The sequence below is a fragment of the Ahaetulla prasina genome, chromosome 3, assembly GCF_028640845.1.
Source record: "Ahaetulla prasina isolate Xishuangbanna chromosome 3, ASM2864084v1, whole genome shotgun sequence".
NCBI classification, from domain to species: Eukaryota; Metazoa; Chordata; class Lepidosauria; order Squamata; family Colubridae; genus Ahaetulla; species Ahaetulla prasina.
The window spans coordinates 87,519,637-87,807,994 of record NC_080541.1 but is presented as its reverse complement, the minus strand read 5'-3'; the positions used below and the strand labels follow the sequence as shown (position 1 = coordinate 87,807,994).

The 288,358-nt window shown below is 39.8% G+C and overlaps 3 protein-coding genes across 7 annotated transcripts in view; 2 read left to right on the top strand and 1 right to left on the bottom strand.

Moving 5' to 3' along the window:
• Positions 1–42,020, top strand: part of LOC131195346 (cadherin-6-like) — a 217,118-nt gene extending 175,098 nt beyond the window's left edge. For both annotated transcript variants that reach the window (XM_058177171.1, XM_058177170.1), the window contains 8 exons: positions 512–679; positions 3,152–3,339; positions 16,007–16,260; positions 26,663–26,799; positions 31,487–31,608; positions 33,334–33,451; positions 33,569–33,820; positions 38,121–42,020. In XM_058177171.1, the coding sequence (XP_058033154.1) occupies positions 512–679; positions 3,152–3,339; positions 16,007–16,260; positions 26,663–26,799; positions 31,487–31,608; positions 33,334–33,451; positions 33,569–33,820; positions 38,121–38,611 (1,730 nt within the window). In that variant the 3' untranslated portion in view covers positions 38,612–42,020. The remainder of the gene's footprint in view (positions 1–511; positions 680–3,151; positions 3,340–16,006; positions 16,261–26,662; positions 26,800–31,486; positions 31,609–33,333; positions 33,452–33,568; positions 33,821–38,120) is intronic.
• A 42,655-nt stretch (positions 42,021–84,675) lies between these two features.
• Positions 84,676–204,404, bottom strand: DROSHA (drosha ribonuclease III). 4 transcript variants are annotated; one of them, XM_058175250.1, is made up of 32 exons: positions 204,295–204,404; positions 201,698–202,564; positions 198,985–199,077; positions 196,171–196,396; positions 193,178–193,319; positions 189,720–189,871; positions 182,456–182,536; positions 180,208–180,294; positions 180,041–180,127; positions 175,986–176,057; positions 173,024–173,105; positions 171,193–171,267; positions 167,679–167,848; positions 163,296–163,420; positions 160,941–161,040; positions 155,413–155,520; positions 152,834–152,941; positions 150,151–150,289; positions 149,576–149,636; positions 146,011–146,070; positions 137,352–137,451; positions 124,516–124,618; positions 110,606–110,676; positions 108,849–108,893; positions 105,282–105,439; positions 102,981–103,086; positions 97,945–98,086; positions 95,601–95,683; positions 94,371–94,474; positions 92,063–92,155; positions 90,523–90,569; positions 84,676–85,071 (listed from the first exon to the last, which is right to left on the bottom strand). In XM_058175250.1, exons 2-32 carry the CDS (start codon positions 202,555–202,557, stop codon positions 84,941–84,943), a joined length of 4,011 nt encoding a protein of 1,336 aa, XP_058031233.1. In that variant the 5' UTR covers positions 202,558–202,564; positions 204,295–204,404; the 3' UTR covers positions 84,676–84,940. The 4 variants fall into 4 exon arrangements, with proteins under 4 accessions (XP_058031233.1, XP_058031234.1, XP_058031235.1 ...); XM_058175251.1 differs by having other exon boundaries at positions 201,704–202,564; XM_058175252.1 differs by lacking the exon at positions 108,849–108,893.
• Positions 204,405–204,531: 127 nt separating this feature from the next.
• Positions 204,532–225,539, top strand: C3H5orf22 (chromosome 3 C5orf22 homolog). The gene is made up of 9 exons (XM_058175254.1): positions 204,532–204,906; positions 205,849–205,994; positions 209,328–209,477; positions 213,416–213,872; positions 217,511–217,573; positions 218,240–218,361; positions 221,457–221,523; positions 222,986–223,125; positions 225,190–225,539. Exons 1-9 carry the CDS (start codon positions 204,802–204,804, stop codon positions 225,344–225,346), a joined length of 1,407 nt encoding a protein of 468 aa, XP_058031237.1. The 5' UTR covers positions 204,532–204,801; the 3' UTR covers positions 225,347–225,539.
• Positions 225,540–288,358: the final 62,819 nt, after the last annotated feature.

The window sequence follows — 288,358 nt, the reverse complement described above, 5'->3', positions numbered from 1 at the left end:
ATTCTGACTTCTGAAGTATTACATAGAACAGGGGTGTCAAACTCAAGGCCTGGGGCCCAGATCTGGCCTGCGGATTGCTTAATTCTGGCCCATGGGGCTACCCTAGAAACAGCAAAAGACTGGCCCATGGTGCCTCTGCCAGCAAAAATGGAGCTCAGGAGAACCGTGTGCGGCCCTCCCAGGCTCTATTTTCAGCTGCAATGGTTTCCTGCTGCCCTCTGCCAATGAAAACAGAGCTCGGGGGGCCCCTCGAGCTCCGTTTTCATTGGCAGAGGGTGGCAGGAAGCTGTTGCAGCTTAAAATGGAGCTCTGGAGACCATTTTTGCTGGCAGAGCTCTTGGGCCACCACAGACACGAGTGATGTCAAGCTGGCCATGCCTACTCTGGCCACGCCCACCACGGCCCCCGAGGTCAAACACAACCTTGATGCAGCCCTCAATGAAATCAAGTTTGACACCCCTGACTTAGAATAACATATTTTTAAAAAATCTTTTTTTTCTTTCATTCCTAGGTATCATCAAAACAGCTTTGCTGAACATGGATCGAGAAAACCGGGAGCAGTACCAAGTAGTCATCCAAGCCAAGGATATGGGAGGCCAGATGGGCGGATTATCAGGAACCACCACGGTGAACATCACATTGACTGATGTCAATGACAATCCACCCCGCTTCCCCCAGAGTATGGGAAAAATACTTTTTTTTCCTTATTTAGTTGCATCCATAGAACATTTTGGCAATCAAATGATAGGAACTTTATGTACAAGTAGATACATGGAAAAGTCAATGGAACTAGCTGAGCGGAAAGGAATGGCTTTGTACAATTTACTGTCAACATTAAGCTACAGATCTCTGCAAGCACCAAAAAAAAAAAAAGGAAATTTAGACCTTATGATTGGCAACATATCGTTAAAATGTTAAGTAACTAGCTACCCTAATGTAGAATTTTATTCCCTCTTTGCATTGTAGGAAAGCTGTTCCCTACTTTTTTCTTCTATTTTTCAGTTTATTTCTGTTTTCTTTTTTTAAAAAAATAATAACTTTCTATTTTTCTTGTAATTCAAGGCATAGATTAGTTCACATCTTAACTACTGGCAATTACTTATAAGAGTTTTCTTTTCAGCTATTCTGGTGTTGTAATGTACCATTTTAAAGGATCAAAAGAAATCACTTAGGAACCAATTCAGATATAACAGGGAAAATTAGTCCAATTGTTAATCTACGTCTACATCATTTATTTTTGTCTTCCTTTTTCACTAGTTAAATCACCTACATAAGATGCATTTTTGGGGCTCTTATTTTTGCCAAATGCTGTGAAAATCGCACACAGATCCATCAGTAATAGATCACTTACCCATTTGGGAGAAGGTTGGATTAGAATCCTTTGGCCTGACATATTTGCTTTCCAGAGGCAAGGAATTCTCCATGCATTGCAAAGCACTACTCCCCAAGTAGGCATTGTCAAGTTCTTTTTTCTACAAGAGAAAAAAAAAAATTCAGGAGAGAAAAGTATGAGAAATGAATTTATGTTTTCTTTCCCCCCCACCCCGCTGAAGAAATATTCATAATATAGGGCAAATATCAGCCTGTGGGTATGGGGAACAGGAAATTCCTGTTGACATGAGCTCTTTATAATGTGAGATGCTCTGATAATGCTCCAAGCTTTGCAGATACTGTAAAACAACAATACAGAGGCACAATAACAAAACCCCATCAAAGTATCTGTGAGTCATTCGCAGCGCAGCACATCAGAAGGTGGCCTTTGGTGGTGCTCAGTTTTGGATTACTGAAATGTATTGCATGTTTTTATTTGATATCATAAATATTTCTAGTTTCTTCTTGGGGTGAAAATGGCTTCTTATGTTGGGCTAAGAACAAAGCAAAGAAAAGAGAACAGTTTGGCACAGGATGAAATTGGCTTTAAAGAGAAGATAATAGCTATAGATAAAACACTCAGCCCTGTTGGACTGTGCACACTTCTCTATCCTGAAAGGTTTGGTCACCTAATGGTTTCTGAATATTTGGCTGTCTGGCAAGCTTGTGAAAAATAAATGAAGTTAAAACAGTTCCTTTAGGTATAAAGAACATAATATCCTCAGACTGAAAGAATAAATTGAGCCAGATTTGGATTTCTTCTTTGTGTCACTGATTCATGCTAAATTAGTAGATGTAGTACCACTTTCCTGCCAGAAGTAGTGCTGTCGAGTGGCAGGATTCAAAAGCAAGAGCTGTCTCTTTAATCTGTAGCTTCCTCTTTAATCTGTAGCTGCCACTAAATTGCTCAGAGTAAAGTACCATGTATCATATTCACCAGTTTGACAATCCTCATGCATCATACGACTGCAATTAAAGAATTCTTCAGCCAGTTTTATTTATAGAAACCCCACATTTTAATGCTTGTGCATTTTTTCGGTTTGCATAACCAATCATGGAGCTTGCTTGGCTGAGAGATAATGGTGAGAGGAAAGACCCTTTTGTCTTAGATCACATGACGTGCATGAGGATGATCCTAGATTTGATCCCCAACCCCCTTAAATAGATAGAGGAAAGATAGTTCAGTCTGAAGAGCCACCTGGAAGAGAGAAACAATTATGGTGAGTTATTTGTATGGTGAAGATTTATTTAGATGCAAACAAATCTGTAGCCATTTGAGGTTAAGACTAATAATGTCTAGTTAATTATATGGGTTAATGGCATACAATATTCATGTAATACTAAATCCCAGCCATGCCTAATTCTTTGAAGCCTGTGGTGTGAACCAGGCCACTGATTTGCAGGAAGAAAGTCTTCCCTATTTTTAAAGGAGCTGCAATCTAGTAGTAACTATAGATGTGTATACAGGCAGATAACAGGTATAACAAGAAAATGTGTTGAAAAATGCTGAAATAATGTAATTTTATCATATTTTATTTATCTATATATTACATTATTGTATTTTATTCCAATTTCACTTTAAACCGTATTTTATTCCAATTTCATTTTAAATTGCATTTTATCCAATTCCATTTTAAATTGTTTTTATCAGATTTTAGTAATAATGTGTGTCTGGAACGCTGCACTTTGATATGGCCCAAGGGCTAATCAATAAAGTAAAGTAAACTAAGCTGAAATAATGTTAACTGTGTCTGATGGAATTTTCCATCTCTACCTCTAGGTGCCTATCAATTCAAAATAGGAGAATCTGCACCCCTTAATTCACCAATTGGACGGATAAAGGCTAATGATGCAGATGTGGGTCCAAATGCTGAGATGGAATATAACATTCTTGAAGGGGATGGCTCGGAAATGTTTGGGATTACAACAGACAAGGAAACACAAGAAGGCATTGTAATTGTAAAAAAGGTGTGTATTCTAAGATGCTTCATTCCAGCTTTTATTGTGACCTGGAAAATGAAGTTTTTAAGATGTTCTTAAATAAAAGATCTATTAGATTAAGAAACCAAATAAATAATATAGATATTATTCCTACAGTTGTGTGGTCTCATGCAAGATGTGTAGCAGGGAAAATCCTTAAGTTTTATAGTGCAGTCCTTGTGCATGTTTTGAGTACTTTGGCATGGTCTCTGAAAATATTTTCAGCTAAACCTGATAGAATGATTGTGGATTGTTTCAAAATTCTGCACTTCAGAGGTATGCAAGGAATATCTTTACATTCAGTTATTATATTCATTCTCATCATTTCCGCCCTTTCGCATTTGTTTCGAACACAAAGTAATGTTTAAATAATTCCCAATACATCCTAACTTCATGGGAATGTTGTAGGAAAAAAACAGGTTCTCAGGGATAGATAGAAGTGGGAAAAATTTCAGACTTGATAAAACTAAACATGCATAGACCAAACATGCACACACTCACACACATAAACACACACGCAATCTGCACACAAACAAAATTAAAGAGGCAAAACAAAGTATATTAAAGATAAAAGGGATTTAGCGACTATAGCAGTAAGAGGACTGTACGTCTTATCCAGAAAGATATTTTTAATGTGTCTTCTGGGTAAAATCCCTAATATATAAAAGATCTTTGGTGACAGTTCTAATTCCACAAGGATAAAGTCATCCATTAAACAGAATCTTGTTGAATCAATCAATTAACAATTCAGAGTGCAGCACATTAAAAATAAGTGAACATAAAATACCCTTCTGTATTTAAACAGTTGATGTGTGCAAATACAGAGCTTTATCTGTTCCATAATTTAAAAGTTATTTAAGGGTAAAAAAGAACAAGGATTGCCAGCTGCAGCTCTTTTATTTTGTAAATTTAGCTCTATTAATCTCTACATAAAAGAGAGCAAAACCTTCTTTAGGCTGTAATTACTCAAAACCTCAGGAGAGAAATACAGTATTTTTTTTTCCATACCCCAGATTCACACACTGATTAAAAAAAAAAAGAGGGAAAAACTAAACCCTGAAAGCAATAAATAAATATAACAAGGAGCAGTAGTAGAAAAATGAAAAACCAACTATCATTTCAAGCATTTCATTTAACGGATCATTGATTCGCTTCTAGTCTTTTACTGGCATTTCTCATAAGGGTGGTATACCTTAAAATTTTCACTATAAACTAATTAGATCCCTTCCAGTTATGCACTGAATCTGGAAATCCATATGAGAATGCCAAAGGTAAATTAAAAGCTTGAGTTATAAAGCTGAAGAGCAGAATGCCACCAAGGAAAGAAGAAAAAAAAGAACCTTGAGATGGCTTGATGACAAAACCATAATTTGCATCTGAATACTCAAGTATTTTTTATGGGTGACTTGTTCTTATTTCATTATCATTTAAAACTAATTACACCTTTTATGTCCTTTTGAACAATCACCAAGCCCTTTGGCATTGTACAATATGATACAGAATAAAATTATATTATGGCCTTAAAGTTGACTAGAAAGACCACATTAGTATTATATTTATAATTTCAGCAAGCTTTCAATCCTAATTGAATATTACTGGCATCTGTCCTGGGCGACCTGGTCTATTCTAATTGATTTTAGCTTTTTATATATGTTTTACTCTGTTGTGACTTGTCTAAAGTCTTTTGACTGAGGTGAGTTATAAAAATTGTATCATAAATAAACAATGTTATAAGAAGGTTAATAGATAATAAGCCATGCCTTCCCTGCTAAAGGTATGGCCATGGAATTTCACTGACATATTTTTCAGAGTACCTCTATTGTGGCAGATAACTTCAAGGCCCAGGAGATGCAGCAAATTAATGTGCCCAATATATTTCCACACTGCCCTATCATTTGTTGAATGTCCATAGTGGAGACTCTTCAGAATCCATTCTAGCATTGAAGTCCTCAGCCCTGTGAATTTTTAAACCAATCATAAGACTTCCATTTGTGCTTCATCTGCAGTAACTATTCTTGTGAAAGCTAAATATGGAATATGGTTGCTTGTATGCCAGAGGCCCTGCGGGGCTGTGAATTAGAGTTATTTATTTATTTTATTTATTTTATTTATTTATTTTTCATATTTATATACAGCCCTATCTCCCTAAGGACTCAGGGCGGTTCACAGGCAATTAAAATACATATAAATACAGATTAAAATTGACGATTAAAAAACTTATTCTATTGCCAAATTATTAAAAACAATATAAATAGTAAAAAACCCTTAAAACCAATAACTTTAAAATCTAATCCAGTCCCGCGCAGATGAATAAGTGTGTTTTAAGCTCGCGACGAAAGGTTCGGAGGTCCGGAAGTTGACGAAGTCCTGGAGGGAGTTCGTTCCAGAGGGTGGAAGCCCCCACAGAGAAGGCCCTTCCCCTGGGTGTCGCCAGACGGCACTGCCTAGCTGACGGCACCCTGAGGAGTCCCTCTCTGTGAGAGCGCACGGGTCGGTGAGAGGTATTTGGTAGCAGTAGGCGGTCCCGTAAATAGCCCGGCCCTATGCCATGGAGCGCTTTAAAGATTGTCACCAACACCTTGAAGCGCACCCGGAAGGCCACAGGTAGCCAGTGCAGTCTGCGCAGGATAGGTGTCACACGGGAGCCACGAGGGGCTCCCTCTATCCAGCCGCATTCTGGACTAACTGGACTAACTCCCTCTATCCAGCCGCATTCTGGACTAACTGAAGCCTCCGGATGCCCCTCAAGGGGAGCCCCATGTAGAGAGCATTGCAGTAATCCAGGCGAGACATCACGAGGGCGTGAGTGACCGTGCATAAGGCATCCCGGTCTAGAAAGGGGCGCAATTGGCGCACTAAGCGAACCTGGTGGAAAGCTCTCCTGGAGACGGCCGTCAAATGATCTTCAAAAGACAGCCGTTCATCCAGGAGAACGCCCAGATTGCGCACCCTCTCCATCGGGGCCAGTGACTCGCCCCCAACAGTCAGCCGAGGACTCAGCTGACTGTACCAGGATGCCGGCATCCACAGCCACTCTGTCTTGGAAGGATTGAGCTTGAGCCTGTTTCTCCCCATCCAGACCCGTACGGCTTCCAAACACCGGGACAGCACTTCGATAGCTTCATTGGGGTGGCCCGGTGTGGAAAAGTACAGCTGGGTGTCATCAGCGTACAGCTGGTACCTCACACCGAAGCCACTGATGATCTCACCCAGCGGCTTCATATAGATGTTGAACAGAAGGGGCGAGAGAATCGACCCCTGTGGCACCCCACAAGTGAGGCGCCTCGGGGCCGACCTCTGCCCCCCTGTCAACACCGTCTGCGACCGGTCGGAGAGATAGGAGGAGAACCACCGATAAACGGTGCCTCCCACTCCCACTCCCTCCAACCGGCGCAGCAGGATACCATGGTCGATGGTATCGAAAGCCGCTGAGAGGTCTAATAGGACCAGGACAGAGGAACAACCCCTATCCCTGGCCCTCCAGAGATCATCCACCAACGCGACCAAAGCCGTCTCCGTGCTGTAGCCGGGCCGGAAACCGGACTGGAACGGGTCTAGATAGACAGTTTCATCCAGGTGCAGGGGAAACTGATATGCCACCATACTCTCTACAACCTTCGCCGCGAAGCGAAGGTTGGAGACCGGACGATAATTACCTAAAACAGCCGGGTCCAGGGAGGGCTTCTTGAGGAGGGGCCTCACCACCACCTCTTTCAAGGCGGCCGGAAAGACTCCCTCCAACAAGGAGGCACTCGTAATCGCCTGGAGCCAGCCTCGTGTCACCTCCTGAGTGGCCAGCACCAGCCAGGAGGGGCACGGGTCCAGTAAACACGTGGTGGCATTCAGCCTACCCAACAACCTGTCCATGTCCTCGGGAGCCACAGGGTCAAACTCATCCCAGAAAATGTCACCAAGACCACCCTCAGACGCCTCATCTGAATCACCGCAATTTTGGTCTAGACCGTCTCGAAGCTGAACGATTTTATCGTATAGATAACCGTTAAACTCCTCAGCACGTCCCTGCAACGGGTCATCCCGCTCCCCCTGGTGAAGGAGGGAACGGGTCACCCGAAACAGGGCGGCTGGGCGGTTATCTGCTGACGCAATGAGGGAGGAGGCGTAGCAACGCCTCGCTTCCCTCAGTGCCACTAGGTAGGTCCTAGTATAGGACCTAACTAGTGTCCGATCAGCCTCTAAACGGCTAGACCTCCAGGAGCTCTCTAGGCGTCTTCTCCGGCGTTTCATCCCCCTCAGCTCCTCGGAGAACCAAGGAGCCGGTTGGGATCTGCGCCGGGTCAGAGGCCGCAGAGGCACGACACGGTCTAAAGCCCCAGCCGCAGCCCGTTGCCAGGCTGCGGCTAGTTCCTCTGCCGTGCCGTGAGCCAGACCCTCAGGAAGTGGCCCAAGCTCCGTCCGGAACCTCTCCGGGTCCATCAGGCGCCTGGGACGGAACCAACGTTGTGGTTCCGTCTCCCTGCGGTGTTGAGTGGCGGTCAGAAAGTCCAGGCGAAGGAGAGAGTGATCTGACCATGACAAAGGTTCTATGACTACATCTCTCAAATCCAGATCCTTCAACCACTGACCAGAGATAAAAATAAGATCCAGAGTGCCACCCCCGATGTGAGTGGGGCCATCCACTACTTGAGTCAGGTCCAAGGCCGTCATGGAAGCCATGAACTCCCGAGCCACTGTCGATGACGAGCCGGCAGATGGCAAGTTAAAGTCCCCCATGACTAAAAGTCTGGGGGTCTCCACTGCCACCCCGGCAAGCACCTCCAGGAGCTCGGGCAGGGCAGCTGTCATGCAGCAAGGAGCCAGGTACGTGACCAGCAAGCCCATCTGACACCTATGACCCCATCTCACAAAGAGGGATTCACACCCGGCGATCTGAGGTACAGTGGTCTCCCTCGGCTCTAGACTCTCTTTAATAGCAACCGCCACCCCCCCCACCCCTACCCTGGGCCCTCGGCTGATGGAATGCACGGAAACCCGGTGGGCACATTTCGACCAGGGGCACGCCCCCTTCAGTGCCCAACCAGGTCTCCTTAATGTTAATGATTTGAATCATAGTTAATCAAGTTAATCAAGTTAATGATTTGAATCAAGTTAATCAAATCAAGTTAATGATTTGAATCATATGCATATACATTTATAAGGTTCATAAATGGGGAAAAAGAGGCATTTAATTACTCTGAAATGAAAGTAGAGCCAAATCCAAAAGTATATCCAATTTTTTTAGACGGTACAAAATGTTGCAGGATCCAGTCTGGGTCAGTTTTTTTGTTGTGATTGGATCCTGCAACATTATTCTTGGACATGTATATTTGTCTTCATTCGGTACAAAGGGTTGTTTACTTTAAAGTCCTTGCTGTCTAAGTTGATGCCCCTGGTATTCAAGATGTGCCAAGAAGACACATGTGCCACTTATTCATTAGATTTGCAAACCATTGAATGTAGGAGCTCACAGCAACTTACAATAATGAAACAAAATACAAAACCAAAACGCAGTACAAATGTTATTTTGATAAAACCAAATGATAAAGCCATGTAGTCACACATACACCCTCTCAAACTTGGATGTCATCCCTCAAATGCCCTGGGGAATAGTCTAGTCTTCACTGCTTTAAAACCAAAGTACAGAGGTCAATCTGACTTCTCCACCCAAACTGAATGTCCCCACCAAGGAACATTGTCTTGGACCCTCATCCATATACCAGAGATATCTCCAAATGGGATCATCATACTGAGATTTATACATACCAATTGGTGAAGTTATGTAGGGCTATAAAGAATTCCAACACTTTGAATAGAACCCAAAAACTGAGTGGAAATCAGTCAGTGGAAGTCAACCTAGCAGCTACTTAATTATATCTGTACTGTGGCTGACGATAGCGATGTTCTGTACCAATTTCAGTTTTCTAGTAAACTTCGGAGCTAGCACCAAGTAGAAGAGATATACTTATTATTTGTTTATTAAATGTGTTACTACAGTTGACTATCCTAATGGTGATGGCAACGGTGATAAGTGATTGGTGCCAGCGGCTTCTGCACACTGCACGAAGTAGGGCACCAAGGATGTATAATTCAGTACATTTGCTTGCCATGGAGATTGGTAGCCTTAATTAAATACCATGTTTTTCGGAGTATAAGATGCACCAGAGTATAAGTTGCAGCTTAGTTTTTGGGGAGGAAAATAAGAGAAAAATGTCTGCCTACCAGGTATTCTTCTGGCTAGCATCCTTAGTCTGGTCAGCTTCAGCACATTAGTTTGCTGGTTTTGACCGCGCGCATGTGGTTTTTATCCCCTACTTTGGGATAAAAACCAGCTTCTAAAGCACAGCTAATCTTTGGAGAGAGAAGCAATGAGAAGAAGCTCGGAAGATCACTTTATTCACTAGCGCCTTGTTAGGGCTGAAAAACAGCTTCTAAAGCACAGCTGAGAGGGAGCAGCAATAAGAAAAGCAGGCAAAGCACGGAGATCCTTCACTCACTCACTCTTGTTAGGACTGAAAAAAGCTGCTATAGCACAGCTGAGAGTTGGAGGGAGCAGGCAAAGTGTGGAAGATCGCTTCACTCGCTAGTGCCTCGTTAGGGCTGAAAAAAAAGCTTCAAAAAAGCTACATTCAGAGTATAAAACACACCCAAATTTTCAGCCTCTTTGGGAAGGGGTAACTATTTCATCAGCCTTATCTTTCTTTCTTAAGCTTAACTCTAACCCTAACAAAGATAAAAAATAGTTGGTTGCTGATGTTTACCTGAATGCATGAGGGTAAGAACTGAGCAATGGATACTTATGCGCATCCCATTCCATCTGCCAATCTTTTAATTCATATTCTTGTACTTTCATTGTTGATTTTTATTGTTTCATTGCTTTGCTTTTGTTATATATTATTGCTTTTGTTATTGTTTATATATATTTTTAATCATTTCTCTTTTCCACTTTAACTGTTGTAAGCTGTTCAGAGTAGCCCCATTGTGAGCTGGGAGGCCAATAAATTTAACAAATAAATAATAAATATTTCTAATGTCTCCACATGCCTGGGCACTTCGGAGATCTAAGGCTAAAGACTAAAAAAGGCTCACGAGTGTTTTTGGCTGATAGAAAAGGCTCCCAAGTGTTATTGTCTGATAAGGAGACATTCAGAGTCAGAGGATGACCTGTCAGCATGTATTTTTTACCAACCTTTTCCAAACCTTAGCACAAACACACAAACATATTTAAAAGTAGCCTTTCAGCCTTCAAATAAGCAAGTTGAACAGGATAACAAACTGAACAAGCAGTGTATAGGATTAATAACGATGTCCCCTCATGGTTACCATAAGAATTACTAAAATAGAATAAAATAGAATAGAATAGAATTTTTTATTGGCCAAGTGTGATTGGACACACAAGGAATTTGTCTTGGTGCATATGCTCTCAGTGTACATAAAAGAAAAAATACGTTCACCAAGAATCATAAGGTACAACACTTAATGATAATCATAGCGTACAAATAAGCAATCAGGAAACAATATCAATATAAATCGTAAGGATACAAGCAACAAAATTACAGTAATACAGTCATAAGTGGAAGGAGATGGGTGATGGGAATGATGAGAAGATTAATAGTAGTGCAGATTTAGTAAATCTGCACTACTATTAATCTTCTCATCATTAATTAATTATTAATTATTAATTAATTACGCATGCCCCTTAATAAATGATTAATTAATTAATTAATTAATTAATTCCAGTGAGGACCTGTATACTGCACGAATCAAAAAGAGGGCTGTGAAAATATTTACAGATCCCCATATCCTGGACATAAACTGTTTCAACTCCTACCCTCAAAACAACACTATAGAGTGTTAATTAATCATTTATTAAGGGGCGTGCATAAGAGCACAAAAGTGCCTACCGGTCCTGTCCTATTGTTCCCTTCATTATATCAAATTAATATAGTTGATGCATATTTTTTTACTTATATATATATATATTTTCTTCAAGATATGTTGTTTTATCTATGACAATTGTTTGTGTATACTATTGTGACAAACAGAAATAAAAATAAATAAATACTTTGACAGTGTTGAGGGAATTATTTGTTTAGCAGAGTGATGGCATTCGGGGAAAAACTATTCTTGTGTCTAGTTGTTCTGGTATGCAGTGCTCTATAGTGTCATTTTGAGGGTAGGAGTTGAAACAGTTTATGTCCAGGATATGAGGGGTCTGTAAATATTTTCACAGCCCTCTTTTTGATTCGTGCAGTATACAGGTCCTCACTGGAAGGCAAGTTGGTAGCAATTGTTTTTCTCCAATTCTAATTATCCTCTGATGTCTGTGTCTGTCTTGTTGGGTTGCAGAACCAAACCAGACAATTATAGAGGTGCAGATAATTCCTCTGTAGAACTGGATCAGTAGCTCCTTGGGTAGTTTGAGTTTTCTGAGTTGGCGCAGAAAAAACATTTTTTGATGACATTTTTGATGTTAGCTGTCCATCTTAGATCTCGCGATATGGTAGAACCTAGAAAGAGGTTTGTTTGTTTTTTAAAGGTTCTTATACATTATCTGAATGCTTAACATAATTAAAGAAGCTGGCAAAATACCTCTTCCTTGAGAAGACATAAGGTGTACATATTATTTTCTAAAAATAAGAGATAACAAATAAATTTGTTATCATATGCAGGAGGTTGTTGTCTAATTACACCTAGTCACACACATATTTCCATTTCCAAAAGCAGTAGGACATTGACATTGACATACTTTGTTCATTCAAAATCAAAATCAAAATCAAAATCAAATAAATAATAATTCAAACAACTTATGCATCTTTATTTACACACTCATTGAATACTCTGAAATGAGGGGTCCTTGGTGCTCTCTGAGCTTGGTTGTTTTCTCGCAGATGTTTCATTGCTTTGCTTTTGTTATATATTATTGCTTTTGTTATTGTTTATATATATTTTTAATCATTTCTCTTTTCCACTTTAACTGTTGTAAGCTGTTCAGAGTAGCCCCATTGTGAGCTGGGAGGCCAATAAATTTAACAAATAAATAATAAATATTTCTAATGTCTCCACATGCCTGGGCACTTCGGAGATCTAAGGCTAAAGACTAAAAAAGGCTCACGAGTGTTTTTGGCTGATAGAAAAGGCTCCCAAGTGTTATTGTCTGATAAGGAGACATTCAGAGTCAGAGGATGACCTGTCAGCATGTATTTTTTACCAACCTTTTCCAAACCTTAGCACAAACACACAAACATATTTAAAAGTAGCCTTTCAGCCTTCAAATAAGCAAGTTGAACAGGATAACAAACTGAACAAGCAGTGTATAGGATTAATAACGATGTCCCCTCATGGTTACCATAAGAATTACTAAAATAGAATAAAATAGAATAGAATAGAATTTTTTATTGGCCAAGTGTGATTGGACACACAAGGAATTTGTCTTGGTGCATATGCTCTCAGTGTACATAAAAGAAAAAATACGTTCACCAAGAATCATAAGGTACAACACTTAATGATAATCATAGCGTACAAATAAGCAATCAGGAAACAATATCAATATAAATCGTAAGGATACAAGCAACAAAATTACAGTAATACAGTCATAAGTGGAAGGAGATGGGTGATGGGAATGATGAGAAGATTAATAGTAGTGCAGATTTAGTAAATCTGCACTACTATTAATCTTCTCATCATTAATTAATTATTAATTATTAATTAATTACGCATGCCCCTTAATAAATGATTAATTAATTAATTAATTAATTAATTCCAGTGAGGACCTGTATACTGCACGAATCAAAAAGAGGGCTGTGAAAATATTTACAGATCCCCATATCCTGGACATAAACTGTTTCAACTCCTACCCTCAAAACAACACTATAGAGTGTTAATTAATCATTTATTAAGGGGCGTGCATAAGAGCACAAAAGTGCCTACCGTTCCTGTCCTATTGTTCCCTTCATTATATCAAATTAATATAGTTGATGCATATTTTTTTACTTATATATATATATATTTTCTTCAAGATATGTTGTTTTATCTATGACAATTGTTTGTGTATACTATTGTGACAAACAGAAATAAAAATAAATAAATACTTTGACAGTGTTGAGGGAATTATTTGTTTAGCAGAGTGATGGCATTCGGGGAAAAACTATTCTTGTGTCTAGTTGTTCTGGTATGCAGTGCTCTATAGTGTCATTTTGAGGGTAGGAGTTGAAACAGTTTATGTCCAGGATATGAGGGGTCTGTAAATATTTTCACAGCCCTCTTTTTGATTCGTGCAGTATACAGGTCCTCACTGGAAGGCAAGTTGGTAGCAATTGTTTTTCTCCAATTCTAATTATCCTCTGATGTCTATGTCTGTCTTGTTGGGTTGCAGAACCAAACCAGACAATTATAGAGGTGCAGATAATTCCTCTGTAGAACTGGATCAGTAGCTCCTTGGGTAGTTTGAGTTTTCTGAGTTGGCGCAGAAAAAACATTTTTTGATGACATTTTTGATGTTAGCTGTCCATCTTAGATCTTGCGATATGGTAGAACCTAGAAAGAGGTTTGTTTGTTTTTTAAAGGTTCTTGTACATTATCTGAATGCTTAACATAATTAAAGAAGCTGGCAAAATACCTCTTCCTTGAGAAGACATAAGGTGTACATATTATTTTCTAAAAATAAGAGATAACAAATAAATTTGTTATCATATGCAGGAGGTTGTTGTCTAATTACACCTAGTCACACACATATTTCCATTTCCAAAAGCAGTAGGACATTGACATTGACATACTTTGTTCATTCAAAATCAAAATCAAAATCAAAATCAAATAAATAATAATTCAAACAACTTATGCATCTTTATTTACACACTCATTGAATACTCTGAAATGAGGGGTCCTTGGTGCTCTCTGAGCTTGGTTGTTTTCTCGCAGATGTTTCATTACCAAAATTAGGTAACATCATTAGTGTACTGATGATGTTACCTAGTTTGGGTAATGAAATGTCTGCGAGAAAACAACCAAGCTCAGAGAGCACCAAGGACCCTTCATTTCAACCCTGAGCTACAATTATTCTCTTTTATCAGTATCACTGAACAGATAAAGTTCACTGATGAGAAACATAAAGACTTTTAGTCATTAAAAAGTTTGCCTGTAATACATCTGTTTACCAAAATCTGCTGAAACTTACCGTATATGGCAACCTCCTTGGTTCCTGGTTTTCTACTTTGATTCTCTCCTGCACTCTAAGTATAAAACTCAAAATAGTGCTTTTCACTGATAGTACTATAACGATTATCTACTACCAAGCAGACGGGTCATCCACAAACCTAGCTGATGCCATTAAGGCTGATGCACAATAATCTTTTGGACAGCAAAAGTCATTAAGGCAAATTCCTTCAGCTCCTTCTAGAAACATTAATTCACCATCAGCACTTGTTAGTAAGCAATCACATGATGGTTATCATTTTGCTTGCTGATAGCATTTCTGCTGCACCAATTTACTGACTATTACACTTGATTGCTTTTGACTGCACAGTGTACTATTTGGGGGCCTGTGCTTTTAAGGAAAAGAAAGGGCAATTCCAAACCAACGCTATGTTTTCTCATTTGTGAGGGGGATGTTCTGTTATGTCAAGGAAGCTGATAGACTTTTGCAAGCCTGTTTGGGAATGTTCCTTTCAGAAAAGATGGGAAAGTGTGAATTTGAACTCCTCCCAGTGTGTCCTCTTGACCTACTGTAAATTAAGTGCATCAACATCATTCTCTTGACTTAAACAAAGCTGATGCCATTAACACCTTGCTAAAAGTGAAACGGTGTTTGTGCTTCCGATAAGAAGCTGAACCTCTCACTATTTTGCATCATATCCCAGCAGATTCTGGATGCTGAAAATCTTTGCCACAGATAGGATTATAGTTGTCATGAGTAATGGACCATTTTTTTTTGTTTCAAAATCTTAATTCAATAAGGATAGTTTCTCTATTCCAAATGGAGATGTTTTAACAATTAAATATTTTTGCTTATCTAGAGAAGTCAGAGATGAGGAATACCTTTAGAATAGAATGAATAGAATAGAATAGAATAGAATAGAATAGAATAGAATAGAATAGAATAGAATAGAATAGAATAGAATAGTTGTATTGGCCAAGTGGGATTGGACACACAAGGAATTTGTCACCTTTATCTTAAACCAGTTTTCAGAGGGGGTGGGGAGGAATTACAAATGTATTGTAGATGTTTACATATACTTGCACAATTCATGAAATACTGAATAGAATGGAAATAATCAGCCGTGCAGCATGGCCCAGCAGGTCTTCAATTACACCTTTATACTGCTTGCTAGTGATTGCAAAAGCAAGATATTTAAGTCTTAGGCATCTCTTTATTTCCAAATTGAGCCTTTGGACTGCACATCCATCAATTTATAATGACAAAGAGATGGTTGTTAGGGAATGGTCATTAACGTCTTCTTTGACTATAGTCAAAACAAACATTTATGTTTTCCATTATATTCAAGGGATGTTCATTCCGAACTGGACTGTAAAGCTTGAGTTTATTATTATTTATTATTCAGCCTAAACTCATTCATTGCAACTCAATGTTTCTCTAATTGACAAGTCTTTCTGGGTGCTTTCTCAAAATTCTTCTTAACATATACATATATATTTCTCTTCTTAGGCTTTGGATTTTGAAAAGCGGAGACAGTTCACGCTGAAAGTGGAAGCCAGCAATCCTCATGTGGATCCCAGATTCCTCTATCTGGGACCCTTCAAGGACATTACTACTGTCAGAATTCAAGTAGAGGATGTAGATGAACCTCCAATCTTCAGCAGACCAGCTTATATATTAGAAGTAAAGGAAGATGTCCCAATAAATACCGTCATAGGAGCTGTAACAGCCCGGGATCCTGACAGTGCAAAGAACCCCATCAAGTAAGCATACAGACCAGAGGTATCCAATTGGCAAGGGTCAGCTGAGAAGACAGTGGTATGCAAACATGATGAGAACATTGTATTGTAGTAAAGGGGGACCAGAAAGCATATGCCAATGTACACAGATGCTCTGATAAAATGACTTAGTGGACATACAAAAAGTGAACTGGATTCCCCCTCCCCCTTTCAATATATGTGGGGACATAAAGTGAGACAAAACACTAAAGTTTGCAATCACTACGACCATGAGGGTGAACCTGTGGCATGCGTGCCACAGCTGGCACGTGGTGCCCTTTCTGCAGGCATGTGAGCCATCACCCAGCTCAGCTCAGCTCCACTGTGCATGTGCATGCGCCTCCTGCCAGCCAGCTGCTTTTTGGGATGCGCAGGGCAGGGGGAGCATGGGGGGTAGTCCCCCCTGCAGCCTGTTTTTGGGCCCAGGAGGCTGCAAGGAGGCCTACTAGGCCCAAAATGGGGGGTGGGGGTCACCTGCACATGCATGGAGGGGCATGGGAAGCGAGGGGTCATGCGTGCAGGTGCAGGGGGGCGCATTTGATTATTGGTGCTGGCACGCACAAGTGATGTCATGCACGCACACTTTCAGCACACAAAGAGAAAAAGATTAGCCATCACTGCTCTACAGTATTGTAAATGTGCTGTAAAAATGGAAGTTCTTTCCACCTTTCCCTCCCTCCCTCCCTCCCTTCCTTCCTTCCTTCCTTTCTGTGACTTGCCGTCTTGGGAAGCAAATAAGAAATTAAATTATAGGTAGTCCTCGACTTAGGACCACAATTGAGCCCCAAATTTTGGTTGCTAAGTGAGACATGTTAAGCCCCATTTTAGGACCTTTCTTGGCACAGATGTTAGGACAATCGCCGCAGTTGTTAAGTTAGTGAATCTGACTTCCCCATGGACTTTGTTGGTCAGAAGGTCGCAAAAGGGGATGATATGCGCCTGGGACACTCCAACCATCATAAATATGTGACAGTTGCCAAGCGCCTGAATTTTGATCACGTGACCATGAGGATGCTGCAACAGTGCTAAGACAGTCTGTTATTAACACAGCTGTTTGCAATTACTGCAAGTTCTAGTCCCACCAGGCCCAAGGTTGACTCAGCCTTCCTTCCTTTATAAGGTAGGTAAAATGAAGACCCAGATTGTTGGGGGCAATAAGTTGACTTTGTATATAAATATACAAATAGGATGAAGACTATTGCTTAACATAGTGTAAGCCACCCTGAGTCTTCGGAGAAGGGCGGGATATAAATGCAAATTTAAAAAAGTGTGAAAAATGGTCATAAGTCACTTTTTTTCAGTGCTGTTGTAACTTTGAACGATTAGCAAATGAACTGTTGTAAGTCGAGATCTACCTGTATAATTTCCCTTCAATATGCACATACAGAATCTTGTCCATGGTGGCTGAGAAAGATGGAAATTATAGTCCAACGTCTATGAGAGCTACTTAGTTGGAGATGGCTAGTGTAGTTAGTTATCCTTTTGTTTAAAAAACTGGAAAGAGGAATGATGGGTGGTGGGAAAGCATGGAAAAATCACGAAGAAATATGCTGTTTGGATTTCCCTCACCCCAATAAAAGTCTGTGAGTGACATTAAGACATTGCATAATGAAAGAAACTCTCGTTGCTGTGGGAAACAATTGGAATCTTTTAAAAAATGAAAAGAGAGATGCCCCAGAGGTCATTAAAAAGAGAAGGATGAAAATGGAGACAGGTGTATAGAGAGGTGTATAGAGAGAGGTGTATAGACTCGGACAAAATAAACGAAGTTAGGGACAGACAAAGAAACAAATATGCTAGAAGAGAGATGAAGGAAACGGGTTGTGTTTCTGTGCAAACTGCATGCCTGAAATAAAATGTGATCTGAAAGGACCTTTTTGTACAATGTTATTTTGTACCTTCCAAGATCTGTAATGGCTGCTCTGCGCTAACAATACTTCCATCTCCCCCCACCAGTGCATACCCTATTTCAAGTGTAAATGCTAGCTCTAACTTTTCCTCTCAGCTTGAGGGAGGATGCAATTAGACCATTATATGTAGTACTTGTCACTTATTTGTCAGTTTCCTTTGACAGTTAGGAATAAAACCTTCAGACGCAGGGTGTTACATTGAAAACCCTCAATTTTTCCCTTCTTAACTGTAGCTTTAAAAAGAAAAACCTAATCATGGAGCACTGTCAGTTTGAAAGTCCTTTGATCTCCCATTAAAGAATGTTTCATAATGGCATTATGAAAATGCTTAGTGAGAAGGGGGGGGAGGGGAAACGCCACTCACATACAAGTCTTGTCGACCCAGAAATCTATTCAACTTGCAAGTCGCATTAAACATGAGGGTGCTGTATTTAAGAAAGCAATTAAGAGAAGATCTCCAAGGAACCAGATTTGTAAAAATCTGCCTTTGGCAGGAACAGATTTGAGTGACATGTATATTTGTCAATAGAATGGCATTTTAGTTGCCATCTCCCCCATCTATTTGGTTGCTGAATATATTTATCAGGCATAAATAGCATGACAGTTTCTAGTCATAGCTGCCACGAGATCTTTGTCCTTTGGCTCAAGGAGCATTGCTATGAAGGAAAAACACTGAATGACAATATTTTACCTCATTTATCAAGGAGCTCATAGAATGCAGGCACGATGCAGCAATCTGAGGTTGAATAAACTGGCCAATACAACTATTACTGCCTTGCTTACTGACTGCCTCATTTAGTGACTGTTCAGAGTTACAACAGTGTTAGGAAAAAAATAGCTCTGGGGCCCAATTCTTGCATTTACAACTGTTGCGGCATTCCAGTCATAACCAGCTGGCAACAAGCAGAATTAAGAGAGATCATGGAACCACAGGAAATCCTTGACTTGCAGCAACAATGGATCCCAGAATTTAAGTTGCTAAATGAGGCAGTTAAGTGAGTTTTGCCCCATTTTATGACTTTTCATGCCACATGTGTTAAACGAATTGTGGCAGTTGTTAAATTAGTAACACAGTTGTGAAGTGAATCTGGCTTCCCCATTGATTCTGCTTGTCAGAAGGTCGCAAAAAGGGTTCACATGATCCCGGGGCACTGCAATGGTCATAAATATGAATCAGTTGTCAAGTGTCCGAAAGAGAGATGGGTTTCAGCAGGTTCTGACCAGTTCTAGAGAACCGGTAGCGGAAATTTTGAGTAGTTCGGAGAACCGGTAGTAAAAATTCTGACTGGCCCCACCCCCATCGATTCTCTGCCTCTCAAGGCCCAGCTGATTGGGAGGAAATGGGGATTTTGCAGTAACCTTCCCCTGGATTGGGGCGGGAATGGTGATTTTACAGTATCCTTCCCCTGGAGTGGAGTGGGAATGGAGATTTTGCAGTATCCATGCCCACAAAGCTGTGCCACGCCCACCAAACCACACCCACAGAACCAGTAGTAAAAAAAATTGAAACCCACCACTGGTCCAAAAGTAAATCATGTGACCATGGGGATGCTGTAACAGACATAAGTGTGAAAAATGGACATAAGGCTCTTTTTTCCATGCTGTTGTAACCTTGAACGGTCACTAAATGAACTATTGTACATCGAGGATTATCTGTAAAATTATATGTCACAATTTCCTGATGTTTCCTTAAGGACTGAATGAGGGATGATGATATAAGTCTATTATTGTGGTGTGATTTTCCATTTAGCGACCATAGTGCTTAGTGACACAGTTGCCGTTCTCATTTGTGGTTGCTAAGCATGGATTTAGTACAATACATGTAATACAATAAAGACTGATGGAACAAAAGTATGATTCAGGCTTCAATCCAGTTTGGTCTACTTTTTTTATCTGCTTGCTAGCTACAGCTGAGGTGCTGCTTGATTCAGTAAGACTCAAACTTACTTAAAAAGGAGGGAAAAACATTTTAAGAACATTTACATCATAAAGTATAAGTGAACCAAAACAATGACACTTTCATTACTAGTCTATTCACAATGACTCTGTTTTGCCCACCCACCCCCAAAAAGAAATGAATAGGGTGGCAGTCAATCTCATCACAGGAAAAGTGTTGCTCCACATATTTGTGGCCAAAATCAAAGCCAACATTTAAACCAGTTACAGCTCCGAATGAGATGTGAACTTTGTCATAGTCATTTACAATGGAATCTATGCCTGAAAGGAAATCTCAATCAGAATAAAAACATGAAGATAAGAACCAGCTCAAGTGAAATTTAGCCCTTCAGATGTGATAAAAAATGTCTCTCCAGCATCGTGGGGGGAAAAAGTGTAATTGAAACACTGAAACAAGGATAAGAAGATGATAATCAGCATATAAATTAATGGCTGTTCCTAAAATTTATTGACCAGATGCTGTCTCAACATTCCCCAATCATTTGTCTTGTCGGTGCACTCCAAGTACAGCAAAGCTTTGAGCCATTGCAAATTGTATCTTCCAATTTAACCATTTGCCAGGACTTAAAAAGCATAAAATTCTGCAGTCTGACAGACACACATAGTAATTTATTTAATATACAAACAAGTTTGATGTGAGCTTAATTCTTAATAAGCCCATGATGGCAAATCTATGGTATGCATGTGGAGCCATATTGGTGGGCACACGAGCTCAGCTCTGGTGCGCATGTGTGCGCCAGCCAGCTGATTTTCAGACCTTATGGGTCCACTAGAAGTCAGGAAACACGCTGTTTCCAGCCTCTGGAGGGCCTCCGGGGGGTGGGGAGCCTTTCTAGGAGCCTGGGGAGGGCAAAAACGGCCTTCCCCACACCCCCTGGAGGCCCTCCGGAAGCCAGAAATGGCCTGTTTCCCAACTGGGGAGAGCGAAAAATGGGCCTATCAGGCCCACCATGCCATCACGTGCCAAAAGCGGGGGTCGCATAGGGGGATCACGCACACATGAGCAGGGAGGGACACATAGAATTATGGGTGTGGGCAGATGCGCGTGTGACCCCTCCTGCACTCCCCCCGCTTTTGGCACACAATGTCAAAAAGGTTAGCCATCACTGTAATAGGCTATGATCTTTTCAGTTATAGACACCAGCAGCTCAACCAAATTAGCATTCTTTGACCAAAAGAGACCTAGGATTCTTTAAACAGGATGAAATTAGTGACAGGATAGCGGATCAAATGTATCCTCTAGATCAGGGATCCCCAACCTCCAGACTGTGAACCAGCACTCGTCCATGACCTGCCAGAAACCAGCAAAATCCCATCTGCAGGATGTAGGCAGCACACAAAACCACACACCTTCCAGTCCGTGGAAAAATCTCTCTCCATGGAACTGGTCCCTGGTGCCCAAAAGATTTGGGGCTGCTGCTCCAGATCAAGATCTACCATACAACTGGAATATAAATTTAATTATTGCAAATCTGCTTTTCTTCTTTTTCCATCACTTAATGTAAAAAAAAAAATCAATATTTTCTCAAACCTACAGTTTTTTTCTATAGTAATTCTAAATCTTTAAATTCTGTGCCTCATGGTGATTTATTTTAATCATCATCATTAATGTCAGTGATGGGTTTCAATTTTTTTTACTATCGGTTTTGTGGGCGGGGCTTGGTGGGCGGGGCATGGCTTAGTGGGCAGGGCTTGGTAGGCATGGCAGGGGAAGGATACTGTAAAATCTTCATTCCCTCCCGATCATCTGGGACTCGGGAGGCAGAGAATAGATGGGGGCAGGGCCAGTCAGAGGTGGTATTTACCGGTTTTCCGAACTACTCAAAATTTCTGCTAGAACTGGTCAGAACCTGCTGAAACCCACCTCTGATTAATGTAAAAGGAAGAGGAGCATAGGGAAAAAATAAGACAGCACCTTTCTTGTTATTGATTAGTTCCTAGGCAAGATGAAAGATAAGATTTCTGCTCAGTCTTTCACACATTAATAGAAAAATCCTCCATTGTCATGTAATCCTTAATGCCAGATAAAAAGACATCCTATGGTACTTATCAAACTTCCAAAAGACAAAGTTAATATATAGTTAACTCACGTTTGAATTGTGGCATCCTTGATACTCTCTGAGTTTGCTTGCAAAAGTGCGAGTAGAAGAGAACATAGAATAATAAAGTTGGAAGGGACCTTGGAGGTCTTCTAATCCAATTTCCTGCTCAACCATATACTATTTCAAACAAATGGTTGTCTGAAGTGTGGGGTGAGCTCCCTATTTATATACAGTAGCTTGTCCTACTAGCGGCATGAAGGCGTGGTTTTCCCATTGATAATTCCTTGATTAAGGTATTATTTTCTGCTTGATTGTTAATCGTTCAGTATCTAGATGTAGGTGCTGTAAAGGCTATGTTCTGGTGGTTTTTGTTCTTAATTTTTTTTCACAACTGAGCTTTTTTTTTTTTTTTTTTGCAACTGTTAGCAATTGTTTTGTACCTGTGATACACATGTGAGAAGCCTGGACCATGATAATTCCCAAATGCAAGGGAATTCCTGGAAGCTTGGCATTCAGACTAATCAGTTATCTCAACCCTACGAGCCACGGTGGCACAGTGGTTAGAACACAGTACTGCAGGCTACTTCTGATTATTGCCGGCTGCCTGCAATTTAGCAGTTCGAATCTCACCAGGCTGAAGGTTGACTCAGCCTTCCATCCTTTCGAGGTCGGTAAAATGAGGACCCAGATTGTTGGGGGCAATATGCTGGCTCTGTAAACAGCTTAGAGAGTAATGCACTGTGAAGCAGAATATAAATCTAAGTGCTATTGCTATTGCTAATGAAACATCTACAAGCAGACAAGCAAGTTCAGAGAGCACCAAGGACTACACACTATCAAGCTTTTTCTTCAATTAATTTTCATGCACCTACAACATGACTCTTAATAATTTGGTTAAAATTTTACATAACTAAGCTATTCCCACTCACTTCTCTTCTTTTAGAGCCGGTCTTGTCACAGCACTGATTATTAGACTCTCCGTTCAACAGAAACGGCTTTTTGATAAGGCTGCCATAGTATAAGATCAACTATGTGAAAGACAGTGAGGCTAGTAGTGACTCAGCTGCAGACTGCCTTATAAAGCCACCCACATCAATCTAGTGACCCCGAGCAGCTAGCAATGCATAAAATATTAAAAACAGGGAAAACGAAAGAAATACAATAGAAATACAATATACATACGCAGTTAGGGGCTGCAGGCAAAATTCTCCCTTAACAAATCATAAAAATATACATAATGGTTTCCGTGACCATCCTGACCCCAGAACTTGAGAGAAAAGGTAGGACTTCCTTCCAAAAAGCTAGCAGGGTAAAAGCTCAGGGGGAAGACTATTGCAGCTGAGAAGGCAAATGGAATAGAAGGGGCCAGAATAGCTCAGGCTGTTACGAAGCCTGTTATTAGAACACAGTAGCCTGCAATTACTGCAGGTTCAAGCCCGGCCCAAGGTTGACTCAGCCTTCCATCCTTTATAAGGTAGGTAAAATGAGGACCCAGATTGTTGGGGGGGCAATAAGTTGACTTTGTAAAAAATATACAAATAGAATGAGACTATTGCCTTATACACTGTAAGCCGCCCTGAGTCTTCGGAGAAGGGCGGGATATAAATGTAAACAAAAAAAAAAAAATGAAGCACAGCAAGCACTATGTGAAATAGTGAAATCCAGCAGGTTCCGGAGAACCAGTAGCGGAAATTTTGAGTAGTTTGGAGAACCGGCAAATATCACCTCTTGCTGGCCCCAGGAGTGGGGAGGGAATGGGGATTTTACAGTATCCTTCCCTTGGAGAGGGGTGAGAATGGAGATTTTGCAGTATCCTTCCCCTGCCATGCCCTCCAAGCCACGCCCACCAAACCATGCCATGCCCACCGAGCCACGCCCACAGAACCAGTAGTAAAAAAAAATAGAATTCCACCACTGCTATGTACACTGACAGTCATAAAATACAGGTAGCTCTCAACTTACAACCACAATTGAGCCCAACATTTGTGTTCTTAAGTGAGACATCTGCTAAGTGAGCTTTGCCCCCTTTCCTTGCCACAGCTGTTGAGTGAATCACTCCAGTTGTGAAGTTAGTAGCAAGATGGTTCAGTGAATCTGGTGCCCCCATTGACTTTGCTTGTCAGAATGTTGCAAAAGCTGATCCCGGAGACACTGCAACTGTCATAAATATGAGTTAGTTGCCAAGAATCTGAATTTTGATCGCAATGGAGAGGTGACAATGGTCGTAAGTGTAAAAAATGGTTGTAAGTCGTTTTTTTCAGTGCCATTATAACTTCAAACGGTCACTGAATGAACTGTTGTACGTCGAGGACTACCTGTACTGCTTTTAATTTGATGCAAGATGGATAAAAGTCTTCATGGTGAGTTTGAGGGCTGGTTAAGAATGGCATTGGCTATTTCTGCCCTTGACACCTAGTTAGTGCACCATGGCATGAATGAATGAATGAATGAATGAATGAATGAATGAATGAATGAATGAATGAATCATATTTATCACTTTAAGCTTTCTGAAAGCTTCACTGTTTCCCTTAAAGAATGGAAGCAGCCTCTGTTGTGATTGCCAGAAATACTTTAAAATTCTTATTTAAAAGGAGCTCTATTTAGCAGTATTACCTTTGAAAGTGTTTTGGTCTAATTCCTGGAGAGAGGAGTAGCTTTATTTTCCTTTTTATGGATTATTGTGAGCTGCCTAGAAGTCATATGAATGAATGAATGAATGAATGAATGAATGAATAAATAAATAAATAAATAAATAAATAAATAAATAAATAAATAAATAAATAAATAAATAAATAAATAAATATGAGTAAGCTCGGAAGCTCCTTTCCCTTGACCTTAAAAAAAATCATCTCATGATATTTATCACTTTAAGCTTTCTGAAAGCTTCACTATTTCCCTTAAAGAATGGAAGCAGCCTCTGTTGTGATTGCCAAAAATACTTTAAAATTCTTATTTAAAAGGAGCTCTATTTAGCAGTATTACCCTTGAAAGTGTTTTGGTCTAATTCCTGGAGAGAGGAATAGCTTTATTTTCCTTTTTATGGATTATTGTGAGCTGCCTAGAAGTCATATGAATGAATGAATGAATGAATGAATGAATGAATGAATGAATGAATGAATAAATAAATAAATAAATAAATAAATAAATAAATAAATAAATAAATAAATAAATATGAGTAAGCTCGGAAGCTCCTTTCCCTTGACCTTAAAAAAAATCATCTCATGATATTTATCACTTTAAGCTTTCTGAAAGCTTCACTATTTCCCTTAAAGAATGGAAGCAGCCTCTGTTGTGATTGCCAAAAATACTTTAAAATTCTTATTTAAAAGGAGCTCTATTTAGCAATATTACCTTTGAAAGTGTTTTGGTCTGATTCCTGGAGAGAGGAGTAGCTTTATTTTCCTCTTTTGCGTGCTGCCTAGAAGTTATATATATGAATGAATGAATGAATGAATGAATGAATGAATGAATGAATGAATGAATGGTGTCAGTAGGCTGAATGATAGCTTATAAATTTGTAGTGCCTGCAAGCTAGAAACTCCTTCCTGAATAGCCATCATCTGCCACATAATCACTATGAATTTCTGGAATAACGTATGGAATAAGGGCTCCTGAAACATGACACAGCCTCACATGTTACCATTACTGCAGTGTCTGGCACATTTGTATTACAGATTCACCACCTGTTATGCCCACACTCCTTCTGCAATTAGGTCCTAATGAAATTCAAAACAGTCGGATTGCTAACTGGTATTGCTGTAGATACATAATCACTGTACGATCTTGTAATTCCTATCAATTGGAGAGTTTTCAAAGCAACAACATTGTGACCTTTCCTTTCAAGTTATCTTGGACCTAGAAGCAGAGAAAATATTTTACAAGTCAGGAATTAGTGTTTATCCTTCATTTCTGCTTTTTTTCTTTTTTTGGTAACATGTCAGGCAACTAATTTTTGAGGGGAGAGGTTACATTTCAATCCAACCCAACCATAAATGTACAGGGAATCATATATATTTTTTATTTTATTTTTTTACAGAAAGGATCCTTCCCCATTTCTGAAGTTGTAGTGTCATGTATGTGCTTCAACCCTAAACACATTATGTATCTCTGTGTTATACTTGATCATGTGATAGGTAGGGGTAGCATGACTTTGTATTCAGTGACATAAACTGCAATTGTATGTGTTTAAAAAAAGTCTGTTACAATGGAATGCAGCTCTAGTAACATAAGTCTGCACTTTTTAGCTTATTGACCACCAGAGACACAACAGTGTATAAACAGACTAAATAGTTATGTTCCAATACATTTTCCAAAAGCCAACAGAACAGGAATTAGAATGAGATTTTGGATACAGGATTAAGCTGAAAAATAGATCAAGTTTATTGGTTTTTCCCTACCAAGGTTTAGAAAGCAATGGGAATTGAAAAGAACTGTGAAATGAAAATGGTTCTCATTTCTTATCTGTCTTTCTATTTGTAGATATTCTGTGGATCGGCATACTGATATGGACAGAATATTCAACATTGATTCTGGAAATGGATCAATATTTACTTCCAAACCTCTCGACCGAGAAATGTTATTGTGGCATAACATTACAGTAATAGCTGCTGAAATCAGTAAGTTGTCTGTAAACACACACATACACCCCATTGCTCTAACAAGTGCAGTGTTCTAGCCAAGCATGGCTGAAAGGAAGTCAGGTCTATATGCTTTGGTTGCTCACCGTTATTTAAAGACATAAACCTAAAAGAGTTTCTTTATTTTTTCTCATCTTTCCCTTGGCTGTAGTTTATGAAGAGGCAACCGAATGCCTGAACAGAAAGAAAATGGAGAGGCTCTTCATTTAATATCAGACAAGCCAGAAGAATTCTTCTGGTTATCGACTATCAGTCAGCAGTTGCTGATTTGCAAAGAAGTTATATAGATTAAAAAGATACAGATATATAACGTCAAGGAGGAGAATGAAAACCCTGTATGTTTTTTGTTCCTGGGAATTTCAGTCCTACAGCATTGACCAAAATGAAAGAATAAAATTTAAAAGCCACTTACTTCTGCCGAAAGCTTGTTAATTTAATTAGGATCAGAATTAATTAGGAGAAATAAAAACCAGCTCATCACTCTTAAATCCATTTATGCAAAAGTTGTTATTGATGGGACTAACTTTCAGGTAGATATGCTTCAAGAGCTAGCCTCAGGGCAATTTAGATTGCAGTGAAAGCAAAATGCATGTTTTGTCGTCTTTGAAAATGTCAGCCATGTGTATCATCCTTCACTATGTCCAGTTTTGTCCAAACAAAGGTAATGGAGGAAAGAGTAATATTTCACTCCTTCAATTGATAATGGCAATTTAATCAATCAATCAGAATAGAACTGGAAGGGACCTTGGAGGTGTTCTAGCTCAAGCAGGAAAGCCTATACCATTTCAGATAGGTGGCTATCCAGGCTTTTCTTTAAAACCTTCAGTGATGAAGCACCTACAACTTCTGAAGGCAAGCTGTTCCACTGGTGATGTTGTGCCCCACCCCCCAGGAGACACACGAGCCGACTGTATTTGCCAGCAATTTATTCTTGCTATAGAGATCAGCTCTGGCAATGAACCTGCGATGGCCTGCCAAGTCCATTGCCTTATACACTGTAAGCCGCCCTGAGTCTTCGGAGAAGGGCGGGGTATAAATGTAAACAAAAAAAAACAAAAAAAAGTCCTCTTTATCTCTTCAACACCACTGCGGTCTGTTGCTGGAGCAACCCAGAGCTCAGAAGTAAACAGAAGTCCGAAAAGCCAATTCCTGAATAAAGCAGCCGAAGTCTCCAAAAGTCAGTCTTTGTCTGTCATGGAGCCACAAAGGCAGCTCCACCCACTTTTATACCCTGTGAGGTGTGGCTCCGTGACTCAGCACTCCCTGGGCCGGCCCCTTTCTTTCTTTTGCTGCACTCTCTTCACTTGGCGTAGCTGCCTTGCATCTAGCCATGATTGGTCCTCCTCCTCAGCTGGCTCTTGGGGCGTTGCCAGGGGGAAGGAGGGGTCAGGGGAAATAGGCTGTGTCAGCTCTTCCTCCTCCATCTGGCCTGCTTCTGGAATCTGGAGCAGAGCCAGAGAGGAAGATTCTGCAGAGGGAAGCCTTGTTGGCTTTTCCCCCTCACTCTCCGAGTCACTTTCTGCCAGGAAGCCCGGCTCGGGCCCTGCAGACACAACAGGTTAATTTTCCTCACTGTTAGGAAATTTCTCCTTAATTCCAGACTGCTTGATTAGTTTCCATTCATTGTTTCTTGTCTTGCCTTCTGGTTTTTTGGAAAATAGGTTGACCCCCTCTTCTTTGTGGCAGCCCCTCAAATACTGGAATATTGCTATCATGTCACCCCCTAGTCCTTCTTTTTTCTAGACTGGCCATACTCAATTCCTGAAACCGTTCTTGATAGTTTTTGTCTCCAGGCTTTTAATTTTCTTATTTGCCTTCTTTGCACTTTTTCCAGAGTCTCAACATCTTTTTTGTAATGTGGTGACCAAACCTGGATGCAGTATTCCAGGTGTGGTCTTACTAAAGATTTATAAAGCCCTACTAATACTTCATGTGATTTTGATTCTATGCATCTGTTTACACAACCAGAAAGTGTATTAGCCTTTTTGGCGGCAGCTGCACACTGCTGGCTCATATTTAAGTGATCATTTACTAGGACTCCAAGTTTCCTCTCATAGTTACTGTTTTTGAGCCAGGTTTCACCTAATCTGTAGGTGTACTATTGGTTTTTTCCTGCCTAGATGTAAAACCTTCCTTTCTCAACATTAAATTTCATGCTATTGAATAGGGTCCATTGTTCAAGTCTGTCTTTTTGAATCCTGAGTTTGTCTTCTGGGACGATGCTATTCTTGCCAATTTAGTGTCATCTGAAAATTTGATGAGTTCACCTTCTATTCCCTCATCTAAGTTGTTTATGAACATATTGAAGAGTAAGTACATCTGATGAAAAGCAGAGCCTTGAGGTATATTAAAGAGTAACATATTCATTTCTGCATAATTATAAGTTTCCATGGTTCATAGGATCAGAACAACTGAAGATAAACGTGGCATTGAAGTAAATTAAACCATCTTCTTTTTCCTATAAAGCCATTATATCTGGGCTACAAAATTCTAGCGGATGATGAGATGACAGTAAACAGAGATGTCTTTATCTCTTTATTTGCTACTATTGCCCTTCCCCCCAGATTTTATAGCTCAGATACGATATGCCCATTAAAGATTACTACAAATAAAAGATAGTCATCACTTACAAATAATAACAATCATACATAGCAATAGTAATAAGACCCACTGTAATAATTAATATGGGTTGTAAGGAGTAAACTCCAATATATTCCTTTTCTCCACAAAATCCCTTTTGCTTTCCCAGCTGACTGTTCTTACTATGTGTTTCTCTGCGAGGAGCACTTCATGATAAAGTACTTAAATTAAGCCAGTATGATAGTTGAGTTCTATGCAATAAGTATTTCTACATTTTAGGTGAAATTACTAGGAATTGCAATAGAAAATGTCTACAGAATACCAGGATGTCGTATTCAAATTTATCTATTAAAAAGGTGAATTGGGGCAAGAGCTGTGGTGGCACAGTGGTTAGAATGAAGTTTTGCAGGCTAACTCTGCCCGCAGCCAAGAGTTTGAATCTGACCATTTCAAGGTTGATTCAGCCTTCCATCCTTCTGAGGTGGGTCAAATGAGGATCCAGATTGTTGGGGGGCAATATGCTGACTCTGTAAATTGCTTAGAGGGGGCTGTAAAGCACTATGAAGCGGTATATAAGTCTAACTGCTATTGCAATTGTGATTGCTATTGCTAAGGTGAATGAGAAAATGGAGCTAAAGCAGAGGTGGGTTTCAGCAGGTTCTGACAAGTTCTGGAGAACCGGTAGCAGAAATTTTGAGTAGTTCGGAGAAGTGGTAGTAAAAATTCTGACTGGCCCTGCCCCCATCTATTCTCTGCCTCCTGAGTCCCAGCTGATCAGGAGGAAATGGGGATTATATATTTTATTATATAATTATATAATTATAATTATATAATTATAATTATTGCATTATTATGCAATAACCTTCCCCTGGATTGGGGAGGGAATGGAGATTTTGCAGTATCCTTTCCCTGCCACGTCCACTAAGCCACACCCACCAAGCCATGCCATGCCCACCAAGCCACACCCACAGAGCCAGTATTAAAAAAATTTGAACCGCTACTGAGTTAAAGTTAGGAGATTTGCCTTTAAGAGGCACTGTGGCTGCCACGAAAACTTATTTCCAGCAAGATTTCTGTTAAGATACAGATAGGTTATAAGACTGAGACTAAAAATAAAGAAAACTGATATGGAAATGAAAAGCTAAAATTTCATTATGGTAAAGTGGACCAAAGCATTTTGGATTGCTTATGATGAAGAGAAAATATTAACCTGCCCACTATAAAGTGAATATTATATCAATGCTTCCTTTGAAGTTCATCCTTGCAAAAAGAGTTGCAAGCAACAGCATGTCAGATCTCTGTTAATGTTAGCACAGCTAGGAAGCATAAAAGCAGGTAAAGTTTGTCTTTCAATTTTACTCAACTCAAAATGAAAATTCTAATAGTAAATCCTCCCCCACTTGCCCCCTTTCCTTAAACCCTTGGTGATCACTGTCTCACATTCCCACTTTATCTGTTTATAATAATCAACCACATATGTGCAAATAGTAGCATCTCAAGAATTACAAGAAGGGCTCTTCTTTAATATTGCAGTTTTTTCTTTCTTTCATTTTTTTTTTCATTTGTAGTAGTAGCAATAGAAGTAATATAGATGAGGGGAAGATAGTGTGAAAAGGAATCCTATGGATTTGTGGCGATCTCTTTGGTGACATTATATCAGAGAATTATATAGATGGGAGGGAAAGGGAAATCATAAGATGGAATGTGAACCAGTCATATTATTATAAAGAATGAGGCCGCTATCTCAAGAGGCAGATGCCGGAAAGGAGAGGAGATAGGCCAAGCCTTAACCACTCTCATTCGTCGAAGGACAGGATTGTATGCCATCTCACACTTAGGTGCAGTAAATAACATGTTATCCATTCATCTGCTAGTCTATTCTGCTTCTGTTATTCCTCGGACAATAAATTGTCAGTCCTGAGTATTTTTGCTTCTCTCAGGAAAAGAATGTTATCACTCATTGCTTGAATTCACTTCACAAATGTCTTGCTCCCTGAAAAAGCAAAAAAACAAACAAAAGCAAAAAAACAAACAAGCAAACCTCTTTGTCCTCCTGTTAAAATACCTTCCCTTTGTGTTATTACAGACAACCCAAAAGAAAGCAGCCAAGTCCCAGTATTTATTAAAGTCCTGGATGTGAATGACAACGCCCCAGAGTTTGTCATGTTTTATGAGACTTTCGTCTGTGAAAATGCAAGAGCTGAGCAGGTTAGCAGTTTGTGTTTTGAAAGAAAGAAATATCTGGTGTTTTGTGCGTTTTGTGTTGCAAGGAACTGTCAGCAATGGTAAATGAAATCAATTCATCATTTATTGGCCCAAACTGTAACAGGCATTTTGCATGGTTTAGATGGCTCTTTCTGTACTTTGTTTCACTGTCTGCCATTCTGCCCTTCGTCTGTTCCTTTTGACAGAAAATTCTCTTTCTTTGGATAAACCAGTGGTGAGTATATATAGAGAATCTGCAGCCTTAATGGAGCAAATATAACCAGATCCAAACTCTGGTTATTCAGCAATCCAAACAACCTGTTAGTATTATTTTATGTGCAATCTATTTGATTCATAAAGAAACATAAATTATTATGTTTTATGGCAAAAACATAATAATTCAAGTCCTAACCAAGGATATACAGGTCGTCCTCGACTTACGACCACAATTGAGCCCAAAATTTCTGTTGTTAAGTGACTCATTTGTTAAGTAAGTTTTGCCCCATTTTATGACCTTTCTTGCCACAGTTGTTAAGTGAATCACTGCAGTTGACAAGTTAGGAACCTGGTTGTTAAGTGAATCTGGCTTTCCCATTGACTTTGCTTGTCAGAAGGTCACCAAAAGGTGAGCACATGACCTCGGGGCATAGCAACGGTCATAAGTATGAACCAGGTGCCAAGCATCTGAAATTTTTATCACGATTATGGGGATGCTGCAAAAGTCGTAAGTGTGAAAAACAGCCATAAGTCACTTTTTTCATTGCTGTTGTAACTTTGAACAGTCACTAAATGAACTGTTGTAAGTTGAGGACTACCTGTGGACAATTCTAAGCAGGGTATTTTTTTGTGTGTGTGTAATATAAGGATGTTCAGATATGGTCAATTCAATATTTACAAATATCAAGGGAATCCTTTAGGTATTGGTACCAGCTAGGCACCAATGTAACGATGGATTTTTTCTCCCCATAAGTGTTCAATTTATGGAAAATCTGCAAGTCATTTTATTTTGCAGTGGGGGAGGGATTGTTTTTCCTCAATCCTACTCTTATGATGTGGTGTTTGTGTGTGTGTATGCGTGCACACACATACGTGCGTGTGCATAATATTTTCAGAGAAATAAACATATAACAAGAGCCAGACTGGTGTAGTATTTAAGACATAAAGCTAGAAACTGGAAGCCATTCTATTCTGGCCTTAGGAACAAAGCCATCCAGGTGAGCCAGTCCCTTTCTCTCAGCCCTATGATGCAGGCAACGGCAAACCACTTCTGAAAAAAACCTTGCTAAGAAAATTAAGGAACTAGTCCAGGCAGTCTCTGAGCATCGGATATGATTGAATGGAAGAAAAAGAGACACAGCAGAGTAGGTAACAAAATCATCTGCCTGAGACAGATAAATTAATCTCTGACCTTCAGTGATGCCTGAAACATGCGAGCATGTTGGGGGATTAATAAATCCCTCTCTGATTACATTATCAATATAAAAGCAACAGTGAAAGTCTTTTTTCCCCCCAAGTTCCCAGTGTTCATGGGAAAAGTATTGTATTCAAAGGAAAGATTGGTATCAATAAAAAAAATCCTTATCAATCACTATTTGTTATCTCGTTTGTTATTATTAATTTATTGCTTTCAGCCTATTTATTATTTCTGAAGAATAAGAACAAGGTGTAGATATTGGTCTGTGTGCCATAAGTAAAGATAAAATAACAATATTTTTTTTACTTTTCTAGCTCATTCAGACTCTAAGTGCAGTTGACAAAGATGATGCTTTTGGTGGGCACAAATTCTCATTCACTTTGGCCCCAGAAGTAGCCAGTAGCTCCAATTTCACCCTTCATGACAACAAAGGTATCCTTGGGTTTGTTTGTTTTTTAATTGTGTATTTTCTCTCTTTCTTATTTGGCTTTTGACATTCAGAAAGAACTCACTCCTTACCACATTTTTACATTCTTTTTTCTCCCCCAGATAATACAGCTGGAATCTACACAAAGAAAATGAGATATAACCGTCATGAAATGAATATGTACCTCCTACCAGTGATAATCTCAGACAATGAGTATCCAGTTCAGAGTAGCACAGAGACGGTGACAATTCGAGTGTGTGCCTGTGACCAAAGAGGCAAAATGCTGTCCTGTAATGCTGAAGCACTGATCCACCCAACTGGCCTTAGCACAGGCGCATTGATCGCAATTCTCCTTTGTATAATTATATTGTTAGGTAAAGGACTTTGCATGAACTCAAGGGCTATGGGGAGTAGGATGGAGAACATAAATTGTGCTAAGGAACAAATGAAGCATATTACACATGAATATAACTATGAAATATTATTAGTAGAGTCATCTTTTAGTATAGATAGAATTAGCTCATGATACATTTTTTTACTTTCTCAGTATTCATCAATAGTGATACCCAATACGTTGATTGTGGTAAAGAGAAAACCACCATTTCAGTTTCAACTATCTCTAGTCATGCCATCTTTCCTATTTCTACACATCAATCAAATATCGCAAATTAATTTTGCTAACTTGTTAGTTACAATGGGCTTGCAATCTAATCAACAAACTCAAGTACGTATCCTGTATAAACAGTTCAGAATTATTAATCCTAATCATGTTCTGCAGTTATAATTATGGAGGAACTCACATAGATCAATTCAAATACATATAATTTAAAGTTCACCCGCTAAGAAGCTGTGGGCATACTAATTCCTTAAATGCAGCTGCCACAAAATTCCTTCGACTTCCAATCAGGACATTATTATTCCCATCATTCCCCATCTTGATAGAGGCATTGCAGGGTTGAAATGCTAACCCACATAACAAGGAAACTTTTTGCTGTATCTATTTCTGATCTTTCTTTACCTTTGCTTAAAGTCATAGCAGGTAATCATACAACAACAACAAAATGTTGCCAGGACATGTTTGGTAGATGCAGGTGGGAAAGTTTCATCAACTGGAATTCTAAAGTGCTTTAAAAAAATTCACCAATTCATGAGAATATCTGTAGCTCAGGGATTGAACTGTGGATGCCCTCTGAACTTAGTTGCCTGTTTGCAGATATTTCATTATCCAACTAGATAACTTCATTTGTGAGAATGAGTGTGGGGTTTTCTAGCTGTTTGGATATTTATTTATTATTTATTTATTATTCATATTTGTATACCGCCCTATCTCCCGAAGGACTCAGGGCGGTTCACAGGCATATAAAACATTTATATACAAATTAAAATAATCATTAAAAAACTTATTCTAATGCCCAATTATTAAAAATAGAAATATAAATATTAAAACCAATTTAAAACCCCTAAAATTTAAAATCTAAGCCAGTCCTGCACAGATGAATAAATGTGTCTTGAGCTCGCGACGGAAGGTTCGGAGGTCCGGAAGTTGACGGAGTCCTGGGGGGAGTTCGTTCCAGAGGGTGGGAGCCCCCACAGAGAAGGCCCTTCCCCTGGGCGTCGCCAGACGACACTGCCTAGCTGACGGCACCCTGAGGAGTCCCTCTCTGTGAGAGCGCACGGGTCGGTGAGAGGTATTCGGTAGCAGTAGGCGGTCCCGTAAATAACCCGGCCCTATGCCATGGAGCGCTTTGAAGGTGGTTACCAAAACCTTGAAGCGCACCCGGAAGGCCACAGGTAGCCAGTGCAGCCTGCGCAGGATTGGTGTCATACGGGAGCCACGAGGGGCTCCCTCTATAACCCGCGCAGCCGCATTCTGAACTAACTGCAGCCTCCGGATGCCCTTCAAGGGGAGCCCCATGTAGAGAGCATTGCAGTAATCCAGGCGAGACGTCACGAGGGCGTGAGTGACCGTGCATAGGGCATCCCGGTCTAGAAAGGATATAAAAGGATATAAAAGCTTGTCTTGCCAGTTTTGGGGAAAAGGGTGTCTCCTTGACAGTTTCTTGGTTTTCTCTCTATTAACTCTATAATCTAGGAATCAATAAATTATGCTGTCAGAATGGGGTTTAAAATAATAATTATTGGCATTGAGGTTCTATAGCCTGCAGTGGCATTCAATTAATAGCTGATATCATCTTTTTCTCCTCCTTTGACCTGCAATACAATATTAATGCCAGGTAGTTAACCAAAATCAGCAAAATAATTAAACTACAAATTCTGTTTTTAAGAGTAACAAAGCAGATGATTTGTTTATTCATTTGCTTTTGGTTATATGTTTTATTTCCAATCTTAGTAGACCTAGCTTTAATGCTAAGAATTGCTGAAGAGCCAGAAGAGAAGCAAACATCGCTGATTTGCTTTTAACATGTTTTTTTTTTAATATACCATTAAGAAGACCTATTCTACAAGTTCACATTAAAATGACAAAAAAAAAACACCAGCTTGAGCACTGAGAACACAATTATATTTTGAGCTGAATTACTTAGTACTTTGCACAAATTCAATTTGCATATTTATTTCTTTGAATGAAATCTCATTTCTGGTGATATTAGAGTACCAGACTAAAAATAAATTTAAAAATGCAAATTAGCTCTGTTTTTTCACACTGGTTGGTAAAGTATTAGACGATATATAGAGCACAAATGACTGTTTGGACTGAGACAGAATTTATATGGCACAGAAAGAAACATTTTGATCAAAGGACGTGATAAACTCCAGAGATAATTGTTAAGGCTATGCATCTTTTGCATGATCCTTTCCATATCTTCCCATTTCCAAACAGTTATTTTAGAGATAACTTATTTGTATATTAAACACCCTAGGGTTTCCCCATGTGATCTGCATTTAAGAGGAAAAAAAACTATTCCTGAGAAGTTCTGCTAGCCAAAAAAGACAATTCTAGGTTGAATGGATAAGCCGTCTATTTTTCTTCATTTATAAGTTCATTCATCTTCTAAGCGAAGGGACTCAGTAGAGTTGTTTTCCTTGAGGATCTCAGTAAAGTTGTTTTCCTTGAGGATCTCAGTAAAGTTGTTTTCCTTGAGGATAAAGAGCTGTGGTGGTGAAGAGGTTAGAGTGCAGTACTGCAGGCTACTTCTGCCGATCATCCGGCTGCCAGCAGTTTGGCAGATTGAATCTCACCAGGCTCAAGGCTGACTCAGCCTTCCATCCTTCCGAGGTAAAATGAGGACCCAGATTGTTGGGGGCAATATGCTGACTCTGTAAACCGCTTAGAGAGGGCTGTAAAGTCTAAGTGCTATTGCTATCTTCTGAAAATCATGGAGTATCTCCATTAACAACTTGAATATTTTTGTAAGAAGACTGCAAAAGCATGATAATTTCATGATGTCTGTCAATAAGAAAACCAGTATTTTTATTTCCACACTAAACTATTTTAGTGAAGTTGGGGAAAGAATGGGGCAGTCAGCTTGAGAATATAGCTAAGTGTCTATTTTTATTTTATGCCAATCATCTTTGAATTTGGAGAATAGTGAGAATTATCTAATAAATATTCCAAACTAAATTATTTGGATTAGTTATTCTTTAAATGAAAAGAAACTAAATTTAAACTAAGATAAGAAAGACCTTATTAAGAGTATCATTAATACTCTTTGGTAGTTGTGTGTTTGGTAGAACAGAATATTGGTAGTTGTGTGTTTGAAGCTTTATTTATGCCAGCACTCACATCCAAATATTGTAATTCCTGAAAGGGTTGGAGGTAAGTCTATATTTTAAACCAGGGGTTCCCAACCTCTGGTCCGTGGACCACCATTGGGCCACAGCATGCAAGAAACCAGGCTGTGCAAACAAGCCAAGCCCCATCCATTGGATGCAGGTAGTTGTGAAACCAAACCCACTCTGGTGCCTCTCTCCATTGAACTAATCCCTGGTGCCCAAAAGGTTGGGGGGGGGCCTACTGTTTTAAACCACCAGTTATAAATAATAGTTCCTAATTTTTCATACTTAGATTTTGGCAATTGGCCATTTGAGAGCCAAATCTGGGCTCCCAATTTTTTTTAAGTGTCAAAAAGCAAGTATAGCACCAGTCAACTGGAAAAATACTCAAATTGCCTATTTTTAAATAGCATAGATTAAAGAATTATAATATACCTTCAATAAATGTTTTAAATGAAGACATTTTTAAAGTGTTACTATCACTTTTTTTTTCTTGTATAATATTGATACTGTCTCACTTTAAAAAAATCCTTAGAGAACAAAATTCAAATAATTTCAGCAATTCATCATCAACATTTGAGGTAACTGAATTTTCTTCTTCTTTTGTCTCGCCTCAAAATAATGACTTCTGTGACTTCAAAAGGATTGCACTGTTGCAACATGAAAACAAACTGAAATTCATCTACATTTTAGCTTGAACCCTGCATTTCACCAAACCTTTCCTGTACTTAACAACTCTTAAACGGATGAGCTCCAAAGTGAGAATGAGGTTATGGATTGTACTGTTTTGCAGATCTTCTTGCAAAAGAAAACAAAGCAAGTTCCAAAGAATACAAATTTCATGGTAGCTTGCTTTTGTTTTAATTAGCTGGAGAATTAATGTCCCTCTCAAACTCAGCCGCCTTTGCTCAATTTATTTATTTATTTATTTCTTCTCACCAGTTACCGTGGTGCTGTTTGCAGCTCTGAGACGGCAAAGGAAGAAAGAGCCTTTGATCGTCTCTAAAGAGGACATCCGAGATAACATTGTCAGTTACAATGATGAAGGTGGCGGAGAGGAAGACACTCAAGCCTTTGATATTGGCACACTGCGGAATCCTGAAGCCATAGAGGACAATAAATTGCGCCGAGACATTGTGCCAGAAACGCTGTTCATGCCACGCCGGACTCCAGTGGTACGAGACAACACTGATGTCAGAGATTTTATTAGCCAAAGGTTAAAGGAGAATGATACAGATCCAACTGCACCCCCTTATGACTCATTAGCTACATATGCATATGAAGGCAGTGGCTCAGTGGCTGACTCTCTTAGCTCTTTAGAGTCGGTGACCACAGATGGAGACCAGGACTATGATTACCTCAGTGACTGGGGGCCTCGTTTTAGGAAGTTGGCCGATATGTATGGTGGCGAAGACAGTGATAAAGACTCCTAATAATGTTGCCTTTTCCTTTTTCAAGAAACAGCAGTGAAATGTGTGATGTCGCTACTTCTTTCTATATATCAACTATTCTCGGAAAGGGTTCTCTAAACCTATTGGTTTGAATTGTTTCTTGACTGCAGTCTTTGTGGATCTGGTGTCATTCCCACTGTAATTTCAGCTTCCAAGAGAGGAAGAAACCCCACCAAACCTTTGCTATTTTTTTCAGTCGCGTTTTTTTTTTAGGCAGTTCAACAGCCAAGCAATTGAGGGACAACTCCCCCCGCCAAACAGAAATGGAATACTAGTTTTAATATGTTTCTGCTAATTTTGTAAATGGGATTACCTTAATGTTATAGCTCACCAAAAAACCTATATTTTAATTATTCACCCAATACACATTTTTATGCAAATTATATATATTGAACACCCTATTTTAAGGAAATAATATGGCTTATATATTATAGGAAAAGAGTGTAGGTTTTTTTAAAAGCTACAAGGGAGCTATAAGTTGTTCTCACTTAACAACCACTTGTTCAGTGGCATTTGAAATTACGATGGCACCAAACAAGGGGCTTTATGGCCAGTCCATAAATTGAAATTGTGCCATCACAGAATTCCCACGATAACTTGATTGCAATTTGGGTGCTTGATTGCATTTAAAGTTATTGCAGCATCCCATAATCATGTGACCATCATTTGCAACCTTCACTGTGGCTTCCCAAAAGCAAAATCAATAGGGAAGCCAGCAGTAAATTGCAAGTCATGATCACTTAACATCTGGCTTAACGACTATGCGGGATTGATTTAACAACAGCAATTGGAAGTGTTGGAACTGCCACTGTTAAGTTAGCCTGGTCAATGTGGTGATTGGCTTTACAACTGCATCACTTAACAATGGGCTTGTTGGTTCCAGTTACCATCATTAAGTGACAACTACCTGTAAGATACTTTTTAAGTAATTCAATGGTTTTTTGAATGCGAGGGTTAATTTTGAATTGGGCACTTTCCTCAAAACATAATAATAATGGACAATCAGAAGTTAGAAGAAAGGAGAGATATGTTTGTGTATATATGCGCCTGGTAAGTGGTCCTAGCCAATTCAGTATGTGGGCTACAGTAATGTACTTCAAGAGATATTCTATTCCTGGAAAGTAATCTATTAGGTAAGGTAATGTATAGAGATTGTAACAATGTGTATCAAGAAAGCAGAGTATTGCTGAAAATACGTGTATGGATTTCAAGTAAACCAACTTAATAATAATAAGAGTAGAATAATTGAAATCAATGAATTTCAAATTAGAAATATCTAAATTAATTCCTACTGATTTAAGTCACTATTTTAAGCAGGACAGAGTCTGGATTCAATCTATAATCTATGAAGAGGGTTCCTACTTTGTATTTTGTGAGCTCAATTCATATTAATAATTTCTCAATACCAACTCATATCAGCAAAACAGAGGCTGTTGTGTTCTTTTTATCACTCCCCACTTGCTCAGCTGGTGGACTGCTGTCATTTCTACCTCCTCCTTCTTAACAAAATACTCTGGTACTAGTACCTAGGATTAAACCGACAGCAGGTACTATATTGTGCAGCAAAGAAAAGACATGGGAGAAATAAGGAACTAGTACTACAGTACAGCCAGCAGTCCCTGGCTAAGCAAGCAGCAGGAAATTGCATTTGATACGACCTCAGCTTGCAATAATAATTCAATTGAACACTGATTCATGCTGCTAAACCACTGCTGAGCAAAGGGTTTCAGACACACCAATTAACAAGAATTGGCCATGAGGTACATCAGAGATGGCTCTGTATAGGATTGAAATATGAAACATGGGCAGATGTTACAAAGAGTCAAAATTTAAAAGAAAAGAAAAAGCAATGAAATGCAAAACAAAAACAAGACATAAAGCAAGGCTGAAATGCTACCACAACTATCTGAAACTGAGTGGCGTGCTGAGCATGCTGAAAAGAGCAGGGAAAGCTTTGAGCTACATGACATGCTTGAACTCCCTTGGCTTTAATGTCTCCTTGATCCAGTCATCTGCCTCACAATCAGCACCAAAAAGAGGTCTAATAGGAGTTCCTTATGAGCACTCTGATTTATTTAATGGCCACATTTTAAAATGAATGTTTGTATTATTATTATTATTATTATTATTATTATTATTATTATTATTATTATTATTATTATTATTATTATTATTATTATTATTATTCATTTTTGCGTATCGTAGATCTAAGCTTATAAAAATGATTTAGTTTCATTTAACTGTAGGATTTCCTCTTCTGTAATTACTATTGCAATATTTATATTATTAGATTTGTGTGTGTGTACACGTGCACACGTACACAATTACATTTAGGTGTTCCCAATAGTGGGTTTCAATTTCATCTGCTACCGTGTGGGTGCGCACTCGTGGCACTTCTGTGCATGCACATCTGGGCGGGTGGGTGGAGCCTCCCACCGCCGCTGCTACCAGTTCACCTAATCTGGGGCAAATCGGTAGCAACCCACCACTGGGTGTTCCTGAATTCCTCTGTCTGATATAGTTATAAAACAGCTTTTCAGTATTACAGTTAACAGAAGTTCACTGAGACCCGGTGGGCTGGAAAAGTTGTCTTTAAAAAATTGCTAAGGGTTTACATAGAAAGTCAGAGGGACACTGAATCAGACCCACCTATTTTGCTGTGTTAAAAAATACTAAACGGCTATCAGAAAAACTCAATATTGGAATCTATTCATAACTGAGCCCCACTGATTCATTAGAGACTTCCAAATAGTACTGCTTTGTAGCCTAATTGTTGTTAAAACTTTAAGCCAGTGGTTCGCAACCATGGTCTGTGAACCCAGGGAGGGGGCGCAATGTCAGCCCAGGGGATCCACAAAAGCTTGAAGATACGATATGATTTAAGCCTTGAGTTGAGTCTTGGTGATCTGTGGCAGAGGTGGGTTTCAGCAGGTTCTGACCAGTTTTGGAGAACCGGTAGCGGAAATTTTGAATAGTTTGGAGAATCAGTTGTAAAAATTCTGACTGGCCCTGCCCCCATCTATTCTCTGCCTCCTGAGTCCCAACTGATTGGGAGGAAATGGGGATTTTGCAGTAACCTTCCCCTAGATTGGGGAGGGAATGGAGATTTTATGGTATCCTTCCCCTGCCATGCCCACCAAGCCATGCCACGCCCACTAAGCCACGCCCACAGAACCAGTAGTAAAAAAATTTGAAAGCCACCACTGGTTTGTGGCCGTGATTTAGAGGGTAGAGGTATTTAGAGGGTGTCCATGGTGGAGAAAAGGTTGAGAACTACTGCTTTAAGCCATGAACCCAATTATTTGTTATTCGAGTGCCAAAATCTCTCCTTTAAATCTGTCCAATTTTAAGTACATACTTAAGAAACTGAATTATTGGGGCTTTTTTTTTTTTTTTAAAAATTGTTTAAAAAATTAGTGAATTTGGTTTTTTTTTAATCCAGCAATTTTTGCTTTTCTTTAATAATATCTTACAAATTTGAATACAAAAATATGACTCAAAAAATAGAATTTGTAAGCATTTCCAGAGCAGATCTGCTGTATCTACATATAATAATAATAATAATAATAATAATAATAATAATAATAATAATAATAATAATAATAATAATAATAATAATAATAATAATAATAATAATAGCTGATTGTTCTATTTGGAAGTAGACTGGCATCTTTGGGACCCTCCATCACTTGCCTTTTGTGTATTCTCACCACTTAATCAAGTTTCTACAGCTGAGTCAATCATTTTCAGCTCTACTGAGACTCAGAAGAAGGCCCAGAGAACAGTCTTCAGAACTCCCACAAGAAATTTGAGATAAGAGGTTTCAAATTGATAGCTATCCGCCAGATCTTCCAGTCTGTCCTTTCCTGCCGAAACTAAGTTTGTATGGTACTGTGCCATTTCCCTCTTGAGAGTGCATTGAATTGAGAAACCAATTGGCCATTATACTAAACAGTGAGTAAGGTGTATTTTTGTTTTTGTTGTTGCAAAAAAAGAGGGGTGAAAAACCACCACAAACAGATTTGGGACACTAGCTATATACTTACCATTCTGTTGACTTATTAGTAAGCTACAGGGAACATGGGCAGCCGATAAACACAAAGCAGCATAGCAATGAGAATATAGTATTTGTAGGGCAGTATGGAAAAGATTAGGGACGCGGTGGCTCAGGGGCTAGGACATTGAGCTTGTCGATTGTAAGGTCGGAGCTCGGCGGTTCGAATCCCTAGTGCTGCCGTGCAACGGGGTGAGCTCCTGTTACTTGTCCCAGCTTCTGCCAACCTAGCAGTTTCAAAAGCACGTAAAAATGCAAATAGAAAAAATAGGGACCACCTTTGGTGGGAAGGTAACAGCGTTCCGTGCGCCTTTGGCTTTGAGTCATACCGGCTACATGACCACGGAGACGTCTTCAGACAGCACTGGCTCTTCGGCTTTGAAACAGAGATGAGCACCGCCCCCTAGAGTCGGCAACGACTAGCACGTATGTGCGAGGGGAACCTTTACCTTTATCTATGGAAAAGATTAATTAGTGGGTAAAAGTGGCTGTGTAGAAATTCCCTGTCTTTTTGGACATTATGGTTTACTATTTTTTAAAAAAAACTGCTAGGTCTGTTTTGGCCAAGAGATCAGTAGGACTGAGGCATGTATATGACCTATTATATTTCCCAACCTGATGTCTTCCAGATCTGTGGTGCTGTTACTGTTATCATTTTCCAATAAACTATGCTTACTGAGAAAGGATGGGAGTTGTAGATAACCCAATGAAGAGTTAAGCTGAGGGATGCTATCATATACTATAGGTCAGGGGTCTCCAACCTTGGCAACTTTAAGACTTGTGGACTTCAACTCCCAGCGTTCCTCAGCCAGCAAAGCTGAGGAACTCTGGAAATTGAAGTCCACAATTCTTAAAGTTGCCAAGGTTGGAGACCCCTGCTATAGGTAATGAAATTATTCATCATCTGTTTTCATTTTTAAAAAAGAAAAATAGAACAAAATAAGACTAGTGTGTTTCTGATCTTATGAGGCAAGTAAGAAAATCAAATCAAAGAGTGTATTAGATCCCAAAGTAATTAGTTAAATGTTTCAGGTTTTATACATCTCTTGACATAGGTTATTTTAAGGAGATCAGTTCTACAGAATACTGTGCTGCAAATAACCAAATAGCAACTTTAGTGACATTTTAACAAAAGAGTGAAATTTTAGGTACTGAGAGCGTGAAATTTAGGTACTGTCTCCTGACAGTAATTTTCAGATAATTTATTTTATGCTACAAATAAATTTATTTGTTTTGTGGAACTAGATTTTTAATATTAAGTATGTGTACACTGATCTGAAGTAAAAGATATAAATTTGGAATTGATCCAGATTACTCTGATGATGAAGGAGTAATAAGGAACAATCAGAGTGAAAATTAATTTATATATAAGACATTCTGAGGGATTTTTTTGAAAAAACCTAAGCCATAGTTATTTAGCTATATTATTTAGTTTTATTTAAAATGAGTCTGCATTGCATGGTAATGCAAAATGTGGTTTAATTTTGATTTAGTGTAATGAGTGAATCTAGACATGATGGTTTATAATCCATGATTTATAACCTGAGATTATTTGTGAATTAGACCACTATAGCTGATGCCACAAATCATAATTAAAAGCAATCACTTTATGGTGTTAATTCATGGTGATGAATGTGCTCAGTCTTCAAGAAGATTCATGACTCCCTCTTGGAGTCAAGATCGACAGTTCAATGAAAATGTCAGCTGCACAGGTGCGACAAAAAAAAGTGGTAAATTCTTTTGTACTTAGCATTATTAGGAAGAGAACTGAACATAGAACTACCAATATAATAATTCCCTTAAACAAATTTGTGGGAGAACAAATAAGGGTATTGACTATAGTCCTGGTCACAAAAGAGTAAGGAGGTAGGTGCCAAGCCAGTATGTGAGGAATTCTGCATTTTATAGTAGGTTATTGCAGACCTAGAAAAATTACAAAAAGGGCAACTAAATTTATGAGGAGGCTGAAGTAACTCCCTTGTAAGAAAAGGCTACACAAATTTCAAACTGTTTAGTTTGAAATTGAGGAGGGTAAGAAGACAGATGTTGTGGGTATATAAAATAATGCATGGCATACATTATGTATAGAGAGAATTTTTCCTTCTTGCCTATGGTTAAATCTCAAGATAATTGATTGAAATTACATGCAGCAGAACATTAGCCTATCTGTAATTGTCTGCTCTTAATCACATGCCATTAAAAGGGTCAGATACGTATAAAAATGACACAATGAAAACTCTACTCTTTAATACCAGCAATACAATATTATATTGCAAGAACATAAGGAATAGAGTTTGCTTTGTTATGTCATGTAATGTGTTATCTTCATGTCTCCTTTGCTCATTCATACAGAACAATGGAGCAAACATAGCGGGAGGTGGGGACAGACGGCATGACACACAGAGAGAGACAGAGATGGATGTCATAGCCTCTTGTTAAACTGAAAGTTGTTGCAAACTATTGAAGAGTTTTCAAAGGAGACTGAACAGGTTCATCAAAGAGCAGACTATCGATGCCTACTAATATTGAGGGTTCTTTACTGCTGACTCACAACGTTCTGCCTTAATACTGGTTGCTAAAAAGTAACAATGCAAGAGAATAATTGCTCACCAAACTTGCGTGCCCAAATGCATGTAGCTGATCAATTGTGACCCAAAAAAATGCTGGGTTTGATTAGGTTCATAATATAATGACAGTAATATATAATAATATAATGATAATAATTGCCTGTGTTTGATAAGGTTCTTTATATGATACGCCACTTCTGAAATGTAAAGCTTGAGATTAATCATTTGTCAGCCCATCTAAAAGCAGTCTTAAATTGGTTGAAATCAGAGGTATGCAGAAAGCAGTGCTCACTGTAACGCCTCATGTTGGCCATAGGAAAGGGTGTTCCTTAAACCCTCTTTTGCCAAATGAGTCAAAACAGTTTAGGATGCTGAGTGTATGCTATGAAGATGATGATTGCACATTTCTCCTGATACAGCAAATTTCCTTTGATGGCTCAGGTTAATTTAGCTAGGATTACTGACACTAATTCTGTGACATCTGATGGCTTAACTAGAGGGCTCTTTCGCCACCTCCCGGAATTACTGACACTAATACCAGTTATTTGAGCCAGAAGTTTGCATTTTATTGATGAAATGTTTCGCCTTGTCAATAAAATGACAGTAAGCCACCCACAGCTTGTGCATAAGTATTATATAAACTATTTAACATACTGGCATCAAAATTAAGATGCCAAACTGAATTTTAAAAAATGAATTATGGTCTTCTCTGGAGGCTGACACATTATGCATTAATCACCTGGAGTTTCTTATTCATGCAATTTACGACCATGGATTTTTCCAATAATAGGCTCCGTCTGGGCATTGGTTCATAGTTTTTTGATATATGACTAAGACCTTTATTTCTCCTCAGGCAACAGAAAGTGCAACTCAAAGCAAAATTCCATGAATTCTGAGTGCCAGAATGAAACAACAACAAAAGTAAAAAAGTAAAATAGTATACTGTATTATCTAATGTTGGAATAATAGAAATGTGACTAGATAATCCAGTATGAAAACATAACATTATTAAGGCTGGCTGAAATCCTATAAATGCTTCTGTAGGCAAAATTCCTAACGAATACAATAGGACTCAATTCTAAGTTAAAATAAGATACCAATAGGACAATCCTTTGCATGTCCTTTTATGCTCAATTGTTCCTTTTAACATCTTCTGACTATGGCGCCATTCCATACATTTCTGCCAATGTATCCCACTAAATAGCTTCCAAGAACCCATGAACAGGATCTGAAATGGTAGCGCTTATGAACAAATGAATTATAGTCCCATTAGCACTTTCAGAATCATCTATTTTTAATACCTGGGCTTCATCCTTCAACTCAAAATGAACTGGGCAAAATCTTATTTTTAGTAGGACAAAGATTTTGGACTAGGAGCCTGACATGTTATTATTATGTTCAATCAATGAATCTTTTTTCTAAATCAGCATACTCAGGAACGGACCGTTTGCTTTCTAGTGTAGTCTATTTGTCTACTCTTTCTAGTCTATTTGAGACTAGACATTGTCTATTGATTACAAATACACGTGTATCCAAAATCAATGGAACAATCGAAAAGGAATATAACATCTATATGTCTTGCATTTAATAGGATAAACATTAATCCTGATCCTATATATAAAATACTTTGGAGGTTCTGCATCATCATAGGAGATGGATAAAGGCAGAGTTTGTTTAAGTATTTCAATTTTTTTAAATATATCGATTACCACTTTTTGCTAATTGAAGAACTGGCCAAAATCTCAGAATGTCCTTATTTATAAGAGAATAGTCACATATCAATGTAATATAGCTAGTAACGATATGGAAATAGTAAAGTAGCTATTATGAGATTTGTGTGCAAATGAATAGAGGAGTGCTGACTGAAACCGTATTTGATGTCTTTAACAGCTTAAAGGCTTTCTAAAGAAAAAATGCTATGGTTGGCGTAATTATTAGAAGTGAATGAAGCAAGTTGTTATTTTTATGTCATTGATTTCTTACATTTCCTGTATTAGCAGTTTAAAGTAGGTACTGCTGAGACAATCTTCAATGCATCAACACTTTCCATCAACAAAAATCCACGATTTCTTGCATATAAGAAAGTCCCTTTAAAGCAAGCAAACTGAATTCAAGAAAGTTCCTCTGACATTCAGACAAACTCAGCAGATTCTTGATAGACCAGCAACTTTGAGGGAAATATACTATTGACCTGCTTTTTAATAACAGGTATACAGTATACATGATAGATAAAGCCGTCCATTTTTAAAACTGATTCAACCTTACAGCAATTCCACTGCAGATATTTAGAAAGTTACCCACATGGCAGTGAAGGTTTTCAACTTCCATTTTCTCCATATCAAGCTACCATAAAAGCCCAGAAGTAAGGCCATTTGTGAACTCTAAATTTAGGAAGCAAAGCAGAAAAGTGGCCTTGAGTTTTATTTGGAATAGGAGGAAGGAAAATGTGGGCCATTTATACCAGGTGCAAAGATGCACAATAAAACCTCAATTTTACAGACCTGTTCATTGCACAGACTTTGATATGACTGACAAAACTGGAATTCGCTTATTTGACATAAATTGTATATACATCACACGAAATTTTACATTTACTTTATATCAATCCTGCATTACCAACGCTCTTTCCTCCCAGTTTGTAAAATCAAGGTTTTACTTTCTTGTCTTCTAAATGTGGTAGTTTTGGTAAAGAAAGGCAAAGGGTGTTTTCCAAATGGGGAAAAAAAACACCCTATCCTAATACTGCCAATCAAACAATGTTATGCAGCCATGCCATCTTTCTCGCCCTAGGTTCCTTTTTGCATAGTGTGTGTCCATAATCAGAAAGAGAGGGGTGGGGGGTGGGAGAGAATTGTGGGGGGGACTCAGAATGATTCAAACGGGAAATGTGACCTGAACCCTTGTACAATTTCAGAAGAGAGACTAGGTGCCTGCAGAATGGCAGGTTTCATCCGAAAACATTTGTTTGCTTTTTTTTTTTTGGCCTTTCTCTACAAGACTGCACTGTTTATGTAAATACATCCAGATAACACTTTCGATAAGCTTTTAGTTTTCTAAAGTCTATTAATTTAGTGTTTATTAAAACTGTATAGTATTAGGCATTCAGGTAAAGACATTTTAAATAAAATAAAAATTTTAAAAATGACCATGTTGTTGCTACTTTCATTCTGACCAGACAACTGGTACAGAAGACAACTCTTCAGAAGTTATATTCCATGGTTCGTTGTTGTTGTTGTTGTTGTTGTTGGTCTCTAAGTTATGTCTGACTCTTCACAACCCCATGGACCATAGCACAGCCCTCCCCCTGTCCTCCACTGTCTCCCGGAATTTGCCCAAATTCTATTTATTTATTTATTTATTTATTTTATTTATTTTGTCGAGTACATATTAGATAATATATATAAGTATAAGCATGAATTGAATACATAAAGTGAATACAATTAAAGGGAACATTAGGACAGGGACGATTGGCACGCTGGTGCTCTTATGCATGCCCCTTACAGACCTCTTAGGAATGGGGTGAGGTCGACAGTAGGCAGTCTTAGGTTAAAGTTTTTGTTCATTGTGTCGATCACTGTCTAACCATCTCATCCTTTGCCTTCTCCTTTTGCCTTCGATCTTTCCCGACATCAGGGTCCTCTCTTCTCATTAGGTGGCTAAAGTATTTTGAGCTTCAACTTATTTGACTTTCCAAAGAACAGTCAGGGTTGATTCCTTTTAGGGTTGGACTGATTTGATCTTGCAGTCCAAGAAACTTCCAAGACTTTCCTTTAGCACCAGCAATTCGAAAGCATCAATCCTTCAGTGCTCAGTCTTCCTTATGATCAATTCTTATGGTCCAATTCCATTGTACTTATTCTTAAAAAAGACCTTTCTCTCTCTCCACACATATCACCTTAATTTTCATGCCTTACAGCGAATGTTGTATGTATTTTAACCATATAACATTTGGGGAGGGGGGAGTTACATTAATTTTGAAAGTGCTTTCTGTGATTAGTGTTTTGCAAATCCTTAAAATGCTCCCTTTTTATATCGATTTCTTTTAATTAAATGAATGGGCCCGAGTATATATTAAGGGGAGAAGGCACCGTTTGACAAGATTGAAAGGCTATTCTTCCAATGCAATCGCTTTAAATCACCTGAGGTAGAAGACAGGATGGGAACATACTTAACACAGAGAAATATTTTGCTGTAAGGCTGACGTAGCTCAGCTAGTAAAATCCACATGACTTTCACAGTGCACAAAATCCTCAGCAGTAGATGCAGGATTTAGTTTGTAGTTGAATTCACAATGACAACTTTTTTTTTCTCAACACTAGGTAGAGCTCAATTTTGAAACCTGTAAATTACAAAAATATCCTTACAATGCCCTTGCAATTTCTTTCCTGTCATTGCTACTAGGGATGAAGATTCCTTTTGGGAAGATGGTCTTTCATTTCAGAAGTAAATTTCATAGACAAAATGGAGTCCTGAAATCTCTCTTCCCCCAGAGTGATATACTAGTTAAGATGCTCAACCTGACATGATAATGAAAGACATGATATCACCACGGCTCTGAAATTGTATGTCCGAGATGATCCTCAGATATAGAAGTTCACTGGGTGATTCTGGCCTTAAAAAAAAAGATTTTAAAAAGATAGCTGGAAAAATATGAAGTTCATATAATACGATCCACAAATATAAAAATATGAAACATAATCTTACATGTGTTTATGTGTTTCTAAATACAGACCAGCTTGAAAGCCAAATAATATAATATGAATGACGTTACTCAACTCTTACACCTTGGTATTCTCCAGATAAATTGGATTGCCACTCCCGTTCTCTCAACTAATTTGGAAGTACTCATTTTCTTGAAATTTCAATTACAGCAAGGCAATGGGTCCCACATTTTGGAAATTATCCCATTTGATTTAAAATTTGCTGTCCAATGATGCACCGTTTCACCCAATGAAACTTTACAAACAGACAGGAGAGTTTTAGTAGTATATAGATTTTAAAAAAAAATAGATCAAAAATGAGTGATTATAGGACAACATACATCCCTCTCTATTAACTCAGATCCTCTCCAAGATAGCATTGCTGAAATTATATAGCAAATCATAGAAAATCATTGGTGCAATTTTCTACTTTAAACAGAAAACAAATACTCCATTAGGCTTATCTATTTTCTTCTTAAAAGTTCCTTTCAACTCCTTATATACAAAAAATAAGTGCAGAAAAAGTCCAGCCTCCCTAATATCACCTGAATGGTGTCATGTCTCCAATGCTCAGCGGCCAAGTGATGTTTCTAATGGTGTATCTTTCAGCTATTAAAAAAAAATAAAAATGCAGCACTCAACTTTGTCTAGAATGATGATGCTATCCAGACAGAGGAGCAGACCAAGCTTGAATCAGTGTCTCTATTGTAAAGTAAATATTATGTCAATAGTTTCATATTTCTAAAAAAGATACTTAGTGCATCTTGGGCAGGAAGATTTATCTCCATGTTCCAGCCTGGCCTTGGACTATACATATTTATTTATTTACTTAATATCTATGGCCATCCATCTCAACCAAGTAACTGGGCAGTTTACTGTTCTAAAACAATAAAACATTTAAAACCAATAGAACAATAAAACAATAAATATAGAGACAGCAGTCAAGTTAAATAAACCGTTAGCAATAAAGCCAAGAAACTACGCTCTTAAAATATTTGGAAGTCTATGTTTGAATACACAGTCAAATTTTTAAAATCTTTACAAAAGATCAACAGGGCCGTTCTAATCTTTGAAGACTGTACCTCTACTTCTTGTAACCTGCAGTCAAGGCAGGGGTTACAGCACAGAAGGCCTTCTTCTCTTCTTCTGGTCTCCTTTGTCTTCTGCTTCCCACTAGCTGACACTCTGGCTGATGGGATTTGCAGCATGCCCAGTCTGCTGGACCAAATTGGATAGATAGAGCTGGGCAAAGATAGTCAGTTCCTCAAGTCCCGAGCCATGTAGGGCTTTAAAAGTGACAACCAGCACCTTGAATTGCATCCAGAAATACACCAGTAGTCAAAGTAGCTCAAGTAACAGAGGTGTTACTTGTGCCATGTGTATGATACCATTTACTACTTTTGCCATTATAATCTGCACCAGTTGAAGTTTCTAAAAACTCTTCAAGGGCAGCCCATGTAGCACTCATTGCAGTAATCCAAATGAGAGAGCATGAGTGACAATGAGCAGACCTCCCAATCAGGAAGGGTGCAACTGGCACATGACCTGAAAGTACACATAGACTCTTCCTAGCCAAGACTGAAGCCATGAGTCAGATTATGCATGGGTTGTATGGAGCAGTGCTACCCCATCAGAGCCAAAGACGGAATAAACATGTCTCCAAATGATACAAATACTCAGAGCCACTCAGGTTTGCTAGGGTTGAGGCACAGCCCATTTCACCTCAATTCAAACCTCAACAGCTTCTAGACAAAGGGGCGAGACGTCCATTAAATAACTCAAGGGGCTTGGGGTAGAGATATAGAGTTGGGTATCATCTGCATATTGATGGGATGAAATCATCCCACCTCAACCAGCAGCCTCATGTAGATACTAAATAGGAGAGGAGAGAGTACTGAGCCCTGAGGCACCCCAATAAGGACTTTTCGGCTCCTACCCTTGGCCGCACCTGCTTCTCTGCCAAGGTCCTGCCTCTGTGCATTAACCTCTACCTTTTCTCCTTGCTGACCCACCCCAGCTGTTTGCCCTGGTCAATGGGCCATGGACCCTCCATCCCATGTGCTTCAGCATGACCCCTTCTCCGAAACAGCTTTTGTCTAAGGCTTTTGGCAGCCTGGGATAGTTAGCCACCAGCCAATCTGTACCTTGGCTGTACACCACCCTGAGTCCTTCAGGAGAAGGGCGGTATAAAAATCGAATTAATAATAATAATAATAATAATAATAATAATAATAATAATAATAATAATAATAATAATAATAATAATAATAATAATAATAATAATAATAATAATAATCAGCTAGTTGCCAATGCTGGTAGCCAGGAGCCATGGTGTGATCGATCACAGGATCTGGGGGACTTTGGGGGAGGTGCTGCAGGCAAACAGCATCAGGTGCTTGTTAGGAGAAAAGGTTGGGGTGGAAGCTCCCCAGTACCTGATCGTGCCTCCCTGACTCCAAAGCAGTGAGACCACCTGGGTTTGGTTGGAAGGGAAGAGTGGTTGTCAGGCCTTGGGTTGCCAGGGCTGACAGCCGGGCAGAGGGACCATGCCTGCCCGACACACTGGGAGCAGCCAGCTGGGCGGTGGGTCCACTCTCGCCCACCATGCCGGAAATAGCCAGCTGAGAGGTGGGTCCATGCCTGCATGCCATGTTGGGAACCACCTGCTGCGTGGCTTGGCCATGCCTACACACCGCACCACATCCCGCACCTGCCAGCATGTAGCTGTAATCCTGCATGCTACAAGCTGAGTGGTGCAATGCCTCCACAGGCTGCAAAGGACTCACTGACTGCAGGGCAGCCCTGGCGAATTCCCCTGTGGTGTCTAGGACCACACAACTCCTGGCGTGTTTGGATGAAGTGGGCATGGCCTGTGTGCTGGGCTGTATCATCATCACTGGGGGGTTATACGGACAGGCCCCAGGGGTGGATCTGTGGGGAAGGAGCTGTGGGGGAGGAGCTATCAGGGTAGGAGCTGATGTTATTTAAAGGGTGGAGGGATTAACCATGTTAGCATTGACTTTGCCTATTTCCTGTTTGTCACTCTGTGTCAGTTGTTGCAGCTTATTGGATAAAGTTTGTCAGTTATCCATCTTTGGCTCTGTCTGAATTCCTTGCTGATGGCCAGAACGTGACAAGGGGTGTGTGTGTGAGAGTAAGCAGGCTTCATCCAAAGGAGGTTTTTTTTTTTACTTGCTTAGAAGGAGAAAAACCAGCACAATACAGTGCCATCCACCCACTCCAAGAAGCAGCTCAGAAGAATACCATGATTGATGGTATCAAACACTGCTGAGAGGTCAGGAAGAGAATGGATGCACTACCTCCATTCTGTTTCCTCCTCATCCATGAATGCAATCAGTGTCACTGATCCCTAAATCATTGTCTGAATGCAGACTAAATCTGGTCTAGATAATTCACTTTATCCAGGGTTACTTGAAGTTGTCATGTGATCACTCTTTCTACAACCTTCTCTAAAAAGGGAAGATTGGAAATATCATTTATCATATGATTTATATCAAAACCTACTATTTTTAGGCCCTGTGAAAATTTAGTCAAAATATGTATGGAGATTCTTAGTCATCCTGATCATGGTTGTCCCAAAGGTGCTTTTTCAAGAGGCAATTGGACTCTCTTGTTTCCCTTTGAAGACGTTTTGCTTCTCATCCAAGAAGCTTATTCAAGTCTGACTGGATGGTGGGGAATGGAAGGATTTATACTCCATGAAAACAGCTGGTCATTTGCATTCTTTTAAAGAGTCATTGAGGCCACTTGGAGGTTTATCTGTGTCCTGAGAAATCACCTGAGTAGTGCAAATGTGTGTGGACCCTTCTTGGAACTACTGAAAAAAAAAAACTTGTGTTGTAGACTGTAGATAGATGATGTCATATCCCTCCCCTTCTGTTGAGAGAGGGCAGTTCCAATGCTGCCCTCTCTCAATCAGTTGACAGTGTTGGCCTCTTTCAAACCAGCAGTCTTCTCTGCCCAAAATGTGGACTTTGCTGTCTTCAAAAGAGTGGCCTTTCTCTTTCAAATGCAGATGGACCCCTGAATATTGTCCTGATGGGTTTGCTCTCCTACAGTATGTTGTGCCATGCATTTATGAAGTAGTTGTTTTGTTCCCAAATGGTTGGGAACTGGGCCGCGCAAGCAGCAGGCAAACATGCAAAGCTGCATTTGCACAAATGGTGCATGTGCATGTGAAACCATCCCCTCCCCTGCCATCCCTGCCAATAGTCCACAGAGCTAGAGGGGTTGGGAACCACTGCCTTAAAGGGTAATGTTGTGCCTCGCCCACTTTCCCCGCAGCCGGGGCCTTCTTATCTGCTTCCGAATGCTGAGGAATGTCCTAGCATGCCTCCCGGCCCCAGCCCTGGCTCCATGCCCAGACAGGCTGAGGAGGAAGAAGCGCCTCCAGCCCCCAGCCCTGGCTCCATGCCCAGGCAAACGGAGCAACTAGACCCCTCCCCCTCCCCCACAGCATGTGAGCCTGAGGAAGGTCAATTACCAACAGCTGCAGACTGGAGTGACCCTCGCTTCAGGAGAATTGATAAGCGGCATCAACAGAAGGAAGGGAGGGGCAGGCCAGGATAAGTGCTGAGTCATGGAGCCACACTCCATGGCCTATATAAAGGATCTGCTTTCTGGCATTCTCTGAGTCAGGCAAAGTCTACCTTATCTTGCTGAAATCACTTTCTGGTCTCCTGCCTGCCTTGAGAACTTTGCTGGGACTTTGGCAGAGCTGCAGGGGCACGCCTGATTCGGATTTCCCTGACCCGGCCGTCAGCGGAGGAGTGGGACATGACAGGTAAGATGTTTCAAAAGGAAGGCACTGCAGCAGAGAAAGCTCTTCTAGATCTGAAGAACTGAAGATGGAATTCTTTGACGGCACCCAAAGAAGCCCCACCCAGCCTGCGTGAGTAGAATGGGCTTGTTTTATTAAAACAAACAAACAAACCAATCCCTCCCATTGAAGAAAGAAGGAAGTATGGTTGCTGAAGTCACGTTTAAGTTGTCTCCCAAATTTTCTTTCCCGGATGATCAAGACACGATAAACAGTTTTTTCTCCTTCGTCAACAGTATCATCAAGAATCTTTATTATTCCCTCCATTCAAATAAATTTAAATTGCTCTTTGTATTATTACCAGTGTATAACAATATGGAGATAAACCAGTGCAATGATATCTGTTTGCCTGTATTTTTTCAACATTTTGCATATTAAAAAAACAAACAAACCCTGCACTTTCAGCTGATAAGAGGACCATTCCAGCTAAAATCCTACTTCTCTATGCTTTTTTTTATGAGAAAGAGAGACAGAAATAAAAGTAACCAAAACAATGGCCTTGTAGAGTTAGATCGTTAAAGATTTCTGATGAGATTTATATAGCCAAAAGAACTCTCAGAAGCAAATCAATATGACTGAGTACTGTACTCTTTTACAATCACAGACATCACTTCTGTAGTTTCATGGGTTTATCATTTTTTTTTTTACTGTTGCCAAAGTTTCAAAAGTGACTTTGCAAATGATACAAACTGAATGGTAGAAATTGAGGAGGAGGGAGGAGAAATGGACCTCTAACATGATGGAAAGCTTTCAGGTTGGAATGTCTTTGCAATCTCTGGGTATTCATTACGTTTATGGGAAAACTACTGGCCACATAATTCACTCTGACTCATTCCTGATTCTGGCATGTTAGTTGAGAGAACCAGAACTAGCAGGGGTGAATCATCCATGCCTCTCAAACTCCCTATACAATAGTTGTTTTCATTAGAGGAGAGCAAAGATTTCAGAAAAGATGGAGCATTATGAGGGCACAAAGGCCCCACATTTCTTTGCAACTTATATGTGTATTTCCGGTCTGGGATATTAAAGTGCTTGTAATGATTTTACTCTTCTCTACAGTGGAAAGGAAAGTATTTGAAAGCTAGACTACAATTTTGAAGCATTATGTCTATGATAAATTTGGTAGACATCACTATAAGCTTCTTCAAGCTACATGCTCTTTTGATCATGACAACCCAATGCTTATATCCCCTCCTCAGCATTCCCAATAATCTGTTGCCAACCCCAATTCAGCAATAGTCTAGAATAGAATAGAATAGAATAGAATAGAATAGAATAGAATAGAATAGAATAGAATAGAATAGAATAGAATAGAATTTTTTATTGTCCAAGTGTGATTGGACACACAAACAATTTGTCTTGGTGCATATGCTCTCAGTGTACATAAAAGAAAAGATACATGCATCAAGAATTCTAAGATACAACACTTAATGATAGTCATAGGGTACAAATAAGCAATCAGGAAAAATAAATATCAATATAAATCATAAGGATTACCAGCAACAAAGTTACAGTCATACAGTCATAAGTGGAAGGAGATGGGTGATGAGAATGATGAGAAGATTAATAGTAGTGCAGATTTAGTAAATAGTTTGACAGTGTTGAGGGAATTATTTGTTTAGCAGAGTGATGGCGTTCAGGAAGAAACTGTTCTTTGTCTGGATGTTCTGGTGTGCAGTGCTCTGTAGCGTCGTTTTGAGGAAGGAGTTGAAACAGTTTATGTCCTGGATGTGAGGGATCTGTAAATATTTTCACAGTCCTCTTTTTGACTCGTGCAGTATACAGGTCCTCAATGGAAGGCAGGTTGGTAGCAATTGTTTTTTCTGCAGTTCTAATTATCCTCTGAAGTCTGTGTCTGTCTTGTCGGGTTGCAGAACCAAACCAGACAGTTATAGAGGTGCAGATGACAGACCCAATAATTCATCTGTAGAACTGTATCAGCAGCTCCTTGGGCAGTTTGAGCTTTCTGAGTTGGCACAGAAAGAGCATTCTTTGTTGTCCTTTTTTGTTGATGTTTTTGATGTTAGCTGTCCATTTTATTATTATTATTATTATTTATTATTATTATTATTTATTCGATTTTTATACCGCCCTTCTCCCGAAGGACTCAGGGCAGTGTACAGCCAGGGTAAAACAAACGGTACAATATACAATTAAAATACAGATTAAAAAACTTATTATATAGTTGGCCTAAAAACTTTAAAATATATAAAACTAAAAACCCCTTAAAATTAATAATAAAAATTTAAAACCAATAAAATTTAAGCCAGCCCCACGTGAATAAATACATGTGTTTTCAATTCGCGGCGGAAGGTCCGAAGGTCAGGTATTTGGCGTAAACCCGGGGGAAGTTCGTTCCAGAGTGGGGGGAGCCCCCACAGAGAAGGATCTTCCCCTGGGGGCCGCCAGCCAACATTGCTTGGCGGACGGTACCCTGAGAAGTCCCTCTCTGTGAGAGCGTACGGGTCGGTGGGAGGCATGAGGTAACAGCAGGCGGTCCCGTAAGTACCCAGGCCCTATGCCATGGAGCGCTTTAAAGGTAGTAACCAAAACCTTAAAGTGGACCTGAAAGGCCACAGGTAGCCAGTGCAGTCTGCGCAGGAGCGGTGTTACACGGGAGCTACGCAAAGCTCCCTCTATCACCCGCGCAGCTGCATTCTGGACTAACTGAAGCCTCCGGGTGCACCTCAAGGGGAGCCCCATGTAGAGAGCATTACAATAATCCAAGCGAGAGGTAATGAGTGCATGAGTGACCGTGCACAAGACATCCCGATCAAGGAAGGGGCGCAACTGCCGAACCAGGCGAACCTGGTGGAAGGCCCTCCTGGAGACGGCTGTCAAATGATCTTCAAATGACAGCCGTTCATCCAGGAGAACACCTAAGTTGTGCACCCTATCCTTTGGGGCCAATAACTCGCCTCCAACAGTCAGCTGCGGCTGCAGCTGACTGAATCGGGGTGCTGGCATCCACAGCCACTCCGTCTTGGAGGGATTAAGCTTGAGCCTGTTTCTCCCCATCCAGACCCGTACGGCTTCCAAACACCGGGACAGCACTTCAACAGCTTCATTGGGGTGGCCCGGGGTGGAAAAGTACAGCTGAGTATCATCAGCGTACAGCTGGTATCTCACCCCAAAGCCACTGATGATCTCACCCAACGGCTTCATATAGATGTTGAACAGAAGGGGCGAGAGAATCGACCCCTGCGGCACCCCACAAGTGAGGCACCTCGCGGCCGACCTCTGCCCCCCTGCCAACACCGTCTGCAACCGGTCGGAGAGATAGGAGGAGAACCACCGATATACGGTGCCTCCCACTCCCAATCCCCCCAACCGGCGCAGCAAGATACCATGGTCGATGGTATCAAAAGCTGCTGAGAGGTCTAATAGGACCAGGGCAGAGGAATAACCCCTGGCCCTTCAGAGATCATCCACCAACGCGACCAAAGCTGTCTCCATGCTGTATCCGGGTCGGAAGTCGGACTGGAACGGGTCTAGATAGACAGCTTCATCCAGGTATTGGGGTAACTGCCGTGCCACAGCACTCTCTACAACCTTCGCAACAAAGTGAAGGTTGGAGACTGGACAATAATTACCCAAAATAGCTGGGTCCAGGGAGGGCTTCTTGAGGAGGGGTCTCACCACCGCCTCTTTTCTTGCGATATGGTAGAACCTAGAAATTTGAAGGTCTCTACTATTGATACTGTGTTGTCTAGTATTGTAAGAAGTGGAAGTATGGAAGGGTTTCTCCTAAAGTCTACTAATATATCAATATACACTTGACATGCCGAAATGAATAGCAGGAGATTCTGCTTGGAAGAACAAATGAGAGGAAGAAGATAAAAAATAACATATTGTTGTTTAGGATTATCTGAGCTAATAAAAAATAAAAGCTAACAAGGACGTATTCCTAGAGAAGGTAAATGAATAGGTGAGGAAAAGCTAAAAAGAATGTTATGTAATTGAAAACTCATTGTCTTTAAACAAAAAAATGAAAAAGGTCCAGATTATTTGTTTTCTACAAGGTCAACTGAAGCTATTTTCTTAAACATCTTCCCTAAAAAGGAAAAGTTGGAAACTGGAAAAAAATCGTATTCAGAATTGTTGCATCCATGACGACCTCTTAAGTAGTGGATTAGCACCACTTCTTTCAAGCCAGGTGGAAACGCCCATTCTTTCAATGAAGCTGATACTAATCTCATGGTATCATGATACCCCCAATGAAATAAAACTCCAAGGCAATAGATTCATCAAAGTTCTACTTTATTAGAGATGTCATGTTGGCACATCTGGGAAAACCTGAATCTGAAAGCTTCCAGGTTTTTCCCACCCAGTCGAAAGTTCACAACCCTGCTCCATACCCACAAGTTCATCACATGGTCCAATCACTCTTCAGGCTCAACTGGAAGTAATTCCTAGTCACTCCCATCCAGGTGCAGGCAAATGTCCTTGACTCCCAGAGCAAAGAATGTTGTTATGGCTATTCTTCCACCGCTCCAACAACAACAAAAAAATCCTCTCAATTTCCCAGGCTAAAATATGTGGCAGTCAGGAAGCTAAAAGAAAAAAAAATGGTTTCCAAAACTGATAATTAGTTCATGGGCTAAACTACATGTCACTTCCCATGTTGGCCTTCACCAGACTGGAGTGATATGGATATAATTAAGAAATGGCCCAATACTACCAACCCTGAGGACTCTCTTCACTGCCCGAAATAAAAAGATTGGGAGCACTGAGTGGGAAGCAGATGGTGAAGTTGCTTCCAGTAACTAGGGAACTAGGACAGACTGGTTTATGCATCTTTCTGGTTAGACTCATGTACCTATATAGCCTTCCTCCTAGCTTATGTAAGGAGGTGTTCATTGTGTCAGATCTTGGAAGTAATTGTAGTCTCTTTCTGAGTAACTTGTTTCTGCATAGTGTGGTATCTTTCCACTAAGGTTGGGATCAGTGGTGAAACCAATTCTTTTTACTACCGGTTCTGTGGGCGTGGCTTGGTGGGCATGGTGTGGGTGTGGCTTGGTGGGCATGGCAGGGGATGGATACTGCAAAATCTCCATTCCCATCCCACTCTGGGGCCAGCCAGAGATGGTATTTGCTGGTTCTCAGAACTACTCAAAATTTCCGCTACCGGTTCTCCAGAACCTGTCAGAACCTGCTGGATTTCACCCCTGGCAGTCATACAAATAACCGTACAAAACTGTCCTTTCAGCTTCAGCAGAATTTTGCCTATTCAGAGACCAACTTAGAATGATTTTATCAAGTGATTTTATTTACCAACCTAGAATATTCTTGACATTAGCCCTACAGACAACAGTGAGTTGTTCCTGCAAGGAATGGGATAGCTTTCTGTGGATATGATTAGAGTAGGAAAATAACAATATTCTGCCACTATTATTGCCATCATGTAATCCCTAAAGTGAGCTTTTCCACATGCTCAGTCAAAGTCACTGTCCATTATTTTTTCCAGTATTACTTTTTGGCATTCCATCTCTGTGAGATCCTCGGAGAACCAAGGAATATCTTGATATATATATATATGCATATGGGGAATGGGAAAGGTGAAAAATAAATCAGTTTATTGTTTTCAAGAGAGTATGCCTGAAACATTAACAGTCACACCCTAACATATCTAGCAGAACAAAAAGTGTGATTTTAGTGAAAGTATATGCAATTATGCATTTAATCCTTCACTCTTTCGCCTAGGTATTTTAAAAAAATTGTGAATGAGATTTCCAATTTCAGGAGTCCAAGATGTTAAATCCCCCAATACAGAAGGACCTAAAACCTAAAGCTATTCATTCTTTTCAGGGTTTAGTTGAAACCTGTTGTTCCCCATCCAGACCCCCATAGTTTCCAGGCACTGGAACATCACTTAACCTATGAGGGGCAAAGATATACAACACGGTATATATAGTAAGTATGGCAATATCTCATCTCATGGTGATGGGTGATCTCCCCCAGCAGCTTCATGTTAAACAGGAAGGGGGAAAGTGCCAAATCTGTGGCATCCCACAGAGTAGAGGCCAAGAGTGGGTCTTCTCACTTCCAATCAATGCCAACTGGAACTGGCCTCAGAGAAAAATACAGAAGCAGCAAAACACTCTTCATCTACTCCCAACCTCTGAAGCTAATCCAGAAGGATACCATGGTCAGTGATATTGAAAGCCACCAAGTAGAGCAAAGATGAATGTGCCATCCCTATCCTGCTCCCAACGGAGATCACCCAAAAGCATAACCAATGCCCTTTTCTTCCCATATCCAGGCCTGAATGGATACAGATAATCCTTAGGCAACTCTCCATTATTCTAATTGTGAGAAATGGAATTATTCCTGTAAAGAATATAACCTAAGTAACTCCATATTTAAGCTTCTCATGACCTAAGTTAACCTAAGCTATTTTGCCTGTGTAAGACACTTAGAAAGGGGAAGTACGTATGACGCCTGTTCTGAGGAAACAAAGCCATAAACTCAAGTTTCTACATCAACTTATTGTTGTTTGGGTCAGGCTGACCTAAGCTAAATTAATAGAAGGAAGGAAGAAACTATGTTCCACTTAATTGTTTTGGTAAAGGACCAAAACAATTAAGTTTTGGTAAAAGTGATGGAAAGGGTATTTCCAAGGGGAATTTCTAAATAAGGATGATGTTGCTGAATAAGCCAAAATGTTATGTAACGTCCCAAAAACAATGATAAGTGAGGGTGTTTTAATTGTCCTGCTGATTGTTCGAAAATGTATTTAAACATGTAGTCGGAGCTATAAGACGTTCTCTCTCCTTCATGGGAGAACCCTTTTGTAAAAGCTCATTATATATAAATAAATCTGCTTTTTACTTGTTCATGGCCTCCATATTATTTTTATGAGGTTGTGTTTTTTTAAAAAAATCTCACACTAATCGTAACACCGAGACCATTAGAAGGCAGCAAAAGATGCCACTTGGCCACCCACTAGGAGATCATCCAAATGTTTGCACTCATATCTTGTAAGTTTTAAACAATCAAGTCAACAAGGGATTGACATCCTTAGCATAAAAGAGAGTTATGTGCTCAGACGTTTCATTTGACACAATGCTTTTGTCCTCACTGAAAAACTGGGATGGACAAAAGCCAGACTGCCAAAGTTCTCCTTGCACAAGAGTGTCTAGCTTGGGTTACCTTCCGAAAGATAATCTTTCTTAAAGATCTTGCCAAGGACGATCTTGCCAGGGACTGCGGGGTACACTTCTTTGTTGGATTAAGTATCCTCTCAAGACACCTGTGCTTTTGAAGCTCCACATCAGGAAGCAACTTAAGAAACAAACCCAAGCCAATGTTAGCAACTCTTAGTACTAGGCACCTGCCAAGGCTCATACTTACCAGGCAATCTTTCTGATCATTTCAAACCAGTCTTTTTCCAACACACAATCCAAACAGCAAGATTGCAAAGGATGAACCATCTTATCTCCTCATCTCCTGTTAGACAAGGATGCGGATTAGGATCAAGAGTTAAGCTCTGCTACAGTTACAATATAGCAAGGAGGTAGCATTTAGAACCCATACATGCAACCCTTCTGGTAGGTTTGGCAGGTTCCTTACCAAGGAATCTTGATGCCTCAACCAAATGTCATGGTTCTTTAATACATGATCTTCTAAACTATCCGATTTTCATTTCATCTTTTAGAAGTGAAATGTATTGCCATATAATGCCAAAAGCTTTTACTATTATGCATCTGCTTCTGAGATATAATAAGAACTCTCCTTAATGCTTGATAAGATAGCAGAAATATTAAGAAGTTGTTAAGAAATACTCTTAACAATGTACTATGTTATTCTTCAGTACATAAGGAGTCTTATTCTTCCTGGTTTCTATTGTCCATCTAGTAATATCTAGCTAGCAACCATCATATTTATTGCTTCTCATCACTGATATTCAATATAGCTACTCTATTCTCACTGAATTCAAAATTGTGTGTATATTATGTGCCATACGGAAAACGAATAAGAATGAATAGGATAAATGCTATTAGTTTGAAATAGCTATACAGTAATGTCAAAATGATGGTAGAAAGTGTCCATTATAGTTCTAGGATGAAAGTTCCTGCATATAATACGCATGGATAGAAATAATGTATCACAGCATCAAAAAAAAAAAAGGTTTGTAATATGAAAAAGAAAACAGCCAAGAGGGATGGGATCATAGTTCAAAAAATGTTTCAAGGTAACATTAGATAAAAAATGTTTCAAGGGAACATTAAAAGAAAGAATATTTAATTAACAAAATTGAACTTTTTGTGAAGAAATAAAAAGAAGCTATGAAGGTAGGGAAGGAAAAGTCTAGGGTAAATACAAGAGAATGCAGTGCTCTAAATACAGAAGAATAATTAGAACACTGGAACATTCAAAAGTAACCACTACATAAATATCAACCGTGGAGGCTCATTAGCTAGATGCCAATGGGAATTATGGAATAAATAGTCCCATAAAATTCAAGTGTTCTGGCCATTCTTGTTTGTTTCTACTTCTTTTTCATGTAAAGGACATCAGAAGATGATAAAGTATGGAATGTTAGGCTTACCGAGAGAATGTCATTTTAAACATTTATTCAATTTTTTCCATCAGTCCTCATGATTCTTTAGAGTTTCTGAATGTAAGACAGACGTATAATTTCATAGTTTATTAATCTTATTTTGAACTTGCTATCTCAGCCAGAATTTTACCAGTCTTGGCTAACTCTAGTAGTTCTGGAAGGTGACTTTAAACTAGATGGCACAGAGCCCTACTAAACAAACTCCCTAACCATTTTCTTTGAATTTATGACCTATTTAGATTTTAAAAAGTGTCGTAATTAAAGAATGAATCTCTCAAGTGCCACCCTGACATTTCTCTTATTAGCTGTTAAGGGAAACTTAAAACTGACTGTCTAAACCAGTGGTCACCGACTGGTGATCCGTGGACCACTGGTGGTCCTTGAGAAAATTTTGGTGGTCTGCAGAAAAATTATTTGCATTTTTTATATTGCACTAAATCAGGGGTCCTCAAACTATGGCCTCTGGGCCAGATACATGCAATGAACGTTTGTGTTGCTGCAGAGTGTCTCCCCCTTTGGGGTCTTTTTGTGTGGGTTGGAGGGGGGCAGAAATTCTGACTCGGGATCTGCTTCAGCCTCCTGGTGCAGGGCTTTGAGCAAAGGCTGGAGGGCCTCGTTCCAATGGGATGCATCATGGCCTGGAACTGGTTGACCATCTCAGCTCGCTGAGCCTCCAGGTGCCGCTACCTGGTCTTGCACTCTCGCAGGTATTTCCTCTTCTTGGAAAGCCTATGCTCCTAGTCCTCAGTAAGGTGCTTCTGCTGAGCCTCCTTCTCGGCCAGATCCAATTTGAACTGAGTCAGCTCTTTCTCATGGTGGCTGCTTAGCTCCAGCAACTGCTTCCTGTTGGAGCCCTAAGGAGCCCGGATGGACAGGCGAGAAGTAGTAAGTAGAGGCTGGCAAGGTGCCCCTCGATGTGACATTGAGTTGGCCACGCCTACCCAGTCACATGACCACCTAGCCACGCGCACCCAGCCGGTCATTAGGCAGATCATATTAGTGGTCCATGGGATTTAAAATTATGAATTTAGTGGTCCCTGAGGTCTGAAAGGTTGGTGACACCTGGTCTAAACCACAGCATCATATACAAATATCAGTGATAGTTTACTCCAGCTGGACTTAATGCTACGCCATTGGTGATAGCAATGAATAGATTTTCAAAAATGCTCTAAAAGCAGTGTTTTTCGCCCTTGTAAAAGAGAGATGCTATTGCTCCTTCTATAAATAAGTACCAGTTATTTGCATCATCGCTTACATATCTATGGATGAAATACGGTACAGTATGTAGGGGCAAGAAACATCAGCCTATAGAAATCTCTTATAGGACAGCAAGATTTAAGAGGTAGTGAATTCTGTAAGGCAACATCTATTCAGTCCTTTGGAGGTACGATCATTTTCTAAATAATTTGGTTCATTTTTTGCTCTAACTAGCCGGGCTAGAATTTAAGTTTAGAAGGATAGAGAGATTTTAGCTCTTAAAAGAGATTTTATACTTGAGTGATTCTAATACCCCAATTTTATAACCAGACATTCTCTGATACCCTCAGTAACGCTATCAGCAAAGTAGCAGCAATAGCCAACTCCCTAGTCAAATGGTTCTCAATCTTTTCTTCACCATGGACCTCCTTTGAATAGTTTTTGTGGCCATGGACCACCAAGACTTAACTCAAGATTTAAATCATAAAATTTCTTCAAGCCTTTGCATATTCCGTGATGACATTGTGACCCTCCCAGGGGTTCCTGGACCACAAGTTGAGAACCACTGCCCTAATCTATCCCAAGTCTTGAACCTAAGATACCTGCACAAAATGCAAAGCAATTATCTCACTGAGTTTCTTAGAAGGGAAATATCATTTTTATGGACTGTAGCCATATCACTTCTCCCACCTCTCCAAACTTGTTCCTCCTCAGCAATTTGATACAAAAAGTTAATTCCACAGAAAAGCAGTAGATCTGTTTTTATATATTCCTACCAGGTTTGACATCTGCATCCAGAGGTGATTCCACTCTTAATGTAGAGAAGACCTGGCCATTTTATGGCCCCTGGGTGGTATCCAACCCTTTGGTTGTCTCTGTCCAGTCCACAGGATGTCACTCAGAAATGAGAAATCAAATGCAAATAAGTGTACCTCATTCATACAATACTAACTTTTAATTATCATTTATATTTTTATTGTCATTAGAAATATTTACTGTATTTCTCAGAGTATAAGACGCACTGGAGTATAAGATGCCTCTTAGTTTTTGGGGAGGAAAATAAGAAAAAAGCTGATTGGCTTTTTGGATTAGCCTCCTGGAATACCCCCATCAGCTGTTCCCAGAGGTGAATTGTAGCAACAGGTTCCTTGGTTGTGAGCTCTGTGCCTTGCTCTGTTTTTGCTTTTTTTTTCTGCTTCTGAAACTTCTGAAACTCAATTTCAGGGGGAAAAAAAAAAGTCTGCCTCTGAAAGCCTCCAAAACAGCTTCAGGGAAAAAAAGCCTCTGAAACTCTGTTTGGGGGCTTCTTTTCTGAAGCTTCATTTCTGATGCTTTTTTCAGCCTCTGAAACCTCCCTTTGAGAAGCTGGGTGTGGCTACATTCTGAGTTTTCACTCTCTTTTTCACCCTCTTTTTTGGGGGAAAAGGGTGAAAAATACGGCATTTTTATGGTTTTACTGCTTTTAACATTGTAAGCCTCCCCCCCCCAAAAAATTTTTGCCTTGTTGCGGGATGGGCAGCAAGTATATTTTAATAAATTTAAAAGTTATTTATTTAAAATAACAAAATAACAGAGTTGGAAGGGACCTTGGAGGTCTTCTAGTCCAATCCCCTGCTCAGGCATGAAATCCTATACCATTTCAGACAAATGGTTCTCCAATCTTTTCTTAAAAACTTCCAGAGTTGGAGCATTCACAATTTCTGGAGGCAATTTTTCTAATTTTGATAAATAAACATTTAAACTAAATTTATTTTGAAGGAAATTGCTATTTTTTCCAATTAATGTGGCTATGCATCTTCACAGCCCTATTAGGTCAGCCCTCCATAACAGTCCCATTTTCTCTTTAGATCAGTAGTAGTAGATTAGTCTATAGAAACTACAAACTATATCTTGTCAAGGTAATCAGTTCAATATAAAGCTGGTGGAAATAAGTTTTTAGCAAGTTTTCTTGGCTTTTGAAGCCCAAAGGGCAGAAATAAAGTAGTTCCAATGAGCTTCCAAGCTCCAGATGTCAGTGGAAAGAAAATGTTACCTGCCCTTATCAGTACACAAAAGCAAGAAATTAGGTTTTAAGAAAGTTCATACAAAAGTTTACCACTGAAAATGAAGTTAATGGTACTGGCTAACTTGGTGAAATTAACTATCTTGATTAAAGCAAAGACTTTCTCTTGCTTTGTTTTTACGTGAACACTACTTTTGGATTTTTTGCTAGAAATCAAAATAAATGCTCCATTAATTTTAGGATTCAGGATTTGATGAATGGAAATGTTTCTGATTATAGAAATATTATGTATCATTGAATTTTAGATCAAATGCATTACAACTTTATTGAAGAAAGCTGAAAATCACCATTCTTCTATTTCTTTTTTCCTTTCTGCATTTTATTTATTATTTTATTTATTATTTATTTATTTGTCACAACAGTATATATAAGCATAAGCATGAAATAACTATATGAAATTGGATACAATCAAAGGGAACATTAGGACAGGAACGTTAGGCACACTGGTGCTCTTATGCATGCCCCTTACAGACCACTTAGGAATGGGGTGAGGTCAATAGTAGATCGTTTTTGGTTAAAGCTTTGGGAATTTTGGGAAGAGACCACAGAGTCTGGTAGTACATTCCAGGCATTAACAACTCTGTTACTGAAGTCATATTTTCTGCAATCAAGATTGGAGCGGTTCACATTAAGCTTAAATCTATTGTGTGCTCGTGTATTGTTGCAATTGAAGCTGAAGTAGTCTTCAACAGGAAGGACATTGTAACAGATGATTCTATGAGTTAAACTCAGGTCATGTCGAAGCCGGCGTAGTTCTAAATTTTCTAATCCCAGGATTTCAAGTCTGGTGGCATAAGGTATTTTGTTGTAATCAGAGGAATGGAGAACTCTTCTTGTAAAATATTTCTCCTACCTTTTTCCTTTTTTTAATATTTCCTTTTTTGTAGAAATTTAACAAGGCATATTTTTTTAAAAAAGTAATACTGAAAAGCTGGTTTGATTCAAGCCCACCTTATCAATCAAAAATACAGGACAGATTCAAAAGTGAGATAAAAGCAGGGGTGAAGTGCTACCGGATCGGACTGGATCAGGCGAGTACGTAGCGGAGATTGGTTCTGGTTCGCCAATCCGGTAGCAATCACTGGCTGGCCACGCCCCCGAACCACTCCACGGCCCGCAGTCCAGCCTTTGCAAGCTGGACACCGGAACACCGGGAAGGCAGCTCGCCATCTGCTCACCCTTCGGTCAGGGGCCGGGGCCCATTCCCCGAGGCCCTGGAGCCGCCGCCTGCCCCAACCGGGTCAGGGAATGCACCATTCCCCGACTCCAGCCTTTCCCCGGAGCCGCCGCCCGCTCTTCCTTTGCCCACTTGCTGCTCGCTTGCTGCCTGTTCCCCCTTCGCCTTTGGTCAGGGCCCAGGGATACCTCATTCCCCTGAGACCCCAGAGCCACCCCTTGCTCGCCGCCTGCCTCAACCGGGTTGGGGAATGCACTATTCCCCGACACCAGCCTTTTTCCGGAGCCGCCGCCCGCTCTTCCTTCGCCACGCAGCATATACTTACTTTCCTCCAGCAGCTGGCTGCCAGGAAAGGCAAGCATCCAAAAGTGGAGTTCCGGGGGCGTGGCCATGACCGTGGTGGGGTAAGGACCTTTCCTTCACTTCACAGGGCTTAATAATGAAGATTTATGAGGATTAATGCTGTTTGGAATGCACCGTTATGGATGAAAGTTAATAAATCATGAAGTGGAAGTGTTAATAGCCCAGCAGACTGAATTTAAAACTGGTAGGTCATCTGAAACTGCTTGAATTAAGGAGTTTTTACTGCGTGGGATGACCGAACTGGCAAACACGATGAGTTTGGAATAAACTGCTGTCTTTTGCTTTCCTTATTATAATTATCGTGTTCTGTGTTAAATGCTGAGGCTAAGGAATATCAAAGACTGAATTTGCTAATGAGAAGAATTTTAATTGAAGAGATCGATCTTTTGTGCTGGACTGACTGGCTGAAGAAGAAGATTTTATTAGGTGGATAATTTTTTTATTATTATTATTTTCTTTGAGAGGAAATTAATAGCTTGTTTATATTACAGAAAACAAAAAGGACTTTGTTTTGAAGTTCAAGCTGGTTTGTTTTTTTTCTTCTCTGCCGACGTGGAGAAAAATGGCGCTGATTAAGCTGTGAGGTAATTGTGTTTCTTTGTGGAGTGAATATGACTCATAAGTTACTGATAAGCTACTAACGAGTGCAAATAAGCCGCTTCGCTTCAATTAAAAGATTGTCGTCCCTTGATCTTCATCAAGACCCTCTGTAAAATTGGTTTGACTGCTGTCCTTTGATCTTCACTAAGACTCTTTGAAAATTGGAATCCTAGTTTGAGAAATTTTTGGTTTTTTCAAAATGACTCAACAACTTTCAGAAACGCAGCAAATTGCTGCAGCTTTAAATAAAATTGGGGAAAAATAGCAGGACTATCAGAGCGTATAGATAATTTGACATTTAAACTGACATCCGAAATGCAAAATTTAAAGCAAGAGATGAATGATAACTTTGCTAAACAAAAGAGGAAATGATAATGATTAAAGATGAAATGGAGCAGCTGCATGTGCATGAGGCAAAAGTAGATCGGCAAATTGGCAAAATATTTTATAAAATGAGCAGCAAGATAAGAGAATTTGTTTTTTAGAAGAAGAGATGAGGAAATATAATTTTGTTATCAGAGGAATCTCGGAAGAAAGGGAGGATAAATTGAAACAGTGGGTTTTGAAATGGATTAATGATTTGGATACGCAACTTACATTCACATTAGCAGACCTGGCAAGTGTTTTTAGAATTGGATATAGAAGGCAAAATGGTTCTAACAGGAATGTGCTTGTCAGGTTCGCAAATCTTGGTGATAAGTTGGAAGTTATGGCCAAGGTGAGAGAGTTGGGAGATGCTTTGAAGTTTGAAGGGAAGACTATTCAAGTCTTCCCGGATATATCAAGAGAAGAAAGGGCATGGAGATTTTTTTTAAAACCAATTACAAAAGTTTTGAGAGATAATGGAATTAAATACAATTGGAGGCCACCACAACAATTGAAATTTTTTTATAAAGGAAGGATGCGTACAATCACCCCAGATATAGATGCATTATTATATTTACGGGAGCTTGGACTGATTGAGATGGAGGATTTAATGGAGATAAAAGATCAAATGCTTCAGATGGGTGGAACATACGTGGAGACATCAATCTCAGAAGAAGAAAAAGGGGCTATTGGAGGGCAAGACTCTAAAGGGTTAAAGAGGAAAGAAATATCACCTGTGTTGGTTGAACAGAAGAAGAGTCGTGAGGATACAGTAGGAGAAGAAGCAGATAAGAGTCTTGGAAAATATGAAGCTGAATGCGGTCATCGCTATCTTTTTTTGAGTGATGAATTCAAATAGACAGCCCGAAAGAAGTGGCCCGGGCATTGGCACGTCCCCTCTCCCCCATTCTCTTTATAGAGGCGAAACCGATGAGGATGTGGGGGAAGAAGATTGTTTGTACTTTATTGTTTGTTTTGTTTTTTGTTTTTTTTCTGTTTTCTTATTGTTGTTTATATGGTAGTTTAATGTCGGGTGGTGGGGGGCACAGAAAGGAAGATGCGGGGATAGGATTAAAAAATTAATATTTTAAATGGGAGTTATAAAAATAATGTCATGGAATGTGAAGGTACAGGAATCAGATTAAAGAAGAAGATTGGAGCTTAAGATTAAAAGGGATTTACCAGACATTTTATTTTTACAAGAAACCCATCAGAAATCTGAAGATTCAAATAGAATGTATATAAAAGGTATGCAAATATATGAAAAAGCATTTGGAACTTCAAAAGCTAGAGGAGTTGCAACACTGATATCAGATAGGGTGTACTTTGAAAAACATAAGGTAATTTTGGATGAAGATGGAAGATATGTAATAATTGTTGGAAATCTTAATGAGGAAAAAGTGACACTTGTTAATTTATATTTACCGAATGAAAAACAAAGAGAATTTCTTGAAAAAATAACAAAAATTTTGGAGAATGAAAGTGTAGGGAAAGTAATTGTGGCTGGGGATTTTAATTTAATCAGAGATAAAATAGACAGTACTAATCCCACCCGCTGTGGAGGAGCAAATAAAATGGGGATTTTAAATATGTGGATGCTTCGAAACGGCGTGGTTGATGTGTGGAGAGAGGTTAAAGGAATTGAGAGAGTATACACTTTTTTCTCTAAGATATATAATACATATTCTAGAATTGATTATATTTTTCTTTCTAAAGATTTGTTGAATAATGTGGATAAGGTAGATGTGGGAATTTTTAAAGATTCTGATCATGCAGAAGTTATGGTGGACTTAGATTTTAATTTTGAGAAAAAAAGAAGCTATTGGAGATATGAGAGAAATTGTATAAAATGAAAAGGATAAAAATGGATACTTAAAAATTGGAGGAAAGTTGGAGATTAAATGATAACGGGAGGTTAAATTTGAAATTGTTTGGGATGCGATGAAAGCGGTGTTTAGAGGAGAGTAGCGGAGATTGGTTCTGGTTCGCCAATCCGGTAGCAATTGCTGGCTGGCCACGCCCCCGAACCACTCCACGGCCCGCAGTCCAGCCCCCGGAGCCGCCGGCTGCCCCAACCGGGTCAGGGAATGCACCATTCCCCGACTCCAGCCTTTTCCCGGAGCCGCCGCCCGCTCTTCCTTTGCCCACTTGCTGCCCACTTGCCGCCTGTTCCCCCTTCGCCTTTGGTCAGGGCCCAGGGATACCTCATTCCCCTGAGACCCCAGAGCCACCCCTTGCTTGCCACCTGCCTCAACCGGGTCGGGGAATGCACCATTCCCCGACACCAGCCTTTTCCCGGAGCCGCCGCCTGCTCTTCCTTTGCCACGCAGCATATACTTACTTTTCTCCAGTGGCTGGCTGCCAGGAAAGGCAAGCGTCCAAAAGTTACTGGAGTTCCTCCCCTTGAATATACCGCCACCATTGCTGCTTGTTCCATGCACCGACTGTGCAAGCGCACACCGTTTATTTCATTTATTTTTCAGCGGCAGGTTGTGTGTGCACTTGCGCAGCCGGTGCATAGAACGAGGCAGCATATTCAAGGAGAGCAACTCCGGTAACTTTTGGACGCTTGCCTTTCCTGGCAGCCAGCCACTGGAGGAAAGTAAGTATATGCCACGTGATGAAGGAAGAGCAGGCGGCGGCTCCGGGACAAGGCTGGTGTCGGGGAATGGTGCATTCCCCGACCCGGTTGAGGAGGCGGCGAGCAGGGTGCGACTCCGGGGCCTCAGGGAATGGGGCGTCCTGGGCCCCGGCCCCTGACCAAAGGCGAAGGGCGAGCAGGTGGCGAGCGGGAGGTGAGTGGGCGGCAGCTCCGGAGAAAGGCCGGAGTTGGGGAATGGTGCATTCCCCAACCCCGTTGAGGCAGGTGGCAGCTCTGGGGTCTAGGTGAAGGGAGAACAGGTGGCGAGGGAAAGGTAAAAGGCAGAATAGAAATTAATTTGTTTTCCCTACTGGGTTCTGTGGGCGTGGCTTGGTGGGGGGGGGTTGTGACTGAGTGGGCATGGCTGTGAGTGACATTGAGTTGGCCACGCCCACTCAGTCACAGGACACACCCACCAATCATGATCTTATCCAGGGGGGTGCCGCGGACCTTATGGGCGTTACGGAGACCTGGTTGGGTGCAGAAGGGGGTGTGCCCCTTGTCGAGATGTCCCCCCGGGGTTCCCGCGCATTCCATCAGCCGAGGGCTCAGGGTAGGGGTGGGGGGGTGGCGGTTGTGATTAGAGAGAGTCTGGAGCCGAGGGAGACCACTGTACCTCAGATTGCCGGGTGCGAATCCCTCTTTGTGAGATGGGGTCATAGGTGTCAGATGGGCTTGCTGGTCACGTACCTGGCTCCTTGCTGCGTGACAGCTGCCCTGCCCGAGCTCCTGGAGGTGCTTGCTGGGGTGGCAGTTGAGTCCCCCAGACTTTTAGTCATGGGGACTTTAACTTGCCATCTTCCGCCTGCCATCGACAGCAGCTCGGGAGTTCATGGCTTCCATGACGGCCTTGGACCTGACCCAAGTAGTTGATGGCCCTACTCACATTGGGGAGGCACTTTGGATTTGATTTTGTCTCTGGTCAGTGGTTGAGAGATCTGGACTTGAAGGAAATAGTCATTGAACCTTTGTCATGGTCAGATCACTCTCTCCTTCGCCTGGACTTTCTGACCGCCATTCAACACCGCAGGGAGACGGAGCCGATCGTTGGTTCCGTCCCAGGCGCCTGATGGACCGGAGAGGTTCGGACGGAGCTTGGGCCACTTCCTGAGAGTCTGGCTCACGGCACGGCTGAGGAACTTGTTGCGGCCTGGGAACAGGCGCGGTGAAACCCTAGACCGTGTCGTGCCTTTGCGGCCTCTGACCCGGCGCGGGTCCCAACCGGCTCCTTGGTTCTCCGAGGAGCTGAGAGGATGAGCGCGGAGAAGGCGCCTAGAGTTCCTGGAGGTCTAGCCGTTCGAGGCTGATCGGACACTAGTGAAGTCCTATAATAGGGCTTACCTAGTGGCATTGAGGGAAGCGAGGCGTAGCTCGCCTCCTCCCTCATTGCATCGGCAGATAACCGCCCAGCCGCCCTGTTTCGGGTGACCTGCCCTCCTTCATCAGGGGCGGGATGACCCGTTGCAGGGGCGTGCTGAGGAGTTTAACGGTTATCTATCGATAAAATCGTTCAACCGGGACGGTCTGGACCAGAATTGCGGTGACTCAGATGGGGCGTCTGAGGGTGGTCTTGGTGACATTTTGTGGGATGAGTTTGACCCTGTGGCTCCGAGGACATGGACAGGTTGTTGGGTAGGCTGAATGCTACCACGTGTTTACTGGACCCGTGCCTCCTGGTTGGTACTGGCCACTCAGGAGGTGACACGAGGCTGGCTCAGGCTATTACAAGCGCTTCCTTGGTGGAGGAGTCTTCCCAGCCGCCTTGAAAGAGGCGGTGGTGAGACCCTCCTCAAGAAGCCTTCCTGGACCCGGCTGTTTTAGGTAATTATCGTCGGTCTCCAACCTTCGCTTGGCGAAGGTTGTAGAAATATGGTGGCATATCAGTTTCCCTTGCACCTGGAGGAAACTGTCTATCTAGACCCGTTCCAGTCCGGTTTCCGACCGGTTACAGCACTGAGGCGGCTTTGGTCGCGTTGGTGGATGATCTCTGGAGGGCCAGGGATGAGGTTGTTCCTCTGCCCTGGTCCTATTAGACCTCTCAGCGGCTTTTGATACCATCGACCATGGTATCCTGCTGCACCGGTTGGAGGGATTGGGAGTGGGAGGCACCGTTTATCGGTGGTTCTCCTCCTATCTCTCCGATCGGTCGCAGACGGTGTTGACGGGGGCAGAGGTCGGCTCCGAGGCGCCTCACTTGTGGGGTGCCGCGGGGTCGATCCTCTCGCCCCTTCTGTTCAACATCTATATGAAGCCGCTGGGTGAGATCATCAGTGGCTTCGGTGTGAGGTACCAGCTGTACGCTGATGACACCCAGCTGTACTTTTCACACGGGCCACCCCAACGAAGCTATCAGTGCTGTCCCGGTGTTTGGAGGCCGACGGGTCTGGATGGGGAGAAACAGGCTCAAGCTCAATCCCTCCAAGACAGAGTGGCTGTGGATGCGGCATCCCGGTACAGTCAGCTGAGTCCACGGCTGACTGTCGGGGCGAGTCACTGGCCCGATGGAGAGGGTGCGCAACTTGGGCGTCCTCCTGGATGAGCGGCTGTCTTTTGAAGATCATTTGGCGGCCGTCTCCAGGAGAGCTTTTACCAGGTTCGCCTGGTGCGCCAGTTCGCCTTTCTGAACCGGGATGCCCTGTGCACGGTCACTCACGCCCTCGTGACGTCTCGCCTGGATTATTGCAATGCTCTCTACAAATTTATATTTTAAATGGGAGTTATAAAAATAATGTCATGGAATGTGAAGGGTACAGGAATCAGATTAAAAGAAGAAGATTGGAGCTTAAGATTAAAAGGATTTACCAGACATTTTATTTTTACAAGAAACCCATCAGAAATCTGAAGATTCAAATAGAATGTATATAAAAGGTATGCAAATATATGAAAAAGCATTTGGAACTTCAAAAGCTAGAGGAGTTGCAACACTGATATCAGATAGGGTGTACTTTGAAAACATAAGGTAATTTTGGATGAAGATGGAAGATATGTAATAATTGTTGGAAATCTTAATGAGGAAAAAGTGACACTTGTTAATTTATATTTACCGAATGAAAAACAAAGAGAATTTCTTGAAAAATAACAAAATTTTGGAGAATGAAAGTGTAGGAAAGTAATTGTGGCTGGGGATTTTAATTAATCAGAGATAAAATAGACAGTACTAATCCCACCGCTGTGGAGGAGCAAATAAAATGGGGATTTTAAATATGTGGATGCTTCAAACGCGTGGTTGATGTGTGGAGAGGTTAAAGGAATTGAGAGAGTATACACTTTTTTCTCTAAGATATATAATACATATTCTAGAATTGATTATATTTTTCTTTCTAAAGATTTGTTGAATAATGTGGATAAGGTAGATGTGGGAATTTTTAAAGATTCTGATCATGCAGAAGTTAAGGTGGACTTAGATTTCAATTTAGAGAAAAATAGAAGCTATTGGAGATATGACGAAATTGTATAAAAATGAAAAGGATAAAAAATGGATACTTAAAAAATTGGAGGAAAGTTGGAGATTAAATGATAACGGGGAGGTTAAATTTGAAATTGTTTGGGATGCGATGAAAGCGGTGTTTAGAGGGGAGAGTATCAAATTATCAAGTAGGAAATATAAAAATTATAAAATTAAAATGGAAAGAGATAAAAATCAGATTAAAGAATTGGAAAATCAATTTTGCTTACTAAAGAAAAAAATTCTTCAGGAGCTTAATATGTTAAGAAATAAAATGATAGAAGAAGATACAGAGTTAGTAAAAGAAATTTGAGATTTTAAATAGGAATTTTTGAATTTAGTAATAGAAATTCTAAATTATTGGCAAAGATGGCGAAAGATAAAAGAGAGAAGAGAAATTGGAGTTTTGATAGATGATAGAGGTATAAGATGTTATAAAAATTAGAGAAATGTGAAGTGGTTAGAAACTTTTTTCAGAATCTATATTCAAAGAAACCAATTAATCGGGGAAAATTGCAAAGCTATTTAGAAAAGTATGTGGTGAAAATTGATCAAACATATAAGGAATTGATGGAAGAAGATATAACACAAGATGAGATTAATGGAATAATACAAAAATTAAAATTAGGGAAAGCTCCAGGTGAGGATGGATTACCTGTTGAGTTTTATAAAGAATTTAAAGAATTAATAATACCAAGACTGCAAAAATTATTCAATGGAATATTACATGGTGAAGTACCTTCGTCATGGAAAAGAACGGTGATATCCGTAATTCCTAAACCAGATAAAGATTTAGAAAGGATTGAGTCCTATCGGCCCATTTCTTTAATTAATCAGGATGCAAAGATATTTACTGCTATTATAAGTAATAGATTAAATAGATTTATAGATAGATATATAAGTTATAATCAAGTAGGTTTTGTGAAGGGTAGATACATGAGTGATATTGTTAGAAGAGTATTAAATATTATAGATGTAGCTGAATATAATGGTGATAAAATTGGTATAGTATCATTGGATATTTTTAAAGCTTTTGATTCTGTACAATGGGAAACTATTAAAGTAATTGTGGAGGCTTTAGGCTTTGGTAATAAGTTTATACATGTTATTTCAAAATTGTACCAAAAGAGCAGTGCAAGAGTGAAGGTGAATGGAATATTAACTGAAGAGATAAAATTAGAAGCTGGTACGAGACAAGGATGTCCCGTCCCCAACATTATTTTTATTGGCTATGGAAATATTGACAAAAATGATAGAAAAAGATGAAGAATTAGAAGGATATAAAGGGTATAAGATAAATTTGTATGCGGATGATACTTTAATTATTTTGAAAAATGTAGAGAAAGATCTGAAAAAGATATATAAGCATTTGATAGAATTTGAGGAAATGACAGGATTGAAAGTAAATTGGTCAAAGTCAGAATTATTGATGGATAGTAATGGTAATGAGTCTGAGAATATGCAAGAGCAATTTGGGATAAGGATTAAAAACACATTGAAATATTTGGGTATAGTGCTTTCACTTAAGGTTAAAGAATTGAAAAAACTTAATTATGATGTGGTGATTAACGAAATTGAGAAGAAGATAGATAAATATAAAATTTTAAAGTTGTCTTGGTTTGGTAGAATTGCAATGTGTAAGATGATGTTGCTGCCCAAGTTCAACTTTTTATTCGAGATGCTACCACTAAATTTGACAGAGAAAGATATTGAAGGATATCAGAAAAAACTGGATAAATTTTGCAATGGTGGCAAAAGACCTAGATTAGTGAAGAAAATGTGGTATCAAAATCAAAAGGAAGGTGGATTAGGAATCCCCAAATTATTTAATTATTACTGTGCGTATGGTATCCGGATAGTGGTAAAAATACTTAAAGGTGAAGATAATCATTGGAGAGACTTAGAGTTAAGGATATAGAAATGTGGATCATGGTGGTTTTTAGTTAAAGCAAATTTAAATTGTGAAAGTAGAAGTTATTGGTTAAAGGGATTAAGTAAAATGTGGAATAAATTTGTTAAAATTTTAATTCCGGATATAATCTTTTTGGGGGAGACAATTGGAATTTGGCCAATTAAAAATAATATAAAGCGTAATGAAGTGATTAAAGAGGAAAATATAGAAATTATTAGAGATTGGATAAAAGTTATGGAAATGAAAGGAGGAATAAAGAAATTATTGAAAAATTAGGGTTAAGTTGGTTTGAAAAATACAGATAGAAAAATGGACAAAAAACTAAGGAAAATTATTCGATAAATAGATGTGAAACTGAATTTGAATATTTAGTATCTCGGATTATGAAAGATGAAATTGGGCTAAAGGGACTCGTTAGTAGGGTTTATAAGATTATAAATTCTGATGAAAAATTACAAAGAGTGATGAGGACAAATTGGGAAAAAGATCTTAATATTGAAATACCAGAGTCAGATTGGAATGTGAATTGGAAGAGTAGAATTATGAGAACTTTATCTATAAGGATTAAAGAGCACAATTATAAAGTTGTTTGGAAATGGTATTTGACTCCAGTAAGATTGTCACAAATGGATAAAAAATTAGTAAAAATGTTGGAGATGTGAGATGGAATTGGGGACTTATGAACATATGTGGTATAATTGTGATAAGGTTAAAAGTTTTGGCAACAATTGGAGAAAATGATATTTGAAATGATGGGGAAAGTAATAACATTGAGAGTGGAAACTATATTATTGTTGGTAATTAAGGAAATAGAATTAACAAAATATGAAAAAGAATTGATTAGAATTATGATTATAATAGGTAGAATTATAATAGCTAGATATTGGAAACTAGATGTGATTTTTAGAATAGAAGAGTGGAATTCTGAAATGTGGAAATTAGCTTTAAATGATAAAATGACATGTGATATTAAAATTAGAAGTGGGGTGTATAAAGAAGATATTTTCTGGAAGACTTGGAAACCATTTGTGGACTTTGCGCTTGGAACATTGGACGCTTCAGTACCTGTACCTCGAGAACGTGGATTTTGGCAATATATCCGAATGACCCAAATCTTCCTTTTATGTATAGCACAAGGGTGTAATAATGTATTTTCTTTTTGTTTGTTTGTTGCAAAAAAAGTAATAAAAAATTAAAAAAAAACAAACAAAAAAAAAAAAACAAAAGTGGAGTTCCTCCCCTTGAATATGCCGCCACCATTGCTGCTTGTTCCATGCACCGACTGTGCAAGCGCACACCGCTTATTTCATTTATTTATCAGCGGCAGGTTGGGTGTGCACTTGCACAGCCGGCGCATAGAACAAGGCGACATATTCAAGGAGAGCAACTCCGGTAACTTTTGGACGCTTGCCTTTCCTGGCAGCCAGCCGCTGGAGGAAAGTTAAGTATATGCCGCGTGATGAAGGAAAAGCGGGCGGCGGCTCCGGGACAAGCCTGGTGTCGAGGAATGGTGCATTCCCCGACCCGGTTGAGGAGGAAGCGAGCAGGGGGCAACTCCGGGGCCTCAGGGAATGGGGCGTCCTGGGCCCCGGCCCCTGACCAAAGGCGAAGGGTGAGCAGGCAGCGAGCGGGCGGTGAGTGGGTGGCAGCTCCGGGGAAAGGCTGGAGTTGGGGAATGGTGCATTCCCCGACCCCGTTGAGGCAGGTAGTGGCTCCGGGGCCTAGGTGAAGGGAGAACAGGTGGCGAGGGAAAGGGAAAAGGCAGAATAGAAATTAATTTTTTTTCGCTACTGGGTTCTGTGGGTGTGGCTTGGTGGGGGGGGTTGTGACTGAGTAGGCATGGCTGTGAGTGACATTGAGTTGGCCACGCCCACTCAGTCACAGGACATACCCACCCACCAAGCCACACCCACAGAACAGGTAGGAAAAATTTTTAGATTTCACCCCTAGATAAAAGGCAATTGAGTCAATAAAGACTTATCTTTACAGATCTAAACTAGTAAAAAAACAAACAAATCCAAAGAAACACTTCCCAAGCAGCAAGTCCCAGCAGGTCAACAATTTTAGCCTTTATCAGAAGCCAACATTCACTACAAAGGTCAGTATCATTAAATAAAATACACAACCAAACACAAAAGGACAAGGTTGACCCAAGAGACAAAACTTTTGTTTAAATGCCTGGTTGGAGCTTTGCTTGCTTTCTTGCGCTCTCTTTTATGTCAATGTTTTGGACCAAACAACGTCAGCTAAAAGTACTGCAACGGGGTAGCAGATGAATAATTTTTAAAGGAAACTAAAGGACATTGTTAATACAGTATTCCTAATGCATGGAAGAAGGGAACAGCAGCATTTGCTCATCAACATAAATTCTGGTCAGTTTGAACTTTACACATAGTCTGAATATGAATATCATACATCAAGACAAAGATAAGGGAAGAAAATCCCCTCTCCTGTTTTTCTTGGGCTAAATTCCCCCAAGGGCTTAATACTCTTACCTACTTTTTCACTGGATAATAATAAGATATCATATCACCATGCTTTTGTGATTAGTTGGTAAAGTTCAGTGAGAGGATCCTGGGGTACCTTGACGGTTATAAAAAATGGTTTGCGGCAGGGGTGAAATCCAGCAGGTTCTGACATGTGCTGCAGAACCGGTAGCAGAAATTTTGAGCAGTTTGAAGAACTGGCAAATACCACCTCTGGCTGGCCCTAGAGTGGGGTAGGAATGGAGATTTTGCAATATCCTTCCCCTACCATGCCCACCAAGCCATGCCCACCAAGCCACACCACGCCCACCAAGCCATGCCCACAGAACCGGTAGTAAAAAAAAAGAAGAATTTCACCACTGAAATTAAGGTTATGGACAATCCTCTCTCTTCTACAGAAAACAAAAATCTCATGGAATGATATAAGAAAATAGTGGCTCAACAATGATAATGAGAAATGTACATGTTGGTTTCTTTCTTCAATCGTTACAGGTAGTCCTTGACCTTATGACCAATTGAGCCCAAAATTTATGCTGCTAAGTGAGACACTTAAGCGAGTCTTGCTGGAATTGTTAAGTGAATCAACTGCAGTTGTTAATTTAGTAACAGGCTTGTAAAATGAATCTGGCTTCTGACAATTGATTTTTCTTGTCAGAAGAAGGTTGCAAAAGATAACCCCTGGACACTGCAACCATCATAAATGTGAACCAATGGCCAAGTATCTGAATTTTGATCATGAGACCATAGGGATGCTGCAACAGTTGTTTGAAAAACAGTCATTTTTTTTCAGTGCCTTTGTAACTTCAACTGGTCACCACCAGGGGTGAAATGCACTTACCTTCACTACTGGATTGCAAATGTGAGTGAGTGAGCCTCCTCCACGCATGCGCAGAGCCTTCTGTGCATGCGCAGAGGGTCAAAAACAGGACATGATGACATCCGGCTGGTGGGCAGAGCCTCCCGCTGCTGGCCCTACCGGATCACACGAGCTAGATAGATCCAGCTGGATTTCACCACTGGTCACCACACAAAAAGTTGTTAAGTCAAGAAGTATCTGTGCTGAATTTTGCCATTAAGGATCTGGTCATTAAAATACCAATGGATCCAGAATCCTGTATATTTGCTTTCCCCACAATAATTCAATCATTGCACTGCAGAACTCGGTGAAGTTGTGTTCTAACCATCATACACTCAGTTGGTCTCTTCGTCCAACTGAGTAAATGACCCCTGTTCCATTCTCATTGGAGAAAAGGGCCTTTTCTTTCCCAAAGAGCCTGGTTTTTCAAGAGACAAGTTTGGTCAGTTACACGTCATTTACTCTCCCTTAACACTTTTATGAGATCCTAGCTCCTATGTTTTCACAGGCTCACCTGTGCTAAAGCTGGGCTAACCACCACTGGCCTCGAGAAAAGGAAAAAAAGAAGAAAATTGTGCCTGAATGATGCAGCAATATGTATTTTTTAAAAGCATGGTTGAGCCATTTCTGTGCCAGTTTTGACTGATTATGGGCCGTGAACTCACTGTCAACTTTTAGAAGCCGCATAGATGTTCTCTATGACAATCTGTCCCTAATCTAGTCTTCAGGTCTTCCAAGGGTGTACTCATTGCATCTTTAACTGAGACTATTTACTTTGCTCCTGGTCTTCCTTTTCTTTCCTCCCATCTTTCCCAGCATTAGTCTTCTTTAGAGAGTTAGGTCTTTGCTTAATGTATCCAAACCACACAAGTTCCCTAACTATAAATCAGAGAACATATCTCTATGTGCATAATACCATGTGTTATATATCGTGTTATACACGAAAATGTGTTATATTTTTTTGAACCCTGAAATAAGTGCTTGGCCTTATTGCCGTGCGCTTAAAAGCCTGATTGGGCTTATTTTCAGGGGATGTCTTATTTTGGGGGAAACAGGGTATGTTCTTACGTTCGTTACTCCTATGTGCTTTTACCTCTTTGATATTAAATATTTGGAACAATGGAATGCGGCTGGACTCCTCACTACTACATTCATATTGGAAGCACTTCCAGGTTGAAAGGCTTGAATGGTGACATCACTGTCACCCAGGATATGTTCAGTTGGGGGCTCCTTTCATGTCCCCATTAAGTTGCCCACCAAAGTGGTATCCACCCCTCTAGTCGTGGTTGTCCGCTTTTGAACTGCTGGGTGGGCAGAAGCTGGACTGTGTGACAGGAACGCACCCTCTCCATGGAAGGGTTTCAAACGTAAGCCTGATGATCGTCAGCCCAGTGTCCTAACTTCATGAGGCACCAGTCTCTTTTGGTGGACTGCCTGAAGGTCCAGGAGTCATCTTTAATGTTGAACTGAATCCAGAATTGGTGTAACATGAATTACCTTTCAGACCCAAATATTCCATCAAAGTAACGTAATACCAGAAAGTCTCTCTCAATTCACCTATTTTTATAGTTGGGCGGGTGGGGGGGAAGGAGATAAAGTTTGCAGGAAACCCACATAGATTGCTTTAAATTCCCAGGATGTAAACCAACACAATAAATAATAAAGTTTTCTTAAATTCGAAAACATCACCTGTCACAACACCAAACTAGGCAACTACACTGACAAAAATACAAGACGTAAACTTGTCAAGTTGTAGTTAGAAAGTGCAATGGTGCAGAGGATTGGTCTCTGGTAGAAAATCATTTGGGACCAGCACTTATCACATAAAATACAGCAGAGAGAAGATTGGATGGAGAAATGCAGAATTCAGTTTTTATTTGGCAGCTGTGGACCAGGCTGCTTTACTTAGAATATTTTGCTTTGTGCAAGGTAGTTACTTGTTATGATGCAGCATCTCCCCTCAACTTGTTTCAAGTTGGGGAAGTTTGATTTGCTCTCCTCTCATAATCAGGTGGAATGAAGCTGGGTTGCCTCTTGACTCTCAGAAGAGACACACTGGCTCACTGTCTCATAGATCAAAGCTCTGATGAAGTAAAGCACACTTTGAAACTCCACACACCTTGTCATTTAAGGTAGCTGCCCAATGAAACTATCTTAAGAAATTTCCTAACCTGGAAGTGGGACATTTTAATCCATTTCTTTAGGCTCTAATAATACCCACATTTGATCTTTAAAAGCACATTGTTTTATTTTAGCGGTTTTCTTCCTAACACAAAAGCATCTCGAAGTGCCAAGAATACCACCAAATGAAACCTTCTCTAGCAGAGGTCTGGCCCAGCTCTTCAAGGACTAACGTAAACTATCCCCTCTCCCCTTTCCCGCATTAATTATGACAAAAGTTTAAAAGTTTATGATAGCAATTGAAAATCTTTATCACCCCAAGAACAGATGGCTGATAAGGCAGCTTTGGCTGACCTGTCCAATGAAGTCACCGAGACTCCTTATCTTCCAGAATTTTAATTGTCTTTCCAGAAACTCTGTAATTGGATATTGAATAGCATTAGCATGTTTAATATCCAGTGAATTCGAAATGGCTTTTTTTTGGCTAGTTTATATTCCCGTACAAACTTTGTTATGACAAGTTGAGTTACAATTATGGCTGACATAATCAATAAAAGCTGCCTGGGAGAATATATTTACTTTTCTAACTTGGACTCAAGGCACCCAGAGGGTGGATCTGTCTGTCTGTCTTTCTCTCTCCTTCCTTCCTTCTTTCTTTTTTCATTTTAGGATGAAGCAAGGAGAGGGCACACTATTAATTCTACAAATCATTTCTCAGGACACATTTACCTGTCTTTAACATTGACTTCAAAGTACTACACTTACATATTTATTTATTAATTGACCATGTTTATACACCATCCATCTCACTGTATCAGTAACTCTGGATGATTTATAATAAAAGAGACCATAACAGTGGTGAAGTCCAAATTTTTTTACTACCGGTTCTGTGGGCGTGGCTTGGTGGGCATGGCTTGGTGGGCGTGGCAGGGGAAGGATACTGCAAAATCTCCATTCCCACCCCACTCTGGGGCCAGCCAGAGGTGGTGTTTTGCCAGTTCTAACTACTCAAAATTTCCGCTACCAGTTCTCCAGAACCTATCAGAACCAGCTGGATTTCACCCCTGGATCATAAAAATGATACAAAAAGTTTGAAAGAGCCTCCACAAGGAACCAGCCACCGCTATGGCTGCTTATCACTCTTGGATCCCCAACTAGTTGGCTGAACCAGGTCTTAACACTGTTCCAGAAGGTCAAAAGAGTAGAGGCCAAACTCACTTTCAGAGGTAGGATGTTCCACAGGATGGGGTCAATGGCAGAGAAGGCTCTCCTCCTAGATCCCACCAATTAAAATTCTTTAGTCAAAGTGATCTACACCATACCCTTCCTGTCAGACCAGGTGGGGTGGATCAATGTAATAGGGACAAGACAGTTCATCAAGCCTGATCTTGGTCTCAATAAACAACTAAAGCATTGTATTTCTGATAACCTATCAGATCACATATCAAAAGGAAAAAACATCCCAAAATACATCAGTAAGCTGAGGCAAAATGTGACACCTTGAAGGATGACAAGACATCTGGATTTCCCAACTGCCAAAAAATGGAGGAGAAAGACATATGGCGGAAGGAGAACCTGAATTAAATGGCCCTGGTCAGCTGGGTGAATGGTAGTTGTGATTTTATTACATATGTGCCCTTCATAAGCAACTTTTCTGCAAAAGTGATAACTGATCAAGTTTTAGAGTTAGGATTAATATATATTATTATGTACCATCATGTCACTGTCAATACTTAGTGACTGCATTTCTCCATGACTATCTGTCCTTAACTTGGTCCTTCAGGTCCATGCATTGCCACTTTAATTGAAGCCCCTCCCCTCTGCTGGTTTTCTTCATTTTCTCTTTCCCTCCATTTCCCCCAGTGTTAGAGCTTTCTCTAAAGAAGTGGCTCTTTGCATAATGTGTCTAAAATAGGATAATTTGAGCCTGGTCATTTGTGCCTTGAGTTCATGATTTATAGTATAAATCTTCTTAACTGTAGTGTGGCACACACAGAATGTAGTGGAAAACAGCATTCTGTTTAATACATTATTATTTCATATGACAACACTATGAATAACACTATATTTTCCTTATTTTTAGAAGATGACATACCTTGAAATAAAACATTTTATTGCTCACAAACATAAGCTGGAGACACGGCATTCTTCAGAAAGCATATGTTCTTCGAAAAAAATCATTTTTAAATTTTACAAATACAGCTTTGCCTCTCAAAATGGAGATAAAACGTATTAATAACAATGAAAAAAACCCCCACAAAAGCAAACATGATTTCATTTAGTTTCATGAAACCAGGATGGTTTTTTTTTTCTATAGGACATGGTCAAAGTTAAGCAAATATACTACTGTTTCCTTCCCCCTTATTTTCTCATGTCTTCTGAATCATCTAGATCTTTTTCTTGATGTTCTCGTTCCCACCTCATTTCTTTAAGCTCTTGCCGGTACTTCCGTTCAATGAACCGTTTTTGATGGGCCATCTGAGGAAAATTATCTGAGACAAAAAGAAATATTTCATATCAATAAAAGCCAGCCAATGACATGATCTTGCCACCATCAAATATAACATCCATCTGTTATTATTGTATTACCAAGTCAGGATAAAGAGTACTTGTTGCACATATTGGTTTGATTGTAATCCCCTATTTACTTTGAAGTAGCCAACTGATTTATGTGAATAAAATTTATCACACTTGTTAGCAATCGGGATGATTTAAATGGAGTAAGATAAGTCACAGTGCGATAATAAATATTGGGATTCGGTTGAGATGCTACCACAAAGCTACAGAATATTTAACTGTATTTTCTACTTTATGAAAGTTTCCACAGAGATCCGTTTGAGTTGATCTGCTTAGAGATCATATTAGGAATGTAAGAAGATGAGTGATCCTTGTGTTCCATAAAATACTTGTTCAGCAAGCTTCTACCATAAAACATGTCAGCAGGAGAGCTGGAAAGATCCTTATTGTGATGATAAAATTCTACCATAAAACATAGATTATGAATGGATTATGCTGAGAAGTCCTGAAAAATTCTATCATTCTTCATCAAAGATGAGAAGAGGCCCATCTGGAGCTAATCAAGCCAATTTTCCTCTATTAGTACTGTAACAGGCATGTGTGTGTGTGAAACAGAGACAGAGAAGCGATTAGCTTCCTAAAGACCAAAGCACCCAATCTAGAAGCCAAAACCAGTTAATACAACTCAGGAAAAGTGGTGCAAAATAAGGCGTATAAACATATCAACAGTGGTGATGCCAGATGGAAGGTCAATGTGGAAAGTGTTGCCTGGGTTGAATTTTGTGCCAGAGAACAAATTGCCATGTGTGATAGATGAGCTTGTGCTGATGCCGAAACAGCTGGTGTCCTTGGGAACAGGAGACTTAAAGTACCACCTGGGAAATGATGCTGAAGCAAAAGGTGAAGGAAGAGCTACGGAAAGCGGAGCTTTGACGGTTTTTGAACTCAAGGGGATCTTATTAAGTACATCACTTCTCTGAAACAATGTGAGAGAAACCAGACAGGTGAGAGAAACCATGACCGAGGGACCGATATCTCCTAGTGTCAGAAGTCTTTCCTCAAAGAGTGGATTATGCTTTTAACAGCTCAGATTTCATCCCAATGAACAAAGGCATTTCTGCAGAAGCTGTGCAAAATGAAGGCATTTTGGCCAACTGGTTTACAACAGAAGACAAAGTTTGGAGAGGTCTTTTCTTATGAATTTTCTCCAGAATCACTTAGAAACCTTGATCACTCTTCAACATTTCTCTATTGTTTAATATGATTCAGACATACACATCCTGGCTAAGAAGGTAAAGTAGAGACTTACCTAGCCAGCTAACATAAAACCTTGTTGCTCATGAGAATCCCTGATTTGGCTTTGAAAATATATGAGCTAAGTTAAAGACAAGAAGTATGCAATCTTTTTTGGGCAGGGCCTTTAAGGGACCCTGCTCAAATTAGGAGATAATATGCATGGGTGAAATCTAAAAATTTTCCCTACCGGTTCTGTGGGCGTGGCTTAATTGGTGGGCGTGGCTTGGTGGTCAGATGACTGGGTGGGCATGGCCAATAACAATAAATAACAAAAATAATAAACAAAGTATACAAAACAATAAGTGGTACCAAAAACCATCTTTCACACTTTACACACACACAACTGACACACACACACAATGTAAAAGCAGCTGCACTTCACACAAAATGGCCCTTGCAACAAGCAGGAACCTCACACAGCTACAAAAAGCTCAAAAACCAACTTTCACATTTTACACACCCACACAACACAACACAACTGACATACACACACAAAATGCCACATACAGCTTTGTGAGATTTTGTGTGTTTGTGTAGTTAGAGTGAAACACTGCAGAAACACACCAAATCTCAGAAAGCTGCACAAATATTTTATTTTATTTTTTTATTTTATTTATATTTTTTAGATCAGGGGTCTCCAACCTTAGTAACTTAAAGGTTTGTGGACTTCAATTCCCAGAGTTCCTCAGCCAGCAAAGCCAGCCAGCATTAGTTGCTCGCTGAGGAAACAGATTAGCTAACAACTGATTCTGTCTGGTACTGAAAGTGAAACTGCTCCTTTCGGGCTGAGAAAGCCATGCGTTAGATCAGTAATCAGGTAAGTGCCTTAGAATCTCTTAAAAGGAAGTTTTCTACTTGTAGAAAACATGTTTTTTAAGGTTCTGCTGATGAGGAACTCAGGTGAGATCGCCAGAGGAGCCTTTAAAATTTTTTTTTTAAGTTTAAAGGTTCTGCTGATCTCAGCTGAGGGGCGGGATCCTCAAAGGCTTTTTTTTACTTTTAAAGGCATGTTTTCAGCTGAAGAAAAACTACTTTTAAAAGTAAAAAACAACAACACACCCTCTGCTGATGATGTGGCTCAGCAGAGGCGGGGGGGGGGGGGGCAGGGATTTTTGCCACTGGTTCTCCAAACCAATAGCCGCCATTGCTACTGGATCGGGTGAGCCAGTCCAAACCGGGAGCATTTCACCCCTGATAATATGATTTCATGCATATTTCTTTTTAGTTAGTATTACTGCCTTGATTTAAATCAGCCCTTGGAGCAGTGGTGGAATTCCATTTTTTTATTACCGGTTCTGTGGGCGTGGCTTGGTGGGTATGGCAGGGGAAGGATACTGCAAAATCTCCATTCCCTCCCCACTCCGGGGCCAGCCAGAGGTGATATTTGCTGGTTCTCTGAACTACTCAAAATTTCCACTACCGGTTCTCCAGAACCTGTCAGAACCTGCTGAATAGCACCCCTGCCTTGGAGGTAGACCAAGTTGAGAAACTGGCATTGCAGGGATTCCAGGATTGCCACTCTATTGTTGGAGGGTATAACAACAGAATCTTGAAAGCTTGTCCATATTTCTTTCTGTCCTAGCATATAGAAAATAAGAGCATAGTAAAGAAAATCAAGGCAGGGTTACTGTGAGTTTCTTTCATTTGCTTCAATCGTTGATCTGTGTAATCTCTTCTCCAGGTCCTTCCTAAATGGTTTGTTCCTTCCTTCCCTAAGGTCAGCCCTAAATTCCTTTACATTGAAAAATGCCCAGTGGTAGGAATAGCTTTTTAAGGGGGCTCCAGGATCAGCCTACAATAGGGATCCTCAGCCCTGGGTCCATGGATTGGTACAGGCCTGTTGGGAACCAAGCTGTGCAAGCCTGTGCAAGATGTAGATTGCCTGGGCGAAGCCATCCTCCACACTGTTGGTCCTTGGAAGGCAATTCTTCTTCTGAAACTGGGCCCAGAAACTAGAAAGGTTGGGGACCCCTGGCCACAAGACCAGAGGCACCTCTGGCTCAGAGACTTCAGATTCTGTACCCATGTTATAAGTCAGTGTTTTTCAATTATGGCCACTTTGACCTAGCATGCTGACTAGGGAATTCTGGGAATTAAAGTCCACACATCTTAAAATGGCCAAAGATGAGAAGCACTGCTACAGGGAAAGAACTGTAGCATGATTTAAAGGTTCCGCCCCAGGTCTCCGTATCTTCCACATTCATACCATGAAGCAAATGATTAACAAGGGACGTAAAATGTGAAATGCGAAAGGTAAAAATGAAAATCTCTCAGAAGCACATATTCAATGAAAGACAAGCCAATCCTTTAAAATGTGGGCCAAAGATTACAAGCTGGCTGATGGAAGTGGACAAGCTCAGGTCCGATAAAGCTCTGCTTCAATAAATAAAGGCAGAGCAACCTCTGTCAGATGTTTCAATAAGATGGAGAGTTACGTAGGGTTGTAATACAAAGATTTAGGTTCCCATTTGGCAGTAGCTTGTGAGTTTTGCCATCAGTCTTACAAGGTGAGCACACTGCCCCCATCTAACAAAATAGCGACTTTATTTTAATCACTATACCTAGATCATCAATGTCAGAGAAATACTTGCAGGCCTGAATTTAAGCATGGTCTTAAGTGCTTTGCTGGACCCAGGCCAGAGAGCTCTTGTACTTTACTTGACTGAGTACCTGACGATTGGATCTGAAATATGAATGGTTCCAAGGGATTATGATGATAAGGGGAGAAAGCTAGACATAAAAGTTGCGCAGAATAGCAAGCAAGCAAATATTTCCCCCCCACATTTCAGCTTTCACCAAAATACAAGCCCACTTCAAACGGCTCACCTCCTGCAAGCAACATTTCTCAACAGGGGGAAAGGATTTTATTTAGAAACGGAGTCTTCGGTTCTTTTCCACACTGCCCTCATTCTCTATGTAGGCACAGTATGTACTGTATGTAGCCCGTGTGGATATCAATGGTCCCCTCAGGCTGAAGCCAACAACTATCCTCATCTTCCAAAGCAATCCTCTGCAGATGTTTGCTCCTCTTAACTTTTTCAAACAAGTTTCTATGATAGCTGCCTGGGGCAGCGGTGCACAAGATACTAGTTGTTGCTCAACTCTGTGGTAAATTATCACAAATGCTGGGCAATCTGTAGCAAGAGTGTGTGAAAATGGCCCTGAGGGACAAGAGGGGGAGGGGGGGCTGCAACTTTAGACAAGGATCAGGCAAGAGGTATTTCAGCCCACAGAAAAACAAGGAAGGAGAAAGTTAGGAAGGAAGGGAGGGAGGGAGGGAGGGAGGGGAGAAGTTCTTCCAAGATTCTTTTTCTGTAATCTTAAAATCAAGGAAGCACTCGTGATTTTGATTTTTGCTTTGGACAATCTTGAAGGGTGGATGCAATCTGAGTGAGTGGCAATCAAATCTCAACCTGTTATGAGAACAGGAGTCTGTACAGGAAGTCCTCAACTTACAATTATTTCGTTTAGTGACCGTTCAAAGTTATAACGGCACTGAAAAAAGTGACCTCTGACTGCTTTTCGCACAAGCATTGCAACATCCCCAGGGTCATGTGATCAAAATTGAGATGTTTGGCAAGTGGCTCATATTTATGATAGGTTGCAGCGTCCCGGGGTCATGTGATCACCTTTTGTGACCGTCTGACAAGCTGAGTCAATGGGGAAGCCTGGTTCATTTAGAAACCATGTTGCTAACTTAACAACTGCAGTGATTCACTTAACAACTGCGACAAGAAAGGCCATAAAATGGGACAAAACCCACTTAAAACTCACTTAGCAACAGAAATTTTGGGCTCAATTGTCATCGTAAGTCGAGGACTACACGTATTTTGTGAATGCTACACAGGTGAATAGAGAAAGTCCGTGAGCCTGGAGGTCAGTGCTTACTGGCAGACCTTGCCTAAAAACCAACATGAAGTTCAGTATCATTCATGACGTCAGAGATAATAGAACCTAAAACTGTTTGTTCCACTTGTCAATAAATTGTTTTACTAACAGGAATGGTAATAGTAAACAATGTTAGGGCAACATATTCACTTGTTCACGTTAACTGTATTTTCCCTCTGTTGCGTGCAATGCCTACAACTGCTCAGAACTACTCTTTAGTAATTTCCAAGAAACCCACTTACATTTTTCCAACGCATCCATTGCCGCACACATCTCCGCTTGCTGAATGCTGCAAAAATAAATAAATAAATAAATTATGACAAATGTAATTCAGAAGCAAGTTACAGCTTCCCAGAACTGATGTGCAGTAACTAATTTTTCAAATAATTACTGGCAGTTGTTACCATAAAAACTCTTCCTGTCCCCCACCCCCACTACTTATATATTATGGCTTTGCAGATAATTATTTTAAAAACAAAGATCCATACAGTTAAACATCCCCTCCCCCTTCAAAATTCTTCGGCGATTTGTTTTAACAAAAGCAATTAAGAGTCAATTAAACAAAGAAACAAAAAAAAAACTCATCTCCAGCAGCAAAAATGGATAACAAAGTTTGGTTTCTTCCCAAACCACCTTATTTTATTAGGGATTTTTTTAATGTTATTCTTAACATTAGTATGCTTTGTGCAGTCAAGGAAAAGTGAAAAAAACCTTTTAAATGTTATTTATTCTGCAGACAGCACTTGGCATTTACCGTGTAGAGAACTTTAAGATGTTTTTCCCATTCTTCTTAATTAAATCATTTTTCCATAAAATGGACAATCAGGTTGGAAGATACTAATCGGTTTACAGATTAGATTGAGCTGTCACTGAGTCCAGATCTAGCTGGACCTTGACACCAAGCAGGGGAAGGCAACAGTATACTAAAAGTAAACCACGATTGTACACCCAGTTCCAGCTTATTAATTTGCTGGAATTCAATTCAATTATTTGAAAAGAACTTGTGGATATTAGAGTGTCTTTCCAAGCATTAAAGCATTAAACAGGGTGACTCTTCTCCAGCTTTCCATATATTATTCCCTCACTGGACACTGTCTTGTGTCCTAGCTCTCTCCAATGAAAATTCTTTCTCTCCCTAGCAATCATTCTTTTTAATATGCCCCCAAACACAATTTCAAGAGAGTAAAAAAAAAAAAAGGAGCTTACAACTTAAAAAAGGAGAAATTAATAATGCCCTAAAATATTTGGCAGAATAAAGAGTAGTGACTGGCACGTTATCTCTTGACCTTCTGGCATTAAGCAAAGTCACCAGAAAGAATATTTTATGAACTTAAAATGTTCTCCCAGGGACAACAATAATTGAAACTTAATATCGTGTCAAGTTGTTGCTTTATGCCACTAATAGGCACACTTCTCCACTCTCACCTTGGATACCTGACACTGACAATCAATGTGCCTACGAATCTTAGATTGTCTTGATCCCAGGTTAAGATGCATAAAAGGAGAAGTTTTCTAAAATTCACTTTTTTAGGAGTCTTATTTAATACGTCAGTGAACATCATATAGCTCTCTTTTCCCACTTAGATAGATAGATAGATAGATAGATAGATAGATAGATAGATAGATAGATAGATAGATAGATAGATAGATAGATAGATAAGATAGATGGATGGATGGATGGATGGATGGATGGATGGATGGATGGATGGATGGATGGATGGACAGACGGACGGATGATAGGTAGGCTTATAGAATATATAAGTATTCAAACATTTTACATACCTTGGTCCCTTCCCACATCCTATTCTCTCGCCTTTGAAGTAAACAGCCACGGTGTATGTCCTAGCATGAGAAGGTCCCACTGTTTGCAGTGTTCTAAGCCACAAGACAGACAGCAAAAGAAAACAAACAGTCCTGAAACCATTCTCTCTCTAAGACATCTGAACAGAAATGCAACTATTTTAACAAAGGTCACAGCACAAGGATGAACCTTGGCAGATTATTTTATGAGACAATGCCATCATTTCATTAGTGAATATTTATGTATGCTTAATACAGAATTTTCCCTCTGTCAATCAATAATTGTTCCTCTTTCTGATATAACCTTCCACTCTATATACATAGTTATGTGGCTAAAATTCACTGCATCATATATTTTAGAATGACTTCATACTTCAATCTTTACCTTTACCTTACCCTTTACGACAGCCTTACTTCTTATTTGAATGGGATGGAATATACCCTTAATATTTTGCCCTTGACCAAATGTATAATCCTAAATGATAAAACATCTCAACATTTTCTGCAATCTTTTCCCCCATACATATGTTAAACAGATACTACCTGTTCTAAAAGTAACCATTTTGTTAAACAATAACAACCAAAGTCTACTCCTATCATGTCTGAAGACAGCATAAATAGAAAACTACTTGGAAAGCAAATAGGAATGTTCACCAATGTCTCTTATGCCCCGGGTTATATATATTGTGGGCATATAACGCTATACTCCAAACTAGGGCTAAAACTTTTGCAAGACCTATACTTGAACACTGCTCACCTGCCTGGAACCCTCACTGTATTTCAGACATCAATTCATTAGAGAGGGTCCAGAGATATTTTACTAGAAGAGTTCTTAAATCTTCTGCTCAAAATAAAATTCCCTATACCACCAGGCTTGAAATCTTAGGTCTAGATAGCCTCTAACTACGTCGTCTACATTTCGACCTGCTTAGTTCATAAGATTATTTACCAAAATGTTCTGCCTGTAAATGAGTACTTTAATTTCAGCCATAATAATACATGGAGATTTAAACTCAATGTAATTCGCTCTAATCTTAATTGTAGGAAATATGACTTCTGCAATAGAGTAGTAAATGTCTGGAACACTCTACCTGATCCTGTTGTTAATCTCGCTAATCCCCATACCTTTTACCTTAAACTGTCTACCGTAGATCTTTCATGTTTCTTAAGAGGTCCCTAAGGGGGCATGCGTAAGTGTACTAGTGTGTCTACCATCCCTGTCCTACTGTTCCCAATTATATGTAATCATTCTATGTGTTTATGGCTATGTTTTGATTACTTATAACTTTTGTGCCAATTCTTTTTCATGTGTCCATGTCTATGTTTATATTGTTACTTGTTTCCTTGTACTTGTTGACAAATAAAATAACAACAACAACAACAACAACAATAATATACATATGCATATATTGTCCCCAACAATCTGGGTCCTCATTTAACTGTCCTCAGAAGGATGGAAGATTGAGTCAACCTTGAACCAGTCAGGATTGAACTCCTGGCAGTGAGCAGTGAGTTAGCCTCACTATCTATCTATCTATCTATCTATCTATCTATCTATCTATCTATCTATCTATCTATCTATCTATCTATCTATCTATCTACCTACCTACCTACCTACCTACCTACCTACCTAACTACCTACCTACCTACCTACCTATCTCGAGACCATGGTGGTGCAGTGGTTAGAATGCAGTATTGTAGGTCAACTCACCGCCCACTGCCAGGAGTTCGATTCTGACCAGCTCAAAGTTGACCCAACCTTCCATTCTTCCAGGGTAAGGAAAATGAGGACTCAGATTGTTGGGGACAATATGCTGACTTTGTAAACCACTTAGAGAGAGGGCTGTAAAGCACTATGAAGGGGCACATAAATCTAAGTGTTATTGCTATCCTCTCATAGCATTTCTATCATCAAGGAAAAGTAACTTGGGAGATGATTGCTGCACCTGCAGAAGCAATTGGGTGAGCTTAAGAAGCAAAAGTATGCCCAAAGCGATCCTAGTGGAGAAAGTGAGAACTGAGTTTGGGAAAATTGAATGTGTCTGAGACTATCAATGTCTACTGTACTTACAGCCATCATATTGCCCACCTGCACAAGCTTTCTTGACTACATCTCCAATGCTTTAAACTGAATCTGAGATCCAAAGTGTAACAGTGTACTTTCATTTGATCAGAGCAACTAATTCCTTCTTTGAACAAAGGGTGTGATACTTAATTCCAGTCATATGGGAATCTTTTAAAAAAAGGAGTCGCACAGTGATAATGCATGTATACAAATCGCTCTCCTTACTTATACAGAGGAATGTCTGGCTCCTTCCCTTCTGTTCTGAGAGTTAAACAGCATTGCTGGAGTTGAGATTTTGGATCATTCCAATCCTGATTTAGGATGAATTCCTAAAATGGACAAAAAGAAAGAAAGAAAAAAGGGATGAAATAACAACTGTTCACAGGAAAAAATGGATTGGAAGTAGGAAAACACTTTCAAATGTATTTTTCTCTTAGTATAGCTAGCGTTGCAATTTGTGTGTGTTTAAGGTAAAGGTAAAGGTTCCCCTCACACATATGTGCTAGTCGTTCCTGACTCTAGGGGGTGGTGCTCAACTCCATTTCAAAGCCGAAGAGCTAGTAGGCGTCCAAAGACGTCTCCGTGGCCATGTGGCCGGCATGACTAGATACCAAAGGTGTACGGAATGCTGTTACCTTCCTACCAAAGGTGGTCCCTATTTTTCTACTTGCATTTTTTACATGCTTTCGAACTGCTAGGTTGGCAGAAGCTGGAACAAGTAATGGGAGGTCACCCCATTACGCGACACCAGGGATTCGAACTGTTGAACTGCCGACCTTATGATTGACAAGCTCAGCATCTTATCCACTGAGCCACTGCGTCCCTATGCGTGTTTAAATAATGCAAATTTAGTGATTTAGTGTGACTGATAAATTGACACTACGTCACGTTTAATGCAAGCCAAAATCCAATTAACTAAGACTAACATAACTGCAATTAACGCTAGCGCAAGTACAGTTAAGGTTGCTATTAAGATTGTAGATGTTGGGGTTCTAGATGTTTTAAGTTTATACAAAATGGAGCAAAGGAAGGTTTTGTTCAAGGGAAGCTCAAAACAAAGAGGCTCATTTTTGAAGCCAGAATGCAGAAGATAGAAATTACGCTTTGGACATAGGTTTATTCACTTTTAATGTTGTTCAGCATTTCATTAATAAAATATAAAAATTATGTGTAAAAACTATGCCTATTTCCATTGAGCTGGAAGCAATTACCCTATTTTCCATAGAAATGTCACTTTGAATAGTGCAAATTCAAATAATGTGATCTCTTCATAGGATTCATTAACTGCAGTAATCAAGAACTACGTGTATCTAAGCCACTAATGGGAGAGAACAGAGATTTAAAACCTCTATTATTACTCAGGACACGGAGAGCAAAAATCTTGGTTCAGCTGGGATTCCATAGCAAAGTCAGCTTCTCCGCTGTGTAACACATGACAATCGCTCTGAGACTTACTTTCAATCGTGGGAAAAAGCAGACGTTCATGAAGGTGTGGACATATTCAAGATCTTTATCTATGTACAGAGCAGCGATAAAGGCTGAGGAAGAAGGGATAACCAAACATTACGGGAATATCACTTTCTTTCAAACACACGTTAATATTTCTAGACAATCTCTTGCAAATATTCCAAGTCAACGGTGGACCTGCGATGGTATATATTAAGACATCAAAAAGACACATAGTTGGATGACAGTGTTTTTACCATTTTGGGAAGAAGGAAAGTCTAAAAGGAGGAAAAATTTTACAGGGATATTAAAGTCCACACTATCCACAAAAGATATATGAAAGACATGAGTAAAAAGAGTTAAAATGAAGAGCAAGAGCAGATAATTGATTTACTGAATATATTTTCTCAGAAATAGACAGCAAGGAAATAACTTGTGTCTTTCACTTCAAATAATTCACACACACCAAAGAGTTGTGGAGGGAGCTGTAGGAAAGCTTGTGCTTTTAGCACTTTCCATATTTACACAGGGAAGTGTGTTTCTGCCCTAAAGAGGTGTGTGTATGGGAGTGCCTCTAAGGATTACAGGTACAAGGGCTATACTCTGGATTTTTGTTTCACTCTGCTAATACAGCATAATGCTACAATCTCCATCTAAGGTTGGCTGGGAGAAACACAGAAGATGGAAATGTGCGTAATGGCCTCACTCTAAATAAATTCTTTTTCAAATCTGACAAAACTGAATTATGGTAGTAGACATCCGAACGTCTTAAAGTTGCCAAGTTTGAAAAAATACTCATCTAAATTACAAACTGATCAAATTATTTCTAGTCAGTATTTTAGTCCATGTATTTTAATGAAGACGACTCTTCAGCCTAGTGTCCTTTGTATAGTTTAGAACTACACAATTGATTAATTCTGGGAATTATAGTCCAAGTGCCTTTAAGAAGGCACTACATTGAGAAAAACCAGATTAAGCTGTTGTGTTATTGGTCCACTATGAATATTTTCCTTTTTGGGTGAGAAGTGGGAATTCAAACTCTTAAAATGTGAGTTCCACTGAAGATCAATGTTTAATAGACTTGGAAAAAAATAGCAAACAATTATTTTGCTAAACTTTGCAATGTTTCAGTATTGGACTATGGCTTTTTCTTGCTGCTGTTGCTGTTTTGCTCTTACATTTTCTTTTCTTGCAGCTGGTGCTGTTTTACACTTATAAAACAAATTTCTCCCAAATTGGCTTTCCCCATCCTTGTAATCTCAGGATGTGTTTTGGCTTAATTTTCAATCAGGTTGCTACTTTGACATATCAGGTCAAGTATCAGGTCAAGAAAGATATTTCCAATCCCAATCAAAAATTCTTCCACTTTTGTTCCTAATACACTAACAGGCATTACCTACCTACTCTTTCCACAATAGTCTCTTCTATCTTAACATGCCCTCCACCAAGTTTCTACTAAGGAAACTTTCACCTTCCTGCCTGGTTCTGTTTCAGAACAGAGTTTGAGGCAGTTGGGTTAATTCAAGGTCACTGAGAAACATATCATCATTTTATATTGCGGTATAGCCTTTCTTCTTTTTTAAAAAATTGAAAACTGAATCAATGAAAAATGCCAAGATCCACACAAATTAATTAAGAAGCAATTCGGAAAAACTAGACAAAGAGACAGCTCTTCAAATCCCATTGTTTAGCCAGGAGACTATACGTTTTTAGAAATAAATCACAGCAAAGCACACACTCTCAGAGCCTTGGCCATAAATTATGATTGTTTGTGAACCACTTCCATTTACTAAAAGGATCTGGCAAGAGACATTGGGCCCGCTCAACTCACAAAATATATTAAAATGCTTTGGATAAAGATTACCTTTTGGACCTGATATTTATTGCCACTTCTCTTGCACAGGAAGAACAACTTTAAAAAAAAACCCCTCAAACAAATTTAAAATTAAGAAAAAGGCAATGTTCCATTTACAATATGGGTTTTCATCACAGTGCCTTTAGAAACAATGCTACTTAGGAAATTATAAATTGATTATATTTCAAATAAAAGAAGGGAGTCAATTCTTTCCTTTGTTTCTTTAGTTGGGGGGTATCTAAGAATAGGCGTAACAATGAAAAGCAATTCATTTTCTAGTGTAAGTTATACAGATGTAGTACTACACATTTTAGATCCTCAGGATGGCAGCTAGTGGTAACACATCTATCATATAAACAAACTTTCTTTATGCCACCACCTTACAGGTTCTTTGATCTGGTTCTTGCCTTTAATTGTGCTGCACCACCTGCTTTTGAAACTTTATTTAGCTATCAAACCACTAGAAAAGGAAAATGAATTAACAGCATTAGCACTTACATTCCAAAAGATCAGCTAATGTTTTGGTTCGCAGTGCGACAGGCCGTTTGGTCTTATCGTTAGTAATGGCAAACTCCTGCATGCCCAATTCTTCTGCCACTTTGGCTTGTGTCCTGTTGTTGACCAAAGAGCTTCGCAACAACTGCCAAGGCAAGAGACTCCACTCAGGTAAATGTGCATGGCATTCTGAATAGCAACACCCAATTTTTAGCTTAGTTCAGAGGTCGGGGAACTATGGCTCTTTTAGGACTTGTGGACTTCAACTCCCAGAATTCCTGAGCCAGCATGAATTCTGCTGATGGGAGTTGAAGTCCACAAGTTCTAAAAAGGCCATAGTTCCCCCACCTCTGGCCTAGACACATAACATGTTATTAGCTTTTGCTTGACTAAACAAAAACGAAGAAATGGTACTGTTTATCTGGTATAAACACCTCGTTTTCTTCCAGCAATTTTTAAAAGAAGGCACAAATGGATAAGGCCCTCTTATCCCATTCCCTCTTTTCTTGACCTCCTCAGGTTAACAGAAAAGATCTCCCACATTCACCCCACTGCATACCTTCAATCAACCTGTAAAGGGTAGAAGAAAAAAGATAGAAGGATTCAGGTGCTCCCAAAATATACAGGTGTTCCCTTTATGGCCTCAGAAAAACAGAATGATTTCTGCTGATTGTACACTACTTCTATTTATCTTAAATGTCAAGCATCCTATCCTCTTTGTATATGTTCTCTTTTTATTAAGAAAGGCAAACGTTGAAAAAAATGTCCCACCCACGCAATTAAATGTTATTTGTCTTGGTACCCAGTGAACAGAAGTTCCTCCCAGCTTTTTTTAGATTAGCCACAGTTAGACAAGTTGTATACAACTTTTCCAGAGAAAAAGTCACATTTTAATGTTGGGATCATATCTGTTGTGTCTCACCCACCCTCCTCTCCACAGCCGGGCCCCTCTCATCTCCTGTTATCTCAGCCAGAGACTGATAATGCAGACAAAGGGCCTGGCAGGCCTACAGCCCCCAGTCCTGGCACCATGCCCAGACAGACCGAGCAAGACGAATGGCCTGGCATGCCTCCGGCCCCCGGTCCTGGCACCATGCCCGGACAAACCAAGCAAATAAACCCCTCCCCCACAGCATGTGAACATGAAGAACCTGAAGCCAGTCACGAGCTGGAATTGCCGGCAGCTGGAGGGGGTATGGATCCACGCTTCCGGAGAATGGAGAGGCGACGTCAGCAAAAGGAAGGGAGGGGCAGGCCTGGATAAGTGCTGAGTCATGGAGCCACACCCCATGGCCTATATAAAGGATCTGCTTTCTGGCGTTCTTTGAGTCGGGCAAAGTCTAATTTGGATTGCTGAAGTCACATCTTGGACTCCTGCCTGCCCTGAGAACTCTGACAGAACTTTGGCAAAGCTGCAGAGGCTCTGTGGCCACGCTTGATACAGACTTCCCCGACCCGGCCGTCAGAGGAGGAGTGGGACACGACAATATCATAGTTACCCAGAGAACCAGGGAAGTTTGCCCATTTGCAAAAGAGATGACCCAATAAGCGAGACCAATCACATAATAACAACTGACCAAAAGACAGACTGGTGAAGTTGATCCTTCCCATCCTCTCTAGCTGTCCTCCTCAAACAGACACTTTGAAGCCCCAGTTTACCTTTTCTGGACTGGTGATGGACACATCTGCACATAAAGCTATGGACTACAGCCATTCACATTCTTTAAAAAGAAATCTAAGAAAGTCTATCAGCCCTGTGTAGAATTGGAGATTCTTAACAATGCTTTTTAGTTTGTAATTCTGTCCAAAATTAAATTTATTTTTAAAATAGTTTGAATGAAGGCTTGAAAACAAATAAGGACTTTTCTGCTGTTATGTTGATATCTATAGGCACTATGTTGGGCACATCATATTAATCCTTTCATCTGTATCCCAAATTATGCCTAACTGTAACTCAAGGTAATGGAACCAGCTCAGTTGCATGAAATGCAATTTGAAACTGAATTCTTGTGATGGTGCCTACAATGAAAACCTTCATCGAGTCTGAACAACAGTGGCCAAATCATGGTTAATCAAAGCAAAACTTTTTTGTTTCTCCTCACAGTCACGGAAGAAAGAAGCACAAATGAGGATTACCTAGCTTTTTTTTGTAACTGCTTGGCCACAGTTTAATATCACACTGAAAGTAATCCATAGTGTGCCCTACTACTTGCATTGGAAACAAAGAGAACTACTTAATGACTTGCTAATTATGAAAGTGTCTTAAGAATACTGCTTCTAGCTGTTAAAGTAAAGTTGCAAAAATTCACAAGCTGAAGATTTATTATTTCCATATTTGATTTTGTAAGTGTTATTATGGCTTTGGCTAATTGAGCAGAAATAGTTTAAAAAACATATAATCTTCTTATACTGGACAAATGAGTTGGTCCCCCATGTGTCCATTGTAAGAAGATAGTGGGGTTTTTTTTTGGGGGGGAGGGGGTGTTGTTTAAAGAAATGCAGCCATCTATGAGACTCAAGAATTAGTTGACAGGGGAAAAAAAGGCAAATGTGCTAATTAACAGCAATAACTTTCCAAAAGAATAAGCACATAATATTCTTGGGATTATTTCTGCTATGAATCAAAGCAAAAATCTTGAAATTTGCATAGAATATGAAGAGTGGATGAGTAGCTGAGAAGGTGAAATTTCTGCAGAAGACTAAAAGATATGGGTGGTATTTGAAAGAAGAGAGTAATACTGGGGAATGGAAGGCACATGACACAGAAAAGCAACCTTCGGAAAACTGTTTCCAATGGATTCAATGAAAAACACTATTTGGAAGTGTCAGCTTGTTAGTAAGGAAGCAACATATAACCTATTCACAAATCAGATGGAACTATGACATCCATCATAGTGAATTTAAAGAGCTTGGATGCAAGTGAGCTCAAGGGAATCAAAACAGAAAGGGAACAGGGAGATATATTCCATTTTCAAACAAAAAGGGTAGTGATAAAACTTAAACTGCCTAGAAGGTTCAAAGATCATACAGCACTGATAAGGGCATCTGCTTTTTTATATTTTTAAAGGATAGTGATCGTGAAGGAGGATGGTTGGTGAAGGGTTTTTAGGGTCTCCTAAGGGGGCAGGGGGTTAGATTAGGAGACCTCCAAGGGTCCTTCCAACTCTGTTATTCTGTATTCTATTTACACTCTATCACCAAACTCTTAAAAATGATTCACTGTCTCTTTTAATGAAAAACAAAAAACCCCTAAGGGTTGCACTTTCTAAGTAACGCAAACTCAGTATATTGTATCTTAGCATCTCAAGTCAAAGGCTAGGTATGGTGCCCATATACTGGAAGGTTTGAGATTACAGCTAGTCCTTGCTTAACAAGAATAGTCACTTGCTCTGTGACTATTCAAAGTTACAATGGAATTGAATGAGTCGGACTCATGAGCGGTGCTCAGATTCTGGCTTTTGCAGTATCCCCTCAGTTTTGTGGGTGTGATTTGGACACTTGATACTGAACCTGGCCTACATTTCCAATTGTTGCCATGACTTAGGTCATATGATCGAAATTTGTAACCTTCCCTGCCAGCTTCTCACCGGCAAAGTCAAAGGGGAAGCCTGAAGGCCTTGCCAGCCACGGTTTTTGGTTTTTTGTTTAAATTTGCATTTATATCCCGCCCTTCTCCGAAGACTCAGGGCGGCTTACACTATGTTAAGCAGTAGTCTTCATCCATTTGTATATGGTTATGTGAGGTTCTCATGAAAGTGCACAATTTGCTTAACAATGGCAACTGGAAATGCTGGAACTGCTGTTATTAGTTGGCACGGTCACATCATGTTGTGCTTAAGGACAATGCTGATTAGCAATGGAGTTTCCAGTCCCAATTACCATTGTTAAGCAAGAATATCCGTAACCTCATAATCTTTTGCCATTAGCACTGCTGAGGTCAATAAAAGAGGAAGTCTAAGAAACTAAGTAACATCAAAGCCTGATGAAGTCACAACCAGCACTTCCACAAATTGTTTCATTATCCCTTTCTGCCAACTTTGGGCAAATGGTGAAATAAAAAGGAAGGATCTTTTGACAGGATAGATATAGAAGACAGAGCATGAGAGGGAAAAATAATACACGAGGAACGGGAAAAATGCACCTTGGACACGCGTTTTCTCTGATTTCATCTATTCTTCATCTAAGAGATGTGTCTCTGTAGTTCCTTAAAATTCCTAACCCCCTAAAAATTGTGCATCCACATCCTAGTGTAATGGAGAGCACTATTTTTACATGCAAGGAAACTATAGAGATTCCTAGTTGTGTGCACTTATTCATTCACATATATGTGTGCGTTCCTTTCCCCCCACACACACATATAGCCATTCATCATTCTGCCTCTTGTACCCCTTTTGCTTCTGGAAACATACTGGTGATTGCCAGTTTCTGGAATGCTTGATTTCCTGCTACGAACGGCAGCAGAAAACCAATCAGCAATTACCTTCAAGGTCCTTATGGCTCTTCACCCCCCAGTTCTTGTGGGTGACGGTCATATACATCCTCTAAGATGTAAGATTCTTCGCCTACAGTTTAGCTTGATAATCAGGAAAAAAAGCTAGGATGAGGCTAGAAAAAGCGAACTTCATAAAGTTGCTGCTTGAACTATTAGCCCCCAAGAAACAAGAACAGCGCCCCATATTAATGGCCTCTGTTGATTTCAACTGCTTTTGCTCTCCTGCAAATGAACTAGAATTACCTCTAGTTTTTAGAGGAATAACTTAATCACCACGGTTATTAAAGCTATTGATTTGTTTTAAAGAAGAGATAACATCACTCCCAGACTCCATAAATTACATTTCCTTGATTGTGGCAGGATTCACATTTTCAAATTAACAGAACTTTATTAAGAGCAAATAGAGGGGTGAAGTCGCGGATATTCAGTTAAGCTTAGAATAATTCACTTGCTGCTTTCACAAAGTTCTTTTCTTTTTCTCCATTTCCTCCCATAACCAGACTATTTCAGTTTTATGCCTGCCAAGAATAATGGATGATATGCTCACCGTCAAATGGCCTTCGTGATGATCAGGGAAATGTATGAATAAGTACTCGGTGGCAACCAACTGCATTATGGAATCACCCAAAAACTCCATCCTCTGATTATGGCCCCTGAAGCATGAGATTAAAGGAAGGAAGAGATTATACAGAGAAGGGAACAACGCTACCTTGCTTTAGAGAGCTGGATATTTTTAAAAAGGCAGAACAATACGCTGGTGATCGTATCATACAGTTTAAGACAATGCAATGTATTTGTATTTGCCAAGTATGGGTGTTCGTGGGAGAGCAAAGGGGAGGCAAGTGACAAAACTTATTTAATGTCACCAAGTAAATGTTATGATTATGCATGTAATTGCCACATTTCTGGGATGCCACTGTGCACAAAATGTCATTTTTCAGGTTGCTGCAAATCCCACTACTGCCGGGTAAGACAAAATAATGCTTTTAGGTTGTCAGAAATAATAAGGGGGAAACCACTATAAATTTAGCTATGAATCACTTTATGAAAACATAAACTGTAGGAATTGAGGGGATAACATCAAATGTCCCTGTGAAAGAACATTTGTTCGATTATGGTTCTGCATAAGTAAAAAAAAAAAAACCAACCACCTCTGGATACTTTTAGCTATGTTCTTTTGCACAAATCGGGTGATTTGATCTTTGCTTAATTCGAACAAAACGACAAATTGTAGCTAGTTAAAAACAGAAAGAGACGATTCAGCCTATGTCAGGGTCAGAAGCAAACTTTGGGTAGTTAAGCATCTCAATAAGCAAAAAGGTTGTTTCTTGTGCTTCAATAAAAAGGAAGAAGAAAGAAAGAAGAGAGGAATAGAGGGTAAGATAGGGGAGGTGAAGGAGAGAGAGAAATGGAAGAAAGGGGAAGGAGAGGAAGATAGGGTAGGGGTAAGAGTAGGGGAGAAGGTGAGAAAGGAGGAAAAGAGGAGAGGAGTGGGGGAGAGGAAGGGGAAGGAGGAAGGGGAGGAGGAGGAAGAAAGTAGGAGAGGCAAGGAGGGAGAGAGGGAAAAGAGGAGAAGAAGGTTTGTTGTGAAATGAAGGGAAAGAACGGGTAGAAGAGCAACCCCAAATGTAATTAAAATGTTTTATCTTACACGCATGCAGTTCCTAGAGAGGTTCATGTCAAATTTGTGAGAAGAGAGACGAGAGATGAAATTCTTAGAAAACATAGGAGTGGGGCACTGATTTACAGGGGCAGGGAGATAGCCATTCTGAGGCAGATTCCCAGACAGGTACGTGAAAAAAGAAAGAAATATTATTTTTTGTCAAGCAAATTGTACCAGAAGGGAGTGGGCTTCAGATGGCTGATGCCAGAGGGATTGATGATTTTCCGGGAGGGCATTACGAAAAAAATCAGTACAATTGCGGAGGCTACGGCCTATGTGGAGGAACACAAAGCCCTCCTGGAATCAGATGACCCAGGAATTGAAGAAGGGGAGGTTATAGATCATGGGGAGGAAGCGGCTGCCGCTGTTGCGGCCCTGGAGTTGGGTCAGGCTGAACCCAGAGTTCTGAGATCTAAAACTAGGAAGTGATAAAGATATTTGGGATTGTGTTGGTTTTCCTTACTCTCTTTTGTACGATATTCTGTTTATTCTTGACTCTTCTTTATTACGTATTTAAAATTTGTAAACTTAGCTACTTCGTGTTACCTGCTTGCCATATGGCTGTTGTATGTGTTAAAAAATTTGAGTAAAATTCTTATTTTAGATAAGAAAAATGAAAATTTACCATACCTGAAATGTATTTGTATAAACCTTTTTTGACTAATAAAAACTTTTTGAATATAAAAAAAAAAAAAACAAGCAGGGAGAAAAGAAAAGAAAGAAATCAAAGAAAAAGCAAAAAGTGTAAAACAAGAAGAAAAGTTTTAGAAATAGAAAATAAAAATACTTGTTTGGAAAAAAAAAAAAAAAAAAAAAAAAAAAAAAAAAAGTTTTATCTTAGTGCTTTCTTCAGAAAAAATATGTATGATTATTTATGGACAAGAGAATGTACATTTACAATTTGTGTATAAGAAAAGGGAAAAAAACTTTTTTTTTAAAAAAAATATTCATGTAATAAAATCTAAACTGATCTGGAACAAGTAAATTTACAAATCTGGCAAACCATAGATGCTTTTGGTGGGACCTCTAAGGCCAGAGGTCTTTGAAAAATCTGAACTGGGAAACCAGTTGTAGATCAGCACCAGCCTAATCTCTCTTCCTGGAGAACAACAGTCACTCAGTCTTCCTGCAGAAAAAAAAGTGCAAGGCATCTATTTGGGAGAAAGAGGGGGGAAAAAATCTCACAGCGTCAGATGGTTAAATCCAACTGTTCTCAAAGTGAAAGCCCGTGCCAAGAGGCGAACATGAGTAAAAAGTACTCCAATAGTATCCTCAAACTCAGTCAATTTCTGGAGGACCGGAGACGTCTCAATCAGCTGTCTGTCAGTGTCAGATTCTTGCAGCTGTAAGCCAATATTAAACAATGAGGACAACGAATTAGTTTAAGAGTAAACACTTGAAGAGCTGAATTCAGAAAGCAAGGGAAGAAGCTTGATTGGGTACTTTACATTTTACTTTGGTAATATAAGTCTTAATCACCACACATCAGACACTTCGGTAGCTTGCAATGCTATCCTAATAAAACACCATAGGCCAAAGATCTACATCTGGTGGGTTCCAGGACACATGTCTTCTTTGCTGTGGCCCCTGCCTAAAGGAACACCCTTCCTCCTGAAATCAGGTTAGTTCCATCCCTTTTGAGATTCTGGAAGGCCCTCAAGATCTGGTTATTGGGGCTTCGACAGAAATGGGGGACTTGACTAGATGGCTCCATTGTTGAGGGGGCCATTTTTAATTCTCCCTTCATTTTGGAGATTTAGGATATTTATTACTACCATTTTTGCATTTGTATTCATTATTACATTTTTGTCTATGGTTATGCACTAACCAGAATCACCTTCAGTGAACTGGGTGGCAACATAAATTTGATTAATAAATTTTTTTAAAAAATCAACAACAATGCATGAACTGAGCATGAAGCTCTTTTTAATGGAAAACTCTAAAGAATGTTATCGCCTTCACAAAAATCAATCCATTAATCAATCAGTCAATCAAGGTTCAGGATCACCAGGGTTTTTTTTCTCTTATGCAGCAATCCTGTTTAATTTTACTATGCTTTATTAAATAAATACTAAAGGTTTCCTACAACTATTTCCCCCAGTCTTATTCACTCCATATTTATTGGTCTTCAGCTCTTATAAGTGATGGACAGCTCAGCTTTTCAAGTTCCTGGAAGGATGCAGGAGGGGAAAAACTAATATTTTCTAGCTCATTTTTTTTTGAGGGGGGGTAGTTTGAGAACAGATTGTAAAGGTGGGAATCAGGAGGCCTCTGTTAAGCAAACAATTTCAATCCTTACTTTTAATGCCCTTCAAAAATGGCCTTTGCCAATATTCAAACTAATTTGACATCACTGGAAGGTTAGGCAAAAATTAAAGAGGAGGAAATAGGAATAGCATACGTCTCCTTTTCTTTCTGCACCCTAAAGCCACAAAAAGTGTCTTTAAATAATGAAGTTGGGTTGAAGGTCAGTTCAATTTTGTTCAGCTGATGAGGAGGAGAGGAATATAACATACCCTTTGTTCCGATTCCCACCCCTAATTCTGAGTTAAAATCACTCAGTTCTCTTTATTTCGGTTATCAACCAGCAGTGGATTTAAACACCAATAAAATCCCATCCTGTAACCCAGAGGTGTCCAACATTGGCAACTTTAAGACTTGTAGACTTCAGCAAAGCTGGCTGAGGAATTCTGGGAGTTGACGTCCACAAGTCTTAAAGTTGCCAAGGCTGGAGACCCCTGCTCTAACCAGTACATTTTGGTGAAATTTTAATTTTCATTGCTAAATTTCAGCAGCACAATATCATGGTTCTAGACATGAACCATGAAGGGCTATCTGAAAGAGAATTGGAGAAAGAATGACTAAATGTGGACTCCGCACCATAAATTGAATCTGAAATGCATTTTGATACACTAACTAGCAGCACATAGCTAACCTTGAAATGCTAAACAGAATCGGACCGGGTTAGTAGTTGAATGGGAGATCCTCCCAAAACTCAGGGAAGATGAGAAAAGGCTCGTGGAACAAAGCAACAACCACATGCTGTTATGGTGTTGCCATGAGAACTACACAGCAGTGACTGTGAAGTCAACCAGAGCCAAGCTCAGTCTGAAGGAGATTTTAATCTAGCTTTGAATATAGGAAGATTCAGTAACCTATGAACATGTATAAACATAATAGTTCCAAGAATTCTCAAAAAAAAAAGAAAAAAAATCAGGATCCTCATGTGTTCCAAGTCTGTAATTTTATTGATAATTGCAGAGGTCCTATTTTCTATTCCTTATAAATACTGTACCTTTTTAGCTATTGCCAAGTTTTATTAACCCCCCCCCAGCTGATTTTTTTTCTTTCAGCAATGTTGTTAACTATGCTATCTATATATTCTATTTTTTCCAGTGGCCCGGGGATTACCTGCATGCTGAATTTTTTTAAAGATATATAAATGTAATCAATGAATCTCTCCATTTTCCCCCCCTATAAAAACGTATTTCAAAAGATTTTATTTCACTGTAGAATCCTCTGCCTGTTTTCTTTAATCTAATACTTTCCCATTAAATTATTTTAGCTGGAAGCTAGCAAGAATGCTTGCTGAAAGTGTGAAAATAGGATGCTCAAACTTGGGGATATTGCAAGAACTTAATTACTTTTTTTTTTATAGGGCCTTGTTCCACTTTTGTTAAAATTAGCTTTTCTAAGGGCAAAACCGGAATGTGGGGGACGCGTCAGCCAGTGGTGTGATTTTTTTACAAAAGTATTAGAGATAAACAATGCAATGCTCCAAAAAATTATAGGACTTACCCATCTTTATAGCACATTAGCAACAATGCATTTAGGTATTCATATGCAAACCACAGAAATAAAACTTTTAGGAGCAGCAATCATGACAAAAATCAATAGACAAAAATTCATTCTTTTCTTTTACTTTTCCTTACTTTTAACATCTATTTTGGCTTATTCAACTTTCAGGAAAAAAAAAACCCCACTTAAGTAGTCATACCATAACAGTGAATAACATATTCCCATTTATATCTTGTATCTTTCTGCCCAGGGATACCAAAATTGTATATGATTGGCCATCAGAGAGGCGTCCATTAAAGAACGTTCTCCAAAAGTTCTAAGAGCTTTGGAAAGAAGTGCTCTTAGTCTATCTTTAATTCAATATACGGGAAGACATAGAAGGCATTTTTTTTTTCCTTGCATGCCTTGGAGATGAAGGAAGAATCAACCTTCCCAGGAGATGATTAGGGAATAAATTCCTTCATGAAGACATGTTGCTAGCTCGGAAAAGAACCTTCTGCAGAGAGCTGCTTTCTATCTGGTTCTTGTTTTAGCAAAAGAAAGTTCCAGCTGAGATGCTGACAGTCTTCTTGAACCCCCAGAGGAATCGGGTGACATGAAAAGGCCACAAAGATGCCCCTGCCTCCATGAGGCTTTGAGATTCGTTGCATTTTTCCATCTGGAGATAGTCTCATGGTGAGCGAAGTTGCCAGCTTATTCTCTCCCCCGTGCCACCAAGCTGGTGATCTTCCACATGGCTGCCCCGTGACTGAAATCTACTTGCCCAATTACTGCCTGTCTCCTCTAAAATTCTTGCCTGCCTCTAAGCCCAAGCGCTTGACACTTATTAGCTGCAAAAATTCACAAAGGCCACGTGCGCATGTGAAATGCTCAAAGATGTCAACACAGCCAAAGACCAATAAAAGGCATTCTTAAACTGTTCTGAAATTTGTTAGTGAAAAGGGGGACACTTACTTGCAGTGGGTGTAGCGGATAATTAAGCCATACTTCCCGCAGGTCCTGCAAACGTGGAGAGATGCTTTTAAAGCTCAAGGGAACCGTTTAACAAGTTCCACATTGCTAAATAAAATGTCATTCTGCAACAGACTGAAATGGCTTAAGATGCTGACTCGGCTTCTTGCAAATTCAATAGTGCTGGCAAACTCATTTTTAAAAAGCAGGCATTCTTTGTTCAAATTGCCTGTAGTGCTTCCATTTAGTTCATGTCAATTAGGTGGAGGGAGAACACACACCGTTCAGGAACTACATAATGGGTTACTTTTTCTTTTCTTTCTTTCTTTTTTTTTTTGCTTAAAGTTCTGTAACTAAAAATTCAGGAGTTTCATTCCAGCCAAAGGAAAGGAAAGAAGAAGGAAAACCTCAAGACAAATTAACTAAAGGTAAACATGGAACATAATTATATTTTGCACATAACCCCACCTGCATGAGACCAAATCAATCAATAAAAACTATACATGTTGGTCGTTCCTGCCAATACTTCTCTCTTGCAACATACAGGTAGTCCTCGACTTAAAACAGTAAGTCTTACAACAGTGACCATTCAAAGTTACCATGACATGGGAAAAAAAGAGACTTTTTATGACTATTTTTCACACTTATGACCACTGCAGTATCCCCATGGTCCTGCGATTCACATTCGGACGCTTGACAACTGATTCATATTTATGACGGTTGCAGTGTCCTAGGGTCCTGTGATCATCCTTTGCGACCTTTCTGGCCAATGGGGAAGCCAGTTTCATTTAACCACTGTGTTATTCATTTAACAAGTGCAGCGATTCGCCCAACAAATGGAGCATGAAAAGTCGTAAAATGGGGCCAAACTCACTTAACAAATGTCTCACTTGGCAATTCTGGGCTCCCTTGTGGTCGTAAGTCGAGGACTACCTGTGCTTGGCCTGCAATTTGCACGAGAGAAGTCAAAGGGTTGAGGGAAGGCATTCATCCCTTCCTTTATTCACAGTTCGTTCCCTACATCTCAGCTTGGCAGCATTTCCACAATCACCAAGATGCCTGGACACATCGAGAGATTTACATGCTGATGGTTGAAAGCGTAACTTTTGATATGATCTTCCAAGCAAACTTATTTAAGTGTGTAAGCTTACCCTGGTTTAGCGTTTCTGATTTTCTCAGAGCCAGCAACCTGTGCTGTTTTCTTCTCCTGAATATTATCTTTCCAGCAGGAGTTCAAGGGATGTGCAATCACCTTCATGACCGAGTTTCGGACTAAGAAATAAGTGCTCAAAATCATCCAGTGAACTTCCAAGGCTGTGGAGGACCCTGAACCAGCTTCCGCAGCTTATTGCTATCCCACATGGGTCTCATTCACTTTTTCCTTCTCTTCATTTGTTCTCTTTTCACCTATGTTCCCTTCAGCACTGTCAATCAGTTTTTGTCCCCCCCCCACGTCAAATCCCCAAATAAATTATGTCAGACTTGTGAAAGAAAGTCTGGATTACCAGACTTTGCAAGCTCCTTCTGAGCAAGATAATAGAAACTTGCTACAGAGGTAGTCTTTTCTGGCACCTTGTCTTTACAGCAGAAAATGTGCGTAATTACAATAATCTTTTACTTTATTTAGCTAGATCAAGGCATTATATTCTGAGAGGCAGGATTCTTTTCACTTTTTCCTCTGAAGCACTTGATTTAAAGCACTACAGAAAAGCAGAAAACACGGTCCGAGCTATAATCAAGGCAGAAATGAAGTCATATACCTTGTCGTTAAAGAGCAGGCGTCCAAACAATTGTTTGGCTTCTTCGAGACTTCCCTCCAGGTAAACTGCCCCTGTGTGAGAAAATGTGCCAAAGGAAAGAGCTTGCATTTAGACCCACTTAAAGAAGCAAGTTTTATTTTATTTTATTTTTTTATTTATTTCGTCAAGCATGTATTTTATGACAGATACAAATGTAAACATAATTATAAATACATGTAAAGGATACGAATAAAAGAAAACATGAGGACAGGGATGGTAGGCATGCTGGTGCGCTTATGTATATGCCCCTTACAGACCTCTTAGGAATGGGGTGAGGTCTACAGTAGACAGTCTTAAGGTTAAAGTTTTGGGGATTTGGGGAGGAAACCACAGAGTCTGGTAGTGCATTTCAGGCATTAACAACTCTGTTACTGAACTCGTATTTTCTGCAGTCTAGTTTGGATTGGTTTATCATGAGTTTGTATCTATTGTATCTGCTTTTGTATTGTTTTGGTTGAAGCTGAAATATTCATTGTCTGGTAAGACTTGGTAGCAAACTTGAGGCTGCTAACACGTGTAGTTTCAGTTTCACTTACCTGTAAATTTAGGAGATAAGGGACTGTTTTATATGCATCTCACTCATAATAGCTAGAAAGGGGAAGAGGTTGGCAGCAACTAGGTCTCACCTATGTATGAGATCTGTATCCACAGTGATTTTTGCTACATGTAAGCGGCAAAAATAGAACAAGCATCCATGAACAGTTGCTGTCTTGTTTAATTCATATGCAAATTCCCTTAAACGAATGGCAAAGACTTTTCTTTGCAGGGAAAAAGGTTTTTGCTTTTTAATTTCCCTGTAAAGTAACTATCTTAAACCAGAGCTTCAAAAATAAACAAGTCTCTGTCAAACAGATAACCCCTCTGGATCAGGGATGGTATTCACTTACCTTTGCTACCAGTCCGCAAATGTGAGAGCGCTCGCAATGCTCATGCACGCCTCCTCCATGCATGCACAGAGCCTTCTGCGCATTCGCAGAGGGTCAAAAATGGGGTGTGATGATGTTCGGGTGGGTGGGCGGAGCCTGCAGCTGGCGCTACAGGATTTTGTGATCCGGATAGAACCGGCTGAATTTCACCACTACTCTGGTAGTTGTTTAATTCAGTTGTTTAATTTCTTATTAAAATCTTATATAAATGTGTTTAGAATAAAAAGGCAATGTCAACTCAATTGTTCATTGTTGCCAGGGAAAGTACCTTAATATGATTTTGATTTTGAAGGAACAAGTACAGATTAGGCAAAACCTGGTTCGAAAACAGTAAATGTGAGAGGGACTAAATACATTGTGGACGATCTCTTAAACACGAGCCAGCAGTGTGTGGCAGCAGCCAAAAAAGCTAATACAATTTCTGGTTGTGTAAACAGATGCATAGAATCAAAATCACATGAAGTATTAGTAGGGCTTTACAAAGCCTTAGTAAGACTACACCTGGAATACTCCATCCAATTTTGGTCACGACATTACAAAAAAAGAGTTTCAAAGTTGAGACTTTGGAAAAAGTACAAAGAAGAGCAATTAAGATGATTAAGGGCCAGAAGACAAAAACATCTGAAGAATGGTTGCACGAATTGGGTACGGCCAGTCTAAAGAAAAAAAAGATTAGGGATGACATGATAGAAGTATTCCAGTATTTGAGGGGCTGCCACAAAGAAGAGAGGGTCAACTTATTTTCCAAAGCACCAGAAGGAAAGATAAGAAACAATGGATGGAAACTAATCCAGGAGAGAAGCAACCTGGTATTAATGAGAAACCTCCTAACAGTTATGACAATTAACCAGTGGAACAGCTTCCCTTCAGAAGTTGTAGGTGCTTCATCACTGGAGGTTTTTAAGAAACATCTGGACAGCCACCTGTCTGAAATGGTATAAGATCTCCTGTTTGAGCAGGGGAGTTGGACTAGAAGACCTCCAAGGTCCCTTCCAGTTCTATTCTGATTGATTGATTTGAGAGACATTTTGCATTTATATTTCCCCTTGCTCAGTGTGTTATCCTTTAGTTGAATTTCACCTAATTCTTCTTTGGCTAACTACAGTACTTATTTTAATAAGACAAAGGGCAACTGGTTGGAAATTCATGGAGATATAAGACACACAGGTAACCAAGCTTGGGAGGCAATCCTCACTCATGCTCTGAATACTAGAATGGCATATGCTTGATTAAAAAATGGGACCACTGACCTATATACAAAATGGGGATAACTGCACTAGTCCCATCCCTTATTTCACACACTGAATGCACAACTCAACCATCACTGGTGGAGACCCTCTTCTATCTATAGAGTCTTTTCATGTGAGAATAGAATAGAATAGAATTTTTTATTGGCCAAGTGTGATTGGACACACAAGGAATTTGTCTTGGTGCATATGCTCTCAGTGTACATAAAAGAAAAGATACGTTCATCAAGGTGAGGAATCTTCAATGATGTGGATAGCCTCCCTGGACAGAATAGTTTGTTCCCTGTTGGCTCTTGTTGTTTCATGTGGTAGATAATAAAGATAAAGAAAGAGGCAACTTCCTTAGTTTTACGGTTAGACCATTGCCTTAAGATCTGAATGGGCCCCATCTCATTATTTGGATCTGACTGGCTGCACTCTTGTGAAAAATAAGGCCACCCCAGTTCTGAAAAGCAAAAGTTACAAAAGCAAATCCCACTGCTAATGCATTTTCAGCAAAACCAAACATAATTCAGACCTTTCTCAAAAACTTTGAACTCTGCTGTTCCTCTTAGGTAAGAGCAAGCAGGGGACAAATGCCTGCCTGCTTACCTACCTATTAACTATCATCTGTATCTATCTATCTATCTATCTATCTATCTATCTATCTATCTATCTATCTATCTATCTATCTATCTATCTCCCTCCCTCCCTCCCTCCCTCCCTCCCTGTTGTTGTTGTTAGTTGCAAAGTCGTGTCCAACCCATCGTGACCCCATGGACAACATTCCTCCAGGCCTTCCTGTCCTCTACCATCCTCTGGAGTCCATTTAAGCTCACACCTACTGCTTCAGTGACTCCATCCAGCCACCTCATTCTCTGTCATCCCCTTCTTTTGCCCTCAATCTTTCCCAGCATTAGGCTCTTCTCCAGTGAGTCCTTCCTTCTCATTAGATGGCCAAAGTATTTTGAGTTTCATCTTCAGGATCTGGCCTTCTAAAGAGCAGCCAGGGTTGATCTCTTCTAGGACTGACCGATTTGATCGCCTTGCAGTCCAAGGGACTCACGGAAGTCTTCTCCAGCACCATAGTTCAAAGGCCTCAATTCTTTGGCGCTCAGCCTTCCTTATGGTCCAACTTTCACAGCCATACATTGCAACTGGGAAAACATTGACTATACGCACTTTTGTTGGCAGAGTAATGTGTCTGCTTTTTGGTATACTGTCTAGATTTGCCATAGCTTTCCTCCCCAGCAGCGTTTTTTAATTTCTTGGCTGTAGTCCCCATCTGCTGTGATCTTGGAGCCCAGGAAAATCTACCTACCTACCTACCTACCTACCTATTAACTATCATTTGTATCTCTCTATCTCTTTATCTCTTTATCTATCTGTCTATCTATCTATCTATCTATCTATCTATCTATCTATCTATCCCCGCCCAGTGACCCCACCCCCACACCTCTAGTATCTCCAAAACCTGATTTATTATACCAATTAATAGCACTATTAGAGAAAACTCAATCCCCTACTTTGTTTCAACTGAAAGACTGAAGAATTTGAATGAAACCAGAGATGTATCTCTTTGGTTATACATGTTTGCCACTCTAATATTCTACCTCCTTTTCGACATTAAACACTAAAGCAGTGTGAAGAGGCAAGATGAGTTAAGATGGATGGCTTTCCCCCCTTATTTTGATCTGATGAAACACAATGTAGCCTGAGGCAGAACCCTTATGGCTGTTATGTTGTTTGGAAAAAAAATAAAAAGATGAGGGGGGAAAAAGACCCAGAATATATTTTTGCAGGCAAGAGACAAGATATCCAATAATAATCTCACTGCTTGTACCCCATCCCCTTAGAGGAGAAATCATGCTGAACTGAGAGCAGGGAAGGAAAGAATAAAAAATAGATCTGGATGTACAGTCAGATCTCCCTATGACTCACAGCTGAGTAGCGAAGGTTTGAGACTTCCAATTGCTTAATAATAGGAACAACAAAATGTCCCTTTCCTCAGCCCTCAATTATAATGCTAACATAAAATCTTTGCTAAGAATCAATTTTGGCTGGAATCAAGGAATCAATTTTGGCTGCAACACTGTGATTGTAATTCTGGCATTCCAGCAAGTTTTTGAGCCCAGAGTCTATCTATATATGACTATGTTCTTATGCAACACTATGTTTTGGCTTGTATTAATAATAATTCCAATAATCCATGCTGGTTTGGTTCACATATAACGCTAAGTTTTTCCAGGGAAAATCAGCAAACATGTTGCTTATTGTTGGCTGCTTCATATATATACACCCACAACTGAAAAGGCAGATATGTTGAAATATAACTTGGTCATAGTCAGACACAACTTGATTTTGCTGCTGAGATCAATTCCCTGTTGTCACAGAGCATCGATCAATCAAAAGGAGAGTTAAGACCCAAAGACAGAAATAAGTAGAGGTAGATGCATATAAAACAATCAAACTCAATTTCTTCTGCTGTTTAAGAGATATATTCTATTTTCAACCCTAGGAGCCTATACTACTGTATGGGACACAAAACATGGCTCCTGGATCAGTTCATCACAGCCATTAGAGCTCCTGAGCAAATGTCACTGAAATTGGCAACAAACTGCTCAATTGACCAGAAAAGTGGGGCAGAAATTGGTCAATCAAATAAATAGGTACTTATTTTTGGCTGGTGACCAGCTAGGCTATATATTTCAAAAGGCCTATCATTCCTCTCAAAAAATTCACCCACATTCTGGAATGAGAACATTGCAAACTCCCCTCAACACACCAAGACATTCTCGCCCCTGCCTATTTGCATGAAATAATTTCAATTCTACTGGGCCAACACAATTATTAATAATTCTTTAAAGTATGGCAGCCAAAAGATTGCTTATGTAGAAGAGAGCTTTACATGCTGCCACTTTCTGAATCTTATCCTCCAAAATCTGCCATAACACTTCAGGGAGGAAGGAGTTTATTAGGCTTCTAGGTGACTGTAACTGGGTGTAAGAATGAGTTATCAGCTGGACTAAGCCCAGTTTATACCCACCTCTCTCTTTTTTACGATGACTGATTTGTAATTATAGGGATTTGGGGGGGGGGGTGTAATTCTATACTCCTACAGTCACTTCACATGTTTTTCTTTTACTTGCTGGTAATCATTAGGCTCTCATTTCCTAACAATGCTTCTGCATTAATCTAGTTTTGGTTTATTATGCTGCATTTTTCATTTTCTTGTGTATTATTAGATTGTTCTTCAGCAGGTCATAAAGCTGCTGTACTTAATAATCTTGCTATCTCTTATTTTTCTGGTTTTCTTCTTACTGAAACATGGATTCTCCGGTTAGATGCTCTAATTCCTATGACTATCTCAGCTTGATTTGTCCTCTTTCCCTCTAACATTGTCATCGGCTAATTAGTGAGAGTGTACACTATCTCCTTTACCCATACATATCTGCCATATTCATCTATATCTCCATTAAATTTGAGGAAATACCTAGCCGCTATATTTTATTAAAATCTTGGCTTGTATGCTTTTCCTGTCTCTTGGCCTGACGTCTTCTGAAGCCTTTCTCTTCCCTCTTCTCTTTCTTCACTCTACCGGTTTGATAATGGGAAATGTTTTTTTTTTAATATCTACCTTGGTTCTTTCACTCAATCTCATGCCTGCTAGTTTGTTTTCCTTCTTAGATCTTTTTATTACTTTGGTGCCTTCAATTCCTTATTTGATCTCTTTTCCTTACAGAATTCTACTGAAACGCCACTATTCAATCATCTCATCCTTATGTCCTGCTTCCTATGGTACAAAGATGCTTTACTGTTTCTGAGGAGCATGTCTTCATGACATGTATGTATATATGTATGTAACTCCCCATCTCACCATAGCGATTCTAGGTAGCTTTCAAAAAATTAGAAGCAGAGGAACAAAAGATAAACACTATTTAATAACACAATAATATACTACATATCTAGGGTAGAAAAAATAGTTTCATTTCATTTCAATCACTGAAACAACTAACAACTAACTAACCCTGCGCCATGTGGGGCTTTATTGGTGATGATTAGCAGCTTCATCTGCATTCATTGAGATACAGTGCAGCTCATGGAACAACAGTGTTATACAGGCAGATCATGAAATGCCCCAACTTGTTCTCTCTATTGAATTGTGGACAGCTTCTAAATGCTCATTAGGGCCTGCGTGAATTTATAGGAGATGACTAAGACATGAGTTATTATTTCCAGCTCGTTCCTGAAGCTACCTAGAGTATCAAATTGATCTACTTTGAAAGTAGTATTTTCCCTTTTTCTTTATATATAAAACTTCACATATTGATAATCTTAAGGTACCATAGGATCAGAGGTAATGTGATCAGAACAGAGAACGATTCTGTCCAATTGGCCAGGAAATACTTCTTTCCTGTTTTTGCTCCATCTCTGTGATCATTTTAGATTTGGTTGTGAGAAAGATTAGATACCTGGTCTTTGCACTGGTATATTGAACTCCCAAGGGATCAATATATCGAAAGGTCAATCAACCAGGAATCCTGCTATTTGGTGGTGTGTAGATTATGGTGGATATGCTGGAGAGATTGTAAAATAGAGAACCATGCGAGATATACTATCTCACACACAATGTGTAATACAGGGTAGGAGGCACTTTACAAGAAATTGGTTTCAGAAAGGAGAAAGATTCAGAGGTATTAATAGCACTGAGAACATTCTGGATTGGGTTTCTCTACTTTGTATTTCAAATCAGCTGTTCAATCACCAACAGCAGGGGTGTCAAACCCGTGGCCCAGATGCGTCACGCACTGGCCACATGCCCACTCCCATTTTAGCAAATGGGCAAAAAAACTGTGATACGTCACGTGATGACAATGTGACACCGCGGTTTGACACCCCTGACCAACAGGCTTCTGGGGCAAGGAAGATATGTTTGACATAGGTACATCAAATTTCTAATTCTCCAATAGAACCATTAATCTCTTGGGAGATTGATAGCCCTATGAAATGACGTTATAGATATTGCCATCTAGGAGTTATCCAGATAATTAAAAAAAATCAGTAATCCTAATGGAAGCATTACACAGTAAATAACAGAAATTATGAGATGTGTCCTGAATGTCTCCTTGTCCTATGTTCAAGAAGCTGTTGCGGTGGTGCAGTGGTTAGAATGCAATACTGCAGGCTATTTCTGCTGATCACCGGCTGCTAGCAGTTTGGCAGATCGAATCTCACCAGGCTCAAGGTTGACTCAGCCTTTCATCTTTCCGAGGTGGGTAAAATGAGGACCCAGATTGTTGGGGGCAATAGGCTGACTCTGTAAACCGCTTAGAGAGGGCTGTAAAGCGCTATGAAGCGGTATATAAGTCTAACTGCTATTGCTATTGTTAGCTGGTAAAGCCAGCAAGGCCATTCACCATTCACTGCCTGAAACCATCCTGCACTGAATAGGATTATGATAACAGCACTCCTCAGGCTGGTTACTGAAGAATGATAAAGGTAGGCCATTGTTTCTTAACTTTGGCAAATTTAAGATATATGAACTTCAACTCTCAGAATTCCCCAGCCAGAAAACGACTGCACTCCTAATCTCTATGTAATCATCTTTTCGAATTGGAAGGATACCTAAGATCCCTTCTGAGTTTATATTGGATATATCTGCACTTCAGGTTGCCCACACTTGTCATAGAGAAGGGGTCTCCAATCTTGGCAACTTTAAGACTTGTGGACTTCAATTCCCAGAATTCCTCTGCCAGCTTTGCTTTGCTTTGCTGGCTGAGGAATTCTGGGAGTTGAAGTCCACAAGTCTTAAAGTTGCCAAGATTGGAGACCCCTGTCATAGAGCATCAAGAATGCAAAATAAAGTGGGGGGAGGAGAGATAAACAAGCGCCAAATCAGAAGCAAGCAAAACACCATATAATTCCATACTTAGAATTAGGGAATGGGAATACAAATACTCAACTGATCAAACTTACAGCGTAATAGAATTGGATGAAATATATACAGTAGCAGTGAAAAAAAATACTGAGGGATATTGAAATGCTGAGATCAGTAAGAGTTAGTTCTACAAAAAAAGGGGAAAAAAGATGTAATAATTTAAAAGTTATGTAGAAGAAGAAATAGATAAAGAATTACAAAAAAATAAAATCAAAGGCTGAACCAAGGAGCCAGTTTCAAATTAATCTCGTTCCTCAACTTGAAAACATCCATGCCGAAAAAGATAAAAGTGAGGCACATTTTTAACTGGGAAGATGTGGGGAATGGAAACATAATGATCTTATTTATGTGAATACAGTCATTAACAGTAGAACATGAAAGAAAGTTCACAGGAAATAAAGAGGGAGTCAAGAACAAATGTTATGGAAAGCTGTTAAAAAAAATGGAAATACTAATCGAAAGAAAGAAATGTTTAGAGAGTTAACATCTGGATTTTTGTTTGATTTGGTTTTATTTTTTTAAAAATGCACAGTGTGAATACACAAAAAGTGTATGTGATTAGCAATATACAACACAATCAGAGGTCCCAAAAGCAAGAAGTAGAATGAGGATTTGGGGATTTATTGAAGAAAAGAATAATTAAGACTGAAAGCTTTCACAGTTACATTAATATTTGTTACTGCCTTCCTTGAACTGAGAAGAAAGCATATTGGCATAAATGGAGCTATCCCCATTGCCTACCTCAGTGGTTCTCAACCTTCGCAACTTTAAGATGCATGGACTTCAACTCCCAGAATTGGCATGCTGGCTGGGGAATTTGGGCAGTTGAAAAGCATACATGCATAAAAAACTTTACTCAAAATATAAAAAGAAAAGCATACATGCTTTTATGTTGCATTCTTAATGTTGCAATGACAAATGTGATCAACCTGAAGTGCAGATTTAATCGAAGCCTGGAAGAGTTCTTAGATATTCCTCCAATTCATAGAGATTAGGAGTGCAATCTTTTTCTGCTAGGTTGAAGAGAGACCAGTTTTCTGTACCCCAGCAAAAAAAGCCTGTGTAGAATAGAATAGAATAGAATAGAATAGAATAGAATAGAATAGAATAGAATAGAGTAGGGTAGGGTAGGGTAGGGTAGGGTAGGGTAGGGTAGGGTAGGGTAGGGCAGGGCAGGGCAGGGCAGAGTAGAATAGAATAGAATAGAATAGAATAGAATAGAATAGAATTGAATTGAATTGAATTGAATTTTTTATTGGCCAAGTGTGATTGGACACACAAGGAATTTGTCTTGGTGCATATGCTCTCAGCGTACATAAAAGAAAAGATACCTTCATCAAGAATCATAAGGTACAACACTTAATGATAGTCATAGGGCCAGGGATAGGATCTGGAGGGCCAGGGATAGGGGTTGTTCCTCTGCCCTGGTCCTATTAGACCTCTCAGCGGCTTTCGATACCATCGACCATGGTATCCTGCTGCGCCGGTTGGGGGGATTGGGAGTGGGAGGCACCGTTTATCGGTGGTTCTCCTCCTATCTCTCCGACCGGTCGCAGTCGGTGTTGACAGGGGGGCAGAGGTCGTCCCCGAGGCGCCTCACTTGTGGGGTGCCGCAGGGGTCGATCCTCTCGCCCCTTCTGTTTAACATCTACATGAAACCGCTGGGTGAGATCATCAGTGGTTTCGGTGTGAAGTATCAGCTGTATGCGGATGATACTCAGCTGTACTTTTCTACACCGAACCACCCCAACGAAGCTATCGAAGTGCTGTCCCGGTGTCTGGAGGCCGTACGGGTCTGGATGGGGAGAAACAGGCTCAAACTCAATCCCGCCAAGACAGAGTGGCTGTGGATGCCAGCATCCCGGTATAGTCAGCTAAATCCGCGGCTGACCATCGGCGGCGAGTCATTGGCCCCGATGGAGAGGGTCCGCAACTTAGGCGTCCTCCTGGATGAACGGCTGTCTCTAGAAGAGCATTTGACGGCCGTCTCCAGGAGAGCGTTCTACCAGGTTCGCCTGGTACGCCAGTTGCGCCCCTTTCTGGACCGGGATGCCCTATCCACGGTTACTCACGCACTCGTGACGTCTCGCCTGGATTACTGCAATGCTCTCTACATGGGGCTCCCCTTGAGGGGCATCCGGAGGCTACAGTTAGTCCAGAATGCAGCTGCGCGGGTGATAGATGGAGCCCCTCGTGGCTCCCATATGACACCTATCCTGCGCAGACTGCACTGGCTTCCTGTGGCCTTCCGGGTGCGCTTCAAGGTTTTGGTGACCACCTTCAAAGCGCTCCATGGCATCGGGCGGGTTACTTACGGGACCGCCTACTGGGACCGAATACCTCCCACCGTGCCGTGCGCTCTCACAGAGAGGGTCTCCTCAGGGTGCCGTCAGCGAGGCAATGTCGTCTGGCGACGCCCAGGGGAAGGGCCTTCTCTGTGGGGGCTCCCACCCTCTGGAACGATCTACCCCCCGGACTTCGTCAGCTTTCGGACCTTCGGACCTTCCGCCGCGGGCTTAAAACATACTTATTTAATTGTGCAGGACTGAGCTAGATTTTAAATTTTGGGTTTTAAATTGGGTTTTATCTCTATTTTTAATTGGACGGGCTTTAGAATAAGTTTTTTAAATGTTTTATATTGTATTTATATTGTATTTATCTGTTTTTAGTGCCTGTAAACCGCCCTGAGTCCCTTGGGAGATAGGGCGGTATATAAATATGATTAAATAAAAAATAAAAATAAAAAATAAATAAAAGAAAAGATACCTTCATCAAGAATCATAAGGTACAACACTTAATGATAGTCATAGGGTACAAATAAGCAATCATAATAATAATAATAATAAACAAATAAGCAATATTTATATCAATATCAATATAAAAATCTAAACTCTAAATATATTTATAATTTATAAAAATATAAAAAATATAAAAAAATCAAATAAAAATAAACGGTTTATAAATGTTAGCATATTGTCCCCAATACTCTGGGTCATCTTTTTATCAACCTCAGAAGGATGGAATATTGAGCCAGTCAGGGTCGAACTCCTGGCTGTGGACAGAGTTAGCCTGCAATGCTGAATTCTAACCACTGCGCCACCACTAAATCATATATATATACACACACATACATGTATGAATATATACATGTACATACATACATGTATGTATGTGTGCACAAAGGCATGGATATGTGCACATGCTCTACATTCTTTTCATAGCTATCTTCTTCTCCTACATCATAAGGATGTTCCACCACCCCATGTGCCAGACATCACTGGTTATCAACACCATCCCAAAAGGCCATCAAAACTGGAGAACCACTATCAATCAAACCCATATTTACAGGGCACTCCAAGTATACCTATCCAGAAATTCCACTGTTTCTCTCAGGTAAGTGGGTAATGGCCTGTAGATGCACATTTCTTGTTCTTTTTTTTTCCCTGAGATATTTTTTTCCTTGTCCCTCTGAAACTCAAAATGTATCATTTGCTCCATTTTCTCTCCTATTATATCTCATTTTGGGAGGACATGTCTCTTGATGTTGGAATACCTGAATCAGTTTTTATTTTTAAATTGCTTCTCAAGATGCATTTGTACTCTCTGGCCCTTTACCCATTAGCTAATTTTCTTCCATTCCCTTTCTATTATGTTTCCTTTCCTTTGCTATTTTCCTTTGTTCGTGAGATTATAAACCGGCAGACAACGCTTGCTGATTTTCACCTGCTGCATAGCATTTGTATTGAAAGCACTTTAGAAATTATATTATTACACATAATAGTAAATCTTAAACATTAGGTTCACACCCTAGTAAGTGCACACAGGATGGTAGCCTTAGTCCCACCAGGGCAATTTATTTTAAAAAGAATTCAGTTCAACATAAATGCTGTCATCATCTCATATTTAATACTTGCTCTGCAGCAGAAGTCTAATCAAATTCCTCATTGTTATACAACAAAAGTCTGATCTAATTCTACCTTGCTGGATCAAGTCACAAACAAGGTAATCTACCGTCTGTCTAACCTCAGAACCAGGAGTTTGACTTTCATCAACTATTATTTATGAAGTTGAGAAAGCATTCAAAATTGAGTGCTTCTCTAAGCACATAACTTCAAAATTTCATTTCTGCCTGATATAAAAGTGTCCTCATTATATCTGGGCCAAGCAGGAAACAATTGGCTTAACATCAAAACAGTAAGCATTTAAATAAGTGCCTTGTTTTTATACAGATTTGCACAATACTCTCCATGCTCAATTTCTAAGAGAGAACTAAAATGACCTCCTTAATTCATTTTTAAGGTCTCAACCTGCAATTTCAATAGCAAGTCTTAATATTTATTAGAAGAGGATTTAAAGGATACATTGAGGACAGTTAAGATAAGCAAATGTAGCTAAAGTTATATGTGGACAGAGATGAGATTTTAAATTATTTTGTAGGGTTCCTGTGGGAAGAATCTCTCCCGCACCACCACATCTGCTTTTTTTTTCTTTTCTTTTCAAAAATTAACTTTAGGATTTCCTTTGTAAGGTACATGTATTTCTGCATCAAAATATAATCACTGAATTGAGGATTTTTGGTTACCGCATGGTCATAATGTGATGGTACGCGCAATGATGCCAGAGGGAGAGGATAGCTGGTTTGAAAGAGGGGTCGAAGAGGCCATCTATGCCAAAATTGAATAGCCCTTTCTCAACAGAGGGGGAAGGATACACCATCTATCCCTGGGTGTCAAACTGGCAGCCCATCGGCTGGATGCATCACACGCAGGCCATATCCACCCCAGCTCCGCAAAGGGGAAAAATGGGGTGAAACGTCACGTGACAGCAATGTGACACCACAAGTTTGACACCCGTGATCTATCTCTATCCTATCCTTTCTAATGAATATGAAATCCTCTAACAATCTGTACAGAATGTACCTGTGTACTATAGCATAGCAGTTAGATTTATATACCACTTCACAGAAGGGGTGAAATGCTCCCAGTTCGGACCTGATCGCCTGATCCGGTAGCAATGGCGGTGGGTGGTTCGGAGAACTGGTAGCAAAAATCCCTGCCCACCCCCCACCCCCACCCCAGCTGAGCCACGTGATCATCAGCTTTTTTTTTTACTTTTAAAAGCATTTTTTCTTCAGCCAAAAAATGCTTTAAAAAAAAAAAAAAGCCTCTGATGCGCGGCTCAGCTGGGATCGTCAGAATCCTTTAAAACATTTTTTCTACAACCCTCTTCGGCCGAAGAGGTTGTAAAAAAATGCTTTTAACAGGTTCTGGCAGTTAGGCAACTCACCTGGGATCGTCAGAACCCTTTAAAAGCTTTTTTTCCTCTGGCGATCCCAGCTGAGTTGCCTGATCATCACAGGCTTTTAAAAGCATTTTTAACAATCTCTTCAGCTGAAGAGGTTGTAGAAAAAATGCTTTTAAAAGTTAAAAAAAAAAGTTGCCCATGCCCACCCAGTCACATTACCCACTACCACCAAGCCACGCCCACAGAACCGGTAGTAACAAATTTTACATTTCACCCCTGCTTCACAGCGCTTTACAGCCCTCTCTAAGCGGGTTACAGAGTCAATATTTTGCCCCCAACAATCTGGATCCCCATTTTACCGACCTCGGAAGGCTAGAAGGCTGAGTTAACCTTGAGCCGGTCAGGATGGAACTGGTGGTAGTCAGGTGAATTAGCCTGTAATACTGCATTCTAACCACTGTGCCACCATAGCTATACAGTGAAGGCTGACAAAGAGCAAATTTAAAATACATAAAAGCCACAGCATTGTTTTCTTACCTATCAAGGCTTCAAAGCAGTTGGCCATAGCATGCCGCAGGTCTGATTCTCTGCATAAATCAGGTCCATGAGCATAAAGCATAAAACGATCCAGCTCCAGCTTCTACAAAACACCGAGACAGGTTATTTTGTAAAATGACAGATGTCCGAAAGAATGCACCATATGCATCATGAAGAAAGACAGGCACAAACAGGATTATGTATGGATTTCTACAGTGATCTTTTTCAGAAAGAAGGTCAAATGGAAAAGATACGGTGAGCCAGAGACATACTTAATTGACCTGTTTGCTTGCACTAATTATTATAATTTCCACGATGTTTTGATGAATGTAGTGGATGATAAACTAAAACTGGCAGAAATGCTGCATTAATCTCACAACACTCCAAGCGTTAGGTTGAGCCTCTAAAACGTTTTTAAATGATGGATAACAACATCATGGGTTGAAATATAATAAATACAAGCCTACTTTAAATTTGTCTCTTTGAGTCTCATTTCCTAAGTGATAATACTCTGTATAAACAAGGAATCAAGGTAACACTATTGCGACAATATTCCTGATATATTTAACCTATTCTAAAAAAATATTTATTTTATTCAGGTGCTCAAAGCAATGGATACCCAGAAGTCGGTTTCAGCAGGATCTGACCAGTTCTGGAGAACCAGTAGCAGAAATTTTGACTAGTTCGGAGAACCGGTAATAAAAATTCTGATTGGCCCCGCCTCCATCTATTCTCTGCCTCCTGAGTCTCAGCTGATTGGGAAGAAATGGGGATTTTGCAGTAACCTTCCCCTGGATTGTGGAGGCAATAGATATTTTACAGTATCCTTCCCCTGCCACATCCACCAAGCAATGCCACGCCCACCAAGCCACACCCATAGAACCGATAGTAAAAATTTTTTGAAACCCACCACTGTAGATATCCCTCCTCTTATGTTTTCTCCACAAACGATCTTGTACTGTAAAGAAAGTTCACTGATTGGTCCAAAGTCACCCAGAAAGAGTTGAATATGGGTCGCTCAACACTTTAACAAACATTACCAGTTTGTCAGTATGTGTGTGTTCATGTATCCAGAACACATCTCTATGCCTGTCCCCATGTTGATTTTAATGAAGAAATATTACCCAGATTGGGCCTACTCAGGGTCATTTAAATGTCAACACTTTCAGCCTATATATTAGTGGTAGTCAACCTGGTCCCTACCGCCCACTAGTGGGCGTTCCAGCTTTCATGGTGGGTGGTAGGAGTTTTGTCCAATACTGAAGCACTTTCCTTTGTTTTAATTTAATTGACTTTTTTAAAAAAATTCATAGCATTATTTAAAAACATTTTCATTAGGTTTTCATAAAATTCCCCGTGACAATTTAAATTTCTGAAAATATACTATTTGTATCGCCCGTGAATAAGTTTAGTTCACGTTATGTAAGTGAAACTAAATGGCGCTATAGTGCAACGGCAAACAAAAGAGCCTCATCCCAGAATAGCTCGCGCATCTCCCCCCAAACCAGTGGCCGGTTAGAAAATTTTACTACTAACAGAGATACAAAAGTCAGCGGTAGGTATAAAAAGGTTGACTACCCCTGCTGTATATGAATGTCTCCAAAGTCCTTTTAAAAAAACCTCTGATGTTAATTTTGGAAATTGCATTTTAAAAGAATAAATAAATTCTTGGACAAGATAGGATAGGTAGAAATCTGGAGTCTTAGTTTGCTACCTACAGGAAAATGTGAGAGTAGGGATAGAAAATAGCTTGGGAACAAACATGGAAATTGCAACTGGCAATGTTTCATGTACCGATCACAATAATCCTTCCTATACAAGGGGGCAGATCAGAAAGCATAGTCTCAAATACAGAGCCTGTGCTGCCAGGGAAACCCATGATGCTGAGTCAGCCACCAACTCCTCACTCAGGGGTGAAATTTAGCAGGTTCTCACAGGTTCTGGAGAACCAGTAATGGAAATTTTGAGTAGTTTGGAGGACCAGCAAAAACCACCTCTGGCTGGCCACAGAGTAGGGTGAGATTTTCCAATATCCTTCCCCCAGGAGTGGGGCAGGAATGGGGATTTTGCACTATCCTTCCCCTGGAGTGGGGTGGGAATGGAGATTTTGCAGTATTCTTCCCCTGCCACACCCACCAAGCCACGCCCACAGAACCAGTAGTAAAAAAAAAATGAATTCCACTACTGTCCTCACCCCAACCACAAGTGTCTTCTAGACAGCTCTCAAACACAAGCAGGATGACTTTATTAAAGCATCTGGTTTTATGAATGTATGTCTTGCTGCTCATAGTATCCTAATTATTGGCAGGTATTTCAACAATCTGAGCATCTGAGCATTATGAAATAATAATAAATTTACAAATGTTCTGATTCTGTTCAATATTTGGGGTTATTTATTCCTGAAAAATATCCTACTTGACAGAGCTGAATAATCAAATTGTATAATGCAGATTAATGGTGAATTTAACGGATGATTAAAAGTACCTACTGCCATGTGTCCATGGGGAAGAGTAAATGTTGTACTATCAACTAATACCAACTCAGGATTGGTTTATACTTTGAGTGGAATGTCTGTGATAATTCCATTTTCAAACAAATTGGTGTGTTGATTATTAAAGTGTAACGAAACAATCAAACTCCAAGGATCTTCCTTTCAAAGTTGCGACTTTTATATGAAAATGAGAATGTTAATTTTTCTGATTTTTAATTATATCACTGGGCGTATATATTAACCTCTGTGCTGAACTGAAATGAAAATGACACTGATTTATGGAATGTTATGCACCCACTTTAGAGCTATTATTCGGCACCTTTGAAATCTTGGCAAGTGCTTGGTTTTAAATACCAGAAATTCTACTGTATTTCCAGCAGTCACGGCAGGCAAACGCATTTGCACAATAAATAATAAGAAATTAAAATGTGGTCCCTGTGCCAAGGAGAAACTGATCTTTTGAAATAATTTATAATTAAAAATGGGATGGATAGATCTGAAAAGTGGATAAATACCCTTAATTAGCGAATAACTCATGATACTTCCTCTTCTTTTCAGATTACATTCAAACCAGTAAGTAAAGGGGACAATGATGGCGATTCCTCAGGCCTACTAAATTAATTGTTATTAAACCATGTACAAACCATAATTTAATCCTGAATTTAAATGCTGATCTTAAATTTAGCAGATGAAGACAGATTGGTGGAAGATGCAACTCCCAATTTTATCTATCCTGATAATTCAACAGGCAAGGATCAAAGGGCAGAGAGCCTGGTCTATCAAGATTACAGCTTGTGGGTCAGGCTTTACCTACATGCAAATTCTGGATGCATACTCCTTCATTTTGGTGGTCAGGTAGTCAGTGTAGAGATTCACCCTATTTCATTACAGTCTGTCTTCCTCAGCGAAGCACAAGGTATCTTCAATTTTAGATTAACCTAGGCCCTTTATCCTGAGGGATTTTAAATGTAGTTAGTCATCCTGAGTACTCACCACAGCAGAAAAGCAGGCTACAGCTTAATCAATACATCCAAAGATGCTGAGCTAATTTTTAGTTTTTCTTATAAGGTCCATGGAAATAAGTTTATATCAAGTTGTACTTAATGTCAGCTCCGGTGTGCCTGGTGGCCTAGAGCTGCCATTCTGGTGGGAGAGCCACAGCGGGAGCTAGTTGGCCACCCGGGATTGCACTCACCAGCTGGTCGGCGGAGTCGGCAGCGGTAACGTGGAAGTGCAGCAGGCTGCAGAAGCACCAAAAAGCTATAAACACCAGTGTGGGCATTTCTGGCGGTGAGGCGGAAGCACAGCGGGCTAAAGGAGGCCCAGGAAGCAAGAAATGCCATTAGGAAATTTGAAAAGCTGGAAAGCCCTCCAACTGGGGGACGGACACCACAGTTAAGCAACTTCTGGGGTCACGTGGTGACGGGCAGGCGCACGACAGAGGGGGCGTGGTGGCAGGAACAGATTAAAAGGGGAGCACCAGATGTTAGCTCTGACAATTCTTCTTCATTGCATTATTGCTTTGGTGGTCAGTGAGTGCCGAAGGCGATAAACTACCGTTGCAAATCTACTTCTTGTTTGGAGGTTTTTTCCCCTTTGGGACCTGACACTTAAACCAAGCACAGCTCTCTGTTTTACCTTCACATGAGGTTAAGTGGTAATGTGTTTTGTGATGGAGGTGTTTTTCTCTTTCATATATAAATGCAAAATCACATCAACAAAATAAACCACGATTATTTTTTGCAATGAACTACTTTTTTTTTATAAAAGGGTGAATTATGAATCTTGCCTCCTAACTATGGAGCATTACAAGTTACTCTAGAAACTGTCATGTTCTAGTTAGACATTTTGTTGGCTTCCTCTCTTGTAGATACCTCCCTCTCCCCCAGTATTGGGGGATGGGTGACCATTGGCTGAGTATTACATGATTATTTTGCTCATATGCAAAAGTAGCTTTGCACTTGAGGTAATAAATATTGGCTTAATGTTATACGCAAACCAATCACTGCCTTCTCTTTTACCATTAACACACATCAAAAAGTTTTCATTATTGTTTCATTGAAACACATGTTGCCCATTAAATCAGAGTGTGTGACCATAGTTTGAAGCTGATTTGCATACTGCGCTTCTGAGGGAATTGGATTTGTTATGATGACGGATATTAGTTTGAGCTAATATCCATTCATTATGGAACCAATAATTCTGATAGGGAAAGGGAACTCATTAACTGAATAAAATCATATATTTCACTAAACTATAATTATAATTATAACCCAATAGTGGTTGTTTGTAGAACTTGCCAAACCAGAAATGAACAAAACACTTTATGACTTATTCCTACTTTGCAAATCATGGTTTGCAGGGAATCAGAATTATCGGATTCTTAAGGAGAAGAAAATTGTTTGGTAGGAATATAAACAATACCATTATATTATAGACCTTTATTTGCTGAAAAACATGCATTAAAACTTAAGAACACAGGGATAAAAGCAAAATTATAGAACATCTTATTGCTTATGTAAATATATTCTAGTAGTATTTTTTTCTCTCTCAAAAAAAGCAGGCAAACTTTCAAGCATCTCTTTCAAAGATATTGATACCTAACTCCACAGCTCCACCTAGGTTTTCATTTCTTTTGAAATGTAGATTCCTGATTAGAAATCATGTTATCTGGTTATCTTCTTTTAAACGAAAAGGACTGTGCAATTTATGGTAATTCTGGCCTAGAAAATTTAGTGGGCTTCCAACTGTCATTCATTCATCCTATATAGTAGAAAGTGTTTTAGTCATCTGTATTTCCTGTATGCATTAGAAGAGTTCACACTGCATTTTTGTGTGTTTCTATTGATCAGTGTATTTCGTGTTTTACTCCCTAAAAATATTTCATGGAAATGTTTATGTAACTGAAACATGCAGCTCTAGAATACTAACTAGGGTTGTACGCATTCTGAAAATCATTTGGATCTTGTTAAAATCAAGCATCCCCCTCCCATGCATTAAATAAAGACAAATTCTTATGAGGCTTTGGGCAAACCCCTCCAAAGATGCCTTTACTTTAAGAGTCTTTAAGAGTTTACTTTAAGAGTGAACCAGAACGAGTAAACTCCTTATAGCAGGGGTCTCCAACCTTGGCAAATTTAAGACTTGTGGACCAGTGGCGGGTTTCAAATTTTTTTACTACCAGTTCTGTGCGTGTGGCTTGGTGGGTGTGGCTTGGTGGGCATGGCAGGGAAAGGATACTGTAAAATCTCCATTCCCTCCCCACTCCAGGGGAAGGTGACTGCAAAATCCACATTCCCTCCCGATCAGCTGGGACTCGGGAGGCAGAGAATTGATGGGAACAGGGCCAGTCAGAGGTGGCATTTACCGGTTCTCTGAACTACTCAAAATTTCTGCTACGGGTTCTCCAGAACTGGTCAGAACCTCCTGAAACCCACCTCTTCAAATTCTGGGAGTTGAAGTCCACAAGTCTGAAAGTCGCCAAGGTTGGAGACCCCTGCCTTAAAGAAGCAGCACTTTTATTCCAAGCGCATGCAAGGGATCTGAAAAATGTCAGGCAACTTTAATGATCAAGTAGGAGATTCTGTCCTTGTGTAAAGTCTGAAACATTTTTTTCCCATATCACTTTGGAGGCACAAGCATTAGAAATGTAAGATTTTCAGAAATGTTCAGGATTTTTTCTTTTTTCTTTTTTTAAAAAAAAATGGAAATTACAAAAGAAATGTTTACATATAGTAAATGTCACTCTCATAAGGTAGACCAGATTAAGGAACAGACACCAAATACTTTCCTATGACCTGAATTCAAGGTCATTGTCTAAACTCATCCAAGGGACAACAACGTTCATTTTTATTTCACTTGTTACTGATATACAAGTAGTGTGTGACATATGACTGGTCACTTAACGACCATTCAAAATTATGATGAACCTCCCCAGAGCTATGTTTGACCTGTTTTCAGAATTACATTGGTTGCACAAGCACAGATGGCCACGCAATTGCATTTTAGGTGCTTGGCAATCAGCTCACCTTTACAGATGTTTGAAACACCCCACAGTCACATGACTTACTTTGTGACCACCACCCCACCACCCAGAAATACAAATTACTTCCAATTTCTGCCCAAAAAAACCCATGGGGGAAAATAAATTCGCTAAACAAATATGGTAGTCACTTAATGACTGCCATAAAAATGTTGTAAAATTGGCGCTGGCCATGCGATGCCTTATTACGACCGTAGGGACTTAGGACCATAATTCTGGTTTCAATTACAGTCTTAAGCCAAGTGCTACCTATGAGATTTTTTTTGCTATTTTAAGAATGAACAGACTTAGTTATATGTACAGAGATTTATACTGAACTATTGTACAATATTATTTCAATTATTATAAGGTGCTGTTGTCATTTATAAAGCCTCACAAGGCATAGGGCCTGGTTACGTAAGGAACCGCCTATCTCCCATAGTATCTGCCTAGCTGACTTGATCTGGCAGGTTTGGTGTGCTACAAGCTTTTTCAAATAAGCAATGTTATCTATTGCAGAGGTCCTCCACCCCCTGTCCGCGGACAGGCACTGGGCCGCAACATGCCAGAATCCGGGTCACACAAACAAACAAAGCCCGTTCCATGGGATGCAGGCAGCATGCGATACCACGCCCCCTCTGGTCCACAGAAAAACCTCTCTCTACAGAACTGGTCCCTGGTGGCCAAAAGGTGTGGGACTGCTGATCTATTGGAACCATGGACACTCATCTTCCGGGTTGCAGTGTTTGCCCTCTGGAAAAGAGTCCTTCCCCACCCAACAAGATCCCAACAGCCCCCAGTCACTCTTTCTCGGCCCAACCCACCTCACTGGGTTGTTGTTGTGGGGAAAACAGGAGGAGGAAGGTGTGTTGAATATGTCTGCTGCTTTGAATTACTTGTAAAAGTAATAAAGGGGGATAGTAATTAACTAACTGCAGCCAAGAAATTAAAAGACGCTTGCTCCTGGGGAGGAAAGCTATGGCAAATCTAGACAGCATACTAAAAAGCAGAGACATCACCCTGCCAACCAAAGTGCGTATAGTCAAAGCTATGGTTTTCCCGGTTGCAATGTATGGCTGTGAAGGTTGGACCATAAGAAAGGCTGAGCGCCAAAGAATTGAGGCCTTTGAACTCCGGTGCTGGAGAAGACTCCTGCGAGTCCCTTGGACTGCAAGGCGATCAAACCAATCAGTCCTGGAGGAGATCAACCTTGACTGCTGTTTAGAAGGTCAGATCCTGAAGATGAAACTGAAATACTTTGGCCACCTAATGAGAAGGGAGGACTCACTGGAGCAGAGCCTAATGCTGGGAACGATTGAGGGCAAAAGAAGAACGGGATGACAGAGAACGAGGTGGCTGGACGGAGTCACTGAAGCAGTAGGCATGAGTTTAAATGGACTCCAGAGGGTGGTAGAGGACAGGAAGGCGTGGAGGAATGTTGTCCATGGGGTCGCGATGGGTCGGACACGACTTCGCAACTAACAACAACAAACTAACTAACTAACTAACTAACTAACTAAATAAATAAATACATTCAAATAAATAAATAACCCCTCTCTTTACAATATTCTCTAAGCATGGGCGGCACTGCTTTTCCTCAATGAAGGCTGGAGATTGTAGCCAAAAACTCATATGAGGCTTCAACAGTGAAGGGTCAGTATTCAGAAAAAGATCGGCAGAAGTAGGTTTAGAAAAAAAGGGCCTTGGGTGATACACTGAACTTTCTCTTTTCTTCGAATCTCCTCTATAGAGGCAGAGATGCAAGAGTTCCCTATGGCCAATCACTTTAAGCCAAACATATAGAAATGTGTTTTGATGATGTTCTTCTCATGGAAGTTAGTGGCAATTTTACTCTCCGTGGTTATAAACTCACAATCAGCAATGCCAAATAGGAAAACAACCCAGATGCTGGAAAATGCTGAAGGAATAGGATTACTTGGTTTTCTTTAAAATATGAGTTTTAAATCTACTCTTTTTTGGATACAGAATCCAAAATACACAAAAAAAGCAAGTGAAATTTGATTCAGACATTACTATATCCTTGAAGCACCTAAACTATCTCCAGGAACCAGGCTAGAAAAGTGTGTCTTGCCATCTTTTTATCAGTACGGGCATGGAAATAATCCGATTATCCAGCCCCTCTCATAGAGTTTGCATTTCATGTCGTTCTGGAACTTTGTAGGAACAAATCACAGGAAACTAAATCTCCCCACCTAACACAGATCTAAATGTGAGCTGTGTCAACTTGGAGGACAAATCAATTTTGAGTAGACAAGCAAGTAAAGCAAAAAATGACAGAATGATTCCAGTTTTCCTTTGAAATCTAGAAAGATAACCAAACCCTCTCACAGCTGGACTACAGCATCTGCATAAGAAGAGCCAACCAAGGGGAAGAAAACCCCCAGCTTCTCTGAAACCTCTCCTTTTGCTATTGCTGCATGCTCAGAATTCAAAACGAATCCTAAATATGGAGAAAGATGAAACACAACCACCTGAACAACTTCCTATTTGCACCCTTGAATCGAGAGGTATAAATCTGGCATGAAGACAAAACATAAACCTGTCTGCTTCATATTAATGATGTTCAGGACAGTCAGAGAACAATAGCTTCAGAATAAATGTTCACAAGGATAAAGAGCAATGACATCTGGCAAAAGGTGTAGAGAGAGATGATGAAAATTGAGAGAGGGGGACTTAGAGGCATCTAAGAAGTGTAAGGGGAAATCAATGAACTATGTATGTTTGGGAGCATAAGTGGCACTGGTTAAGGGAAAGTAAATTGAAAGATCAATCAAAAACTCTTTCGGTTATAAGCAAGTCATTTCGACATTTTCAGTATCATCTAGTATCCCCATAAATTTTTCAGAAGGCAGACTCTCGTATTACGGTGGTATTTAGGAGGATTGTTAGTGGGAATAATTTTCAGGCAAACAAAATCAGAACTCAAGGGGAGAGGCCAGAATTCAAACTGCTTCCAGAGCAGGAAGAGAGGAGCCTTGGTGGCACAGTGGTTAGAATGTAGTATTGCAGACTAACTCTGCCCACAGCCTGGAGTTCGATCCTGGTCGGCTCAAAGCTGACTCGGCTTTCCATCCTTCCAAAATCAGTAAAATGAGGACCCAGTTTGTTGGGGGGGCAATATGTTGACTCTATAAATTGCTCAGAGAGTGCTATAAAGTACTATGAGGTGGTATATAAGTCTATTGCTATAGTAGCCTAGTAGAAGCCTGCTGGATACAGTTATTAAGCCATCCAATCCAATCTGTCATACAATAGTAAACCAAATGCATTTAGGAAGACAAACATTTCTTCACCACTGTTTCCCTGTAACTGGCGTTTGAGGCATTTTGCCAGTGTTTGAAGAGATACTCAATAGCCATCAAGAAAAAAAAATCTAAACCTAATCTTTCCTTTATTTAATTTTAGACAAAGAAAATAGGGTTGGAAGGGACCTTGGAGGTCTTCTCATCTGCTCAAGCAGAAGGCCCTATGGTCCTCACCACATCTCATGTTACCAAACTCCAGTTCGACGTGTCATGTAAGTCAGTTCTCCTGCTAGTGATTCTGGACCTTGGCTCATTTATTTTCAGGAATAGCCTCGATATCTGATATTGTAAACATGGAAGAAAAAATATCTCTGTTCACATGTTCCAAATCCTGCAAATTCTGTATCTCTTCATTCAACTTTACTCTCAGATACAGATCAAGACCCTACAATTTCCCCTCATGGGGTGACTAAGGGAAATGTTCTAGCCCTCTAATAATTTTGATTTCTCTATGCTGCCCCTTTTTTGGTTCCTCCATTATTTTTAAAATGTGCTCACCAGAAATGTCATATAATTCCAAAAAAAGTGGGGAAAGGGAGAGGGAGTCTCCAAAACTGGCTGCTCTAATTCCCTTCCTAATACTCTTGTGCATGGAATTCTCTCAGGCGCAAAGGATCAGGACTGTTCACTAAGTTGCAGTTCAAAAAGGATTTACTGCTTTTTACTATATACAAGAATCTAATCAACGAAAGTTCAGTTCAAAATTGGTGCCAGATAAGGGTCAGCGGAATTCAAGAGAGGTTGTACTTGGACCATCTGAGGCAACCTAATGACTCTAAACTGATGGCGTGCTTAACTCTGCCTCCTAGTTCTGTCTCCTCCTACAAATTCATTCTTTTTTATAGCAGCTGTACACTGTGTTGATATCTTCATAGTTGTCTTCAATTTCAAGATCTCTTTCCTAAACACTCACTGCTATCTCAGCTCCCACTAATATATGTGTGAAATTTAAATATTCTTGTGCGCCAACATAAATTTCTTTTTGTTTGCTTACTTCATTTGCCATTCTGAGGCCCATTCACTAACTGATCTATTGATACTGTTTAGCAACTAAAGCTTCTCTTGTAGCTATAGTGAAAAAACTTTACTTACTAAATTTTCAGGGATTCTTTATAACAGCCTCCAGCAACTTTATAAACCCATGTCGATCACCCCAACATCCCATCTTACATAGTCAATTCCATCTGGATGATAAAACTTGGGGCCCTACGAATCTGCAATGGGCCAGGCTAGAAGGAACTGCTAATGAAGGCCATTAATGGAGTTGAGAGGAATACCAACGTAACAAAACAAAGAAAACCCTATAATAAAATATACTACTATGTATAGTATACAATATATAAAATTATATACACAAACACAAAAGTAACAATGTTCCTTAATAGAAGAGCTCAGGGTTGAATTGCAAAGTCCTTGATGTTCTCTGAGCTTGATTGCTTGGAGATGTTTCATTATTGAACTAGATAACATCATGACTAGCACTGATGATGTTACTTAGAAGGTAATGAAGCATCTGTAGAGAACAACCAAGATCAGAGAGCATCAAAAACTCTAAAGGTCCTTAAAGCATAATATCAATATAGGCCAGCAGATTACAAATAACTAGTAAAAGAAATATCCTTTTTCTTTTTCCTGTGCTGTTTTATGTTGGGTCAGTTGGGTCAGAGTTATATGTGAATTACCAAACCCAACTTTATATTTTAGCACCCCAACTAAGAGCTTTCAAATGCCTCTTCTGAAGGCTGAAATATCAGACCATGTCATCAATAGGGCAACCGCATAGTTGCTCAAACTCACTTTGGCAGTTCTGACCTTTTCAATTTGATCTATTTAGAATAGGTTTTGCATTCCAACATTTCATTAAGGAAATATTTTACCAGTTCCCAAGAACATAATTTAGTCTTAAGAATTTGTGATGAAAACTGAATACCCATCACTTTCAGCCATTTCTTAGCAAAGACACACCTTCATTTGTAATCACATTCCATAGACATAATGGAAATTATTAACGTCCTTTCAACAGGTTGATAGACCAGATCATAAAAATATGACTTGTGTACAAAAGAGCTCAATGCTATTCCTGCAACATATTGGTTCAGAACACACCTTGATGTCTTCCAGGTATCTTAGATTTTAGAATCACAAGCAATGGCTAATCAGGAGATTCCATAAATTGGGACCAAGATATTAGGAGGAATCAGATTTTATGTTTTGAACCATAAACTGAAAGACTCACCTGCAATTGAGTTCCTTCCATAAGTTCCTATTTATTTTAACATGCAGAATATATTAACTTCCTTATGATCACTGCAAGATTTCTACAATACAAAGCATTTTATCTCTTTTCTGCCCCTATAGCCTTTGCAGTAATATTAGAGATTGAGTCTCATGATTTGAAGGCTTGAGCAGCATCAGCTTTAGGCCACTAACAAAACCTGAAAACTCGAAAGCTAATCTGAATAATGGAAGAGAATGACAGAATAGCAGAGTTGGAAGGGACCTTGGAGGTCTTCTAGTCCAACCCCCTGCTCAGGCAGGAAACCCTATACTATTTTGACAAATGGTTGTCCAATCACTTCTTAAAAACTTCCAGTGTTGGAGTATTCATAATTTCTGGAGGCATGTGGTTACATACAAAGACTTTGCAAAAAAGCAAGGGATGGGATGAATCAACCTATCAGCCAGACATTATAGTTATCACAAACCAAAATGGGCCTCTGGTGGCTCAACAGACTAATGCAGTCTGTTATCAACACAGCTGCTTGCAATTACTGCAGGTTCTAGTCCCACCAGGCCCAAAGTTGACTCAGCCTTCCATCCTTTATAAGGCAGGTAAAATGAGGACCCAGATTGTTGGGGGCAATAAGTTGACTATGTATATAAATATACAAATAGGATGAAGACTATTGCTAACATAGTGTAAGCCGCCCTGAGTCTTAGGAGAAGGGCGGGATATAAATGCAAATAAAAAAAAAGATGCAATAATAACCATATATACCTTAGCCAGCATTGCAAGATGCTGATTCTGAACAATGGCAGTACGGTATGTTGCTAATCCTCCTTCCTCCAAGCTTGGGAACAAATAGTACAGATGGACACTGGAAATAAAGATAAAAATCACATAATGATCCATATACTCTCTACCGCTGATATATGTTCCTGTCAATGAAATAACCATTCCGAATTTACTTCTATCTGATTTCTGCAGAGATGGTAGTGTGCATTCCTAAACTCTACCAGCCTTGAAACTATTTCAGTATAGTAGAATAAAGGTTTTAGTGGCAATATTTTTTTTAAAAAAAAAAAACAAAGATGGGCAGACATCATATGAAAGTGACCTCTGTGATGCAATTCTTTCCCAATTTATTTATTTAGGAATAAATAAACAATCACCCATACCATATGATGATCACAACTAAAAGTGAATAAGAAACAAAATCATCCAGAGTTAAAAAAGCAATGAAGTATCATAAAAATAGCAATCAAGAAGATTCTCAGCCATTCAAACAAGCCATGACAGGGGCCTACACTGTCCAGGGCCCCAACTCTAAAGAGAGGGTTTTTTTAAGTGCCTTGTAAAAGACCAGAAGGATCAGAGCAAAGCTAATTTCTGATGGGCACCACAGCAGGAAAGACAGAGGACACTTTCTTGCCAATGGGAACTGAAGCAGGTTTTTTCTACCAGATATAACAGGATGGGTAAATCGGAAAAGAGATATTTCCATAAGTAACCCATCCCCAACCCATGAAGATCTTTGAAGCTAACTAACAGCACCTTGAACTGCAGCGCACAGAGCAGAGGTGTCACATATGCCAAATGGCCAGCACCAAACCTTTGCCAGACCTATACTTGATTACTGTTCACCTGCCTGGAACCCTCACTGTATTTCAGACATCATTACATTAGAGAGGGTCCAGAGATATTTTACTAGGAGAGTTCTCAAATCTTCTGCTCAAAATAAAATTCCGTATACCACCAGGCTTGAAATCTTAAATCTAGAAAGCCTCGAACTATGTTGTCTATGTTTTGACCTATGCTTAGTTCGTAAGATTATTTACCAAAATGTTCTACCTGTAAATGGATACTTTAATTTCAACCGTAATAATACAAGGGCCATCAATAGATATAAACTCAATGTAATTCGCTCTAATCTTAATTGTAGGCAATATGACTTTTGCAATAGAGTAGTAAATGTCTGGAACAATCTACCTGATCCTGTTGTTAGTCTCGCTAATCCCCATACCTTTTATTTTAAACTGTCTAACATAGACCTTTCATGTTTCTTAAGAGGTCCCCAAGGGGGCGTGCATAAATGCACCAGTGTGCCTACCGTCCCTGTCCTACTGTCCCCAATTATATGTAATTATTCTATGTGTTTATGGCTATGTTTTGTCAATTTATATCCTCTGTGTGTGTGTGTGTGTGTGTGCCAAAAAAAATTCATGTGTCCATGTCTGTGTCTACTCTGTTACTTGTTTTCTTGTATTTGTTGGCAAATAAATAAATAAATAAATAAGTGAAGCGTCCAAATCCTCTTCAAGTGCAGCCCCATGTAGACCACTTTGCAGTAATCTATTTGGGACTAGTGCATGGGTGACTGTGAACCCCCCCCCCTCCCCCAGTCCAGGAATGGCTACAACAAGCGTACAATACCAAACTGTGCAACAAAGGCCTCCTTGCCATGGCTGCTACCTGCTCATCAAGCAGGAGCTATGAGTCCAGAAGGACCCTCGTATGGCACAGAGGATCTGCCCAAGGCAGAGCAACCCCATCTAGAACAAGACAGGGAAGTTCCATAGAACCAGGGGTGCTAAAACACAAAGCTATTTGATTTCACTAAGATTGAGCTGAGGTCTGTTGTTCCTCATCCAGGCCCCAGCTTTCAGACACCGAACAGGATTCCTACAGTATCACTTGGATGGTCCAGAGCAGAGATACATAATAGAATATTAGCTGCATATTTATGATACTCCACTCTGAACCAATGAATAGCTTCACCCAGCAACTTCATGTAACCAATAAAAATAGAGAAAAGAGCACCAAGCCTACAGCACTCCACAGCAGAAGCCATTGGCTGACCTTTCTTCCTCTATAAACATTGACTGGAAGCAGCCTTGAAAAACCAGCACAGCACCCTGCTGCCCACTCCTAATCCTTGCAACCAATCCAGAAAAATGCCATGATCAATGTTATTTAATTCCTGCTCCCTCTCTCTTCTTGATTAAGTGAGTAGAAAAACAAGTCATGCATTTGGTGTTTTCCTCCAATTACTGAAGGAGTAGAACAGGGCTGTCAAACTTGCAGACCGCGGGCCGGATGCGCCACATGCTGGCCACGCCCACGCCCGGTTTAGCAAAGGGGGGAAAAAGTCCTGATACATCACGTGATGACGCCATGACAATGCGAGTTTGACACTCCTAGAGCAGAAGAAGCCACAGGGAAGTAGCTTTCATACAGCTTATTCCAGTAAAATAAGAACAAGGGTTTCTCTGCTTACTTTTTCATACTTTGTACTGTCAATAAAATATGAATCTATTGAGGGAGGGAGGGAGGGGAGGAAAGGAAAGGAAAGGAAAGGAAAGGAAAGGAAAGGAAAGGAAAGGAAAGGAAAGGAAAGGAAAGGAAAGGAAAGGAAAGGAAGGCAGACAGACCAAATAACAACTTCCATGATGTATTGTGGCTCTCATTAAATTCAGGAGTTTTAGTTTTAGAACAATTCTGCAAGGTACTAAAAGCTTCTTAAAAAAAAAAAAGAAGAGAGAAATAAATGTTAAAAGAAAAAGATAAAATTGATTCTATAAGCGCATCATTAACCTCATTCATACATTAATTCCTGGAAAAAACTGACTTTAAAACATTTATTCATCCTCTTTGCATGTTTTTTATAGAAATGATCGGATGAAAATGTAGAATTTCAGAGACATGGCCTAGCCACGGTTCCTTCAAAATAAATGGCCCTGAATTCAATCTCATTATGTGGAGATTTATCTGGGAGTATATTTAACCTAATAAATCTATAGTGTGAACCTAAGCAAGGTTGCTCAAAAGAATGACTGTATCTGAGAAGGATAAGACCTGTTTCTCAAATAATTTTACAGATTCAAGCTTCATGCTCTTAAGAGTGGGTTTAGAGGATTTATGTCAGCTGTGGAAAGTCCAAAGTAAGCAGTCTTAGCTTTTGACCAAAAAAAAAAAAAAAAAAGTCCTGATGAACTTGTAGTCACTTCATAGTTTTCTGCATCTGTATGCTTTTGTGCCATGATTGACTGATATTTGCAGCCCAAGACTAGTAGCATCAGAGTAACAATGTTGTGAAGCAGTGAGACTTTGGTGAGAGGACAAATTCCCTTGCTGAGAGGAAAGAAGGAGATTCTTATGAAAAGAATTTAACTGTGAGTTTGCAGTGTGATGGGAAGATCTTTTGCAGATTAAATTCCCTTGGGCTTCTGTGTTTGCCTGTCTGATCTTCTTCTTCAGTAAATAGGCGTCAGAGCTGTACTTTTGATTTCAGAAAGTTTGTGGTGAGGATTCTACTGTATGTGATTCACAGAAATGACATTAGAAGAAGTTACATGTTCACCGCGCCGATTTTCAAGTCTCAAGAAAATAAATGGGGAAAAAAAAGTACTCCATAATCCAAAATAGTAAAACATGACAATATGTGATGGCATCACATAAATCAGCTGTCATTCAAAATATATTATTTTTAGGATTTTTTTTTAAAAAAATATTTTTAATACAAAAAAAGACAACAGCTCCAAACTACTCTTTCAAAGTAGTTGTTAGAAGGCATTGAGTGGCAGATTTTTTTCTCCTTTATCTGTAATGCTGCAATATTTTTAGAGCCTCTCTTTAAATAAAACAACTACCTTTCCTAACACAGCTGAGATCTGAAATTGGTTTTGAAAGCTGTTACCTCAGGTTTTTATTATTTTTTTTATACTGCCTTCTCTCACAAATAACATTTATCAAGAAAATGGCTGCTGTTTTCACTAAGCTATGAAAAGTCAATTTTACGGGGAATTTTTTTTTTTTTGGTCATTTTTTAGTACTTTTGAAAAAACATACAAAGCCAAAATGATTGAGTGATCATCCATTAACTGGAAGGAACTTAGTGATCTTAGTGATTTATTTTTTAAAAAAACTGTGAATATATGTATGTGATTGCCTGCTCCTAAAATGGCAGAATGCCAAGCTGTCCTTTATGAGGTCAGGATTAATGAATAACAGACTTTGAAAGGGAAGAAATTTTTCAAGATTTACTTGGAAACTCACATCATGCTTGAAATTATAGGCAGAAAGATCAAGGAGTTCTATGATAAGAAGATGACACCATCTCAAAAGATGTATATCTTTTATTTGCTGGCTATAAACTTAGAAGCATTTTAGTCCTAAACTAGCCACTGCTCAGAACAGTTGTGAGGAATTCTAAATTACATTTAATGGAACAAAAACATGAGCCTTTTACTTTACTCTAGCATGCTTTCGGTCTGAATATGGTATTAAACTTCAGAAATATCTATGGACTTCTTTTATTCTCCTCTACAGTAACATCCCAAAAATGTAACATAGCAATTACTCTGAAACCAATGGATGGAAGAAATGAGCCAATAAAAAAGGGACAAGGCAAAAACCCAATACTTGGGAAACATCCCATCGGGATAATAAGTAGATTTCTTGAGTCTTCTAACACTCTTCAGCTTTAGGCATGTCAAAAATAAGACACTAATCTCCAATTGTAGGTTACTAGTTTAAGGAGACTAGAAGGGAAAGGAGATATTTTAAAAATATTTTTAAAAAGAAACAAAAGAAATGCATGAAGGCCAGGAGATAATAAAGGATCTTCATTTTACCTGCGTTATTCCAGCCACTAAGGAAATAACAACAATAGGGATAGAAGACTTTGCTCAGTTATAATTTGGGCTTAGTATCATGTCTAAATGACAAAATAACAAAGTTGGAAGGGACCTTGGAGGTCTTCTAGTCTGATCCCTTGCTCAGGCAGGAAACCGTCTACCATTTTGACAAATAGTTGTCCAATCTCTTCTTAAAACCTCCAGTGTTGGAGAACCCATAACATATGGAGGCAAGGTTGCTTCACTCCTTGATTAGTTTCCATTCATTGCTTCTTGTCCTGCCCTCAGGTGCTTTGGAGAATAGGTTGACCCCAGGGTGAAATAGTACCGGTTAAGGAAGGTTCGCTGGAACCGGTAGTGAAAATGGTACTGGTTTGCCAGAAGCGGTAGTAAAAAAATAGCTTCAAAAAAGTAAAAAAAAAGTGTGTGAGTTTGTTTTTGAACTCTCTGTGACTCTGTAAGGTTCCTGCTTGTTGCAGGGGCCATTTTGTGAGAACTCCAGCTGCTCTTGCATTGTGTGTGAGTCAGTTGTGTAGCTTTTGTGTTATTTTTGTGTAAAGTGTGATAGTTGGTTTTCCTGGTCAAATGAACACCAAGCCACACCCACAGAACCGGTAGGGAAAATTTTTGAATTTCCCCAATGGTTGACCCCCTCGTCTTTGTGGCAGTCCCTTAGATACTGCCATATCACCCCTAATCCTTCTTTTCATTAAACTAGACATCACCAATCCTCCAACCGTTTTTTTATATGTTTTAGCCTCCAGTCCCCTAATCATCTTTGTTGCTCTCCTTTGCACTCTTTCTAGAGTCTCAACATCCTTTTTATATCGTGGCGACCAAAACTGGATGGTCCAAGTTGGTCTTACCAAGTCATTATAAACCAACTTTCGGGTAGATTTTAAAATGAATCTAATTCTTTATTTATTTATTTATTTATTTTATTTTATTTTTTTAAATTTATTTTATTTATTTTATTTTATTAAATTTTTATATCGTCCTTCTCTCGAAGGACTCAGGGCGGTGTACAGCCAGAATAAAATACAGAATATATGCAATTAAAAGAATTTAAAATGAACTATTACTAAACGGCCGATAATTTAAAAGATTTAAAAATTTAAAATATTACTAAAACCCCAATTTAAAATCAACTATTAATGCCAGTCCTGCTTGAATGAATAAATATGTTTTTAGCTCACGACGAAAGGTCCGAAGATCAGGCACTTGACGTAAGCCAGGGGGGAGTTCGTTCCAGAGCGTCGGTGCTCCCACAGAGAAGGCCCTACTCCTGGGGGCCGCCAGCCGACATTGTTTGGCGGACAGCACCCTGAGAAGGCCCTCTCTGTGAGAGCGTACGGGTTGATGGGAGGCATAAGGTAACAGCAGGCGGTCTCGTAAGTACCCGGGTCCTAAGCCATGGAGCGCTTTAAAGGTGGTAACCAGGATCTTGAAGCGCACCCGAAAGACTACAGGAAGCCAGTGCAGACTATGGAGCAGTGGTGTTACATGGGAGCCACGAGCGGCTCCCATTACCACTCGCGCAGCTGCATTCTGGACTAACTGCAGCCTCCGGGTGCACCTCAAGGGCAGCCCCATGTAGAGAGCATTGCAATAATCCAGCCGAGACATAACCAGAGCGTGAGTGACTGTGCATAAGGCATCCCGGTCAAGGAAGGGACGCAACTGGCGAAACAAGCGAACTTGGTAAAAGGCCCTCCTGGTGACGGCCGGCAGATGTTCATCAAAGGACAGCCGACCATCCAGGAGGACGCCCAAGTTGCGAACCACCTCCTTTGGGGCCACTAACTCGCCCCCAACAGTCAGCTGCAGATGCAGCTGACTGTACCGGAGTGCCGGCATCCACAGCCACTCCGTCTTGGAGGGATTGAGCTTGAGTCTGTTTCTCCCCATCCAGACCCGTACGGCTTCCAGGTACCGGGACAGCACTTCGACCGCTTCGTTGGGGTGGTCCGGGGTGGAAAAGTACAGCTGAGTATCATCAGCGTACAGATGATAACTCACCCCGAAACCACTGATGACCTCACCCAGCGGCTTCATGTAGATGTTCAACAGGGTAGGCGAGAGAATCGACCCCTGAGGTACCCCACAAGTGAGGCACCTCGAGGACGACCTCTGCCCCCCTGTCAACACCGTCTGCGACCGGTCGGAGAGATAGGAGGAGAACCACCGATAAACGGTGCCTCCCACTCCCAATCCCTCCAACCGGCGCAGCAGGATACCATGGTCGATGGTATCAAAAGCCGCTGAGAGATCTAATAGGACCAAGGCAGAGGAACAACCCCTGGCCCTGGCCCTCCAGAGGTCATCCACCAACGCGACCAAAGCCGTCTCCGTGCTGTAACCGGGTCGGAAGCCGGACTGGAACGGGTCTAGATAGACAGCTTCCTCCAGGTGCCGGGGAAGCTGCCATGCAACCACACTCTCTACAACCTTCGCTAAAAAGCGAAGGTTGGAGACTGGACGATAATTTCCCAAAATAGCTGGGTCCAGGGAAGGCCTCTTCAGGAGAGGTCTCACCACCGCCTCCTTCAAGGTGGTGGGGAAAACCCCTTCAACCAAAGAAGCATTTATAAACCCCTGGAGCCAGCCTCGTGTCACTTCCTGAGCAGCCAGTACTAACCAGGAAGGACACGGGTCCAGTAAACACGTAGTTGCATGCAACCTCCCCAGCAACCTGTCCACGTCCTCGAGAGCCACAGAATCAAACTCATCCCAAATAACCTCAACAAGACGAGTCTCTGCCACCTCGGCTGAATCATCGCAATCATGGTCCAAGCCATCACAAAGCTGAACGATTTTATCGTATAGATAACCGTTAAACTCCTCGGCTCGTCCCTGCAGGGGGTCATCCCGTCCCTCCTGTTGAAGGAGGGAACGGGTCACCCGAAACAGGGCGGCCAGGCGGTTATCTGCCGATGCAATGAGGGTGGAAACGGAGGAACGCTTCGCCTCCCTCATTGCCACTAGGTAGGTCCTAGTAAAGGACCTCACTAGTGTCCGATCAGCCTCGGAACGGCTGGACCTCCAAACACTCTCTAGGTGTCTTCTCCGGCGTTTCATCTCTCTCAGCTCCTCAGCTTCTATGATCATTTCTTGAAACAGGCAGGATATGTAAGGGAAGCCCACTTTTTAATTCAACTATTTGCTGGACCATCCTAACAAAATTCCAACAGTTGACAAGTATAGTGTTTGCAACAGTAGTTAGACAGAGACTTAGGTCAATTCAGAATGTAGGCCCAACCAGATTTGGAGGCACTTGGTTCATTAGACAAGTTGAGGGAAAATACACTTGGTGCTTCAATCAATGAAATGGTGGGGCAGGGCAGAAGTAATGCTAGGCAAATCCCTGTCTAACGGTTTTCATTTCCTATCTCTAAGGGAAAACAAGCAATGTTCAAAATACGTAAACTGAACTCAAAATATGCCAAAAGGCATATGTACAATTAAATGCTTGGCACATCAGAAATAAAAAAGGTACAGATTTGGAGGTCAGTAAATTTTATTGTTAACAATGATGAAATCATACCCCCCAAAAATCACTGGCCAGAGATGTATTGTATAGGTTTAAAAACAGGATTGGACCACATTTCCCCCTCTAATTTAGTTAGTTACATTCCAAGTCTCCCACAACCAACACAAAAGGTATGGTAGGATTTGTTGCTGTGCAGCATATTTTGAGGGCTGCCTATCTGTTCTCAGTTATTAAATGGGGTTAAGAGATGAGAAAAGAATGATTTATTGCCTGGCAGAACCAGGTGTCGGACCTGAACGCAAACACTTACCTAGTTAAAAACTCAACCACAGCATCTCCCAAAAATTCCAAGCGTTCGTTGTGGTTAATCCTGCAAAGGAATGCAAAGACGATTAAGAGTGATTCTTGCAAGCTCAAGTGACACTGCTGATGGAAAACAGCTACCCATCATTTCTTTGGGCAATAAGCAGAGAAAGTTAGCCTCCTGCAGTTTTTTTCTTTGGAATGCTGAATTCCCGATGCACAACAGTGAATATCTGGGCTTCTTCTCCGCCATACAAAAGCCACAGGCGGCCTGAAAGGTAATAAGGCAGATTATAATTTTGTGTTGACTGATTAGTAAAAGAGAGGATAATGACGTGCAAAAGCCTGCTGCGAGGGACTTTTCCGTGTGCTGTTATGCCTGTCAATGATTTAAAAGAAATGCCTCCCTCTAGGCCATCTACAGACTCTTGGTGCCAGGCACACAAAAAAGAACAGCACCTCGCAGGGAGCGCGCTGTTTCTTGAAACCGCTATAATAGTGAGCCTGACCCTTCGTCTTCTTCAGCGTTTTTATTCTCTAGGTACAAGCAAGATTACAGCTTATGAGGGAACTACATGCTTCACATGCAAAACATTACATATTCAATCCTTAGTATTTCTCTCTAGAAAAGAACTACTGCCTGAAACTTTGGAAATAGTCACTGGGCCATGTAGAAAATGCAGTACTGAAATAGATGGACCCAATGACCTGAAAGGAAACTTTCCCTGCATTTCTACATAGGTGCTTGCACAATTCTTAGAAGTGTCCTTGCCTTTTAAACAAGAAGGAAATAGTCAGACCTACAGCCAAAGAGATCAATAGGCCTCTAAAGATTATCGTGCAGTGCAGGAAAGCAAAATACTGAGAGCAGGACTGGGAGACATCCCCCCCCAAAAAAAGATTGCCATTGGTGATCAGAAATTCAATGATGGTAATCAGGAAAAAAAATTATGGTCAATTCATGGTAATAATATATTTTTAAACATCTGATGTGGCTAGATAGCTAACTAGGCTTTCATTTGCAAGTTAGAATTATTTCTTCCATCAGATTCCAAAAGTGGCATCAAGGGTTAAGGGTAGAGATAATAAACACATCAAACAAAAAAGATTTATACTGCAATAAACACATATACTGTAGATCCAGCTTTCTGCTGCTTCACTATAAGATTTCTTGGGGGGGGGCAGGGGTTAGCAGGTGAGTAGCTTCTGGCACTCACAATTAACTAGCCAAACCAGCTGAAATATGTAGGCCCAAGATGGACATATGAAAAATAACACATGGAGCTGGGGAAAGCCATGTGAAAAATAAATAAACCAAAAATTCAATCTAGATCTTCTGGCATCATCATTATGAGAGAAAGATGATCGTTCCTAGTGGCATTCAAGACAGAGAAGTTTAAATGAAGGACCACAGAACAGAGTTTTTCATGAAAAGCGCTGCCCCAAAACCACCGTCAGATATTGTCAATGAAACAAGTCTAAATGGATCACTATTTGGACTCAATATATGGTAGTTTCCAATGCAACTAAGAAATAATTGAGGTAGAATTTCAAAATATTGCACAGGTCCTTATCCTGCCCCATAATTAGTATCAATAATTTGCAGACCGTATGTAAGAATTCAGTCTTAAATAAGCACAGCCAGGGCCCTATGTTGGATTGCACACCTATTTACGGTATACATCTCACTTGTATATTACACATACCAGATCTCCCTCTCTCTCTCCCCACACACACAGAGAAAGATTAAAAGTAATTAAGTACAGATTGAATTTAATTAAGAATGAGGGGAGGGAATAAAGATTTGATTTAACTATACTGTAATTTTCTGTGGAGAAAAAAAGAGAACAGCATCAAAATAATTCCACAGTAGTATATATGACACTGCTGTAATTACATAGTGCTGTCAGATATAGCCTAAGAATGAAACACAGTCTATAAAATGCAGCTCTCCACACAAACTGAAAGGCAGGGTTCCAATTAAATTCTGAATTGTAAACATTTCTGGAAAATGTTCCTATGCTATATGGATATGATTGGTCTGCACAAGTATTTGGGCTATAATACTTTATGAGAAATCTATATTACTTTATGAAGTTTGAGCATATGAAGAAAAATAATGACATTTAAAGAAAGTAAAAACTGATCTGGAGAAAAATATCTTTATTGGAATATTGGAAACAATAGGCAATAAGGAAATAATATGAAATTGTAATGTACTTTGCTATCTTAATTATTCAGAATAAAAAGCAAACTCCATATAACTTTGAAATTGTCATGCCTGCTTGAAATAGTAATTTTCCATGGAATATATCAGCACTGATATATCCTCTAGCCCCCATTTCTCTCCGTAAGTCATAAGAAGAAAAGGTACAGGAGACTCATTCTACAGCAGGACCACCCGGCTATGCTGATGACTTTATCACCACACAGTTTGACAATGAACATGGAACTCCTTTGAAGTCCATCTCAAAAACACAATTGGCTAAAAGCAGTGTTGCATGTATTGACTGGTGCTAGTCACTATTTTATTTATTATTATTTTATTTTATTTTATTTTATTTTATTATTTTTTCATTAATTCATTCATTATGCCACTCACCTCCCCTATAAGTTTACAAGTTATAAAGTACCATAAATAAAAATTATTTAAACATTTAATCATTAAAACTGCAAGGATTATGATTTTAAAACTATACTGAAACCAGAACCAAGAGATGGATACAATGGGGATGAAATCTTCTTATCCCATCAGCCACCTCCAGCAGTGAACGCCCCATTCGGGGGCCCAGGCCAACAGCAAAGCCGAGTTTGATATCCTTCCAGAAGGCCAAAAAGGTGAGAGTATTATGTTCACATTACACCTATGCAATTCTGCCCCATATTGGTTACCAACAGATTTCTAGTTGCAATTCAAAGGGATAATTTTGATTTATAAAGCCATATGTGGCTTGGCACCTTCAGGACTGCATACTTCAATTAGAGCTCATTCTTTCCCCTTACTCTCACCTGCTGTAAACATCACTTAGCCTATAGCCCTGCCTAGTCAATCCTCTCAGACCAGAATTTATTGGCAGTTGACAACATAGTATTACTTATTAAATGATGGTTGGGCTTCAGGACTAGGGCCATTAGCCAGAAATTCTGATGTACTTTGAATATTTGAAACAGTACAAAATATTAGAATTGACAATGAAAAATATTGAAGTGATGGATAGTTTCTGCCTTTCAGGATCAACTAACAATAATAAAGCCAACAAGCAGTCAAGAAATAAAACACAAACTAGCTCTTCGTAGACTTTACTTGAATCTGACTGCTGAGTTGCAAATCCTAGTTTGTATGGAACCAGCTGTCTTTCTGCATTTGTGAACTTGTATCTTCTCAAGCGTTTTAAACCACGTGCTCTCTCATTGTAAATGCACCATGTTCCTATTAATTCAACTGAAATTCCGAAGACTTGTTCACATCAAATAATTAATGCAGGCATTACATAATGTGAATATCACTGCCACACACTTTTAATGCATCTTTCTTATGCCCAATGTAAAAAAATAAATGTTTATACACCTACCTGGAAGGAGTTGGATCATCTTGACCAAGACGTGACATAATATTGATCAAAGTGTTTATACCTGTAAAATACAACATCACATTTAAAAATGCATTCATATATTCAATATTGTAGCTTCCTTTCAGTATGGTAAGATAATTTCCTCTGGTCTAATATACAGTGGTACCTCGATACTCATTGTTAATTGGTTCTGGGAGGTTCAATCAGTACCAAAAATGATGAGCATCGAACAAATTTTTCCTATAAGGAATAATGTAGTGAGTCACAAAGCCACCAACATCGACAAGTTCTAGATAGCTTGTGTGTCAAGTACCAAACAAATGATGAATACCAGGGCAAAATTTTCATGTCAAAATGCATTGAGTACCAAATTTGGTGAGTTTCAAGGCAGTTGAGTACCAAGATACCACAGTAGCCAGATAATTACAGGGAGGATATTTATAAAGAAACAATAAATGTTCTGCTTCTCTTCTCCAACTTGCTTTTTAAAAAGGTTCAAATGAAGAACTCTTGCAAGCAACTTCAATGCTCACATCAGAGGAGGAAATGGCAACAGGAAAGACAATCAAACTGACCTTTCTTCCTCATATGCATATGGTGAACTTTCCTATCCCCATATTTGGGTTGCCGAATCCCACAATTTGATAAGGAATTTCTGGCATGGTCTGGATTCATTCCAAAGTTCAAGTGATGGCTTGGGTGAGTCATGGCAAGCTAAAAAGCAGAATCCCAAAATCAAACTGAAACACAACGAACAAAGTTCATTCAATTTCAAACGTTCAGTGAAACCCCAGAGAAATTTAACTAGGTTCAGTCTCAGGAGTGAGTTGTTCATGCTTTTCCAAATGTTGTTGGAAGTGTATCATTTAGCTAGGTGAAAGAAATTCTTATCTGTCCCTCCCCACTCCTGACGAAAGAAAGCTAGTGATATATAGGTATTAAAAGCACATTTCTCTCTTCCTATCTAACAAATCCTCATTATTTGATATGATAATATCACAGGCAAATATACTATAATATTAATACTATATTATATTATAGTATATATTATATTAATATTCTATACTATAATATTAATACAATATAATATAATACAATATAATTATAATACAATATAATTCTGAGTTCAAGTATGATAGTACCTGTGAAATGCTATGCATGACAATTCAGAAGGAAGCCCCACTCTGCCCAGTAAGCTTCTTTTCAGATACCTGGGCTTATGTTTAGGTATTCAGCCCAAGAGCTTCTTATATTTAATATTACATTGTGTTTCATCATCACCAGGATATTTATGTGCTTCTTTGTTCATTTTGCAATATTTGTAAACCACTGCGATCAATTGTGTCAGTAGACGATGAACCACAAAGTAGAATTAAACAGAATAAAATAATGAGGTGATCATTAAAATGACAAACTCTTTGCAGACCCATTATCAATACTGGTCGAAAGCACAAAGGAAAAGTTTTATTTTAATTGCCTTTGAAAATGGAAAGGGAGGACCAGATGTATTTCTGGGGAAAGTATGTTCCGAAGAATGGAGGCTTTTCTTCAGAGTTGCTTAGCAGAATCATATTCAGCAATGTGCAGTGTCAAATGATACACCATACACAGCTTTTAGGGGATAAACACCACTTAGAACTGGCCCATGAAACCTACTAGCAGCCAGTCCTGTGGCCTCACAGTAGGTATTATTCTAAACGGCAAGGTTGCCCCCCAACAGTGTGGCTGTCACATTGTGAACACGTTGCAGCTTCTGCGTTCTCTCCAAATAGTATGCCTTGCAGTAGTCCAGCTATTGGTGAACAAGGCACGAGTAGCAGAATATCCTGCTCTAGGCAGGGTGATAACTAGAACATCAGTTGAAGAGGGTCATGACTGTCACCTGTCGTTTATGTCAAGTTCAAGATCTCTTAATTTCAAACTTGTTCTGTCAGCAGGACTGACAGGACCTTGTACTTACGGGACCGCCTGCTGTTACCTTATGCCTCCCACCGACCCGTACGCTCTCACAGAGAGGGTCTTCTCAGGGTGCCATCCGCCAAACAATGTCGGCTGGCGGCCCCCAGGGGAAGGGCCTTCTCTGTTGGAGCACCTACCCTCTGGAACGAACTTCCCCCCGGTTTGTGCCAACTATCTGACCTTCGGACCTTTCGCCGTGAATCGAAAACTTATTTATTTATCCAAGCGGGACTGGTTTGATTTTTAAATTTTCAAATTTTGAATTTTTAGTAATTTTATATGGGGTATTTTAGTTTGGGTCAATTTGACGGTTTTAATTTGGCCATTATTGAATATGTATTTTAATTGATATTTTAATTTTGTATATTTAATTGTTTTAATCTTGGCTGTACACCGCCCTGAGTCCTTCGGGAGAAGGGCGGTATAAAAATTTAAATAATAAATAATAAAATAAATAAATTGCGAAACTCAGACCAAAGTTAATGGATTGCCCATATATTGAATACCAAATATAGATGTTAAGATTACATATGGGAAACCATCTTTCCAAACTTCTGTTTCCATCTATGTCCACATCCTGCTTTCCATACTTGTCTTCCTCATCCACATTTGTTTCTACTTATTTCTTATTCCAAAGGTCAGCAACATTTTCAGAACATGATCATCTCCAAAGCCAATAAAACGAGCAAGATCTTGCAATCTTATCAGGGATTGCAAGTTCTAGGAAATGTTGACTTCTTTGGATAACATTGCTGACATCCTTTGCAATCCCACAGCTGGGGCGAAAGCCTCCAAAACGGCTGGGGGAGGGGAAGCCTCACCTCCCAAAACAGCGCTGGGAGGGGAATCTCCGGAGATCTGGGAAGGCACAGGCAGCAGAAAGTGAGGAGAAAGGTAGGTCCCGCCACGTGTCTCCCTCTTGCAGGGGAGACCTGAAAATCAGCTGGCCGGCTGGAAGCTTGCGTGCATGTGTAGTGGAGCTGAGCTGGGCGATGGCTCGCATGCTCGCAAAGAAGGCTCCGTGAGCCACATGATGATGAACCTATGATGCCATAGGTTTGCCATCATGGATCTAGGCTCTATTAGCTATAGCAATCGGCCTGAATGAATTGGATTCTGGAGAAGGATGAGGGGGATCCTAGAATTGAAGGCCACACATTTGGAGGGCACTCATATTTGGGCAAATGGATTTAAACAGCAATAGGAAGATACCAATACATTTCTTTCCTGTTCCCTTCATTTTATCCCAACTTAGTACAGTAGTCTTACTGAAGTATATGATTGTCAACATGAGCTCACCTGCAATAAACACCGGTCTTTAAAAATGTAGCCTATTAGTCTGTCCAAATGCATCAGACACTGATGGTAACGGATGTGGTGTGTTAGGACAGGAAGCATCATGGCATGCTAGAGAAAGAATCATCACAATTCACTCTAGAAAATCCTTGAATGCAACAAGATCCTTAAACACTGCTTTTAGCCACTACTTTACATTCATAATATACACTGAAGCTATTATAACCACTTCCATGATTTTTACAAAGGCTTTGAAAGAGAGCAGTACATTATACTCATGCTGCATAAGGGATGTGTGTGTGATAAAGCAAGGAGAACTAAGTTTTTACATTATCTAGTAAATTAGTGGGTACAGATCAATCTTAGATATGGGAGTTCATTGCTTACCTCTTTATCTGCTTAAATTAAATTCAAAATGTAACAATCAATTCTCAGAGCTGTCCAATAAAATGTTATTTCTAATTCACTCCTCCCCCCCACACACACACATTTACAAAAGATAAAAATGATGAAGTATAGAATTTATCTAAATCATACAGCATATCCATGATTTAATTGGGATAACAGATGCTTGTGTATTGATCTAAAGCAGGATTGTCAAACTCGCAGTCCGCGGGTCGGGTGCATCATGCATCGGCCACACCTGCACCTGGTTTAGCGAAGGGGAAAGAAGTCGTGATACATCACGTGACAATACCATGACAACGCGAGTTTGACACCCTTGATCCAAGGGCTCAGATTATGGAAACCAGAACTGATAGGCACACAGGTTTACAAAGGGGGAACATCACTAACTGTTAAACTAAATGTTTTTATACATATACACATACTCAATGATAGCAAATAATATTTTGGATAATTAACAGACGTAGGGCTTCTAAATCAAGGGAAGCAATGGTCTGTATTAGCGAGACCCCTTTATTGAGTACTGTGTCAAATTCTTTAAAAAGTATTCAGACAAACTGGAATGTAAAAATACAACAATAAATTGATTAGGAGGCCTGGAAAGTCTTATGAGAAGAGATAAAAGGAACTGAGAATGTTTAGCTTTGAGGAGAAAAGAAGGGGGAAGCGATAGCAGTTTTCAGAAGATATTAAACAAAAGACGGTCAAGACCTTCATCATTCAAGCAATCTAGAACCCAGGCCAAGTTGGAGCTTGGATAACACCAGGGATTACTCACTTACAAGGAGCAGCAGAGAGGATCTCTTCAGTGCCTCCCCATGGAGGTTCTGAAGAGAACTAGCAAGGTGGGAAGAGAAGAGCTTTTGAGATGCAGCTCATATGTCTAAACCCCTAAGTTCTTGCCTTGTTGTGCTGTCTGTCCATGGGCCAGTGAAAATGAAAAGCAGTATGTTATTTACTGAAATCCTTTCCGTGAAAACTCTGCAACCATCATGCCCAGGGACCATGCCCCAAGTATTTTGCTAGCAGCATGTTGAACACAGGGACATTTCAATTTTATTAAATTGAAACTCTAATCCTGAACCAATCTATTCCACTGGGCAAGAAAGAAAAATACTACACCAATAACTTTCAACTATTCTGTAATGTGCTCGTGCTCACAGTCTCACTACACATTTAATTGCATCCAATTGCTTTTTAATCTGGCAGGAAGCAGCATAGATATTAATATGATACACATAGATAATAGATACACATACAATAGAGCTACACACACAGAGACACAGACACGCAGATACATGTAAGGATACATCGTCTCCTTTGACATCTTGGGGGGGATATATGAATATACCATATGGGTATATTTTATCGAGTTTTCTCTCAAAAACCATGGATTCTGCGATAGAGCAGATCCATTGCCATTTGGTACGTTGCTGTCCTTCACAATAAAAAGAACAAGAACATTTCAGTGGATAAGCTGCAAAGGATTTCAAGGCCATGAACAATGTAAGTGCTAAAAGAAAGAAAGATGCTGTTCGACATGGATTTCGCATTAGAACATTTATTCCTCAAAAACAGAAGCTACATATAAAAAGAAAAACATCGGGGGACGGGGAAGGATAATATCATTGATACCCATTCCATTTTGTACATCTCCGTTTCAAAGCAACCAAGAATAATAAAAATTAAAAGGTAGTTAAGCATGATTGAGAATCCTTCTAGTTCAAAATTCCACTTGTGAAGTTCTGCTTTCATATACATTTTTCCTTTCTACTGCCTGCTGTGGGCCGGTCCAGAAATAAGTATATGTGCCTTATATCTCCACTTTTCTGAAGTTTGATTGATTATCTGACAACAAATTGGTCACAATTCAATGGTTTATGAGCAGCTGTATAGATATTTTTAGGACTACTCTGAAAGGAAACGGAATGGATGAGTACCCTATGCAAAATCTTCAGAATGATGACTACCCTATGCAAAATCTTCCGTTTACCTCAGCAAAAAAAAAGCAAGAAATACTGGAGTTGTCAAGGATTAGATCTGCAATAGTAGATTTATTGAATTTTGAGAGTTTGGGAGCCATGCTCCTCCTCATTTGTATTCCACAGGTTTGAAAGAGCCTTAGTTAAAACTGACTTTCACCATCCCCTAGGAAGACAAAAGGAACTTCAACTCACCTGACAGACATCAGAACGAATTCCAGTCTTCCAGAATCCTTGGCTGCTCAGCTCAACAGTTACTTCCCTCCGCATGGTATTCTTCTGTCTGATTTTTTGCAGGGCTTCCTTTAGAGAAAGAAAAAGAGAACGGTATTTTGCTAAGGAATCAACATCCCCTTGAATTTATAGAAAATGATGAGGAAACATCCTTCATATGTTCTTTGGAATCTCACAATGGAATTATCAGTGAAATCAAAAAATATAACTGAGAGCTTGGTCTATTGGCAACATAGGACAACCCCACTCTAAGATATCTTAGGAGGAAGGATAAATAGGAGTGGGTTTATTACTGCCACAATCTGGCATACAAATATGCAGAACCAGGAACGGCTGGTGGAAACCCTTGAAATTAGGATTGGATGCATCCAAATTGTACACTATCTTACAGGAAAAAATAAACAGGCCGTGATTATTATTATTATTATTATTTATTAGATTTCTATACCGCCCTTCTCCCGAAGGACTCAGGGCGGTGTACAGCCAAAATAAAACAAGCAATACAATATACAATTAAAAAAAGAGTTAAAAAACTTATTAAACAATTGGCCTAAAACTTTAAAAAACGTTTAAAATTCTAAAAACCCATTAAAATTCATAATATAAATTTAAAACCCACAAAATTTAAGACAGCCCTGCGCGAATAAATAAATGTGTTTTCTGTTCGCGGCGGAAGGTCCAAAGGTCAGATATTTGGCGCAAACCAGGGGAAAGTTCGTTCCAGAGGGTAGGAGCTCCCACAGAGAAGGATCTTCCCCTGGGGGCCGCCAGCCGACATTGTTTGGCGGACGGCACCCTGAGAAGTCCCTCTCTGTGTGAGCGTACGGGTCGGTGGGAGGCATGAGGTAACAGTAGGCGGTCCCGTAAGAACCCAGGCCCTAAGCCATGGAGCGCTTTAAAGGTAGTAACCAGAACCTTGAAGTGCACCCGAAAGACCACAGGCAGCCAGTGCAGTCTGCGCAGGAGTGGTGTTACATGGGAGCTACGTGGAGCTCCCTCTATCACCCGCGCAGCTGCATTCTGTGATGAAGGAAAAGATACATCACAAAGTATTTCCTATATTATGTGTGCCTTGAAAAAAATATTTGCTGCCTCAGCGCCTGTTTGCCTCACAACCTCCATACCCGTCACTTTGCCAGCTCCCAGTAAGGCAGTTAAAAAGAAGAGAAAGAAGCATCTGCTCTAATGTACTTGGGGATATACTGAATGTTAGAAGGGAAATAGTTCAGCTGCTGCTTTTCTTGCAAACCCATCTCGTTCTTCTCAATAAATCTTGCTAAAGAGATTCTTTGAGAATTGTGCTTGGAAAAGAATTACTTTAGTTTAGGCACATGCTAAAGAGCCCCACAGAGGGCAGGATTCCTACCTAGAACTACCTATTGTAGAGGGTTATAAAGAAGTTCCTGCAAGCACAAATCCACATGTGCAAATCACAGGTCCCACAATGAAGAATAATGAGGACAAGCAAGTGTTTAGATGTCTCTTTATCGTGCTGAAATCTTTCTACGGTAGGCTTCTGTTAAAGCGACTGCCTTAAGACCCCTAAGTACAATCCATGAGAGAAGCAAAAAAAATAAAAATAAAAATGAAGCAGAGACATTTCCAGTCAGCTCAGGTGATAAAAATCTAGAAACAGAGATTTACGCGGCAGGGTGATAAATGTCAAAGCAGCACTCCTTCTCTCTTTCTGGTTTGCAGTGAAATGTAATCACCCACAAATCCTATCTGCTATAATTTTAACAATAACGTGTCCATTATTCCCTAGAAAGAATTTCTTTTTTTTTAATAAAAAAAAGTTCTTGTCTTCCATTTATTCTACACTGCAGCAACGAAAGACTTCTGTAAAGTTGAAAACAGCCTACAACAGGGTTGGCGAACTTTTCGCGTTCTCACGTGCCAACCCGTGTGCCGGAAGTGGCACGCGAAACCGTCCTATGACGAATGCGCGGCCTCACTGTCTCCTGTCGCATTTGTGCGCTCAAATGTGCGCTGGCCAGCTGGCCGTTGCACGCGTGGTGCCAGCGACCCCAGAAGTGCGGCAATTCATCGTGCATGCATGCAAAGCCAACCTGGAAGGCTGGGTGCCAGTTTGCGCATGCACAATGGATCGCCGCACTTCCGGGGTCCACCAGCACCACATGCGCGATGGTCAGCTGGCCAGCGTGTGTTTGAGCTCAGGAACACAATGAGGAGCTGGCAAGGCCGCGCATTTGGCACGGGATGGCTTTGTGTGCCACATCCGGTACATGTGCCATAGGTTCGTCAACACTGGTCTATAATATTAAAACAAAAAAAAAATAGTTCTTGTCTGTCAAAGCCATGGGGCAGGTTTATTAGTAGGGCATGGACCTTCCCACTTAAGAGAGAAAGCCAAAAACTGATTTTGCAAGACTCTAAGCATGTAACACCCTGAAGGCCAACACAACTGGAATGTGACACTTGGCTGCCCGAGGCTGCTAAAAACATTAATTGGAAGAAGTGCCATTGCATAGTGTTGTTGTTTTTTCTGAGTAAATATCTTTAGGTTTACACTATGTGATTAAAAAAAACTAAAGTGTGAACAGGTTCCCTATTTCTCCAGTACAAAACTACTTAGCAGTACAGTAATGGCAGTTTTTTTTAAAAAAAAGAGACAATGTTTTGCTTTTTTAAAAAGGAACGTGACATTTTCCATCTCCTTCTTTCCCCTTTTGCTCTCCCCATCTCAAATCCGTGAAGTTGTCATGTTGTTATTTTCTAACTATGCTTTTACTGTAGGGTGAGATGCTAGAATCTCAAGATTACCTTAAAATACGGTCTCTCAGTCTTGACCAAGTCCATAAATACACATCCTTTTTAATTGGAGATATATTTTAAGAGTCGTTAGTGGTATAGAAGAGCATTCTGATTTTACAAGGAAAATGTGAGGTTGCAACATTTTACAAGTAACGTATGATATATAATAGGATTCTGCTATTAAAAGGAAACCCAAGGTTGGATATATGACAGCTACAGTATTACATTGCCTAAAGCAACTCCTTTTCTTGTTCAGAAGATGTAAATACTAGGGAAGGGAATTTTAATGTCCCTGGGCTCTAGGATATTTCACACAGGCATATCACAAGCACTGACTACAGCAACAAGTCTTACAATTTGCTTAAGGGATTGAGCTATCAGCAGTCTTTGAACAAAGCAGTTCTTTGTCTGCTCAAATGCAACCCTTTTTTTTTTACTGATAGAACTCATGGGCTTAACTGTGATTTACTGAATTGAGCAATCAAAGATCGAAACTAAAGGTACTTCCCTGGCTTACAACTGTTTCATATAAACACTATTCAAAGTTAAAACTGAGCTGAAAGAGGGAATTATGACTAGTTCTTGTGCTTATTACCGCAGCATCGTGGCATCCTCTCACTCGCATAACCAAAATTCAGGGTCTGGACAACCAGCATGTATTTACAATAGCTGCCGTATCCCAAGGTCACACGATTGCAATATACAACTTTCCCAGGGGAAAGCAACGTCAATGGAGAAAGCTGGGTTGGCTGAACAGCCACATCATTTGCTTAACGGCCATGGTCCTTGAGTGGCTCAGACTGCTAAGACAGTCTGTTATTAACAGCAGCTGCTTGCAATTACTGCAGGTTCAAATCCCACCAGGCCCAAGGTTGACTCAGCCTTCCATCCTTTATAAGGTAGGTAAAATGAGGACCCAGATTGTTGGGGGCAATAAGTTGACTTTGTATATAATATACAAATGGATGAAGACTATTGCTTAACATAGTGTAAGCTGCCCTGAGTCTTTGGAGAAGGGCGGGATATAAATGCAAATTAAAAAAAAATGATGATTTGCTTAACAACCACAGAAAAATGGTTGTAAAATCAGGCACAATTCACTTAACGATCACATTGCTTAGTGACGGAAGTCCCAACTGCGGTCGTAAATTGAGGAATACTGTACATTTTAGTACTGTGCATTTCTATCATCTCCTAAGAATTGCAAACAGCTCATAGACTGGAAGAAGTGTGGCTCATGGACAAAACCAAAATTAATCAGATTAGACAATTCTGAGTTGATGGACCAGTGATTTCATTTGTACAAGATAGCTTCCTAAATCCCTAGAAAACAATTAACATTATTTTAGAATATTCTAATATATTTTTATATATTCAAAAGATCCCCAGAATTGCAGAAGCCATACATAGTCCTTGGGTAGTTTATTATTTACTAATTTTCCTCCTCTCTATCCCCACTTTCCATTCATAAAACTTTCTGCACCTAAAATAGTAATAATGAATACCCACATTAAATTAAAAAGAATTAGTAATTTTAGGAAGTAGTAATTAGTAAGGTTAGTAAAAAAGCTGAGGTGGCACAGTTATTAGAATGCAGTATTGCAGGCTAACTCAGCCAACTGCCAGCAGTTCGATCCTCATTGGCTCAAGGTTGACTCAGACTTCCACCCTTTTGAGGTCGGTAAAATCAGGACTCAAGATTGTTAGGGACAATATGCTGACTCTGATAACTGCTTAGAGAGAGCAGTAAAGCACTATGGAGCTATATACACTGTAAGTCTATTGCTAATAATGAAACTTGAGAAACCTGGCTTTTGTGCATACAAATGAATTACAGTAAATTACATTTAAAAAACCCCAGTATTCTTCCCAAGAACCCCCAAAGCCAGCAGACACTGGCTTTACTCCCTTAAAATTGCCAACTGCCCCTCCTCCCAGTCTATCTCTTGCAAACATCTCTCTGCATCTTCAAACAAAATACAGAATACTGTACCTTCTAGCTGTAAAATTCTTCTAGTTCAGACCAGTGGTGAAATCCAAATTTTTTTGCTACCAGTTATGTGGGCGTGGCTTGGTGGGCGTGGCAGGGGATGGGTACTGCAACATCTCCATTCCCTCCCCACTCCTGGGGGAAGGATATTGCAAAATCTCCATTCCCACCCCACTCTGAGGCCAGCCAGGGATGGTATTTGCCAGTTCTCCAAACTGCTCAAAATTTCCGCTACCGATTCTCCAGACCCTGTCAGACCCTGCTGGATTTCACCCCTAGTTCAGACTCATCCAAACAAATATCAGAATAACATAATTGGCTTACGTCAAGTGCCTGATCTTCGGACTTTTCGCCGTGAGCTGAAAACGCACCTATTTATTCAAGCGGGACTGGCTTAGAAGTTTATTAATTTTAACTGGGGTTATTTATATTTTAGTATTTTAAAGGGTTTTAAATTTTAATATGTTTTAAATTTTGGCCAATTTTATAATAAGTTTTTTAATTGTTTATTTTAATTGTATTTTGTTACTGTTTTTATTTTGGCTGTACACCACCCTGAGTCCTTCGGGAGAAGGGCGGTATAAAAATCTAATAAAATAAATAAATAAATAAAGTAAACACTCAGATGCCTATAACCTTGGATAACACACTAGGATTCACGATAGACTGGGGTTAAAGGCAACTGCCAAACCAACAATTACCAGAAGATGAAATTATAACATACTTCTCTCTGAACTAATTTCTGTTTATCTGCTTGTTTCACTTTGGGACTATTAGCCAGCAGGTGGCGTAATTTCACATAACTTTTCCAGAGTTTTTGGTACCTGAAAGAGACGACAGAAAAATAGTTACATTTTGGAACATTGTGTGTTTAGCTTAGTGACCTGTCCAGAATTAATTTATACACAGGAATGCTCTTCATAACCATACAGATAAACTAATAGAGGCTGTCCTCGACTTACAACAGTTCATTTAGTGACTGTTCAAATTTACAAAACGGCACTGAATAAAGTGACTTATGACCATTTTTTCACAGTTGCAACCTTTGCAGCATCCCCATGGTCACATGATCAAAATTCAGATGCTTGGCAACCGGTTCATATTGATGACAGCGGCAGTGTCCCTGGGTCTGGTCCGATCACCTTTTGCGACCCTCTGACAAGGAAAGTCAATGGGGAAGCCAGATTCACTTAACAACCATGCTACTAACCTAACGACTGTAGTGATTCACTTAACAACTGTGACAAAAAAGGTCATAAAAGGAGGCAAAATTCACTTCACACTGTAGGAATTTAGCACCCACCCCCCTCCTAAAAGAATGAAATATTTTAGAAAATATTTAAAAAGGCAGAATATATTTCCCTGGATGAGAAATGGAGAAATATGTTTTAAAGACAAAGCAGCTTCCTGACTCCCCCCCACCTTTGTCAATGGGCCATTAAAGCCTCAACCAAGCTCACTCAATCCCCCCATCATTTGCAACACAATAGAACAGAAACTCACCACATGGCAAGGCTCAGGCAAGCTTGAGAGACAACGTACAAGGCTAACTAAGACTCCCACCCCCTGGGAGTCTGACAGCCAATCAGGGTACTCTTCCTGTGCCCCAGGAAGTTCAAAGCTCAGAAAAAGCATAAAGCCAGGGAGCACACAGGATCTCAGCCCTTTTCTGTTCAGGAACTCAAGCCATGTGATCCTGACCACCATTAAACCATCTTTCCAAGCAGCCTCCATGTTTCCAGTGTCTTTGTCCCCACTTGGAACTGAACCCAGATGGATATTTCTTCCAACAACACCTATATATCTTAGCAATAGAAATTGTAGTCATAAGCCGAGAACTACCTGTATATTTCCAGTATCATTTATTGCAGGGGTGTCAAAATCAAGGCCCGTGGGGTACTTAGATCTGGCCCATGGGGCCGCCCTGGAAACAGGGAAGACCAGGCTGAGGTGCTTCTGCCAGCGAAAATGGGCTCTTGAACTCTGTTTTCGGCTGCCACGGCCTCCTGCAACCCTCTGCCGGTGTGTTGGAAGAAATATCCATCTGGGTTCAGTTCCAAGTGGGGACAAAGACACTGGAAACATGGAGGCTGCTTGGAAAGATGGTTTAATGGTGGCCAGGATCACATGGCTTGAGATCCTGAACAGAAAAGGGGTGAGATCCTGTGTGCTCCCTGGCTTTATGCTTTTTCTGAGCTTTGAACTTTCTGGGGCACAAGAAGAGTACCCTGATTGGTTGTCAAACTCCCAGGGGGTGGGAGTCTTAGCTAGCCTTGCTGGCTGATGTAATCTTCCCAGGTGCCATGTGGTGAGTTTCAGTTGCTAGATGGGTTCTATTATGATGCAGATGATGGCTCATTGACAAAGGTGGGGTGGCAGGAAGTTGCAGGGAGCTGCTTTGTCTTTAAAACATGTTTCTCCATTTCTCATCCAGGGAAATATATTCTCCTTTTAAAATATTTTCTAAAATATTTCATTCTTCTAGGAGGTGGGTGGGTGCTAAATTCCTACAGTGAAAACGGCGCTCAGGAGGGCCGTACACTCGAGAGGCCATTTTCACTAGCAGAGCGCTTGGGCCATCACAAGCTGGCCACGCCCACCCCCACCCCCAAAGTCAAACACAACCCTGATGCGGCCCCCAGTGAAATCAAGTTTGACACCCCTGATCCATTGTGTACGAAAGCTTAATTTTTCATCTGCTGCAGCTCCGAGTTGGAACCAGAAGACAACAGGCATGGGCTACTGCTAATGGAAGTGAATCTTTCCAATAAGGGAAAAAAGGGAAAAAACTACCAAAAATAAATATTTATTTTTTTTAAAAAAAACGTGCAATAGACTGTTCAGGGAAAAAGGATGATTGCATGATAAAAGTTCCTTCAGTTACTTCCATCAAATCTTTGACCACAACCATCTGGCATCTCTCATGGAGACTGGGGCACTTTGGCCACTCTCAACAAAAGGGGGAAAAAAGCAAGCATGACAATAATATTAGATGTTTCACTACTTATATATATTGCTTATTTTAAAAAAATGTTACGTGGTTGATTAGTTCCGTATAACTGATAAGGGAGGAGCTTACTGTGGGTCTCCAGCATAACTGAGTTGAGCTGGTCGTATTCCAAAATGGACGATAATGGGAAAAGTAATCACATCAGGGTTGAATTGTTCACGATCCAACTGATCAATGCGAACAGAACTGGGCTTCTACAGGAACAGAAAAGGAAAAGAAAAAGAACAAAAAATAAATTTTCCATTAATAATGGCTCCATCAATGCTTATTTGAACTATGGTGGTGGCGCAGTTGTTAGAATGAAGTATTGCAGGCAAACTCTGCCCACTGCCAGGAGTTCAATTCTCAAGGTTGACTCAGCTTTCCATCCTTCCGAGGTTGGTAAAAGACTCAGATTGTTGGGGACAATATGCTGACACTATAAAGCAGGGGTCTCCAACCTTGGCAACTTTAAGACTTGTGGACTTCAACTCCCAGGAATTCATCAGCTGGCTTTGCTGGCTGAGGAATTCTGGGAATTGAAGTCCACAAGTCTTAAAGTTGCCAAGGTTGGAGACCTCTGCTGTAAACCACTCAGAGAAGCTGTAAAGCACCATGAAGCGGTATATAAGTCTATGGGCTACTGCTATTGTTATAGAGTTTTGGATACACATAACTTTCTAAAGATATAAACAAACTTAACACATTGAAGATTTCTATGAGCTTTCATGCACTATATCTACTAACACTATTCTGAAAGTAGCTAGCAGCTCTACTTGAAAATTAGCAGTCTGAAACTAGCAGGATCTCTCCCAACTTTAATTGGGTTTTCTTTCCTGGCCAAAAAAAATCATCCTATTCACATGTCCAAATATTACTATGTAATGAAAAAGTGTGAAATATCCTTTCTGTTACCCTTTTCACATTCACGCACAGAAACGGATTGTTTAACCACAGAGACTTCTTAGGCAGCAGAAAACTTTGAGCTGGCTAAATAAGTTCAGCCTCAACATAAAACAGACATGGAGAAGGATAACAAGATGGTCACCTCATTTCATGCCACTGCTAGATTTAAAACACAAAATGGCTGTGGTTAATTTTAGGTTGCTTAAGTCACTGTTATTTATTGATTACAGTAACTTATGGGAGGACTAAAATTAGAATTACCATCCTTCTGTGTCTCCCAAAAGTTCTCACAAAATGAACCATTCATTCTGTTTTTATAATGTAAGGTTCCACCCAGGAATTAATATCTTAGGAGCTCATAATTGCTGAAAGGACTAATATAAATATAAGCTAGCGGTGAAATGAATAAAAAAGTCTGATAAAAGTTTAATTATCTTGCAGGAGCCACTGTCATTCTAAATTTTAGAGTTTAAACATCACCCCAGAAAGGAATGGATATTTAGCCCTGAAGAAGACTCAAAATTCATTTTTATTTAAATAATGCAATGCTCTTCTCAATAAATTTACAAGGTTATGCTCTGTGAGAGATATTCCTCCTCTCTCTATTCTTAATTTAGTCTTCACATTAACAAAGAAGCAGAAAACCTACACAAATCTTCCTCTTCTATTTGTTCCTGGCAGAAATCAGAATAATTGCTATTGTCACTATAGGGACTTGGCAGAAAAGAAAAATATGCACACACAAAACCAATTTCTCTTCTTTTTTTCATTCTCATTTTAAAAAGCTACATGGAGACACACACACGCATACAACCAAGAAAATGATGCTCCATAAATCCCCTCATGATCTTTAGTCATTATAGACAAGTAGCAAGATGAGAGGTTCATTATTAAAATCCACAAAAGTTACTCCTGTTGTCAGAAGTACAATACATATTAAGGTGAACACAACAGGAAGAGGTTTTTATGTGACATGAGATTTTCTTTCTTTTGGAAGATGGATGAAATGTTCTGGAGCATGGAGGAGGGAGGGAGAAATTCAAGCAGATCGTTTATTTAAAACTCATTGCTTGGATTGCTTCCTGTGTTACTTTTTTTAAAAAATTTTACTTTCTGAACTTTGTATTCCCTTGTCAGTATTTTATCCTATTGTTCTATGCTTGTTTCATTGGCACTCAACATATTAGACAAACGGAATGAAACCTAATGCATTTAACCCACACATGAATACAAAGGCATGTTAATGTCTTAGACCAGAGTTCCCCAATATTTCCGAGTTGGCGGCCCAGGGGGAGGGGGCAAGGGGAGAAAGAGACAATGGTTTTGTGCGCAGCCAAGCACCTGTTGATTGTGCGAGTAGGGCCAAGACACTCGCATGAGTGGAGCCATGAGCGCTCACTTGAGTGAGATCGCAAGTGCTTATGATGGTCACACAAATGATGCCCCCGAGCCCCAGTGCTACTCGCACAAGTGGGGCTTCAAACCCTCATGAAGTTCGCACGAATGGGGTTGTGCATGCACCAGCTGGCCACTCACACAGCCCAACTGCAAATAGGCCGCAGACCGGTAATGGGTCGTGGTCCACAGGTTGGGGACCCCTGTCTTAGACAATGTCATTGTTAAAATTTCATAAGAGGTAGCCCTCGAGTTACAATAGTAATGCAGTCTGCCCATTACGGTCATAAGTCATCATGGTCATAAAACCGAAGAAACAATTAAATTTTTTTGTGGTGGTTATTAAGCAAAAGCCACAGTCTTAAAATGAACAATGGTTTTGTCCTGGGGTTTTGTCCAAAACTAGAAATAACTGCCCGTTTTAGGAAAAGCTACAGTAAAATACGCTTATGTGACACGGGATGCTAGAGACATCCATATATGCAGCTGTGGTAAGTGTCCAAAGTGTGGTCACGTGACCACGGGGCTGGGGAAGGGAAGATGGCACGATCACCGGTACTTTTCACCTGGATCGTAAGTCCCCCTTTTCAGGTTAGTCATAATTAATTGTAATCGTTAAGTGACTTGTTATAAGTCAAGGACTATCTGTAATCAAATATTAAACGGAAGTGAAAAGCATCTTGTAAATAATAATGGACAAATGGACAAACCTCTGGAAAAGACCTCTGAGATTGACCCTGACAAGTAACTGCTGCATCAGGCCCCTTTAGATTTTATTGCATCTGCCACCAAGATAGCTCTTCTAGCTTTTGAACTAAAGATACATTTTTGTTTTTAGGTAGGACTCAGTGGTATTGAAAGGCTCCTCCTCTAGTCCCAGCATGCCTTGGTGCAAACCTGATACGTGGCCTATTTGCATCGTTGGTCTTGTGGATGCTGCTGATTCACAACTTCCAGCAGACCCAACGATCACAGTCAAAAGGAGAGATGCTAAGAGTTGTAATTCAATAACATCTTCAAGGCCACAAGTTCTATATTCCCGACCTTACCTACAAATAGGACAATCTTACACAGGGCCCTGGGAAATAACCCAGAATTTTATATACCAAATGCTTAAATCTGCCTGCGGTGGTCTCTGTTCTTCTCCTTCCCTTAATTTCAGAACAAAGCTTTTTTTGTTATTGTATTTTTAGAGTTTTATTCTTTATGAGGCACCCAGGACACACCATAGTAGTCCTCGACTTATGACCACAATTGAGCCCAAAATTTATGTGGTTAAGCAAGATAGTTAAGATAATCTGGCTTTGCTTCTCAGAAGGTCACAAAAGGTAATCACATGATCCTGGGACATTGCAACTATAATAAATATGAACTACGCCATGGTGACACAGTGGTTAGAATGCAGTATTGCAGGCTAACACTGCCAACTGCCAGGAATTCGATCTTCACCAGGCTCAAGGTTGACCCATCCTTCCATCCTTCCAAGGTCGGTATAGTGAGGACCCAGATTGTTTGGGGGGGGGAGGCAATATGCTGACTCTGTAAACCGCTTAGAGAGGTTGTGCTGTAAAACACTATGAAGTGGCATCTAAGTCTAAGTGCTAATGCTAATTGTCAAGAGTCCAAATTTTGATCATGTAACCATGGGGATGTTGTAGTGGTCGCAAGTGTGGAGAAACCGACATAAGTCCCTTCTTGTCAGTGCTATTGTAACTTTGAGCAGTCACTAAACAAATAGGTTGTAAATTGAAGACTACCTGTATTTTGTGCCCTACTTGGGGCCCGCAAAGGGGGCCACAATTGATGCCATGATGTCACTGGAATACTCAGCCTCATCCAGGTTAGAGGACTCGGGGTGGCAAATGGGGTACAGAGTGACACATTAACAGATTTGGAAGGGACTCTTGCAGGTCATCTAGTCCAACCCCCTGCCCAAGCAGGAGACCCTACATCTGCCTCTACCTAGGATTGAACTCACAACCTCTTGATTGTGAGGCAAGCAGTCCACCTCTAGGCCTAGGCCCAGGCCCTATAGCAATATACATTGCTCAACCGTAATAGATTCTGTGGTAATGTAACATTAAAAACATACACTTGTTAGTAGTAGTTGGAATGGCTAATATTTAGTGTATATTTACTGTAGTTTTATTTCAAGAGAGAACATTTCAGTACCATGCCAGAGCTGGTCACTATCATTCCTTTGCATTCCTCGGCATATTTCTGCCACTCCAGCTCTTCCCACTGTAGCATATTGGCAATCTCTTCTTCTGGCACGAGTGGTTTATTGCAGCGTAACAAATACAGGAGGATCTGATGCATTGAGAGAACTTCCTTCCCGCCATCTTAAAAAGAGAATGGGACTGGTTGTCAAACTTTTTTATACATTGAAAGGAAAGGAAAACTAGCAATGGTTTCAGGGCAGCTAAACAGCTTCTGCAGAAAACTTAAAACAATAGATTGTCTACACATCACATTAAGCCATAAGCTACAACTGGTGGGATTCACCTATCACACTACCGTATTTAAGACGCACCTTAATTTTTGGGGAGGAAAATAAGAAAACAGCTGATTGGCAGGTGGATCGGCCTCCCAGATTACCCCCAATCAGCTGTTCCAGAATTTTAGCAACAGGTTCCTTGGTTGTGAGCTCTGTGCCCTTCTTTTTTTTTTTTTTGCTTTTTTTCTGCCTCTGAAACTTCTGAAATTCCATTTCAGAAAAAAACTTTTTTTATCCGCCTCTGAAAGCCTCTGAAACAGCTTCAGAAAAAAAGCCTCTGAAGCTCTGTTTGGGGGCTTATTTTCTGAAGCTCTGTTTGGAGGCTTTTTTTCTGACGCTTCGTTTCTGATGCTTTTTTCAGCCTCTGAAACCTCCGTTTGAGAAGCTGGGCGGGGCTACATTCGGAGTATAAGACGCACCCAGATTTTCACCCTCTTTTTTGGGGAAAAAAGGTGTGTCTTATACTCCGAAAAATACAGTAATTTATAAACCCACAGTATGGAAATCATAACAGCTGGGGCGAGCCAAAATATTAAACCAAAGCCAGGCCAACCATATTTTGGCTTAGCATGATGCACTAACTCAAATAATAAGCCACCGTATGCTAGATAGCCACCATGCAATTATTTGAACTTGCTGTCACTCAATTTAGTGCTTGCACAAAATCTATAAATTCACAAAAGGACCAGCATGGAGGTTGTGTGTACAACTCAAAGCAGCTCACAATGACTAATTCCCCTGTTACACATTATACTAAAAGTCAGGTGTAAATTCTTTTGCAATTTTTCTGTTTCACAAAACGAGAAATGCAAGAATTTGAGAGGGGGCTGAAAGCCACGTTATATCATTTTTAGGTCTTAAAATAAGCAGCAAAAAGACTATGTTTTCATGTCAACCTGGACATTTTGCCTTCAAAGCTAGTAGGACTATGATATCACATCAAGACGTGGTATACATACTTATTTCACAAACCTGAAAGTCTACAATCGGCTTAATTTTAAACATATTTAAATTTTGAAAAATATATTTTACTTAAATATTTATAAGCCACCAGTCTGGACCCAGTCACCCGAGGCAGTGCAATACATTTAAATGTAAGCTTCAGCAATAAAATACAATAAAATTATATTAAAAAGTTCATAATCAAATCTTAAGATTCAAAAAAAAGAAAAAAAGAAAACCCAAAATAATTACATCAAATGTAATTCAAGCAGTAGAAGAAAAGGCACTTCCAGTGATAGATAGAAATAATAAAAAAATATTTGAAAACAAAACATTTTTAAAAACACACCTTCCAACTCTAATATAAACACACCTTGGCAAGATGTCTATGCATGATAGATAAAAACAAACTCAAGGGAAATCTTGCTCGCCTTCTCATTATTTGGGCAACTGTTAAATTTCAGTGGAAATTTTGTATGATGGCTGCTGTTGCTAGAAGATGATAACTGATCATCTCACTGATCGTTCTGACTCGCTTTAAAGCAACTTCCTATGAAAATCCCATTAGAACAGTGAAATAATTTGTGCTGCACATTCTCCATTATAGAGAAGAGCATCTAACACAACAGAAAGCTGTTAGTCCAACCAGAAGTGACCAGAAGTAAATGTTTCCTATAGGTAGGTTCTCTGGAATGAAGAAGAAACCAGAAACAGAAAATCAACCTCAAAATTAGTGTCTACGGTGATTCTCATTCATCCAGATCAGGGATTGGCAATCTTAAACACTCAAAGAGCCATTTGGACCTGTTTCCCACAGAAAAGAAAACACTGGGAGTCACAAAACCCTTCCCATGCCCGACTACTTCCTGAGCAGCCACAAAACTAGCATATGTAGTTAAATTAAATGTTCTGTTTTCTTCTGAAACTTTTCTTTTCTTGGATTTATCCATGGTTGGCCTACTAGGGTTGAAAAGCTCAATAAATTGCATGCCGGTGGGTATTGCACATTGTCCGGTTGTGACGCATATTTTGAGTGACAGGGAGCCGCAGCAGAGGGATGAAAGAGCCACATGCGGCTCCAGAGCCACGGGCTGCTGACCCCTGATCTAGATCACGGCTGTCCCAAAGATGCTTTTTCAAAAGGCAACTGGACTGGACGGTCTTTATTTTTTTCCTTGAAGATGTTTTGCTTCTCATCCAAGGAGCTTCTTCAGTTCCAAGAAGGTTCTGCACCCATTTGCACTATTCAGGTGACCCTCAGGGCACAGATAAACTGAAGAAGCTTCTTGGACGAGAAGTGAAACATCTTCAAGGAAAAAAAAAAACAAAGAAAGTCCAGTTGCCTTGAAAAAGCACTTTTGGGTATTTCAGGAGTGGCAGCCAGAAATCAGAGTTCAAACATTCCACAAAGCTTCTGCTGCTTATGAATAATAACCAAAAATCCCCAACAAGTCCCAAGCAACATTTATACGACATACTTAATCAGGACAGTGAATAATAATTCTAAACTTAGTTACTTTTAGGCCTGGTTAATTCGATTTTCTTATGGGTTCTGCTTTGCATTCTATTTGAACCTTAGTAGCAATCTAAGCTTTGTGCATGGTAGAAATGTGGATTCTTCAACACGTATTTGCCAGTTTGGAAGAAGCATAAAGGTAAAGGTTTCCCTCGCACATACGTGCTAGTTGTTCCTGACTCTAGGGGGCGGTGCTCATCTCAGTTTAAAGCCGAAGAGCCGGCGCTGTCCTAAGACATCTCCGTGGTCATGTGGCCAGCATGACTAAACACCAAAGCCACACGGAACACTGTTACCTTCCCACCAAAGGTGGTCCCTTTTTTTATACTTGCATTTTTTTACACGCTATCAAACTGCTAGGTTGGCAGAAGCTGGGACAAGTAACGGAAGCTCACCCCGTTATGCGGCACTAGGGATTTGAACCGCTGAACTGCCTATCTTTCAATCGACAAGCTCAGCGTCTTTGCCACTGAGCCACTACATCATAAACATAGTCATAAAGAGAAGCATAGTTCAGACCAATATTTCTCACCCATGGCAACTTGAAGATGTATGGAATTCAATTTTCAGAATTTCCCAGCAAACGCAGCTAGCTGAGGAACTCTGGGAGTTGAAGTCCTCACATCTTCAAGTGTCAAGATTGAGAAACACTAGTCCAGCCATAGATTTATATCCCCTCAGAGAGAAATAACTAAAAGAATACCTGTCACACTGAAACGAAATACACTTACCTGGAAGAAACCTTACGTAGCGTGGCATGAAATGGAACCGAGGACATGAGGTATCACTGATTTCTGATGAAGGACCTTATATAACAAAATGAACAGGAATGTGTCGTATATCACAAGGTGTAATTTCATAGAGTATTTACCTGCATCTTTGGTACTTCAGTAAAAATCAAACTACTTTTATAGAACTGAATTTGTATTCTACAAATCTGCTACAAAGCAAACGATTTTACGTCCTATGAAACAGTGTTTTGTTTTGTGAAAAACAAGTTTTTTTGTCCCCTCCGTCTGAAAAAGATTGGGAACACAGGGTCTTCCAAATATCATTATACTACAGATGGGTAGTATATGGGTGGGACTTACGGGAATTAGCATCTGGAGAGAAACTTAATAGAACTAAAAAAAAATATTGACTAATAAAAGGAAAACTCAGAACATACAACTGCATGATCTCAGTGAACAATAAAGAGCATTTTCACAAAATCTGCCATGTGCATTGTTATCATAGCTATGAAATACGTAGAAGAGTATAACGTATCAACTATTTATGTTCACCATGCAACACAAACCTGGCTTTTTATAACCACTGAACCAGGAGAGGGTTCTACTTACTTTACTACCTGTTCGCAATGGGAGCGCGCACAAACATGCTCTTCTGCACATGCGCAGATCACCAGTGATGACATCATGGGAGGTGGGCGGAGACTCCTGCTGGTTTTACTGCTGGTTTTACTACCAGTTCTATAGAACCGGATTTATCAATATAAATCATAAGGCAATCATTATGATTTATATTGATATATTGACCATCATTTGTGTTGTAAATGTTGTACCTTGATGAACGTATCTTTTCTTTTATGTACACTGAGAGCATATGCACCAAGACAAATTCCTTGTGTGTCCAATCACACTTGGCCAATAAAAAATTCTATTCTACTCTGATGGATGGGGAAGTTATCCCTTATACTTTTCTCCTTCTGCCTGTAAACTTTGAATTCTTTGAATATATCTATATTTTCTTTTAGTTTCTCAGCAACTATGCAATATTCATATCCTCTAGACTGGGTATCTCCTTTCCTTAATTATTCTGAATTAATTGAATGCCTCCTAATTTAGGGGTAGAGGCAGTTCAGTGTAGTGGTTAAGGCATCAAGCTAGAAAACTGGGCAACTGTGAGTTCTAGTCCCATCTTAGGAAATAAACCAATTGGATGACCTTGGGACAGTCACTTTTATCAGCCCTAGGGAGCAGGCAATGACAAAGAGAGCTTCTGAAAAACCTTGCCAAGAAAACTTCAGGGACTTCTCCATGAATCTCAAAACACAAATTCCAAAAAGAATTTGGACATGATTGAATGGTAAAAAAAAATTAAAAAAAATAAAGGGTTCCCACAAATTTTAGGATCAATGTCTCAATTTTTCAGAGCATATCACTGTCACTTTACACAATATGATGGCAATAGAAGGCAGTTAACTATACCTAGTCTTATAAGCAAAATACTTATTTATCAGGAGACAGACTTATTTATATAGCTCTTCATATGGCTTCTAACTCTCAAAGATGCCCTTAACTATCATCTCAAACTAGCTTATCTCTTTTTTCCCCCCAGGACAAATGGGGGGAAAATCACAATGTAAAAATGTGATATAAGTCCCTGATTTATATCACATTTTTGCTTTTTAACAAAATACCTCCCCTTGAAAGATTCTGCAGTCAGATGGGGGAAGGGTTCTAGCATGCATCAAGAGAGAATCAACCAGCACATTAATACAGCACATTATGCTGCAACTAGAGATCTCCCATAAATATATTTGTAAGATAGTAAGATAACTACCAATCAGATTCCAATCGTACAGTTCTAAAATATCTTTGAAGAGATAAGAAGAGAAGAGTTCCAGGCCTCGGACACAAAAGTTCTAGGGGAAAAAAAGAGTAGGTAACTCAAGACCATACAATAAACAAGTCACCAATTTACATCATGAAAGTTGAATGTATTTCCTGAAATCAGGGATGGTATAGGACAGGACGAAATAGGATAGGATAGGATAGGATAGGATAGGATAGGATAGGATAGGAGCTAACCACCCTCAAATTGCAGGATCCTCCCCCCTCAGCCCAAGTTCCCATTTCTTTATGCTTATGACAAGAGGACTGAAAAACAAAGATTACTTTTTACAAAATCTGAGAAACCAGAAATGGAGACGGTAGCATCTCCAACAGTCAAGGGGAAAGATATCCATATGTTACATTGGCAGTTTTGTTCACCCACCTCTCACCTCCAGCTGTGCAGACCAGTTTTTAATGGGCCATGGCCCGGTGCTAGTCCACAGCCCAGGGACTGTGTTAGGAGAAAAGTTTCCACTTTTCTTTTTTTTTCCCCTACTACTTTTAATTGCTTCTGTCTCAAATCGGGAGGGGGGAAGGATTATTAAATGTTTCCTGATTGTCTTTCTCAAAACAAAAATACACAAAATGATTCAGAGGTCTTTGTATGTTTCCACAGATGCTTTGCTTCCTTAAAAGAAAATGGTGGCGCAGTGGTTAGAACGCAGTATGTCAGGCAAACTCTGCCCACTGCCAGGAGTTCAATCCTGATGGGGGCTCAAGATTGATTCAGCCTTCCATCCTTCCAAGGTTAATAAAATGAGGATCCAGGTTATTGGGGTGAGGGGCAATATGCTGATACTGTAAACCGCCCAGAGAGAGCTGTAAAGCATTATGGGATGGTATAAAAGTCTATGTGCTATTGCTATTAAATAATCTCTAAATATGTTACAACCAGAAGATATTTAGGTAGGATATTCACAGTATTTGATCTGATTAGGCCTTGTATGCAGAGGCCATGCTATCAAATATAAGATCAAGAATGCATTTCTTCTACTAAGGATCAATGACATTTTCATAAACAAAGAAAGGAGACAGTCTTTCTGTACTGATGGGATTGCCTCTTTTTTTTTTTTTTCAGATCTCTGATCCAGAGGCTGTTGGGTTTGTACTTGATCTCAAATTATGAGGTTTGAATATCAGGAGAAAAGCCTACGTTGATAGGTGAATCAAGTTTAAACTGCATCTTAAAAAAATAAAAGCTGTTAAAAATAAGTTTTACATAGGTTTCAGAGTTTCCCCAAGTGTTTGCTTCCCACTGCCCCAAACAAATCAAGAGCTAAAGAATTGTGTTATTGTTGTTTTGCCCCATTCTTTTAATTTCCAGATTTTTTACTTGCTTACTATAAACATGGAAGCCTAGAGTTCTTTTCAAGCATCCTACATAGTTTTATATTACAATTCCAAAGCCAGGCTAACTCCAGATATAAACTCTATATACAGCAGTGGTGGGTTTCAAATTTTTTTACTACTGGGCCTGTGGGTGTGGCTTGGTGGGCGTGGCATGGCTTGGTGGGTGTGGCAGGGGAAGGATACTGTAAAATCTCCATTCCCTCCCCACTCCAGGGGAAGGTTACTGCAAAATCCGCATTTCCTCCCGATCTGCTGGGACTCGGGAGGCAGAGAATAGATGGGGCGGGGCCAGTTAGAGGTGGTATTTACGGGTTCTCCGAACTACTCAAAATTTCTGCTACCGGTTCTCCAGAACTGGTGAGAACCTGCTGAAACCCACCTCTGATATACAGGTAGTCCTCGATTTACAACAGTTTGCTTAGTGACTTTTCAAAATTACAACAGCACTGAAAAAAGTGACTTATGAACATTTTTCACACTTATGACCGTTTCAGTATCCCCATGGTCACATGGCTTACATTTGGATGCTTGACAACTGACTCGCATTTATGACGGTTGCAGTGTCCCGAGGTCACATGATCATCTTTTTGCAACCTTTCTGGCAAGCAAAGTCAATGGGGGAACCAGATTCACTTAACAATCATATTACTAATTTAACAACTGCAGTGATTCCCTTAGCAAATGTGGCAAGAAAAATCGCAGAATGGGGCAAAACTCACTTAACAAATTTCTCACTTAGCAACATAAATTTTGGGCTCAATTCTGGTCGTAAGTTGAGGACTATCTGAACAAATGAAATATTCAGAAAGGTAAATCTTTCCCTTAAAATTCAATTATTGGTATTGGTATAACGAGAGATATCCCAGATCGTTTCTCATCCAGTGCTTATCTTATGAAGAAATGTGGAACAAATAATTTAAACGTTCATTTTCTACTTTGGAGAAAAAAAATTGACTGTTGAAGAAGCAAGAAATAGAAGGAAAGGAAGAAATAGAAAATGATCTTAGCAGAGGATCAATATTTAGTTTCCTAAAAAGGAACTTTGTCTCTGAAAATATTTATTTCATGCCCCAACTGATATATTAAAGTCATTATACCCCTCTCTTTTCATAGAACATTTTCCCCCCAACAAAACTAGTTAATTTTATCATTTGAAAGACTGAAAGACGTATGCTGAAAATTTTACCTCCCCCCTCAAAAATATATATATACAAATATATATATATTTGTGTAACAGAGGTACAATAATCTGATTGTTTTTCCCCACCTGAGGAAAAGTTTCAACAGCACTTAATATTTTACTCAGCTGAGGTTACAGCCTGCTCTTGGAGGGGGGGGGCATATGTTTACCTTCTTTTAAGTCTTGCTTTATTGTATTTTTATAATTATATTTCAGAATCATAGACATTGTGATTCTAAAACAATGTATCTTTAATTACAAGTGCCTACCCAGGCATACAATATGTTCCACTTCAGAATATGCATGAATCAAACATTTAAAATATCTTGGTGCACTGCAAACCAAACAGATGTCTTGAATAATCACGCTCATAACTTACTTCAGGCATCATCTCCTCAATGAAATGAATTGTATAATCAATGTTAAATCTGATTACTTTACACAGAGGAATCTAGAAAGAGACAAAGAAACATGGAACACTTTTAAGGAGCAGTGCAATCAACATTCTTAAGAGCCTTTGCTGCCTTCTGATCAAATGTTGCATGTGCAAAATGTTGCATATGTAAAATAAAGTTTGTGAGGACAAGCTGGCAAATGGCATCAAAAGCAGAAGAGTAATGGCATGGTCAAATGCTGCCACCTACTGGACATTTAAAGCAGATGCACCAAAGTGACTGAATGTAACAAGTTACTGTGTAATGTATGTTCCCTGCAGTGAGAATATATACACTGCAATGAGAATACAGGAAAGCTATTCCCACAGTTTATGCTATTCTAATCCATCAAACAGTTTATACTTTTAGAATGTGAGATGTAAATAAAATTACAGAGCACAGATCGTTAGTAATACCAGTGGACATTTGCTAGTAAAGAAATACTAACATTATTTGATTACAGAAGAAGAGAATAACAGATTTGGAAGGAACCTTGGAGGTTTTCTAGTCCAACCTCTCACTCAAGCAAGGAACCCTGTAACATTTCAGGTAAATGGTTGCCCAATCTCTTCTTTAAAAACTTCGCTGGAACACCCACAACTTCTGCAGGGAAGTTGTTCCACTGATTAATAGTTCTGTCAGGACAGGGGTCTCCAACCTTGGTCCCTTTAAGACTTGTGGACTTCAACTCCCAGAGTCCCTCAGCCAGCAAAGCCGGGCCGGGATAGCTCAGGCAATAGAGAAGCCTGTTATTAAAAACACAGAGCCTGCAATTACTGCAGGTTCGAGCCCGGCCCAAGGTTGATTCAGCCTTCCACCCTTTATAAGGTAGGTAAAATGAGGACCCAGATTGTTGGGGGGGCAATAAGTTGACTTTGTAAAAAAATATACAAATAGAATGAGACTATTGCCTTATACATTGTAAGCCGCCCTGAGTCTTCGGAGAAGGGCAGGGTATAAATGTAAACAAAAAAAAAAAAGAAGAGGGAGGCAACCTATTCTCCAAAGCACCTAAATCACATAGTATTTATTTTGCTTTAAAAACCTCACATCAGCATTCTGATCGTAATATTACTCAAACAGTTGCGTGGCTTCTCCAACAGTCTACTCCAAGATACGAGTTTCCCAATTTCATTCTCCTGTGATTCCTAAAATATAAAAGAGAGCTCCATGCCCCCTGCCAGTGAACAGAACTAATGCTTATATTGAGGTGAGGAGATGGAAGCCCTCACTTTAAATCCCATAACTACATTTTAATCTATATTTCATAGAGGTGCACCAACTTGCACAGGCAAAACAAAGAAGAAAGACCAGATCAAGTTTTGACAGTCAACCCTCGCTCTCTTTCGTCTGAGCAAACCTGCAGCCAAGTTTACAGGGCAAGTTTTGACAGCGTGTAAAAACCCCTAGCAGGGGTGATGATGAGAGATATCCCATCTCACACTGCTACACGTTATTAGCTGAACTAAGATTTGACCAGGGTCTTACTATTCCCAGTTCACGCTCTTCAAACATAGCAGAAAATGAGCTCTCATGGTTTAATTATAAAAGGTCAACAATTCTTGGCTGCCGTCTCCACATAGGCTACAATTTTCAAACTGAAACAGAAGACGTGCTTTCTTTCTTTTCCAGCTTAGTCTGGAAAAAAGTTATGCCTTTTTAAATAAAATGGCTTCCCCTAAAAAGACCACTTATTAAACTCTTTATTGTTCTCCCTTGCAGAATTTTTTGGCCACAGAAGTGCAGTTTTTAGCCAAGAAATTATTCTCGGTTTCATACTGTCTGTCAAAATACCTTGGATGAATACAGGTAGTTCTCGACTTACAACAGTTCACTTAGCAACCATTCAAAGGTACAAAAGTGTGACTCAGAACCGTTTTTCACACTTATGGCCGTTGATCATATCCCCCATAGTCACGTGATCAAAATTCAGATGCCTGGCAGCTGATTCATAGTTATAATGGTTGCCGGGTCATCAGACCCCCTTTTGCAAGTAAAGTCAATGGAGAAACCAGATTCACCTAACAACCGTGTTACTAACTTAATAACTGCAGTGATTCACTTAACAACTGTGGCAAGAAAGGCCGTAAAATGGGGCAAAATTCACTTAACAAGCGTTTCATTTAGCAACAGAAATTTTGGGCTCAATTATGGTCCTATGTCGAGGACTATCTGTAGTAGTTTAATTGATACTTCAGTAATAATGCAGGAGGAGGAGATAGTTTACTGATAGACTATCAATCTACAGCAACCGTCTGGCATTACGTTCCTCTGCCATCAATCTGTTTATGTAGTATGTGTTAAGCCGGGGTGTCCAAACTTGGCAACTTTAACACTTCAATTTCCAGAATTCCTCAGCCAACTTTGCTTTGCTGGCTGAGGAATTCTGGGAGTTAAAGTCCACAAGTCTTAAAGTTGCCAAGTTTGGACACCCCTGTGTTAATCCTTATGAGGTTAAAGGAGAACTGAGAAGATGCAAAAATAGGATGAAGGCTCTTTCTTACAATTGAACAGTTGATGTTTTAGGAAAAGATACCCTTCTTCAGAGAAAATCCCAATAATAAGGCCCTAGAGAAATCTAGAACCCAACTTTCCCTCTCTAAAATATGTTGTTGCAACCCATCGCGACCCCATGGACAATGTACCTCCAGGCCTTCCTGCCCTCTACCATCCCCTGGAGTCCATTTAATCTCACGCTGATTGCTTCAGTGACTCCATCCAGCCACCTCATTCTCTGCCGTCCCCTTCTTCTGCCCTCAATCGTTCCCAGCATTAGGCTCTTCTCCAGTGAGTCTATTTTGTAGAAGCCTATAAAATATAGGCTTCTACAAAACAAAAAAATGTTTACATGTTTAGAAATGCACCATTTCATAAAACAAAGTAGTAAACAAAACACCTCTATGGAATACAGGCTAAAGTGAGAAACTCAAATGAACCCAAGGGAGATAGGAAATCACTCTTATGATTAACTCTGGAGAAGTATTGGTTTTCTCCCTCTAGGCACCTTACACATTTCAATTTGGCAGTAACTTCAGAAATAATAAAACAGAAGTAAATAGCTGCACTATACAAAGCCGTATTATTAAGGCTTTTTTATTCCAAAACTATTTATTCTGCTGTGCAGCAGGTTCTTCAATCCTACAGAAAATTCCCTCTGGAGGATTGTTCCAGTAAAACCCTCGAAAATATGGTGGGAAATTAATTGGGCTGTGCTGGCTTGGAAAATTATTTGGAAGGAGGACTTCAGACCTTACTCTGCTATTCATTAAAGCAGCCCAACTTTTTTTGCACGAGCCTGTAAACAAACATTCCATTACTTTAAAAACTTGATCATTCAAAGAAATGCAGGTTTAAAACATTGTTTTTTTCAGGCATCTGATGCCCAAGGTCCAGAGCATTCTTTCGAGGTATTTCAGAAGCAGGCATAGCCCTAGGAATTAAAACGAGACTTCTTTTCACATAGAAAAGTAAACACCATACCAGTGATGGCTAACCTTTTTGCCGTCGCGTGCCAAAAGCAGGGGGGAGCGCGGGTTGGTCACACGTGCGCGTGCCCACACCCATAATTCAATGTGCCCTGCCCACCTCCACGCATGCGCTTGCAACCCCCCCGTTTTTGGCACGTGATGGTATGGTGGGCCCGGTAGGCCTGTTTTCCACCCTCCGCGGGCTCCAGAGGCTTTCTAGGAGCCTGGGGAGGGTGAACATGGCCTTCCACACACCCCCAGAGGCCCCTCGGAGGCCAGAAACAGCTCGTTTCCTGACTTCCAGTGGGTCTGGAGGGCCTGAAATGAGTGTTGGAGCTGATCTAGGGAAACGCTCACATGCCCACAGATATGGCTCCTTGTGCCACCTGTGGCTCACCATCATGGCACTATACAAAACAGCCAGAATTTGTGGGATCCTTACTGCACTCTGAGCTTATTCGCTTGCAGACGTTTCATCACCCAATTAGGTAACAGCATCAATACAACCGGAATATAAAAGAAAGTGTACTTACGTTTGTGAGAGGAGCATGGGAAAACATGGAAAATCCTTCAAAAATGTACTCGTGGTCATCATACTCTATGACGGTGGGTCTGTCTGTCTAAAGAAATAAAACCAAAAGCTGGGAAAAGTCGTCCTGGGAGGCTCAAGAAGCTGCTTTCATGCTTCAAAATTACTTACTAAGAAGTTGGTAGGAGGCGACACTGTAATGCGGTAATGGAACAATCGTCCAGCATTGTTGGTCATAGGACGGCAGGGTTTAATAGGCTTTAAGGAGAGAAGAATAGAGAAAAGACACGATGAAGGAAATGCAATCCTCACAAGAGAGTAGAAAAATCCTGACCACTTTAGTGGAATCCATTGCAGTTGCTAAATGAGGACTGCCTGTAGAGAGTCCAGATTATGCATGTATGTACCATAAATAAGGTAAAGCTTCCCCTCGCACATATGTGCTAGTTGTTGCCGACTCCAGGGGGGCAGTGCTCATCTCCGTTTCAAAGCCGAAGAGCCAGCGCTGTCCGAAGATGTCTCTGTGGTCATGTGGCCGGCATGACTCAACGCCAAAGGCGCACGGAACGCTGTTACCTTCCCACCAAAGGTGATCCCTATTTTTTCTACTTGCATTTTTACGTGCTTTCGAAACCGCTAGGTTGGCAGAAGCTGGGACAAGTAACGGGAGCTCACCCCGTTACACGGCAGCACTAGGGATTCGAACCGCTGTGCTGTCGACCTTTCGATCAACAAGCTCAACGTCCTAGCCCCTGAGCCACTATGTCCCTTTACCATAAATAGCTGATGCCATTTGCTTGAGAAGAGATTTCATTTCATTTTCAGTTAAGAAAACATAGACATTACAGAATGCAAAGTTGTCATTTTTTAAAAAAATTTAAAGGGAAGATTTTAAGTTGGCCAATCTCGTGTTGGGTTTAAACCACGACAAGTGGGAGATGATACTCTGAATAATCCCAACATTTGTTGGGCAGCTCAATATATTTGAGCCCCCCAATTCTTTATTGAGTGCACTGAAGAATATTTCTACTTTTTCTGGCTGGTGCTTTTGTCTTATATTCCAATCCATACTTGGTGGGAGTTCTAACATTAGGGCAGTTTGGTTGGTCATTCCATGAAGAATCATATTATATTTTATTCTACAGTTCGGAGAAGGGAAGAAAACCTATATTAGCTTGGATCCTAAGAAGAAGAGAGAAAAGAAATGATGAAGGAAACTTAATCTCCACAAGAGACCAGAAAAATCCTGCTTGTTCTAAACCAGCCATCCTGAATTTAGAACCATTTAAACATCTGGACTGCCTGAATTCCCAGCCATTGCTGAGGGTTGTGATGTCTATACATCTGGAGGGTATCCAGATTGGGAAAGTGTTCCATAGAGCCCCCAGTGAGAATAGCTGAACTGAAGCAGAAGAAATAAAACTAAGGCTGTGTTTCTGCCAGGGAAAGGAAAGGAATGGACTTTGCTTCAGGAGCACTGAGAGGCCGCCAGAGAGTTGCCTATTTTGATGCTTCCCAATGTTAAAAATATCTAAGTATAATTATTTATGTATTTATTTACTAATAACATTTATACCGACGCCCATTTCAGGAAAGTGACTCTGGACGGCATACAACAATCCAATAAAACAATAAATCTAAAACAGTAATTACCTCAAACCATTATATAATTATTTTTTTTAAAAAACTATACAAGTAGAATAAACCAGAAAAGAAAATAATAGAAGGAGGAATGTTAATAATTAGAGGAGTTAATAATAGATTAATGCACTGACTCAGCTCTTCCCACCTGAAGCAGGAGGCTACGCATGTAAGACATTAACAGCATTGCAGTGTTCCACATCTGGAAAGCTGCAAGCTAATCAAGACCGAACCAGCCTATCATTGCCTACTTGCTAAGTTTTCTTCATACAGGTTGCCTTCAAACCAGGCATGAAATCCAGCAGGTTTTGACAGGATCTTGGAAACGGGTAGTGGAAATTTTGAGTAGTTCGGAAAACCGGTAATGGAAATTAAGTAGTTCGGAGAACCAGCAAATACCACTTCTTGATGGCCCCAGAGTGGGATGGGAATGGAGATTTTGCAGTATCTTTCCCCTGCCACGCCCACCAAGCCCACAGAACCGGTAGTAAAAATATTTGGATTTCACCACTGCTTCAAACTGCCAGTTGTTCTCCTTCTAGCTACAGCCTTCCAAATATAGCTGAAAGATTCCAGCCACCCCTGAAAATAATAATTTATTAAGACTTGAATGTCGTCTGACTCTCAATAAATTTGGCCAATGGTCGGAAATGCTCCAGAGCTCCAGATCTATGCTAATAGAAAACCAAGCCTCGATTTAGTCCAGTCTGGCAGATTTTCCTGTAGTCAGCCATGTCCTTAAGCAATTCTCCTTATTGAGGAACTAAAACCCAGTTACCTCTTCTCCAGGATAGATTCCATGTCTTATCCCTGTTCTCCTGGCTTTGGCGCTACATTTGCAAAGAGGCCCGTCGTTCATCTGTTTTAAAAGAAAAAAGGGTTAAAGTGGTATTTTTAGGAATAGAGACTTTAGGAATACTTTAGAAATAGGAAAGAGGAATAGGCAAGAGGAGTATTTAAAAAGAGTGGGCAAATATCCAAAGATCACAGATTTTTTTAAGTACTGTAGTCTTTGACTTACAACCCGTCATTTAGCAATCACAGTTATGATGAATGTCTTCAAGAACTACTTACAACCTGGTTTTGAAGTTTCAATGGCTGCCCCTTGCCCCACTGTCACGTGATCGCACTTGGGCATTTGGCAACTGGCCCATATTTATCACCTTCTGCTGTCATGTGACTTTTGCAGTCATGTGATCGTGCTTTATGATGGTTCTTACTGGTAAAAGGTGCTTAACAACCATTAACAACATTCACCTAATGACTGGGATGATTCAGTTAAGGACCACTGCAAAAACAGCTGTAAAATCAGGTATGGTCAAAATCAAGAGGTTATAGTCCAGCATGACTTACGACCATAATTCCAGATTCAATACATATCTATGTATATAGCATACTTATATGTGTGTTATATATGTGTACACTTTTGAGAGAAGACAACAATTTCATTTTTTATGTGTGTCAGAGTGCCCACAGAAAAAAAATGACAATAAAGGTTATCTTATCTTATCTTATCTTACCTTACCATCTTATCTTATCTCTACCTGTGATGTTTATTCTACTATTAAACTTCTTTTTTTCTTTAAAAGGGAAGCTTTTTCTAGAGAGCGTTAGCTTACTCACAACTTAATAAATCCATTTATTCTTGTCTTATTTTGTTCCCCACCAAAATCAGGATGAAATCCTGATGATGAAATTGATGTTGTTATGGAAAGTGCAACAAAGATCTCCAGATCAATACCAGGAGGTTGAAATGTGATCATATCTGGGCTGCAAAAGTCCAAATGACAGCTAGGTGGCAGCAGAACGCAAGAATTTTCTTCCTCTTTTTACTACCATCTAGTGTGCATCTGGATTTCAGACAAGGCATTTAATTTAAAAACTTAAGCAGTATGCAAAGAAGAGCTGATGCATCTATGGTATTTATTTAAACACTGCTGAGGTAATAATTATTCATAAAACTAAAGATTAAAAAAATGGATTATAGTACTTTCCAAACTGTCCACTTTAAGATTCATAAATGGAACTGGGCACAATGAAACCCAATAATCTTTATTGGGGGGTATTGAATGCGTAGAATCCAATTCTAGCCTAGGCTTCTTGTCAAGATAGCAGCTTTCTACCTGAAGTGAAGTTTGACATTATTTTATTTTATTTATTTTATTTATTTAATTTTGTCATAACGATATACACAAGTATAACACAAAAGATTATATAATATATGAACATATATATGAGGAGAAACAAGGAAGTATAAGCATATATATATATATATTTAGGGAAAGAAACAATAGGACAGGAATGGTAGGCATGTTTATGCTCTTATGCACGCCCCTTAGAGTCCTCTTAGGAATGGGGTGAGGTCAACAGTGGATAGATTTTGAATAAAGCTTTTGGGGTTATGAGAAGAGACCACAGAGTCAGGTAATGCATTCCAAGCACAAATAATTCTGTTACAGAAATCGTGTTTTCTGCAATCCAAATTGAAGCGGTTGACATTAAGTTTAAATCTGTTGGTAGCTCTTATGTTATTGCAGTTGAAACTGAAGTAGTCATTGGTAGGAAGGACATTACAACGGATGAGTCTATGAGCTAAAACCAGGTCCTATCGAAGGCGACGGAGTTCCAAGTTTTCTAAACCCAGGAAACACCCCTACATGAATTCTGAAGGGATCACATTATACAGGTAGTTCTAGACTTACAACCACAATTGAGCCTCAAATTTCTGTTCCTAAGCGAACCACTTTATGACCTTTCTTGCCAAGATTGTTAAATGAATCACTGCAGCTGTTAAAATTAGCCACACGGTTGTTAAAGCGAATCTGGCTTCCCCATTGACTTTGCTTGTCAGAAGGTTGCAAAAGGGGATCACATGATCCTGGGACACTACAACGGTCATAAATATGAAACAGTTGCCAAGCGTCCAAAGTCTTGATCATGTGACCGGGGAGATGCTGCGACGGTTGTAAGTGTGAACAATGGTGATCAGCCATTTTTTTCAGTGCCGTGGTAACCGTCACTAAATGAACGGTTGCAAGTTGAAGACCAGCTGCATGCTTTTTTTCTGAAATTTCCAGTATTAGCCTCCCTAATAAAAGGTATTAGAGGCCAACTCTGATTACAGTAGTCTTCGACTTGCTAGTTTATTTAGTGACCGTTCAAACTTATAACGGCACTGGATAAAGTGATTTATGACCATTTTTCACAGTTCCAACCTTTGTAGCATCCCCATGGTCATGTGATGCTTGGCAACTGGTTCATATTTATGATGGTTGCTATGTCCCGGGGTCACGTGATCACTTTTCGCGATCTTCTGACAAGGAAAGTCAATGGGGAAGCCAGATTTACCTAACAACCGGGTTACTAACAACTTCAGTGATTCACTTAGCAACTGTGGTGAGAAATGTCATAAATGGGGCAAAACTCACTTAACAAATGTCTCGCTTAACAGAAATTTTGGGCTCAATTGTGGTCATAAGTGGAGGAATTCCTATATTGTTCTATTTAGTTCAGGGCCGGGCTAATGGGAGCAGTAAGGACACTGGTTAAGTTATTTTTTTCCCATGTTCTAGAACTCCTCTATATCAGGTGTCCCCCCAATTGTGGACCAGCACCAGGCCGTGGCATGACAGAAACTGTCGTGTCCCCCTCCCCCTCCAACGACCGGGTCTGGGAAGTCTGTATCAAGCGTGGCCACGAAGCCTCTGCAGCTTTGCCAAATTCCTTTCAGATTTCTCAGGCAGGCAGGAATCCAAGGTGTGACTTCAGCAAACCAGATGAGACTTTGCTTGACTCAAGGAATGCCAAAAAGCAGATCCTTTATATAGGCCATGGGGTGTGGCTCCATGACTCAGCACTTATCCAGGCCTGCCCCTCCCTTCCTTCTGCTGACGTCGCCTCTCAATTCTCTGGAAGCAGGGATCCGTCCACTGTAAATTCCCTTCCTCCGGATCTGCTGCTGGCAATTCTAACACGTGGCTGGCTTTGTGCTCACATGCTGTAGGAGTAAGGTTTGTTTGTTCATTCTGACATTCTGTTCGGGCATGGTGCCAGGGCTGGGGGCTGGAGGCATGCCAGGCCGTTCCTCTTCATTATCAGTCTCTGAATCTGATAGCAGGCCCGGCAGGAGATGGGAGGGGCCTGGCTGAGGAGAGGAGGGAGGACAAGGCAGGCCCGGCAGGAGATGGGAGGGGCCCGGCTGAGGAGAGGAGGGAGGACGAGGCACAACAGAAACTAGGCCGTGAAAACAAATGAAGCCCCATCCGTGGGATGCAGGCAGCATGCGAAACTACGCCCCCTCCGGTCCTTGGAAAAACCTCTCTCTACAGAGTCGGTCCCTGATGCCCAAAAGGTTGGAGGCCATTGCTCTATATCACAATTGTCCAAAGTTCAATAGGCAATGTCCCACCATTTTAAGGAAAGAAGAGCATTAATTGAAACATCTACATTTTTCTTTGTTTTGGGGGGGATGACATAGTTTCTCCTCCAAAACCTATTTTGTCTAGGCAGATCTCCTTTTTATTTAGCTCTGTAGTACATTTGAAGTTTCTGCTAACAATAGCTAGACGGTCCACAAAGGAAGATTGTTACGGAAAGAAAAAGATAGCTCAAAAAGCATATGATTCTTATTGGTGGAAGCTAGTGTTTTTGATGCAGCTTAGTATTTGTTCTCTGGACATATATCAATTTCCAGTGCCTTCAACACTACAAGAACACAGGCAAAATTAGAACAAAATATAGTGTTCAAATTTAAACTTAGTCTATTGAATACCATCTTTCAAGTTTCATTCAAGGTGTCAAGAGTAATTCAGAAGATGCTCTCAGAACGGAAGAGGGGGAAGTGTGAAAGATACTGAAATTGCTGCTTTTATATCAGAAGAGTAAGTAAGCCTATGATTTCTCTTCAATATAAGTGGCTGATCTTTCTAAATTTATGTCTGCAGACTGTAGCTCTATTATTTGCAAAGCTGGGTTCAGGACACAAAAGCAATACGCCAACAATTTTAAGTGCTTTCCATCTTACCATGTGTTTGTTTTAAATTAAATGAAGGCAATACACAATTCAGCGATGCCTTGATACATGGATACAATCAAATGAAAAAGGATAGCTAACACAATTTATTTCATTAGCTCTTGTTTGTTGACAACCATTGTGTTCTCTAGATTAGCGCAGTATTAACCATCTTGGGATTTTAAGGTAAACAGACTTGTTCTACCTGACTTGCTTTTAGAAAAGCCAAGGTCATCAATTTCCATTTAAATTGAGAAGTTCCAATTCGATTTAATCACTAATTGGGGGACAAAAATGTAAGAAAACAAAAGTGGGAGAAACAAAAATTAACAGAAAAAGAAACTAGAGAAGGACGTCACTGAGGTCATGCTTTTAACCTGTAAACAATTGGACATCAGTTGTAAATAAATATTCAAACTGGCGAAAAGATGCTACATTTCAGTTTCAATTTTGTTCCTGTAAGGTAAGGGGTTTTAAATTTGGGGGTCAATGTTAAATTTTAGGGGTCTGTGAACTTGGATGGGAAAAAATATAACAAGTTTATTTTCACTAGGTTTTAACTGAAGTTCAGCTTACAATTTAATAAAGAATATATGCAACCAAGTAATTTATGCCCATAGACTCCAAAAAAAGCTTAACTTCAATCAACCTCACTAGAATAATTATTATACCCTAAAAAATACATTTAGCGTGTAAACTACATTTTCCTCTAAAACCAGGATTGATAATGGTGAACAGAGTTTGCATTTGAAAGGTTCTTTTGTAGCTAAATAACCATACAAGCCATTAATATTTTAATAGCTGAATTTAAGCACAAGTGGTTTCCTTTGTGATACAAGCCATATCTACACGTTTTATTTTATGCATTTAAATATATTTTTCTATGAAGCAGTCCATGGCACAAATAAATTAAGAACACCTGGCATATAGATTGTGTTCTCTTCTGTTCACTTACAGATTCATTGAAATAGATAATTTGACAGGAGTGCCCAAATTTTTGCATGCAGCTTTATAAAAATATATGTCGGTATGTGGCTATACGCATAATTTTATATTTATTTATTTAATTCACTAATTTTGTCATGTTTATGTAGTGTATATTGCAGGTGATGACCCTTTGATAGCTCTATGCAACAAAATTTCATTTTAATGTATGCCAATCAGTGTATGTTCAAAGTGACAATACAGTTATTCTAAATAAAGGGCCGGATAGCTCAGGCTGGTAAGGCCTGTTATTAAGAACACAAAAGCCTGCAATTACTGCAGGTTCAAGCCCGGCCCAAGGTTGACTCAGCCTTCCATCCTTTATAAGGTAGGTAAAATGAGGACCCAGATTGTTGGGGGGGGGCAATAAGTTGACTTTGTAAAAATATACAAATAGAATGAGACTATTGCCCTATACACTGTAAGCCGCCCTGAGTCTTCGGAGAAGGGCGGGGTATAAATGTAAACAAAACAAAAAAAAATCTAAGCTATAGGTTAATCTCCCAGCAAAGTGAATGGAAAACGAGCATAAGGAAAAAAAGAACTATAATCCTGAAATAATAATCCTGAAAACTAGTGAATTGAACACCTTTTGTTGTAAAAACTTTCTTGATCTCTTCATCTTTGACATTTGCCACACCCTTAGGCTTTCCATTAGCAATCATGTCTAATACTTGAACCTGTTCGGTTCCTTGGGCTTAATTTCTAATCCTGGATCAGCGGTGTCAAATTTGATTTCATTGACCGCCGCATCAGGGGCAAGGGGGCGTGGCCAGGGTGGGCATGGCCAGGGTGGGTGTGGCCAGCTCAACATCACTCAAGGCTCTGTTTTCAGTTACGATGACCTCCTACAAGCCTCTGCAGGTGAAAATGGAGCCTAGGAAGGCTTCATGTGGCTCTCCCGAATTCCGTTTTCACTGGCAGAGGCACCACGGGTCAGTCCTTCACTGTTTCCAGGGTAGGCCCACAGGCCAGATCTCACCACCCTGTGGGCCAGATCCACCTCACGGGCCTTGTGTTTGGCACCCCATCCTAGATAGTCCTCAAGTCACGACCATGATTCAGCGACTGTTCAAAATTACAACAGTCCTGAATGAGGGTACTTACAACTGGACTTAAAAGTTGTGGCAGTTACATGATTTTCATGATCATGATTCAGGCACTCAAGGACCTGGTTCACAACTACATCACAGCAAACAACAATCACATGATTCCCACAAGCAAAGACCCCTTTTGCAAATTTTCTCTGAAGGAGCCCCACTAAAGAGTACCAGTTCCCTGGAAGATGTCTTTTGGAAGTCTATTTGCTTTACTGAACGGCAGATTATTTGCTTATTATCTACTGAAAGAAAAAGGCGGGAAATTATTTAAATAAACAAACAAGAAAATAATCTGCCTTTCAGTAAAGCCAAGGCTGATTTTGTACCAGAGTGGTCAATTTATCAGGCCAGCAGAACCTGAAATACTTAATACTACCCCAGCTTGATAAGTGTGACAATGCTCCTCCATAACCCCAGTTACGTACAGATAGTCCTCAATTTAAGACCACAATGGAGCCCAACATTTCCGTTGCTAAGTGAGATATTTGTTAAGTATGTTTTGCTCCATTTTACTTTTCCTGCCACGGTTGTTAAGTGAATCACCGCAGGTGTTATTAACACGGCTGTTAAGTGAATCTAGCTTCCCTGTTGCCTTTGCTTGTCAGAAGGTCGCAAGAGAGAATTACATGACCCCAGGACACTGTAACTGTGGTAAGTATGAGTCAGTTGCCAAGTGTCTGAATTTTGACCACGTGACCATGAGGATACTGAAATAGTCGTAAGTGTGAAAAATGGTCGTAAGGTTTTTTTCCCCAGTGCCATTATAAGTTCAAACGGCCCCTAAATAAACTATTGTAAGTCGAGGACTACCTGTACAGAGCAAGCTAAGCAAAAAAATAAACTTGGAGAGGCTGAAACCAATGCAACAAAATGAGTCACTCATAAAATAAATCTCGCTCCTAATGGCTTGGGATACAGCCTTTCGCCTCTTTCCTCAAGTGGAGTACCTGTCCAGGATCATTGTACCACAGCTCCTCATGCAGACGATCAGGGTGGGCCTTCTTCCGTTTAATTTCAGCAATGACGTCGAAAACCTCTGAGTCAGAACTGCTGGAACAGCTGTCATCTTCCGAGTCACACTCAGAATCACTGGAGCTCCCTGAAGGCATCAAGAGAGAACAAAACTCTCGATTTTAAAATAATTTAAATTTAAAATTAAAATTAAAATTCCCTATATCACCAGGCTTGAAATCTTAGGTCTAGAAAGCCTCGAACTACGTCGTCTACGTTTCGACCTATACTTAGTTCGTAAGATTATTTACCAAAACGTTCTACCTGTAAATGAATACTTTAATTTCAACCATAATAATACAAGGGCCATCAATAGATTTAAACTCAATGTAATTTGCTCTAATCTTAATTGTAGGAAATACGACTTTTGCAACAAAGTAGTAAATGACTGGAACAATCTACCTGATCCTGTTGTTAGTCTCTCTAATTCCCATATCTCTTACCATAAACTGTCTAACATATACCTTTCATGTTTCTTAAGAGGTCCCTAACGGGGTGTGCATAAGCGCACCAGTGTGCCTACCGTCCCTGTCCTACTGTTCCCAATTAATCATTCTATGTGTTTATGGCTATGTTTTGCCAATTGATATTCTTTTTTTGTGCCCAAAAATTTTCATGTGTCCATGTCTATGTCTACTCTGTTACTTGTTTTCTTGTATTTGTTGACAAACAAACAAACAAATAAATAAAATGGGAAATGAAGAAAATTGCCTCCTCATTTGTGTCCTTGGAAGTCTTACACGAGTCGAAGGTCCACCAATGGACTTCCACCTCGTTCCAGAAGTGGAGCGTCATTGAAGAGGAGGTGGCCAACAAATGCTTCCTTCAAATCAACACAACGCACCAAACTCACTGTTTGTTTGTTTATTAAATCTGATTGCCCCTGACTGAGATGGCTCTGGGAAACCCACCAAATCAAACAAATGAAGACAAAAACAAATGAAAAGCACAATAGGATAAGAATAACTAAGGTGGCATCTGATCACTCAATGAAGAACTTGTATAAAAGTTCCCCCAACGAAAGGGTCCCATCCTCCCTAGCCCCAAGCTTGGGACAACAACCATATGGGTGGGGAGGAGTAGGAGCCACACAGATTTCAGGAAGGATTTTATTCTAGAAGGTGGGATGCTCTGAATGCACACAACGACATTGTTAAGTGCGCCAACTCTACCATCTTTTACCAATTGGGCAGAAATCATGGGAGATAAGTGGACCCTCAGGATAATGCCATGTAGGGCCATGTAGAGTCTCTCTAGCACTGTGATTGCGAACCTATGGCACGTGTGGTATGGTAAATTGAAGGTGATTTTTCTCCAGCCTCCAGACACTGTGATAGGACCTTGATTGCACATCTTGGCCAGATCAGGTAAAAAAGATATAATTGAGTATCATCAGCATATTGATGATACCAAACCCCAAACTGGCAGATTATCTCATCCAGCAGTTTCATGCAGATGTTAAATAAGCTTCTATTAAATGAAGCAGACACCGCTCCAAAGGCCCAGCCACAGGATATCAAAAATAAAGCATACTTTCTTTGTTTTTAGTAGCCTCTCTTAAAATAGACAGATTATCATAAAATTCATTCACATTTGCTCCTGGTTCAGTATCAGTTATTTCTTTGCATCCAAACTTTTGTAAAACTGTTCTGACATGTAGAGAATGGGATAAATGGAATGGATGAAAGAAAATAAAGAAGTTATAGTTGGAATAATAAACCAGAAAGTTAGTGTGAGATTAAAATTGGTTTTAATGACTCTGTTAAAAATAGGATGAATCATACAGTGATTTTTTAAAAATCAATTTAACTAAGGAAAAAAATTCAAAAAGAACTGCTGTAATAACAAGAGATAATTATCCATCTAAAAGACTGTTTTATAAATTCTATTAACTGGATTACTAAGTGAAAAGTTGAATTTAATTATTGAATTTTTCTGAAAAGCTAAAAGATTCACTATAAAAAATGTTATCAAAATGTAAATGAAAAGTATTATTCTCTGATATAAATCTGTAATAAAGAATATTTTTACTACTGTAACTAATAAGACTTTGAAATAGGTTGCTCATGTCTGCAATTCCCAATGTTAAAAATGGGAATAGAAAACTTGTGGTTTCGCACTTAAACGTGAGGTGACATGAAAAGAAAGAAAAAAACATAATCTTTCCAAGTGAAAAAGTCTGTATATTATTGGTTCTGATTCTGCCCATCACTGGCACTTGGGCCTCCAAAAATTACTTCCAGAAAGAATGTAAATCTTAATAAAGTCAAAGATCCATGACCTTCTCTTCAAAATATGACACTCCTTATCTGCCACAGCCTCCTGAATACAATGGCATAGGTCTCTCATGGGAAAAATAATGCAAACTTCATTCCAATCTTCTCAGACTAAACAATATAATTATGTATCATGTAATGCAATACAATGCGATACAGGTAGTCCTCAACTTAGACCACAATGGTGCTCCAAATTTCTGTTGCTAAGTAAGACACTGGTTAAGTGAATTTTGCCCCATTTTACGACTTTTCTTGCCACAGCTGTAAAGCAAAACACTGTAGCTGTTAAGTTAGTAAACATGTTTGTTAAGAGAATCTGGTTTCCCTGTTGACTTTGCTCATCAGAAGGTCACCAAAGATGATCACATGACCCCATTGTGACTGTCATAAATATGAGTCAGTTGCCAAGCATCTGAATTTTGATCATGTGACCATGGGGAGGCTGCAATGGTCGTAAGTGTGAAAAACGGTCTTGTCACTTTTTTCAATACTGTTGTAACTTTGGTCACTAAACAAACCGTTGTAAGTCGAGGACTACCTGTACAATATAGACCCAGTTTGGTTTAGTGGTTAAGACCATGACCATGAGGTCAGAATTCTAGTCCCACCTTAATTATGAAAGCCGGATGAGTGATATTGGGCCAGTCACCCACTCTCTAGCCCACCTCACAGGGTTACTTTTTGTAGGAAAAATAGGAGGAGGAAATAGTATTAGGTATGTTCACTACCTTGAGTTATTTATAAAAATAATAAAGGTAGAATAAAAATGTATAAATAAAAATGATGGTGATGATGTCATCATCTATGTAGATTCTCAATCATCCAGGTCATGGTCATCTCAAAGGTAACTGGACTTTCTGGTTTTTCTTTGAAGATGTTTCGCTTCTCATTCAAGAAGCTGAAGAAGCTTTTTAGATAAGAAGCGAAATGTCTTCAAAGATGATGATATGATAGGCTTTCTTATTTTATTCCAGCTTCCCACAACGGAGAAAAAGGTTGAAGAACTGAACACTTAATACAGGATTCGAGGTCCTAAAGAAAGCCGAATTTGGTTACCCCTTCAAGAAAATAAAAAGTACCTTCCTGCAACATGTAGGTTTTGCCCATTAGACACTCACCTACATCTTCATCTAATTTGGTTTTAGGTGGCTCCCATGGAGGCCTGGCAGCTTTGGCCTTTGCTTGACGCTTTCCTAGCTCTTCTTCGAATTTTTCATATAAATCTCTGAGCCGGCTCGTTCCCACCACTGTGGAATCCCCCTTGCAAATGAAACCATGAGAAAACAGAAAAGTTACAGCTATTTTGAGAGGATAAGGATCTGCTGAAAGCAATCTAGCTACTTAAAAACTGTCTCTCCTCATGCAAATAATTTATATTGGTATTGCCATGTAAACATAGATATTCCACCACAGAGTAATACTTAACATCCACCTCAGCATTGATCACTAATGCAGAGTAATAACAATGTGGAAAAACGTTCTACTCCATACAGATGGACATGAGAAATCATCTGTTGTCTGTGGGTTTGTGCCTCCCAGATAAACATGCACAGCAGCAAAAGCATTTCCAAACTGTAAACAGCAAGCAATTTGAGTGTAAATTGTTCTTTTGTGAAATAATCATAAAACCCTATTTATAATAAGCTGCAACCAAACATAAGGCAATAACTAATGGGTAGGACTGCAGAATTTCCTTATCCAAAAATGGCTTTCATGACTGCATACAATACAGGAAGCCCCCACTTACCAACTGCTTCTTTCAGAAACCATTCAAAGTTATAATAGTGCTATCCCTCAGTTACATGATCCCCCAATCATGTATTCACCATTACACTCAATATTCATTGCCCTGTTTTCTTTTTCTTCCTTTGCAGAGCAGAGAAATTGAAGAAAAGGGGATTACAAGAGAGTAACGAAGCACACAATGGGGAATACACCAGCTTTTAGCTGAGGGTGCTTAAGGCTGCCAGTGCCACCCTGTTGTATGCTTGCTTACTCTCTTGTAATTTCCTCCTCTCTGCAAGGGGAAAATAAATAAGCAATTTCTGCAGGCAGGTGTTTAACACCAGGCTAGAAGCCAGGAAATTATGAGTTCTAGTCCCACTTTGAAAGCTGGCTGGGTGACTTTCACCAGTCACTCTCTTTCAGCCCAATTCACCTCACAGAATTGTTACTGTGGGGAAAATAGAAGAAAGAAGGAGTATTGTAAATGTTCGCCACCATATTTTTATTCATAAAAACAATGAAGACAGATTAAAATAAATAAAATAAATAAAATGAAATAATTACAAAATTAAAAATTAAATAAAATAAGCCTCCTGTGCCTGACCCTTTGCATCCTTGCTCACAGACAGAAGGAATGAGAGGAGAAGATTATAACATAGTAAGTAGGCACACAATGGGGAATGCACTAGGCTGTGTATTTTTATTCTATGCCTATCCCTAGTTTATATGTCCGCAAACCTTAAAAAAAACAAAAATACCATGCAATGTTTAAAGTGATATCCCAAATTTCTCCTAAAAGTGATGTTCAAAGCAGTTCACAAAATTGGTATACAGATCAAGTGTAAAACTATAATTACAAGGTTAACATTAAATCAATTTTACAAAAAGAATCAATGTGGATATTTTAACCTCTGATGAGTTTTTTTTTAAAAAATACACCTGACTTTTAATTGTAACCTCAAGCTTTAAAAACTGCCTTTTGATAAATAATATTGATCTTTCACAGAGATAAATTGAAGTCTGCTTTCAGAGTTGCTTATCATCCTACTATTAAATACCAGAATCATTATATATTACTGAAGATCAAACAGTTTTAGTTAAACCTTTTCGCCAACCACCTCCCTGCTATGGAAAAAAAAAGTCCTTCTAATAACTGACATTGCAATCCAATATACGACACAGCTGCGTATTTTTTTATTATTATTCTAGATGCCGCTGGTCTCAAAACTGCAATTCTGTAGCCATGCACCTGCCCTATCTTATTTACTTGGTATACATACAAATACCAGTTCCTTAATTACTTCCATTAGCTGATATAAAGTCTAATTTAAGATATGTAACATTCGTAATCACAAGTAGTCCTCATTTAGCAACTGCCTCACTAGAAACTAGGGAACTATTTTCTCCAACCAATGCATGCTGTATGCCAAAAGTTCTGCAGAGTTACACTGGCATTGTTGCATAGGAGAACTTTAGCTAAATAACATGGCAACAGGCACCAATTTTCACAAGTCAGTCTCTCTCTCTCTCTCTCTCTCTCTCTCTCTCTCTCCTCCCTCTCTCTCTTTCAAATATCAATAGCTGGTCCTATTTGGTTGCAAAAAAAATTCATTTTTTTACAGCATTAATATTAAGGGAACATATACATTACAGAATGGAAAGTTGTAATTTTTAAAAAGATTTTAAAGGGAAGGTTTTAAATTGGCCAATCCCATGTTGGTTTAAACCAGGACAAATATGGAGATGATACTCAAATCCAGCTTTTCTTGGGCAGTTCAATATATTTGAGCCCCCAAATCCTTGATTAAGGATATCGAATATCGAAGAATATTTCTACTTTTTCTGGCAGTATATTGTTTGCTTGTCTTACATTCCAATCCATATTATTTTCTTGGTGAGATTTTCTAAGATCACGGCAGGCTGAATGGTTGTTCCATGAAAAATTGTATTATATTTTATTCTGCAGTTCAGAGGAGGAAGGAAAGATCTATATTGACTTGGATCCTAAAATTAAGTATGATTACTTATGAAAAGTAAACTTCATATCTGTTTTTCCTCCCTTTCTGCAGCCCATGAGAAGACTCTGGGAAACTGGGAGATTCTTCCTGTAACATAGCAAAATAGTGTGTAGGGAGAAAGTGGAAGAGAATATGACATTGCCCAAAAATCAGGCACCTGTCCCATCACCACAATTTTGAGTAATGTTCTGAAAGGCACAGCCCAACACTCCAGAGAAACCTGATGGTGAGTTCAGAGAACTGTTTTATGGGGACTTCACAGAACTGCAGAAGTCCTGGAGGGGGGGAGGAATTATTACCTGATCTTCTTCAGTCAGTTTTATCTATAACCCAAGTAATTGGTTGCCAGAATTCCTCAGAGTACATACCACTTGATCCATGGGATCATTTGAATAGTAGCTTTCCGAATGGGTACAACGAACCCACACAGGCTTCAATAGATCTTGATCTTCTTCCTCGTTCTTTTCACCTGTAGCCTCTTCTGGTTCTTTGTCCTTGATGGAGGTGTAATTTTTCTCTCGGTTGGCATTTTCTGACCACCGCTCCCTGTCTTCTTCCCAACGGGGTCTCTTTTGGTCCTGGCTGGGAGATTGACTGCGCAAGAAGGGAAGGAAGCAAAAAAAGTCCACATTTAATAGCAAAACTAACTCCAGTTCTCATGTAAATGCATCAGTGCCTCATAAAAAGGTAGTTGTAAGATCTCGGGACAAACTGTGTTTCAGTTAACGGGGTGCTGACAGAATGTCATAAAGCCAGTTAAGTGCAGTAGTTCAGGTGCTGGATTAGAAACCAGGAGACTGTGAGTTCTAGTCCGCACATAGGTATGAAAGCTAGCTAAGGGACTTTGAGCCACTCATTTTCTCACAGCCCAACTCACTTCACATAATTGTTATTGTGGGGGGGGGAGGTGGAAGTGGTAGTATTATATACACCAGGGTTGTCAAACTTGCATCGTCACGTCGACATCACGTGACGTATCGCGATTTCCCCCCATTTTGGTAAACCAGGGATGGGCGTTGCTAGCCAGTGATGCATCTAGGCTGTGGGCCGCGAGTTTGACACCCCTGATGCACACTGTCTCAAAGTGTAGAAAATAAAAACGGAAGATAAATTTAATTAATAACAATTAAATAAAATTTAATTCCACTTCAAAATGCCTGATCATATCCTCCAAAGTATAAGTATTTAAGAGTTAGGGAAAGTATAAAAGCCAGGGCAACCATAACAGTTTTCTTTTGACTATACCACTTCTCCTAGTACAAGGCAAAACTAATGTTACCTTGTCTAACCTAACTATTCAGATATGTTGGCTTCATATCCATTACGCTTAACCAAGATGGATGCGCAAATTGTTAAATGCTAGCTGAAGTCCAAAAACTTGGTCACATGAGATGGTCTTTATTGTGAAAATAAAGAAACAGACAAACAAAAAAACCAACAGTCCACTCAACCATTTGAACTTACACAGACCCCCCCAATGATCCTCACAGATGACTCTCAATTTACAACTATTCACTCAGCTGCTGTTCAAAGTTACAACGGTGCTGACAAAAGAGCGATTTGCAGTCCTCACGCTTACAACCATTGCAGATGTCGTGTCCCACTCCTCCGCTGACGGCCGGGTCAGGAAAATCCGAATCAGGTGTGCCTCTGCAGCTCTGCCAAAGTACTAGCAAAGTCCTCAAGGCAGGCAGGAGACCAGAAAGTGACTTCAGCAAGATATGTTTAGACTTTGCCTGACTCAGAGAATGCCAGAAAGCAGATCCTTTATATAGGCCATGGGGTGTGGCTCCATGACTCAGCACTTATCCAGGCCTGCCCCTCCCTTCCTTCTGTTGCCTCCGCCTATCCAATCTTCTGATGCGAGGGTCACTCCTGTCGGCAGCTGTTGGTAATAAACCTTCCTCAGGCTCACCTGCTGTGGAGGAGGGGGAGGGATCTAGTTGCTCCATTTGCCTGGGCATGGAGCCAGAGCTGGGGGCTGGAGGTATTTCTTCTTCCGTGTTCGGAAGCAGATAAGACGACCCCGGCTGAAGTGAGATTGGACAAGACACAACAGCAGCATCCCCAAGGTCATGTGATCAGAATTCAGATGTTTTGGGGACTGGCACATATTTGTGATGGTTACAACAAGCTGGGATCACGCGAGTGTCCTTTGCGACCAACAAGCAAAGTCAATGGGGGAAGGCCAGATTCACCTAACAGCTACAGACCTTCACTTATCAACAATGGCAAAAAGATTGTGAAGCCAGGTGCAATGGAAATTCTGGCCCCAATTATAAACCAAGGCCTACATACACAGTACCTACAATCTGTTCCTAAAGTTTTGACTTCCACTCCCACTCAGTCACATGATTGCATTTCAGGTGCTTGACAACCAGCTCTCATTTACAACCAGTTGCAGTGCTCTGTGATCCTGTGACCACGATTTGCGGTGTTTTTTGCCTATTTCCAAATTCTGCTTCATTTAACAATCATGTAATTTGCTTAACAACTGGGTCAATTTATGACCATCATAAAAACAGTCAGAAGATCAAATCAGATCTTGCAAGCGACTCACTTAACCATGACAACTTACGACCAAAATTCTGGCCTCAGTTGTGGTTGTTAAATGAGAACTGGCTATAGCTTTGTTGGAAGAAATATCCATCTGGGTTCAGTTCCAAGTGGGGACAAAGACATTGGAAACATGGAGGCTGCTTGGAAAGATGGTTTAATGGTGGTCAGGATCACATGGCTTGAGATCCTGAACAGAAAAGGGCTGAGATCCTGTGTGCTCCCTGGTTTTATGCTTTTTCTGAGCTTTGAACTTTCTGGGGCACAGGAAGAGTATCCTGATTGGTTGTCAGACTCCCAGGGGGTGGGAGTCTTAGCTAGCCTTGTAGGTTGTCCCTCAAGCTTGCCTGAGCCTTGCCATGTGGTGAGTTTCTGTTTTATTGTGTTGCAAATGACGGTCATTGACAAAGGTGGGGGGATTGAGTGAGCTTGGCTGAAGCCTTAATTGCCCATTGACAAAGGTGGGGGGGGGAGTCAGGAAGCTGCTTTGTCTTTAAAACATGTTTCTTCATTTCTCATCCAGGGAAATATATTCTGCCTTTTAAGTATTTTCTAAAATATTTCATTCTTGTAGGAGGGGGGTGGGTGCTAAATTCCTACAGCTTTTTAAGAGTCAAGCATCTTACCTTCCTGTTCTTTTGTGGTCTTTCCTATAGGACTTTTCTGTAGACGGCGACCGTCGACTATCCCGATGCCTGTGCCTGTCCCTTTGATGTTCCCTTTAAGAATGTTAAAAATAAATACAATTCTCAGTGTGTAGAAACATTCAGGTCCCAAAATACATGGTGAGAACCAGAAGTGAATAGATTATCAACCTAAAAGCTCCATAGTGCAAGGCATACCATCGCTTCTCCCCTTATGGTGTAACATCTGCTAGAAACCTTGCTTTTCTTCCTTAACCTGTTCACACTCATAGGTTTTCAACCAGGAACAAAAAAGTTTGGCTTTTTTTTTTAAACAAAAAAGCCAAACTATAGTGAGCACAGTGGTTAGAATGCAGTAATGCAGGCTAGCTCACTGCCAGGAGTTCGAATCTCACTGGCTCAGGGTTGACTCAGCCTTCTATCCTTCCGAGGTTGTTAAAATGAGGACCCAGATTGTTGGGGGCAATATGCTGACTCTGTAAACCGCTTAGAGAGGAGTATAAAGCACCATGAAGCGGTATACAAGTCTAAGGGCTATTGCTAATCTCTTTCCACTTACGACTGTATGACTGTAACTTTGTTGCTGGCAATCCTTATGATTTATATTGATATATTGACCATCATTTGTGTTGTAAATGTTGTACCTTGATGAACGTATCTTTTCTTTCATGTACACTAAGAGCATATGCACCAAGACAAATTCCTTGTGTGTCCAATTACACTTGGCCAATAAAAAATTCTATTCTATTCTATTCTATTCTATTCTATTCTATTCTATTCTATTCTATTCTATTCTATTCTAAAAGATGGCACTGGGATGACCATGGTGGATCTGAAGGAAGCAGTGCAAGACAGAGGGGCATGGAGAGTGCAGATCCGTAGAATGGCTAAGGGTCAGACATGATTGAATGGCTGATAACGACGATGACTTACGAAGCCTCAGAAGAAGTAAGAATTGCTGCTTTATTCTCAGCTCTGCTCTAATACAACACAAGGATCAACAGCAGCCTTTTCAAGGAACAGGTGCGATTATGTGATCTTGCATGAGATTATGGGTACCCACCAATAAAAAAATCTCCCCAAACTTTACAAAAATGACTACATTTCAACAGATGGTGAAGATTTTATATGAGGACACCAAACGTTCATGAGAATTGGGTACTTGGTAAAATTTCTTACATTTTTTAAAAACCGATCGTAATTTACAATGGGCATGGGTATCATTAAGAGCACCAAAGAGGGCAAATGGGAGAAAGATAATGCAGATACTTATCCAGGAGAAAGCAAGCCACCCAAATTACCAACGGGTTCTACTCACCTATTTCTATACAGTAGTATATAGAACTTTAAAACGTCTGAGAATTTGGAACTAAAAATAAAACAGGAAGACAAGACGACGTGGTGACATGAACCATCCCCTCTTTACTGAATGTTCCCAGCATCATTTATGAGGAGAAGCAAAGAAAAGCTCTCTTCTCTTTACTCCTTACTCCTCAGTTAGCTCTGAATTTCTGGGATATTCTGCCTTTCGACGATCACAAAGGAAACAAAGTCAAGAAAAATAGCTGTTGAGGATGCAACAGTGGAAACAGTTGCATCTGAATTTAAAGAGAATGTGCTTACTTAAGAATATTTTGACAACTGCAAAAGTGTTAGCAATATTGGTAATATCTTAGACGTCAAAAAAATGTGCTTATGTTTCCTGTCGTCTCTCTTTTTTATGGAAATAAGTTTTTTTTTAAATTTTTTGTATTGAAGAATGGGTCAAACTATTCCCCCACACATCTGAAGGCAGGGCAAGAAGCAATGGATGGAAATTAATCAAGCAGAGAACCAACCTAAAACTAAGGAGAAATTTCCTGACAGGACAATTAAGCAGTGGAACGACTTGCCTCCAGAGGTTGTGGATGCTCCAACACTGGAGGTTTTTAAGAAGAGATTGGACAATGATTTGCCTAAAATGGTAGAGGGTTTCCCTGCCTGAGCAGGGGGTTGGACTAGAAGACCTCCAAGGTCCCTTCCAACTGTTATTCTGTCTACTTCCACTGATCATTCAAGTTAGTATTATATTTAGAAGCCTGTCAATATTGTCAACCGAGCGTTACCCACCAACAAATGCAAACTTGTATGTATCCAGATATCCGTGAGGTTCAAAAAAAAAAGAAAAAAAAGCACCAAATAGGAAGTCATTCCTCTGTAAACTACAAAGTCTGAACTACAGGTAGTCCTCAACTTACAACCACAGTGGAACTCAAAATTTCTGTTGCTGAAGATGACATTTGTTAAGTGAATTTTGCCCCATTTTACAACCTTCCTTGTCACAGTTGTTAAGTGAATCACCGGAGTTGTTAAGTTAGTAAAATGGTTGTTATGCGAATCTGGCTTCCCCATTGACTTGGCTTGGCAGAAAGATCAGCAAAGGTGATCACACGACCCCAGAACACTGCAACTGCAAAAATGAGTCCCTTGCCAAGCGTCTGAATTTTGATCACGTGCCCATGGGGATCCTGCAAGAGTCATTAAGTGTGAAAAATGGTCATATGTCACTATTTTCAGTACCTTGGTTACTTTGAACCATTGTAAGTCAAAGGCTACCTGTGGTTTCCCACAATTAGCAGAACTACCATGTGTGTCCTGAGTCCCAATAAAAAGCAAGGCGGAAAAGAAGAATAGCACCACAGATAATCCAGATTACCTGTACCATTCATAACTCCGATGGCGCGGTGGGGTTCTTCCTCTGACATAATCCGATCTATGATGACTACTTTCTGCCCGCCGGTGATCTGGGCTCCTCCCACGATCCCGCCGGTCCCCATGGTTAGTGGACCGATGCCGATCCCCATGTCCGTGGCTGTGATCCCGATTGCGATGTTCGTCATAATATTTACCCCTCTCTGGAGACCTCCGGTCAGTCTGAGATTTTTCTACCAGGTATTCATTCGGATGCCGGAAGTTACTGCTGGTGCTACCACCGCTATTAGCGCTACCACTGTTGCTTTGATAAGAGTTTGCACTGTGTTGGTAGTTATTAAAGTTAGGAGGTGAGAAGGTCTGCTGGGAGTATCCTGGAGAATACGTGGGCTGGTAATTTACCTGTTGAGGCATTACCGGTGGAGGCACAGGATGTGGTATGGATGGAGGAGGCATCATGTAAGGGAAGGTGTTTTGTCCAGTTGCATTGGCTAGAACAGGAGGATTACCAGGATTTGGGACGGGGGGAGGAGCTGGGGGAAAACAAGGAGGAAGCGGGAAGGTCTGCCTCATTTGAGGGCCTGAAAAAGGAGGTCGGGGAGGACATTGGGTGATTGAACTTTGAGGCGAAGGGGGGATTGGTGGGGGATACGGGACAAAATCTGGCCTAGGAGGGACATAGTTTGGAGTTGAAGGGTTCGCATAGATGGAGGTGGTTGCAGGTTGCTGATCATACTGATACTGCATTGAAGACTGCTGAGGATGTAACTGTCTCAAGTTTTGGGGGCGAAAGGTTTGTGACGAAGGACGAACAGTAGCTCCTCCTCGGCCTCGCGGGCACCCACGCCCGGAATGAAAAGACATTACCCAGCTAAAAAGAAAAGAAGAGGAGGCAGGAGAAAATGATGTTGTCACATTTTTGAGTTAGAATAGGGAAGAGCTAGGAATCTTAGTAGCAGGCCATGAAAAGGAGCCCATACCGCAATATTTTAATAGCCCTCATTGATTTCACTATACATTTGTTTGCTTAGTGTGAAGGTCACCACTCTATGTTTTGGAGAAAAATTAAATTAAAAAATCTCTGTCTCTGAGAACTTAAAAATATTTAGATAGTAAGGTAAGATAAAGGTAAAGGTTCCCCTCGCACATATGTGCTAGTCGTCGTTCCCAACTCTAGGGGGCGGTGCTCATCTCCGTTTCAAAGCCGAAGAGCCAGCGCTGTCCGAAGACGTCTCCATGGTCATGTGGCTGGCATGACTCAACGCCAAAGGCTCATGGAACGCTGTTACCTTCCCACCAAAGGTGGTCCCTATTTTTCTACTTGCCTTTTTTACGTGCTTTCAAACTGCTAGGTTGTCAGAAGCTGGGACAAATAACAGGAGCTCACCCCATTACACAGCACTAGGGATTCGAACCACTGAACTGCCAACCTTTCTACTGACAAGCTCAGCGTCTAAGCCACTGAGCCACCGTGTCACCACATTTAGATAGTATCATCTAAATTATTGAGCTGTGATGGCACAGTGGTTAGAATGCAGTATTATAGGCTAATTCTACCGACTGCCAGCAATTCAAACCTGGCCAACTCAAGGTTGACCCATCCTTCCATCCTTCTGTGGTTAGCAAAATGAGGACCCAGATTGTTGGGGGCAATATGCTGACTCTGTAAACCCTTAGAAAGCGCTGTAAAGCAATGTGAAGCAGTATATAAGTTTAAGTGCTAGTGCTTCTGATATATCAACTATTACTAATTATGTAAGTTTATTTTGAAATGGGTAGATGATTATTCCAAACATAAGCACCATTTATTCATACTTGCATTCACTGCACATTTGAAGCTGCTCACCTATGAGCTTTGGTGCTTTCTCCTTGGTCTACAAATCTACGTATAATCTTTCAAATGGCATGTCTAGCATTTGCAGTAATATCTTAAGCAAAGACTCAACCACTATCAAACGTAAATAATAATTCATAAGGGACTCTTTTAAGGATTTTGCAACGCTTAAAAATATTTACTAGGAAATAAATCCTGCTTATCTTTTTGGAATTTGTTTCTGGCTGAGCATGCTTAAATCTGCGCTCTAAATTGTATTACACTTATTCGTTTTAATTCAGAAAATATCTTGTTCACCAATTGTTTAGTTTATGCATATCTTTTATTATCTTTCGGTAACTCTAGGATACTTTGATGGACAGTTCTTGGCTTTAACGTCCAAGTAGATTATACATTTGATTGCTCTCTGTCTTACACGGGGTTTCTCTTTTAAAGACCTCCATCTTTTCAAAAGAAAAACAAAACGCATGGTTATTAAGATTCCTTGTTAACTTCGTGAGATTCCGGTTTTAAACCGGCGAGGGGCAATAAGATAAGCAAGTTGAAAATTGAAAATTCCAAGGGTTAAATATCAGTGGAGCTACTACTCGCACTATATATTTCCGACATCGTGCAGAGCTTTTAAATAAGAAAAGGACAAAATAACTGCATTCACAAACATTCTCATCTTCCACCAGAACAGACGACCCAGAAAACCATCCAAATCCCGCTTAGCCCCGTAGAACCATTACCTCCCTATCAAGAGTCCCGTGCAACTTTTATTTTACCTGGAAACACTCTTTTTGACATTCCACAACGCAAAACGTAGATACCGGCAAAGACAGAGAAAATGTGCGTATAAAAAAAACAAAAACCTTTACACCGGAAGAAAACACTTGGAAGGAGGAGCGTGCATGATATCCAAACGGAAGCTCCGGGGGAAAAAATGTTTCTTTTTCTAGCAAAGGAGAAAAGGGCCAGGGAAACTGATGTTTAATTAGTTAGTGATTAATAACATTACAATATTTTGGAAATTCCTGGCAGCCAAGATTCCTTGTCCTAAAAATGGAATAATCGTTGCCCATCCTCCTCCCTCCTTTCCTTTCCCAACATGCCTAAGTGTGTCACGTCTAGACGCGTCCCCCGGTTCTCTTTGGAACGCGATCAGGGTTAGAAGTCCGGTCTTAGAACGTCGCGTTTCCCAACATTCGATGCCCTCCTGCGCTGAAGATCTCGGCGTTCTATTTTAGAATCTTCGATGTCCCGAGCATTTTGTGACCTATAAACTGATCAAAATGAGTAGCAGCGGCGGCGGGGAAAAACAGGGCGTTGGACAGGAGAGCAGTTCCCTCCGCACGTACCCGAAGTTGCCAGTTTGGGTGGTGGAAGATCATCACGATGTAAGTCAAATGCCGGTCAGCAAATGGTTTCGTCACCGTTCGCTAATGCGCGGCGTTGTGAAATTAGGGGAGCAGCTCCAAAGAATTCGCAGGACTGGTTTGTTATTGAGTCTAAGCAGTTGAGGTTGAAAACCTAAAAGACTTTGTGACCACTAGCTCTTTGCCCTACGCAAAGATGCTTTGATCACAAGTCTTCTCTCTTAGCACACACATACACCCGGTTGCTCTTATATGGTCCCCAGCCCAAGAATGGAAACGTTCCAATTTTAAAATAGTATTTTTTTCCCCTTACACTGAAATTAGCCCACGGTGGCGTCAAAACTGTCACCCTTTATTAACTAGTAAGTCTGGAAACCTGGTCACCTGACCTGTTAGGCGTGTAAACACAGGTGTGTTAGGTAAATCTATAATCACTTTCCTTTCTAAAAAATATTTATAAAGCAATCAAGACTTTTACTAGGAAAGTCTGGTTTTTCCCTGTAGAAGTTCAGTTTTAGCAATAATCTGGAATATTGAGATTTTCTTTTAACCTAGTTCAAGCTGAAGAGGAATGTCCTTGCATTTTTCTGATTTAACATTGTTCTGAAACACGGTTTTAACTTTGCAGGTGGCAGCCCTGTTTTTCTTCACTCTGGTGTCTCATGACTATAAATGATTTTCAGGCCACCTTTATTCCATGAATAGCAGTTGAACTTGATAAGAGCCTGAGATCTTTTAGTCAATTCAAGATACTTGGTATTTAGGACTGTAGTATTACTTAGGAGCGAATTTTATTGATCTTGGGTGATGTAACAGGGAGTAAGAACTTTGCTGCTAAGATGATTGGGACAAAGCCAATTATTTCCAGGGCACCCCTGTCCTTCTTTCTTGCAAACCTGATGAATCATAAAGTTTATCCATAATTTTTTGTGCCCTAAAACATCTGCAATGGTGTCATTTCAGGTTCTTCCCTTCATTTACCGAGCTATTGGCTCGAAGCACCTACCTGTTAGCAACATCAGCTTTGTTCATTTGGATTCCCACCCAGATCTCCTTATTCCAGTAGACATGCCTGCAGATACTGTGTTCGACAAAGAAGCTCTATTTAGGTATGATGATGCTGTTGTGTTGCCTGGGTAGGATTTTAGCTTAAGTGAGCATAGAACTGTTAGCTGTTGGGGAAGTGTTTTCTAAGCCTTGTTCCTGGACTGCGCTGAAATTACATAGACGTGACAAAAAACTATTCAGCTCACAGTACATAATCAAACAAGTAATTTGGGGCAGTAGTGGGATTCAAGTAATTTAACAACCGGTTCTCTGCCCTAATCATTTCTTCCAACAACCAGTTGACCAAACTGCTCAGAAAGTTAACAACCGGTTCCCTCGAAGTGGTGCGAACTGGCTGAATCCCACCACTGATTTGGGGGCAAAATCAGGGGTGAAATGCAGCAGGTTCTGCATAAGCGGTAGTGGAAATTTTGAGTAGTTTGGAGAACCGGCAAATAGACTCTGGCTGGTCCCAGAGTGGGGTGGGAATAAAGATCTTGCAGAATCCTTCCCCTGCAACGCCCACCAAGCCACGGCCACAGGACCGGTAGTAAAAAAAAATTGAATTCCACCACTGGGTGAAATGTTTACATTCTTTAAGCTATATGATTTTGTGTATGTCTTGTACCTAAATGGCCGGATGGGGGCATCTGAAGTTTGTACAGTAGAACCTCTGGTCACAAATGCTTCTGACCATGACCAAATCGAGTTCCCACCAAAAAATTCACAATTTTTTTTCCCTTTCCACACCATTTTATTTATTTATTTATTTTTTGTAAGCGCCAAATTTCCAAACTTAGATTTGGGTCATGACCAAATTGGTTTGCAACCAAAGTTATGGAACGAATTATGGTTGTGACCACAGGTTCTACTGTACTAACAATTCTACTTACCTAAGACTTAGTATATAGAACTAGCCATCCTGCCCTTCATTTCTGAGAAGTCAGTTCTGTTGCTATGTGGAGCAACATAATTAAGTCCCAAAGGGGCTTTTTTAAAGAGGCAACTGGACTTTCCGGTTTTTCTTTGAAGGGGTTTCAGTTCTCATCCAAGAAGCTTGTTCAGCTCGGAAGAAGCTTCTTGGATGACAAACGAAACGTCTTTAAAGAAAAACCAGAAAGTCCAGTTGCCTCTTGAAAAAAGTCCCTTTGGGACAACTCTGACCTGGATGACTGAGAATCTCCATAAACATGATGAAGTTTGTACATCATTTAAGAAGGAAGCCCCAAAATTAAATGAGGGTGGACCACAGAATGCCAACTGATAAGGTAATAAGGAGAAAGGAATGCCTTGGAACCTAACAGCTGAAAAATAGACAGTTTTAACAGGAACAGAGTTGGAAGGGACCTTGGAGGTCATCTAATCCAACCCCCTGCTCACGCAGGAGACCTGTACGAGGGATTCGAACCGCTGAACTGCCGACCTTTCTGATCGACAAGCTCAGTGTCTTAGCCACTGAGCCACCTAGACAGGAGTACTGAATACTGCAATGTTTTTCTACAGGTCCTGTAATTTTATGTTCTAAGTATATCAGAATGCTCAAAGAACCGGGGGGTTTCCAGAGTTTATAAAAATGTTTTATAGAAAGACTGCGCTACAGGGAGATGAAGAGCAAATGGTTTGCCTACAGTACTAGCATGCACTACATACGATGTATCTATATCTATATAGGATGATGAATAGAAACACCCAGAATGCAACATTTTATGGTAGGATCCTGTTGCTATGTACAAGTAGTCCTCGATTTACAATAGTTCGTTTAGTGACCATTCAAAGTTACAACGGGACTGAAAAAAGTGACTTCTGACCATTTTTCACACTTTGAAGCATCCTCACAGTCACGTAATCAAAGTTCCGACGCTTGGCAGCTGGTTCATATTTATGACGGTTGCAATATCCCAGGGTCATGTGATCACCTTTTGCAAGGTCAGTGGGAAAACCAGATTCACTCAACAACCCAGCTTACTAACTTACCAGCTGCGGTGGTTCACTCAACAACTGTGGCAAGAAAGGTCATAAAATGAGGCAAAACTCACTTCACAAATGTCTCACTTAACAACAGAAAGTTGGGGGGGAGTTCCATTATGGTCATAAGTCGAGGATTGCCTGTATTCCATACCTCAGTTTCAGTTTTAAGGGTTTTAAATACCAGGGCCATTTGAAAGTGTAAACCTCCGTCTTCATGCATGGTGAGTAAACCCAATTTATATTTGCAACAATTTTCTTTATTCATGTCCACTTCGGTAGATCTGATAGGGGGCCAGATTTCACTTCCAGATAACATGTACTGATAGAGGTGTAGGCTATAGCAATAGTTTTTACATTTATATACTGCTTCACAGTGCTTTACAGCCCTCTCTAAGTGGTTTACAGTGTCAGCGTATTTCTCCCAACAATCTGGGCCCTCATTTTACCAACCTTGGAAGGCTGAGTCAACCTTGAGCTGTGAAATTATTGGGTGAATAAAGCTTCCTTCAGTGAGCCTTCATTCTAGGCTACCAACCTTTCATCTGCACGTTGTAGGACAATAAAATCACTTCAGGTACTTGACATTCTTATCTCTGTCTCCGCAATTTCTAGATAATGAATACAAGGATTCATTATCAAAAGGATGTTAAATATAAAATTTAAATGTATACTGTGCCGTATAGCTAGATTTGCATGTGGGAAATTTACTAGGAAATGACATGATAGCAGTGTTCCAGGATTTAAGAGGGAGTCATGCAATGGATGGAGAGAAGCAACCTAGAATTAAGGAGAAGTTTCCTGACAGTTAGAGCAATTAATCCCTGGAACAACTTGCCTGCAGACATTGTGAGTGATCCAACACTGGAGGTTTTTAAGAAGATATTGGACAACCATTTGTCTAAAATGGTATAGGGTTTCCTGCCTGAGCAGAGGGTTGGACTAGAAGACCTCCAAGGTCCCTTCCAACTCTGTTGTTTTGTTTAGCAACGCAATATCTCAAATTTTAATTTCCTGGATTCAGAACATAGTTTATGTTGTTAGAAGTTAGATCTTCTTGGCTATACATATCTGTACATTTTAATATTTATCTATTAGAGGGGGAAAAATACCCTCTAATTTCTCTAAAACCTCTAAGTTAGCAATTTATTGAAGAAACCAAATGGTTTCTGCATACTAAAGCAAGAGAGAGGGAGAGAGAGAAAGCTGCTGTTTCTTAGTTTTTTAAAAAATATTCGAACACTGTACTTCTGATTTTGACTGATTCTGATTTTGTATCTAACAAAAGCATTCTAATATTTGTTAAGAAGGTTTATTTTGTATGGGCAAGTACGTTGCCAATACTCGTTTTTTTTATTATTATTATGACATCTGTACTCAGATTTCTCGAGTATATTTCAGCCCATATTTATCCTTTTTTTCTTTTACAGTGAACTAAGCATTGAAAACTGGATTATGCCTGCTGTTTATGCTGGTCATTTTTCACAAGTCATATGGTTACATCCAGTTTGGGCTCAGCAAATAGAGGAAGGAACTCATCATTTTTTGGTGGGCAAAGATGCCTCTACTACTACAATAAGGTAACTAAGGGAATGTGTTTCTTGCAACAAGATTCCAATAATTTGTTTTAGAATGTGTTTGCGTGTTTGTGCTTGCATGTGTATCTGAGCTAGTGTAGGTTATTCTATTATTTATTAAATTTATCTGCCACCCATGTCCTTTACATAAGAGTCCCAAATAAACTTCAGAAAGTATGTATGGCTTATTCAGTGTCCTAATGGCCGTTAATAAGACCCAAACTCAGGATTAGAACAATTGCAATCCAAAACATTTTTCATCCATCCACAGTTTATTATATTTTTGCTATCTTTGTACGTTGTCTGTTTCTCCTGTGCTGTTTATATTCTTTCCAATCCTGTGGAATATTAAAAAGAAATTATAGAAACGGGCTCAGGGGACAGCAGAATAACTATCTGAATGAGACCAAACTTGATGTGGCAAGAGAAGATGGAGAAAGAAAGATCCAAGTTCAAACATTTACTCGGTTTGGCCAAGAGATGCAGACAAAAATATTTCAAGAACAATCTTCCAAAGCATCTCTATGGAAAAAGCCTTTGAGCAGTGATTCTAAACATTTCTGATTTTTCCATTCTAAACTTCCTCTCCGTCTTTCTCCTGATCATGTGACCTAGAACAGCGGTCCCTAACCTTTCCCGACTTTGCGGACCGGCAGAGCCAGGGGGAAAGAGGGGCTGGTTCCGGTCGGTGCAAGTAGAGATGCACGCACGTGTGCAGCTCCATTTACACAAGTGTCAGGCACGCACACTGCTTGCCCAAATGGAACTTCACAGGCAAGCATCCACCGTTTATCCACCGCTTGTGTGGTCCGGTTCCAAACTGGCTGTGGTCCAGTGGTTGGAGACCTCTGACCTAGCATGTTGAGACTCTAGAAAGAGTGCAGAGAAGAGCAATAATGATGATTAGGGGACTGGAGGCTAAAACATATGAAGAACAGTTGCTGGAACTGGGTATGTCTGTTTAATGAAAAGAAGGACTAGGGGTTACATGATAGCAGTGTTGCAATATCTCAGGGGCTGCCACAAAGAAGAGGGAGTCAAGCTATTCTCCAAAGCACCTGAGGGTAGGACAAGAAGCAACAGGTAGAAACTAATTAAGGAGAAAAGCAACTTAGAACAAGGAGAAATTTCCTGACAGTTAGAACAATTAATCAGTGGAACAATTTGCCTCCAAAGGTTGTGAATGCTCTAACACTGGAAGTTTTAAAGAAGAGATTGGATAATTATTTGTCTGAAGTGGTGTACGGTTTCCTGCCTATGTGGGTTGGACTAGAAGACCTCCAAGGTCCCTTCCAACTCTGTTACTCTAAAATTCTAGAGTATAAGATATTCAATCCGCCATATGCTTGTATAGATATTATATGCACAAACCCAGATGTGACAGAAAGGAAGAGCAGACACATACGAAGAAGCAAGACCTACACAACAGCCTGAACAGATTTTCCCAAATATATATAGACAAGATATATGCTTATAAACTATTTGTTGTTGTTGTTCAGATCATGTCCAACTCTTCACGACCCCATGAAAATATCAACACAATCATATTGAATATGTTACTTCTTTATGGGGAAGAAAATAAAGGTGTTTTATATGAATATGGCTAGTAAGAGTTGGAAAGAATTTCAGAAGCTGTGTTTTTTTTCTATTTTATTTTTTTTTAAAAAAACAGAAGTAAGTTATGTATCTGTACATGATTATACAAGTGGATCAAATTTCATCCAGATTTTAAAGGAACCTCCAAATTGGATAAGTAGTAGTTCTTTTAAAAAATACTTTTTTTCAGAATTTTTTTTTCACATGAATTTCATGACTCTTACTACCATAATGGGAAGGCTCCCATTATGGTCCTAAACCAAGGATTATCTGTATAGCATACTTAGGAAGGCTTTTTAAAAATACAACCTCTGAGAGCCCTGGGCGTATAGTAACAATTGTGAGCAGGGCCAAACTTTTCTTCTTGTTTTGATGGGGGTGGGTGGTTTTCTTTTAAAAGGAAAATGTTACGTAGCAATCTTGCAGAGACTTAGCTCTTTGATTTTCTTTGTGTTTTGAGGGGGGAAAACTACACAATAATTTTGCTTGCGGGAGGAGTAGATGGTTACAGAGGCCAGTCCGGCCATAAGTTGCCTGTCCCTTTTTTTATATTGATAGAAATAAGCTAACAATAACAATAAACTTTTATTATTCCCAGGGTTACAAGCACAGATGCTTACTTCCTTTCTGATGGTCTCTATGTCCCTGCTGATCAGCTGGAGAACAAAAAATCTTTACATCTGAATGTGTGCCTTGTGAATCCCTCCAAAGCGTCTAGTGATTGGGAAGGCAACCAAGCTCCACGTTCTGCTAAGAAGTGCAAATTAAGCGTGCACGACACAGGCGATGCCTCTTCATCAAATGACTCCGCTGACCCGACCCACAGTTGCACAGTTGAACTGTCTGATGGCTTTGGAAAGAGAATCTCTGGGCATGAGAAGCCGAGCAATTCCCAGGTTCCCTCTGCATCTGGTTCCACAGGAAAACACCAGCATCAAATGTCAGAACTTGCTGGAGACATTCTGCAAGTGCTGAAGAAGGGCACTGCTTTTGTTTTAGATATTGACTTGGACTTCTTTTCAGTTAAGAATCCTTTCAAAGAAATATACACACAGGTAACTATCCAGCTGCAACACCAATCCTGCCCATCGGTTCTTTTTAAAGAAGACCTATTTCAGTAGGTATTTCCCCCTCCCTTCTTAGTGTGACATTTAGTTCAGAATCTTTGCTACTGTCGTGTCCCACTCCTCCGCTGACGGCCGGGTCAGGGAAATCCGAATCAGGCTTGCCTCTGCAGCTCTGCCCAAAGTCCTAGCAAAGTCCTCAGAGCAGGCAGGAGACCAGAAAGTGACTTCAGCAAGATAAGTTCGACTTTGCCTGACTCAGAGACTGCCAGAAAGCAGATCCTTTATATAGGCCATAGGGTGTGGCTCCATGACTCAGCACTCATTAAGGCCTGTGCCTCCCTTCCTTCTGTTGCCTCCGCCTATCCAGTCTTCTGATGCGAGGGTCACTCCAATCAGCAGCTGTTGGAAATAAACTTTCCTCAGGCTCACATGCTGTGGAGGAGGGGGAGGGGTCTAGCTGCTCCGTTTGCCTGGGCATGGAGCCAGGGCTGGGGCCAGGGGATGCTCCCTCCTCTGCAGCCTGCTTGGGCATGGAGCCAGGGCTGGGACCGGGAGGTGCCCCCTCCTCTTCAGCTTGTCTGGGCATGGAGCCAGGACTGGGGCCGGGAGGCATACATTCCTCCGTGTTCGGGAGCAGATAAGAAGGCCCCGGCTGCTGTGAGAGCGGGCAAGACACAACAGCTACTGCCTTTCCTATTCACAGTATTTGCCCAAAGCAGTTTGCAGTGCAGTGTTAAAGCAAAACAGCAAAACAAGAAGCAGTGAAAGAACGGAAACAAACAATATAATAAAAAAAAATCATTTAAAACAACAGAATGGGAAACAATCTAGCATTTAAAATACACTTTCTTAAAAAATACTTTTTTTCAGAATTTTTTTTTCACATGAATGTCATGACTCTTACTACCATAATGGGAAGGCTCCCATTATGGTCCTAAACCAAGGATTATCTGTATAGCATACTTAGGAAGGCTTTTTAAAAATACAACCTCTGAGAGCCCTGGGCGTATAGTAACAATTGTGAGCAGGGCCAAACTTTTCTTCTTGTTTTGATGGGGGTGGGTGGTTTTCTTTTAAAAGGAAAATGTTACGTAGCAATCTTGCAGAGACTTAGCTCTTTGATTTTCTTTGTGTTTTGAGGGGGGAAAACTACACAATAATTTTGCTTGCGGGAGGAGCAGATGGTTACAGAGGCCAGTCCGGCCATAAGTTGCCTGTCCCTTTTTTTATATTGATAGAAATAAGCTAACAATAACAATAAACTTTTATTATTCCCAGGGTTACAAGCACAGATGCTTACTTCCTTTCTGATGGTCTCTATGTCCCTGCTGATCAGCTGGAGAACAAAAAATCTTTACATCTGAATGTGTGCCTTGTGAATCCCTCCAAAGCGTCTGGTGATTGGGAAGGCAACCAAGCTCCACGTTCTGCTAAGAAGTGCAAATTAAGCATGGACGACACAGGCGATGCCTCTTCATCAAATGACTCCTCTGACCCGACCCACAGTTGCACAGTTGAACTGTCTGATGGCTTTGGAAAGAGAATCTCTGGGCATGAGAAGCCGAGCAATTCCCAGGTTCCCTCTGCATCTGGTTCCACAGGAAAACACCAGCATCAAATGTCAGAACTTGCTGGAGACATTCTGCAAGTGCTGAAGAAGGGCACTGCTTTTGTTTTAGATATTGACTTGGACTTCTTTTCAGTTAAGAATCCTTTCAAAGAAATATACACACAGGTAACTATCCAGCTGCAACACCAATCCTGCCCATCGGTTCTTTTTAAAGAAGACCTATTTCAGTAGGTATTTCCCCCTCCCTTCTTAGTGTGACATTTAGTTCAGAATCTTTGCTACTGTCGTGTCCCACTCCTCCGCTGACGGCCGGGTCAGGGAAATCCGAATCAGGCTTGCCTCTGCAGCTCTGCCCAAAGTCCTAGCAAAGTCCTCAGAGCAGGCAGGAGACCAGAAAGTGACTTCAGCAAGATAAGTTCGACTTTGCCTGACTCAGAGACTGCCAGAAAGCAGATCCTTTATATAGGCCATGGGGTGTGGCTCCATGACTCAGCACTCATTAAGGCCTGCGCCTCCCTTCCTTCTGTTGCCTCCGCCTATCCAGTCTTCTGATGCGAGGGTCACTCCAATCAGCAGCTGTTGGAAATAAACTTTCCTCAGGCTCACATGCTGTGGAGGAGGGGGAGGGGTCTAGCTGCTCCGTTTGCCTGGGCATGGAGCCAGGGCTGGGGCCAGGGGATGCTCCCTCCTCTGCAGCCTGCTTGGGCATGGAGCCAGGGCTGGGACCGGGAGGTGCCCCCTCCTCTTCAGCTTGTCTGGGCATGGAGCCAGGACTGGGGCCGGGAGGCATACATTCCTCCGTGTTCGGGAGCAGATAAGAAGGCCCCGGCTGCTGTGAGAGCGGGCAAGACACAACAGCTACTGCCTTTCCTATTCACAGTATTTGCCCAAAGCAGTTTGCAGTGCAGTGTTAAAGCAAAACAGCAAAACAAGAAGCAGTGAAAGAACGGAAACAAACAATATAATAAAAAAAAATCATTTAAAACAACAGAATGGGAAACAATCTAGCATTTAAAATACACTTTCTTTAAAATACGTTCCCAACAGCTCAGGCATTTTCCTCTATGGTGAGTTTACTGACGGGTTAAAATTCAAACCAGGAATCTTCTAAATTGGGTATGTTTTTTCAGTCAAGGGTTTTTCATAATACCGTATTTTTTGGAGTATAAGACGCACCTTTTCTCCCCAAAAAAGAAGGTGAAAATCTGGGTGCATCTTATACTCCGAATGTAGCCCTGCCCAGCTTCTCAAACGGAGGTTTCAGAGGCTGAAAAAAGTATCAGAAACAAAGCTTCAGAAAAGAAGCCCCCAAACAGAGCTTCAGAAAAAAAGCTTCCAAACAGAGCATCAGAGACTTTTTTTCTGAAGCTGTTTTGGAGGCTTTCAGAGGCAGAAAAAAAAGTTTTTTTCTGAAACAAAGTTTCAGAAGTTTCAGAGGCAGAAAAAAAAAGAAAAAGAAAAAAGAAAAAAAAAGCAAGGCATGGAGCTTACAACCAAGGAACCTGTTTCTAAAATTCACCTCTGGGAACAGCTGATTGGAGGTATTCTGTGAGGCCGATCCACCTGCCAATCAGCTTTTTTCTTCTTTTTCTCCCCAAAAACTAAGGTGCGTCTTATACTCTGAAAAATACGGTAAATTGCATGACTATCTTTATACCTTAAGACTGAAAATTGCCAGAAGATTGTTGCAGTATGGAAGCTCTTAGGATACCAGTCTTCTAGGCTTATTTCATTCCATACTATTACTCCCAAAAGCCAGTGTGTATCCACCAACTATCCTTGGCCCTTTTACCGCTGTTTCTAGCTATTCCTTTTTACTTTGAAGGGATTCCCCCTTTTTCCTGTTGCTTGTTTTGTTTTTTGATAAATCCTGAGGTCAACTCAAGCCTCTTTAGATCTCTGATGATTATATAGTAATGATAAACTCAGCACTCATTTGAAGACTTCAGCTTGTTACTTGCAGTCAGTGTATAACAAACCTATAGTCTGGATCCCTAACATAGCTCCTCTGACTATTGGGTGTATGTGAAATTATCTGTCTTCAAAATCCATTGTGCAGAATCTGAGCTGCGTTCCAGAATTTTGAGTATAGAAGAAAATCTGCTGTTCTTGGCTCAAAAGGAAACATCACCGTTGCTGGTAGCTTTGTTATAATTTTTCTTTGCTGTTGTGAATATTAGAAATTTGATTGACTGTATGTGTAGTAGGCTGAACGTCCATCAGAGCACTAGCAACAGCAACCAGGACCATGGTTCCAGCATGGGTTCTCCTTATGGAACGGTATTTAAGTCTTAAATGCTATTGCTGTGGCTATTATCAGGATCTCCTTTTGAGCAGTCATGTTTGATGGATTGTCAGAAGGAAAAGAGGCACAGATTTGGGCTCAGCCAAAAGCCTAGAAGAGAACAGAATAGAACAGAATTTTTTATTGGCCAAATGTGATTGGACACACAAGGAATTTGCCTTGGTGCATACGCTGTCAGTGTACATAAAAGAAAAGATACGTTCATCAAGAATTCTAAGGTACAACACTGAATGATAGTCATAGGGTACAAATAAGCAATCAGGAAACAATATCAATATAAACCTTAAGGATACAAGCGACAAAGTTATACAGTCATAAGTGGAAAAAGATGGGTGATGGGAATGATGAAAAGATTAATAGCAGTGCAGGCTTCCAGATTATTGCTGCTATCTGAGTAGGAAAGTGTTTTTGAGGGCATATGACATAGTGCAGCCCAATTGCTCATTTGAATGTCTGTCTGGTCCTTGTACTGAATTGCCCGGGAGATAGTTACTACTGCTTCCCACTCTACCCTCTACCTCTTCCCTTAATGTACAGTAGTAATGATTCCTCACCCAATAGTTCAGACATGATAGCTGGCAGGTGTATAGAAACCTTGCATTCAGTTTCCTCTGCCTGGTCACTGATGTACATATAAGCTATACGAACTGGGCATTCCAGTGCAAGACTGGCATTAGAAAAGGATTAATACCAATAGCACTTAGACTTATATACCACTTCACAGTGCTTTACAGTCCTCTCTAAGCCATTTACTTAGTCAGCATATTGCCCCCAACAATCCTGGTCCTCATTTTACCAAACTTGGGAAGATGGAAGGCTGAGTCAACTTTGAGCTGGTCAAGCTCGAACTGCTGGCAGTCAGCAGAGTTAAATCTACAATACTACATTCTAACCACGACTCATTAAATCAGCTTTGGGGGGGAGTATGCTTATGATTTCAATAGATTATTTAACAAAGATACTTTTTAGGTTAGCAGTCTTCCCACTAAATATGAGATAGCTGTGGTATAATTCAAGGTGCCAGTTATCATGGCTGATTAGGGAACAACTAAGTATCTTTCTATCCAAGATACTTGTAAAGAGTTCTCGCTACCCACAAAGATAGGAGGATATTCATAGGCAAGCATTTCCAGCAAATTTCCGCCCACCAGATATAAGGATGGTGGATTCAAAATAATAAAAAACTGCTGGATTCAGCTGGATAAATCAAATTTTAAAATGTTACAATGGAATTCTACATGGAAATTTATAGGTCTCTGTATATGGAAAAATCCAGAATAACTGTGATCTTAGGCAGTTTGGTTTTGACATAAATGATAGAGAAAACATCTAAAACAAAAACAAAGCATACATTTGATGATGCATGTTTCTTTTTTTTACAGGGAGTAGGGGGAAATTTCCTATAAACTGAGTTTAGGGCAATAAATGGCATTTTGATTAATGGCATATACCTTGCAGTGTGCTATGAATAACCTTTTTTGTTTGTTTATTTATACAGGAAGAATACAAACTCTTACAAGAACTGTACAGTTTTAAGAAGCCTAAAAGCAATTTATCGGAGGTAGGAAGTTTGTGATTCTCAGTAGAGAATGGCGGAGGTTTTTCCTCAAAATTGCTTATCTCAAGAAGAATATAAGATGTTTGGAAGAGAAGTGATTGGAATGGGGGTATTGGACAAAGAAGGGATGACTTCTTGGTAGCGCTTTCATATGATTCTCAGAACGTGCTCTGGAGCATGACTAAAACCTATCTCCATTTCCTTAAAGCAGCCAGTAACCCCAGTACATCACTGTTTTAAAGAATGGCCGCTAGTACTATATTCACCTCAAAGGAGATTTTGGGGAGTTGATTCAGAAGGATTTTGGAGGGGCATATTGATTAATTTTGGAGCGACGCAGTGGTCTAGAGGGGAAAACACTTGGCAGGTTGAGAATTCAATCCTAGGCGGCAGCAGATATTTTTCTATCAGGGCACAAAGAGAAAATATGTGCTGTGAACTCCGCATAGGCATTGGGAAAGGCGTCCGGCCAGTAAGTGCTCAGTTGCACTCAGTTTTCCCGACTCGAAACAAAGGGATTAAAGAGTTGGAGAAAGAAAGAAAAAATTCAGAAGGAATATGCAGTGCCTATATCTACAACAGCAAAAATATACCTGCATTTTCTCAGCTGCGTAGCTGGTCTTCCGGCGTCACATAATTGCTTAGTGCTTTCTGCTTTTATGTTTGAAGGACGAGTTGGTCGACTGTGTAGAGAACCGCACACACCAGCTGGAAGATCTAGAAGCAGCTTTTGCTGATTTATGTGATGATGACACTGAAGAAAACCTGAAAAGATGGGCTGCAAATCCTGGGTATTGTAATTGAACCCTGTTCCTGACTCTAAGGCTACCACGAACTAGACCAGCATGCCAAAAGTGGGGGGGGGCATGGGGGGTCATGCACGTATATGCCCACACCCATAATGCAATGCACCCTGCCCCCTCCAGAAAGCCTCTAGAGCAGCGGTTCTCAACCTGTGGGTCGGGACCCCGTTGGGGGTCGAATGACGATTTGCCAGGGGTCACCTAAGACCATCGGAAATATGGGAAGTATACTTGCGAGTCGAAGAATCGCGGTTGACTCCACAAGCCAGCTGCAGGCTCTTCAAATCGCTAGCCGAATTTGGCTTCAGGCGCGATAAACTTAATAGGGGAGGAGTCTCCGCTTTAATGCCTCCGTCCTCAAGGCAATCGCAAGCAGTTCAGATCGCTAGCCAATACGGCTTCAGGCGCGATAAATTCAAAACAAAAATAATTTTATGGTTGGGGTCGCCACATCGTGGGGAATTGTATTAAAGGGGTCGCAGCACTATAAAGGTTGAGAACCACTGCTCTAGAGCCTGGGGAAAGTGAAAAACAGGTCTTCCCTACCCTCCGGAGGCCGGAAATAGCCTGTTTCCAAACTTCTGATGGGCCCGGAAGGCCCAAAAATCAGCTGGCCGGTGCACACATGCGTGCTGCAGCTGAACTAGGGCAATGCTCGCATGCCTACCAATATGGCTCCGTGTGCCATAGGTTCACCATCACGGAACTAGACTTTTAAAGAGATAATGCTGGGGAGTATACAGACACTGAAAGGTATAACCTTTCTGGGAACTCAGTTATTTTGGGTGATAAAATAACCTTGATGAATTTTTGCTAGAATTTTTTATAACCATGCAAGACTTTTTTTTTTTTCATATCAAGTCTACCATCCTGCATCAAACTTCGTTTATACCACTTTCAGAATATTGGTTATTTCCATATTTAATATCTGTTCCTTCTACAGATGATACCTATAATTAAAAAGGATAAAAATTTGGAAGATTGGCAGAGTGGGATTAATAAATTTATATGGCAGGGTAAAAAGGCGAGGGTTAAAATGAAAATAATACAGGATTCACGGGAAAGAGGTGGTTTAAGAATGCCTAATTTTAAACTATATTATGAAGCAGTAACCCTCTCAGTAATAAGTGACTGGTTTAACTTAACAGAGGAAAGAATTTTGAATATAGAAGGTTATGACTTGTTATATGGATGGCATGCGTACTTATTTTATGGAAAAAAAGTGGATAGGGCTTTTAAGAATCATGTGTTGAGAAGTGCTCTTTATGGTCTGGAATAAATATTCCTATAAATTAGATTATAAGATTCCTATATGGGCGAGCCCTAGACATGCAATAGAGAATATAAATATAGAACAGAAACAGGAAATGATTACATATAAAGAACTTTTGTATGCTGAAGGAGGTAGATTGCAATTAAAATCATTACAGGTATTAAATGAAGAAGGGAGGAATTATACTTGGTTTCAATATGGGCAAATAAGTGCTAGATGGAAAGAAGATCAAAAAATTGGTATAATGCAAAGGGAGGAAAATTTAATAAAGCAAATTAGAAATCAGACCCAGGAGCATATAAAGAGATTGTATAATGTGTTGCTTGAAATAGATTCGAAAAGGATTTGGTAAAGGATTGTATGATAAAATGGGCACAGAATATTCAGGAACCAATAATGTTGGAAACATGGGAGAAAATTTGGGTTAGAAATGTTAAGTTTACACAAGCACAGAATTTAAGGAAAATTTTTATAAGATGTTTTATAGATGGCATTTAGATCCCAAAAAATTATCATGTATGTATCCTAATATCCAAGCGAAATGTTGGAGGTGTGATTGTGATGATGCTACATATTTTCATATTTGGTGGACTTGCAAGAAAATTAAGGTCTTTTGGATAAGAATTTGGTGGATTATTCAAAATGTACTGAAGAAGAAGATAAAGTTCCTGCCACAATTTTTCCTTTTGGGAATTATAATGGATTGTACAGGGATTGAGACTAAACTGATTTTGAACTTAATAACAGCAGCAAGACTGTTGATTGGACAATACTGGAAGAAGAAGAGATACCTACAATAGAAGAATGGATATTGAAAGTTATTAACTTGGCTGAGATGGCTAAAATCTCAGCGCTTTTAAAAGACAATACGCAGGAAAGATATTTAATTGAATGGAAAAATGGATTGATTATTTACAAAACAGATATCAGATTAAGAAATATCAGATTGCCTTTGAATAATTAGAAAGTTATTTTATGTAATGGGGAGGGGGTTGGGAGACGAAAAGATTTGGATGTGGTTATTTGGATTGGACTTTACCTTGTGATTGACCCGGGAAGCCGGGGGTGGGGGAGGGAGGGGGATGTTTTGTTTTTTTTTTTTTTTGGGAGGGAGGGGGAAAAAAGGGGGAAAATGTTTTTGTTTTTTTTAAAACTCTTTCAATAAAAAAAAAAAAAAAAAAAAAAAAAATATCTGTTCCTTCTTTTAGCCAGTACCATGTAAGTTTCCACAATAGCTCTCACAATAACAAGGTATAAATAACAAAAGAGAGAAATTAAATATGCACAGATAAGTCTGTCAAGGATTACAGCCTGTTCAAAAAATCTTTGAAGGCAGAAAATATTTACCTGAGTTTTTTAAAAGCTACTGATTACCACGACAGTTTAAAGCACAAAAGCATGTTTTTAGGTAGAAATAGGACAGATATCACCACCAACACCAAAATCCGACACTTTTTAAAAAAATACATTTCTTTTTTTAGTAGGAAATAGATTTAAATAGTGATGCTAAGCTATACAATTTGTCCATATTTTAGAATAAACCAGGCCTAGCTATAATTTCCCAGGAACTTAAGTTATTATTATATGATACCTTAAAAGAGAATGGTGCTTCGTCCTGATGCCAAGATCTACTTTGCTTTTTCTGGAAGAATTCTGCAGTTGTCATTTTAATGTAGTAAAACTTTAAAAAATAGAAATTCGTAGAGTGAAGGGTATTGTATATCATTGTTTCTCCAGCTTCCTTAGAGTTTATGCCTAGAACATTTCCTCTTTATATTAATTGCACTATTTATATTTTAATTCGATGTAGAATGAAACCTCTAGTTCAACTGGTGCGTAGTTTGAAAGATCGAATGGGAACTCCAGATTATGAGATGGTAAGCCTATTCTTTTTATTATTATTACTATTTCCAGACCATGATACTGTCATGTAGATAGTGACCCACAGATATTGGTTGCATTATAACCTGTGCTTCTCGCAACAGGACTAACTTTTCACTTCCTTTGCATTCATTCAGCTGTAAGATTAGAAGTGGAAAATAAGTCAACCATAATTTAGTGTTCGCCGTTAAAATCTGCAGTTTTGAAACGGATGATTTGTTTGAAAGAACTCGTGTTCATAAACCAAAGTCTAAAGTTGGCTTGTTGTTGTTAGTTGCGAAGTTGTGTCCGACCCATCGCGACCCCATATTAGCTTAATTTTGGCAAACATGCTTATTTCTCAAGCAAACCATTTTTAAAGCAAGCATAGTAAGAATTTGTTCAGAACTGGGTTTGGTTTGGTTTGGTTTTCTTAGCTTGTTTTATCTTTCTATTTCTGTTTTTTTTAATCTACTTTTTTTATTATTGCAGATAGAACTCGACTTACGACCACAATTGAGCCCAACATTTCTGTTAAGTGAATCTGAGTTTCCCATTGACTTTGTCAGAAAGTTGCAAAAGTTGACTACATGACTCTGGGAAACTGCAACCATCATAAATATGAGTCGGTTATCAAGCATCTGAATTTTGATCACATGACCATGATGATGCTCCGATGGCCATAAGTGTAAAAAATAGGCATAAGTCATTTTTTTTTCACTGTCGTCGTAACTTTGCATGGTCGCTAAATGATCTGTTGTAAGTCGAGGACTATCTGTATTGCTCTGTTTTGTGAGAACACAAGGCACTCTAAACTTTGTGTGCTTCGTTTGATTGAAACCAAATAATCTTGGGACATTCCAATGTATCGTTCGAAGCAAAACGATTTGTTCTGAGATCTGATCTGAAATTTTCCTTGAGTTTGAAAGAAGGATTGTAAGGGGGAAAGGACCAAGTTCTTTTCCATCGAGGTACAGTATAAACATGGATTATGACATTAAATATATCTAATTTACATGATTTTAGACCTTATATTGAAATACGTCAAGTATTCTTGCCGAAATTAGCATTCTCTAGTTCAGGGGTCTCCAACCTTGGCAACTTTAAGCCTGGTGGACTTCAACTCCCAGAATGCCCCAGCCAGCAAAGGGAGTTAAAGTCCACCAGGCTTAAAGTTGCCAAGGTTGGAGACCCCTGCTTTAGTTGTGCCCAAATTGGCATTCTGCAGATGCAACATCAACAGTTGTAATCATCCTGGCTGGAGATCCTTGGGAGATCAGGTCTTAAACCCTAGAGAAAGACAGGGGAGGAAAAAAATGGATCTAATGTCATTACCTGACAATGTAATCAGAAAAGTGTTTTAACATCTTTTAAGGATTTTCTCTTATTATCTATACTGAATTTGCTTTTGGAATTTGCTTGGAGAGGGAGTTCTTGAGCAATGCACTAACAAACCAGTGTGTGTTATTCATTTCTCAGGTTCATCAGGCCGGCCTTACGTGTGATTACTCAGAAATACCTCATCATGTTAGCACGGAAGAGGAGATAGAGAGTTTCGTACGGTCGATACAACATCTCTTGGGAAGCTTACCGAAACCAACCCTTGTGACCATAGCCCGGTAAGTTTCATGTTTTTAAATATAATTTTTATTAAAACCTTTTTAAAAAGGAGGTTAAAAAATCAGTACAAACTAATATACAGAAGAAAAGAGAAAAAGAAAGCATGGAAAAAACAGAAAGTGCAAGAAAAGAAATTTCTTGCAATTTAAAGAAAAGAAAGAAAATCGTTCCAAGCAGTGTGTTCTCATATTTTTAAGAAACCCTTCTCTCTTTCTCTTTCTCTTTCTCTCTCTCTCTCTTTCTCTCTTTCTCTTTCTGTTTCTCTTACTCTCGCTTTCTCTTTCTCTCTCTCTTTCTCTTTCTCTCTCTCTTTCTCTTTTTCTTTCTTTCTCTCTTTCTCTTTTTCTTTCTCTTTCTTTCTCTTTCTCTCTCTCTTTCTTTCTCGTTCTCTCGTTCTCTCTCTCTTTCTCTTTCTCTCTCTCCCTTTCTCTCTCTCTGTTTCTCTGTTTCTCTCTTTCTCTTTCTCTCTCTCTTTCTCTCTAAAGTTGTGTCACATACTCTTTTTTCTATGATAAATCACATTCATGATTTTATACAAAAAGTCCATAGGAGGTTTCTAGTCCCCAATAAACATAGATAGTATTTTTTTTATCCAGTTAAGAAAGTTAATTTATTTGTCTCTGTCAATTTCACCAACCATTCTTCCATAGTAGGTAGTATCAAAATCTTTCCATCTCTGTGCATATAATAATTTCACCACAGTAATCGTATATTGAAGTATACTTCCAGGGCTTTTTTCTAACTTCTAACTAACAATGAAGACTGTATCTTCAATGCCACTTGATACGCTGAACATGCCTCACCCAAAATGCTTCTCTAGGCTTAGTAACCTAGGTCATATTTTAATGCTAAGCCTTAATTAGCTTTGTTTTGGCTTTGAGTGATGCTTACAATTGTATGCTGTAGCTTCCACTATCGTAAATTCAATATTCTGATTTAGTGCAGCATGGTTTAACTCTGATTTAACGTATTATGAACTTAGTGGTTCAAAAGGTGTAGATGTTGCAGATTCAAAGGAAGGAGATGAAATAGCATTTCCATTTACTTAAAAATAAAAGTAGTCAGAAATCGAGCACAACTTCTAATGAGAGATGGCATCTGTAGGTCTCATAATATTTGGGGATATTTGGGATATAAAGAAAAGAGAAAGCATTTTTTTTATAGAGAAAAGGGAAAGGTATTTATAGAACGGGGGGGAAAAAACCCACATCTACTGTAAATGCATTATGCTACTGGTTCTTGACCACTTGGAATTTTGCAAGTATGTTTCTTAAGGTTAACTGATAATTCCAGGTAGCATTTCAAACAATTAGCAAATGGAGCCGAATGAAATATTCAGGTTAGAAATGGGCGTTAATGAAAGATGCTCAAATAAGCATGTAGGAGATGCTGTCAATGGATTTCATTTGAAAGCTAGCTTTCCTCCTTGTAGTTTTTGCCCAGCCACTGATTGCTCAGCTTCGCTTCCCGAATTGTCCAATTATTAATACTTCCATCTTTCAATTCTTGAGTAAATGTCTGGCTGAGAAACACTTGCATAGTCTCCAATGATGTGGAAACGAAGCACGGCGATTTAAGCATAGTATAGCCAGGCAAACTGACTGAATAAGCAATGAGCCTATCATTTAAAATGCTATTTTGGCAATGAAAGAAGACGATAGCAATTATTTGAAGTATTTCATTATTTTGCCCTCAATTTCTAGTCAGCTGCTAAGATGTCACTTCGACCCGAGTAGCTGCCTGGCTGAAATCTCTGGAGTTCCAGCTAACCAGTTATATGTTTCAGGAAACAGAAAGAGCTAGCATTTCCATTTTAGACCAGGCCACCCTGAGATTCTTTGAAAACTTGTCTGAGCTACCCCATTGAGAAGATCAATGGGACAGAGGGTGGATTTTTTTTTTAATCATTGCAGGCTAAGCTTTGTGGGGAAATAAGGAACATTTGCACGAAAGCTGCAAAACGAAGGGGGGAAAAATAAGGATGAAACTATACCTTTGAAGATCAGCAGGAAACATTGCTCTTTTGAAATAAACTTAAAAGTCTTAAATGTTGGTGTTCCCAGATCCAGCTTGGATGACTACTGTCCTGCAGAGCAAGTTGAGTTCATACAAGAGAAAGTCTTGAACGTACTGAATTTGGCATATGGCACCCTGGATATTCATTTGGAATACTTGGAAAACGCAGATCCTACTGGAACAGAATGTTCATCTACAGCATAATCAACCTGGCTGTAGTCTATGGATGTTAAAAAAAAAAGAGAGAGAGACTTTGATATTACGAAAGTATTGTGCTTTGCTTTCTATGGAGTGGTATTCTTAAAAAAGTATTTTAGGAAGCTGAATTGGCTATGTAACACTTATTGATCATACTTGTAAGCCAAACCATTTCTCTTTTTTAAAAAATTGAATTGTTTTTCTGCTATTGTTGTGTAGATTATTATTTTTTCCATATTATTTTGCTTCAGAAGGTGACACAGAAATTTGGATATGGAAAAGCTAGCAGAGAAAATTAATTTTCCTTCTGTTTGTATCTGGTTGCCATAAAAACCTTAAAAAAAAATCTGTCAGATTCTAAACCTGTATGTTTTAGGAATGTAAAAAACAACAATATTCAAATTCAATCCACTTCAAGTTGAAAGAATCCATCCTGAGATTGAAGCGCGCATCTCCCAAATGTGAAGCAAGATTGTCTCAAGCGTTTTGAAGCCGTTTTCTCTCAAAGCAGGATATTTTGCACTCAAAATATAATGGTTCCAAGCTTTCAGAATGCCTGCCACTGGGAATGGTTGCTTTGCACCTGAAATTGGCATTACAAACTTGAAATGGAGGTTTTCAGGTTCAAACCCCTCTAATGTATTTTCAAGTACTGTATATACTTTTTTAAATTTCTGGAATATGCTACATTGGATGGCAATGAAAGTCCTAGTATTATCACCCACTGTCTTACAAATCTTAGGTTAATGATTCTTAATAAAATTGTCATATTAAACAGAGAACTTAATTATCAAGATTAATAATAATAATTTATTACATTTATATGCTGCCCAACTCCCGTTACAGTCGTGTGTGACTTCTGAATGAAATGGTACAGAATTTAAAGCCTGTCATGATTTTGTTGTGCATTTGGTAAGCCAGGAGCCTTATCTACTTCCTTAGAAACAGGTACGAGGGGCTCAGGGAATAGTGGGTGGGTAAGGCCAGAAGACTAAATACCATATTCAACCGGAACTTTCAAAATACAAGTGAAACCAAGGCAGAAGATACAACCTAGTGTTATGATTTAATTTCCCTCTGACCTTTTGCACTTTCAAAATCTATATCTCAGTCTTCTAGAGCAAGTGTGAGGAGATCAGGGGTCAGGAGGTACTGTTTTTGAGAATTAAAAAGCAGTGGATCCAATTAGGCTTGTAGTTAAAAGCATTCCTATCCTTGGCTGGGACCATGGGGACCTCTTATTTAGCCCCACAGAAGTGCTCTGCCAATGTCTATAGTAGTTAGTGTTGAGTCAGCATCAACTTACCTTATAATTTACCATTTAAGTGAAATATTGTTACTAGAGAAAAATATAACCAGACTGTCACCTTCTGTTAAAATTACTATTCCATACACCTTATTTTTTTTTAATGAAATCTGATGGATATTACTTAGCTCAATTGTGCTAAAAAGCTCTAACAGCTGTTTAAAGTTTCAGAGAGCGAGAATTTTCTCAGCAGTCTGTTCAAGATTCTGGTACATTTGAACCGCTCTGCAAATAAAGCATGTTCTCTTTCATGGACCTCATTTACAGTACTCTCCTGAAGTATGTCTTCTTTTCCCTTCAGGATCAGTTCATACTGTATATTGAGGTTCAAAGTAGATCCATTTCTAGTTCTCTCTTATACTAAAAGTGGAAAACTGATGTTCCTTGGTCTGATTCAGAACAACTGCTGAGTTTAGCATAGGCTGTTGACAGAAATGATCTCTCTTATCCTACAATTGAATAATAAAATTATGGCCTTTGTCTACTACAACTGTGATCCTATTAGATATGCAACTGTCAGTCCTCCCAGGTAAATCAGGCAGAAAACAGGATTAGATGAACTAATTCTTACTTTATTGTGACACTACGTTAACAGAATCTTGCAAGTCTGAAGGCACAAACTTCCCTCAGGCCATTTTTAACTTCTTAGTTCATTAGTGAAGGTCCTTCTTAAGTTTATTTCTTCTGACTGTTAAGCCACTGGGAGCTTCTGCCTATTGTCTGATTGTTTCTTAGGCACGATCTCCACTCCTCTTGCCCCAAAGTCATTCAGACATTCCATAATGCCAACTACCAACAGATTGTGGCCTTTCCCTGATAAAAGGTCTCCAAATTGGCTCTAGCTGTAGGCTGCTTTGTCTATGAGCTTAAGTGGTAGGATTGTGATTTATAGAAGAATTAAAACAAATCCAATTCAGTTTTGTGGTGTAACAGCAATTCTTTTATCCTTTCAGTAGGTGGTGTAGTTTACTCAGAATTCATTGATTTCCTCATTTCTTAGGAAATAATAAGTTTCTTTCTGCATGAGAGATTCTTTTACAAAGGCTTTACTATTTAAAATTAATATATTAGAGTTTATAATAAAAATGAGAAGTTTTTATACTTACAGCATTTTCACATACTGTGCAAACACCATTTATTTTCTATTAATATCAATCAAATGTATACCGCTTTGGTCCCATCATGGTAAGTGCAATTCATCACTCTAGTATTGTAGCCTTCTCAGTAAATGTATTAGCTTTCTTGCCTTCTGGGAAGGTGTAAAATAGGATTTGTTTGGGACCTGACTGGCAGTATATGTTGATTAACTCAGAAGTCTGAGACTGAAATTAGATGACAAAAACCTCTGAGGGGAAGCTGGAAAAAAAGGTGAGTGTTGATAGTGAGAGACGATAATTTGAAAATGGCCACCATCCTGAGCCAATTTTCTAACTTTCAACTGTGAATCTAATATAGCAATAGTATAAATCTCCTTTGATTTTTTTTTTTGTAACACTTTGAAAACAACTCATATTGAGAAATAACAAAGTGAAACAGCTACGCGGCGTTTTATGTATTTATTTTGTAAAATCAGATTTACCGGGCTGCCTAACTCAATTAACTCTGGGTGGCTTGTGATAAAAATGATCAGTCAAGATTGCAGAATAAGGTGGCCTTATAAAAAAAAAAAACAGAAAAGGACATGGCCCGGTAGTATATGTTTATCCAAGAAAAACTACTTATCCCAGATCTTGGAGAAATAATCCAGTCTTCAAGAGTCTTTTAATGATCTGCAGAGTCAGAGCAATGCACACCGTGCAGGAGAGACTGTTCCAGAGGTCACAACAGAGAAGGCAAGTCCTTTCTTCATTAGAGGACATAGTTTCAAGAGTGGGATTTGGAGCTTGGATAGCCGGCTGGGCCCAGAACAAAGTCCTCTCAATGCTTTTTCTATGTAGACAAAAACCCATGGTAGATATTCTAGGTCAGCCAATTGTAAATCTCTTTGGAATTGGAACCGTCCAGTGTCCATTGTTCCATTTTTATCAAGAGGAGGCTATGGTCAACTTAATCAAATGCCTTATTGAAGGCTAAGTACTCTCATCCACAGCATTCTCTTGGCTTACTAATCTTCTTTTTTTGTATCTATGTGTGCCTTCAAGTCAGTATTGACTTCTGGTGACTGCCTGGACAAGCCCCTGCAGTTTTCATGGCAAGGTTTTTCAGAAACAGTTTGCCATTTTCTCCTTTCCAGGACTGGGAGAGAACGGCAAGCCCAAGATCACCCAGCTGGTTTTATTCCTAAAGTGGGACTAGAACTCAGAGTCTTCCAGTCTCTAGCTTGATGCCTTCATCTCTACCCATCTAGTCATTACATTTGTTTACAAATTTATTAATTTACAAATCTAGCCACTTTACATAATTAATTAAATTTTGAGGCCATCTAACTCCTTAACGTTTCCAGGCAGCTTACAATTAAGAGGAAAAAAATTCAAAATTCATAGATTAAACAAACTTAAACACAACTGATTGGAAAATAACAAGCTACCAATTTTAAAAAAAACAAAAAACCAGGGGATTCTGCAACCATTCTATCCAAAGGCCTAAGAGAACAACCAAGTTTTTAATGATTTTTTAATGTTACTAGGGTGGACGTGCGCACATTTCTGGGAGAGTGTCATTTCAGAAAGCAGATGCCACAACAGAGAATGCACACTTTAACAGATTAACAGAGTTGGAAGGATCTAATAGGTCAGTGTCAGCGAACCTTTGGTGTTCTAGCGTACTGGCACGATTGTGATTTATAGAAGAATTAAAACAAATCCAATTCAGTTTTGTGGTGTAACAGCAATTCTTTTATCCTTTCAGTAGGTGGTGTAGTTTACTCAGAATTCATTGATTTCCTCATTTCTTAGGAAATAATAAGTTTCTTTCTGCATGAGAGATTCTTTTACAAAGGCTTTACTATTTAAAATTAATATATTAGAGTTTATAATAAAAATGAGAAGTTTTTATACTTACAGCATTTTCACATACTGTGCAAACACCATTTATTTTCTATTAATATCAATCAAATGTATACCGCTTTGGTCCCATCATGGTAAGTGCAATTCATCACTCTAGTATTGTAGCCTTCTCAGTAAATGTATTAGCTTTCTTGCCTTCTGGGAAGGTGTAAAATAGGATTTGTTTGGGACCTGACTGGCAGTATATGTTGATTAACTCAGAAGTCTGAGACTGAAATTAGATGACAAAAACCTCTGAGGGGAAGCTGGAAAAAAAGGTGAGTGTTGATAGTGAGAGACGATAATTTGAAAATGGCCACCATCCTGAGCCAATTTTCTAACTTTCAACTGTGAATCTAATATAGCAATAGTATAAATCTCCTTTGATATTTTTTTTTGTAACACTTTGAAAACAACTCATATTGAGAAATAACAAAGTGAAACAGCTACGCGGCGTTTTATGTATTTATTTTGTAAAATCAGATTTACCGGGCTGCCTAACTCAATTAACTCTGGGTGGCTTGTGATAAAAATGATCAGTCAAGATTGCAGAATAAGGTGGCCTTATAAAAAAAAAAACAGAAAAGGACATGGCCCGGTAGTATATGTTTATCCAAGAAAAACTACTTATCCCAGATCTTGGAGAAATAATCCAGTCTTCAAGAGGCTTTTAATGATCTGCAGAGTCAGAGCAATGCACACCGTGCAGGAGAGACTGTTCCAGAGGTCACAACAGAGAAGGCAAGTCCTTTCTTCACCCATTAGAGGACATAGTTTCAAGAGTGGGAGCTTGGATAGCCGGCTGGGCCCAGAACAAAGTCCTCCTAGCGCTTTTCTCTTTCTATGTAGACAAAAACCCATGGTAGATATTCTAGGTCAGCCAATTGTAAATCTCTTTGGAATTGGAACCGTCCAGTATCCATTGTTCCATTTTTATCAAGAGGAGGCTATGGTCAACTTAATCAAATGCCTTATTGAAGGCTAAATACTCTCATCCACAGCATTCTCTTGGCTTACTAATCTTTTTTTGTATCTATGTGTGCCTTCAAGTCAGTATTGACTTCTGGTGACTGCCTGGACAAGCCCCTGCAGTTTTCATGGCAAGGTTTTTCAGAAACAGTTTGCCATTGTCTCCTTTCCAGGACTGGGAGAGAACGGCAAGCCCAAGATCACCCAGCTGGTTTTATGCCTAAAGTGGGACTAGAACTCAGAGTCTTCCAGTCTCTAGCTTGATGCCTTCATCTCTACCCATCTAGTCATTACATTTGTTTACAAATTTATTAATTTACAAATCTAGCCACTTTACATAATTAATTAAATTTTGAGGCCATCTAACTCCTTAACATTTCCAGGCAGCTTACAATTAAGAGGAAAAAAATTCAAAATTCATAGATTAAACAAACTTAAACACAACTGATTGGAAAATAACAAGCTACCAATTTTAAAAAAAACAAAAAACCAGGGGATTCTGCAACCATTCTATCCAAAGGCCTAAGAGAACAACCAAGTTTTTAATGATTTTTTAATGTTACTAGGGTGGACGGTGCGCACATTTCTGGGAGAGTGTCATTTCAGAAAGCAGATGCCACAACAGAGAATGCACACTTTAACAGATTAACAGAGTTGGAAGGGATCTAATAGGTCAGTGTCAGCGAACCTTTGGTGTTCTAGCGTACTGGCACGTGTGTCGGAAGGGGCATGCGAAACCATCCCCGCGGCAAATGCGCAGCCTCGCTGGCTCCTCTTCTGCCTCCCTGTGCCCAAATGCGCGCCTGTCAGCTGCCTGTCGCGTGCGCAGGCCAGTGGACCCCAGAAGAGTGGCGGTCCATCGCGCATGCGCAAGCCGGCACCCAAACACCCGAAGAACTGCTGCCGTTCATGCATGCGCATGACGGCAACCCGGAAGGTCGGGTGCTGGCCTGCGCATGTGCATGGACCGCCTCTCTTCTGGGGTCCGCTGCCCCTACATGTGTAATGGCCAACTGAATGGCATGCATTTGGGCACAGGAACACGGAAGAGGAGCCGGCGAGGCCACGCATTTGCCGCGGGGTGGTTTAGCATGCCATTTCCGGCACGCATGCCATAGGTTCGCGGACACTGTAATAGTCATCTAGTCCAACACCCTACTCAAGCAGGAGACCCTACACCATTTCTGACAAATGGCAGTCCAATCTTGTCTTGAAAGTCTCAAGTGCTGAAGCTCCCACAACTTCCGAAGACAAATTGTTCCATTGGTTGATTGTTCTCACTGTCAGAAAGTTCCTCCTCATTTCTAGGTCGAAACTCTTCTTGATCAATTTCCATCGATTATTCCTTGCCTGGCCTTCAGGTGCTTTGGAAAACATCTTGAACCTCTCCTCTCTGTGGCAGCCCCTCAAGGATTGGAAAACAGCTATCATGTCTCCCCTGGTCCTTCTCTTCACTAGACTAGCCATGCCCAGTTCATATAACCATTCTTCATATGTTTTATTCTCCAGTCCCCTAATCATCCTGGTTGCTCTCCTCTACACTTTTTTTATAGTGTGGTGACCAAAACTGGATGCAGTACTCTAGGTGTGTTCTTACTAAGGCTTTATAGAGTGGTATTAGTACCTCACTTGATCTTCATTGTATCCCTCTGTTAATGCAATTTAGGATTGTGTTGTCTTTTTTAGCTGCCTCTGCACACTACTGGCTCATATTTAGCTGATTGTCCACTAAGACAATCTCACGGTCACTTTCTGGTCCTGCAAGGGGGTATGGTTTAATTGACAGGACCTAAACCAGATCCACTCCACCTGACATCAGCAGACAGACAGGAAAAAGTAATTGGAGCCAGGTGGTCCATTAGATAATCTAGCCCTTGGTTGTGAAGTGTTTATAGATGATACTCAGCATCATGAATTGCATTCAGAAGCCAATTAGTAATTAGTGCAGTGAGGACATGTGAGCCCATCATTTTGCCCAAAGAAAATAGCAAGATTTTTCTAGCACAATCTGATTTTAATAAATCCATGTGGCTTCTAGTAATCATCATCTCCACAGTGGGGAAATGGTTAGAATGCTGTATTGCAGGCTGTATCTGCCGGCTCAGCAGTTCGATCCTGACCGTCAGACTTCCATCCTTCTGAAGTCAGCAAAATGAGGACCCAGCTTATCAGGGCCAATATATTGACTCTGTAAACCACTTAGAAAGGGCTGTAAAGCACTGTGAAGTGGTATGTAAGTCCTAAGTGTTATTGCTCTCTCATTCTTTTCCAAATGCTTGCAAACTCACTGCCTGAGTACATTTTTAGGTACAGATTGGTCTGTAATTTATTTATTTTTTAAAGGGAAATCTAACTTGTGTGCCAATACATTTAAATAAATAATAGTAAGTTCTCTTCCAGTCTTCTGACATTTTCCTTATGACGAAATCAAACTGGTCCCAAAGACTTGAATGCAACTGATGCAATCTGTCCAATAGGCATTTTGTCACTATTCCTTTCCTAGATAGATTTATTTGACAAGGTATCTCCATTCAGCATAGATAGCAGCTGTTCACTGTAACAGAGAAACACAGTGAAAAACACAGAAACGCACCTGCAACATTCTAAAAGCTTTTTGTATGCAATTAAATGGATTGCCCTGATTTCTATTTTTGACGAGAGAGAATTTAAGAAGATTATTATGGGTTATAATCTTAAGAGAAGCGAGATGAGGGATTTGCTTTTGCCTGGGAAACCAAACCAACCTCAAGGTTGATGCTAGTCTGCAGTATTAAGTGGGGGGTGAAATTGAAAGTAACAATTGGTCAATTTAATCAGATCGTATCTGCGCCTTGGTATCAGTCAGGAGCAATGAGTGTAAGAATAAAAGCAAAGCAGAGTTACACTCCTTATTTAGTTTCTGCTCAGTACCTATGCAATACCTGATTTCAGCACTGCCAAAAAATTTGTATGGTGGGGTATTATATAAAAATAAAAATCAATAATAAAGAAAGCATGTTTTTTTTTCTCCTTTTGAATGTCCGGTGGGGAAATGGAAAGTACATTTCTGATCTTATTTTCTGCACTGATTTCCACGGGTAGCTCCTGTTCTGATCCTTGAGGGCGATATATAAAATAGCATCACGGTGTACTTGTTTTTATTGTTGCGAATTGTAATCTTTAATGTAATCACTATTTTAAAAAAGACATTTTCAGATTCAATTTCTGGAACACTGGGAGCAGACTGAGTATTCTCTATATATCCTCCATGTACATTTAACAGGACGTAACGGTTCATACAACTCTTGTAGCCCTGCATTTACTTTGTTTCTGTTATATAAATCAAGACATTTTAAATGCATTATGGATTTTTTAGACAATGGATTTAAGCTTCAGATTCTGCAGATTTTCGAAATGGTGTAAAATCCAGTATTATTAAACTCTAAAGGTGACATCTAATGTTTCCCACATAATAGAATAGAATAGAATAGAATTTTTTATTGGCCAAGTGTGATTGGACACACAAGGAATTTGTCTTGGTGCATATGCTCTCAGTGCACATAAAAGAAAAGATACCTTCATCAAGAATCATAAGGTTAATGTTAGTCATAGGGTACAAATAAGCAATCAGGAAACAATATCAATATAAATTGTACGGATACAAGCAACAAAGTTACAGTCATACAGTCATAAGTGGAATGTGAAGTGGGTGATGGGAATGATGAGAAAATTAATAGTAGTGCAGACATAGTAAATAGTTTGACAGTGTTGAATTATTCGTTTAGCAGAGTGATGGCATTTGGGAAGAAACTGTTCTTGTGTCTAGGTGTGCAGTGCTCTATAGCATTGTTTTGAGGGTAGGAGTTGAAACAGTTTATGTCCAGGATGCAAGGGGTCTGTAGATATTTTCACAGCCCTCTTTTTGACTCGTGCAGTATACAGGTCCTCAGTGGAAGGCAGGTTGGTAGCAATTGTTTTTTCTGCAGTTCTGCATAAAGTATAGTGCTAACCAGCTAAAGTTGTGAAAAGGAGCATGTGCCTCATGCTCTCTGAAGCATTCTCACATTTAGATGGAGAAGAAACAACTAATGTTCTATGCGTGTAAATACGTAAACCAGAGTAGCTGCTGTGCTTCTTGAATAAAATCATGCTTTCTTTCACAGAAAGGGTGATTTAGAGATCGGGGGAGTTATACAATTGTCAGAGTAGAAGAAGGATATGAACTTTACGGGTGACATTATTACCATAGAGCAGTATCCATGGCCATTTCAACCGCCAGAATACAGGTAGGCCTCGACTTACAATAGTTCATTTAGCAGAACCATTCAAAGTTACAACGGCACTGGAAAAAGTGACCTATGACCATGTTTCACACTTATGACCTCTGCAGCATCTCAATGATCATGCAATCAAAATTCAGATGCCTGGCAACTGGTCCACGTTTATCATCGTTGCTGTGTCCCGAGGTCATGTGATCTTCTGACAAGCAAAGTCCATGGGGAAGCCGGATTCACTTAACAACCAAGTTACTAACTGATCAACTGCAGTGATTCACTTAACAACTGAGTGAAGAAGAAAGGTTGTAAAATGGGCAAAACTCACTTAACAAATGTCTCACTTAACAACAGAAACTTTGAACCCAGTTGTGGTCATACGTGGAGGACTACCTGTACTTATCAATGGCCATGCTGGTGGTGGAATTCAGGGAGCTGGAAGTCCACACATCTGGAAAGGCAGCATCTCTTCAATTACTCCCTGAGCTTGCTGCTCTTAGATTTCTGGATAGGTTCCTTCCATTTCATGCAAAGCAGAATGTGGTTAATCTAAATCCGTGTAGGTGGCTTGGTTTGATGAGCTCATTTGTGCTGCAGACACACTTATATTCTCACTGAGGAGAAGGTATGATTCAGGAGGTGATTTGTATCATTTTAAGTCCTTCTCCAACACTTGCAGTAGCAGGAAGAAGAGGTGAAACAGATGGAAGATTTTTCAGTTCTTGTACAGCATGTTCGAAGAATTCTCTTCTTGGCTCCTAGAACTGTCAGAGCAAAGTAACATCAAAGCAAAGATGAGCAAAGTTCATCTCTTCAGTTTAGAAGCCGGAAATTATATTTCACTACGGAATAGCTGTGAAAAGGTACTTCACACAAGTCTTCATCACTAAGGTGACCAACTTTTTTACAATGAGAAGGAGGACACAAATAAATTGAAGAAAAAAAAATATTGTAAATAAAAGAAACATTTTATTCATTGCAACAATAATACAGAATACACTATAATATGATAAATGCATAATACAAAACATTTGTAACAATAACATTTTATATTGTAATTATGCTTACATGCCTATTTATTATTTAAATGAGTACTTTTCCATTGAATAAATAAACTGGTAAATAAAATTATACAATTTTGGAAATTATTATACAATTTGGGAAATTATTAAATAGATAATGAATTAATAAAACGTGAATTATTATGCTCACCTGGGTATGATTGAATATTCACTGAGAGAGAAGTAAGTCTAATGCGTGCATGTGTGCCGTGTCATGTTTTGGTAAGAAGTAAACAAAGGCACTTGCGCATGGTGCACTCTCTCAAAACAATTCTCCTGTGTGGAGCACATGCGTCTCATAATCGTGTCTCGCCGCACTGTACCAAGCCTTGACAAAGCGTCATGTCAAATACAAATACATCATATCACACACAACAGATTGGATCGGCATCGATCGAATATGAAGATTTACAGATTAGTTTTCAAATATTGAAAAGGAGGACATGTAGGACGACACTTTTCAAAAGAGGACAGAACTTACAAAAGGACTTTTCCTCCCTAAAGGAGGACGATTGGTCACCTTATCATCAAAGCAAAACACACATTTGAAGCTTCCCATAGCCCTAACGGACTCCCCTTCACTTCCCCTCATATATTCAGTAAAACATCTTCCTGGTCAGAGGGGTTTCTTAGCATTGTAATGTCTCTAACTTGGACTGAAGATTTCAAGGCACTTCATCCATTTCTATCATGGTTTGAAAAACTTTGTAACACTGTTTTCTCTGAAAAAGCAGGAATGAAAGGATTGGCTGTATAGAACGTACTGGCCTATATTTAGACTTTTTTTAAAAAACAAACCTGATACTTATCGCTGCTCTTTTTTCTATTGCCTCCTTTCCTCCTCCGTGTACAAATACAGAATTTTTTTTAAAAAACCCTTGGAAACGCACACATTTTTTTATTAGGTGATTTAGGGAAAAAGAGACTAAGCAAAGTATATGTGTCAGTGATGGGAAAACAATGACATGAGTATCAAAGGTTTGTTTATTCATGCCAAAAGCATCATAACTGACATAAGAATAGAATAGAATTTTTTATTGGCCAAGTGTGATTGGACACACAAGGAATTTGTCTTGGTGCATATACTTTCATTGTACATAAGGCATACTATATGACATAAAAATACATGTTTAAACAGTTACAGATTAAACAGATTTTACCCAGAAACTAAAAACATTAATTGCATTCTGCTGCACTGCCATGAGCAGAGGTGGTATTCAGCAGGTTCTGACCAGTTCTGGAGAACCAGTAGCAGAAATTTTGAGTAGTTCGGAGAACCAGTAAATACCACCTCTGACTGGCCCCGCCTCCATCTATTCTCTGCCTCCCAAGTCTCAGCTGATCGGGAAAGAATGGAGATTTTACAGTATCCTGCCATGCCTACCAGGTCACGCCCACCAAGCCACACCATAGGCACCAAGCCATACCCACAGAACCGGTAGTAAAAAAAATTTGAATCCCACTACTGGCCATAAGGTATCAAATATGACATGACATGACATTTTGGGTGACACAAAAACATTCGCCAATATCTTACAATTAGTCTCAAAAGTGCACCCCTTTCTCAGCAATTTTCAGAGACATTGAAGGCCGCTCAAGTGGGGTGTGCTAAAACATGGCCTCTGGACCCTCCTGAAGGCTCACAAGAGGGCTGTGCCCTTTCATGGTTTCTGGAGCATCCCAATTTTGGGGAACAAAACAGGGAGTGTTTTTGCATGGGTTTTTTTTTTGTTTTTTTTTGAGATGGCAGAGATTGCAGAAGAGCATTTTCTGAAGCCACTTCAAGAACAAAGACCTAGTGTAAACTAGAGGTACCTCAGGTAGGCTGGAGGGATCTCTCAACAGAAAGAGAATACTGCCTGAAGGTAAGTGGTTTGTGGTAGTTCCTAGATCCCAATCCTAGATCCCACAATTGGCTTGTATTTTTTTAAAAAAAATCAATGATTATTAAAATCGTAAATTGTAAATCTTAATTCATAAATCATAAATTGTAAATCGTAAATCATATCTTAGGTTATGTATAAAAAGAAGGACAAGGGAGACATGTTAGCAGTGTTCCAATATCTCAGGGGTTGCCACAAAGAAGAGGGAGTCGGGCTGTTCTCCAAAGCATCTGAGGGTAGAACAAGAAGCAATGGGTGGAAACTGATCAAGGAAAGAAGCAACTTAGAACTAAGGAGAAATTTCCTGACAGAACAATTAATAAGTGGAACGACTTGCCTGCAGAAGTTGTGAATGCTGCAACACTGGAAATTTTTAAGAAAATGTTGGATAACCATCTGCCTGAGATGGTGTAGGGTTTCCTGCCTGGGCAGGGGGTTGGACTAGAAGGCCTCCAATGTCCCTTCCAACTCTGTTGTTATATTATATTATATATTATATGTTATATTTATTATATTTTCAATTTCTATAGCTGCCCCTCTCAGTAAATGACTCTGGGAAGCTTATATAGAATAGGGTTGGAAGGAACCTTGGAGGTTTTCTATTCCAAACCCCTGCTCGAGCAAAGACCCTATACCAGTAGGGTGAAACTCACGGCCCGCAGGCCAGATGTGTCACGTGCTAGCCATGCGCTAGCTACGCAATGCCACAAGTTTGAAACCCCTGCCCTATACCATTTCAGACAAATGGTTGTCCAATCTCTTTTTGAAAGCCTCCAATGATGGCGCACCCACAACTTCTGAAGGCAAGCTGTTCCATTGGTTGATTGCTCTCACCACTGGGAAATTTCTCTTTATTTCTAGGTTGCTTGTCTCCTTGGTTAGGTACAATTCAATTTGGTCTAATGGTTAAGGCAGCGGACTAAAAATCAGGAGATCCTGAGTTAAGTTCCGCCTTAGCTGTGGAAGCCAGCTGGGTGACTTTGGGCCAGTCACACTCTCTCAGCCCAACTCATCTCCCAGGGTTGTTGTGGGGAAAATGTGGGGAAAATAGGAGGAGGAAAATGTGTTGGATATGCTCACTGCCTTGAGGTATATGTAAAAATAATAAAGGCAATATACAAACAAAGAAATATATAAATAAAATGTCACTTGTTATCTTTTTGGTTCTGGGGAGTGTGTTGTGTGCAACACCAGCTAAGTCAGATTAGATATTTTCTGAATTTTTAACATGCCATGGCCAAAAGTTCACCCATCACTGATATATGTGATTATCAGCTGGATTCTTTGTTTCACGCAGGTGAGTAGTTCAATATAAAAAGATTCCTTGCAGCATTAGATATATTTTAAGATTGCAGCTGGCACTTGATGGACTGCTTTTTATCAAAAGAATGGTGCAGTAGAAAACAGGTTGTGATTTATTGATGGGATACAGTGAAACATGTTGTAAGAAAGCATTGATTAGAAGGCGGTCTGAACAAAAAAATCAGAGATCTGGAATCTCTAATGGAGGGATAAATATCTGATAAATAATACATTTCAGATATATGATATATATTATACAATTCAGTGATTTTTTTCCCCCTCTCACATGGACTCACACTCATACATCACTTGTCTACCTTGTTTCATTTTTACTCTACCTGATCTACCTGCTGTAATCCCCCAATACAACAATAATACTTTTGCTGCATTATCATATATTTATGCCAATCTTATTTGCACTGTTGTAATGGTGGAGTGCCATTACTACCTCTCATCCCAAAATCATACCCAGTGGAGTGCCTACCTCTCATCAATAAAAATCATACTCAGCAATCAGCATGACTCCCAGATGTAATTCCTGCATCATCCTGCACTTCATTAACCTTTCTTAAAAGAACTGTCACCACCTACCTTTATGATACTTAACATTTCTGCCATGGGAATGTTCCTCTTAGAGAATTAATCCCTACTTTGTGTGGTCTGTGCCTGGAGTATTCTGAGATATGCCACTAATAACTGGCTACCTCTACATGTACCTATTACACTGGGGTGTCCAACTCAAGGCCTGCGGGACGGATCCATATGAGGCTCCCCCATACCCCAAGCCCCCCCCATCCCATTTTAGCCAACAAGGTGCTGCAGGAGGCTGTACAAGCTGAAAACAGGGCACAGGAGAGCCTCACGCCCTCCCCCCTTACGCCCTGTTTTGGCAGGCCAGCAAAGTGCTGCAGGAGGCCAACCAGGACAAAAATGGGGCCTGGAGGGGCCTCACATGGTCCAACCATGCCCCTTTTTGCCCAGCAAAGTGCTGCAGGAGGCTGACCAGGCTGAAAATGGGACACAAGGTGGGGGGGGGGTCTTCACACAGCCCCCTGTGCCCTGGTTTAGCCGGCAGGATGCTGCAGGAAGCGTCCATCCCATCTCCCCCCTCCCACCCTGGCCAGCCTAGGGATGAGAACTACAATGCTGATCCAGCTCTCAAAGAAATCCAGTTTCATACCCTTGTATTAAACACATCATGGGTCCAAGCCTGATTATTCCTAGCTAGGGGTCTTCGGAGGGGAGAGTTATATTTTTCTTCCTCTGTATCAATTTATATTGGAGCAAAACTGGACATGTTCATTTTCTGCTGACTTTTTCAGCTTGATCCCAGTTCCTGACTGACAACAAGCTAGTTCTTGCTTAGTGTTCATTGCAACCTAACCTGATTAGCTAGGAATGATTTCTTTATTCATGTCAGAAGCATCATTATTAAAATAGTATGCATAGGACTAAATTCAAGCATAAGTATATAAAATTTAAAATGTACAAAAGGCTCATTTAGGCCGTGTTTGTCCAGAAGCGTGTAACTTCCATTACATTCTGTTGTGTGGTCATAAAGTCCTCAACAATACATTGGGCAGGGCACAAGGAGCAAGTGTACATGTGAATGGTAGTCTGCAGGTCTCCATATTCACAATAGGCAGAAGTCATAATACCATTTAGTCAAGGGATCTCTTGATCTTGCTGTATCTGTGCACAGCCTATTGAGCAATTTCCAAACTTGCCAGCTTTCTTCATGGCCAGGTGCCAGTACTTCTGCAGGTTCCATCCATTGTTGATCTTTTGTAGCTTGTCAGGAAAAATTAAAGGACACCTGATCAGTGAACCAGATATTCAACTTTCTAATCAGTTCTCTCCCTCCCTCCGTCCCCCTCTCTCCCTCTCTCCTCCCCTCCTCCTCTCTCCCTCTCTCTTTGTCTCTCCCCCCTGTGTCTCCCTCCCTCTCTCTGTATCTCTCTCTCCCTCTGTCTCTCTCCCTCTCTCCCTCTCTCCCCACTCTCTCCATCTCTCTCCCCCCTCCCCCCTCCCCCTCTCTCCCCCCTCCCTTTGATTTCCCCCCTGCTCATATAAGTGACACACAACTAATTCTCACTTCCTCTCATATATCATTAAAAGGAAGATGAAATACATTACGTAAAATGAATAAAAGCATGCAAGAACTAGTTTTCCTTTGTACTGTCTTATTGAGCCTTTAAAACTGAGTATTGGAAATTCATGGCATGCTCAAGCATTGATTGTTAGACCTTCTCTGAGTTATATGCTATTAATATAGTTTAGAAATGCAAAAGAAGGAGTGATTTTTGAACTGAATAGGGTTCCCCGCCCCCCAAGTGGGGGCATTTTAAATTCCACAACCAGGTGATTATAAAATAAATTGTATCTCATTTCTATGCTATTTAAAAGGAGGGTGCACAGTATTTCTGAAGTAATACTAGAAGTTGCATGAACTCCTCACCTCCATTTTAATAACTTATCATTTTGTGCATCTAGTATCAGCTGGAAACCCAGCAATTTTCTCAATCAAGCCTTTCCCAGCTTAATGGAACCTGGTGATGAAAATTCATCTCTTAAATAGCCTAGCCTGCTAGTTCAGACATCAGAATGCTACTTTGTTAAACAGGGCAATCCTGAATAAAATGTTTCTTTGACCCTGCTAATCAAGAAATACGTTCTCCTTTTCAAATGTATCCGGAAAGTTCCAGGAGGTGGAAAAATCATGCTTTTTAAATGGTCCAACTCAACTACCATTCCTTAATGGAATACTTTTTTTTTTTTTTGGTCATTCAGTCCTTAACTGCCATGGCTGAATATTCTTGTTAGTCTTACTGTATACTCTTATCTTTAGGGTCAATCCTCCTAAAAGAAAAAACATCATTGGTAACCAACTATAGGTTGTCCTTGATCTACTATCATATATGGGAACAAGAATTTCTGTTGCTAAACTGAGTGGCTGTGGATGCAGGCTTCCTGGTACAGTCAGCTGACTCCATTGCTGACTGTAGGGGGCGAGTCATTGGCCCCCATGGAAAGAGTCCACAATCTAGGCGTCCTCCTGGATGTACGGCTGTCTTTAGAAGAGCATATGACGGCCGTCGCCAGGGGAGCTTTTTATCAGGTTCGCCTGATATGCCAGTTGTGTCCTTTCCTAGACCGGGATTCCTTATGCACGGTCACTCCTGCCCTCGTCACTTCCCGCCTGAACTACTGCAATGCCCTCTACATGGGGCTCCCCTTGAAGAGCACCCAGAGGCTCCAACTGGTCCCGAATGCGGCTGCGCAGGTAGTAGAGGGAGCAACTCGAGGCTCCCATGTAACACCTCTCCTGCGCAAGCTGGTGGTCTTCCGGGTGCAATTCAAGGTGCTGGTTACTATCATAGGACCGGGTTACTTACGGGACCGCCTGCTGCCACAGATTGCCTCCCATCAACCAGTGCGCTCCCATAGGGAGGGTCTCCTCAGGGTGCTGTTGGTCAGACAATGTTGACCGGCGACCCCCAGGGGGAGGGCCTTCTCTGTGGGGGCTCCTGCCCTCTGGAACGAGCTACCTCCAGGGATACGTCGACTCCCTGACCTCCGGACCTTTCGTCGTGAGCTCAAGACATTTTTGTTTCATCACGCAGGGCTGGCCTAATAGTTTTAATGGGGGCTTTTATTAGAGTTTTATTAGAGTTTTAATCATTTCTAGCCAAATTGAATCAGTTTTTTAATAATGTTTTAATTTTTGTATTTTTGTTTTTGTTTTGTTTTGTTTTGTTTTGTTTTTTGTAAACCGCCCTGAGTCGTTCGGGAGAAGGGTGGTATATAAATCAAAATAATTAATAAATAAATAAATAAATAAATAAACAAACAAACAAACAAACAAACAAACAAACAAACAAGCAAGCAAGCAAGCAAGGCAGGTTGTTAAGTGAGTTGCACTTAATTTTACAAACTTTAATACCACAGTTGTTAAACGAAACACAATAGTTAAATGACTGATAAGGAATCTAGTTTTCCCCACTGACTTTGCTTGTCAGTAGACAACAGGGAAAGTAGCAAATGGTGATCACATGACACTGGGATGTGCCAACTATCATTAATAAATGTTGGTTGTCATGTGTGAGTGCCTGAATTTTGATCATGGGACCATGGAGATGCTGCAATGGTTCTAAGTGTGAGAACTGGTCCTAAATTACTTTTTTTCACTGCTAGTGTTAACTATGAATGGTCATGAAATGAATTATTGTAACTTGAGACTGCCTATAGCTCTACTTCTTCCTTTCCTCAGAGAAAATATAAACTTAAAGGTTTTTTGGATAATTCTAATTATGATGTGGACATTATTCGTTCTTGCCATTCTCAGACTCACTGTCAAGAAATTGTCCATAGCCCCTTTGAACCAAAGCAGCAGCCACGTAGGAGCTAGAACTCATGAAGAACTTTCTTAGTGGTCACTGATCTTCCTCCCCCACCTGACATTTTTCAATCCTCGAGGTCGCTTTGGTAAGATAGCCATCCTATGGCTATCCATATGTCCCAGAGAACAGCATTTTGTAGCCAACCATAGTTTGACAGTCCACCTCTCTTTTACTTTTATAGAAGAAACTATGCTAAGCAAGCCAATAAACTTAGTTTTATTTCTGCTAATAGCATTTTTAAAAGTCTCTTGTGATCTAATCATCCTATTTATTATGTAAGCAAGGAAGTTCTTACTTGAGTCCTGGGGGAAGTTACATGAAAAAGCAAAGCCGGAGTAGCAGGGTGCTATTAGAAGAACATTTCTGCTTTATAATAATTACTTCAGATGACTTTGATTTCCTAGGCTCCTAACTATTTGCCCAACTCAACCAATTTAATTACATGATGGACTTGGGTAAATTGAAACATACTATAATTTAAATTAAGGCTAGGTTCAGATAACAAGGCAAAGCAAAGCATAACATAGCCTACTAAGAAAATCCAATCAACATATCCATCAGGAAGCTCTTTAAAAAAAAAAGTTACCAGTTGAATTATCAAGCAAAAAAAAAACACCTTAGACCAGTAATTCAGTATCCAAAGCATAGCTTAATAACTGTGATCAAGATTCCACCCTACAGAAACTAGATCGGATCTCATCTGCTTCAGAATCAAACATCAACATATTAAATCAATCTTTATTATTGTCATAGACCAGCAGAATGTCAACAAAGTCCATCATTATATAGTCCAAGGTCTTTTTTCCTTCTCTTTCAATATAATTATTTTTAAGGTGACGAAGGCTTTGAAACAGTTGTTTGAATTTTTGAAGCTTCCGTGAAACCATTCCATCAAGGCAGAGTCATGAGCTCAAGAGGTAACCTGTGTCCAAGCTCTTTTCGAAGTGGCAAAGCTAACATTGGTGGTAGGCATTATTCATTTTCTTACTTCTCAACACCTTTAGTGTGGCCCGTCACAAGCCTTCCTTTTGTGTTTTCTTTATACATTTCTATCCTGATTTATGAATACAATTGGGAGTTCAATTCAACTGGAAACTCGAGCTTGAAGCTGACCAGTCTAGTACATGCTCTTGAATCAAATCTGTTCTGCAAAATTGAGATTATATCATCTCTCAGCATAGAATGAATGGATGCTAGATAATGGCTCAGATGTTTACTTCTAAGGAGTGTTCAGCAGGGGTGAAATTTCCTGATTGCTTATTTGTAGCCTATGACTATCATTAAGTGTTGTATCATTGTGTTAAATTTGTACCCTATGACTATCATTAAGTGCTGTAAGTATTGTACCTTGATGAAGGTATCTTTTCTTTTATGTACACTGAGAGTATATGCACCAAGACAGATTCCTTGTGTGTCCAATCACACTTGGCCGATAAAAATTATATTCTATTCTAAAAAAATGCTCCCAGTTCAGACCGGATTGGCCAATCCGGCAGCGATGGCAGCAGATGGTTTGGAGAACCTGTAGCAAAAATCCCTGCCCACGCACCCACCCATGCCCAGCTGAGCCACATGATCATCAGAGCCTTTTTTTTTCACTTTTAAAAGCATTTTTACAAGAGGTTGTAAAAAATGCTTTTAAAAGGCTCTGATGATCCTAGCTGAGCTGCACGATTGTCAGAGGCCTTTTTTTTTTTACTTTTAAAAGCATTTTTTTATGCTCAGCCGAATAGGTTGTAAAAAATGCTTTTAAAAGTAAAAAAAAGATCGTGTGCCACAGTTGATCACCCCCCCACACACATTGTTCTACTTACCGCATGCCTTCTTTTTCTGTGCACTGTGCATGCACACCTCACATTTGGTGTGTGGTGTGCACTGCGCATGTGCGTGCAGCGCACATGCGCAACCAGCGAACTGCTAGTAAATTGGTTCAGATTTTTGGTGTTAAGCATTTGAATCTTGTTTTTACGGAGCCAGCTTCTTTCACTGTGGGATTTTATTTCACTGCACTGACTTGCTTCTACTAAATAACTAAAAGAAGACTATTGCCAGCAAACAACAAACCTAACATAACTTAGTTTTCCAGTGATGAGAGTACCCCTTCTGTGATAGGACCAATTGCTAACTAGCTATACAAACTCTCCTGTTAATCTATTAGACCCAATGAACAGAGGCAGGACACTCCATGCGCCATGGTGGCACAGTGGTTAGAATGCAGTATTGCAGGCTGCTGACTGCAAGCAGTTTGATTCTCACGGGATCAAGGTTGACTCAGCCTTCCCATCCTTCCAAGGTCGGTAAAATGAGGACCCAGATTGTTGGGGGCAATATGCTAACTTTGTAAACCACTTAGAGAGGGCTGTAAAGCACTGTGAAGCGACATATAAGTCTAAGTGCTAGCTCCCCAAAGTAGTTCTTCTGAGTCCTAAGTAGAGGGGACTGAATTTAATGGACCCTGACCACCTTAGTAGATCACTGAAGCCAGTGATAAAGGTCCTTTGAGACTGTTTAAACCTGACAATCAGCTGATCCACCCTTTTGGAACCCCAGAAAGCCCAGTGTTTGCAGGCTACAAAGCTTTGAAAACAACAAAGCCATGAAGACAAGTCTTTTTTTCAGTGTTATGGCTGGCACACCAGAATAACAAGATAAGAGCTTGCTTCTTTAATATTTTGAAAGATATTATTTTATGTTACCTATTGCTTTAAATCAATATTAACAATCTAATATTTGGCGTGATATGAAAGCTACTAGCCGTCTTTCATCCGTGATTCCGGATTTATTTTTTTTGAAATGAAATACTTGTAGGTGTTCAGTTGATATTTAGCAGGATTAGTATCAAACAAAAGGTTATCACCCAGGCTATTTTTTTTTTACTTTTAAAAGCATTTTTTTATGCTCAGCCGAATAGGTTGTAAAAAATGCTTTTAAAAGTAAAAAAAAGATCGCGTGCCACAGTTGATCACCCCCCCCACACACATTGTTCTACTTACCGCATGCCTTCTTTTTCTGTGCACTGTGCATGCACACCTCACATTTGGTGTGTGGTGTGCACTGCGCATGTGCGTGCAGCGCACATGCGCAACCAGCGAACTGCTAGTAAATTGGTTCAGATTTTTGGTGTTAAGCATTTGAATCTTGTTTTTACGGAGCCAGCTTCTTTCACTGTGGGATTTTATTTCACTGCACTGACTTGCTTCTACTAAATAACTAAAAGAAGACTATTGCCAGCAAACAACAAACCTAACATAACTTAGTTTTCCAGTGATGAGAGTACCCCTTCTGTGATAGGACCAATTGCTAACTAGCTATACAAACTCTCCTGTTAATCTATTAGACCCAATGAACAGAGGCAGGACACTCCATGCGCCATGGTGGCACAGTGGTTAGAATGCAGTATTGCAGGCTGCTGACTGCAAGCAGTTTGATTCTCATGGGATCAAGGTTGACTCAGCCTTCCCATCCTTCCAAGATCGGTAAAATGAGGATTCAGATTGTTGGGGGCAATATGCTAACTTGGTAACCACTCAGAGAGGGCGGTAAAGCACTGTGAGCGACATATAAGTCTAAGTGCTAGCTCCCCAAAGTAGTTCTTCTGAGTCCTAAGTAGAGGGGACTGAATTTAATGGACCCTGACCACCTTAGTAGATCACTGAAGCCAGTGATAAAGGTCCTTTGAGAATGTTTAAACCTGACAATCAGCTGATCCACCCTTTTGGAACCCCAGAAAGCCCAGTGTTTGCAGGCTACAAAGCTTTGAAAACAACAAAGCCATGAAGACAAGTCTTTTTTTCAGTGTTATGGCTGGCACACCAGAATAACAAGATAAGAGCTTGCTTCTTTAATATTTTGAAAGATCTTATTTTATGTTACCTATTGCTTTAAATCAATATTAACAATCTAATATTTGGCGTGATATGAAAGCTACTAGCCGTCTTTCATCCGTGATTCCGGATTTATTTTTATTGAAATGAAATACTTGTAGGTGTTCAGTTGATATTTAGCAGGATTAGTATCAAACAAAAGGTTATCACCCAGGCTATTTTTTTTTTTTAAAAAAATCCTATTCCATAAAAGATAAGGTTTGCAAGCATTTTATTGCTTCCCCATTATTAATTCATGGACAGTTTTTTTTAAAGATCAAATCTTGAATTCCTAAACAGTCTGAATAATTGCTTTTGCATCACAAACTCAGGTTGAATCATGACCATTCATAAATTATGAACCATAATGGTATCAACGTGATGATGCGTGCTAGGACACAATCATAGAAATGATGCAGCTGAATCATTTATATCAATTATGATATCTGATACAAGTATGTAAGAATATTTTCCACAAGAATATCTGGAACTCTGCATTATCGATATAGGTTATAATAACAGATTCTTAAAAGCATAACAGCATTTCTTTTTCCAGAGTTAAGGCAAAGCTAGTATGAATTATTTTTCTCATGTTCCCTTGCTGTCTTCAAATTATTCTATTTCCAGTTGCTGCTGCAAAATTTATCCAAGGTCATCTGCATGGTTCTCCATGCAAACAGTCCTCAACTTATGGACACAATTGGAACCGCAATTTCCATTGCTAAGCGATGCAGTCATTAAGTGAGTCAGCCTTGATTTACAACCTTTTTGCTACAGCCATTAAGCAAATCACAGTAGCTAAGTAAATCACAAGGTTATTAAACAAATCTGACTTTCCCGTTGATTTTGTTTGTTGGAAAATGGCAAATAGCCATCACATAATTAGAGGTCCCTGCAAGAGTCATAAATGCCAGTTGTCAAGTGCCTGAATTCTTTTTTTTAAAAAAATAAATTTTATTAATTTTCTATTAATTACATTCCTTAGTGCTTAATAAACATCATGTTGTCTGGGTATTTAATTTACTTAAGAATACAAATGCCATTCTTATTCTCCACCCTTTTTTCCAACCACTGGTAAAATAAATTCCAAGTTTGATAATATTCTGTATCTTCTTTCTGTTTGATTTTCCATGTAAGTCTGTCCATTTCTACACAGTCTAATATCTTCTTAATTATCTCTTCATCTTGAGGTGTTTCTTCATCTTTCCTGTATTGTACGAAGATAATCCTCGCTGCTGTTAAAACATGTAATACTAAATATGTACTTCTCTTATCAATTTTTTCTGATATCATCCCTAATAAAAACAGTTCAGGTTTAAAGTCTACATTAGGGGTAGTCAACCTTTTTATACCTACCGCCCACTTTTGTATCTCTGTTAGTAGTAAAATTTTCTAACCACCCAGAGGGAGATGTGTGAGCTATTCTGGGATGAGGCTCTTTTGTTTGCGGTCGCACTATAGCGCCATTTAGTTTCACTTACGTAACATGAATTAAACTTATGCACGGGTGATACAAATAGTATATTTTCAGAAATTTAAATTGTCACGGGGAATTTTTTGAAAACCTAATGAAAATGTTTTTAAATAATGTTATGATTTTTTTTAAAAAAGTCAATTAAATTAAAAAAAAGGAATGTGTATTGGACAAAACCCCTACCGCCCACCATGAAAGCTGGAACACCCACTAGTAGGCGATAGGGACCAGGTTGACCACCACTGGCATCTATATGTTTCCCTATTATCTTTTCTAGCCATCTATATATTTTTGCCCAATTTTTTTTGTTTTAGCTCAAGACCACCACATATGATAAAATGTGCCCGTCTTTTGATTACATTTCCAACATTTGCTAGACATATTTTTAAACATTTTTAGCTAACCTCTCAGGTGGTAAATGCCATTTATAAAACATTTTATGTTTTCTTTATAAGAAGTTGCCATTGTTAATCTATAGTTCTTTTTCCATAAATTTTACCATTTCTCTAATTTTATGTTATAACCAAAGTTTTTTTTCCCCATTGTACCCTTGTGTCTTTTATTTGTTCATTCTCTCCATTTTTTAAATTTAGCAAAAAGACATATATCTTCTTAATTAATTTTTCATCAGAGTTCAACAGTGTCTTATCAAATGGTGTTTGTCCTTTATAAAAGCCCTATTCAAGTGCCTGAATTCTGATCACCTGACCACAAGGGTTTGCTGTGATGGTTGTAAGTACAAGGACTAGTCATAAGTCACTTTTTCCAGTGCTTTCATAACTTCAAACAGTTGTTAAATGAATGGCCGTATGTCAAAGGCTACCTACTCTAACTTCTATCATTTGTGCAACCATGTCATGGTACTTGAATCTTTAGTTCAACTCTAATCAAACTGGTTTGTAAATGCCGGGTAATATCTGTGGAAGAGCAGCATAAAATAAGTCCTGCTTTCTGTGTTATGATTGAAAAACAAGGACTGGCGTACAGTCTTTCCTAAGGATAGCGTGTAATCACCCATACCTGTTCACATGACAACCATATTTTTTTCTGTACGATATCCTTCTGAGAAAAATGATGCCCTTGGTAATTGGTAACTTCAGTTGCTACACATGTAGCAGGCACTGCAGCTTGAGGCTACTGTAATCAATTACTGACTCAGAAATAAAGAAAAGATGGTATAAGTTATTCCAGTTGTGTAATATTGAGAAAGAAAAAAAAACCATTGCTAAACATCTATTAGAGTTCTGATAATTATTAGGTTAGATGTAACACGTGTGTATTTATATTTCTATAAATTTAAAATTTTTAGATAGGTAAAAGTTAAAGACAAAAATATATAAGGAAAAGTTAGAAAAAGTTAAAAGTTATAATTAAGGAAACAACTTTCGGTCTTCTTTATCTGCAGGACATCGTCTTATTCAGATTATATAATTCCTTCTGTCTTATATTTGACTCCTTTTTCAACCAACAAATCCACAAATTACTATTTCACTTTTTTCCCATGTTCAGCAAGTTATCCGTAAAAACTTTCCAGTCTTTTATAAAAGTAATTATTGTTTTATTCCCTGTTGAAACAGGTCAGTTTCTACTGAATCAGTCATCTCCAATCCCAAAAGCTTCAACCAAAAACTGTCTACTATTGACCTCACCCCATTCCTAAGAGGTCTGTAAGGGGCGTGCATAACAGCACAAGAGTGCCTACCGTTCCTGTCCTATTGTTTCCTTTCGTTATATCCAATTAATATAGTTATTACATACTCATGCTTATATATATATGCTCATATATTGTATAGTTATTTCATGCTTATGCTTATATTTACTGTGTGACAAAATAAATAAATAAATAAAATAAATCTTTACAATCCATTTTTCCATGGTGTTTCAGTTCAGTATTTCTTATGCATGTAACCTCGCTGCACTGTTTACTTGTTCAAAAGTAATATTATATTTATATTCATTGAATATGTACATACTTATTTTTTTCCTACTATAACTTAAAATGCAGTCCAAGCATTTTAGTCTATGAATGGAGCAAGAAATTTTTCAGGAAGTCATAAAGTGTCAAACCATTGTTGGAAGAAATATCCATCTGGGTTCAGTTCCAAGTGGGGACAAAGACACTGGAAACATGGAGGCTGCTTGGAAAGATGGTTTAATGGTGGTCAGGATCACATGGCTTGAGATCCTGAACAGAAAAGGGCCGAGATCCTGTGTGCTCCCTGGTTTTATGCTTTTTCTGAGCTTTGAACTTTCTGGGGCACAGGAAGAGTATCCTGATTGGCTGTCAGACTCCCAGGGGGTGGGGATCTTAGCTAGCCTTGCTGGCTGATGTAATCTTCCCAGGTGCCATGTGGTGAAATGGGTAGAGCAGTGGTTCCCAACCTTTTCTTGTTTGAGGCACAACCTTTTCTTGTTTGAGGCACCCTTGGAAAGCCTTTCAAAAGTTCCCGGCACCCTTATAAGGAAATAGATATTTAAAATCTCTGTAGCTCAAAAGTTCCCGGCACCCTCAAAAGATCTCACGGCACCCCTTAGTGCCGCGGCACACTGGTTGGGAACCACTGGGGTAGAGGCTAATCCTATCATGTCCTGAGGGCCATGTCTTAATCCCATCACCCTGGAGCTGAAGGTCTTCTGTGTTGTAGATAAGATGTCTTTTGTCTTTCTGGGGCTATTAACAAAGGTGGGGGCCGCTTTCCAAGAGCATGTTTCTCCATTTCTCATCCAGGGAAATATATTCTGCCTTTTTAAATATTTTATAAAATATTTCATTCTTCTAGGAGGGGGGTGGGTACTAAATTCCTACACCATGAAACTAGAGAGAAATAGAATCAGCTGAAAAGGGACAGAAAGGCTGCATCATACTAAGAAAGATGGAGATCTCAAGAATATTTTTTATTTTTTTTAAAAAAGTGACAAAAGATTAATGATATAAGCAGCAGCAGCTGGAGAAATGCCAAAGGTAACAAAATTGATCAAGACAAATTTTTGAAACAAGGTGTGCCAATAAAACTCTGACCTCTGAGGAAATATACCATACTCTGAAAAAAAACCCATCTCTTTTGCTGCATTGAATAATAGAGTGTGAGTAGTAACTGGAATGGAGATTTCTTTCGTAAAAATGAATTGAGCTACTGTAATCATTCTGGCTCAGTCTGTAGAGATTCTCAGTCATCCAGGTCACGGTTGTCCCAAAGGAGCTTTTTCAGGAGGCAACTGGACTTTCTTGTTTTTTTCTTTTGAAGACATTTCACTTCTCATCCAAGAAGCTTCTTCAGCTCTGACAGGATAGTGGGAAATGGAAGGATTTATATTCCTTGCAGACAGCTGGTCATTTGCATCCTTTTAGAGGGTCACTGAAGCACTTGGAGGTTTATCTCTGTCCTCAGGGTGCGCCTGAGTACCTCTGTACTACTCAGGTACTATCTCTGTACTACTCACCTGTACTACTCAGGTGACCTTGAGGACAGAGATAAACCTCCAAGTGCTTCAACAAACCTTTAAAAGGATGCAAATTTACCAGCTGTCTGCAAGGAATATAAATCTTTCCATTCCCCATTATCCTGTCAGAGCTGAAGAAGCTTCTTGGATGAGATGAGAAACATCTTCAAAAGAAAAAACAAGGAAGTCCAGTTGCCTCCTGAAAAAGCACCTTTGGGACATTCTGGCTCAGTGTTAATTGTATGTGGGGATGATTTTGAGGCACGGGAGGAAAAGCCACAACCTAAACAATTGTCACGCAAAAATTAATACACAGAAATAGATGAGGTATGGGAAGTGTTTCAGAAGCAACCCAGCCTAGTCTTCTGGAATGTAGAAGTAAAGGGGGAGAAATATTTTCAGACTTGCAAGGTCGTTATTGTAATCCTGACAATAAAGAGTTAGTACTCATAGTTGTGCTTCTTGTATGGACTACTGAACCTTGAAAGGCTAACATTCATATACAGTGAAGCAAGAAAGGTTAATCTCTCTAAACAGAAATGCCTTTATATTGTACATAAACATTTTTCATGTAGCAAAAGATTGCCTTATAATTTTCTATGCCCAGATTCTATGTTATTTCCGGAGAAGTCCATGTGGAAATGTGATGAATACTATGTATAAAAAAGGATGAGTATTAAATTAAAATGGTTATCAACCATCTGTTCAGTAGAACAAATAGGCATTTTAATCTATTTTGATATCTTCTCCTGGCTTTCAGTTAAGAGTAAAAGATCAGTTGACTCCCTCAAATGATGAGAGTGTGTAGTTTTCTTTACAATGTTATACAAGTGTTTAGCTTTTTTTTGGCAATCAACCAGAGTCAGGAGCTGCCACCTGCTGTGAAATCTTTCAGTTCAAATCCTTAATTATCTACAGGATGTCATATTGTCTGTTCTATTTGTTTAATGACCTGGTTAAGTTTCTTATAAAAGAAATCTGAGGTGCTTCTCTGTTTGAAATTGTAATCCATTTACTGAAGAACGGCAAGCACAAAATGATATATTGAATCCAATTAAGAACAGTTGGTAGAATCTTTCAACCACAATACAAGGCAAATTTTAAATAAAGCATTAATACCTTTTATTTTCAAAATTTAAGAGAAGATGGTCAAGAAAGTAAGCAAGTAGAAGGAAAATATGTTTTGGTTTTTAATTTTCAAAATTCAAGAGAAGGTTGGCAAGAAATGGAAGAAGCAAGTGGAAGAAAAAAAGTTATCAGTTTTAAAAACAGAATATTTGCCCATATGGTAAAAATGCTTCTTAAAAAACCTTTAACCCTTAAAAAATGTTTGCTAAGAAAATCGTGCAAGAATTGTGTCATCAGTGTTTAACTGGCACTTGCTTTGCTTATATATAATTATAATTGGTGGATTTCCCCCCTCCCTCCAAAAAAAAAATACAACGGTACACTATCAATTATTTTTCAAATCTCATGGACATCTGTTGAAAACAAGTTTCTTTTAAAAAGCGCATGTGGGATTTAGCCAACAGTTCTTGAAATGTATAATTAATTTAGAGATTTGGGTAAATTACAGAGGTGAGGGGGAGGTAATGAAGCAGATTGAGAAATGATGCAATTGCCTACCTTGAGGAGTTATTTATGTGTGTTACTTGCTGTTGAGAAGATCTGCCTTTCAAACTGAGATAAAGCAAGAACATTTATTTAACCAATTAGATTGTCCATAGCATTTACTTAATTCACATTCCATTGTGAGTCCAGGAACCTAGCTGTTGGAAGAAATATCCATCTGGGTTCAGTTTCAAGTGGGGACAAAGACACTGGAAACATGGAGACTGCTTGGAAAGATGGTTTAATGGTGGCCATGATCACATGGCTTGAGTTCCTGAACAGAAAAGGGGTGAGATCCTGTGTGCTCCCTGGCTTTATGCTTTTTCTGAGCTTTGAACTTTCTGGGGCACAGGAAGAGTATCCTGATTGGTTGTCAAACTCCCAGGTGGTCTAGGGGTCTTAGCTAACATTGTAGGTTGTCCCTCAAGCTTGCCTGAGCCTTGCCATGTGGTGAGTTTCTGTTGCTAGATGGGTTCTATTATGTTGCAGATGATGGCCCATTGACAAAGGTGGGGAGAATGAGTTTCTACCTCTGACCCATTGACAAAGGTGGGGGGAAATGAGTGAGCTTGGTTGAGGCTTTAATGGCCCATTGACAAAGGTGGGGGGTGGCAGGAAGTTGCAGGGAGCTGCTTTGTCTTTAAAACATGTTTCTCCATTTCTCATCCAGGGAAATATAATATTCTGCCTTTTTAAATATTTTCTAAAATATTTCATTCTTCTAGGAGGGGGGTGGGTGCTAAATTCCTACATAGCAAAGGATTTTTAAAAATCACAAAGGCCTTCCTGGCCAAGCTGCCAATTGCTCTCATCAAGTAGGGACTGCAAGTCCAAGAATACCCCAAATGCATACCACCTTAATAGGAAAATACAACCCAACCAAGGGTTGAAGATAAAATATTCCCAGATCCCCTCACGCCCCCACACACCCCGTCATCCTCAGGTAAACCAGACAATAAGTGCAACTAGATGTACTACTACTTTATTGTAAGCCTGTATTAACAGAATCTTGCAAGTCTGAAAGTACAGAATTGTCACTGTCACTTTTAACTGCTTGATCCTTAGGTCCTAATTTTTTTTCTTTGACTGTTAAACCATTGGGGGGCTCCTGCCTCTCTTGTCTGAATATTTCCTAGGAAGCATCTCTTCTCCTCATTTCCAAAAGTCATCCATACATTCCATTACACTTCCATCCAAACCCATACAGCTTCTTCTTGTTAAGCATCAAACGAACATCAGACAACAGTCTAACTATAAATGGTACTGAAGGTCCATAATATTCCTCCACAAATAGATTTTAAGTACATAAAATGGGGTCATTTAACATCTTGGCTCCATGCTGAGAGGAATTTCAGCTTTTAAAAATCACAAAGGCCTTCCTGGCCAAGCTGCCAATTGCTCTCATCAAGTAGGGACTGCAAGTCCAAGAATACCCCAAATGCATACCACCTTAATAGGAAAATACAACCCAACCAAGGGTTGAAGATAAAATATTCCCAGATCCCCTCACGCCCCCACACACCCCGTCATCCTCAGATAAACCAGACAATAAGTGCAACTAGATGTACTACTACTTTATTGTAAGCCTGTATTAACAGAATCTTGCAAGTCTGAAAGTACAGAATTGTCACTGTCACTTTTAACTGCTTGATCCTTAGGTCCTAATTTTTTTTCTTTGACTGTTAAACCATTGGGGGGCTCCTGCCTCTCTTGTCTGAATATTTCCTAGGAAGCATCTCTTCTCCTCATTTCCAAAAGTCATCCATACATTCCATTACACTTCCATCCAAACCCATACAGCTTCTTCTTGTTAAGCATCAAACGAACATCAGACAACAGTCTAACTATAAATGGTACTGAAGGTCCATAATATTCCTCCCACAAATAGATTTTAAGTACATAAAATGGGGTCATTTAACATCTTGGCTCCATGCTGAGAGGAATTTCCAGGTTTTTAAAGTCAGGATCATACCATTATTGGTATATTATGCTGTTCCAGATAGTGGTGGTCATGATGGAAAGGCACACATATTGGATCCTACCAGATGGCTATTTTTAATAGTCAGTACCTGGACTATGTCCACTGAGATGGGATGAGACCAGGGGTGAAATGCTCCCAGTTCGGACCGGATCGTGTGATCCGGTAGTGATGGGGGCAGGTAGTTCAGAGAACCGGTAGCAAAAATCCCTGCCCCCCCCACTGCCCACGCTTCACTGTTCCTCATCTCTGTGTTGTGTCTCGTCCAATCTCACCTCAGCCGGGGTCTTCTTATCTGCTTCTGAACACAGAAGAAGAAATACCTCCAGCCCCCAGCCCTGGCTCCATGCCCAGACAGGCTGAAGAAGAAGAAATACCTCCAGCCCCCAGCTCTGGCTCCATGCCCAGGCAAACGGAGCAACTAGACCCCTCCCCCTCCTCCACAGCATGTGAGCCTGAGGAAGGTTTATTACCAACAGCTGCCGACTGGAGTGACCCTCACATCAGAAGACTTGATAGGCGGAGGCAACAGAAGGAAGGGAGGGGCAGGCCTGGATAAGTGCTGAGTCATGGAGCCACACCCCATGGCCTATATAAAGGATCTGCTTTCTGGCATTCTCTGAGTCAGGCAAAGTCTAAACATATCTTGCTGAAGTCACTTTCTGGTCTCCTGCCTGCCTTGAGGACTTTGCTAGGACTTTGGCAGAGCTGCAGAGGCACACCTGATTCAGATTTCCCTGACCCGGCCATCAGCGGAGGAGTGGGACACGACACTCTGTCCCTTAAGCGCCTGGTAGTGATATAGTTGCAAATGGCCTTAAATGACTGCTGCGGCACTTCAAAGGCCGTACTACTGTAGGCAGCTAGTAGACCGGTGCCTCTATTTTTAAAGAAGGTAGACCGGTGCCTGCCAAAAAAAGGCACTTGGTAGACCGGGGCCTCTCAGTAAAAGGCAACTGGTAGACCGGGGTGTTTTTAAAGAAGGTAGACCGGTGTTTCCCAAGTTTTGTATACTTTATTATTTTTATTATTTATTATTATTGACCATGCCCATTCAGCAGGGGTGAAATCTAAAAAAATTTGCTACCTACTCTGTGGGTGTGGCTTGGTGGGTGGGTGTGTACTGTGACTGAGTGAGCGTGGCCAACTCAATGTCACTCACAGCCATGCCCACTCAGTCACAACCCCCCCCACCAAGCCACGCCCACAGAACCCAATAGGGAAAAAAATTAATTTCTATTCTGCCTTTTCCCTTTCTCTTCACCTGTTTTCCCTTCAGCTAGGCCCCGGAACCGCCACCTGCCTCAACGAGGTTGGAGAATGTACCATTCCCCAACTCTGGCCTTTCTCCGGAGCTGCCGCCCACTCACTGCCCGCTCGCCGCCTGCTCGCCCTTCGCCTTTGATCAGAGACTGGGGCCCAGGGTTGCCCCATTCCCTGAGGTTCCAGAGTTGCCCCCTGCTCGCCGCTTCCTCAACCGGGTCAGGGAATGCACCATTCCCCGACACCAGCCTTGTCCCAGAGCCGCCGCCCGCTCTTCCTTCACCACGCGGCATATACTTACTTTCTTCCATCGGCTGGCTGCCGGGAAAGGCATGCATCCAAAAGTTACCGGAGTTCCTCTCCTTGAATATGCCACCTTGTTCTATGCACTGGCTGCGCAAGCGCACACCCAACCTGCCACTGATAAATAAATGAAATAAACAGGTGTGCGCTTGCGCAGTCAATGCATGGAACACATAGCAATGGCAGTGGCAGATTAAAGGAGAGGGACTCTAACTTTTGGACTCTTTATTATTTATTTATTTATTTATTTATTTATTTATTTATTTATTTATTTATTTGATTTCTATACCACCCTTCTCCCAAAGGACTCTTGCCTTTCCTGGCTGCCAGCCGCTGGAAGAAAGTAAGTATATGCTGTGTGATGAAGGAAGAGCGGGCGGCGGCTCCGGGACAAAGCTGATGTCGGGGAATGGTGCATTCCCTGACCCGGTTGAGGCAGGCGGCAAGCAGGGAGTGGTTCCAGGGTCTCAGGGGAATGAGGTATCCCTGGGCCCTGACCAAAGCCGAAGGGGGAACAGGCGGCGAGCGGGCAGCAAGTGGGCGAAGGAAGAGCGGGCGGCGGCTCCGGGGAAAGACCAGAGTCGGGGAATTGTGCATTCCCTGACCCGGTTGGGGAAGGGGGCGGCTCTGGAACCTCGGGGAATGGGCCCCGGCCCCTGACCCGACGGCGAGCAGGTGGCGAGCTGCCTTCCCGGTGTTCTGGTGTCCAGCTTGCGAAAGCTGGACTGCGGGCCATGGACTGGTTCGGGGGCATGGCCAGCCAGCGATTGCTACTGGATTGGCGAACCAGAACCAAACTCTGCTACCTACTTGCCCGATCCGGTCCAATCCGGTAGCATTTCACCCCTGCCATTCAGTCACCTGACTACCAAGCCACACCCACCAATTAAGCCATGCCCATAGAACTGGTAGGGAAAATTTTTAGATTTCACCCCTGGATGAGACAACCATATCAAATATATCCATATCTGAAAAATGTTGGCCTGCTCATTGTTTATACACAAGAGATTGCTTTGTGCGTTGTTTATGCTCAGGAACCTGCCTTCATTTCAAATGACTTTCACTGGGTCCCGTGACAGGTTTTGCCTTGGCAATGGAATTCTTTCCCCTTCTAGTAATAATTATTTTATCAAATATTCTAGAATTATTAGAACATTTGATAAAACAATTCAAATTGTGCTCATCTATAGAAGTACAGAAAATTTATTCCTGTGTGTTATAATGCAAAATTTACAGAAGCAAGTTCTACTTTTTAACTTTGGGAGGATTCTGTCACAAGGGCCGTAATATATCAGCAACCACCTGATTATTAACTATTAATAATTTGTGCACAGCCCTACTTTCAATGAGACTTTGCTTTCAGCCAGATGTTGTTTATTCAATTTTTTAACAGTCTGCTTCTTTATGAATGATTGCTTGTAAGCTGTGTTGTTTTGTCATATTTGCAGTAAACAGATGTGAGAGTGAGATTTTGGGAAAGTACTCAAAAATTGTTGAATGGAACACAGTACGAAGTGTTCTATTTTCTTGCTAAAACTAAAAGCAAGAAGAATACAAAAAGAAAAATAGCATGGTCTTGGCACCTTTTATCACCTTTGGTGGATCTGTAAGAGTTATTTAAATATGTACTTTAATTCAGAGAATTCTTAAAACCAAGGGTGCAATTAAAAGCTGGGGTTATTCTTTTAGATTTGATGGATAAACAATTGAAGAGAAAACATAAAGAAGACTTACAGATTGTCAAGGTCATCTCCTACACCACGGGAATCATGACCCATCACGACTTTTTTGCCTTCGTGGAGCTGGGGTGGGCATGGATTGAGCATGACGCATCCAGCCCATGGGCCGCCAGTTTGACACCCCTGCCCCAAACAGATTCCATAATTGAAGAATGGATAGTGAAGTTTATGGAACCGGCTAACATGGCAAAAGTAATCTTCTTGATTAAAGAAAAGACTTTGTATGGCTTTTTTTTTACTTGGATACTACTTTTGGACTTTTTGCTAGAAGCTGAAAGAAATTCCACATTAATTTTGAGATTTGATGATTAAAAATATTTATGATAATAGAAATGCTGTGAATTGAATGAGATCAAAAGATTAATGTATTTTATATTTATAACTGTAGAAGAAAGTTGGAAGCTATCTTTTTCTACTTCTTTTCTTTTTTTTCCTATTCTTTTACACCTTCCTCTCCCTTATTATTTTTCCTCCTTAATTCATTTTTTTGTTTTTCTTTTGTAGAAATTTAATAAAGTGTTTGTTTAAAAAAAGAAGAATAATCTCAAGTGCTAGTCTGTTAGCACTATTTCTCTGTAAGTCTAAGAGCTGATTGATAACAAATTTTGGAAATAACAGCAAATTGTTAAACCATTTAATATATTTTCACTGTATCATCTTCATCACCATCTTCTATTCATTCTATGAATATTGCAATCTTTGGGACAGATATTTTCTGATGATGTAGTTCTAATCAAGAGCCTTAGAAATCATGGAGATATTTGGAAATTCCAAGCAACTTTTTTTTTTGCAAAGGGAATGGTATAAAATCTGCTGGATTTAAAATTTCCAATATTTGGTCAATCCCTTTAGGGCTGTAATTATGGTTGGTTATTATAGTTGACACTTTCTTTCAAACTTAATTTGCAAATTATTTTTTTCCATTTGGATTTGATCAATGTGATTATTCTTTGTTACTGCTATCTCTATGAATTACAATTTTTCAGGAAAGGTAATGTCTGGCAGGTTACATTTCAAATATCTTTTGGCTTGTTTTTAAAAATACATACATAAAATATCTTGATTGCCTCATTGTCCTGTTCAAATGTCCAGTTCCAGTAATTTTTATTAATGATAAAGGCAAACATTTTACATACATTCCAACATACATTTTTGCAACTATAACATAATGTTGCTTACACTTATTTTAAAAAATTAACAGCTCCAATGAGGTCATCTACAATTCCAGATTCATTTTACACAAATGGTATTTGTCATTATTTAAGATCAGTTTTGGCTATAATGATGTTAGATTGCATAGTCTATTCCTTTTTATTTTGGTCATAGTTGTTCCTTTAGTTTCTTAAGAATTCTAATTCTCACCCATTGCCAAGTCATATTTTATCTGATATTCCTTCAAACTGATGTCTATAATGCCTATGAAGAGGTTTAACTTAGGCTTCTAGTTGCTTCCTTTTTGCAATTTTCAGTAGCTTTTCTTTACAAACATCTATCCAAAATAACTCCTTACTGTACACCATTCCGGCTGTGTTTCACTTCATCCACCATTTGCTTTACTTGGAGTAATTCTCTCTCCCTTTTATATCTGGGAAAATAGTGTCTACATCTCGTATGGTGGAAAGCGTAATTCACAGTCATTAATTTTCTTGTTTTCTTATCAAGTCTAATTCAGCTTGGGTTCAAAGAATTGCACCTCCACTCTAGAAAATAATTGGGACAGCCCAAATGTTTATGGCTTTAATTATGTTCCCTGCATTTCATTTTACTGTCAAATTTCTGGATTTATATATTTAGAGCTAATACTCTATTCACTCATGTAATGAATGAAAATCTTGTATCTATTCTCATTATTTTCTTCTTCTGGTGCCAATTGGCTTAGGCCCTTCCCATTCATTAGCTATAATCCATCTTCAACAATTTTGTCTGTTACAATTGCCAAAATTGCACATTTGTCTAGAGCAAATTGCATTTTTGTATCCCTTGCTGTATCCATAGATCGTGTTCAGCAGAGACTTGAATTCTGTTTTGGATTTTGTGAATAATTGCAGGTTATCCATGTATAGCAAATGGGTTATTTGGGGACGTTGTTTGTGAACTGATAGGCACATTCTGCTTTGTTTAAATTATTTGTAAATGATATTTCTAAGATAAGTAATGAAAATGATTCTCCTTGGGATGTTAGAAGATAAATATTCCATGGTGAATTGTTGTCATCTTCACTATTTATTAGGAAATGTTGATTGTTCCAGTCTACTTACCATTGATTGTCTTTCATGCATATATGGCTGGCAATCCTACTTCCCTTACCCTGAGCATCCTGCTCCTTCCTTCCCCATCTTCTATGTATAATTTTTGATCCTAATTTCCATTGTTATTATTTAAGAAATATTCATCTTTTATTATTTTAATACTGTAAACCGTCCAGAATCATTTCTAAATAAGATGGGCAGCATACTTGTCACAAATCAATAATAAATAAATTTATTTATTTATTAAATAAATGCTTAAAAGATGCTTTTAAGTATCTTTGAACTATCTTTTACTAATCAAAAAAATTCTAGTCATTTTTCTGTTCTATCCTAAGAGTTCATTTTTTTTTCCTCATTGGTTTCTTAGGACCCATTTTTCTATTATTATTATCAATAGTAATTGTACTTTTTTAATGCTACTCTGTCAATGCCTATCACCCTTTATTGTTAAAGGTTATAATAGCAGAAGGCTATTTTACCACATTTTATAGTATGGACATCTACACATCTAAAGCAGGGAATTTTTTGAGATTACTTTTCATCCTTTCTTCTTTCTCAGCACTGAATAATTTTTTTCCTAAAACTACTTCCTTAATGATTTGTTTATTCCCAGGGCTAGATCTACATTTTATCTTTTTCTATGCTGTTTCACTCTGCCTGTCCATGTTCATGGTATAATGCTTTGCACTGGGACTCTAACATCTCCCTCGGCTCATTTATTCTATCCAGTTTAGTATGTTGCCATTCCTATTTATAGGAGTAACCTTTATTTTATTTATTTATTTTATTTGTCACAACATTATATATAAGCATAAGCATGAAATAACTATATGATATATAAGCATATATCTCTCTCTGACCGGTCGAGATGGTGTTGGCAGGGGGGCAGAGATCGACCCCAAGGCGCCTCACTTGTGGGGTGCCACAGGGGTCGATTCTCTCACCTCTCCTGTTCAACATCTATATGAAGCTGCTGGGTGAGATCATCAGTGGTTTTGGGGTGAGGTACCAACTGTACACTGATGATACGCAGCTGTACTTTTCCACCCCAGGCCACCCCAACAAAGCTATCAAAATACTGTCCCGGTGTTTGGAAGCCGTACGGGTCTGGATGGGGAGAAACAGGCTCAAGCTCAACCCCTCCAAGACGGAGTGGCTGTGGATGGTGGCACCCCGGTACAGTCAGCTGCAGCCGCGGCTGACTGTTGGGGGCGAGTCATTGGCCCCGATGGAAAGGGTGCGCAACTTGGGCGTTCTCCTGGACGGGCGGTTGTCTTTTGAAGATCACTTGATGACCGTCTCCAGGAGAGCTTTTTATCAGGTCCGCCTGATTCGCCAGCTGCACCCCTTCCTTGACCAGGATGCCCTATGCACGGTCACTCATGCTCTTGTAACCTCTCGCTTGGATTACTGCAATGCTCTCTACATGGGGCTCCCCTTGAAGAGCACCCGGAGGCTCCAGTTAGTCCAGAATGCAGCTGCGCGGGTGATAGAGGGAGCAGTTCGGAGCTCCCATGTAACACCCATCCTGTGCAGACTGCACTGGCTGCCTGTTGTCTTCCGGGTGCGCTTCAAGGTATCAGTTACCACCTTTAAAGTGCTCCATGGCTTAGGACCGGGATACTTACGGGACCGTCTACTGCCATCTTGTACCTTCCATCGACCTGTGCGTTCTCACAGAGAGGGACTCCTTAGGGTGCCGTCAGCCAAGCAATGTCGACTGGCGGCCCCCAGGGGAAGGGCCTTCTCTGTGGGGCTCCTACCCTGTGGAACGAACTTCCCCCTGGACTTCGACAACTACCAGACCTTCAGACCTTTCGCCGCGAACTTAAGACTTATTTATTCCGTCTCACAGGACTGGCTTGAATTTTAATTTTGTAGTTGATTTTATGGGTTTTAATTTTTATTAATTTTATAGGGTTTGATTGTATTTTAAAATTGGGCCAAATTTAATAAGTTTTTTAATGTCTGTTTTTAGTATTGTATGTGTTTCCATTGTATTTTATCTTGGCTGTAAACCACCCTGAGTCCTTTGGGAGAAGGGCGGTATACAAATTAAAATATTATTATTATTATTATTATTATTATTATTATTATTATTATTATTATTATTATTATTATTATTATTATTTAAAACCATAAGTATGTAATAACTACAGTATATGAAATTGTATACAATCAAAGGGAACATTAGGACAGGGATGGTAGGCACGCTGGTGCTCTTATGCACGCTCCTTACAGACCTCTTAGGAATGGGGTGAGGTCAATAGTAGATCATTTTTGGTTAAAGCTTTGGGCATTTTGGGAAGAGACCATAAAGTCTGGTAGTACATTCCAGGCATTAACAAGCGTTTCACATTAAGCTTAAATCTATTGTGTGCTCGTGTATTGTTGTGATTGAAGCTGAAGTAGTCTTCAACAGGAAGGACGTTGTAACAGATGATTCTATGAGTTAAGCTCAGGTCATGTCGAAGGCGGCGGAGTTCTAAATTTTCTAAACCCAGGATTTCAAGACTGGTGGCATAAGGTATTTTGCTGTAATCAGAGGAGTGGAGAACTCTTCTTGTAAAATATTTCTGGACACGCTCAATTGTATTAATGTCCGAAATGAGGTATGGGTTCCAGACAGGTGAGCTGTATTCAAGAATTGGTCTAGCAAATGTTTTATATGCTCTGGCTAGTAGTGTAGTGTTTCTTTGTAGTATTGTTAAAGTTCAAAGTTAAACCTGAAATGAGCTTATAATGATTAGTGTCTGCAATTGTTACTGTTACGGTGTGCTATACTATAATGGGCACTGCACCATAATGAGAGAAGCATACCTGCTAACTCAACAGCAGTATAATATTCATCTGATCCTGCAAATGAACTCCTGCAAATGAACTCCTAACATAAAAGAGTCAGACGCTGGGCAACTTGGATGTACAACAACTCTTAAATACCAGCAAGAGGTGTCAGAAACAGGCTTCATATTCTGTTGCCTGGTTACTGTAAAGAACTGTGTTTAAGAGGCCTTGCTTAAGTCAAGATATTTCCTGGTGTTTTGCATTTTTCTTGGCCTTGTTTAGAATGTTGTAGTCCAAGCTGAGCGCTAGTACAACCCTGTTGCAAACCCCCTGCAATCCAACCTCAAATGTTGGCTTAAGAAACAGGCCAGAGCAGCACAGGAGACATGGTTAGGCTACAGGGGATGCAGATTTAAGTCATAGCCTCATTCTGGGAAATCCAAAACTTCACACCTATCCTTGAATTAACTAGAAAAGTAAATTGAGCATTTGAGTTTTATTTTCTTTCTTTTTGACAATATCAAGTGGTATTTTATAGTTATGGGATGCATATATGTGCATATCCCAGAACTATATCGTGTTTCCCCAAAAATAAGTCCTCGCCTGAAAATAAGCCCTCCCCCAAAAAGAAACCCTCCCCAAAAATATTTAAATGCATGGGCAGCCGGTTCCCGCCATTTCCTTTGGTTAGGGTTAGGGAGACAGAGCTGGAAATCAGGTAAGACAGCAAGAGGAGCCCCGTTTTGCTCCATGCACCCCAAAATAATAAGACCTCCCCAAAAATAAGGCCAAGCGCTTATTTCAGTGTTCAAAAAAAATAAGACAGGGTCTTATTTTGGGGAAAACACGGTAGTAGTTTTGGGTTCTGCTGATTCTTACCAGGGATCTCAAAACCTTCTTTTCATAATCCCGCTTAGCTGTCCTAGCAACTCCTGCAGAGAAGAATTCTGCCACCAGTTATTTTACTCCACAGAAATTATGTCTGCCACAGGTTTATCAGACTGGAGAAAAATGGCTGGTCCTTCCTTCCTTCCTTCCTTCCTTCCTTCCTTCCTTCCTTCCTTCCTTCCTTCCTTCCTTCCTTCCTTCCTTCCCTTGACCATCTAGGTAAGTGTGTGCTAAATGTTAGATCGTTTTTCCAGAATGAGCTCCACTTCTAAATCTTTTTTACATGCAGCAAGAAAGGCAGTGCTATCATTTTCTCAAAGGATTGAACCAACTGCTTCCTCCAGCCTAAAATCCAAAATCTAAGCCAAGCCTCAGTACCAAATAAAATAAAATAAAATATATGTACTAGCCATTAAATAAACATAATTGATTACAGCAACAAGACTCACTGATACCAACTCCTGCCACATTGCTATTGGCTGAGGTTACTCTGGTTTTCAGCCAGCCTCAGAAAAGTCCTATCACTTCCTATGTGATAAGGCCAACAATGAGGCCAACACAATATACTGTGCATTGTAGCACTTGAGTCAAACTCTCTGTTCGCATATTTCAGTTGCAACAGCACATGTCACTATGTAATGGGACATATTTGTGTATCACCCCCTCCCACACAAACACACACAATGGATGCTTATGCTTAGAGAAAATAAAGAAATAAAACCCATTAGAACATAACCCATTAGGAAAATATGAAGACTGTCTTCCACTTCTGTGATAATCCACCTTTAGAGAAAATCCACACTTCTGATTTGGTGCTCAGAATTTGATTTTCATTGGCTTTAGTTTTCTCTACCACTTATTAGATTGACATAGTTCAACTCTTTCAATGTCTAAAGCATTGGGAAATGGAATTTCTCCACACAAAATACAGTGGTCTCTTCTGAGTGAGTGTATCTTTCTAGATTTCAGGCAGATAATGTAAATAGTTTGTTTAGTTTTGTTTTTCCTTGAGAAGATCAGCCCTTTAGAATTTAGAGATTTTTTGGAAAAAAAAACTTATTTTCAATTCCCCATCTTATTTGCTTCTGGGAGGAAGCAATTTATATGAAAATTATGTACTTGCTCTAGTGGCACTAGGGAAGAAATTACACTCTTTCGAAAGGAGAGCTGTAAAAATGTTTGTGCTATTCCGTTCAAAGTTGATGGGGACGATTAAAGCATGATTTACTTTCTGCTGTAGGATTTCAAAAGTCATTAAAATCTTTTTTTAAAAAAGCATAACATTGTCATACAGAGTTGTAATAATAAGGCAAATAGTTTCACCTTTGTCAGAAGCAGACATAATGCGAAGGAGACCAAAAAGAATGCTGAATCATTTAAGCTGCCTGGAGACTATGAATTATGGACATCGTGTAGTTGCTATTAAGAAGATGTAGGCAACACACAATTCTACGTGCGATAGTCCAGAAGTAAGTTCTAGTGACTTTAATAGAATTTAATTTCAGAAGATAGTCATAGATTTTAAGTTCTTTATTTAATTATTAGTATTAAGTGTGGATCTAAGGCAGAGGTTTCTCAGCTGAAGCTGTTGACTTACCAAATTCTGTCCTTCATTCACAAATGTTATCAAACAGCACAGGATTAGCTAGTTTCTTTTTATTCATTCCACAGTGGATGTGTTGGTAACATATCAGTCAGAGGCAGATGAAATGAAGAGACTTTCATGCAGGTCCAGGGAAGTTGTTAATTATGTAGCAATCACACTATCCCATTTCCCTCAGGACTGAGGCTCTTCAGAGGTACAAGTCTTTTAATTACTGGCACATTGTGGGATGATTTCTCTATTCTATGACTCACATGCTAACACAAGGTGCCACTTGTTGTTTATTATAAGCCAGCAGTCATTATGTTTGATATGCGAATCACTCTGCTAATAACTCAGGCCCTTCAAACAGGTGAAAAGAAGCTCAGGGTTGGTTGGCAAAGGTTTGGATGGAGAATTTAACTCTAAGCAACTAACAGAGATGAAAGCTTACTAATAGGTCCTTGATGCTAATATCATAATAGCTTGCTTCTGAGACGCTTCTAAAGCTAATTAGCAGGAATTGTACTCTGTATGTTCTTGTACGGAGCCACACTAGCAGTAAATGTAACAGTTACAAAAAAAAAAAAATATTACTTAACAGTTTGTATTGCATGTAAAATGTCTGATCTTATTAACCTATTGCCTGCTGTTTATTTATTTCTTTTTCATACTCTAGAGCAATGGTCACCAATTGGTGGTCCGCAAGAAAATTTTGGTGGTCCATGGAGAAATCTTCATATTTTTGCCAGTGCATCCTGGTGGAGGAGCTGCTCCGGGATGACCAATGGGCAAGTCCTGTGAGTGTGATTACTACAGTTCTGTAATATGGGACCGGCTATGGCGGAGTTTGAAATCTCTGCCCTGGGGTGTTTTGTGCAATACACAAAAAGGAGCACAGCCCTCTCCATCCAGAATGAAATAATGGTGCTTTTGCTGTGGCAGGGGAGGAGGTGGCACAAGTGGTGATTGTGATGGCTGGAAGCTGTGGAAGCAAAGCACTACTTAAACTTGCATGGCATCAGCATTCTGCCTCGGTATATTTGCCCAGCCAGTGATGCAAAGCAGCCCTCGTCTCCTGCCACTTGGGACCCGGAGCAGTAAACGGCAACTGGTCTGGGGAGCAGCCGAATTTTGCTCTCCATTGCAGACACCAGATCAGCCCCCTATAAGCTGTCATCTCTTGAGGAGCCTGGCCAAAATTTCCCATGCTGCTTCAGCAAGAGCTCCTCGAGAGACAAGAGCTTGCAGGTGGCCCATCCGGCATCTGTAATGGAGACCAAAATCCGGCTGCTCCCCGGACCAAACACTGTTTACCGCTCTGAGTCCCAAGCAGCAGGAGACAAGGGCTGCTTTGTGCCACCGGCTGGCGCAAATATTCCCAAGCAGAAGTTGTTGCTGCACAAGTTCAAGTAGTGCTTTGCTCCTGCACTTCTTCTGGCCCCTGTTGGTACTCCATGCACCTTGGTCTCTCAGGGAGATACTTGACTTCCTCTCAGCCCCAAGACACTGGCTGGCCCATGAGATGAGAGAGAGACAGAATGAGAGAGAGAGAGAGAATTAGAGAGAATGAAAGAGAGAGAAAGAGACAGAGAGAGAATCAGAGAGAGAGAATCAGAATGAGAGAGAGAGAGAGAGAGAGAGAGAATGAAAAAGAGAATGAGAGAGAAAGAGTGGAACAGGGGGGAGAGAGAAAGAGAGTGGGGGAGACAGAGATAGAGATAGAGAAAGAGAGATGAGAGAGAATGTGAGAGAGAGGGGAGGGAGAGAGAGAGTTGAGAGAGAGAGAATGAGTGGGAGAGAGGGGGTTAGAGAAAAAGGAGTGGGGGAGGAGAGAGAGAAAGAAAGATGAGAGAGATAGAATGAGTGGGAGAGAGAGAGAAAGAGAGAGTGGGAGAGAGAGAGAATGAGGGGAAGTGAAAGAGGGGAGGTAGAGAGGGAGAGAGAGAGAGAGAGAGAGAGAGAGAGAGAGAGAGGACGGAGAGTGCCTGAAGGACCCCATCCCATCACTGGGAGTCCAGGCACTTCAGCAAGTGGTGCACTCGATTCATATTAGTGGTCCGTGGGATTTAAAATTATGAACTATTTTTTTTTTTAAAAATTTAAAATGGATTGATGGTTAATGTACAGAGATGATTGAAGATGTATAATCAATGTAAGATCGGAGCTGCCTGGCTATCATTTCAGAATGATGGGAAGGAGGGAACGAGAAGAGAGAAGGAGGTAGGAAAGAGAAGAGGAGGAAGAGGAAAGGAAGGAAGAGGGATAGAAAAGGGAGAAGAAAGGTAGGGAGGAAGGAGGAGAGGAGGTAGATAAGAGAAGGGGAGGATGGTTGTGGAAAGTAGAAGAAGGTAGAGAAGTGAAGAGAGTAGGAAGGGGGTGGTGACCGGGCAGGTCCGATTAATTGTATATGATGGTACATTAAATTGGATATGAATGCTAAAATAAAACTTTTTGAAACAAAAAAAAAACATTATGAACTTGGTGGTCCCTGAAGTACAAAAGGTTAGGGACCCCTGCTCTAGAGGGAAGCTTCTATTAAAGTCTAAGTTGTTTTGATGCAAGAACATATGAGATGATGAGCGGTACATTTTGTTATTTCAGTTTTTATATATGTTCGGAAAGTACAAGATGGAAAAACATTTTAATGCCGATGTAAGGCGCAGCATCTGCTTTCATTACAAATTCAATAGACAATTAAGAAAGGTTTCCATATTTCTTCATAAAATGTGTAAACTGCTCTTTCATTTGCAAGTTCCAAGTCATATACAAAAGTTATATAGGAACATGAAATAAGCATAAAAGAAGTACATGGTCAGTGTTTGAAAAAACAGGCATTGTTCGGTTATTTTAATAGAATAGAATTTTTTTATTGGCCAAGTGTGATTGGACCACAAGGAATTTGTCTTGGTGCATATACTTTCAGTGTACATAAAAGAAAAGATACCTTCATCAAGGTACAACATTTACAACACAAATGATGGTCAATATATCAATATAAATCATAAGGATTACCAGTAACAAAGTTACAGTCATACAGTCATAAGTGGAAAGAGATTGGTGATGGGAACGATGAGAAGATTAATAGTAGTGCAGATTTAGTAAATAGCTTGACAGTGTTGAGGGAATTATTTGTTTAGCAGAATGATAGCCTTCGGGAAAAAAACTGTTCTTGTGTCTAGTTGTTCTGGTGTGCAGTGCTCTATAGTGTCGTTTTGAGGGTAGGAGTTGAAACAGTTTATGTCCTGGATGTGAGGGGTCTGTAAATATTTTCACGGCCCTCTTCTTGATTCGTGCAGTATACAGGTCCTCAATGGAAGGCAGGTTGGTAGAAATTATTTTTTCTGCAGTTCTAATTATCCTCTGAAGTCTGTGTCTTTCTTGTTGGATTGCAAAACCGAACCAAACAGTTATAGAGGTGCAAATGACAGACTCAATAATTCCTCTGTAGAACTGCATTAGCAGCTCCTTGAGCAGTTTGAGTTTACTGAGTTGGCACAGAAAGAACATTCTTTTTTGTTAATATAGCATAAATAATTTGGGAAATATGAGATTAGAGGAAACCACATCTTTTGGGGAAAATGAAAATATTTTCAGACAAGCTCAGATCACTAAATGGTGATTTTAACAATCATCCCTTTTGCTCTAGTGCGGTAGGTCTAACCTTAGAAGGCTAAATAATGTGGTTAAGACACTAGGCTGGAATATAAGCTACAGAATCCAATTAATCTTCTGCAGAGGAAATCGAGAAAAATAATGAGGTTCAACAGCTATAAATAAATGTCCTTCAAAGTACAAAATGCAGCTTTAGTTTCTCCATTTGGGCTGACTTTGGATATGTATGTTCCAGTTACAGTTGCTACACAAATTGCAAGTAGTTAACTATAACAAATGGCATTTTCAAATTACATTTCTGTTTCCAACCATGTCTGTGTTTATTCAGGCTTCTTTTGAATTAGAGAGAAGCTTTCCGAGCACAAAATGTTCCTTTCTCAATGCTCTCCATATTATATTAAGCCATTCTTTTCCTTCTTCATGTCATAAATTATTATGGTTCATGGTGTACATTTAGTTTATTGTTGTTTAAAATTGTGTTGTTGTTGTTTTTTACCGGTTCCTATTAACTTTTCCCATTGTAAGAAAAAACAAAAACAAACTAGGAATATTGCTGAAATTTATTGAGAATCATAAAAAAAACATGCCAGTTTTTGAATACCTTGAAATTATCTGCAAGATAAGGAATAAAAAGGGGGAAATGACTACAAATGGAGAAGTCTACAAAGGCTAGTTTATTGTTAATTAGAGTTGCTTAAATTCTTTTTGAAATGGCTTTCAGCTTTCTTTGAGGAATATTACTCATTGTTAAATCTCATCTGGACAGTTCTAGTCTATTGTCCAACTAGCATTGAAGACAATTATTGTTCATAGTTTGAGGGGGACAGGATAGTAATTAAAATAATGATGGCAGATGATGCATAACAATGCAAGTTCTGTCCTTTTGTATGTCCATAGAAGATACTATAAAGCATAGAATCATAGAACTAGAAAGAACCATGGAGGTCTTCTAGTCCAACCCACTTCTCAAGGCAGAAGACCTTATACCATCTTGATCGGGTTGTCCAGTCTATTTCTGAAAACCTGCAATGATGGAGCACCCACAAATTTGGGAAGCAAGTTATTCCATTGTATTGTATTCCTTGTATTCCATTGCAAGGGTCTCCAACCTTGGTCCCTTTAAGACTTGTGGACTTCAGCTCCCAGAGTCTCTCAGCCAGCTTTGCTCTGGGTGACTCTGGGAGTTGAAGTCCACAAGTCTTAAAGGGACCAAGGTTGGAGACTCCTGTTCCATTGCATCAATGTAATACACACTCATCACAGTTGCCGTTCACCATCTTGTCACTTTTGACACACCTAGACAGATGCCAGTGATGGAACTGTGGGGGTGAACAGCTACCTCGCTAATTTTGTCTTCTGTATATAGATGCTTTGTGATCAGCCATACTCGCCCTGGCAACTATTTTGTGAAAAGCAAAGCCTCTCCATTGCAGGTGTTTTCTAAGAATGGCCACAAGATGTTTCAAATGCTTTACCAGATCAAAATGATTTTCAGGCTGCAAAGCTTTTATATAAAAACATTAAAATCTATCTATTACTCAGAATCGGTCTTTGTCCTGCTGAGTTAAAAGAAAACTCTGATGTTTTTAAATTATCTACACCAGCAATAATATTAGATGGTGAAATAAATGGTTTTTAAAAATTATTTCTGGGTAGTTTAACCAAACAAATCAAGGTTATACATCCTCAGAGAATAAATTTCAACTGTTGAATAAGAACTCAGAGTGAAAAAGATATTTGTAATATTCAACTATTCAACAATATTAAAGAACATCTGGTAGAATACCAAGTCAGATATATTTTTATTAGAAATGAGTGTAAAAACAGGCTAAAAGATTAGAATCTTTCAGATTCCGAAATTATGTCCCAGTCATCAATAACATTAAAAAAAATAATCAGAAATAGACATAAACATTCATTTTCAATGTTGGGATATACTGTTGCCATCAAGATATTTTTATTACCTACATTCAGTTCTTCTAGGTAGTCTATCTTCATTCATAATACAAAGAAATTTAAAATATATTTTTGGCCTTCATTGTCCCAACTTCTGCCAACCTAGCAGTTTGAAAGCACGTAAAAAATGCAAGTAGAAAAATAGGGACCACCTTTGGTGGGAAGGTAACAGTGTTCCGTGCGCCTTTGGCATTAAGTCATGCCGGTCACATGACCACGGAGACGTCTTCGGACAGCGCTGGCTCTTCGGCTTTGAAACGGAGATGAGCACCGCCCCCTAGAATCGGGAATGACTAGCACATATGTGCGACAGGAACCTTTACCTTTACCTTTATGTAAATTAAAAAAAAAACATGCAATATAATGTATTCTAAATCAGGTCATTGTGGATTGGTTATTCCTAAATCTGAGTTTAGAGTTTTTTAAAAAAATTACAACTGAGAAATGCAATGGGAATGGCAATACGAAACCCAAAGCATGGTTTTTATAGAACTGCATGACAATTAAAAAATGAATTAAAATTTTCAAAACGTAGGTATTATATGTGAGCTATTTATAACAAATTCTAGTCTTGGCAAGGAATAATTGTTGTATTATTTAGAGTTCTCTGATCTGCACAGAAGTTAGGGAAAATACTTTTGCAAACATGTTTACAATCACGAGGCAGCAAGAATTAAAAATATTCTTTTCTACTGTAATATCCATCTATATCTTTCTTTAACCAATCTTAATAACCAAGATAACAAAGGTGCTCTCTCTCTCTGAAGTTCTTTATTTCCATCTGTGTTATGAGTAAGACAATTCTTAAAAATAAAGCAATTTGAAGTATCTGATAGAATAGACAATTGACCATGCTTCTTATGATCTATTCCAGGGGTCAGCAATCTGGTACTCTGGAGCCACATGTGGCTCTTTCCTCTATCTGCTGCAGCTCCCTGTTGCTGGCTGGATCCACAAATGATAGGGCTTTCGGTTAGGACAGGCAGAGGAAAAAGGACGCCATGCTAGGAGGAGGCTCTAGGGTGGAGAAACCAAACTTCTGGTCAGCAGAGGAAAAAGGACACCATGCTAGGAGGAGTCTATGATAGGGGAACCGGACTTCCGGTCAGCTCCAGAATTGAACGTGGGCTTCTAGTTAGGACTTTTGTGGCTCTTTGAGTGTTTATATATAGAGGGACCTGTATACTGCACGAATCAAGAAGAGGGCCGTGAAAATATTTACAGACCCCTCGCATCCTGGACATAAACTGTTTCAACTCCTACCCTCAAAACGACGCTATAGAGCACTGCACACCAGAACAACTAGACACAAGAACAGTTTTTTCCCGAAGGCCATCACTTTGCTAAACAAATAATTCCATCAACACTGTCAAACTATTTACTGAATCTGCACTACTATTAATCGTCTCATAGTTCCCATCACCAATCTCTTTCCACTTATGACTGTATGACTATAACTTGTTGCTGGCAATCCTTATGATTTATATTGATATATTGACCATCAATTGTGTTGTAAATGTTGTACCTTGATGAACGTATCTTTTCTTTTATGTACACTGAGAGCATATGCACCAAGACAAATTCCTTGTGTGTCCTATCACACTTGGCCAATAAAAATTCTATTCTATTCTATTCTATTCTATTAAGGTTGCCGATCCCTGAGCTATTCATTTGATGTTAAGCTAGAAATGTTCCCTGGCAGATGCATAAATCCAGAGTTACCAAATGAATGATTATATGGGAACGGCATGGCTTATGAGTACATTTCAGCTATTCAGAAACATATTTCTTGGCTACTCATATCATATGGCAGACAAAGTAGCATCAGTTTTACTTGTGTTTAATTTCTTTCGGGGTTCGGGTTGCACTAATGAAATCTGCCAAAGTTCAGCAAAGAATCTAAGTTTATCATCTCCTCCCTATTATTCTGCTGTGCTTGGAAGTTGTGTACATTATTATTATGGTTTGTTGCACAGTCAATCAGATGTTTAGACTTGATTTGGCATTTTTATCCACCTACTTTTGTCCTTGCTAAGGTCCTCAGATGGGCATATTATTACTAATATTACCATCTATTCATCCAGTGAAAATCACAGTCTCTAGGTTAGGTATTTTCCAGACAATGAGGTTCTAACCAAGAGCTTCAGTTTAAGATAGGAAGATGGCAAAACCTAGTAAATTTAAAACTTCCAGATGTTGTAAAATCCCCTTGTATTTCCTTTATATGACTCAAGAACTCCAAATACTAATGGTATTATATAGTTGGTCTATGTTTTGTGTATTTGTTTGCCTCTATTTCAAATCCCAAAAATCGTAACCTAATTTTCAAACATTTGTTCAAATGTCTGGTTTCAGTAATTTTTACATACATTCCAAAATACAATTTTTGCAATTGTAACATAGCACTGCTTGTACTTGTATTAGCACAGCTCTAATGTGGTCAATTACAATTCAAGATTTCATTTTAAATAATTAGCATTTGCAATTATTTAAAATCAGCTTAGTTTTGACTATAGTAATGTTAGATTAAGTAGTTTGTTCCTGTGCTGCCACTACTGCACCTTCAGTTTATTGTTTAAAAATTCCAAAGTTCCCCCATTGTCAAGTCATATTTTTATCTGATATTCCTTCAAAATGATATGTATAATGCCCACCAAGAGGTTTAACTTCAACTTTCAGTTGCTTCTTTTTGTAATTTTCTTTTGATTTTGCAGTTTCCAGTAGCTTTTCTTTACAAACCTACACCTAAAATGACACCTTGCTGTGCCTATTATCATCATTCCAGCTGTTTTCTCTTCGTCCACTGTTAGTTTTACTTGCAGTAATTCTCTCCCTTCTTTACCTCTGGCAAAATAGAATCTATCAACATCACTGTTTGATGGAAAGCATGATTCACAATCATTCATTTTCCTGTTTTCCTCTCAAGTCTAATTCAGTTAGTGTCCAATCAATCATACCTGCATGTGGCAAATGATTGAGATAACACAAGTGTTTATTGATATAATTATGTTCCCTACATTTCATTGGTCGTTCAAAATTTTTGGATTTGTTTTATATAATTAGAGGTAGTTGTCTATTTAATTTGCTTGTGTAATAAAACAGAAGCTTGCATTAAAACTCAATATTTGTTTCCTTCTTCTAGTGATAATTGTCTTAAATCATGTTTGTTCTTTAGCTATAATGCATTTTCTTTAATCATTTTATCTCTTAATTGCCAAAATTGCACATTTGTCTAGACCAAATTGCATTCTTGTAATCTCACTGTATCCATAGTTTGTGGTCCGTAGATTGTGTCTTAAGTGCTTCTTTGTATTTTGCAAATAAATGTACGTCATCCATTTATAGCAAACAGGGTATTTGGGGCTCTGGGTGTTGATAGCCACATTTGGTTTTGTTTAAATTATTTGTAAGTAGTATTATTGCTAAAATAAGTAGTAAAGATGTCATTGACAAGTTTCTTTTGATTTTTAGTTTGTTAGTCTCCTCACCGTTGATTATTGGATTTGTTTTCCGTGCGGTTATTGAAGCAGGGGTATCCAAACTTGGCCCCTTGAAGAGTGATGGACTTCAACTCCCATAATTCCCCAGCCAGCATGAGCTATAAATATGAGCTGGCTGGGGAATTCTGGGAGTTGAAGTCCACAACTCTTCAAGGGGACATCCCTGCTTTAAAATATTTTTAAATGTTCTTACTAATCCCTAAGATGGAATCATAGAATGATATGGCTGGAAGGGACTTATTTATTTTTATTTATTTATTATTTAAATTTGTATACCGCCCTTCTCCCGAAGGACTCAGGGCGGTTCACAGCCAAGTAAAAAATGAATACATTATAGATACAATTAAAATACTAATAAAAAACTTATTTGAATTGGCCACAATTAAAATTTAAAGGTAAAACCCATTAAAAACCCATAACTTAAGAAAACTAACCCAGTCCAGCGCAGATAAATAAGTAAGTTTTGAGCTCGCGGCGAAAGGTTCGGAGGTCCGGAAGTTGACGAAGTCCTGGGGGGAGTTCGTTCCAGAGGGCGGGAGCCCCCACAGAGAAGGCCCTTCCCCTGGGTGTCGCCAGACGACACTGTCGCGCCGACGGCACCCTGAGGAGTCCCTCTCTGTGAGAGCGCACGGGTCGGTGAGAGGTATTCGGTAGCAGCAGGCGGTCCCGTAAGTAACCCGGCCCTATGCCATGGAGCGCTTTAAAGACGTTCACCAACACCTTGAAGCGCACCGGAAGGCCACAGGTAGCCAGTGCAGCCTGCGCAGGATAGGTGTCACTGGGAGCCACGAGGGCTCCTCTATCACCCGCAGCTGCATTCTGGACCAACTGCAGCCTCCGGATGCCCTTCAAGGGGAGCCCCATGTAGAGAGCATTGCAGTAGTCCAGACGAGACGTCACAAGGGCGTGAGTGACTGTGCACAAGGCATCCCGGTCTAGAAAGGGGCGCAACTGGCGCACCAGGCGAACCTGGTGGAAAGCTCTCCTGGAGACGGCCGTCAAATGATCTTCAAAAGACAGCCGTGCATCCAGGAGAACACCCAAATTGCGCACCCTCTCCATTGGGGCCAATTACTCGCTCCCGACAGTCAGCCGCGGACTCAGCTGACTGTACCGGGATGCCGGCATCCACAGCCACTCCGTCTTGGAGGGATTGAGCTTGAGCCTGTTTCTCCCCATCCAGACCCGTACGGCTTCCAAACACCGGGACAGCACTTGGGAGTTCTCATAGTCCAACCCCCTCAATAAATTGAGCTTATGCCTCCCCTGCTTGCCATGGGAATGTGAGAATTTCTACTGTCCTTATGCTGCCAGAAAACCCCAATGAAGGAGCATTCAAAGTCCCTAACTCAGGGGTGCTATGCTATTTCTGGAGAACCAGTAGCAAAAATTTTGAGTAGTTCAGAGAACTGGAAAATACCACCTCTGGCTGACCCCAGAGTGGGATGGGAATGGAGATTTTGCAATATCCTTCTCCCAGAAGTGGGGAGGGAATGGGGATTTTGCTGTATCCTTCCCCTGGAGTGGAGTGGGAATGGGGATTTTGCTGTATCCTTCCCCTGGAGTGGAGTGGGAATGGGGATTTTGCAGTATCCTTCCCCTGCCACGCCTACCAAGCCATGCCCACCAAGCCACACCATGCCCATCAAGCCACGCCCAAAGAACCGGAAGTAAAAAAAATTGAATTCTACCACTGCCCTAACTTGTTGAGGAAAGCAAACTGACCCAGCACAGAGCCACCCAATTAAACATTTATACCAGAGTCTTAGCCAGCCAGTTGATCACATCCAAATTTTTGACAGGCAGAGTAGCATTCACAGCTGGGTAGTTTCACCCACACGTTTCATTTAAAGCAATTAAATATCCATAGCCAAACCCGCTTAGTTTGCTTCACCTCATGGGCCCCCTTAGAAAAGCAAAAGCTGGCTAGTGCAAGATTGAGTAGAAGAACAAGAGAAGGGAAGAACCAATCAGGCAATAAAAAGAATTGTATTCAGGAAACTGTGGAATGTAATAAGTGTTGTATAAAATATTCAGGCAAACTATGGCAGGTGCAATCATAGCCAGAAAAAAAAAAACTCAACTGTTGTCTTGACAGATAAAAACAGACTCTATGTTTCTGCTGCTAATAGGAAACAGTCTGAAGGAAGTACTGGAGGACAAAACATTGAAAAGGATATTGTGCCACCTCAACATCACTGACACTATTTACAAAGGGGAGAGAGCTTATGGTGCAACATTTCTTTCATCATTTTGATGAAAACAGAGACCTCCCATAGATGGTAGGAAAACAAGTCTTTGTCATCTTCTCTGTGGGAAGAGGAGAAAACTGGAATAATAGTACTTTTCAAAAGAATTATCATTCTCTGATCATCGTATAAAACAATCTCCTCTGAGATTAAACTGCTTGAGGGTAGGATGAGTGTACATGATTCATTCATGAGTATCTGTCCACCATGTTATGCAATAGTGACATATAAAATATAAAATTGTGACATTTGGTTCTGCAGACACAGACATCAGAGGATAATTAGAATTGCAGAAAAAACAATTGCTACCAACCTGCCTTCCATTGAGGACCTATATACTGCACAAGTCAAAAAGAGGGCTGTGAAAATATTTACAGACCCCTCACAACCTGGACATAAACTGTTTCAACTCCTACCCTCAAAACAATGCTATAGAGCACTGCACACCAGAATAACTAGACACAAGAACAGTTTTTCCCTGAATGCCATTACTCTGCTAAACAAATAAACAAATAAACAAATAAATCCCTCAACACTGTCAAACTATTTACTAAATCTACACTACTGTTAATCTTTTCATTGTTCCCATCACCCATCTCCTTCCACTTATGACTCTATGACTGTAACTTTGTTGCTTGTATTCTTATGATTTATATTGATATTGATTGTTTCCTGATTGCTTATTTGTACCCTATGACTATCATTAAGTGTTATACCTTAGAATTCTTGATGATCTTTTCTTTTATGTACACTGAGAGCATATGCACCAAGACAAATTCCTTGTGTGTCCAATCACACTTGGCCAATAAAAAAATCTATTCTATTCTATTCTATTCTATTCTATTCTATTCTATTCTATTCTATTCTATTCTATTCTATTCTATTCTATTCTATTCTATTCTAAATCTCCCCAGCCATCAATGACACATCAAAGCTGTCCTCATTACTATTACATCAACATAGCAATAGATGGATAACCGAACAGTCATCATGGGTTCAACAACCTCATATTCCTTTCACACGAACATGTTCTACAAACCTTTTATGCCAGGTTTGCATGACTCTGTTCTTATCTCACTCACCAGGCACAGCAGGTACCATTTAAGGGTAGTCACAGCATTGCTTGCATCACCAGCGATGGAGATGTAAATTGTGTCAGTATACTGATGGCATCTCATCCCACGGTGTCAGATGATCTCACCAGCAGTTTCATGTAGATGTTAAAAAGGAGCAGAGAAAATATGGAGCCCTGTGGAAATTTAGGACAAAGGCTTAGAGACAGGAGTTCAAAATATGCCCTGTAAATCACTGATGGGTATCCTGCCAAAATTGCTCGCTGGTTAAAGTTCCCACAACTTTAAGGGGCATGCATAAGAGCACCAGCATGCCTACCGTTCCTGTCCTAATGTTCCCTTTGGTTGTATTCAATTTGTGTGGTTATTTCATGCTTATACTTATATATATTGTTGTGTTTGACAAAATAAATAAATAAATAAAATAAATAAATAAAAACTTTGTTTACAATGTGTGTGATCATGCTTTTCTTTTGATGTAACTTCTTTGCTTTTTTTTTTAAAAAAAACTACCTCTTTGCTGTCTTTTATCTCTTGTAGGTCTAGATTTCTGGATGATGTTAATGAATGTTAATATATTTCTTCTGAATAATTAATGATGATTTGTTCAGAAGTTCTGATTAGCCTTTTAAAGGACGTGTTGAAAAGTTTATCTGCTGCACATTCGGATATGAGGTAGAGAAGATTTTTCAAGCTTTGAAAACCCTGAGGTTCATATATTTTGCTTCAGCCATGGCTGTAAAAGAATTAATAAACAGCAGGGATATTTTCAAAGGCATTTAATTAGAGAAGCACTGCTACAGACATGGCAAGGGATAAAAAAGAACCACTATGATAAAATTCCAGAATGGTTATCCACAATGGAGACACAAATTTACCCAAACGCATTGGACATTGTTAAAATGAAAAGATACAAAGATTTGGGGAATCAAGGGGAACTAAAAACAAGACAGGAATTAAAAGAACCAGGGTAGAGACATTGTTTGGTGGACTTATATGCAAATAAAATCGAGATACAAGACAGATTTGATACAATTTGGATTCCAAAAGAAAGCATATGAATTAGACAAAATTCTTCAAGGTACAGAAGACAAATTGATTTTTAAAAAATTCTACAATTATTTATTAAGATACAAATTGGAAGAAGAGGTAGTCAAAGAAAACATGATAATTTGGGCAATAAATTTCCATTGCATTATTGAATTAGATAAGTGGGAGAAATTATGGAATGCAAATTATAAACTAACAATGTCTGCACCCTATAAAGAAAACATGTATAAAATGTTTTATAGGTGGCACCTGCCATCAGCTAGATTGGCAAAGATGTTCCCCAATCTTCACCACTATGTTGGAAATGTAAACAACAAAAGGGAATGTATTATCATATGTGGTCTGTGGTCCTGTCATAAAGCGAAACAATATTGGCAAAAAATTAAATTACAAATAGAAGAAATTATAAATCAACATATAGAACTGAGGCCAGAAACTATTTTACTGGGAATAATTCCAGGATCATATGAAAAAGAAATACGGTATTTAATTATCCACATTGTTACAGCAGCACAAATAGTCTATGCACAGAACTGGAAAAATAACAATATACCATCTGAAGACAATGTAATTAGAAAAATCATGGAACGTGCAGAAATGGATAAGATTACGAAGGAGATACAAGAAAAAGAGGAAACAGAATATTATCTAGTCTGGGAGAGATGGTATAAATGGTTGGAGGAAAAAAGGGAAAAAAAGTAAAAGGACAAGGAAAGATTAAATAATGGCTAAATTAGGAGTAGAAATAGAAGAACAAATAGGAAGAAACAAAAATTGTGGAAAGGAAATTGGGTACACGTGTATATCTAAGTATATATATAAATAAAATAATTGGAATAATATAATATATTATAGGGAGATATATATATATATATATATATATATATTAGAAATATATGTATAAAAGATACATTAGGATAAGAGAGAGAAAACATATAAGTATTGATCACTGACACGAAACTGTTGAAAAGAAGAAAGTGTTACCGTATATACTCGAGTATAAGCCGAGTTTTTCAGCACGTTTTTTGTGCTGAAAAACTTCCCCTCGGCTTATACTCGGGTCTATACGGCTTATACTCGAGGTTTTTTTTTTTTAAGCCCCTCGGCTTATACTCGAGTATATACGGCTTATACTCGAGTTTTTTTTTTTTCTTTTTTTCACATTTTACCGGACGGAAGCCCTGCCGGTGCAGTGAGAGGGCGGGGCGGGGGAGCCGCCAGCCTTCTCAGCTGAGGGAGGGAGGTTTCAACCGGTAGGTGCCTCTTTTCCCACCCTCGGCTTATACTCGAGTCCCCAGTTTACCCCAGTTTTTGGGGTAAAATTGGGGACCTCGGCTTATACTCGGATCGGCTTATATTCGAGTATATACGGTAATTAAAAAAATAAATAATAGTAAAAAAGGATGAATAAAGTACAGCAAATTGTCACAAAGCAAACTGATATTTTATTTTATATTTCTTTATGGGAAATTTAGAAAAGAATGTTGTAGCATTGAGATAGATTCTGAAGCTTATTGGACAAGATAGGAGATCAGGTTAGGTGTAAACATTTTCCCCTCAATTCACCACAATGAAACACTTGGCAGTTCTGCTGCTGCTATGCTGTGACACGGTTTTGTCACAGGGGTTTTGATGAGACATGTTAGCATCTGCTTAGGAAACAAAAGGAAACCTTTTGGATCATATTGATTAGAATTGATCCTGCCAATTTCAGATAGCAGCCTGGATGCTAATTAATCATAGTTGCAGAGCTGAGCTAACCTGCAGTTTATTTTATTTATTTATTTATTTGTCAATCCTATATAAAATAAAAGGTAAAAGTATAAACATAATTTGGATACATGAAAAGAGTAAGTAAAAAGGAATATTAGGACAGAGACAGTAGGCATGCTGGTGCACTTATGCACGGCCCTTACAGACCTCTTAGGAATGGGATGAGATCAACAGTAGACAGTTTAAAGTTTTGGGGGTTTGGGGAAGAAACTACAGAGTCAGGAAGTGCATTCCAGGCATTGATCACTCTGTTACTGAAGTCATATTCTCTGCAATTGAGTTTGGAGCAGTTTATCTTGAGTTTGTATCTATTATGCTATTTGCTTGTGTATTGTTGTGGTTGAATGTGAAGTAGTCATTGACAGGTAGGACATTGTGGCAGATAATATTATGTACTATGCTTAGGTCAGAATGAAGTCAGCATAGTTCTAAGGTGTCTAAGCCCAAAATTTGGAGTCTGGAGGCATATGGTATTTTATTGCGGGTAGAGGAATGGAGGAGTCTTCTCGTAAAATATCTCTGGACTCTCTCAATTGTATTTATGTCTGATATGGAGTGTGGGTTCCAGAGAGATGAGCTGTATTCAAGAATTGGTCTAGCAAATGTTTTGTTTGCTCTAGTTAGTAGTACAATATTACCAGAGAAGAAGCTACGCAAGATTAGGTTAACAACTCTTAGTGCCTTTTTGGCAATGTTGTTACAGTGGGATCTGGCACTTAGATCTTTAGAAAATTTAAGGTCCTTGACAGAGTGAGGGTCATCTACGAGGTCATGTCCATCTAATTTGTATTTTATGTTTTGATTTTTTTTGCCAATGTGCAAGACAGAGCATTTGTCAGTTGAGATTTGAAGTTGCACTTGTTAGACCAATCTGACAAATAGTCAAGGTCTTTTTGAAGGGTAATTGTATTGTCTGTGGTGTTGAATAGTTTAACATTGTCAGTGAAAAGAACACAATTGCTTTTAATATGATCGCAAAGGTCATTTCAGCCTGCACACAAAGAAAACCAGGTTAGGAAGGGATGGCTTATTTAAGCAATCTCTCCCCTCTGCAAGAGAGGAAATTTTGGGAAATGGGGAAAGGGAGAAGTGTTGGAAGAAATATCCTTCTGGGTTCAGTTACAAGTGGGGAAAAATGGATTCATGGAAGTTGCTTAGAAAGAAGGTTTATTGATGAACAGGATCACATGCCTTGGGTGAAAAAAGGGAAGAGATGCTGAGAGTCCCTGGGTTTTATACCCTCTCTGGCTTTGAACTTCCTGAGGCATAGGAAGAGTATCCTGATTGGTTGCTATCAGAGGTCATGGCTAGCTTTGTAGGTTGTCTGTGTGCTAAATTTGGTTGAATTTTGTTGGATGATGCAATGAAGGTCAATTAAATGGCTCTGCCTGAAGGAGGTAGAGCTTTGTTATGTAGAATGGATTGGGTCAGACCTTAATCACCCATTAACAAAAGTGGAGGGGCTGAGTTTCTGCCTCCCTTTTAGGGGAAATATTCTGCCCTTTTAATGTTTCATAAAATATTTCATTTTTCTAGGAGAGGGATGGGTTTTAACTTCCTACAGAAGAAAAAATACAAGTTGGACAATTATGCCCAGGCAGCTGGGTTTTAGGTTGTTGTATTGTTGTTGTTTTTTAGTTTTTATCGTTTTATTGTGAACCACTCAGCGATGTTCTAAGATGGGCAGTCATTACAAATCTTTGGAAATAAATAAGTGCAATGAATACATGTGCTGATTCGTGATCAGGACAAAAATAAGATCAAATCATTTCCTTTTGAGATTTCTTTATTGCATCTTCTGCTTGGTTCCTGTAAGGAACAGTGTCTGCTAACCCTAAAGAGTTTTGAATCATCGTCAACCCACACATATCAAAGGCACTTGCCTCTGGCACCAATTCTCTTTTCCGATCTCTCCAAAGCAGTATGAAGTGGATTGAGCTTTCTTTCTATCATCTCCAAACTACTGCTCTAGTTATGCTGAGATTGAGCAGAGAGCAAACTAGATGATATGGGCTTCCATCTGGCTGACAAATACTTTCCTGCAAAAACAATAGTTAAGTCACTGCCTTGTCTAATCAATCACCACTAGGGAAACATTTTTTAAAAAAATTATCTCACTTCCTCTCCAACCAGCAAGGAAATTAAATTCATTCCTAGCATCCTTCTCCTCCACATTAAATAAAAATAAAGTGGGCGAATGGGGCAACAGGTTCTAAGCGAAATGCATACTGGCTACTGGCAGTACTGTATGTGGGCATGTGGGTATGTATGAAAGGGCACTTCAATATTGCTGCTATGTATTGGAGTAATGGACAGACATTCATCCATTGTTGTGACCCAGGCCCAAGTAGGTAGTAGTAAACTCAGTCAGTTGAAAAACAAACAAACTTTATTAGAACAGCTGAGAATTAACTCATTCTCAGCGTAGTCCAAACTAAATCAAAACAAATTCTTCCTAATACAATTCTTCAGTCTTATCACCAACCTTGGTCTAATTAGGTCAATTGCCAAAGCCTTTTCTTGGCAAAAGTTCAAAAGCAGAAGATGCCGACAAGAAATAAATGCAGCAAGACAAGCTGCAACGTTGTTTTCCAGCAAAGAGCCCAAACGCCGTTGCTGGTCTTTTAAGCCTTACGGGAGGGGCCAGTCATCTCTTGGTCCTACTCCCGAGTTGTCCTCTTTGCTTTAGCTGCTGTTGCCTTCTGGCAGCTCTTCTCATGTGTGCATTAGGAACAGGCTCCTCCTGTTCCTCTGCCTCACTACTGTCAGCCTCTGGAGGCTCTGGAGTCCACACATCACTCCCTGATAGCCCTGGCCTCAATTCTGCCTCTGACACAGAGCCCTCATCCAGGCCTTCCCCAGCCTCCAGGACTGGCCCATGTTCTTTCTCAGCCTCATCGCTGTCTGACTCCGTTGCCAGCTCCGCAGGCTGCTGGCGGACCACAACATCCATATATACTGTAAGGGAAAGAAAAATATAAGAAAAGCGTTATTCTTTGCAGGTTGATTGTCTTCTGAACAGAATGAGGAAAAAAGACTTCCTGTCTTGTTTCTATTCCCTCCCATTAAAAGACCTGCTGGACTCACTGAAATTCAAGAGATGGAAGGATGGGGTGAGGCACAGCAGTTTTCCAGTATTTGAGGGGCTGCCATAAGGAAGAGGGGGTCAATCTATTGTCCAAAGCACCAGAAGGCAGAACAAGACGCAATAGATGGAAACTAATCAAGGAGGGAAACAATCTCGTATTAAGGAGAAATTTCCTGACAATGAGAACAATTAACTAGTGGAATGACTTGCCTCCAGAAGTTGTGGATCACTGGAGATTTTAAAGAAAAGATTGGACAGCCATTTGTCTGAAATGGTATAGGGTCTCCCGCTCGAGTAGGGGCTTGAACTAGAAAATCTCCAAGGTCCCTCCTAACTTTCTGATTCTGCTTTTGAATTGGTGCATATTTTTCCGTGAAAGTGCACTAAGTGATTCTTTTCCATTCAAAAGTATACAGATCAATTTAAATGTATTGGAACTGAGCTAAAACTTAACCTGTCATTATTGTGTGGACATGACATCTTGCTTAAATTAGGTTTCAGATACTATGCATACTTTTAAATACTTACTGAGACCTTACTATTCTTACTTTAACTTTCACAGGAAGCTGCTGATTTTAAAATGAAGGAAGTATGAATGTGTGTGTCTCCTATTCAAATGGGGGTTGGACTAGAAGACTTTCAAGGTCCCTTTCAACTCTGTTATTCTATTATTCTGAAAAGCATTGACTTGTTCATGAGCAGCTGATCTGATTCAGATTGGAATATGCCATGCTTACAATAAGGTAAAAGAGAGAAACAGACTACATATACAATGCAACATATCAGTGGTGGGTTTCTACTGGTTTGCCCCGGTTTGGGAGAACTAGTAGTGGCAGCGGCAGGAGGTTCCACCCACCCACCCAGACATCATCACAGATGCTCTGCACATGCACATAAGGTTCTGCGCATGTGCAGAAGTGCTGTGCAAGAGCAAAGCAAGTGCACATGTGTGCTCCTGATTCTGAACCGGTAGTGAAGGTAAGTGGAACCCACTACTGCAACTTTCAAGGGGACAGATGTGGAGAAAGTGACATGAGAAGTACTAATTCACTAACTCAGGAGTGAAATTCAGCAGGTTCTAATAGGTTCTGGAGAACCCGTAGCAGAAATTTTGAGCAGTTCGGAGAACCAATACTGGAAATTTTGAGTAGTTCAGAGAACCGGCAAATACCACCTCTGGCTGGCCCCAGAGTGGAGTGGGAATGGAGATTTAGCAATATCCTTCCCCTGCCACACCCACCAAGCCACGCCCACCAAGCCACACCCACAGAACTGGTAGTAGAAAAATTTGGATTTCACCAGTGCACTTAATCATTCAAAATAGTTGATCAAGGATTCAGATATTTGAGTGTGTGTGTGTGTGTGTGTGTGAGAGAGAGAGAGAGAGAGAGAGAGAAAGAAAGACAGAGATAGAGTTTGGAGATCTCCCAAGATGCTATTCTATTTTTCTATGTTACAGAGAAAAGTGCAGGATTTCTTTCTCTTTCTGTAGCAAGGTTAGATTGTATTATTATGGCAGAATTGTATATTCTGTCATTAAACCCCGGTACTATGTGTGTAGGCTGATTCTCTTTTGGTGCTGAATTCCTAACACACATTTTTTTTTCAAATTACGTCTGCAATAATCCTTGAGGAGACAAAAGGTAGTTTTTTTATGACTGTACTAGCCCTGGCCGATGCCAATTAATTAACAAGTCAAGGTCATATTTCATCAGGCAAAGCCTTCAACATACATAGAATCCAAATTAAAAGGAGATGCAGCTCTTACTGAAAACCAGAAGTCACAGCCAGAGTAGTATTCATAACTAGACTCAAGTAAGGGCTGATTTACAGTGAGATATAGCTTTCCATGTAGTTTAACAAAAGGTACAAGGTTGTATTATTTTGGAGTTATTTCAAGACTGGATTGCACTTCAATCAGATCTTCAATAGAAAATGCTCTGAATTCCCACCTCAGTATAGCTGGTACTGATCAATTTTGATTTCCAATGCAAAGATGCTCTCAAGAGGATTTATTTGAGCTATGGAGACAATAGAATTCCCATGGGGTGGCTGGACAAGATTGTGCTTCTAGGACAGAATCTCAAATTCTCACATTATTCATTACTTTTACAACCCTCAAAATGGCATCAGGACTGATTGGAACGAATGCCATCTTTCATCTGTTGCTATGGCTACTTTCTTTCTGACTATATAAGACCTTCGCCCTGGTCCTCCTTTTCCTCTTCTGATTGGTTATGTGCCATCAAGGCATTTCTGACTTCTAGCAACCACATAGATTTTCTCCATAACAATCTATCCCAGTCTTATTCTTTCAGGTCTCCCAATAGTGCTACCCTTCTTTGGAGGATGGACAATCCCACCAAATACTATCAGAAAGGTGAGCATCCTTCCAAAGGACCATAAAGCACCAAATGAAGACGCCAACACTTTTGACTGGTTCGCCAGTGCACATGGCTGGGCAGATCACACATTAGGCTAGCTGCATTTTACAGAAGGTTATGAGTTATAATAGAATCCATGGATGGGCCTTTCTATATACACCCAACAATGTGCATTCCTCTAATCTTCACGTATTCTTTCCCTACTTAAAAAAGGTAACAGCTCTGGCTATTAGAAGACTACCATGGGGGAAGAGAGATGCAAGGCTAGGTGCAACAAAGGGCAAATGGACAGGAAAGGTTAAAGATCCTTATGTTATAGGTTTTTCTTTTATGCAACAGTCCTCAAACCTGTTGAGAACCTGGAGTGGAGAATGGCAACTTCATGGAACATCTTCATAGAAAGAAAACAAAAGGATATTTTGATTGCCAGAGAAGTTCTGTTTTCCCCAGCATTTTGTTGTTAGTTGCGAAGTCGTGTCTAACCCATCGTGACCACATGGACAATGTTCCTCCAAGTTTTCCTGTCCTCTACCATCCTCTGGAGTCCATTTAAGCTCACGCCGACTGCTTCAGTGACTCCATCCAGCCACCTCATTTTCTGTCGTCCCATTCTTCTTTTTCCCTCAATCTTTCCCAGCATTAGGCTCTTCTCCAATGAGTCCTTCCTTCTCATTAGGTGGCCAAAGTATTTGAGTTTCATCTTCAGGGTCTGGCCTTCTAAAGAGTGGTCAGGGTTGATCTCCTCTAGGACTGACTTGTTTGTTCACCTTGCAGTCCATGGGACTCTCAGGAGTCTTCTCCAGCACTATAGTTCAAAGGCCTCAATTCTTTGGCGCTCATGGTTCAAAACAGAAATAGCCAAAGTAGGACAGAGCCCTGCTGCTAAATGGGAGGAAAAATTCCAATTAAAGCTCAGCAGATCATTCTCCTTTTTCATGCAAATCAGAATATCCATCTGCACCACTTTCTTTCCCAATCACTTTATTAAACAAATGAG

What these genes read in the sequence shown, in the direction of transcription:
- DROSHA (XM_058175250.1), bottom strand. Translation starts at nt 202,557, where the DNA reads ATGTCTTTTCATTCCGGGCGTGGGTGCCCGCGAGGCCGAGGAGGAGCT. An exon ending in GAATCTATCCTGGAGAAGAG is followed by an intron (nt 180,295 to 182,455) that starts GTAACTGGGTTT and finishes CTCTCCTTAAAG; the next exon opens with CCTATTAAACCCTGCCGTCC. An exon ending in TATGCATATGAGGAAGAAAG is followed by an intron (nt 149,637 to 150,150) that starts GTCAGTTTGATT and finishes TGTATTTTACAG; the next exon opens with GTATAAACACTTTGATCAAT.
- C3H5orf22 (XM_058175254.1), top strand. Translation starts at nt 204,802, where the DNA reads ATGAGTAGCAGCGGCGGCGGGGAAAAACAGGGCGTTGGACAGGAGAGC. An exon ending in TCAAAGAAATATACACACAG is followed by an intron (nt 213,873 to 217,510) that starts GTAACTATCCAG and finishes TTATTTATACAG; the next exon opens with GAAGAATACAAACTCTTACA. An exon ending in GAACTCCAGATTATGAGATG is followed by an intron (nt 221,524 to 222,985) that starts GTAAGCCTATTC and finishes TTCATTTCTCAG; the next exon opens with GTTCATCAGGCCGGCCTTAC.